The 266,440-nt window shown below is 38.2% G+C and overlaps 9 protein-coding genes and 1 pseudogene across 14 annotated transcripts; 3 read left to right on the top strand and 7 right to left on the bottom strand.

Moving 5' to 3' along the window:
- Window positions 1-25,791: 25,791 nt before the first annotated feature.
- Window positions 25,792-41,668, bottom strand: LOC139967748 (protein phosphatase 1 regulatory subunit 3B-like). 2 transcript variants are annotated; one of them, XM_071971803.1, is made up of 3 exons: window positions 41,524-41,668; window positions 34,975-35,204; window positions 25,792-33,141 (listed from the first exon to the last, which is right to left on the bottom strand). In XM_071971803.1, exon 3 carries the CDS (start codon window positions 33,066-33,068, stop codon window positions 32,016-32,018), a length of 1,053 nt encoding a protein of 350 aa, XP_071827904.1. In that variant the 5' UTR covers window positions 33,069-33,141; window positions 34,975-35,204; window positions 41,524-41,668; the 3' UTR covers window positions 25,792-32,015. The 2 variants fall into 2 exon arrangements, with proteins under 2 accessions (XP_071827904.1, XP_071827905.1); XM_071971804.1 differs by lacking the exon at window positions 41,524-41,668 and having other exon boundaries at window positions 25,792-33,138; window positions 34,975-35,342.
- Window positions 41,669-58,303: 16,635 nt separating this feature from the next.
- Window positions 58,304-73,273, bottom strand: LOC139967747 (DNA replication complex GINS protein SLD5-like). Its single transcript, XM_071971802.1, has 7 exons — window positions 73,148-73,273; window positions 71,714-71,860; window positions 71,037-71,090; window positions 67,686-67,783; window positions 63,601-63,689; window positions 61,222-61,315; window positions 58,304-60,352 (listed from the first exon to the last, which is right to left on the bottom strand). Exons 1-7 carry the CDS (start codon window positions 73,244-73,246, stop codon window positions 60,256-60,258), a joined length of 678 nt encoding a protein of 225 aa, XP_071827903.1. The 5' UTR covers window positions 73,247-73,273; the 3' UTR covers window positions 58,304-60,255.
- Window positions 73,274-79,073: 5,800 nt separating this feature from the next.
- LOC139967746 (uncharacterized protein ZK1073.1-like) lies at window positions 79,074-164,584 on the bottom strand. 4 transcript variants are annotated; one of them, XM_071971800.1, is made up of 14 exons: window positions 164,275-164,583; window positions 154,676-154,726; window positions 136,130-136,187; window positions 112,101-112,218; window positions 107,467-107,529; window positions 103,918-103,987; window positions 102,062-102,145; window positions 100,914-100,991; window positions 99,557-99,657; window positions 93,039-93,126; window positions 91,419-91,499; window positions 90,509-90,560; window positions 84,215-84,328; window positions 79,074-81,266 (listed from the first exon to the last, which is right to left on the bottom strand). In XM_071971800.1, the coding sequence occupies exons 1-13, from the start codon at window positions 164,323-164,325 to the stop codon at window positions 84,222-84,224; spliced, it is 1,002 nt and encodes a 333-aa protein (XP_071827901.1). In that variant the 5' UTR covers window positions 164,326-164,583; the 3' UTR covers window positions 79,074-81,266; window positions 84,215-84,221. The 4 variants fall into 4 exon arrangements, with proteins under 4 accessions (XP_071827901.1, XP_071827900.1, XP_071827899.1 ...); XM_071971799.1 differs by having other exon boundaries at window positions 84,219-84,328; window positions 164,275-164,582; XM_071971798.1 differs by lacking the exon at window positions 84,215-84,328 and having other exon boundaries at window positions 164,275-164,582.
- A 4,193-nt stretch (window positions 164,585-168,777) lies between these two features.
- LOC139967744 (N-sulphoglucosamine sulphohydrolase-like) lies at window positions 168,778-174,231 on the top strand. 2 transcript variants are annotated; one of them, XM_071971794.1, is made up of 5 exons: window positions 168,778-168,938; window positions 170,199-170,465; window positions 170,809-170,959; window positions 171,775-172,013; window positions 172,821-174,231. In XM_071971794.1, the coding sequence occupies exons 1-5, from the start codon at window positions 168,830-168,832 to the stop codon at window positions 173,603-173,605; spliced, it is 1,551 nt and encodes a 516-aa protein (XP_071827895.1). In that variant the 5' UTR covers window positions 168,778-168,829; the 3' UTR covers window positions 173,606-174,231. The 2 variants fall into 2 exon arrangements, with proteins under 2 accessions (XP_071827895.1, XP_071827896.1); XM_071971795.1 differs by lacking the exon at window positions 168,778-168,938 and adding an exon at window positions 169,685-169,827.
- Window positions 174,232-175,691: 1,460 nt separating this feature from the next.
- LOC139967745 (glycerol-3-phosphate acyltransferase 4-like) lies at window positions 175,692-195,968 on the bottom strand. Its single transcript, XM_071971797.1, has 15 exons — window positions 195,684-195,968; window positions 191,847-191,940; window positions 187,210-187,355; window positions 186,420-186,462; window positions 185,286-185,340; window positions 184,187-184,252; window positions 182,746-182,820; window positions 182,176-182,265; window positions 181,518-181,611; window positions 180,948-181,066; window positions 180,438-180,493; window positions 179,285-179,370; window positions 177,932-178,060; window positions 177,206-177,285; window positions 175,692-176,285 (listed from the first exon to the last, which is right to left on the bottom strand). Exons 1-15 carry the CDS (start codon window positions 195,834-195,836, stop codon window positions 176,198-176,200), a joined length of 1,374 nt encoding a protein of 457 aa, XP_071827898.1. The 5' UTR covers window positions 195,837-195,968; the 3' UTR covers window positions 175,692-176,197.
- A 560-nt stretch (window positions 195,969-196,528) lies between these two features.
- Window positions 196,529-196,604, top strand: LOC139968266 (U2 spliceosomal RNA; annotated as a pseudogene).
- Window positions 196,605-198,466: 1,862 nt separating this feature from the next.
- LOC139967743 (uncharacterized) lies at window positions 198,467-209,742 on the bottom strand. Its single transcript, XM_071971793.1, has 2 exons — window positions 207,711-209,742; window positions 198,467-200,370 (listed from the first exon to the last, which is right to left on the bottom strand). The coding sequence occupies exons 1-2, from the start codon at window positions 209,326-209,328 to the stop codon at window positions 199,451-199,453; spliced, it is 2,538 nt and encodes an 845-aa protein (XP_071827894.1). The 5' UTR covers window positions 209,329-209,742; the 3' UTR covers window positions 198,467-199,450.
- A 4,589-nt stretch (window positions 209,743-214,331) lies between these two features.
- LOC139967740 (uncharacterized) lies at window positions 214,332-240,798 on the bottom strand. Its single transcript, XM_071971790.1, has 6 exons — window positions 240,438-240,798; window positions 238,320-238,851; window positions 236,867-236,999; window positions 233,330-233,484; window positions 231,832-231,885; window positions 214,332-220,799 (listed from the first exon to the last, which is right to left on the bottom strand). Exons 1-6 carry the CDS (start codon window positions 240,533-240,535, stop codon window positions 220,542-220,544), a joined length of 1,230 nt encoding a protein of 409 aa, XP_071827891.1. The 5' UTR covers window positions 240,536-240,798; the 3' UTR covers window positions 214,332-220,541.
- A 123-nt stretch (window positions 240,799-240,921) lies between these two features.
- Window positions 240,922-246,229, top strand: LOC139967742 (exosome complex component CSL4-like). The gene is made up of 6 exons (XM_071971792.1): window positions 240,922-241,109; window positions 241,938-242,056; window positions 243,071-243,145; window positions 243,492-243,665; window positions 244,798-244,879; window positions 246,092-246,229. The coding sequence occupies exons 1-6, from the start codon at window positions 241,085-241,087 to the stop codon at window positions 246,199-246,201; spliced, it is 585 nt and encodes a 194-aa protein (XP_071827893.1). The 5' UTR covers window positions 240,922-241,084; the 3' UTR covers window positions 246,202-246,229.
- On the bottom strand, window positions 244,964-251,842 carry LOC139967741 (uncharacterized). The gene is made up of 4 exons (XM_071971791.1): window positions 251,180-251,842; window positions 249,296-249,498; window positions 248,817-249,019; window positions 244,964-247,748 (listed from the first exon to the last, which is right to left on the bottom strand). The coding sequence occupies exons 1-4, from the start codon at window positions 251,295-251,297 to the stop codon at window positions 247,376-247,378; spliced, it is 897 nt and encodes a 298-aa protein (XP_071827892.1). The 5' UTR covers window positions 251,298-251,842; the 3' UTR covers window positions 244,964-247,375.
- Between the last annotated feature and the right edge of the window lie 14,598 nt (window positions 251,843-266,440).

The following is a 266,440-nucleotide window of genomic DNA, read 5'->3' as shown; positions in this document are numbered from 1 at the left end:
TTGCATCAAAACAGGGACTGAACCATCGAGCCTATTGTCGCGTAACAACTTCACCAATTTGTACCACAAAATAGCTTAATAAAAGTAAAACCTTCATCCAGATGGTTATTACGAACGACTATTTGGGAAGGTGTATTAACTATACATTTACGATAAATGTTAGAATTCTAAAATAACATACATTCACAAATCACAAATTATCGGGCATAATTAAGATATGTTTAGCTCATTAAAAAAACAATTGTTGTTTCATGGTTGATTCTTTTCTGTATCGATGTTTAATAAACTTTTTTAATTGGTTGAGAAATTAATATGCGAACACAACATTTTTATGAAAGCCTTTAAAACACATTACGTACTTCGTAGGCTGAAATCGTTCCCTGTAATAAATTGTTATTTTAGATTTGAAATGATGGTTTCGCTACTATGTTATAAGTTCTCCGTGAAGTTTGTGAACAATCTCCGCACATGAAAACTTCCAATATGCTACATAATGCATGTGCAGATAGCGAAACATTTGCACAGTTAATTCGCACTGAGCTTGGTCATTGATAAAAATCTAACTAGGCGACAGTTAATTTTCGTAAACGGCGCCTGGTCATTTCCCACACGTAACTGCATCCAAAACCTGTAGTTTTTATTTGACACTGAATCTCGACAGTTGCGAATCCAACGGAAAACTTCAACAACGGAAGCAAAGCTATAATACCTGTAATTCACCCTTTTAATGCAACGACGTATTTTGTTAGCGACACATATAAGCCAATGGCGATTTATTCGACTTCTGGATTCGGATTCTACAGATGCCCATAAGCTAATTTCCAATTGCCAACAGCCTCCTCTCTTCTTATGAGGCGTAACGCACATGTTATCTAATAGGCTGGTCGGTGGAGATACGGTAAATGATAAAACAAGGTTTCCACAATTTGATCTAGGGTGACTCCAAATGACCATTGACCTCCACAAAAAAAAAAACAGTAGGCTTATTGTACTCAACGTGTCACAACTACATCCTAAATATGGGATTGGTCCAAGCTTCCATTCTTGAGATATCGTGTTAACAAGGTTTTCACAAATTGACCCCTGGTGACCCTAAATGACCTTTGGCCTCCTCTAAAACAATAGGTCTCTTCTTAACTCAATGTGGTATTGCATTCTGGTTTATTTTATGAAACATCGCGTCCCTGTACCAGTACAACGGCACCTTTTAAATGAACATAGCGACCTCTAAAATACTGTATCGCGCTGTCAGAGAAGAAAGGTGCATAATCTTATACTGTCTGAGCTGTTGTGGTTGTCCGTGTGCAAAGACCTTTAGTTGGGGTCAACGTGCGGTTAACTTCGTAATGCCAAAGCATACAAATCACAAATACACAGACACATATACAAACGACTGCTCGCACACTTAAAAAGATCATGAATGATGAAACAGAAAGACACACACGTTGACTGATTTCTGTACTGGTGAGGGCAATATAGCTAATGGGTTTGAAGGAAGGATCTAAATATATGTAGCCATTATTAACCTCTAGAAAAGAACATTTCGGAAATTTCTATGTTATAACCTCTAAAACAGAACATTTCGGAATTTCTAGCTCTGGATCTTTTTGATGAATACATAAAGAAAAAGGCAGGGTCGAAGCCTGCTGGAGGGGGGGGGGGGGGGCGAGGGGCGGGGCAGTAGCTCGATGAGATTTCCAATACCTAATTGAAGGCAGGCCTGAAAATGTGAACGCATGGACAGTATGCGATATTCACTGGCAGATAGTTTTAGCACTAGTTTTAGAACATATTATGAGTCATAATATTAGCAAGAATCGTCAAAATAGTCAAGCTAAACGTATCAGTGAGGAAAAATACCCTAACGATGGCATGTAAAGGGTGTCTAGTTTACTTACGGGTGAACTTGTTTTGAGTTGTCTAGCAAATTTGTGGAGGGAAAATATTGATGACCTGTAAATCAAGAGATACTGGATATCATACCATAGGTGTATAGGGCGAAAAGTCATGCCGCGGAGACACCGTTTCCCCGATCAGCTGATCCTCTAAGCTGTTAAGAATCAGGTATTGAACTCATGTTCAACCGTACCTAGCACTCGTATGATTCATGCGTGATCGGGTTCGTACTGCGTTCGTTATGTCGCTATCACTTTGCGTGTGTGTGTATATATATATATATATATATATATATATATATATATATATATATATATATATATATATATATATATATATATATATATATATATATATATATATATATATATATATATATATATATATAGGTTCGAACCCGGGCTCCCGCTTTATATGCGGACACCCTAACCACTAGGCTATGGACGCTGATTGTATATGTCCAGAGGTTCGAACCGGTAAGGAAGGTGGTAATTCCATTGTAAGGCATTTGTCACCTGTATCGAACAATACTAGTTTTGTTTTGGTGACATATTTTGCCTTACTCTAGAGATCACACATGATTCTAACCAACTCGAAGTCATTTGTGATTCCTAAAGCATATAAATAAATATTACATAAATATATATGTATGATGCATCTTCTACGATGGTCTTCAATTTAAAGATGCATAAGGGGGGGGGGGGGTCAGTGCACCCTCCTATATGCCCTTTGATTAAAACTTGTGTCACTTGCGTAATATGACGACATGGACTTACTATATCCGTATAATCAAAACCTTGTTTACAAGACTGTTAATAGTTGCTTTTGTAACAGAATCCATGCAGGTTATATCATAGGTTTTATCTCCTCTTTTAACGTAGACAAGTTAATACTTAACGCAGACAAGTTAATACTTAAAGTAAACCGAAAACGCCAGAATGTGAATAGACCATTGTGTGTTGAAACTAACATCGGTCAACAAATTCGACTGATTGGTAAGTCGCGTTGGCCCATTAAAATCACCATTCAGACATTCTCATAGGTCACTAACAGGTTGCGAAATAGACATTGAATTTAAAGCAGATACGATTTACATTTGTCGTTGTTGCGAGAAATTATCGAACGCGAAATTATGCATCGCAAAGTTGATATTATTACCGACGAGGAGGCAACATGATCTTAGCAACAATAAGGAGAGCTATACAGTCTATCCCAACCCCACCCCTCAACCCAGTTTCCCGATCTCCCCACCCCCTCAAGTTTCTTTAATTACTATCTCAAACTGATAACCGTGTATATCCTGTATTTTCTAGTGTCTATTTAGTACATTCTATATACATGCGTTCAAAAATATTTATGGAATTTTTAATGCTTTTAATATTTCCTCATCGTTAACATCCGTTCACCAATGTTAAAGTTCATGTCAAAATAAATTCGATCACGAGGGACTCACGCTTTTTACGTGTGTAACGTTATTAACTGTAAAGCGATCTTATTTGAGTTACATCACCTATATACTAACCACGGTTAACAAATTACCATACTCACGCAGTAATTTAATGTTACTTCGAATCTGATTTGATATTGTTTATTCTCTCCATTTATTCAAGATCTGATGAAGAATTACAAAACATTGTCTTACCAAATGAATAAATAAAAGATGTTTTACAACAGTCAAAAGTACTCCCATGCATGTGTCCAGTGTAACAAACCTTAAAATCAAGATTTGTGAAATTCACAGTAGAATGAGTTATCTAAGCATATGTGGACACCATTTCACATTACTTATTGTAGGGGCATAACCTTAGACCCACCCCCCCCACCCCCAAATATAGTAGTCGGTTAAAACGACCTCAAAACCACACACCTTCTTTTTTTGATAATCATGGATCCACCCTTGAAACTACAAATGTACACTTCCAAAGGGAGAAAGTTTTTGTTCAGTTAAATCACTTTGTATGGGAAAATAGGTCTTTATATGTTACTTTATAATCTCTGCTCATTGTTTTACACAGGTACCGGTAGCCTGTAGGATATAAAAGCACGGTATAGGGCATTCTGATTTTAGACGTAGCCTATAGGCTATATGCTGAGAGGAAGCCAGACGTAAGGTTTGTGTTATCAGTATTTGTTTTACATGCGAAAAGGATCAACGGGGGGGGGGGGGGGAGGGAGGTGGAGGATGAGCCGTGTATAGAGCACTAGTTAGTATATATGTTAAAAAAAGGTTCTGGTATATACGTATATTCACAATGCCTCAGTATTCTTTTAAAACATTGGAGTACTGATATAGGGGCTAACAATGAAGCTGACATGCCTGCATAAAACATGATAGACGTAATATATATATATATATATATATATATATATATATATATATATATATATATATATATATATATATATATATATATATATATATATATATATATATATATCCGCACCGTATAGTTTCACATTAGACGTTAAATATTAGGAGCTCTCCGTGTTATAGTGCGTCTAACAAAACTCGTAAAAACAAAACATATATACGCACTGCCATCGTATCCGTGATCGATCGTGCATATACGTGACGAGTGGTTAAAATAACTTCAGGGTAATCTCCCGTGTAGGCGGCGTACATTTCAGAAAACCTTACTAAGCGATAATAAATGAGTTTGCAACAAATTTTACATCGATATATACGCACATTGCATGTTCGGCGAATGACGAAATGTTACGTCTGTTACTATGATCCTCACGTTATACGTACTTCTTTACCCCGCCCTCACCATTATCCCCACCCTCACCTTCAACTGATCCGTCTGCCCCTCTGTGTACTCGATCACACGATGTCCGACACCAGACGATACAAAAAAATATTGAAATAAAGAAAGATAAAATGGCTCACTTGTTCAAGTGAACTTTTTAAAAATTCGACGGTATCTTATAACTTTTCCAGATGGATAAGTTTTGTCACCACATGCACGCACATGGAAATGTTTTCGTGGATTCCATCGATTTACTGAAATTCATCATGCAAACATTGGAAGTAATATATAAAGACAATTTTTAGCGTTTTACTGTTAATCAGGGGCAGAAGCCCCGAAACCAGGTGTCAATTATGGGCCAGTGGTCAATTAAAGAAGGGCCCGGGGAAATATGGGAGTAAATAGAATACTGTATTTCAAAAGCATATATTGTTAAGGTTAGATTAAGACTTCAAAACTGGTTGGGTATTTGTCTTCCAATATACAGAAACATCAACAATCGCCATTTCTCTGACATACGGCACATGGTATAACCTCCACGGAGACGTTAGGGGTTAATTACCATGATCATTCATCATTTGTCCCACGTGAGCATTGACCTATAAGCTGAGCTTACTGTTTAAATTGTTTAGTCTAAATTGCATGACACAAACCCTGACAACCATGCATTTCCCTGTCTTTTTTATGTATATTTATCTTTCATGTCAACAAGTAAATAAGATGACCCTGATTTCAACTCCCATATTGTGTATGTGAAGCAGTGGCGTAGGAAGGTACTTTTGAGTGGGGGGGCTGAAGACTGATGGCCGGCCTGGGGGAGGGGTCTAAGGGGAGGGGGCGTCCCCCTCCCCTTTGGAATTTTTTGCATTTCCAGGTGGCCTCAGATGCAATTTGGTGCAATATAGCACACTTCAACACCCACTCCATTTTGTAAACTTAATTTTGTATTTTCACCTGGCCTTAGATGCAATTTGGTGCTCCAAATGAGATTTTTTTCTCATTTGGAAATGAAAAAGGGGTTTTCTGACTTGCGGAGCGGGGGGCGGAATGATACTTCCGCCCCTCCACATTTTTCACTGGGGGGGGGGGCTGGCGCCCCCCCCAGCTCCACCGGTTCCTACGCCCTTGATGTGAAGTCTAACAATAGCGGCGCAACTAGATTTTATTGATATGCAGCAGTTCGTGAGCTTTTCTTTAATATAGCTGAACATGTACTTAGTAGTAGAACTATACGGCTAGTTCAATCAGAACTCGTTCATTCTTATCATTGAAATGTAATATATAAAATGCACTTTACACTCATTAGAGGAATATGCAAAATACGTGACACATATGTATAACTTGCAGTCATTTATAAATAACATAAGCGCGAGTTCCTTTCATTATGGTTCCTCGATTACATTAATAACACGTAATATTTTTGAATTATGTATGTTTCTATAGAAACGTAATAAATAAATGTCATCCGTTTCCATTGCATAAAATAAAATGAAAAAACGCTGTATCTTTCTATAAGTTTGAAATGAATAGTTATATTGATGTATGTTTATTAATTTATACGTATATTATTGTCAAAGTATTATTATAAGTATTATTGTCTAGATATGTGTTGTACTAGGTTATAGTAGAGCAGCACATTCCTGGTTAAAACCAGGAGTAGCAGGCACTATATTGGCATATATAGTTACAGCAGTAATTTAGCTCCTTCCATGATGAAATGATCATAGCAAAGGAATAACGTCTTCTTTCTTGAAACGGGGAGCATCATTTCCAGCAGTTTTCAGTTTAGAGAAGGGGGGGGGGGGGTCGTAGCTCCCTGACTACTGAAAAAGGTATCAGCTTCTTGGTAACAGGGAGTAGCACCTCCCTTGTTACAGAGGGGTAGTAGCCCTCAGCGTAGAAGCTTTCTCAAATGCATGAGTAGCAACTCTCTGGTTACAGTAGAATAAAGCTTTATTTACTGAAAAAGAGTATCATATAGAGCTCATAGGGTATTTGTGTAATATTAGTGCTGTACGTGGGCTCGGATTCACTATAGGAGTGGGGTCGGATTTAGGCCATATATTGCTTTTCTGTTTATAAGTTCATCTTTACTCTGTATTGTTTGGAGGAAACTACAGTTGTTTTCGTGTTGATCGAATAAACTTGATGTACTGTGAACAAATGAATAACCACTTAATGACGTTATAAAACCTGCTTAACTTCAATATTTTATTCTCGCTCAGATACATATCGGTTGAAAGTAACTCAGTTCCAGTTGTCTGCCACGGTGTATGTTTCTTTAGAATAGCATCGTATCATGGTATTGTATATATACGAGAGCTCAGGCCTTTGAATTTTAGAATATTTTGGAGATAATAATTTCTTTTCGATTGATGTTTAAACAAAAGAAGGGTAAATTGAAAATTCAATTTCAAAGTCGAATGCACAATGTGTGTATGGAGACGTACAAATGACCTGGCTTTTTGCCATACAACGCAAAGCGCCCTCACTACTGTCAAGGCTTCACGGCGATACACTGTGTCAGCATTCTTCCTAGTTCAGTTTCTATGGTGTGGCAAAGTGTATAGGGGCAAGGACGCACACATTAGTTGAACGCGGACTCCACTTATCTAGGCACCTCAGCGCGATTACTTTCACGATCAAGTTTCCGTCGCTATAGCAACATCGATCGTCTGTCTTAAAGGGATAATCCGGGATGTAGTTCATAGTTCGACAAGACTGCAGGAGGTTTGCGACATCTTTGTGTCAAAACCACATCGAAAGGTCATTTTGTATCATGGAGATACAATTATTTCAGATTTGGTGAAATTTTATGAATGAATTTGGCGTTAGTAGAGTTAGTGACGTCATCATGGCAATTGAGCCAAACAAGTTTTATTTTTATTTTCAGTTATATAAAACTGAAATAATTTGTTCAACAGTGTCCCCATTTTGAATGGGCATCTAAAAACCGAAACTTTGACAGCTATAAGCAAACATTAGAAACGTAATGTCACATCATTTAAGAAAAAATCAACAAGAAAATTACAAACGGAAAGTATAAAGTTTATAAAGATTATTTGCCAAGTTGACTTCACAGATCAACTATTATATTATCTATGATCCACTTCTTGAAGTCAGGGAGCCTTGTACGGTAAACACACTTTGCATTCGATGAACGATATGATAAAATTAGATACTGAGATAGGGTTTTTCAATTAATATCGAATATGACACCTTTCTCTTCCATAGAAGTACACTTTCTGTCATTGCTTTATTTATTAATGCTGCCCCTTTTCGTTGAATTTGCCTAAATCTCGACCACTTTTATTGAAAGATGAGATACTTGAAAACAGTGAATCGATCAAAATCGCTCCAGGGATTATAAAATTATGGGGAAAATGTTCAACGGTTGCATATGATCAACGACATCAAAAGACCAAAAACCTGAAATAAAATTTGTTTAATACAATCTTCCACTTCCAGCTTGAAACCCTTCTAATGATGGAGAAATCTAACGGTTGCAACCACAGTTGGATTGAGGGATGTCCAATTAGACCATTGTGTGAATATTACCTGCTTTCAGTCGGAATAAGTAAAGGCACATTTCAACACAAAACATAGCTTTAAAAGGCCTGCCTGGTTTCATATTCTGTTCGTTGTAAGGTCGATGCCTGTCTTGATGAGTTAATTATATTCCGAAACTTCACCCTGTCTGTTTGTTAGCAAGATTGATCTTATACGATGAATTTTCTAATCATATTTGATTACAGCCGACAAGAGTTTGTTATCCAATCCAGACAACAGTCAAGATGGGGCAATTACTTCCTGCATCACATAGTAAGCATTCCTATGTTAAAATAACACTTTTAGCTATAGAGCTATAGCACATGTGAAGTAGCGCCCCGACCAAAGGGCTATAGTAAGTCTTTCAAAATGTTCAAAGTCAACAACAGAAACAGAAACAACATGTTGTGGGGTGAGGGAGGGGGAGGGGCGGTGGTGGTGGGGGGGAGGGAGGTTATCCAATGCCGTAAAAGGTTTTTAGCTTATTTTTCCGAGCATATTCTGAACGATTATCTTGAATCAACCAGTTAAGTTACTAACCCATCACAATGTAAGCCAAGCCTTACCAAGGACATAAATTTCACGACTGCGGCCTAATAAGTGATGTTATATTTAATATCTAGGTATACTTCTAATAGTATAGAAGTATATTTCTAGCAAGTTCGCCGTAAGAATTTCCCCAGAGATTTAAAAAGCATAGAGAAGGCTGAAACTTCCCAAGCTTGATCGTTTCTGGTGCTACCGGGAGCACTGAGTAAACGTTTACTAACAATGATGCCAAAACGTATTTTTTTTACAAGTACCTTCAACCTTACATAACTCCCTTTTTGGAATGTCAGCATCAATTAGGATGGCAGCTGCGGGAAATCCCCATGCATTCTTCATGAGTCATTGAAACCTTGGAAATGCAGGAGAAAGTGAAAGGACCTCCACACTATATTGTTTAATTGATTGTAAACCATTAACTCATTATTTCGATGACGTCAGAGGTATCTTAATTCTAATAACACAAAAGGTTACACAACAGGTTACAACCAGTAATCGCTTGGAGGTATATAGTGTTTACGTTTAATTAATACAAATGTATTAATTAGTGTGTGGAGTCTCGATCGGCGCTCTTTGAGAACACATATACTTATTACAGGCACACATTATTCAGTATGAACGACATATTTGGCGTAAATCCAAGCTATTATTTTATTTGTTGAACAATTGGTACAATCCGGTGGAAATCAGCAAAGTGACTGACTATATATAAGTAAATACATAAATATGTATATATATATATATATATATATATATACTTCTATACACTTCTATATATATATATATATATATATATATATATACACACATATATATATACACATATATATACACACACACACACACACACACACATATATATATATATATATATATATATATATATATATATATATATATATATATATATATAAATTTTGATTTTTGCAAAAAGGGGGAAAGTGCTTGGCCACTAACTTCAAAAAAGTTTTTCCAATGTTTGTCTTTACAGTTTTGCTAAATGGGGGGTTAAACCATGTGATTTTTCTGGTTCTTTTGTTCCTTTTTGTTGAGGCAGGCCGGGTTTCTGGTTCGAACCTGAGGTCGCAGTCGTAGCCACTTGAGTTGAGTGCCTCCCCCAGGACACAGGCTCCATCAAATATTCAACAAAAATACTCTCAAATTAAGCTACAGCTGCATGAGAAACGCAAAGGCTATTATCAACAGCCACAATAAAAAAAGTTCTATCAAAGGCCGTTGAAAATTCACCCAGGCATGGATGCAACTGCAGAATGCGAGAGACCTGCCCCCTCGGAGGAGAGTGCTTGACCCCCTCCATAGTATACAAAGCTGAAGTGACTGCTGGAGATTCTATAAGTCTATTTATATTGGTATGTGCGGAGGGCAGTTCAAAACAAGGTTTAATAACCACAAAAAGTCGTTCAACTTGAAGAAATATCACGGAGAAACTGAGCTTTCAAAGCATGTTTGGTCTCTAAAAGAAACTATTAGAGCCTTCCAAATCTCCTGGTCCATTGTCAGCAGATCAAACACATTGATCAACAGCCCAGGTTCTTGTAATTTATGCCAGGCCGAGAAACTAGCAATAATAGATCATTCTAGCCCTAATCTCTTGAACAAAAGATCAGAAATCCTCGCAAGCTGCAGACACCAACCAAAACATCCCCAAAATAAAGTCAAAACTAAGATGAAAGAGAGATAGCTTTTTAGTACACCTCCTGACGATTGCTAGTAAGCATGAAACTCTGAGTAGAAGTTTGGTTGCAAAAATCAAAATTTACATTACGCTCTTCTTCATAACGTGGAATTGAGCACTCTATCGTGTTCTCCTTGGAACATTTTATACACTTCTATATATATATATATATATATATATATATATATATATATATATATATATATATATATATATATATATATATATATATATATATATACCGTATCCACCGACATAAGATGCTAGGAGGGTATAGCAGTTAACTGTTTGCTGAAGTTTGAACACCAGTGACCATTATCCTACTTTCTAGCATGTTTTGTAGCTATAATGATATTTATACCCTATTTAATGCAATAATTTTTCCGTGAAAGATATAAAGTATTTAAAGTACAGGTGTTTTCCCCACTGCTGAAAGGACCGACACTGGTGACAACTAACATGTTGAACTCAGCGGTGTATATGAAAATTGGTGTTTGCATGGGCACAGTCTGTCCGTGAGTAATAACGTCATAAGATCTCACAAGTCAAAGGTCAATTAATACAAAACCGTTCCTTTTCTATACTGTGCACAAATTAAAAACAACCAACGTCGCTACTGAAAGTTTCATATGAATTTTCAATGTTAAGGTCCTATTAATTACTACGTAAAAAGGTCAAAGGTCATCATATCAATTCCTTTCTTTCTAAAATGCACACTAAACATTCTTCAAAATAGCCCTCTTACTGACCAACGCGTATGACTCATCACCTAGACCGAAAATCCTGTGGCTCTGTGCGGACAAGTTGTTTGGACTATTCCATTCATCACGGGGTCTTAAACGGTGTTTCTATAATTATAGGATTGCGATAGATAAATTAATTGGTACTTACTTGCTTCAATATTTATGATGCATATTCCACGGTCATTTTCTTTGAAATAATATTAAGTTCAATAAAATATGACGTTTTGAAAGCGAAACTCGGCTGTGGCGATGTAGGTGAACACTGTGCATTGCGTAGCTGTACCCTATTGCAGAGTACAGGATACACATATTACGTAACGGCGTGCCCACCGAAGAAAGCGAAACTTGTATTTTTCTTAGAAGACATTCGATTGGATTGTACTTGGTCCGATTGAAGACAGTGACCAATGGAAATGAATTTAACATCAATGTAAAGTTAAGAAAAAATCCTTTCCAAAACCGTTTGAACTAAATTTGTCAATGAATATTCAAGAGGATGGTTACGCAAACAAAGTACGGCTATCAAATGGTGATTTTCTTCAGTATTTACTGTGTGTTTTCAATGAGGGTTTTGAGTTCGACATTTATTAACCTTGCATCGGAGGTCAAAGAGTGCAAAAAACGCTGTCGCGATTCCACTTGAATCGTAATAAGCTCGTTTCGTTCAAACTTCATGGGGAATAGGGAGAAGGGAGGGGGGGGGGGGTAGGGCGGGTGTGAGAATACATACCTCCGGAGTAATGACATCATAACTGCCATATCACAAAAAAAATGAGATAAGAACCGCAACTCCATTAACTATAGCAGCTTGTATTTTGCTTTGATTTGATCTGTTTTTTCTTCTTCAGTGAGAAGTCACTAGTACTTTACCAAAATTAGCAATATCAACCGCCTCCGTGATTGAAGTATTTATATGCAAATCAGCCATCCTTGAACTTCATTGGCATTTTTCGAACACAATAACACTATTCAAGCAGAAAGAATGAAACAGCAAAAATTTTACCCCATTGGTGAGATCTCTACCACTAAGTTCAACAATAAAAAAAAAATCTTTTGTTTACACGTTTTCTGTGTCACTATCAGTATATATCTATCTATATATATATATACTAAACAAATAAAAGCGCGATACAGCATCAAGATATATACGTATACCTACGTATATAGTAGGCAGTAGTTTTCGCTTTATGGTTCACCGAAGTGTATCGAAATTGTGAAATACACTTAAAAGACTTATTGAGTGAGCCAGATAATTGTTTAAGTTTTGAATGAAAAAGAAGGTCGAGAAAATATAAAACAGGTTTTGAGTGGCACTAAATTTTATTACAAAAGAAGGCCGATGAGAAGGAATAGATTAGTCATTCCCGGGTCAATTGGCTGGTATATAATTATGATTTAATCAGCACTGTGTGGAGCGCCAAAACGGTCATAAATATACGGTTCAGAATTCCATACAAGCAGTGTACTGCAATCACATTTTGTGTAACTGCTATCTGGTACAATATCCATTGGTTTTCCAAAATCTCTCCTACCCCCCCCCACCCACCCCCCTCATTTGTACCTCAATTGTTCAATACAAATTTAGATCTGTATAACTTCAAATGGTGATCTAAGCATATCAATGTTTTTGGCCAAATTTTGATAAAATATTACAATTTTGACTGATGTCACTTTCATATTTATAGAACGCTGATTACATATTTGTGTAATTGGCGATATATTCATGCATTTTATAGCCTACCGGTAAAGTGTCATCATTTATGTAGTGCTACAGCATGTATAGAGCTTTCAAAACTATATATATAGAGAGAGAGAGAGATAGAGAGAGAGAGTGCAAAGATGTCCTCTGATTCTGTAAGAAAATAAACAGTGACATCCTTTACCATCAATGGTTTCTCAAAATTATTGTGGAAAATCATGGTTTTGGAGGCGTAGATCAAAGAAAATTGAAATTATAATTAGACAGACTTCAAGTTGATTCCATGTAAATTAAATTTCTAATTCATTGCGATCAATCATTCAAAACGAAGAAGAAAAAAGTGGCCTAACGATCCTATCAGGCTTTTAGGGGTGGGGCTTGGAGAGATTGAAATAGAAAATTTGGTGTTAACGTAATTATATCATATAGCTAATGTATAGATATAGTTATTTCGAATCTTTTTCAGTCTTTATATTTAATATTCATATTTAAAGAAATACATCTTTGTTCTAGTATTCAGTCTAGTGGTAAATACCGTCGGATTAATACACATGAAAGAGTGAAGGTGGAGTGAGAAGGGTGCTACAAGGGTGCAATACCCCACCTCAGCACCCATCACATTCCTTTCCACCTATTGTTCCCTTCCCACGCAGGATAGCAGAGGAATAAGTGCTGCTGCTCTATTGAAATCAGCGACTGGTTTTCAACTGAAAAGTGGATTCGCTAATTCAGAGTTGGCGCTGTCGTTCCCCTTCCTTCGAGGACCGGTACCGTTCAAGTTTCAACGTTAGTTAGCTGGCGCGTTCACTATTTCACCTTCCGTTGTAATGGGCGAAGCAATGGAAATCCTTACAGTATGTGTTGCGTTGCTGTCCATGGACGGCAGACACGTAGTTGAAAGGGCACCAAATTTGATAAGATTTACCAATAATTTAAGGGGAGGGGGGGGGGGGGGAATACTCGTGGCCTGTACATAATTGTGAAGTTTTTCTGCACATGATGGTGGCAGAGTATAGTCTACTCGTGGAGTAGGGGGTTGCGACCCCTGTGCCCGGGCCTAGCTACGGGGCTGCATTGAATCAACCGAGAATGATGTAGTGACGGACACTGATGACCTGATTCGTAGATGTAAGTTATTATATCAACCTGAACGTATTATTTTCTAACTGCAGCATTCGAAAGATGAATGTTATTTAACAACACTGGAGGTTGGTCAGTTCAGTCGGATGTAACTCCCAACGTGTATGATGATACGGTAAATTTCTTCTTTCTTACATTCTCCTGCATGGCTGTAGCAAGGAATTATACAATATATCGTATGCTTACATGATTGACTATCGAACGCCGCGTCGCCACAATGTTTACTCGTAGTGCGTTCCATATAATCAAGGGCGTAGGAACCGGGGGGCTGGGGGCGCCAGCCCCCCAGTGAAAAATGTGGAGGGGCGGAAGTATCATTCCGCCCCCCGGTTCGCAAGTCAGAAAACCCCTTTTTCATTTCTAAATGAGAAAAAAAATCTCATTTGGAGCACCAAATTGCATCTAAGGCCAGGTGAAAATACAAAATTAAGTTTACAAAATGGAGTGGGTGTTGAAGTGTGCTATATTGCACCAAATTGCATCTGAGGCCAACTGGAAATGCAAAAAATCCAAGGGGAGGGGGACACCTTCTCCCCTTAGACCCCTCCCCCAGGCCGGCCATCAGTCTTCAGCCCCCCACTCAAAAGTACCTTCCTACGCCACTGCATATAATGTTCATAGCAACGGAGAATGAACTTCAGATAACTTGACTGCTTGTCTCCCCCAAGTACCTATGTCTAATATTTCAATCTTATATATTTATATATGGGGTGATTTTTGCCCCGCTGAGTCCCAGACATGTTTGTTCAAATACCACAAGGTATAGGAATTTTGAAACTTGATTTTATGAGAACTTCCCCTCTGACTTTCTTAAGAGTACAAATACAATACGTAATGCGGTAGTGCACGTAGACTTGTATATGTAATATATATCTATATATGTTTGATTTCAACGTGAAAATATCAACACAAAACAAATGAAAAATAATATAAAGCTAAGGTTTATCTTCTGGTCCGGGTACTATGATGTCACACATTGTACAAAAATGGCAGCCCCGGTGTTATGGATAAGTCGTCTTTACCGATGTATCAACCGACCAAAGAAAATTGTACGTCATACTGGTGTTCCCACCATGGCCTATTTGTAACCTCTTTAATACGGAATGAACCTTTATATGGGGAATTGTTTCAGGTGAAACACAAGGAGGAGTAACCTAATGACCAAAACCACCTGTTTACCCAGTCAAGGTAATCTTGACCTTACGATGACCTTTGTCATGACAATTACCAACTTATGTTGACTCGTTTCACCGCTACCATGTTGCCTGCTAAACGGTAAATGGAAGAGTATGTGTGACCTCATTGATCAAGTATATGCCTCCATGCAGTTATATACAGGACCTACACATGTCCTGCCCGTCCTCCTTTTTTCTTGCGAACACCCATGCAGACAGTCGTTTTGCTGAGACAATAATGCATACATCTAATCTCAAACCTTAACGACAATTTTTTGGTTGTATATTAAATTGTGTGTACACATTGCACTGCAAAACTGTGTCAGTAGTGTCAAAGCTATGATTACCATATCATGATTCATATCGGTATCATGTCCGTAGCCTAATGCCATTACCATACGTCCGCTCAAATAATGCAGGTACTATAGCCACACCACATAGAGTCAATGTTGCACGAGTGATGAATAACAATAGTTGGAAACGGAAGTGACGTATCAGCGGCATATGCGGATTAACTGAAATGCATGCATGGATTTTTTTACTTCCAAGTTATATTGAGCTAGAACTTTCATAAAAATTCACTACAGCCCGAATGAAACAGTTAAAGAGTTGTTTTCTGTCGGGCACCCGACAGCGGGCGTGTTTTGTATTTGTATTGCATTTGTATGAGATGCAGGGTGAGCTGAAATAGACATTGCAACCAAAGACACTTCAATTTCAAATGACCCTAATCGAGCACAAACGGATGTAACATTTACACACTAAATACTCATCAGTCAAATACATTTTTTTTAATGTTAATTATAGTGATTAAAGTAATTAAAGCATGCCTAATTATTGACAATTCCTCACATGCAACATAAAACACGAAAAGGCAAAGATAAAGACTTCGGCGGGAGTCTCAAACAACATGTTTACAATTCATCGCAAATTAGTCAAGACCAAATGGTGTTGAATGTCACTCAAGGGTGTTATGTTGTTTATATACTGAATAAACAGAACATGTATTGGTTTATTAGAATTCATAAAAAAACAATTAATGTTTAAAGGCAATCACTGATTGGCCCGCAACGAATTCAGCCTGTAATGAATATTCATAGATTGACCGATTTGCTTAAAACTGCATATCTTCTGAATAGCTATAGGCATTTCATAGAAACTTCACTAATTGTTTTTGTTTTGTTTTTCAATAGGACTATGACAAAACAAGACTAAACGTCACACTTCAAGTATACAGATTCCGCGTAAGACAAGACGGTGTTTTTACAGTCGCCTGTTTTTGTCCAAACAAATTAATACTGAAGATAAAATATAATTCTCCATTAAACACACAGTCATTTCCATCCTCACAGTTATTGATATTATTACTGTTCGTTCCATATAGGCACTTCAAATTGTTTACGTAGCAGTAGCCTTCTGCCCTTGATCAAAGCCTACGTGACAAACTTCACGTTCCGTAGAACCATGCGTGTGCTGTGTGGAGCTTCGGCGAAGACATCAATATAACTCTCCATGTACGTATATCCGCACTGCGGGTTAATTGCATACTTATGAAGTATTGTGAAAATATGTTTGATTATTTCTCCTATTGGTGTTCGGTAAAATTCGATGATAGCATTTTCAGTATATGTGAGCTTAAAATTCCCTTGAGGTAAAATGTAGACTTTTTTTTACTATCTGTGAACACACGTGACACCAAATCACCATAGATGTGTAGAAAATGTGTAACTGTGTGTGGATAACTGAACACCTGCAAGAGCAAATCACGTGTATATTGTTGGCATATATGAAACTCAGCTGGTTAATTAGAACGAAAACTGGAAGGCATGTTAAATCAAGTTGCAAAACTGTCCACGTCACTAAACTAACCCGCAGTTGAAGTGCGGCAGTTATTTGAGGGTAAGCCAAGAAGTAGTTGAAAATATGCGGAAGTTCTTCGGAGCTAAAACTGTTTTTAGCTCCACGGTTATTTTTAGCTTAACATTTTGGTTTCCGGGAAAAGGAAAACCACGGAGTCACTCTTACCGACCTTGCCAAATTGTGAGGGGGACCGCGGGTTGAGAATTCGGTAATTACTATTACGGTTAGATATGTCCAACACGGCAACATACAGAAACGCTGCACTCAAAGCCGAAGGCTTCGTTGTTTCAAATCCTTTGGGCATCGACTGCAGACCGTCATTTTTCAAAAATTTGCTATTGCTGAAATCGTAGGATATGCACTGTTTGTCAATGTTAGAAACATATTCAATAGGTATCATAAAACTATCAAAAGAATAATAAAATTGTATTTGGTACTATTAAATTAATAAATATTGATAATCTTGTATACTTAACCTGTCTTTAAAGTTAAAATATGCTGTGTTAGATACAGACATTGGTACCCCCCCCCCCAGAAGAGTTGAAGATTTGGTTAGTACCATTATGTTGATAGGGGTTACGTAAGTTGGCTTTAAATAAATGCAAAGGGGAATATATATCTACAACGAAAATAACTGCTTGCACGGCAGAACCGTATAAGGAAGACCCTTAATTTTGATGTATTCTGAAATAAAGTTCTCATTTGACTGCCTAGCTAATGCATATTACATGCTAACTTTACACATTAGCAGTAGAGCCCCTGTGATAGGTCCTAGGCGGTACAGGTAGGACTACCTTTGCAGTGTCATCTGCGAATTAATCAGGTCACACATTTGGAGTCTATGCATGATTAGTTCTTCAATACTGCCCTCTTTACCTTTCCCCCCCGGGGGGGGGGGGAATGTTCATACTGTAGTTTGATTTGTATATATATTCAACACCAGTCAGATAGGTTGACTGTGGGTTCAAAACGGATGGGTCGCCTTTCGCCAGTAACAATTCCTGAACATAATATATATAATACATGCCATGTGACCCCACTAAGTCAAATTAATTAATACGAGTACATTTATGTTATCCCTTGATTGAAATTTATAATGCTTGATATAATTAACCTTCTCACTTATTTACCTAAGTCATCGGGGCCCTAACCTTTATTCCCCCATTGCCGTGAAATTATATATATCCCGGTTTCAACCTCCTCCCCCTTCCCCTTCCCCCAATCCCCTACCATCCATTATTGGAATAAAATCTTATGCTTGAGTAACCATAAAAAGTGACCCTGTTTAATCAATTTGCACATTTATAGGGCTACGTCGATTAGCTACACATTAAACCAAAATGTAAAGATGTTGATGTGTGTGTGTGTGGGGGGGGGGAAGGGGTTGGATGGGCGGGGGAGGGGAGGCGGTGGATTAGGAGCGCCGGGACTTGGTCTTCTTTCGTAGCTATAGTGAATAATATGAACTTGATGGTTAAATAACTAGAATGTAAAAAGGATTGAGGTTTAGATGACTTCATTGTACTAGATTTCTGCTTGTTCACCAGAAAAAGTTCTTATAAAAATAGTATATCATGAACCACTAATTTGATATACAATTACACCATGGCATGATAAAAACAGGTCGTGTTTACAATATTTGACCTCTGGGGAGTTCTTTTACTCAATATAACACATCCACGTGATAAGTATATGAGAAGTATCCATGGCTCCTGTTTTGAGATAACCTGTTTACAAGGTTTCATCGTTTATGGCAAGCCATGTGGGACAAACACCGCATAATATATCCGCGTATTAATTCGAATATATACGCGTATTAATTCGAATATGTGTTGTACATGTGTAAAGTTTCGCTTTTGAAGCGATCTCGCGAGCCCGCCATAACATTTATCGTTGGTATATGTACACAGCAAGAGCGGAAATGTGTTTTCGTGTGCATTCGAATTAATCCGTGCATATATTGGATTTAATCCCCATATGTATTTTATTTGATACGTGTATATATTCGAATTAATACGTGTATATATTCGAATTAATACGCGGATATATTCGAATTAATACGCGGATATATTTAAGCCATAATGATTGGCTAATAATATATACGCGTATATATTCCAATTAATACGTGTATAAATTCCAATTAATACGCGGATATATTATGCGGTGTTTGTCCCACATGGCTTGCCATAATCGTTTGACTTCTGATGACCTCTACCAAAAACAATATGGCTTCTTGTACTTGATATGGGGCATGTGCACGCAAAGTATGAGATTCGTTACGGTTTCCCATCTGGGGATATTGCGTTTTACGAGGTTTTCACAGTTTGATCTCCTCTGGAGACCTCCAATGATCTTTGAATTCCACCAAAAGCAATATGGTTCTACTTAATATAGAACATCTACGTACCAAGTATAAGATTCGTCAGTTTCCCATCTTGAGATATTGTGTTCACAACGAGTCACAGCCTTAGACCTATGTATAGCTTTGACCTCCATAAGAAAAACATCATAGGGTTCTACCGCTCAATATGGGGCATGTATACATGTCAAGTATGAGATTCATCAAAGTTACCCTTCTTGAGATATCATGTTTACAAGCAAGGCGTCGCATACACATACACACGCACGCGCACACTGTGTGTAGATAAAGTTTCCTACGTCTGGAAAAGTCCCGCGAACTTGAACCATCGAAATTTGGCGACTCATTTGGGGGGATCGCATCCTATATATAAAGGTTAAGGACCTTCATACTAAAAGTATGAACATTAAACTTGATATGTTTCTCCATGTATACTGGTATATACTTCACACGGTCATTTTCATCCCTGTGATGGCTTTGCACTCGGATTGGAATAATGATTACTGATCCCATAGCGATATCCAACTGTGTATTTAGTAGTGGACACGACCCTTGACCATGGTCTACGTGACAAACTTCACGTTCACCAAACGCTGACATCAATACTCTCAGAATACGTGCCCGCGTATGCGAGTTAATTGCAATTTCAGTGTGTGAGCTTACGTATGGCTACAAAAATCGAAAAAGAACAGCACAAGCAGCAGAGATCTGTGAATTTGAAGCCATGTGATTATTAGATCGCCCGAGTTATATATATATATAAGGCCTATAAGCGTTACTAATTCTGATACACGGAATATGTGATGTGTTTATCTATAATTGACAGGAGTTTATTATGGTTTAATAATTACTCATTTATTCCCTTTTTAAGTTGATCCCGGATCACCCAACCTTTCCAGAGAAACTGTATCCTGGTTTGAACTTCCTATCCTAACAAATAAGAGATAAAGACCTAAAGCCAAAATCTGCACTCTTATAACAGTTACCGAGCCCCGCTATATATGCATATATGCAGGCATGCACTCGCTGTTCATATTTCCTTCTCATTTTACTACAAACATTAGTCTGACCTGCACATATTACAGAGAGGTTTATTTCGATATCTATAGTGTAGCTGAAAGATGTTCTTATAAATCTTCCTTAAAGGTAGTCAGTATTGGCCCTAAATTATAGCACGCTATAACTTGCTATTAGTTTTCAAAAAGTACTTTCCTGGAGGTCTTTGCTCTCCAAATTGTTCTCAGATATTTTTAAGGAACAATGCACAGGATGACTGAATGTACCAATGAGGAACATTTCTTCGAAGGTTGTAATAAAAACATTTTTAGAATTTGGAACAAAGGTGACCATAATTGAATATCTAGCATATTTGGGGCCAATATGACATACCTTTAAGGAGTCATCACACCATCAATGATGAAAACAATGGCCCCTTGTAGTTCAACTCTTATTGTTATGCATGTTATTCAAATGTTTTCAAATTTTCTAGGAATGTAGACAGTATATAATAGTCAATATATTCAAATATATTATTCTAGCTTCAGGTAAATAATATAGCAGTCAAATGCGCTTGTCCTTAATATAGCTCTTTGACGGGTGTTTAATTTTATAAACAAGTTACTGGAGGCAATGTCCAAAAGTCTTGTTTTCCTATACTATTTTTGATTGTGTTCTTCGTGAACTATACTCAACTTGGAAGTCCAGTCCGATGATGTATCATCATCCTATTGACTGATTAAACGCCGAGGTGTTGAAATGTGACCTATGGACGGTGTGTTTGTTTTAAATAATTCTTAACATATGCCATATACTTAATTCTGTATCAAATAAAATGACAGCCTTTAATATAGTTGTGCTCAATGTTCCGTCGGTCACCTTCACAGGGCCCACTGCAGGGTATCTTGAAGTAATTTCACGGGTCTCCTTATCTTGTTCTGGGTGCATGGACTTTAATAATTGCGTACAGTTTACCATGTACAAACATTAAGAAAGATATTTAGATATAATGTTACTTATTGGTAATTTGAATCAAGTCTATTTTGTTTGTAACTGACGAGTATACGGTAACTTATATGTTTGTTCATATATTGTGTTTAAGACGTTCTTGGAAAGTAAACCGGTATATTTCTATATATTGTAACGTTATATGTATAGTATACCAGTCACATACTTTCAATGTCCAAACCAATTGAAGATATATTCCAAGTTCAAACTATATGAAAATGTATCTGTATGTTTTACCAATAAATTGTTGTGCCATCTAACTAACCACTTGTGTCAATTCTAGTAATACTTCACGAGTATCATGTTGTAGCATGGTGTTCTCTTCTGAATGGGTAAGCCTAGTAAGTAACAGGCAAACATGTAGCAAGCCTACGAGTACAACAATATTACTTATTAGTACGAGTACACGAAGAACTCCCTATATATATATATGTATATATATATATATATTTATATGATAAAGAAAATCCAGTACAAGAAACTTTATGCATTGGAAGTATCAAATATCAGCACCCCCTCCCGACTTGCCGGATACTTGCATCACCCACGATACACGCACACACACATATTTGATTTAACAACACCACACTGTCTACACATCAGCCCTCGTTTGCGCATGCTCGACGGTCAATTAGTTATTACGTATATGAATAGTTGTATTTACCTTGAACTTGCCAACTGAGCTAAACCACGTGTGATGCAACGTTAACTGATATCACGTTGATCGTAGTGTGCTGTATCGTATCTCTTTCTGCATGATTAGATATGACCTCTGACTATTATAATAATATAAACCCATCACCGTTTGATGGAACGTGTACAGAACACAGTCTCGTTTAGGGTTAAATATGACCTTTGACATCAGTTATCATAACAGAATCAAGGACGATCATGGGAATTGTATACAGTTCCTTTCCAGGCCCGCATCATTTCCGAGCTGTTCAATATTGGTGAACAAAATCGAACATTTTGGATATAGTAATCAAGGTGGTCCTTTTTTAATCAAGATGCTGGTGAACATTAATGTTACGGTACAAATGTCGTCTGATGCTTCCTTATAGCCGGTGGCCGCTCCAGACTTTTCAGAATAGGGACCGGTGGGTTGGAGAGTGGGGAAGCGATGGGCAGGCAAACATTTTAGTATTTTAGGTGGCGGGGAATGGGACCTTTGGAAGTGCAAAAGTGTATCAGCTGTATAAAATTGCACACCACACGCTGACAGGACTTCAAAGATCATGAAGGGGTCAATTCTAAATCATGTGACCCTACGTGAAGGATTTTATAAAGGAGGGGTGTGGTCCTAGGGTCTCCCATGTAAGAGGGAAAATAAATGAAAGAATATAAATTGAAATGTCTATAGCTTTCTTGAACTCACTGCGGGTAAATCGATCTAACAATTATATTCAATAAAATTCAACCATCCTGTACTCACACAATCACAAAGGCTACATATACATACGACATACACACATACATTATATAAGTACAGCACTGATTTACGGAACCGATATTTAACGTCCTATACTTATGTCATGTTCTGTTATTTGTTCTTTCTTTATATTTTCATTCCATTGTGAGCCAGTATACCCCTTGAAACGGGCTTTGCAGTTTATTGCCTGAATTAACAGGAAGCTGACGCGGTTAGTTTAGTTTCAAAAGCTGCTGTTCGGATTACTCGCCCTTAGTTCTTTCAACCAACCAGGAACTATCCACGGTATTATCCCTTAAACTGAGAGGAATTTGCTGTGAATTCAAGGTATAAAGACTAAAAAACACACACTCATACAAATAAAATCCTATACGGTACCATCGAGTTAGTGCAGGGAATATTTTGTTGCTATATATAGTCTACTACTCAAACAGGAAGCTTCTCTCCTTCCACGTCATCTTTTTGAATGTATGTATTGCTAGTGTTATAAATTCATTTTTTGCACCCCCTTACGCCCCCACCCTCCAAACAAAAATCGCAGAGGGCCAAGTAGAATCCAAATATCAGTATACTTCTATACATATATAAAGGGTCGCTATACGTGAACATTCGCGAAAAAAAGTTCCATCACACCACAAACAATCATAGCAATGAGAGATTACTATTTGTGGTAAAAAGTGACGTTGACTTCTCCTCATGGAATGGTCGAACTGTTTGTTTATTTGCTATAACACATGTATTATATTGGTTTTGCCACCTGTTGGGATTAGTGACATGCCATCGATACCAAACAGCTCTAGTCAATGCTGATCAATACGACACTAAATCAATGTCACTGAAATAGCGAGGTGGTACATTGGAACCTACCCCCCCCCCCCCCGACCAACGACACACATTCCTTAAATTATATACACCTTGTATAGGTTTTATTGACTTACAGTAATATACAATTTGTTTGCAAGTCATGTCAACAACCAGTGGCGGATCCAGGATTTCGCCGAAGGGGGGGCCCAGATGGGAAATGCCTAATCGTCGTCCTGGGGGAGGGGTCTAAGGGGAGTGGGTGCCCCCCTCCCCTTTGGGAAAATTTCACAAAATATGGAGGTCCTCGGTGCAATCTGGTGCTACTTTTCGTGAAAGTTTGGAGTAAAATTTATTTCCAATAAATCATGTATTCATGGTTTGCCGGGCATATATTAATTTGGCAATTTCGAGCAATGAGCTGGGATTTACGTCTTTGGGGAGTAGGTGGTGATGCAAATTACTTTTTACCAGGCTACTCCAGGCCATTTCATCTTGGATGCCCCCTTCCAGATGGAGACTATTGATGCAGTCAGAGTGCCCCTCTCACCTTCACTTTATCAGAATGATGGTGTACTCTTTTTGCAAATTTATTTTACAAAAAATTTCACGCACAGTGGCGTAGCTAGGATTTTTTGAGTGGGGGCCATGGGGGGCTGTTCTTTCTTGTGGGGGGGGGGCGGAGTTTACTATCTAAGCGGAGCGCCACCTTGGTTGGCGCGGAGCGTACAGAGAAAATTTGAGATTTCAGCACCCCCCAGATCGCAGGAGATGGCACCTGTGAGGCAAAATAGCAACCAAAAAGATGTGCAACTTTGGTGACAGAAATGCAAAAAAAGTTTTTTCTCTTTCATGCTGACTGGCCTTGCCAACTCAGCCAGACTTTTAACTTGAGGGAAGTTGGCATCATTTGTCGTTTCAAGCTGTCAAGGCCTTTCTCCCAACTCAAACCCCTGTGGGCTACCGGTAGATTTGCAGGATATGCCCACATGTGGACTTAAATAGCATTAGAGGAATGGGGTGGAAGACTAACACGCATCGATGTTTCGGTAATGGTCCACATTGATGGCTCGGTGCTTATTAGGCCATTTATTGGGTTTCTTGAGGCAGCTGTCATCAGAATCTGGCTTTTTGTGCCAATCGATGACCGATAACATGTATTGGTATGTAAATTTCTTCTTCATATATCTAGCAACACTCTAAAAACAAATGAGTGGATTTCATTCCATTGGAGTGATCACTCGGCGCACTTCAAATTAAGAGTAAAATTTAACTCTATTGGAGTTAACCCTCACTCCTAATATGAGTGAATATGACTCTATTAGGAGTTAAGATTTACTCAAATGGAGTGGAAATTTACTCTTATACCGGAATGTGCTCAGTGATCACTCCCATGGAGTGAAATTCACCTATGTTTTTATCAGTACAGTACAGTGCATATCATCATAGACGTACGTACGTACGTACTACGTACGTTCGTATATCAGACGCACTCGATACCCACGATACGATACGGTCCTGGAGAAACTATTTCCACTCATCATTTTTTAAGGCGATACAGTAGTGAGTATTGAACAGGCACAGCCGCATGTTTGCAGGAAATTCAGAATTCCCAATATTTTATATCTCTACCAGTAGTGAAAATCATGTTTCGACAGTTTCGTGGACATAAAAAGTTGTTTTGTGGAATATTCAATGACATATCAGGGGCGGATGCAGGATTTGTGACAGGGGGGGGGGGGGTCTGACTGGTCCAGCCGCGCCTGAACGTAAGAATATCTAAGCGGAGCGCCATCATTGGTTGGCGCGGAGCGTACAAGAAAATTTTTGGCTTTACAAACCCCCCAGATGGCCGGAAACGGCACTTCCCGAGTATTCTAAGCAGCATGTACCTAGCCTGAAAATATGGATCTCATGTCTGCAATTTTCAGGCCCCCCGTAGCTACGCCACTGATCACGCATGGGGCACTTTCCCTCGAGCGCGGTAAAAAAAAAAAAAAAAAAAAAAATCAGGATTTTCAAAAAGGGGGGCCCGGGCCCCCCCCCCTGGATCCGCCCCTGACAACATCGTTCAATGGTGGACAAGGGTAGTATTTAATAATAAGTTTGACATACAAGTAAAATGACAACACAACACGGAAATATCACTTTAAAATCTATCTTCTTTAATTAATATAACTCTTTTACTAAATAATCATCACAATTGTATTTCACATTATAGCTTTTGAATATCTAGAACCACATTTCAATGTAATTACTTGATGTTTTCGAAGATTTAATTTCATTTGCAAAAAAAAAAAATCTGCTTGCCGTCTCCTTCATTCTCTTTGTCACACAGGGCATAACAATATAGTTAAAAAGAAACAAACAAAAAAATTATCTGCCCGACGGCGCATTTATAAGCACATCAATCAATTGAACCTTTCATTCTCTTGTTAACAACTTTATTTCAGAATCATGCTAAAACAAATTCCTTAAATAGTCATTTACATTCCTTGTGAGTGAAGTCACGTCATTTTCAGTGGCTCAAACGGTTCGTGTTATTTTTTTGGGGTTTTCCCCCCTTTTTGCTGCGCGTGGGTGGGAACAGCAGTGACATGATTTAAACGGCTAGGTCAAGCAACAGTCTGAATACAACATAGAACAAATAATAAAAGACGTCCATAATTTGGGACCATCGAAAAGAAACAAGTTTTACAATTACAAGATGATGGTAGTGTCAGTTAGTGTACTTGCCGGCTTGTACAATCACCACATCCATCCAAACGAGACAATGCTAACAATTTGAGTTGAAACTAAAACCAACTGGAAAGAGTGAAATGTCACTATCGAAGCGATTTTAAAAATTCCCTCACGTGAAATGGTTTACAAATAGAAAATAACAGCTTCTTTTGTTTCGTTTTTATAACAAGAACTTTCTACAAGACTCCTTTAACTTGTCCGCTACCAATCCATCATTATGGCAAGCGTTTAATTACTGTTTTCTTCATAATATTCGGCCTCACAAGAAGAAGAGGAAAGGGCCATACATCTAATCAATCTCAACTTAACAATAGTTTCCTATGAAAGACACAATACACCTTTAAGTTTCAGCTTTTCATAACAACGTTCTGTATCCATGTACCTTCTCTGTAGCTTTCTTAACTACTCTTGTCGACATTCCTAACAGAATCCCTGCAGTAAGTTCAATAGCTTATGAAACAATTATAAAAATACCACCCCCATTAGAGCGTGTTGCACTTAATAATATCACAAAATACTGATAACATCAACTACCTTTCTTTAAAGGGCTGATTTGAACCCCCATACAGCTTCCGCAGCCTACAGTATTTGTTCCTGTTACAGTGAACAAAGCAGTTATGTAAATAACGACTAACTCTATCATAGATAGCTACATAACACGAGACTTGTGGCATTTTACAGCAGCCGCCACAATCAACCACTTGGTAAAATATGTTTAATCATTCATTGCAGAACAAAATTCATTTACGAGTTATGTGTATATATATAAATATATATGCAAGATATTTTTTGGTACAAATAACACAGACATTATTAACATGACTTACAGTAGCATGATATACAGCAAGCAGCAATGGAAATGTTACTACGGCCAAACTGGGCGGCAGTCAGGTCAGCTAGTCAGTAAGTAATCTCACATACAACAGACAGTATGGAATCTCACATACAACGTACAACTATATGTAACATCTTATTAATGCCTCTGTTCTATAGCTTTGGAGAGTACAAACTTGGTCCAAATATTGACGTGAGAAGCTAGTTGTGTAATTGTCAGAATGCTCAAAGAGTCAGTAACTACAAATAGATCTACAAGATCCAATCAATATAGGCTTAACCGACATGAATATGTCAGTCTGTCGAGGGTTGACAAACATTTCGTCAGCTGGTAGAATCACTTTACTCTAGTGATCTTTCAAGTTCACAAAACGGTCACCGATAATATTGTTGCATTCCACAGGGCATTTCAGCACAGGGGGTAAGAGAGTACACGGGTGGGTATTAAGAGGATGGACAGGGCATACCTCTTCTTATCCATCTAAATCCAACTGTTAGAATTCAAATATTAGCACAGAATTCCAATTATTGAGAAGCATTCCAAAGGTTACATCTCTAAATGTGCAACTGATTTAGATTTGTTTGGTTAATGGATATAAAGCATAAGTTCATAAATAAGTTCAACGTTGACCTCACCAGTATTTCACACGACTGCATTGAGTCACTGTCTCGAATAGGTTCATATGAAAATGTAACACATGAGGAAGTTGAAAACCAATGAACTGCAGTAATCTACAACATACTGTGAAGAGTAATGTACACAGCATACCAATGCCAACTCCTTCAGTTATCTCTAATACACATTTACCCCACTGTAGTGTTTAAGTACATAACAGTTGTAGGTGATACATGGTATGCCATATATTTAATATTTAAATGACATTGGTACAAACTTGATTGTTTGTGTGAGTTGGCTATCCTGCAACAGAAATTCCCAAAAGGTTCCAAAACGGGACTTACTGTACTAGTATTTACTGGAGACTGTTAGTATGCATTGCAGTGTTCTGCAACGTTTAGAGCAATTTTAACGGAAGTGCAGAAATACACCATTTTTTTCAACACTTACATTTAAACACTTAGTTACAAGTGCATTCCTTTGGCTGAAACTTTCCAAAAACCAATCTGTAGATCTTGTAGGATATCTGTGGGTGATATTCTCTCCTATACAGTACCATTTACATATGACACAGTTATTTACCCACAACCTTATTTTCTAGAGAAATTTGAAAAGAGTAAAATCCTTCCACCACTGCTTCAGCACTGAAGTTACACCAACACCCCTCCCCCGCCCCATTTTATTTTTAAACTCTGGACTTGTACTTCTTGTTTCAAGCAAAGATTGCTCCCCAAAACGAAATCATTTGTGACGACTGCAACAAGACCACACAGAATGCTTAAACTCCAAGGTAGTCAATTTTTAGAGCAATTTTCTACCAATACCATAGAACTCCCATCTTTTTGTTTGTCCTACCTGCATAATTCAAATTGACCATCATCATCATCATCTAACTACACACAAGGCAATGCAGCCAAGACACTGGTACCTCCCTAAATGTCCAGTATAAAACACTAAAAGCAGAACTTTCAATAAAGTCATTCTCATCATCTTTATGAAGTTACAATTAGCACCAATTAAAAGCTGAAATACACTGTAGCTAAAGAACACTGTACATCTCTATCTGTCTTTCAGTAACATACTACATATTCAGTTGGTGAGTCTGCACTGCAGTCTGCTTGGCTGACTAATACAAAATCCATACTTGTTTAGAAATCATACATGCTTGCAAGCCCTGTCATTCCTCATTAACCTTTGTACCTTACTTATCAAGCAATAAAAAAAAGGGCTAAAAATGTTGTTTCCTAAAACAGCCAATATCTCTGGCCCTGCAGTTCCTTTACTACAGAAAACTCTGACCACATATATACCTTAAGATGATTGTGTCCATTTCTCTCTAGTATGTAAACTATGTTCTATATTTTTTTCTAGTTAATCCTGAAGGCTGGATCTCTCAATTACTCATTTGGTGACATACTTCATTGGCGTCCATACTCAGATAAAAACTTTAATTATTTGAAATTGAGGTTGATAATGAATAACATATGATATACTAGTGTGTTATTTTAGCAATCTGAGCATCATGATCATCACCTCATTATCACGGTCAGCATTTCTGATATTATTTCTTAGAAACAGGATTAGTGTTTTTAATATTTTAAGCAACACCATACACACTAACACAGCACTCGTCAACTGTGTTACAGTGACCTACAGTACCAATCAGTGGCATAGAATCTTCAACTTCCTGCTGTTCTACACAGAAATCTTGCCTAATACATCCTTTGATAGGCTTCCCAGGAATTGAACAATATCCCTTTGTCACTGGAGTGGAACTATGGCAAGAACAAATACCAAGTCTATCACAAAAAAATGAGCTGTAAAAAAATTCATGGCATTTAAATATTTACAATAGCAAACAACTCTGGAAATCAGATTACCTGTTTCATGGTGTTTGAATCAACCTTTTCAACTGCAGCAGGTTACTGTAAGTCGAGTTAGATTTCAAATATTTTATCACTAAGCAAATATTGGTATTTGCGTCATTCCTGATCCTACTGTAGGGTACACCCCCTATGATTACAAACTTGACGGTGATAAAGACATACTTACACACTCACTCCACAAAAACAGGTAACACTACACTTTAAGTAGTTTGTAACAAATATATGTAGATCACCATTCATACCTACAGTAACATATTAGATCTTATCTAGAACAGATTATTTCACCTTTGGCAGTCACATCATTTGTAAAGATCATAACATGAATGTTACATAGTAAGTCAACTTAGTCTCAACATGTTACATAACACAAATACCATCATTGATTGATGAAATGTTGACCTTTGTAGTGAATGTTAATGTACTCCTTAATTGCTACTATCATATAAACCTATCTGCAGGTACAGTAGATAATCCCTACCAGGTGGCTTTGTAACCTTAATAATAATACCTTGTCACAAGAATAACACAAGATTAATTGTTTGATCGCCCAGCAATGGAAAGCACGACTGTTCTGTAGTAGCTTAGAAATACTGCTTAAAATAGTATAGAAGTAAGTAGTGACCTCTCTTCAACTTTAGCCAACTCAACTGACCAAATGCTATCATGAAGATTTGACCTCCCTTAAGAAGGTAGGTTTCATTTGTCATGTTAAAGAAGAGTTATCTGAACAGTTTGGTTTAATAGTTTTACTCCATTCCTACTTGCCACTTTCAAGACATGTTCCTTTGCAGTTGATACGTTTAAAAGAACTTTCCAAAGAGAGTAAGTGATTAAAGAGAGATCCTTGAAATTCCAGTCGATTTGTCATTGTTCGATCTCAATAAAAGTAGATGCACTAAAAGTTTTCATATTTTCACTCACTGTTAAAATAACAAACATTAGTTAGTATTATTATTAATACAACACAATATAGAATTGTTTGTAAGAAATAATCAATGCATAGTAGCCAAGTGTGTTGAAGTAAATACAAAAAATAATGCTCTTGGAAAAGCAGAGAAAATATTGATTTCACAAATTCAGTCGCATATAGAAAGGTGCTAATTGTTCATATTTGGTAAATGAATTTGACACAATTATTAATACTACACACAGTAAGCATCTATTACTACAACTGTTCTGTTTCTCTAAGGCTGTGCTGCAGGTAAAGCTTCAGTATTTGCCAGGGTTTGTCTCAAATTCTTACAAATATATTATTAATATATAGCATTCTGTCAATGGGAGTTTAAGCAAGCTTTCAGTGATATCTCCAATTTAATCACGTCCATCTGATGTCACCAAACATGATAAAGTTTTTAATAAATTGCACACAGGTGTTGGTAGCCTCAAACTGTAATTTAAATCACCATAATCAAGTTTTAGTGGATGTTGGCTCGGACTAAAACAGAAACCACCAGCCCTTGTTAAAACTATAACATCAAATTTAACAAATTATGATAAAGTGACAATCACTTCTGGCTACATAGTTTGAGAGCCTGATTGTGAGTTCTTTGGACGAGCAGCAAGTGCTCTTCTTCATGTAAGCTTAGGATCATATTGCTTGTACATACTTTAAGTGACAAAAACACTGAAACAGCTGTCTTGGAGTAAACTAATTAAAAATTAGGAAAGCCATTGTAGGTTAATATTTCTAAAATATAAAAGCCGAAGAGACTGACAATGTGATGGATGCCAGATCTTCCCTAAAGGCAGTCTGCCAGGTTTGAAACTTTGAATTAACAGTGAACACATTCAGTGAATGTACAGTACAACCAATGTAACCATTTAAATGAAGAGACGATTTCAACATCACAACTCATCTTGGCTGCTCCCACAAAATGCAATGAAAATTCATCGCAATTTTCCATGAGATGTACCAGATGTACTGTATTTACTTGTTACACAAGCATAATATTCCACAATGAGTCTTCGCCAGGGTCTTGCACTAGTAAACACACAAGGATTCTCTCTGCTTTGTGAACGGTGAATACAGTGAAATGGTAAGCACTAGATGGGTCACTGCATCACTGTACCCCTTGTCAAGGACCAGTGTTTCAAGCCAGCTCTATCAGCGATATCTCCAACAGAAGTAATGGTGATTTCTGTGCAAGCCATAAGTATTGAACCAAGTCTCTTTTCACACACTTTGGCAAAACACATTCCATTGGTATTACTGTGACAATGCTGCAGGACTAAATATATCTTTTCAAGTGTATAAGATTTTCTCAAAGAAAACATTTCTGGAAGTTGGTTGCTACCAGTACGGTCTCTCTTTGTCCGCTAAGTGGTAGAACGAAACGTCCGTCCAAGGATACTCTCCGCTCAGAGTCTGGTAATGGTTAACCATCCTTTGATGCTCAGATGTCTCCTTCTCCTGAAGAGAAATAATTCTGTAATTCATCTCTTTGTTGTTGTCCCAAAATATTGTTTGATTGCACGAGTAACAGATACAAAAATATGCTGCCCTGCCTGCCAAATTTGGGGGCAGGTCAAACCGAAACGAAAAAGTGTCATACTTGTCCGACGACGCACAAGCTCCCGTCTCCTCCCCTAGGTTACAAGACGCAAACACATATGACGCTGGTATGTCCCTGAACGATTTCCATTCATCGAAACTTACCCTTATTTTCACCGATTTCTCGTAAGAAATGTTCCTCACTTTGACTGTCCCCATGATTGTGAGATTGTCTCTTATGACGACATTTTCAAGGCACACATTGTTTTTCTCCAGTCGGTCCCGGAAATCAAGGTAATTCGAAGCAGGCTGCTCAAAGTCAGGGACGTAGGTAAAAGGGTGGTTAGGTTCTGCCCGCTCGTTTTGTATAACCTCCTTCAACAAGTTGTGATTTAATACCGGGGGAGTGTCGCTAGGGCCATCCATTATCCGAATAGTGCTCAATTGGTAGCCCTTGGTATCTGCAAAGCAAACTTTCTTTTTGCCATGCTTCTGAGTAACTGTTGTCGTCGAGGCGGTCATCTTCTCTATACGTATGGTACGAGAATCATCAAATATGGGAAAGCTATTCTTGTCTTCTGTGTATTCACTGCTTTCGTATCTGGGTAACATTTTGCTGGAATTCTCCAAAATTCTCAAGCACGACCTCAACGGTTGCTCGGAATCCAAGTTGCTGATTCTTTGCACAGCGGTCTTTCGGAACTGTCTGTCTGTACCGTGAACTGTCTGTTCAATTGAGAGTTGTTGGAACGAATAGAGAAAGGTAAACGATGGAGGGCTAGTACCCAGCTGAAAAAGAGTGTCAATGGGCATCTCTCTAGTCAGTCCGCTGGGGAGCTCAAAATCAAGCATTACTTCACCCTTGCCACCGCCTTCAATATGTGATCAAAACTTGCAATGGTCTATGGCAAGTAAACATCTGCTGCTGTAAAACAAGAAAAAAAGAAGCATATATGGTAACTGTTGGGTCTAAGAAGGAGACGATGTACACATTTAAATATATGGCATTCAACAACACCAAACATTTTTTATCTTAGGTATGACGTGGTGAAAAATGGGAATTTAAAGTTGCAAATTGGATGCAATAAATGGATGAACAAAGTATGGTATATATTGTAATCTTTATATGGTAATGGGACATGTAATACCAATACATCTACTCAGTGGGTTATGCAAACTTTTCAAACATGCGTTTCATGTAAGGGTTATTAAACATGTACTGTAGAGAGTTGGACAGTACAGTATGCAAACTATATTTTACAAATTACAGAGTGTTGTATGACAAATATCATGCAATACCAAACAATTCCAAAGTGCTGTGTTACTCATATTGCATTACAATTCCGTCTTGGAAACTTACTAAAGCAGTTTTTTATTTTGGTCGACAAAATGTTTTTTAAACCTACTACTAATACTAGACCTAACCAATTTCATGCAGGATTAGCCAGCAATATTTCAAATAATTCTTCACTAAGAAATTTCATACAGTTGGAAAAAAGTGATGTCTGTAATTACCTACAATCACCAAAATAACAAATTTCTTAACGTCCTTAACTATATCATCTGAAAAATGTGATTATGATAGCCTATGGTTACATTTTTTGCCAGACAACTCAAAACTAATTTATATTTACATGCCCTTGTGCCAGGTTGAAAACTAAATACGCTTGAAAGAAATATGTATTGCAACATGGGTTGAGAAAAGCACATGTACAGTAGGTCTTTAGTATTAGTAATAATGCTGATAAGTCATGGCTAGGCAGTTATCATGAGCAGCATGTAGGCCTACAGTCTAAAGATGTTTACAGAATTTAGAAGCCCTAGCTTGTTAACCCAAAGTGATAAGTCTCAAATAGCAGTGGTGCACTATAGTCTATTTAAAACTTCAAAGGCCCGATCGTGAACTGGAAACCCTATGAATAATTAAGTCACTGTCAACTATTAGTTTTCAGTTAGGGTCTAGGCTTTATATCTTTTTAGTTTGAGAGAGTATGGATGCCGTTGAAATGAACACAGGTCAGATCTGAGACTTTAATGATCTAGTGAACTTGTTGTCTTACCAGAAGATGTTAAAGGGTGTGAAGACTCGCGCAAACTTAAACGTAGTAATACCGGTAATCTGACCTAGTTTCGAATGCGGTGTAACAGAAGTGTTAGACACCACCATCTATCCCAGAGAATACGCACACAGCTTGCTACCTTCGGTAATTAGACACTAGTGTATACAGTCAGTACATACAGCTGCGGTCAATACCCACAACACAGTGTACATAGCAGCGATGGACATCTCAGGTCCAGCTAAAGATAACAAGGTATCACATTTCATTACTGTCTGCATTTTGTAGCGACAAGCAGGAAACTTCACTTACAAGCAACGGAAAGTTAACTTTTTCAGAGCGCGGCACGCAGTTTGGGGCGAGTCTTCAATGCCTTTAATGACACACTTTTAATCTTTCCAAACAGTTCTGATGATAACTGAAACAGATATTCCAATCTCACCAAGTTCCAAGCAGCATGGTCTTCGTCTTACTCTTCAGTTAACGTCAGGTTATACGCTACGAAAACTGAGAGTGGTTAGCCTAGGTCTTTAGTGTAGTCGACTAGTATTAGTATTATAAGCAAGTGTTGGCTTCCAAGTACTTACAGACTAGGCCTAGTAGTACTGTACTACTAGTAGTAAAGTATCGTACAGTAAATGTTTAGGTTTATTTCTACGTTGCAGCTTTCCAACAGTGAATGAATAAAATTTTATACTTACTGAAAAGAGGCAAGAGATTGTTAAACAGTCCGGCTAATGAAACGGTGGCATCTTGCAAACGTACAATATCTTGGACCGGCAATCATACTACTTGAAATCTAAGTACTCTACGGCTTGTGAGTTAGGACCGAACTGTTTCCGGAAGAAGATCAACGTATGTTGTGTAGAGAATTGAAGAAGCTAGCTGTCGCATGTTGGATGTCAAACCGATTCGAACGACCAGGGTTATTCTAATATTAAAAGGGAAAAAATGAAAAACTTTTTAATTTTTAATTCCTTTCAATGGCTTAAAAACGTGCTTCAAAATAATTGATTATTTTATTATTTTTATTTTTAAAACATTAAGTCAAATTTGACTCAAATTTGTAGTGTTATTGAGTAACTATTGAGTAATATTTCTTAATCCCCACTTGTTATATATGTGAGTTTCCGAATCTAGATAGATCGGCGTAGCCGTACAGTATACATGTGTACTTGACCTGACAGGGTTCCGAAGCTCGTGAACTTAATGAAGTAAACCAATCAAATGCCTTTTCTACTCATGATCGTACTGTAGCAGCCAATAGGAAATCGAGTAGCCTCTGATATCGCGCATGCAAAAGAGTCGTATTTCGCAATTTAAAGGGATGGCTTCATATGTACATTAGTACACAAAAGCAGAAGGAAAAAAAGCCAGACGTCGCCTGACGCATGGGTTCATGCTGAGGTCAGGATAAGAGATTGCCCTATTTTCGCACAAGTTCGTTGAAGGGTTGATCGTCTCAACAAAATCACGTGGGGACCAACACCTATCTTCATGCTTCTCTAAGTAGCCTACCGTTGTTGTTACCAATTGTGGAGTTATATGTGCAGGTGGACACAAATTTTTAAAATGGGTAAATTGTAATAATCAATATGCCGCTTCTTAGCCATTTCGAATCCAGGGTGGGAAATGTGGGAGGAGGAACTGGTAGCAAAAGAAATTTATAGGACTGGGTAATATTTCGTAATTGATAATGATGGCTTCTTTATTAAAGTCAGTTTAACAAAGGGAGTTACATTTTGTGTTTTACTATTATTCAAGTGGGTGATGCAATCAGTACAAGAGAGAGGAAGGGGATGCTGGTTATAGGCAGAGCCCCCTCGTAATAACGTCATAATTTTTGTTCCCATTTATTATATGAAAGGCGTAGAAACGGGGAGGACATAGACAGAGAGCATCTTCCCGAAAAAGTTGAGGGGGCAAATGCATGATAAGCACCCCAATATTTACCAAGGCTCCGAAACGTGCATCTGCCCATTTTTCAATGCATACTTGTCGATCTGTCAGATGCACACGTATACTATATAGGTGTAATAATTTTAGTAAATTCTGGGGGGGGGGGGAACCCTCGGCCCGTCCCCTGGCTTTGTACAACATTGTCTGTATCATGCCTCATCGAATATTGTTTAAATAAGTGTGTAATAAGCTAAACGCTATACACTCATCAAAATTTGCGTTTACACTACGAGTACACGCAAGGCGTGGAACATGGCTCTATGTTTAAACGCAATCAATTATTACACGAACAAAAACACAATATTAGCATTTCACCTGTACTGTATAGGGTACATGCATTCGTGACAGTGCTTGGTTCATAGAAATTTGTTGGCAACTGCACATGGTTTTGGAATTACCCATTGGTTGACATTAAGAAATGCCGTTTCTGTTTTTTCTTATGACATTTATTTAATTATTGCATTTAATTGCAAGTAGTAATTAACTACACTCAAAAACGTCTTCTTTGCGAGTACACTACGAGTAATAGCTATACTCTCTTAAAACACCATCGAATATACAAATTACAATGTTTTAACAGATTTTTACGTGCAATCTGAGAAATTGCAGGCTTGAGACCCATATTTTAGGGCTAGGTATTCGTAGGATAAAACACTCGGGAAGTGCCGTTTCCGGCCATCTGGGGGTTTGAAAAACCCAAATTTTCTTGTACGCTCCGCGCCAACCGATGGTGGCGTTCCGCTTAGATAGTCTCCATGCACACATTAGCCCCCCCCCCCCAATAATTTTCCCGTTCCGCCGCGCCTGATGATCCTTCGATTTTTTTTTTATCACGTACTTAATCTTGATATATCATTGAAGTAAATACAATGTGCATTGTATAGCCTAACTAAAAGCAAAGCTTACAGGTGGCAGTAAATCGGTATTGCGTACTATAGCCAGCTGATGCAATGCGTCCTTAAAACTTTATTAAGAAAAGTCACCCATGCAGGAAAGAACATGGGCTAGAACACCAAAACTAACAAACGACTGATCCGCTCAACACGAGTCCCCTTGCATCGCGAAATTGTGACTGTGTGTGATCAACGTCACGTAGAGTCAACGTCAACGTCAAGTAGAGTCAATTCGATTATTTCATCATTGTAGATGCTACTATTAACTTTTCTTTTTCTATTCTTAAGTTTTTCTTTCTTTTTTTTTCTTTTTGGGGGAGTCTCCTACTTTGTTAAGCCTTACAGGCTTTATAGGAGACTTCCCGTCACACTGTAAATTGTGATGAAACAAATAAATATACAAATACAAACGTCAGGTCACTGTGTATCACGATTCCCCTAAAAGGAGAATTTAGTGCTTCACATGATCTTAGCATCCAAAAGCAACATGAACGACAAGACAAGCATAATAAATGTTCACGCGCCAGATGATGATGCAAGCCGTTCAGTAGAATTCGATGTCACATTATCATACGATGACGTATGGTAGTTACTTTACTGCATGGTTTCCTCTCTAGCATATTGTGTTACTGGTAGCTAGCAAACAGACTTAAGTCGTGCTATATTGTCCATAGGCAGGTTATCAACCATTTGTCATTGTAGGCTCACCTTGTTCGAGGTGAATGGTACGTAGGCCTATTGATACTTTTCACTGTAACTTCAACCTACTGCGACATGGATAAATGCACCCGATACTCATAGCTATAGTACAGTAAGATAAATGAGCACTCTACGTAATTTCACAGATAGCCTATGCTTAAACCTGCACAAGAATAGTTTTCACTATATGGAAAATCAACAATAGTTTTCACTATATGGAAAATCAACAATAAATAGAAGCGTCGCCAACGGAGAGGGGGTGGGGTTAATATATCTCCCAAAGGCTCGGTGTCCCCTGGTGCCCAAATGAAATTTGCCGTATCTGTCTAAAAACATCACGGGCAGGAAGACTCTTATACTATAATGAACTTGTCACCCTCCAAAATGTTGCTGTTTTGGAGCTGATGTAAGTTCTGAGGTTGGTATAAACGCAAAGCCCCAGGGGGGGGGGGGGGCTTCTCCCATATTTGTATATGTCAGGGAAACACGAAACTTGGGTGGGGGGGGGGGGTATGACATCCCAACTTGTGACAGAATATTTAAACATAAGATGGAAACTGTCTGAGTTAGTTCCTATCATATGCAATGTCATTTTTGTCAAGGGAATTGGTTCATTGTATATAGTGCAGAATGGCTACAGAATTACACTGTGGCTTTCAAAATGAACCAAACATATTTAAGGGAGACTTTTATAGGAGAGGCAATCTAATCTATATTTTTAGAAGAGAAAAATTCCTCACGATTAGCTGAATTTCTCGTGTCAATATCTTATTCCTGATAGTTGTATGCCGTTCTGTATGGCAGCAAATATGTTTCAGATAAAGCTTTTGGTACTCCAGAAAACAGTGGCGTAGGAAGGTACTTTTGAGTAAGGGGGGGGGGGCTGAAGACTGATGGCCGGCCTGGGGGAGGGGTCTAAGGGAAGGGGGTGTCCCCCTCCCCTTTGGATTTTTTTTGCATTTCCAGGTGGCTTCAGATGCAATTTGGTGCAATATCGCACACTTCAACCCACCTACTCCATTTGGATATAATTTTGCATTTTCACCTGGCCTTAGATGCAATTTGGTGCTACAAATGAGATTTTTTTCTCATTTGGAAATGAAAAAGGGGTGTTCTGACTTGCGAAGCGGGGGGGGGGGGGAAGGGGCGGAATGATACTTCCGCCCCTCCATATTTTTCACTGGGGGGGGGGCTGGCGCCCCAGCCCCCGTTTCCTACGCCCTTGCCAGAAAATCAGGAAGTTGTAGACGTTCAAAACTCATTAAAGAAGCGAAACGAAACGAGATTACTTGTAATGTCATCTGGGCCCTATAGCGTCCGGAGAACCAGGTCGGTCCCCGGGGAAAATGACGCCACCGGGACCCTTTAGAAGTGCTCATTTTCCTTTAAGAACCATACATGATGAAACTGAAAATACGTTATAGTTATCGCACATTTCTCGATACCCCTTATCGACCCGGGCCTAGAGGCTGTATCCCCCTCCTCTGGCCTGCTCTCTTGTCACGCCTGTGGGTCGGCCTTGCGAGGGGCGAATACAGTCCAGGGGCTCGGAATCAATTGAAGGCCGACGCGGAGAAGTATATGATAAATAAAACAACGTATTCACATTTCCATAATGCACTGAGGGGAAACGAAGACCTTTAAAAATGAGGCCGGCGACATTATTGTCCCCGGCTCCGAGGCCCCATCAACAAAATGATTCAATGGCTGTTACAGTTTATTGGATGCAAAGTATAACGGCTAAATATTTCGCGTTTCTACTAGTACCACTGACGTGTTTTGCCATATAGCGGAGAACTCACAGTTTGATTAACTATCGGCCTATTATAAGTAACATGTTTTACTCTGAATTCGATATCTGTGTCCAGACCTTGAGAAACAAATTTCGACAAATCAAAACATGTGTGTACCAGTAAATAACTATATTTTATCTATATATTACCAGTAGTCCTTTATCTCGGTTAATTGATAGCACAATCTATGTTCAAGGTTTATAACGTTTTTACATTAGTCACTGGTCTGTACAGAACGCTTGTACCAGAACATATTACCAGTAGGCCGCGCGCCATTTCATGATCCTAATAGCGCATGCGCGTGTTATTGACACCGATCAAAGCGGTTTATGTTATGCATATAGCGCCGCAGAATTGCAGGAAACAGAGAAAGAGGGTATGATTACAGAGGAATTGTGTTTTATAGTAAAAATAAAATTAATAAACTACTTCAAGAGCAATCGAGAGTTCACCGCAACACCATGTTTTAACTTTTGTGAAAATTACTGATATACTGACAAATGGTGCTTTGTTACCGTGTGTCATCTAAAACGAATGCTGGGTTTGGTCATATGAATTTAAAGAAAATGCTTTGGTTGAGTTAGTAGTATTTATAAAATGGATTAACATTAACATTGACTCATTCACTGAAGCGCTGACGTCATGATGACCAGTTTGGCCTTAAAGAAGCGTTTTGCGACCGTTTCCACTTTTTTGACAAGTCCATCGATTTTTTTCTTCCAATATATCAATCACAAAACAGCAAACTAAGATATTAGCCAAGTTTTTTTCCCTGCCAAAAGCGTTGATTGGCGGGCAATTAAGAACATTTGCAGAAAATGAGAAAAGTGTCCTCCGATAAATTACACATTTAATATTAATCGCATACAGTTCCCGCCCAACCCACTAGTTTGAATTCAACCAATTAGAGATGCAGGTTTAGTTATGAGCCGTTGCTATAAATAGATTCAAAGCGTCAGGTTGGTACCTTGGTACAACCAGCGAGCTGGACTCTAACAGCTCATTCCCTAGTACAACTGTCATAGACAATCTACACAAATCAATTCTCGGCCTTTTGACTAAGATCATCTGTAGTATCTGTTCCCTTTCGAGGGGAATGGTGATGCACACCCGACGATGATCACACAGTCACAGTCCCGATGCAAGGGGACTGGGGTTGAGAGCGGATCAGTCGTTCGTTAGTTTGGTTTTCGTGCCAAGGTTCTTTCCTGGGCGACTTTTTCTTAAAAAGTATCTACACATATCAAGCATGGTGTTGTATTACGTATTGGCCAATGACGTTCGTACCTTCAAAATATTCATATTACGGGTGAGGTTTATTTGGATCCCAACGGAAAATATCTTCGAGAATACAAATTTGAAAGTTGTAAATTTCTTCGACTTTTATGCAGCCCAATTGAAGTAAGATTTGAAAAGATAAGCTAGTTATGTATGTCGTTATGGCATAGTAGAATCAGTGAGGTTGAGAAAAACAATAGAAAAGGACGCAAAATGCTGCTTTTTAGGAGCATTCATAAGATTTAACATACTTTAAAGATGTATATCACGAAAACCAGTAATATACCGGTAATCATTAGTAGCACCCAAACATACAACAAGAGCGAAATTAAGACTGCTTTATTGCAGGCTAAATTATGGATTGGAACACGATTGAACCTGATAACATTTGCCCACCGTCATACCCACTGAACGCTTTAAAAGTCAAATGAATATTAGCCTAACACAGAATATGAAAGTAAAAATATCTGAAATGAATATATTTACGTAATAAACTTAATCCGTTAAGTATATGAAAACGTTTTACAAAATATCAGCGGCATTTGTGTTGTTGCAGTTTATCTTTACTCTTTGATTTAAAATAAAGAGGAAAGCGAACTGTTAAATATTCATGTTCACCGATGCTTACCAGTCAAATAACAGTGAAACTGCTTGCTCGTGGAAGAGAGATCGCGAGGAAACCGAATCGTTCGAAATATAGATATTATTTAGGCTCTTCAACTTTGAACGCAGAGGCATCTGCACATTTACACTATCAGTCTGCAGTCTACTGGATCCAGAGTACGCACTGAATAGTAACATAGGCCTACTCGGCTTTTCTTGGGTTATAAAAGTTATCGAATAACGAGACTGAGTTTTGGCGCGAATTCACAAACCGTAGCTTATAGATATCATGCACGTGAACACATTAATGATTATGCTTATTGAGTGTGATAACACTCATTGTTGTCGATAGTTGTTTAAATAGACCAATGTAATGGAGGCATTGTATAGATGTATGAATCATTGTTTTACTAACGAGGATTATTAATAGAACGGCAAACAACAGACGATCGACTCTGTATACATAGGGAGTAATGAAGGAAGGTGTATACTCATTATATATTTACTGAACTGCCATGGACTGACTTCTGTCAGCCTGCCATGAAAATAACCTTTACCTATATAGATATTTCTAAAAGGAAAATAAAACAAAACTGTTAGCAAACTGCTTATCCACTAGAGAGCCCGTGTAGGAGAATGTGTAACAGTAAGAGGGCCTGACTTTTCAATGTCAGTTACAGTAACAGTAACAGAAGGGACTATGTGGGGACAATGTGTTCTGTGTGTGTATTTGTCCCTTCTGTTACTGTAACTTGTCATTCAGCCTCTGAAGAAGATCCTGCTAGGATCGAAAAGTCAGGCTTTCTTACTTTTATACACATGATATTTTTAGTAGAATACAAATCTGCCACACATGTACCGGTACAGCGACGTAGCCAGGAATTTGAAAGGGGGGAGCACTTTTTGCGATTGATATGGATTTTCAAAGTTGTAGGCACGACTATCTGAGCGGAGCGCCACCATCGGTTGGCGCGCAGCGTACAAGAAAATTTTTGGTTTTACAAACCCCCCAGATGGCCGGAAACGGCCCTTCCCGAGTGTTCATTCTGGTTCCCTGGCCTCTTGCTAACTTGAGACACCTCATTCAATATCACTTTTAAACCCAATAAACAAACAAGTTAAAATAGTACGTAATTCAATACTACATAATGTATTAAAATTAGCAAGGTACATGTACAGAGTAGTCTTACTTTTCAACTTCTGACACTTGTAGAAACAAAGATAGGCCAGAAATGTCTTTGATACAACTATAGCCAGTAGTTGTCTTTGATACAACTGTAGCTAGTAAATGTTTAATGAATTAATAAGAGAAGGCGAGAGCTATCCGACGATTGCCATCTGAATTTCTCAACTGTTTTCTCAACTAAAATATTATCTGCGTAAACGGGTTCTTATAACTACATATTAAAAAACTGAAAAAAAGATCAGATCCTAGTCTTTTTCGGCGGGTAGAGTGTTGAATGAAACGGCACGAGATAGAAATGACAGCCTAGATGACAGCCTGAATAGGTCACCTAATTTAGCCATATTCTTGCTACGTTCATTTCAATAGTTTTTCCTGTCTATAGACTCTTAAACTCGTCCAGCAAGCTTATCAATTTGAATTATGGGTGTTTTTAAAAAAAGATAACTTGGCCAAAAAAAATGTAGGCCCGGGCCTACAGTGCTACATACTGGCTACGCCCCTGATCATATGATATCATTATCAGCAGATTTTGTTTCTTGTTTGAATTCTTTTACATGTTCTTTTACATAATATATCAGAAAGACAAACATAGTGCTCTTTTACAATTTTTCCAGTAGGATGATTCTTGTTTATTGTCCAATGTCTGGACTTTAATACATTGGACGAACTTAACTGATGGACAATATAAACTTTCATATTTTGTAATATAGCCAGATATGCAGTGGCCTAAAAACAAATATCGTTATCGCAGTGTATTAGCAGTGTAATAATTATTATAGGAAGTGCATATCACGTACGATTGCTAGCTTAGCTTCATAACACGCTGTTCGTGCAACAACTTAGGACGACTCATAGAATGAACGTTGTCGACGCTGTTGTGCATACAGTTCGTGACATTCGAAAGAGTGCGGTTAGGTAGGCAATATGTATTTTATTACGCAGTGGCCAACTGTAGGCTTGTAATTGGCTATAAGCTTAATTAAGCTAATTGCATCTGCCAAACTAAGTAAGTAGTTGAATCAGTAGGCGTGAATGTTACTACGATTACAATCGAATTAACAGAGCTGACGAGTATTCAAGATCAAAAGAGCACTGACAAAATACCATTCTAAAAAACAACAGTTTAAAAAAAAAAATCAACACTGAAAGGGGGGGAGCGGTCGCTCCCCCTGCTCCCCCCTGGCTACGTCCCTGTACCGGTATATAAAAAGAGATGATGGGATGCAAAGAGTGTGTGCGTGCGTGAGTGTCTGTCTGTCGATCGGTCTGTGTGTGTACCGGGTAGTGGTTTCGGGAGGGAGTTATTGATAATGGCGTATTTGTAACCTGCCTATAAACATTGATATTGAGACAACGGTACATATTGTTTACGGTAGCTTATACAGTATACCTACTTTATATATATCTTGTATTCATTTAGTCTCTATAAACTGCAATTTATTAATCGTGATAACATGTGGATATACTTTCTCGGTTGTGGATAGGTTAATTGGTGAACTTTCCAATTATCTTATATACACTTTATGTCAATTCTAGCTGCAGTTTCAATAATCTGAATGAGGAATATCTTGTCAGCCATATTCTCAAGTAACTGCAAGCTGTGATAGAATGATATATATAGGCGAACTGCTTTCTCCATGCTGCCATCTTTAACTGGTATTTACGGAGGGGTCGGGGAGGGGGGCGGGAGGGGATGTGAAAGGGGCAGTATGTTTCTATAGATCATCGTTGTTCGTTTTTTTGTAGGGAGTTCGTACAAAATTCCCCGAGGGGACCGTGAGAGAGACTCGACAGAATATTATTTAATCCTGCAGTCTTCATCGGACTGCCGGATAGTGTCATGTTTGTATCATGCCTTTAACTCAGGAGCCTAACGTGATCCCGTCAATATATTTCAATCTGATTAGATTGGTTTATAGTTCGAATGTGAATAGACTGAAATTTAGTCGATCTTTTGAAACAGAAAAAAAAAGAAAAAAGATATAGGCTAATTTCACATTCAAATTCAGTTTATTATTGGCCTGACTGCAGTCAGCACCATGTAGCAATGAAGAGGACAAAAAGTTAATGTGATCGCCACCAATTATATAGCACTGCATATAGCTGCAGAGTTTGTAATCCTGGGGTCACTGGTTGCAACCAACGCTTCTCTTAAATTTGTGATAATTCTCATCAGTTTCCGTTTATGAACATAAGTTTTAATCGATTAGGATTCATCTGTCATTCTGTCAAAGAAAACCCCCCAAAAAACACACACGCACACACACACACAAATACCAACAGTCCTAGCTCGACTATTGCATTTAGTCTGTTAACCTGAGAAAAACGAAAAAAAAAAATAATAATAATACAAAAATAATAAATAGAGTTCACTAATTTTACAAAGTTTGTTTTGGGGTACATTAAGAATGTGTCTCGTGTTGCTCCCTGTCAGATTGAAGATCAATAATGTTTAACAAAGTTGGAACAAAGTTCAAGCCAATCAGTTTAAACAAAGGTTAAGTCATTGAGGTATCTTTGACACTTTAAATTGGTTACTAGATACCTTAAACTAGTACAGCGGAGATACCGTTCCGATTGGTACTTATTTACCACGTGTACACAAAATTTTACTGTCCATGAATGATAGATAATATTTAGTGTTTCAGTATCACATTTAGGGGATGGAAGGGGGTGGGGTGGAAGGGGATGGAGAATATCGTTACAAATCTCTAAAGAGACGGTTTTATATAGCTAACGCTGTATACGTTTATAATACACTGTTGATATTCAGCTTATACATAAACCAGTTTTATTATTATTAATTCTGTATGTTATGATATACTTAATTCAGAACAGTTTGTACCTTGAGACAAAGTGTTGTTTCGTCTTTGTTCCAATGAATGAACTGTTATACCGAGAGTTGGTAAACTGTTAATAGAACGTTCCGCTCTAATAACTTTCCCATTGTGACGTTCATGGAAGCATTGGCAGGGACACACCATGACGTGATAGTTCCAAGAAGCCTTCATTAGGAATTACCCTTTGGATGAAAAAAAGAGTTTAGAGAACTTGGTTACTTTCTGCGACACTATAGTATGTAATGGTACCGCAAATAACATCCGAAATAAACATAGAATCTCTATACAAGGAGATATAGGAGTAAATACATACCGGTATAGTGTTTGCTTATGTTATGACCGTACCTGACTGTGAAAGAACTACGTGTTGAAAGTCATGTTGTTATCATGATAACTACGATAGTTACGTCATGTTTGTTGAGTGATACCATTGGTGGTAACGAGTTTCATTTGTTGCCTTGCATATGCATATTGTAGGCTATCAGATAATCTAAATGCGTTTCATACAACCTCGGTTGTCCTATTGCAAAACGCCATGAACACTCCAGTGTCCTTCGTAATTCAGCTATATGTTACTAACATGACCTATACGTCATTTCCCATATATATACGCAAAGCAAGAGGCATAGTGTAAGGTTTGACAAGGTAAAGTGTATACGATTCCCGCGTCCCAAAAATAAATGCATTAATAAAACAATCTGGCAATATTAAAGAGAGATTACCTTGAAAATAATCTCTCTTGAATATTGCCAGATTAGGTAGCGTGTCTTCAAATTTATATGATTCATTATAAACATTGTCCTCAATGCCTTGTAGCTTTATCAAAAGGTAATATATATTAGCTGACACGTTGTTCATTCGTGGCTAGCACCTTAAACCTTCAGTGTTGCCCTAGATGATAGGTAATTTTGTTCATAAATCCCAAACCCTTCGAAGAAAAATCTAAACCTATAAGCTGCCCAAAGACATAAAGTGGCCTGAAATGACCTTTTTCCTCCAAATTTTCGCACCATATACTTCCACCAATTCATCCAAACCATGCACCCACAGACAAACACCCTGAAACTACCACCCAGGCACGAGGAGGGGCCCGGTCAGGAAGAGCTGAAGTCCAGGGCCCGGTGGGTTTTTTGGGAGAGGGGGGGGGGGGGAGTGGTCGGCAGGAGATATTCTCATTTTTCAAACTACACTTAAAGAAAAATGAGAACTTCAAAAGAGGGGCCCGGTGACATATTTCCCCCTGGGTCTGGAGGCTGGCTCTCGACGCCTCTGCCACGAGCCCCCCGCCCCTCTTTAGATACACACACACGAAAGGCAAAACGGAAAATCTTGGTTGTTGGTAACAATACTAAACACGTCTCCGAGTTAGGCTTATTTTTACTTGTACAATTTGGTGGGTTGATATCAACTAATGGGGTCATAGGTAGGCTACGAGTGACCGAGATATGTGAACTCATTCAGTTAGGTATATTTGAAAGTTTATCTTGATTTTTGTTGTCACAGGACAATCAAGATAGTTACTCCTTAACCTTGGGTATATGAGCAATGCTTTAAAGCTGTATGTATACCGGTGCATTTTCACTTTGGTTCATTCATAAAAATATCCATGCAATTATATTGTATAATTCTCGATCCAAATAATACGTCTAGAACTAACCAGACCCGATTCCGGTTCGCCGCTGGGTTTTGAAGCACCGACTGATCGAAGTAGCCGATTTCCTATTGGTCATATATACTGTATCATGCGTCTGCGCGTCTCCGGTTTGATCCCTGAGAGCCGGTAGGAACTCAGTATAGACCCCTGGACACAACCAATTGGCTGCTCCCGCTTAGAGATGTTGTTAATCCGTCCAAAGATAAAACAAGAATTGTTTTTTCTTCTACATTTACATATCTCGTGGTGAGATATTGAATGGAATAAAACATGAGAGGGCAGAGGAATATCTCACCATCTTGCAAGATTCAGTAAACTTCAACACAAAAAGACGCCCTAACTGTTAAATAACGTTTAAAGCATAGTCTCGTAACTGAGTTTGTCAGGAATTCAATGTTCTTACACAAGAGTCACAAGAAATTAAAGCCGCGTGTGAATGTGACGATGGCAGCATTCTTTTAAAGGCCTCTGGCAAACAACTCTTAATTTGCTTGAGACTTTTAATGGCATCTTATATGATGTCATCAGCACTGATAAATATTTGATATAAGGAAGGCCGTCGTCCATTAGGCCTACATAAAACACCTGATCTAGATTCCTTAAAGGTCATCAATCTTTTCGTTCCAAAAATTGAAATAAAATTCCCAAACGTTTGTATAAGAGTTTTCTTTCCGACAGGGTCTGACCCACCAGATTATTTCCAGCTTTAATTAGACAATTAATGTCTCGGTGTTACGCCAGCCAACTGAGGCATCCCGAGTCCCTTCTGCGAAATGGAATATATCCTATAAATATAATATAATATATCCTATAAATATAATCTCGGTTAAAGTTTGGTGCACAAGCGATGTGCGGTGAAGGTAATTGTATCTAACTGTAAAGATGTACACGTCGTCACGTCCGTAACATTTGATTACAATATTTTATGAGGTTCAAACGAATCCGTTAAACATGGCAGACATATTAGAATGACTTTTTGTGAATTTTCTAACTGTAGATAAAAGTTCATGTAGCTGGTACCGAACGATAAAGAGGATTAATAACATTTGAAATCACCGAAATTGCCTTTGCCACGAGAAAGACAGCGACTAAACTGTAGCTTTCAGTAACATATTACAGAATGGACGGATGGTTAATATCAACGAGGCATTTATTAAGTACTTAAAAGGCTGGGATGCCGTCTACAACACATTCATGTATGTATATATGATACTGGAGTTAAATATTCCGCGGCGTAGGAGTACAAAGCACACACTAGAAAAACCTCGCGAATTTACGCCGTTACTCGCATTCATGGAGACACCAACCCAAACATCATTATTGATAGATGAGATAAAGACATCTGCTACGAACAACTTCTCCAAACAGCTTAGAAAAATCTTAGTCCATTTGGGAGATATCAAGAATTCAATGCTTCTTAACATGCAAGGCTGAAGGCTTGATCAAGTCTAAATATGACATCATCGAGCCACAAGTTCTTCAATTTCTAATTAGTATATTTTTTTGTGCCAATATTTTCTATCATGGAGATGGGATTTTCAAATGTTAAATCTATAATACTGAAACTGGCTACATGACCAAATGATGATATTGGTTTTAGGGTCAAAACTGATAACATTTCATCTTGAGAAAGTGAAAGGTTTAGATCATAGTGACACTATGACATCACATATTTACAACATGACATCTCCCAGACACGACGCTTAAACTAGGATACCTCCCGTTTAAGGGGAACAAATGTTCTCCTAGCTGTTTCGGGGAGTCGCTCTTTTACAAATATCCCTGGCGTTCAAACCGAAGATGATGGTTGGGTATGTGTCCATTTTAATATTACTAAAAGCTACACAGCCCATAACGTATAAAAGCTTCAGACTGGTATAACGTGATGGATTTCCTTTCCTATTTGAGTAACCGTCATATATTTTATTTCTTCGTCTCTGTATTGTTGCTTTCGGCTCTTATAACATGTTGGCTAATCAGTTAAGATCTATCGGAGGTACACAATCTGCTAGGAAGTACTATTCTGGTCATAGCCATGTACGCAAAATGTTCCTTTGTTTTCTTGATGAGTAACACAAATTTCGCGAGGTCCTTAACACATTTGTTTTCAAATTTAAACAATAGCAAAAAAAAAAAAGAAAGAAGAAGAAGAAAAAGAAGCTTTTTGCATATTTACATGCATGTTTTGGAGACCAGTTCGGTCGCTAACCAGATGCTTATATCTTGCGTTCATATCTTGTACTTATCCAAGTGGCAATGACATGTATATGAAGCGGTTTGGTATGACTGCGTTTTATAAGCGATCTGTTTATGAGCTAATCTTAATGAGTGATATCGGATATGCCATAACTCTTTAGCTACAGTGGCTCTGGACTGTGAATATCCTGTGCGAAGGTGTCCTAGGCTTTTTTATTACAAATCATGAATAAAATATGTGAATGAGAATTGCCTGGTCATTTTTATGCAGGTGATGCTATCGTTATGAAATATCATTGTATGTACAATGTTAAATTTATATTGTGAAGAATGGATTATACGAAACCTGCACATTACATAATTATATGCATGCCTGATAAGCTTTGATACTGCCGTGCATACATGTATATAGCTGTGTATATTGTCCGATGCGTATACTTTTTAAAGCGAAATGATTAATTTCATCTGCGCATGTAGTTGTTGATGGTACAACAGACTATAACGTAAGTCACAGATCAGGATTGCGCGATATACTGGTACTTTTTTAAAATATAATTAAATAAGTTTCGGTATGTTGCTACCGAAAGTTAATATGAAACGTCGTGATCAAACACCACCGGCCGACTTTTGATGTTACTTTCTCTGTATAAATTTGTTTCACATGAATATATGTTTACACAATGTAAATAAAATATTTGCAAAGATTAAGCAGCATATAGCCTATACTTGAAACTGATTCTGATTTTCAATCACCTCACAATTCCTGTTTTCAAGCATACTTAAATAAAACAGGCACACGACGAACCATGAGACAGATTGAAAATATCATAAAAGCAGATTTCTGTTTGTATCGATTTCATGTCAGAAAAGTTAATATTCCATACACGCGGGATTCCGCTTCCATTTACTGATTAACTTTTGGAGTTATAAATATTGTAATAGGCCTATAGTCGTGTTTAATGTTGAAAAGAAAGTCTTATTTTGTAAGATGTACACATCCCTGACAAGCACCCTATAAATCAGGGGATAAAACCTTTAAGTGATACGTATAACTTAACTTAATGACAAGTTTACGACCATTTTATCAATTTACACGAGAAAGTAATATATATATATATATAGGCCTATCTATAGAAAGAGAAACCAGCAATCGACGATGTATTTGCCGCTGAACAAAATCCATTAAACAACAATTTAGAAAAGTGCATATTGCTAATCTGATCGTAGACTTTGTGCAGTCGTTTCGGCGGACTTATCTTATCCCAATGTTTAAGTCTACGCTAAACCGGCGCACACTAATACACTCTATGGATTTCACCCAACGCCTGTTTATACGAATGAGGGAAACTTAAATCATTTACAGCGGCAAGTTCTCATGTGTAGGAATTTAGTGAGGCCTATCACCCTTCTATTTGGCTACCTTTCTTTGACAGGCAATCCTCCGGGGGATCCTGGACATTGGGGGGCTCTGGTTCAACGAACTACCTGAACCGCCAATTGCTTATAGCATCATTTATTTTTAATTTTATTTAGCCTACTTCCAACAGTATATATGTGTGTGTGTGGGTGTTGTTTTTCCGTCAGCACTATAGCAACATACCTCTAATCCCACAACAGCCCAATCTCGGAAAGGTCTCTTCGCATAATGAGACAAGTTCATACACAGTTGAGACGTTTCGACAGCGAAGATTCATTACAGCCGAATTCACATCATTATTCAAGTCTCTATATAGTAAGGTGTATATATTGATCGTACATAACTGCATGCGTTCCATGTGGAGGGACACGTGTTTATTTATCCGAGCATCATCCAACAGCTGTCCCACATACTAAATTTTGCCGTGGAAAACCGTACGTCTGAATGAGTTTTTTTTTTATGGAGTTCTATGAAATTACAGGTTGATGGATCAAGCTCATTACAAACTTCCCTGCAGGGACGTACAGGTTGATGAAGAACAAAAATTGTCAGCCTTAAAAGCGATCCCGTGGATTTGCCTTATGTTTTCATAGTGCTAGAAGATTGTGCCTCATAGGACACTGCCTATATAAATTAGGGTGTTTGGCTGCTAAAATTACACGTGTAAAGATATATGAAAATATATAAGGTCAGATCAACTCTCTCCTATAAGTATTATCACGACGGGTACGTGGAGCTTAAGTGGAATAAATCCACCCCTGCAGTGTTTCTGAAAGGATGAAATTAGGATCCACCATTCATCTTAGTCGGATGAGCTTTATTAATGGCATTTATAGACTTATGAATGTTGACCAGCTATACAATTCAGATGATGACCTCTCTGTATCAAATTTCCATTCTATTAACAGTGTCAGAACGCGGTTCGGGATGGTTTTCATATTATTTATGTTCTTACTGCTGAAGACCGACCCGTCCGCCCCCGACTATGGGGCACGACCAAAATCGGACACGAAGAAATTTTTTGTTGGGTCACGGTTTATCTTAGACGTCGGAGGTTCAATTTTTGTAAACCTTATGCCTATAGTCTAAGGTGATTTTCATGCACTCTGAACATCGATTCTGGGAGGTGAGGGACTGGTGGGTCCGGGCAGTGGCGGCGGAACCGGGGGGGGGGGCTTGGGGGGCTCAGCCCCCCCAATAAAAAAGTTGAGGGGGCAAATGCATGATAAGCCCCCCCAATATTTACCAAGGCTCCGAAACGTGCATCTGCCCATTTTTCAATGCATACTTGTCGATCTGTCCGATGCACACGTATACTATACAGGTGTAATAATTTTAGTAAATGCTGGGGGACCCTCGGCCCGTCCCCTGGCTATAGACCACATTGTCACCCCAACCGCTTCTTCACGCCCCGTGAAAAGTGGAAGCAGTGAGTGTGAGTACCGGTAAGCTCAACACAACTTCGTCTTAGGCCAATGACTTGCCTCATTTCAGCCAGTTCTCCAACATCTCCTTACTCAGTGGCGAAGCGTCCATACAGTCAGGGGCGGATGCCCCCACCCCCTGACGGACTCTAATAGACTGCTGGTGCCCTTTTCAGCTTTTCACTACTTTTACCTTATTCGCGATTATTGACTATTTTATTGCGCTCTCATCTATCTATTGACATTTGTCATATTCTGTTGGTGTAATTTTCCGACAAAATGGCGACGACACCTATTTATTCTCCGTTTATCTGCAAATTAGCAAGACCCGGAGAGGGTCATTTCCTGCAATCTATGGAGTATCTTTACTCAAAAAATTTCTGTACGCTCCGCGCCAACCTGTGGTGGCGCTCCGCTTAGATAGTGTCGAAAGTGCCCCTACAGACCATTCTTGCCCCCCCCGACCAATACCCCTAGCTCCGCCACTGCCCTTACTACACTCAAAAAACGTCTTTGCGAGAACACTACGAGTAATAGCTACTCTCTTAAAACACCATCGGATATACAAATAACAATGTTTTTACAGACTTTTACGTGTAATCTGAGAAATTGCAGGCTCGAGACCCATATTTTAGGGCTAGGTATTCGAAGCATAAAACACTCGGGAAGTGCCGTTTCCGGCCATCTGGGGGTTTGAAAAAGCCCAAAATTTTCTTGTACGCTCCGCGCCAACCGATGGTGGCGCTCCGCTTAGATAGTCTCCACACATTAGCCCCCCAATAATTTTTCCGTTCCGCCGCGCCTGGGTCCGGGCTCAGTCCATGAAAGACGATCCTGGGTAGTGAGCCTAAAAGTTTGCAGCCGTGACTGCAGGCTATGTAGTTCCACAACAGTTACATACACCCTACCTGCCCATTCAAGACAATTAACTCGACACCTTTCCTGATCCGAGCTCTTAATGGAGAGAATATAGTGGAAATGTGATGGAGAATGAGGGGGGTGGGGAAGGGGGAAAAAGATCAGCATTTGAAAATATACCTTATCCATCTTTCACTTTTAGTGCGAGACTGCATTCTGTTTCAATTATGATGATGCAGGAGAAATCTTAGTTTTCTCAATATAGAATAAAATTCACTTTAAGCGAGACCCTCTTGTTGAGAGCAGTGTCCATTAACGGCAATCGACAGTGAATCCATAAAATTCTTTTAATAATTTAGATGATTATACCCAGGCACCATTGACATATCATTATGAGCAACCTTTTCAAGAGATGCACCATCAAATTGAACTTCATTAAGAGCACGGCGACTGTAGACAGAAAGAGTTGTTCATATATACAGGATCATTCTTATGGAACACTAAACTGCAAGTTATTATTTTTAATATTCATTCTCATGCATTTTCATCGATCAAACCTTGACTACAGCTGCTGACCGGTGACAAGGTAATAATTACAAAATGTTCGCTGGCGCAAGACGAAAAAGGTTCAATCAAAATCGTCATTTCGACTCAATGGTCATGATGAAAGGGGGAGAGTCATACATCAAATGCAGTGATTATTAATTAAATAACTATTTAAGCTTGTTTTTTCTTCTTCTATGTAACTGTTTCTAAGAATTTTTACGGGTGGAAAATGACTTATAATTCACCATATGGTGAATACATTAATTTTGATTCAAGGGTTGAATATCCAACTCTTAGGCATTGAACTACAGTCAGGTGTGAAAATTGTTCTCTAAATTAATGCTAGCACCACAGTATAATATACTCCTAAATATATCACGCTACAAAGCACTCATACTAGCAGTATAAACAGTTTGTTACAATTCTCTGATTCTACTGCTAATACCACTTTATACTGTCCTCACATATCATGCTTCAAAGCACTCATTCTAACAGTATGAGCAGTTCCTAACCTTTATCTGATTCTAATGCTAATACCACTCTACACTATCCAAACATATCATGCTACAAAACACTCGTACTGACAGTATGAACAGTTCCAAACCTTTCTCTCATGGCAACAGGATAGTCGTACCGCTAAATGTCAGTAGGCCTACAATTACATAGAAACTTGTCATGAAGGAAAACTTATATAAAAACGTGTCCCAAGTACAGTAGGTGGTGGCCAAGGTCACTGGTTTTAATATTCATAGACAGGAATCTACGTCATACAGCTAATTACCATGTTGGCAATACAACAGTACGGTGTATAGGCCTATGCTGACCTCACATTCATAGTACGATAGTTGTAGGTACATTTGCTATTAAAGTCCTGTAGTGTTGGCTTATAGTATTGATGCTTGTTCCGAAAACACATGTTTACAGAGGAAACGTTTTCCAAATGCTAAAAATCACGTGTAACGTCAGTGCAACAAGATTACAACGTATTTGGTACTCAAATATATAGTTATATATGGCGAGTGTAACTCTTATGAAGACGTTAAAAAAAAGCTAAAAAAAAGAAGCTCTTATGAAGACGTTACACTATACGTATAGCAACATGGTGTCATTTACCCGATTACACATGTGATGACATACACGTCATCAAGGCATATATACGTCACCAAATTATATTTCTTTGTTATTCATATAGTGTCCACATTAGTGCATATGTATAATCCATTAGTTAGTGTAACGGTGTAAACAGGTGACAGTGAACACCACAAATAAAACATGTCACTAAACAAAGCACACATCGTTTACCAGACGTTATTGTTGTCTGCAGTGGCTGGATGATGCAAACCATCTGGCATTAACAGTCATGTCATAAGTACGGCTTACGTCCGCGTGACGTCACTACATGCACGTAGCCTGTTCCTTGCCCATTTCATGAAAGACGAGATCGAAACGTGGAAACATCCCTGATTGCGTTTCTCAACAATATTCCAATTCGTAATGCACTGACTCATTGAAATAACTAAAATAGTATAAACAAACATTTCAGGAATCCCGAATTAGGACTGAGATGGCACAGGAGTGGAGGACATGGGCATTATTGTACGAGACCTTGGCCAATATGTAGGATTCGTGAACATGTCAAATGCACATGCGCAAAGAGAAAGCGTTGGCATGACGAACAAGAAAATAGGCTATATCAGTAAACCAGGGGACTCGAACAGTGGGAACGTGTCCCGCCCCCCCCCAGTTTTGTAAGAAAAAAATTACAAAATTCTCCCTCTTCACACGTGTAGTCGTACTAAAAAAATACCCTTTATAATCGTTGTTATCTAACCATTCTCTTTTGTTATGTAAGAAAGTACCCTTAGGGCTGCGAAATAGAAAATAATGCAATTTAAAACAGCCGATTTGTTGAAAAGCATCAAGTACTTGAATGTTACTATATGGAGTGTAGTAGACGAACCATGTCGTCGAAAACTTTTGGGGTAACTATGGTTTGCCCCTCATGTCGAAGTTACATGTCCCGGTACCGTTCCCATTCAAATTAACCCCCCCCCTTCCCCTCCTCCATCATAGTAGATTCTTAGAAAGTGAAATTAATGCTTTCCGTGACGATATGAATAAAAAATAAATGATGCACAAACCACTGATAAACTGTCGTAGTTGCGCGGTATATGTATAAAACAAGATACCTGCACATCCGTGTATCACGTGACTTGGCCCGGAACTACACGCATTTAAAACGGCGTAATAGTTCTATGCGTCCTGGAACTATGCTATACTAGAGTGATGGTATCCCTGGATCTAGCACTGCTAGTTTGGCCAATGATTTTGCATCAAAATGGAAGACAAATTAAGAGGTGTCAGCTCGGTCACAAAACACCCTTTTTGTAATCTTCCTTTTTCAGCATATATTTCTTTATCCAATATTACCCAAGGCCCCCTCCGTATATTCTAAGGCCCCTTAATGACCCACGGCGCCAGAGCAATAACCACCCTGATCCACCCCCATCTCGTCAGGCATGAACACATTAACGACTGGAGGAGATTATATGACCAGATGACATGAGCTAATAATCATGAACAACGTTTGGGGAACCCTGCAAGATATATATTTCACGATTTTGATAATTAGGAATGTACAGAAAAAATACTGCCAATTTTAATACAGTTAATATCAAGCTGGAATTACTACAGTACTTTATATGCAGTGTTAAATGTGTACCTGTGCACGTACACCAATTTACGGATGCCAGAACAGGACTACTAAAAGTAGTTTCCAAAATGATGTATATCTGTAGGATTTCGTAAATATCGAACTTCGATGGTAAGATTATTGATAGATTTGTTTGTTATCTGTTTGTAATTTTTCTCGAAATTCCGGACATACATGCGGTCAGTGAGTGGCCATACCGTATGGAGGGCAGCGTTCTGAATTGGTGTACTGTCCTGCTTCGATATGGGTTACCAGTGGCGTAGGAAGGTACTTTTGAGTGGGGGGCTGAAGACTGATGACCCGCTTGGGGGAGGGGTCTAAGGGGAGGGGGTGTCCCCCTCCCCTTTGGAATTTTTTGCATTTCCAGGTGGCCTCAGATGCAATATAGCACACTTCAACACCCGCTCCATTTTGTAAACTTAATTTTGTATTTTCACCTGGCCTTAGATGCAATTTGGTGCTCCAAATGAGATTTTTTTTCTCATTTGGAAATGAAAACGGGGTTTTCGCACTTGCGAAGCGGGGGGCGGAATGATACTTCCGCCCCTCCACATTTTTCACTGGGGGGGCTGGCGCCCCCAGCCCCCCCGGTTCCTACGCCCTTGTGGGTTACTATATGTAAGAAGTGGTTTCATTATACTTACTGGTACTGTACACTTGGTTTGAAGTGTATAGTCTAGCCAGGCCTTTGTCATTCAAGATACCTTTGTCATACAGCTACCCACATATCAATTAGCTAATGCCAGTCAGTAGGTAAAAAATATCGATATATGTTGACACATGCATGATTAAAGCAGCATACCATACTAGTAAATCAGGACGGGATATTGAGTACATCATGATATCTTGGATTTTTTTCTTTTTAGAAACACTTTACGTGAAAGCTGTGACAATTATATAGCAACCTGTTACATGCTTTAAAAGTGAATTTTACACTTCTCAATGGGAAAAGAAATGGCAATCCATGCTAAAATTAGAAATATTGTTAGAAATCTTATCACTGTTTAGCCGAGTTCATAAAATTATCTTTATCATTGATTACACCTAGACATAAGCATTCATTTACCAGCCAGTTGGTACAATTTCCTAATGCTAAATACCACTCCCCACTGTCCTCCCATATGATGCTTCAAGGCACTCTTATTGACAGTACGACCAGTTTCTGATTTTGATCTTAAAGGCATTGAAGACTCGCCCCAAACCGCGTGCAGCACTCTGAAAAAGTTAACTTTCCCTTGTTTGCAAATGACGTTTTCTTTTTGTCGCTACATGTCCACGCTGCTATGTACACTATGTTGTGGGTATTGACCGTAGCTGTATGTATTGACTGTACACTAGTGTCTAATTACCGACGGTAGCAAGCTGTGTGTGTATTTTCTGGGATCGATGGTGGTGTTTAACACTTCTGTTACACCTCGGTCAAAACTAGGTCAGATTACCGACATGAGATGTTTCTTTGTGCACTAGTCTTCACACCCTTCAAGTAACATACTTATATATGCTCATGTCAGTGCGACATGTCAGTACTTCAAAGCAGGAAATGAAAGTACAGTACTGCAAAAGTGATGGACAGCCGTCCATCGTTGGTATAATCCAGTTGGGACAATTCTTCCGATCAGGTTATTTTCATGTCACACTGCAAAACACTCAGAATTGATAGTTTGAGCTGTATAAAAACTGCAGGAAATGCTGTCTTCCTGAAAGTGGGCTTCATGAAGTTAGAGCACCTCAAATAAACATTTGTGGTGTTGCTTCTTAGATCATAGAGATAAATATGAAACATTCAGCTAAATTATTTGTAGTAAATTGCTCTGCTACATAGGAAGAGTTTATCACTCTCACTTTTCACACAGTTTGGAATAGACATGTGTACCATGTAGGTGATTTTCAACAACAAATGACGTAGATGGGGGGCGGGGAAGGCCGGGGGATGGTGGCAAGGAGAAGACAGAAAAGAGAAACAAGGTTCAACATGTTCCTTGAACCTTTTTGGTTGTTTATATTGACTAGTACCTGCAATGAATAACAAATATACAGATTCACAAGAGCTTTAACGAAAAAGACTGAGTTAAGGCCGATAAATATGAGACTGTAGCCTTTGCCCATGGTTCTGTCGCTATGGAAAAATACTTTAGAGTAGTTCCTTTAAAATATTCTGGGGGGAAAAAAATCACTTTCTGTGCCTTTAGATAATCAAAATGAAATCATAGACTTAATAAATGTTGCATCAACATGGGAATAATGTGCCCCTGGGAAAAAACTCTGCGATGAAATTTTTGTTATACGTCTGGTTAAAATGTGGGCATACTCATCTGGAGCTCAGACAATAAATGTCACATCTCTAATCTCCCTTAAACCAGGAATGCGCTGGTTGTCATCCAAGCCCAGCCATTGATTGGTTTAAAACAGATTCTGCTTTCATCTGCCGAGTCAAAGTTTATTTTCATACTATTACTTTATGTATATAAGACTTTATTTGTAAATCATTAAAATTGAAAAAAAAAAAAAAATCAAGGGGAAGAAAATCATTGATTTTGAAAAGCCACAGTATCCTTTACTGTTTGAGTCTGCGGTGAGGAAGGAATTGTACATGGAATAGTAACCTCATAAAGGTATGAGCAGACATGAGAGACAGTAACCGATACAACTAAAGGCACTAGCATGGGACTATGTTAGGATGGAGGGGGGGGGGGAAAGTTCTCCATGGCTAAAATCTGGGTCACCTAGTCAATTCATTTGTATCTTAAAGTGGCTAAGTCTTTAGACGGTTATTTCCATTAAAAAAAAAGATTGCTTGGCTCCTCTTGATTCTTTGGGACATATTTTCGTCTTTTTTTTTTGTATCCTGAGTTACCATACCATAGTTATATGGTGTGCTAATGCACATGATACTGTATGTGTTAAAACTTTGTTATAGCTATCACAAGAATTTATTTGTTTTAATTTGCAAGGATATAGCCTGAATAAGACCGTTACCAGCCACTCGGTCAGTCATTCACTACATTTTTGCGTCCTTGCCAACACTAGCTAGCCTAGGCAGGTTAAAGTAAACTGCTGAAAGGTAAATTGTACCTCTCTTCATCCCCTTCATTCCCATCCAGCTCCTACTTCCCTTTCACCCTCCAACATAAGCATCCATGTCATATCATTTCAATGTTTTGTTACCAACTGATAATATTTGTGCCATTAATGAACGCACGACTGTGTTGTCCACAGGCACACTATTACTGCTGTCATGTTCTTTCACTGCACTTTAGTGCCACCTCTCACCTTGACCATCCCCCTATCTAAACAGCAGTGATGGCCTCCCTTTAAAGTGCTATCAGCTGCTGACATATGCTCATACCATGCCAGCACAAATTGACAAAGCCCTTGGAATATATTTCTACCAATTTATTACTGGCACTTAGCTTAACTTGTTCAATGTTTAAATTATTGTATCAACCTGCTAAAAGTCTGGAGTTTCAACCATATCTGATAATCACTCATGTTTATCCACTGGTGGCATGCAGCACTTCCGAATTAATGCTTCACCTCTGCTCATCAGAAAAGACGCAGATTCTACTACATGTTGGAGCTCTCTTCATGTTCGTATGGCACATCCGCATCATGCTGAATGAGGAACAGAGGCACAGAACTCACTGGTACCGGCCGATCATTGTATGCAATCCTCAGCACTGAATGGATTGAAAACTCCAGCTTCATGCGAACAAGATTCCGGCAGTCTTAAAATATTCTGACATTTTTGGACAACCACCATGTACACATGTCTGTGTGGTATGAATATTACTGACTGTTGTCGGAAAACATGATAGCACTAACATCATCAACCAAGACGATGGCCGTAGGATGATTGCATAACTGAAGGTCGAGTTCCTGGATGACTTTATGGTCATTTCTCCCTTCCAGACAATCCTCGTTCCTCATATCAATGAAACAGTCCCATCTGCAACGAGGGGGGCCAAAGGTCGGAACCTCATAATGTACTGGGAGTCTTTGACTAGATCCACTACCTCTGCACTATTGTGAGAAACAAACAATAGATTCTACATAAATGGACAACATTAATTCACAACCTTGGTTGTTACCAATTCAGATTGCAGCAAGAATCAGCTAGAATGGTCACCTGATTTTTGGTTACTTCAAGGGTGCAGAGCTGATGGGTTTAAACATTAATAACTCATGATATTCATTATTGATTTTGTTCATTAATAGTGAGGAACTAAGCTAATTAACATCCTAAATATAAATTGCCTGTCATCATGCAGTTAGCATGTGTTCTATATCAAACACCTAGATCCAATTTGAAAATTCCTAACATTCAAACTTTCAAATATTTAAGTAATTTTTGTCACAGTTCCAAGCTGCCAATATATGACAAGAAGTTCATTTTGCCACAAAGATATGATTTGAATGTATTGGGATATGATTCAGACAGTGTGTACAGCGTTCATATCCGGAGTATCCAAGACTACTAGCACTAGATAGAACCTGAGTGATTTTGTATAACTTACAGTAGCCTATGCAAAACAAAAGGATCTCCATCCTGTTAACATAATACACATTAAAACACCAACTCTTTTAGTTACACCTACAGCTGAAGACCATTAGAAGTGGCCTCAACATTTTAGAAGGCTTTAAAATTACTTATCAAATAATCAAAAATACTTCCCTGGTGAAATTATGGCTCCCCCCCACCCACCTGAATTATTTCCACCCATTGCAAAAAAGTTAGATAAGACAAATTACTGTACATGTCTTAGAGATGAAAGTTTGTCAGAGGTTTGGCAGTTACATGCTTTTTCAGCATTTAAATTATGAGGGTCATAATTGATTTACTTCCGTTAGTATATTTGTGGTCAATATCGGATGACCTTTATTATACTTACCTAGGATCATCGTCCAGCTCTGGTTCGATCAATACCTGGTCCTGATCCCTGTTGGCTTTAAGAAAGACGTAACTGTCTACATCAGGTTTAGGGGCTGAAGAAAAAAATTATAAAGAAATAAAATATAAATGATATTGATTGACGAAGGAAAAATTCCATATGAGAAATCAGTAACCATTTTAGTTTAATTTTATACTCTCCCATTGACTTTAGAGAAACTGAAACTACGTTATAGAGATAATTAATATTAATCCAAATATTTCAGCTGGTAGGTAAACGGAGGTGGGGCGGGTGGGGGATACTTTCCAATCACATTTTTAGAAAATCCAGTTTCTCATGAGTTGAATAGGAGGTGTTCAGCTATTTTTGAAACGTTTCCCTTGATGTACGCAAACACAGGCGCACAAATTCTTTGGACAACAACAATTTAGAAAACATGTACCTTCAAGCAAGACAAAAGCTTTCGCAGTATGAACAGAGGGCATTTAATTGATTCATACATTCATCTGCTGCTCAAAAACAATGTGGAGGAGGAGAGTATTCTCAAAACTGATGAAATGATTACAAGAAGGAAACTGCAACTAGAATAACAGCAAATTAATGTGAGCTACGTGGGTGACGTGTTGATCATTTGATCATTGTTGATCCTCAACGGTCTTAGTTTGTTTCCTTTCTATCAGTTATCTTCTATTTTATTGTTCTACAGACAAAGAAACTTTACAATATTTAACACTCTTTGAATTTGGGATATCTCGATAAGTTGTCAGGTTTTGTTTGTCTTTCTAATGACCTTTTGAAATGACCTTCAGAGGAATTAGCATTTTGAACTTTGGACAAAGCAAACAAAATAATACTGAGAAAGAAACCAGAAGGACAGCTACCTTTGTGATTCCTTACCATACAATGTCCTCAAAAAAATTCAAAGTTACTATCTGACTAATGTCAAGGGCAAGTGAGTAAACTTTGTCCAAGAATTAAGGGAGAGCCATTCATTGTGAAATACTTCTGAAGCATTGGCCAAAATTTTCCACCATTTGAGATTTCCACCTTTTGACCCTTGAGCCAGTTTGTGCCCATTGAGATAACCTATCGACCACTTGATGCTCAGAGGGGGCAAACTGATAGGAGGTTTAGGTGCATGTTTATAGCAAGAGTATAAACTCTGAAGCAGGTTTCATTACCTGGATACCAGGTATGATTTGTTGAGGCCTATAGAGCCCCTTCACAGAACCCAAACTGAACTGAATTTGACCAAGCTACGTTCACCGAAAGAAAATCATAGCATTGGAGAATTCACAGATTAATTATAGCTTTAATTTAAGAGTTATCATGTTTAAAACATTTTCAGATTTTGATGCCTGTTGACCTCATGTGTCCTTTGACCTCTACCAATTTTGATAGGATTCTTGCACTCACCAAGCTGGAACATACTATGTATGAAGTTCAAGAAAGATATAGTTGTTATGTTATCATGTTTACAAGGTTTTCAGACTTTCATATAAATGTTGACCGCAAATGACCTTGACCTCCACCAATGTCAATAGGTTCTTGTACTCAGTAAACTGAATCTACATACCATGTAGGAAGTGTTGACCCCAAATGACCATTGAACTTCACAGAAAACAATAGGCTTCTTGTACTCAATAAGACAGATCCACATACCAAGTATGAAGTTAATCCACTATTACGGTAACTTTTTGAGTTACCGTGTTTACAAGCAAGTGTCACATACATACATACACACATACATACATGCACGCATACACACTTGCCACCACCATCACTTAGATTTCTTTGGCCTCCCGCAAGGAATCAAAACTAGGTATAACTGTAGGATTGTTTGTAATACATCATGAGGAATCAAACTTAAATTCTCAAAGCATGCAATTTTTTTTGAAAGAACCAATAATTTACGTCCTCTGAACTTCTTTCATACCAACATTCAAAATACAGCAAATGACATTTTCCTTCTTTCAGGTTTGTCAGGGAAACACTTTTAGGATGAGAACATCACCTTAGCCCTAGAGTTAAACATATATTGTGTACTTACTTTCAGTTTCTAGCACATAATAATCAGCTGTAATTCTTTTCCACACTTCATGTACTGTACCTAAACTCAATGAAATAATGCAGTGGTTTTGTGTGTGAGTACTATTAAGTTTTTGACATTTTAGGTAAAAAAATGAGGTATTAAAAATTGAAATAGCATTGCAACTGATCATTCTAACACTGTAAACCCTCTTATATTTGTTTACAATAAGAACCTTCATTAGTGAGAAATTAATAACGAGACCAGTCAATAAAAATAGCCCCTTGGACATAAACTAACGTTAAATTGTTCATACAGAAGTAATCATGACGTTTCTCTTTTAATCTTACCTGTTTTCTCTCTGTCTAACTTCTGAAAATTTTGCGGTAAGTGGGTCAAAACAAGTGACTTAAAATGACTCTGGACACCATCAGCATAGCTACAGGGATATGAAGTGAACGATACTAATTGGATAAATCATCGAATAAAAGCTTAAACAGAATTCTTGTGTGCCATTTAATATGAAAATACAATCACTTTGAGCAATCACTTGTTTGCCCCTGTAAAGCGATATGTCCCATAAATGTCAAAATGCTTATCAGTTGATGGTTGCATTCAGATGGCAGAGTTACTTACTTCTAATTGAAATTTTCACAGAGGAGAAGTCCTTCATTATTCATTAATCTATAATTCTCTCCCTCAAAGAGTAACTATCTATCGATATTGAATATGCAAATTTATGCAGTTTTTTGCATCTTTCCAATCTACTGCTACATGTACCTTTTGTTCCATACTTCCCTGCCTCTTGTAATGGATGAACAATCTGTTTCCAATTCTAATATTCTGTTTGTGTTATTTATGTGAGATAGACTTACAGTAATAGCCTTAATGATATATTCAAGACTTATTGTGAGCTTTCAACATGTTGTTTTTCATTTACTTTTTGGTTTTTATTGCACATCAGCTTTGTTTGTGTTATTTATGAGAGACAGACAGGCCTTAATGATATCTTCAAGACTTATTGTGAGTTATCAACATGATGCTGAGAGGGCTGAATACTTGTTGGTTGTCTGCTCCGGCAGTCCATCTTTCCTGTCACATATGAAGAGCACTTAACTCGTCATCAAATATCCAATAAACCAATCAAAAGCTGATCACTTTCCAATAATATCTATCTTATTCAAGTGCTGTTGCAGGGAAACTAATGACAAAGCTTGCTTTGAGGCTGTCAGAGGGTGAGAAGATTACATGCAACACTCTTTAGAACAATATTTTACGAAAATTTTAACTCCCTAGAGGTCCTTGAATTGAGGATTGATAGGAGCATGGCAAATTGTTTGATGGCATGTTATAAATTGCTATGAATTCTCTTTGAGATGCCAGAGCAGGGGCATCGCAGAAATTTTGCAGCTTTCTATTGGGCACCAAAACAATTTTCAAACTTTGAACATGCACCAAGGCATTTTCTTTAAAGTGAGGAAGAAATGTACGTCACATACAGATATGACAGAAAATGTAAAAATATCACTTTGTATTCAGACGTCCCATCTATAAGTTGGAGTTCAGTGATCAAGTTTGTTATGAATGCACCCATTGACTTTAACAAGGGACCTATGTAGCAGATGTTGCTATTGGCAACAGGTGCATTTTGAGGGCTGTATGGCAAGTAATAGCTGTGGCAACGATGGCAATTTTCTGTCCATGTTGGTTGGATTCTGTTCGATGTGTTCCAGCCCTGCTAAAGTAAGACCCATGACCACATCTCACTGTGACTTATGTCAAATAACCACACCTTATGTTAAATCTGTACAACACTCAAAGAGTCGTTGAACTTTCTTCTTCCAGTACCAGAAAGGGTTTTTATTATTGGGAAGCTGTAGTTTGGGTTAAATTTATCCAAGTTCATACATATTCAAAGGGAAGACAGTGTTCCTTTGCAAACATCTTTTAGGCCTACTAATTTTATGATCAATCTATGTAGAACACCTTGCACTGCATTCTTGCAAGACTATATTTTACATAGCAAGCATAAAAACCAACCTTGGGTAGAACAACAGTACTGATTGTAACTTAACCTTGGGGGGGGGGGATAATTTATCTGATATTGCATCTAGCAAACTGGGTAAGTTCTTAACCTGATTATGCACAATACAGTAATAATGACGTGCACACAAAGTCTATAAGTTTGAGTCTTCCATGCAGAGAGAGAGAGAGAGACAACTTAGCGCTCAAAAATTCTACACAACATGTGAATGCATTGAAGTATCCCCTTTGCCAATATGCCATTAATAATATGATTTATCACAGAATTTCAAATTACAGTAAGGATTATGATACCAGCTATAATCTCAAATCCATGTAAATGCTCATCTGGGGAAAATGGGGGAAAACACCGACACACACAAATGATACTTTGCACCTGTTAAAACTACTGTACTGTGAAGCCGTTTCACCAAATGCTCTTAAATTTATTAACCAATTTATTGCCGATGAAGCTATGCACCGTATTATCACAGGGGTGCTAATAATTGTAAGGGTAAGTCCGAAATGCATCTCCTTTGCATATACTTTCTTCACAAACAAGAACATTTTGTAGCGCGTGGGTTATTGACCCCCTTCAAGATATAACTCCCTGTATGCTATAACTATCTTGATACAAATTTATGACTCACAAAGTCTTTAACATTAGATTACATTAAATATAAGCACCAATAGGACTATTGATTTACTGGCACTATTGGGAGGTGGGTAGAGGTGATAATGACATTGGTAAACTTTTGACAGAAATCTTCCCTTCCGCACTTGGTTTTTATTGAGATAAAGTTTAATATTGCAATAAACTGGCAATGTATGGAGGCTTGTACTATTTACTAATTGAGGTATAGAAATTAATAATCATCATTGTAGGCCTATACATACATCATGCATGTTTCTCCTATATATATTGTCAAAAAGAATGCTTTGGATCTTTGGGCTATAAATATTTGACAGCATACAATATTTGAACTTTTGAAGCTATCAAACAAACACTACAACTCTTTAGTGTCATCTCTATTGTGGTGAGATACTTTTAAGTTTAATAATTCAGTTATCTCTCGTATCAGCACTCCCTGTATACTCTTAAATGGGGATTAATGGCAACATACACGTGGGGGGTTGGGGTGGGGGGTCGGGGTGTGAGGCAGCAACGATGCAAATGAAAGCATGTATACTATTAAAACTTCAAACAAAGCTGATGTGAAATAAAACCAAAAAAGAAAATGAAAATAGAGAAACATCATGTTGATTAGTCTTGTCTTGAAGATATCATTAAGGCCTGTCTGTCACTCATATAACACAAACAGAATATTGGAATTGGAAACAGATTGTTTATTGTGGAATGCATACAATTTAAGAGACAGGGAAGTATGAAACAAAAGGAACATGTAGCAGTAGATTGGAAAGATGCAAAAACTGCATACATTTGCATATTCAATATCGATAGATAGTTACTCTTTGAGGGAGAGAATTGTAGAGAAATGAAAAATTAATGACTTCTCCTCTGTGACAATTTCAATTGGAAGTAAGTAACTCTGCCATCTGAATGCAACCATCAACTGATAATCATTTTGACATTTATGGGACATCTCTTAAACATAAAAAAAAAACATTCAGGGTCACAGCTGTTTTGTGGAGTTTTACAATAAGAGAGTACAGCATGAACACTAGTTAAGTTATGCTCTATCTTCCAATGTGGCCTGTTGGAACAGACAGATTTGTAAGTCATCAAACGTCAATATGCAGGCTAGATCAACAGTGTACCCGAGCTTGAGGTCTTAAGGGTCCCCACATTTGGATTTAGTCCAACATTTTGAGCCGATAAATGTTTGCCGACCATATTGTCATCTTTCTCAGGTCGTATTTATAGCCTGTTGGGTTGACGAATACCGATTGACTGTCCCTGTTCTGCACTGATCTGAATAGATGCTCATATGTAGGTCACATCTACGAAAGTGCAGACACCGTCTGTTAGCTTCAAATCAACATTTACTACCTAGTCAAAAAGTACTGTAAGATGCATAGAGCAGACACAAATGGGAAATGATAGCTATTTGAATAGTCACTACATTACTCAATAAACTTTGGGTAAATTGGAATAGAACATACAGTATCCACACTTTATGTGTTTTACATGCAGTATGTTATCACACAGGTGCAGGTGCTACCTATTTTACAATGGCCACATCTGTTTCAACGTTCTTAATTCATCTCCACCATTATTAACATCTTTACGGAAACATTTAGTGCAGATGACAAAAATTTGGTTCGCACAAGGTCAGAGTAGGATAAGTTAAAAAAAATATATATATCCAGGCTGCCAATGTAAATCGCTGATTTGGAAGTCTTTTCTGACTCCCCATTTCTTAAATGTAATGCAGTAAATATTGTCACTTACTCTTTTGCGAATCTTAATTCTTCTTCCGATAAAAGTAGAGGGTCGTCTTCTTTTCTCAAGGAATCTCGATGTAAAATTTCTTGGTGAAACATTTCAATCTGTATCACAATAAAAAATGAAGATATAAAGTGGCCTGATGACATCATAAATTTAACTGTAGGTGAAACCAGATAACAGTAGAATTTCCTTGTCCATTTGGAAAGTACTGTGAACTTAGACCTAGATATTTCTTGATTTGAAAAAAGTGCTAGAATATTACAGCAGCAGCAGAAAAGGATGGCATATATTCCAAATATTGTTAGTTCCAAAAGAAGAAAAATCTGAAATTCAAAATGATGACTTTTAGACAAAAGTTTAGTTTTGTTATTTCATACAAAAAAAAAAGCAAACAAAGCTAGAAACGTCTCATTGCAGGTCACTATTTAAATTGCATCCATTTTGGCTTTCATGTTGTTTGTTCCTAATTTGATACAGGCATACTTAATAGTGGTAATCTTCTGTTGTATTTATTTTTACTGACACTATCCCAAATATTTCTTGAAATAGCTTAATATGAAAACATAAGGGGGGGACCCCCAGTCTGAAGTCAAACACCATTTGTGCTAAATGGATATAATGCATCGTAATGCATCCTAAATCTGTTGCACTGTTCAAAAAACAACTTAAGGCTTACCTGTTTAATTAATTGTACATTTTGTTGGTATTATTTTTCTTGTAAATTTTAGCGCATTGAGTTTGTATGAATGTATGTAAGTATGTAAACCTTTTATTTGACACCACAGCATCTTATGCCTTTATAGAATATTACTAGAGGTGATGAGCTGACATCATGCAATAATGATACAGAGTCCAACAATTTTGAAAGATGAGCATCTTACATATGTCACGGGTAAATTTCTCAAGACCCTCAAACTTAACATCGAAATGTTAGTTAGACTGACGACAAGTTGTTTTGATTGGTCTATCACATAACAGCATTAAATTTTTGCCAACAAAAATTATTTTTGGTTTCTCAAAAAAAAAACATGAAAAAAAACCCAGAAAGGATTAACCTCAATGTTACATTTTAAAGATTTATTTGCATTAGTGTTTCGAAATGTCAGACAAACAGTCATTCAGAAACGAAACATGTTTCAAGACTTTGAACTTGTTTGGCTGCATTACTCTGACAAACACTTTACATTCCAGAAACATGAACTATCAAAAGGTTGGGTTTCCTGAAGAGTCTGTCAGTCCTGGCTGTAATGATATAATGTTACAATGTATATCTTGTTGTATATAATAACCTTGATATCCTATACACTAAATCACCATGCAGAGATATCAACTCTGTTTCCGAGTAGTAGTACATGTAAACTGATACAAACTCCCACACAAACAAAATAAACATCACTGTAGACTTGTTTTTGCATTCATAGCACGTAAAAGTTCCAAGAGTTATGGAAAGGAAGGAAGGCTTAATGTGATCTTTGCCAGCTGCAACTACTTCTTGTACCTTTCTTTGAACTATTACCTTTCATAAAAGAAAAAAGGAAAGAAAAGAACTGACCCCCTGTGTACAACGCAGGAAGCAGAGTTCTAATTTACAGTATTTGCATAAATAGTATGACGATCACATGCTATAAGAAACTTCCTGTTTGCAACATAGATTACCTCCTGATTACAACATAGGTTACCTCCTGTTTGCAACATAGGTTACCTACTGTTTACAACATTAGAAGCAGAAATCTAGAGTGGCCGTCGGCTACCATTGGGTCACGACTCACGACCCAATGTTTGGGTCATAAAGGATTTTTGATGGGTCAATAGATCGATTCAGAAGTCACCAGAATTTGTTTCAACTGTGAGCGATTCCCGGGATTGCATTGTCGCTTCTTCAGGTCAAGACTGATGAAATCATAGCAAGGAAACAGAGCAAACCATCACAGTAGCAACAAATTCCATTGGCATTGTAATGATGAATTGTTGGAGTGGGGTGGGGGAGGAGAGGAAGGGATGATCAATGTTTTGCGGCTGAATGCCAAAAATTTGGGTGGTGGGATGTGACCTAACAAGACTGGGTGCCACTGATCTACAGTATTCTGCATCAATAGTAATATGATCACATGATAACAAAATTGCTCAAAAAGTTTAATGACACCCAAAAATGTTTTACAATATCTTTCACAATGAAAGGCATTTGTATTTAAATAATGCGTGTCATATTTCACACATGATATTTAGATCATTGCTTCATACCTTTGCAGTGAAGGGTGAGGCAGCATCTAAACAAACAGATGTTAGTGTGACTGGTCTGTGTTAAACCATAACCAAATTTTACACTTTGGATGCTGTTGCAGTCTATTTAAGTCTGTTTTTCTCTCTGTTTTTTTTCAAATTCTGTTTTGTCAGCTGTGTATGCACAATGTTTAATATTGGGTTTTGCTATGAGGTTCAATGGTACTATTGTATTATTAACCAGGCAATGCACAAGCTACACTCTTCCTTAAATAACAACACAGGTTGTAGTGACAGGACCTGTAGTACATACAATCATGGTTCCAAACTATAACTAAAAATGTACAACTTACCTTTGAAGTCCAGGGTTTTACCTTAACGCTAGCTTGGGTCTGTGGCCAATATGCAATTACAAGGCAACTAATTGACGCATATTTTCTGGTTGTCCTTCAAACAACCAGTTCTTACAGTTTGGTATATCCCTTGACATTCTATGCAATGTCTATGCATGACACCAACTGACAAGGCAAGAACCTTATGAGTTATGACTGACCCCAAGTACTTCTGATTGGATTTTCTGGTTTAGAATCTAACTATCAATGAATTTTTAGGTCTCATCGCTCCAAATGAACACTCATCTTTAATGGAATGAAACAGTGTGATAGCCTACTGTACACCATTGCTGCATTAATGTCCACACAAATATATGAAGACAATATCAGTTTACAGACAGAGGGCAATATTCACATTTTGTAGAAACTCACATACATTGTTGAGATGCATGATAAACATGAAGGAACAATGTTGCTTCTGATTACCTTTTATTATGCAGTTTTAACTTACCTTTCTGAGATGTCTACACCAACAGCTGTCTACATAATGTAAGTATTAAATTATTTGTCAGTACGAGAGGAGACTCTCAAAAAAAGATTTACTTTTGAGGCTTTTCATGATAACCACCACTTTATAGATTTCTGTGTGCCACCATACATTTTAATTTGTTCTGGTTCAGACAAGTTACAAACATCCAACTAATGAGGGGAAGGTAGGAAAACATTTCTGTTAGACAAGTGTATGACAAAACATTAGAATCCTGCATTATCATATAGATTGGTGATGAAGATGGAACGTTACCTTTTCTAATCTCCGCCTCAAATAACTGCTGATGATGAATCGTATCCTGTCAATCTGAAAGAGACAGAGACAGAATTGTATAAATCCAACAACGCTTAAACTTGAAACAGCCATCAGCCTGAGATACTGTACACACAGGGGTATGCTGAATTATTGTTGGATATGGTTACTGAGTGCACTGTAAGCATGGTTACCGATTGGGAGTTGTAGTTCACAGTTAGGCTTGATGAATGTGAACACAGAGACAGATCTACTGCTCACTCAAGAATCCAATCGTGAACTGCAGGGTAAATGGAGGGAGTCTGTTCGAGTGGTAAGCCCAGATTAAACCGGTATGGAGGGCCTATCAGACTAACAGGAAGGCAGGGCCTAAAATGTCATAAAGCTCACATGCAAAAACAGCAATAAATACTTGACCTTAAATAACTTCTTTTGACATTTTATTGTCAAAGAAGTAGCTAGTTGTGTTTTGCAAACATTTCTCCATGTTAATACACAAACACAAAGTTTGAATAAACAGTTATTACTTTACTTTGTAAACAATAGCACTTGCCAAAAGTTGTTAAATATCTCAACAAACTTTGTTACTTTCTTCCCATAACAAAATACCAACATTTAGCTGAGACATACATAGACCACTTTCAAATGAATGTATCTTGGACAATGTTGTACTATACCTCCATCCTGTGTATCAGAATCCTCATATCTCCCTTCTTACATTTCCTTAAATTTTCTTCCATCTGATTTATTTGTTCCAGCATGCAGTCGACCAAATCTGATTTGGATTCCAGTAGATCAGGAGCAAATTTTTCGTTCAGCCAAGCCTAAATGAAAACACCGAAGAGAAATGGAAAAATTGGAGAAAAAAAATTTACCAATTTTTGCGTTTACAATATATTAGTAATTATATATGTGGATGTGTGTACCTGACCAAAACTAGTAAAACAAGGTGTTATGGGCTACTGGCCAAAAGGATTCACAACAATTTGTTTTGAATGATTTGCAGTGTCAGGCTTATACATACATGTGTGCATTTTAATTGCCTTTGTCTGTTGGTTTCAAAATGAGCCTGTGCTTACAGTAGAAGCACACAGCTAAGCGAGAATATTCAGGGAATAATTTATCTGGCATCACATTGCCATTTTAGTCATGCAAAATGGGGAACTTGCTATACAGTACTGTACGAGTGCAAACATGCATAACAACTTGCTGATCACAGAAACCATAATACTTTTTAAGAGACAAAGTTCAGAGCCTTCAAAAGTGCTACACAAAATTTGAACATTAAATCATTCCTGGATATTGTTGTTTGCAATTTCCAGTTCTTGTTATGTTATGAGTGTTGTACATGATATCAAACCCAAATTTATATTATTCCCAGAATGTGGAATTGCTATTCATGATGAAAGGGAAAATCCAACTGCGTCATTTATAATTATAACTGCAGCTGTTCCAACTGGATGCCTGGTTGTTAGTTTCAGAAACATCTCATTTGCTGTAATTTTTCATGTCTGCAGAATTTTACTTTTAACAAAGCTTCTAGTGTATTCATGAAATCAATGTAAATTGAACTAGAAACATTGAAAGAATAGTGATTGAACACATCCTTAGTTAGGATGAATAGGGAATAATGGATTGATTCTATGTTGTTGGGAAACAAGTTTTAACAACTTTGTTTTGCAATGCCAATGCTGCAGTGATAATGGCCTCCACCGCTGCTCCCACCTGACCTTCCGGAAAATATCCAGTGCAAAGTCTTTAAACCAAACTATATGGGGTTGGCACCTGCAGAGTTGCATGTATTTGTGTAACATGCATAAAGTGTTGTAACACTGCAGTTTTGCATAGGCCTAGGCCATAGTGCCTGTCTACTATTTCCTATCAGATCCTCAGGAGAAATACCTAGCCAACTTTCCTTTTGAAGTATGAACTAAACATGATACTGGCAGTCTTTTGTCTGAACATTACTTGATTAAATGCAAATTCAATCCATTTGAAGAATAGGCTTAGCATAGCCCTCCCTAGGCTAGGCCACACTGAAAGTAGGTAAGGCATAGCCTAGGGGTTATAACATGATATATGCTGCAGCCTTACTAGTTCGTCAGACTTACCTCTTCTAACTTAGCAAGAGCTTCAGCTGCCGTCATTTCCACTTCTTCTTCTTCACTGTCTTCATCTTGTTCTTCATAGCTTTCATCAGGAGTCGACATGATAAAAATTTAAAATTGTGTCTACTGCAAATTTGTGTAATTCCCGCCGCGGACGATCGATCACACATATGAACCCGTCAGAGCAATTTAGAAGTTGAATGCACCCTCGAAAGTAAGGAACGCCAATCTCTATAGGTAGCTTACGCCCTTTAAAAGTTCCATTGACTTACACACTAAATCACAAAAGTAATGTGGTATCTAAGTGTAGATAGAAGTCCTTACTAGCTAAACGCTACCCATCACTGAATAGCTGACCTTTCATGGCACCATCAATTTATCATGACCATTCAGATTTTTGTTATGAGAGCAAGTTTTGGCACTTGTAAACAAACCTCTTTACTCGGTCGTAAACAATTTTTGTACGCTACTCCTGGGAGGACTAAAATTGCCTCAATTTTTGCACAACATGTGCTTCTATTCATGATCTTTAACATCCAAGCCACAAAAAAAAGCAGATCTTAATTGATCATAGCGAAAAAGTTGTTTTCCTGATCCTTATTGGCACTTTTCCTGAAACAGGATTGTTATAGACGCTAATAGGAGTACGCCACCTTCACCTTGTCTTAGCTGCTTCAGAGGCATCATGGTATCCGAAATTTCAACCGACTATTCCCCCATTTTTTCATAATTCTTATGAATCTATTACCTTTACAAGGGAGCACTCGCTTCAGCAAAACCCACTCCCCTGACAGACTGGTAGTTATTGAGGGCCTTTGTCTACACATTTCTATGGGTACTGATATGCTTCTCAAAGTGTGTGTGTGAGGTGGGGGTGGGTTGTTTGGGGAAGTTATTGTAATCATGTGGCCAAATAATGGCAAATACTCTGGTAGAGTTAGGAGTTTTCTTCCCTGCTCTGACTTGGTTTCAACTTTGCCATTCAAAGTTGGACTTTTTGATCATTTAATTCTGTTTTTTCTTCTTCAAAATGTTCATGGTTTATTCAGATGAAGACACGTGGGTTCTAGATCCAGGTAAGATTTTAGGCCCTGGGGTTCTTAAATATGATTCCCATATATAGGGGTCTTCCCAAGAAAAAAACAAACTGCAAACGGTGCATGAGGCATTTAAAGACTAGGAAATAGGTCAAAACAGTCCCCACTGAATCCTACTCTTATATGCATATCAGTTCAGACATTACCACATTCACTCTCATATATACTCCAGGAGGCTGATCATACCAGGTGGTTGTGATTGTCAGAATATTTTCATTATGCGCTCTGCAAAGTTCATTATAACCTTATTGTTTATCTCAGACCTGTCAACCTGTTTGACCCCAAAATAGGAAGAATAACATTTTTCAGGGCCAAAAAATAGGGAGAATAAGGGGAAAATAGGGAGGTTGGTAATTTTCAACTGAAATGATATAAATACTCCTAAATAAGTATAGTCTACTTATGCAATACCGTGAGAGAATCATCCAATCAGTGTTTCTTGTTGTAGTTTACAGCAGTTCGCTTCGCTTCCTACAGGGTTTCTTTAGTAGGCTTCCATTTGTAACATGGAACAGTGGACTCTGGGTACTGTGTCTTCATGCCTAGTATGCTAGATAGAGTCCCATCAAGCTTGAGACTTGACCGACTGTCTGTCTTGTTCATGCGAACTACACTGAATAGCCTTTCCTGTTCAGCGTCACTGTGGGGAATTACTAAGCAGAGGACTAATTGTTGGCTATTTTCAGAAATATCGCAAGTGATGAAACATTAAAAAACCGGGAGAATAGAATATGAAACCGGGAGATTCGGGTAAAAACTGGGAGTCTCCCGTTAAAACCGGGAGAGTTGACGGGTCTGTTATCTTTCAAATATGTGATACAGACTATTTTCAGGGACAAACTAAAACGAATGACAGCGAATGACCGAATGACAATTGACTTTGTACAGGGTAAATTATCATTTGCGAATGACAGCGAATGACAGCGAATGACAGCGAATGACAGCGAATGACAACGAATGACAACGAAGGACAGTGTTGAGTGGAGATAGAATGATTAACGGAGTGGAGTAAATGCGGTTATTGGTTTTCTGCCCAAAAATGATTGAGGAAAATCGCATGTTACGTGGTTGTAGGGTTTTGGTGTAATTTACGGATAGAAACCACAGGGAAAGATTTTGTGTGAGAATGCGCTTGAGTGCTGTGCTTTTTACCTCTGTATAGATTTACATAGAAAGATAACTGAAGCCGTTTCAAGATTATAGTATTGTTAGTTTCTAACAATTAATATCGGAAAAATGACGTTAAATTTACTTTTTAATATCAGACTTACAATTTCGCTTACTATAAGGTGCGTTTTTATCTTGTCCGTACTTTACTAGATCTAGATACCCACGAAGTCTGAACTGTGATATCCGGTTGAAGCAAATGTCTGTGCTGTCATATTATTGTCATTCGTTTTAGTCAACGCATTTTTTTAGTGTGTACAACATATTGTCATTCGCTTTGTGCAACGCAATTGTCATTCGTTTTAGTAACACCCCTATTTTCACTAATTTGAGTTAAAGGGTGTGAAGACTCGCGCACAAACAAACGTCTCAAGCCGGTAATCTGACCTAGTTTCGAATGAAGTGTAACAGAAGTGTTAGACACCACCATCGATCCCAGAAAATACACACACAGCTTGCTACCGTCGGTATTTAGACACTAGTGCACAGTCAATACATATAACATGTACATATAATAGCAGCGAAGGACATATCAGGTCTAGATAAAAGATAACGAAGTATCACTTTTCATTACTGTCTGCATTTTGTAGCGACACAAACAAACAAGAGCCCAAGGGCACTGTGGTTCCTTGCTTGGGGTATATGACAATATACATTAATATTATCAAGCAAGATTGGGCTGAAAAAGTCCAAGTAATTGTGGTCCTACATGTTCCCATAAAGTAACCAACACTTTTGTGATCACAAAATGTGATCGGATTTTTTTATCAAAAGGCACTTTTGAGATCTAAATATGGCGTCGAAAGTGTAAGAAATATAAGACACCTACAAGCGTGTCAACAGATATGATAACAATGGTGACCTCAGATGACATGACCTTTAAGTTTCAAAATGTTCCACCACTCCATTCACAACTTGTCCCAAAATATCAACCATGTCACACCTTGGCATTGAGATTTAATTGCATTAAATGTCAAAAAATTAACTTTGAACTTGTATGTAACGTAAAACACAAAGGTCACCCTGAGGTCAACATGTTGACATTTTTGATCGGTGAGACGTGAATATAGCATCAAAATATAAAAATTGCAAACGTTTTTTCTTTGCCCATTTTCTCCCCCCATAATACTACTTTTTTAACATTAGCTGACCTTTGGTGACCTTGGATCACATGACTGTTAAGTTTGAAGATATTCCCCTATACCATTTGCAACTTGTCCAAAAAAATCAACCTTGTCACACCTTGGCACTGGGAGTTATTGCATTAAATGTGTGAAAATTAACTTTGACCTCAAATAACTTTGCACACGAAGGTCAAATGGGGGTCAACCCATTGACATTTATGATCAGAAGGTACCTTTAACATCTGAAAATAGCATCGAAACTGTAAAAATCCCCAAAACACGAAAAGGTCACCAGAGGTCAAATTGAGGTCAAGGGTCACCCAGATGCGGGTCGGCAATTGGATTACATTGAAGCAACTCCCAACCCTAACGGACAATTTGTTCTCAAGTTGTCCCAAAAATACTAGTTTTTTATCATTAATTGACCTTTGGTGACCTTGTATCACATAACCGTTAAATTTGAAAATATTCCCCTATACCATTTGCAACTACTCCAAAAATATCAACCTTGTCACACCTTGGAACTGGGAGTTATTGCATTAAATGTCTGAAAATTGACTTTGACCTCATATAACTTCGCACACGAAGGTCACACGGGGTCAACCTATTGACATTTATGATCAGAAGTTACCTTTAACATCTGAAAATAGCATCGAAACTGTAAAAATCAACAAAACACTAAAAAGGTCACCAGAGGTCAAATTGAGGTCAAGGGTCACCCAGATGCGGGTCGACAATTGGATTACATTGAAGCAACTCCCAACCCTAACGGACAATTTGTTCTCAAGTTATCGTAAAAATACTAGTTTTTTATCATTAATTGACCTTTGGTGACCTCGGATCACATGACCGTTAAGTTTGAAAATATTCCCCTATACCATTTGCAACTTGTCTCAAAATATCAACTGTGTAACACCTTGGCACTGGGAATTATTACACTAAATGTCTGAAAATTAACTTTGACCTCATATAACTTAACGTACAAAGGTCACCTTGGGTCAACTTATTGACATTTTTGATTGATGAGACCTAAATTAGAGCATCAAACTATAAAAATTCAAACATTTTTTTCTTTGCCCATTTTCTACCCCCAAAATACTAGTGTTTTGACATTAATTGACCTTTGGTGACCTCGGATCACATGACCGTTAAGTTTGAAAATATTCCCCTATACCATTTGCAACTTGTCCAAAAATATCAACCATGTCACACCTTGGAACTGGGAGTTGTTGCATTAAATGTCTCAAAATTAACTTTGACCTCGTATAACTTCGCACACGAAGGTCACACGGGTGTCAACCAATTGACATTTTTGATCGGAAGGTACCTTTGATATCCAAATCTAGCATCAAAACCAAACATTTTCTTTTTTGCTCGTTTCCTCCCAAAATAAGCACATTTTTTCTAATGTGACCTTTGACCTTTTGACCTTGGTTTCAGATGTAGTTTAATCTCCTGATTCCAAAAAACAAAACGAAAAGTCTGTACAACCGTCCTAACTCCGACCGAAAAACTTTGACCTCATATAACTTCGCACATAAAGGTCACACGGGGTCAACCTATTGACATTTATGATCAGAAGGTACCTTTGACATCTGAAAATAGCATCGAAACTGTAAAAATCCCAAAAACACGAAAAGGTCACCAGAGGTCAAATTGAGGTCAAGGGTCACCAAGATGCGGGTCGACAATTGGATCACATTGAGGCAACTCCCAACCCAAACGGACAATTCGTTCTCAAGTTATCGCAAAAATACTAGTTCTTTATCATTAATTGACCTTTGGTGACCTCGGATCACATGACCGTTAAGTTTGAAAATGTTCCCCTAACCAGTTCACAACTTGTCCCAAAATATCAACCTTGTCGCACATTGGCACTGGGAGTTATTGCAGTTTTAATATTTTCGGTTTTTGGACCATAACTGACCTTTGGTGACCTTTGTGAGCACCAAAAACAATAGGGCACACCTTCTCCATATGGCGGATCTATAGTCCAAGTTTGGCCTCAATCCAACATTCCCTTATTGAGATAGAGCGTACCCAAGCGTCACAGACGCACACACACACACACATACACACATACACACACACACACACACACACACACACACGCCAACCTGACTGCATAGGTTCCTTTTGCTAAAGCAAGGAACCAAAAAGTCACTTGCAAGCAACGGAAAGTTAACTTTTTCAGACGGCCGCACAAGGTTTAGGGTGAGTCTTCAATGCCTTTAAGTTCAGGCGATACTAGCAATCAACCGGGACAGTACATGGAACCACAATTTCCGCAAGAATTTTATCCAGGACGGTACAAACAATCTAGGGACAGTCACCCACCAAGGGAACAACCACTTATACTTTGGAAGAGGTAGTTAGAATGAAACCTCCATTTTAACTTAAGTTTCTCAAAAGATAAAGAGTGGGTGGGTGGAGAAAGGACGGTAAAGGGGTGGAAATACAGATAGACATCGAGGGCTGTACTAACTCAAACTCTAAAGAATTAATAATAATCAAGCAAAATAAGAGACAAACAAAGTGAAGTATGCATACATCCAAATTTAATCATCTCTTATATCAATCATAATATAAAGATTTGTTTCCACAAAAATTATAGGTTGGCTTGACCAGTTTGGGCATTACCATAAATGTGGAGGAACAACTAAAATGTAAAGATTTTAAGTTTTTAACCAAAATCAGACTAAAAAAAAAAGGAAACAAAGTATTTAATTGGTAACAATATATCTTGAATAAAATTTAAAAGCCAGTCTTCTGAAGATGGAGAAATTAAGTAAAATTCTTTAAAGCAATTTACAAATTAAAATTCCAATTACATACAATCAAGACTAGAAGATCAAAGTGTCAAAAGAAAAAAAGAAAATTGCTCCCAAATTTGAGTTTCTTAAAGAGACAAGGGAAACAGCTTCCAAGGGTAAGGAGATGATCATTTAAAATGACCAAGATATGTTACTCATCCATTTGGTAAGGAAGAGGGTCAGGTGAGGGGGGGTGGGAGGGGGGAGTTGTTAATCAATTTTAGAAGCTGAGGGAGCAATAGGACTAAATTGAAGTACTTTAGTCAATTTTCAGGAGTTCATTGACAGTTGTTATATACAAACTGTGGCATTGCGAGATATCAAATTGTTAACTAAGGGCAAGGAATGGAAACGATTTCACTAGAAGTTAATAATTTCAGCAAGTTTTAAAAATCATTGGATTACAGGCAAGTTTCTTTTTTATTAAAATAAAACAATGAAATGGGAAGAGAATGAAAACGGATTTAAGTGAAATCATTACATCATTGAAGTGTAAGGCCACCATGTATTAATTGGTGAACATGGAAGTAACAATGTGTAGTATTTCATAGGACAAAGACACTCTATATCAATACTAAAGGATGTTTCCTGTAGAGATACTAAGTTAACTAGATTACTAGCGGTCAAATGAAGATTGTGAAACACCAGTGAAACATTTTCTGTTTGCTTCAGCTACAAGAGACTGCTTAACATGGCTGTATGCCTCCAACCTCCCCCCTCGATCCCATCATCCTTCAATGGTAATAAAAGACATGCTTTTTTGGATAACCTTGTCACTATTTAATATCATAATATTTAGAAAGTTACTAAGGAATACCAGGGAGACAGAGAGAGAGATAGCATTAGGATAGATGGGGTGGAGGAGGGGGTGGATGCTATTAAAGCAAAGCTAAGATTCATTGCATCTGAATACTTTATTTAATCATAAACTAACAGCAAGGTTTGGAATATTTGGTTGTGTTTTACTAAAGAACGATGTGGTTTCCCTGAGCAGCTTGACTATCAAATTGTCACTCATCCCATTCTACAAAGAAAGACTTCACAGGGAAGGTGCTCTGGCAGATGAACTTTGCAGAGCATTTTTCTTGTTTCAAACAGTATGATCTCTGTTTGATTTTCAAAACATTGACAACCATTCAATACAAGAGATTGTGTGTCTTTTAGTTGAATATCACAGACTTTTTTTTAATGCCACTATCATCTTAAAGCATCTCTCCCCTCCTCCCCCCCCCCCAAGGTGAAACAGGCTTAAAAGGGGTACAGAATCCAGCCTTCAAAAAAGCCAACCACTCATAGCAGTGCTTATTCTCATTTCTTTCAATTGTTTTAATCCCTCCATCCAAAAAATGGAGAAAAACAAAACACATGGGAAAAAAAGAAGAAAAAACAGGACACAATAAGACAGGCTGAAGAGTGCTTTGTATTTACATTTTGTGATGTTTCCCTGAACATCTTACGATGATTTTTAAGTGATAAAACCTGAACCTGAAAGTCTTAGACTGAACTAAATGAGAGCTACTCTGGCTAAAAAGTCAAATCCGTTTTTACTGTATGCATAATACGTTTTTTGTGATTTTTCAAAGAAAATTGAGCTGAAGGCAGTGCACACACTTTCTGACCTCTTTTTAGTCTCAAAACCAATGGTATAAGAAATCCACCCTTTTTCACCTAAAATACCGTATGAAGAAAAAGAAAAAAACAATAATAATTTTGCATAAAAAACGTTTTTTTTTTACTTGTTTATCAATGAAAGAGACATATATGTCTTCTGGTAGAGTGTCCACCTGGTTCTCAGACAGAGAGCTGTCTTACTAGTGTTTGTGGGGTTGATCAAACTCAGTCATGCTGCCAGCTCTTGGTTTGGTGGATGTCTCTCCCAGAATGGCATCGTGGTGAAGTCGGACTAAGGACACTCCCGACACTGATGGTTGGAAAACAAAAAAAGACATGCAAGTATCCATGGCGACAAGGTGAGGGGGATCATGCTACCGCAAAAAAAAAAAAACAAATAAAAAAACAGAAAGCCAGTTGGCTTTGTGATTCCTTGAAATACAATTTGCTCAAAATTCCAAATAACTATCGGAGTAATGTAGTGCGAGTGAGTTAAGACTTTTCCAGTGAGAGCAAGAAAAGATCAGAGATTTTCAGCTCTTATTTTTAGCATTCCCCTGTGGGCATCAACCATTTAATCCACTGGTAATGCTTTTATAGTATAGAATTTATATTCCAAGTGTTTCAATATCCTTGTATTTTCCCAATTTTGAGCTAGCACATCAGCTCTGCCACATTGCAATCATCCCTTTAATACGTGTTATTAATGAATGAGAGCTCTTTATGGTATTGTTTATACACTGTGAAATATTTCACAAGTTACTGCTAAAGCAAAAGTCATCTAGTATATATCATAGAGAAAATGGCCAATTTTTGAGACCATTTGAGATAACCTGTAGAGCCCTTGAGCATATTTGTTCCCACCATTAGAGTTAACCTGTTGATCCCTTGAAGCTCAGAAGGTGGAGACTAATAAGGGCCTGCTTGAGTGTGTTTCAGCAAGACTATCAACTCTTTGAAGCAGATTTCATTTCCTGGATGACTTGAAGACCTACAGTATAGAGCCCCTTCACAAAACTAAACTGAACTTGACCAAAGTACGTTCACCAAAAGAAAATCATAGCATTGGAGAATTTACAGATTAATTGTAGCTTTAATTTTGGAGTTATCATGTTTAAAAGGTGTTCAGACTTAGACACCTGTTGACCTCAGTTAACCTTTACCAGTTCCAACATGACCTTTGACCTCCCCCAATTTCAACAGAGTTCTTGCACTCACCAAGCTGGATCTGCATACCATGTATAAAGTTCAACAAAGATGTACTTCTTGATTGATCATGTTTTACAAAATTTTCAGACTTTGACTTAAATGCTGACTGCACATGACCTTTGACCTCCACCAATTTCAATAGGGTTCTTGTACTAAACAAATTGGATCTGCATATCATGTATAAAGTTCAACAAAGATGTACTTTTTGAGCTTATCTTTACAAAGTTTGCAAATGACCCATTGAACTTCACAGAAAAGAATCGGGTTCTTGTACTCAATAAGGGGGATCCACACTACAAGTATGAATATAATCCAACATGAACTTTTTGAGTTACTATGTTTACAAGCAGGTGTCACATATACACACACCATCACCATCGCACAGATTCCTTCTGCCTTCCAGCAAGGAATCAAAAATGCTTGAAACCCAAGACGAGCATGCCACCAAACAATTACTTGCGGTAGAGACAAATAGAGTACACTGACAAGAAATGACTATGCTGGTTTATATCTGAACCAATGGTCTCCTTATAGAAGCTATATAATCCTTGGTTTCATTCCTCAAATTTGTTCTTCTAAAATTAAACAATAGAGCAAATGCTGAGCTTGGGCAGACAGTAGCCTATGGATATAAAATTAAATGCTGCTATTCTGTGAGCTCCCTGGTTCAATGTTAAAGGAAAAGCATTCCATCAATACTACCATTCTGTATGTTTAATAACCATAACCTTCTATTTCATACTTATCTCCAATATTGACCCAAGCACCATCTGAAATCAAAGGCCTTCCATTTCCGTCCACCAGCTTAGTACTCTAGATATACACCAAAGCATTTTACAGCCTGAGTAAGTTAAGGTAAACAGCAAAGCATGTCAACTACCAGCATCCAAATTAGTTATCATTCCCACCTCTATGGCAGCACCTATCTATAGACTAGTATGCTATCTGCCTGCACCAAATTTATTTATCATACTAGATATGAAGAAAAGCATTCTTAAAGAGTACAGCTAGGTACCATCACCATGGCAATCTACCAGCCTGCATTTGAATATTCATTAAGCTACATCCACACATAAGCACTTTGTATCTGCCTGCGCAATCAATTAAGTCAATCAAACTACATCTGTGGAAATTCACTTCCTCTAACAATACCCCAGACATGTACCAAGCTATCTAATCTAGCATCTCAATCACTCATTGAGCTACATCCTTGGAAGAGCATTCCATCTTTCAGCAACAACCAAAAATAAATACCAAACGTATTCTATCTGCAGCAATCACAAATAATTGTCAAAAGGCAAATTCTACCAAAGCATTCCATCTTCCAGCATAACAATGAACTTGTGAAATATGTAGCAAAGCATTTTCAATTGGCACCTCTAAATATTTGTCAAGTTACGCCTAAATTAAATTAGGCTCATCGTTAAACGTCCCGTATGACAGGGACGTACACCAATGCATATTCCCACATCAGCTACACCAATCTTCTAGCCTTCCTGCTAATTGCCAACATGTCCGATAACTCATTTGTTTTAACACATATTTTGTAAGAATTTAGTAAAATATCCAAAATTCAGTCAACTGTAGACTGGAAGAAACTACTCGTAAAACTGTATGTCTGACCTCGAAGCATCTGCAAAGTTTTGAAAATTGAACAAAAACAGAAAGATGCAAGAAAACAACACAAACACCTTCTTCCTGTAAAGAAATGCTTGATAGCTTGTGACATGAGCAAACAATGTACTGAATGGTTGATATGAAGATGAAAATTTAGCAAGATTGAGGCATGATACCAGTCGCGAGGCAGCCAGTTTTTTCAATAACACCACAACTTTCTACTGCTGTTGCAAGTATTCATCTTCTCACGAATAAAGCAAATTTAACAGGCAAGGAAAGCAATTTTATTTGAGTATGTTTGCGGGGAATAACTTTCAGTAGTGCATGCACACACTGGAGATCTAATCAGTGGTTTTTTGGGGGGATTCCATAAAAAAGCTAATATGTAAAGCAAGCATATCAAACAGAATGGACAAATAGAGACGAGCTAACCCACATCTTAATGGACCTCTGGCCGGTCCATCTCGGACATGCTAGATGTCCGTTCCTTTGATGTCTCCCCCAGAGAGGGCGCACGTCCAAGTCGGCTAAGCGGAACACCTGCTACTACATTGGAGAAACACAGAAACACAGAAACAATGGGTAGACGGAGCATGATCACATGACATTATGTATGAACATGGGCTGCGAGGAATTGAAAGTAAGACCTGGACTATCCAGACACACAACGTCACACCATTGGGCTGACATCCTGATAGAAAATAAAAGGATGGACGGCAAAGTTTCCAAACTTTTCATATTGTAATTGTCTGTCCATAGCACAGTCTGTTTGTTTAATAATTTGACCACAGTATTGAAGAAAGCATCCAACCAGGTGTGTTGAAGTAGTGATAACAGAACATGCTGTTTTTTTATTTAAAGGAAACTTGATTTCTAGGCAGGAGTGAAGTACCATGGGCAGATCCAGGATTTTAAATAAGTGGGGGGGGGGGGTTCTGGGAACATCTTATATCCCCTCCCCCCAAAAAAAACTGCTTTATACCACATTTTACTTATCATAGCTACTTTTGAAATATTGTTTGTGGAAAAAGTGGTAGGATGTACACCCCAAAAGCCTCCATCCATCCCTCCCCCTCAATGAGGTTGGATTAACCCTGGATAATCCATGATCCTGATAAAAGAGTTCTGCATAATCCAGGTTTTACTCTGCTACAATATAAACAAAATTAGAAACAAAAATGCTTTTTTACTGGTATAATGATGTGACATGACATTATGGGAAGCATTCCAAGGAGATGCATGAACGAGAATGACTTCAGGATGACTTGAAGGATTGAGCAAGTTACACAAGGAGACAGAGAATTAGGGTGAGAACATGTACATAAACTGTGGGTGGTATACACATAGTAAAGACAGAATCCATAGAGGTGATATACAGAGAGCTCCACCTACGATGGCAGAAAGTTACAGGAAAGTTCATACAGAAGACGTGTGGGATTTTTTACAAGCAAATCATGTTCTCAAGTAGAGTTACAGCAGAGGGACTAGTATAGATAAACCACATAATTAGACCACCGAAATGGTTAAACTGTCCCTCCCTGGCCCCCTCTATTGCTGTCACCCGTTCCTTTGGTCCCAAACGATTTCTCATGAAAATTCTACATGCATCGTAGACATTAAAAAACAAGGGGTTGGGGGTGGGAAACAGTAATGACAACTTTAAATATAACTTGTGTATAAAGGGTACCATGTCAAAAGTAGTACACCATCTCCAAAGAATGAGACTGAGGGGGCTGCAGCATCCTGCAGCCAGGCTGCGTAGGACATAATCTATCGTGCTCCACAGTATCACTCAATAGGCACTGCTCGTCTGAAGAGATATTTCCCTTTTGTTTGATATGAATGCATCCTACCTAAGCAGGATCTGGAAGCTGTTGCAGGCGGTGTTTGGTTTTGACAGGTTACCTTTAACGGTTTCCATAAAATCCACAACTCTTATCTAAACTTGACAAAACACCAAAAGCCAAAAAAGGAAAGGGGAATGCATTTGCTTGTTCGGATCACATGACCCAACATCTCTTTTTTTATTGATGAGACATTTCATTCATAAATAATACTTATCTTTACTTTTCTAAAAGTGTTTTCTATTTCTGACTATGCCATTGCTCATTCAAACCTTTAATATCACTTTTAGAGCCTGTCCTACAGATATGACAGGGTTAATTTGAGATATAGTGATGACAATTACATCCACAACAGCACCGTCCCTTTAATCTGGCCTACCTGATGTGGAATGTAAATGTTTAACTTCCCACTGTGGTTAAAGCTGTTGGTTGTCTAAATTTTATGGTCTGTGAAAAACTATATGAGAGGTTTTTGTTTGTTTTAGTTCATTATACTTAAGGAGAAAGGAGATATCTTTTTTTTACTCCTACTTTTTTTGCTCCTATCAACTTGATCTGAACTAAATGATTTCTTATCACAAACCAAGTTCAGATAGGGACTAAATTAGACCTTTTTTTAATGCTTGCATTTGGATCACTCTAAACAAAACTTCTTAAATCTGTCATCTTCCCGATTGAATATTGCAAACCATTCCACACTAGCAAAGTCTCTGAATGACACAATAGCTCAAATTTATTTAAGAAGGGTAGTAGTGCCATAACCACAGCTTGTTAACATGTTTTGGGGGACTTCTACCAAACCTATGGAGTATTTACCCAAAATAAGATGTCTGAACACAGCTACTTCTCCACTACATTTGTCTCACCATGAGTTATTCAGCTGTACGTATGGATGAAGGTTAATGGCAAAGTAATGATGCAGAACGCTTTGTAATTAAAACTTTACAAGCTGAAGAATTAAGAATCTTAGCTGTTATCACTTTATAACTCAAATTTCAAAGATAAAACAAAAATCCGAAGTGAAAACCAAGGAAGCAATGCATGCAATACTTTTCCATCTCTTTTTTAATTTTTGTCATTGCTAGCCCTCTGTGAAATGTTCAAATATTAGAATTGCAATATATTTTTAAAAATGTCTTTTATGAAGACTTAGAGAAAGACAACAAAATTCTGTTACATTTTACATTTTTCTACATAAACATTCAGGTTCACATATACTATACTTAAAGAGTCAAAGAGTGTCTGGTTTAAAGCAAGGCAGTGGCATACCAGGTGGGCAGGGGGGGGGTCTGCCTCTGCACTAGTTGGGGGTGCCATGCCACAACCACCCCAAACTTTGAACAAACAATAGGAAAAAATTAAGAAGCGTTCACTAAAGAATGACAATTCCTAAACATATATTCAGTTCAAAGCGTTACCAAATATAGCACCATATTGCATCTATTAAGCCACCGTACACAAACAAATTTATTTTTTACAAAACCCCCTCCCCTTCGACCCTCCACCAGGACAGTATCCCCTGCACGGGGTGACAAAAGAAGGATCCGCCCTGGTTGACAACTATTCTAGGTACACCAATGCATCGAGGTTTCAATTTTACAGATTAAAATTGTGATGTAAACTGATGGAGAAATAAATTCTTCCATGCTTCCATTGTTGAATCTTCAAAAATTAGGTCATTAGGTTCCTATTGTTTTTTCTTTTTTTTTCGAAGAAGCATGTTTTGGTTAATCACTAAAAATTTGGCAGCAATTTTACCAACTTAATCTTTACCAAAAATCCTGGATAATTAGACAAAGACACTCTTCAAGATTTTTTCAATCCCACTCTGCTGGTTAATGAGTACTAATAACCACTCTGTTACTCTTACTAATTGAACGCTGTCAACTAGGTTTGTTTACTTTAGTGTTATTTCCCCAAGATGTTCAAACATAAAACTGGTTCACATCACAAACAATTTTTTTTTATTATCTGAAAGGAAATTTGAACAAGTCTACGATAAGGAGCAAAGTCTTTCAAATTAACTGTAACAGTGTAAAAACAATGTTTTAGGTGAAATGTCTGCACCCAGCTTGCAAAGTGACTGTCTTTTAATAATAAGCATAGCTGTGTTAAAACAGGGACCAACTAATGAAACTCTCACCAAAACTACTACAATTTCCACAATTCGGTTTATTTCTTTCATTACCATCTTGTTTTGGGAAAGGTCCCATTTTGCTTGTTTTCATGTGATCAATATTTAACTACTACATGAGAGAAGTGTCTGTTTGAGATGAATTCTTCAAGTCAAGGAAAATAACAAATACTTACTAATTAACATCTGAATGGTAACAAATTCAAACGGCTGTTTTAAACTACCTAGTAATCTTAATTCTCACTTTTTAATCTTCAGTTAGATTTGATAAAAACTGCTCTCAAAGTTGCGACTGAACGCAAAGACCTGCAAATTTTTGATAAAAATTGTACAATGTTGATAGGGAAAGAGAGTGATCATGTACGTTAAGTTTGTGGAACTCTCTTCATCTAAATTACACCACCAAGGTGCCGACATAGAAAATTACAGTTAAAAACATAATACATTTTTTTTAAACACAGTACGCTCCTGTAGAGTCAAACTCTCATTGAGCATTTAACCTTGATCTGTTTTTCGATCTTGTGACGATCAAAAAAATCCTTCGAGCAAAACATTGCTGAAGTATATAACTGATCTTTTATTAGTGATAATGACATAGAATTTGTGTCGTCAACCTTTTCATGTTGGAGTTTAAACCATCCTTGGACAAAGGAAACTTTTTCTGTTACAGTTAACCTGTTTTTTTCTGCTTTACAAGAATATTGGATGGTTTCTCTAATATAATCAATACCTCCCACTAAGATCCTCCATTATCTCCTGTTTTATTTTTAAGTTTCTATTTTCATGGAAGCCATGTATTTATGTTCATTGTTTTCTCCCCAAACAATAGACAACTGCTTCAAAATATTAAAAACTGACAATGCAGTGCTATAACAAATATACTCCAAATTTGTGTTCAACAGAAACCTCAACACTTACAATAAAAAATAATAAAAACGAGAAAAAAATAGAAGAAAAATGGAAGATTGAATTTAAAATTCAATACAGCGTTATACAGTTCAGCTCCGAGGCTGAAGAAATGAAATAACATTTTGGTTTGCTAAAAAACTACCATATATTGAAGATGCAGTATCTTTCCTTTATGCATCTCAAACATATAGAAATACTGTATTTACGGGGGAAAAAATGAGAAAAAACATTGAAAGGATTTTCCTCTTCCTAGTAAAAATCCACGCTGTTTTGTCGAAGCACTTTGGGTGTTGCTCCTAATGAAGCCATTCGTCCCAACCTTCGAAGTGGTACGTATGAAACTTTTCATTGTGAATAGTTGTGAAAATTGTGTGAACAATTGTAGAGGGAAATACAACAATGACAAAATCGATCAAGAAATATCAGGGGAACGGATTTGGGGAGCGCCATGGGAGAAATGGGATGTTAGTTAATAACAATGGCATTCATAAGGGGGGAGGGGGAGGATAATATTGGGGGGGTAAGTATTTGAATTAATAGTAAAGGTTTCAAGGGTGGGTTTTACAGAGAGGAGAAATGAGCCTCACACATTTATAAATAAGTACAGAGGGGAAACAACAGATGCACAAAACAAAAAGACACAGGTTAGAGAACACAGGTACGACGAGAAGAAACATGCATTTGAATAGGTCAAATGGTCAATAGGTCAAAAGTCCCACCACAGGATTTGTGAAGCAATAGAAAGGAAAAAAGAATGAGAAAGATGGGAAAAAAATACCCTGTTAGCTGACAAAGACATATATTTTAGCAGAGAGAAAAATTAAACATTCATTATTAACAAGAAACGTCCAGGGTAAGGGGGGGGGGGAACAAGAAGCTCTATTATTTGGTACAAGCACTATCAAATTCAACTGAACTACTTGAAAAGGGTAAAAAGACTACCGAGGAAGCAAAGTAAACATAAATAATTTAGCGGTTTGTGGAATAAAACGCCTCAGCTGTCTTTTTTGTTCAACAAAATGAGAACCTTTTTTTATTGATGAGTTTATACGATGCTGCCAAATTTTTGGACGGAACCGGCAAAGCCAAACACAAGCCTTCATGATATATAGCGCCACAGCAAACTTAGCGTTTTTTTTCCTGTTTTTACAATAAATCTTCAATAGAAAACTATGCACCACACCCCCCCCCCCACCCAAAAAGGAATAAAGGTCATCTACAAACACCCCGACTATGGAAGCATCATAGACCCGAGGTCTGTGCATGTGGGGCAAGGGTTAGGGGTGGTCCAGATAGTACTGACTAATATTTGTACATGGAAATCAAAACACGTCTTTGATGTATCAAGCATACATTGTTCTGCTTATGAAGGAGAATATCACCACGATCTTTGCACCGACTTTCAGTTAAATGCACTTTTTTTTTCTTTTTAAACTTACAAGAAGCTAGGCTATTAGGATTTTTGCTTTTACATAATGAACCACTCACATTTTGCATCTAGTCCTATAATCCATCATTTTCACCTCCATCTTATCTTCAGATATAATTACTATTCTAGTCACTCCGTTTAATTACAGATTATTCATCAAGAAATCCTGACAAATCCACAAACGCTCTGCGGAAATGATGATAACCATCAGGCTCATTACTGGAAAGTTTACGACAAATTTATTACTGTTCCCTGTTTGATCTCAAGAATACTCTACTTCAAGCAGTATATTGTGAAAGTGAATTTTTAGGAAAGATTAGGAGGAAGCCTGTAGCTTAATTGACAAGTCTAGCTAATAAACGGTATATTGATACTTGGAGGGAGTTACTTGTTGGTTAGGAACTACTTACGGAGATGGATGCCTTGAAGGAAAAGAATGATGCTCTCTGCGAGTTTGGATGGCTGTAAATCGTAAGAAAAGTCAGGGAAATTGGAAATACTGCAAAGTATCATCAGGAATAAAACATATTTAACATATTGATGACTGTGAAAAGAAATAAACAGACAAAAGTTCAGAGGTGAATTGAAGAAATTGATTGCTGTGAAAAGAAAAACAGATAAAAGTAAGAGGTGAATCGAAGAAATTTCCCCAGGCACATCACATGTTTATAAATTAATCTGTCGATGGTTGTGAACAAGTATGTGGACACAGTTTATAATTCTGTGGGGAAAGTGAACCAAAATAGTGGTCCACAAGACAGGTTATTATTTTCTTTTGTTCTATTACGTTTGGATAGTACTCAAGAAGAGGTGTGGCACCATGTAGGTCCTATTTGTAAGTCTACGTGAAAGCGGCCAAGACTCAACTCAATAAATTTTTTTTCCTTTTTTCCCCAAAACTCACAGTTTGATTGATCATATTAACAATTTACAAAATCGCCACATTTCTTCTTGACCGTCCAAAGCACAACCGTGAGGTGCCATTGCTTCAATCATAGCTGGATTGTGCAACGACTCTAATGTGAGGCCCTCTAAACTTAATATCCACAATCACCTAAACTGTTTGTAGTAGAGATGCAGTTTGCTAACACCTGGTTTAGCTCGGTGATACTTGTATCTACAGAGCAATACCTACAAAATTCAAGAAATTGACTTGATCAAGTTTAATATTCACCATGCACAAAGGTCAACTCTATTATTCTAGCTCAGTGAGTCCATAACCAATTGCCACACAATAACGATGATGAGATTGTCAAAAGCACCAGAAAAAAAGAAGAAAATCCAACTAATTATCTTATTTTAAGAAACCAGAAATCTCACCGCCTCTTCTTTGATGTCACCGTGAACGCCATCAGGAGCCAGAATGTTTTTGGTACAAGTGAGATGTTCGTAAAGTTGCTCCTGTAAAACCAGAACAAGTTAGGCGGTAATAATTCCTTTACAATTTTTTAGTAGAAAGCGATATCAGTAAGGTCAATACAAGTTTGATTGTACTATGACATCTTTGAAGTATATTGTATTACTTATAATTGTTATGATTCATACACCAAAGACAACTGTCTTCAAACAGATAGTGATGTTTAATAATTCCTCTAAGACCATTTTCAATACAACAGATTATTAAGGAGTTCATAACAATTTTGGGATTTGGTCTTTTATCACAGTTCAATTAAACTAACTCTGCTTGTATCGGTAAATTACACAAAATATGACCTTAACTTAAAATATTTAAAATATTTAATCCTCTATGAAGAGTGTCATCAACAGCAGGAAAACTAGAGTCAATATGATGGACATACTACAGGATGTAAAAATGCAAGCTTTCAAATTTAGTTTACATTTTAAAAGCAATTATGTATTTTGTCAATGAAGAGTGTCATCAACAGCAGGAAAGCAGAGTCAATATGATCGACATACTACAGGATTTAGAAATGCAAGCTTTCAAAAGCAATTTATGTATATCGTCGAAGAAGAGTTTCCTTAACAGCAGAAAAGGAGAGTTAATACCCAATATGATGAACATACTACAGAATTTAGAAAAAAGGAAAGTGCAAATTTCAGTTGACAAAGTTTACCAGATTGCAGGCGAGTGAACTTTCATAACTGTTATTTATATCAATGGTTGAAACTTAACTTAATTGTGGATCAAAAAAGGGCCTGCATCAATCAGTTTGCTCGCTCTTTTCTCTGCGACATCATCAAAATCGACCACTGCTGGTCAAAACGAACTATCGTCAGAAAGATAGACTCGACAAATCTAGGACCTTGAAAACAACTTTTCTATTTCATCACTTATTATATGTCTTCTGGCCTACCCCCATCCTGACAGTAATATTTGAAGGTAAATCTCAACTTTCTAACATTTTTTAAAGTTGTTATAACCTTTAATAAAATGTTATGTTAGAAGGAACAACATGGATCTGGAAATTCTATATTTCAACCAATGACAGAGCTAGTTGAATTAGTTGATTTGGCATATGAAGCATGTCAAATAAATAACTCACATAGTGGAGTCACATTTACACAACAAATAGGTGAAATGTCTCTTCCTACTTTCACTGATTAATACTCTTGTACCCCTCCGACATCACATGAAAAGAATTTAGTGGTAATTGTTTCATTTCTAGATAATGTTAGGCAAATCTACGCCAATTTGTGAGGAATTTTTACGCCTTGCATATTTCCTTTTCGTAACATTGATTTCGGTGGGGTGTCAGGTCAGGGGTTAACTGTTTTTCCTTGTCTGTTCTACCCCTATTATATTACTCAATTTTCTATAAATTCATAGCAAGTTTAATTTTTTGTTAAAGGCACACAGAGGTCTCTTTCACGATACCTTTCAGGTTGAACTTACCAAATGACTATTTTCTGACCGTTGCGTTGTATTTATGTGAAAACTCATGATTCAGAAATATAAAAAATAGAAAAAGTGATACTTACAACGTCTTTGAAGTGGGGTGATTTCTTCCCTGTCGCCAGTAGCACGGGACATTTGATATCCTTTAAATTCACAGTTATGTTATTTCGGCTGTCAAGAGAAAAAAACAGAAAGATAGCTGGCTGGTTAAGGATTTTATTTAGTTTTTTTTTCTTCAAATATTAATGAACCAGGCATGTTGTTTGCTGCTCCCATTAGGAAAGAACTTCTCACAGGTGTTAATTATGGTTTATCAGATATATGCTCAGCTTTATTATATGATAAAAGACAATCATTAACCTCGCCAGTAACGATTGCAGTAATGTCTTCTTCATAAACAGATCTCCTTAGCCATTTGCACAGTTAATACTCATCTCTTACATGTGGATTTGAAGTATTGTTTATTAAAACCTGTTTACAATAATAATGAAACACAGGAAATATTCACTGATTTGATCAGATAATGACCTTTAAGAAGAGAGGGAGAGAGACAAGCTGATGATGTCACATGACCATCTATATACAAGGAAACTACTTCAAAACTCCCAACGTTATCATCTCTGGCATCAACCATCGGCTTGTGGTTCTTCAGTCATTCATGCATGTAAAAACAAGTACCTGCCTGACCTTTCAAAATTAATGCATTTTGTTTGTTGGTAAGACAGAACTTCTTTCAGAAGTGAGGGTCTACCGCAGTATTGCAAGATGTTTACAATAAAGAAAATGGGCAAGCTGTAATCTAGTCTCCAAATTATGTATATTCATATTACAGTTTATGGAGAGATGTTTGTTGTAAAGCACCCTACGAGCAATGAACTTGGTTTTATTGTCCTAAAGAGCCTTAGCAAAAGCAAGAGAGGAGTTTAATTTGAAAACTTCACAGATTTTGGAAATCAGGTTTTTTTTCTGCTGTGGTTTGAGTAAATGTTTGAAAATTGTTAAATTTTCTTGGTGACGATAAAAATTTGTAATTATGTAGCTTTGTTATAGCAGGTTGTTTGGGTTGCTTTTTAATAATATCTGATACTTCATATTCATCAGTACTTGCCTCAAATTTGCTAGATTTGTTGTACTGTTTAATGGTCACAGATGCCCAGAATTCCCACAAACATTTTACTGGCTTCCTCGAATCATTTTGCCTCTGTGAGACATTATTTAAATTATGTAAAAGTTGAACCTCACATCGATATCTGCGAATCATTTCCAGAGTTAGAATCTCCAGGAAATGACTTTTCAAAACTGAGTTATGTCTAGCACGCTAAACTTTTGGGGTCAAAACTAATGATCTTTCACTTTGTATGATAGAGTGTAAAAAGTTTTTACTCGCCCTATTAGAAAGTGCCTCATTTATATTCAGTATGTAAGGGTCATGCCTTCTACTGCGTCATCATTTGGTTGCGCAGTATAAAGAGCATATCCAAGGCTCATTGGCATTCTTAATCTGCACAGGTTCAGTGGCATGACCACCTATTAGTATTGACTAAACTATATTTATTTCATTCCGTATAGTATGCCAGGGTTCGGCGACCTGAACACATGTAATAGTGTTGCCGTATATTATGAGCATATTATGGGTAAGGATTAAGAGATACGAAAGAGTTTTAACGGATGCAAAACAGATGCCACTTTATCCAGTCGAGGCCTTGGTATTCTTTCTCGCCTAATCATGACTAGGCAATTTTTTTGGATTAGACGAACCCAACATTGTATAAATACAGCAAATACATGATCAATGTAATTTGGTTACTTGAAATTCCATTATCAAATAAGTGTTTTGTCAAAATGACTAGCACACTGTTAAGATTTCCAATGCAAACGCTATGACATATTGCTAAAGTGAAGTATTCTTTACAAAGCGAAGTATGCGGCTTATAATCAACAGACAACAAAATGGCACCCGTAACTAAGGCATAAGAAACTTCCATTTTACCTGGATAGTTTCATTTATCCAGACAACCTGAAAGAATCTGGATGATCCAACCCCTTTAAACTTTACGTTCTGCCAGGAGAATGTTCTAATGGATCAAGTACTGCTATACTCAATTCTAATCTGCTTATGAAATGTTCCATTTGACAATGAAAAAACTTATCATGATGGATGGCATAGTATTGCCAAAGGGACATGTCGTTCAACAGAAATATGATGTAATAAATAATTGATGCGAATTACAAAAGTGCCTTTTTTTTTTAAACTTTGTGGAAAATGACATTTTAACAAAACCTACTGAGTAGAACTCAAACTATTTATAGTCGTAGAGTTTCTTTATCTAATGGATGTAGTTTAAGTAACTAATGTATTCAAACATATGTTGCCATCCATGGCAAACACTTTTAATTTTTTAATATTTTTTTACTCTTCTACTTACTCTTGACTGAGTACTTGAGTACTGTATTCATGACAGTTTCTGCGAGAGCGACATGACAAATAAGTGCTGATAGTCAACTTCTTTCTTTTGTAGTCAATTAATTGCATAGCTCTTATCGCGATTACTCGGTTACAGTTATGATGTCATCATTGTCATTTTTACATTGCAGAAATACAGTCAAAACAAATCTCTCGCCGTGGTGCACTGTCTTTATTTGTTCTTGCGGGTCTTAACGTGTGGTGTCTAAATCATGTTAAAACATCTACCGAACATAAACTGTAAACAACTTACAATCTACAACGTTTTCTGAAATCCTATATAGTATACAAAAAACTTTCGAATTAATCTACAAGGCTACTTCAACTACTATCTCTAATAAAAGCAAACATGCCAACAATGAATAGATGTAACACCTTGTAGCGGTGTGATGTTTAGTATGCAAGAGTTTTCTGTAGAAGGACGGTCAACGTTCTAGGCTCTATCCTAGCGAGATAGCAGGCACATTGAAATTAAACTACACTGCAGTTGACACGCTCGATCAGACATCTGATAAATGTGACCCAGGCCAGTAATGAAGTAATTGTAAACATGTTTGCGATTATGCACAATTATTAAACAGTGCTAGGACTGAACGTTGCACTGCAGTACAAGCATATTACTGACAATCAATCACATGTATCTAACCAGAGCAAGTGCTTGCCGATTTGTAACACAGTACAGAGCTAGTGTAGCTTTTTGAGAACCTGTATACTTTTGCAATATTTGCTGATAAACTGCTTTAATGTTGTTTTTGATAGGTTAGGCTATTTTCAAATGCAGATTAAGTGTAGTGCTAGCTTGTAGTCAAGTAATCCCAAGTTAGTTCCAACTTCCAAAGTGTAATCGGGACTACTGGTGATTAATCAACTACGAATATCAGCACTATGACACATTCTCGAAAACTGGTTCCCAATTATTTGAAGATCCCAACGAACGTAAATTGAAGCTTCCATTTGCCTATCAGCTGCCCATTAAGAGGTCAAAGAAAGGAGGAAATGACTAGATGAAAGAATAACACCCCTGGGAATGACCTAACCATCTCTAAAGCACTCCCTGGGAATGACCTCACCATCTCTAAAGCACGGTTGTATCTGACTCTGGAATCGGACAGGAAGACATCTCTCTATACCCATCATCTACCCATCATCGCTGTCTTACAATTGTATGCAATGCAACTGGGCAACAATGACTGTTTATAGGTGGGGCAAAGAGGGGGGAGGGGCTTGTTGTAGAGGGAGGTATTCACCATCACTATACCATGGTTGGAACTGGTTTAGAAACTGAAAAGGAAGACATCTCTCTATACCTTCATTGCTGTCTTACAATTTCATAAAATGCAGATTGGCATCAGTGGCTGTTTATGGATGATAGGGGGGGTGCAAGAAAGAGGGAGAGGATAGTGGTAGAGGGAGGTATTCTCCATTCTCATCCTTCATTGCCAGGTTTTCAAGACCCATCACTACTGCATGGTTGTATCTGGTTTCAGGAATTGAAAAGCATGCCATCTTTCTGCACATTTGTGTCTTTTGTACGTATAATTTAATGCAATGAAGCTGGACTGTATAATTGATGGTGCTGGCAAGGGGGAGGGGGAGCCCTTCACCTCTCTCATTATATTATTTAAAAGTAGTCCGATGTCTCGGACATACTGTTACCGGGAAGACTGGGCCACACGGCTCTCCCATGAGCAGGAACAGCAGGGGTGTTGAACATACTTGCCTCACAGTTCACTGAACACTGGCACATACGAGACAGCTTCAAGAAAGAAAGCTTGCCATTCATTTGTTTTCATCTCCACTTTATCATTTTATCATTAGTTTCTTACAAGTCAGTTAATCACTTTCTACCCGCTAAGAGTTACCAGTGGCGGAGCTAGGGGTAGTGGTCAGGGAGGGGCGAGAATGGTCTCTAGGGGCGCTTTCGACAATAAGCGAAGCGCCACCACAGGTTGGCGCGGAGCGCACAGAAATTTTTTGAGTAAAGATACTTTCTAGATTGCCGGAAATGACCCTTTTCGGGCCTTGCTAATTTGCAGATAAACGAAGGTGTCATCGCTGTTTTGTCAAAAAATTACACCAACAAAATGTGACAAATGTCAATAGGTATATGAGAGCGCAATAAAAAAGTCAATAATCGCGAATAAGTAAAAAGTGGTAAAAAGCTGCAAAGGGCGCCAGCAGTCCATTTGAGTCCGTCAGGTGGGGGCATCTGCCCCCTCTGACTTCATGGACACTCCGCCACTGAGTGTTACTGAGATCTCAGCTCATGTGTCTATTCAAGCATTGAACTATTGGCACTTTGGTCACTTATATTTACCAAATCCACCAGATCAAAACTAAAACACACCTTTAAAACTTTTCACGAAATGAAAGTTAATCGGTGATTAATTAATTAATTGTATTCGACTACAAACGTGTTGGTACTTGGATACGTTATTTTTATATCAGTGTTAATCACATGCAAATAATGCTATACAATTGTTACATTTCTGACTTTCTCTATGTGGATTATGTATTTGACTAATGGGGCAAGATATAAATAAAGATAACAGGAATCAGTTATCATGCTGACAAAGTCTAGTTTAATGACATAGTATATAAGAACAGATACATGCATAAATATTAATGAGTTCAACGTGTATGATCTCATAAGCATGTATCTATATACTTACATTGTATAATGCAAGCACATGTATAACGCTAATTAGTCGTACTAGTTTAAGAGATATGAGATTAAGAATTTTATGTTCACTGATTAATATTCATGATATGCACACAACAAAAACCAATATGATGGATTGTATGAATGTAGTGTGACAAACCTAATATGCCAAGGAAGAAAACCATGGAACGTTGGTTCTTGTCTCGTGTTTAACAGCTATTTCTATTGCAATCTGATGGATATGATTCACATAAAGTTGGATATGTCATGGAAAGGTGCTTAATATGTTGTACCAAAATCACTGCAACAGTGTGAACCAAATTTACGTTAAGCCCCACCCACTCATTAGTATTCATGAGATGAGAACCAAGAACAGTAGAGCACATCTACTCATCATGAAGCATCTATCTACCGAGTATCACATTGATTCTACTTGTGGTTGTTGAGATATTGTGTTTACAAGCTGTTTTGGACAATTTCGCATTACGCTCTACCCACTAACAAAATATTAATGAGGTAAATGTTGTTGCGAAGAACATGTACTTTACTATGTACTTACACAAACATTCTAAGTATGAACTTAATCGGTCATACAGGTATTGACATTTTAAGAATTTTATGTTTTACCACCAGCCCACTGATTAATTTTCATGTGGTGGGAATCAAAAACAATAGGGCACATCTACAAATCATGGAGCATCTACCTACCAAGTATGATATTGATTCATCTTGTGGTTGTTGAGATGTTGTGCTAACAATCTGGCGGTCACACACACACACACCCAGGCACGCACGAACACAAATGCCAGCAATATTGCAAAGGTTACCGAGCATTCGCAATCGTAACCAATTAATCAAATTCAACTTGCACTTGAAAAATATATAGTAATTTCAGCGCACACTTTCATGGTCAAAAATTTTATACCAGCTTCTTTCACATTTTCTGTGAGTTTGATTTAACACACAGCTGTCCCAGATGAGGTTTTTTGGCAAAAACAAGAAAGCTGGATGATTTGTTATTGGTGCAAAGTCATGTTTGACTGCAGTCGAGAATGACAAATTGCAAATACACGTTGATGACACACGCGATGAACCGTCTGCTTCATTAAAGAGATTAATTAAGTGAAACCTCGGCACATGACTGCGCCATCAAAACAAGTTGTGGATTGGCACTGGCATTTATTATGCTGGTATACTCCACAGAACAGTGATACCACAACATGAGGATGGCAAATCAACACTTGAAATCCAACTTTATTATTGAATAATAATAATAATACTTATTTATGTAGCTCATTATGCCGGCAGTATCAATGAACTTGAAATATACATTGGAAACTAGCAAGTGGGTAGATAAAGTTAAATTTTAAAGAACATGGAAGTATAGTGACCCTATAAGGGAATGAATTGAATTAGGAAAAGGAGGTATTAGGGGGTGGGGTATACTCCATTTTTTTCTTAAGACCCTTACTTACTTGGTAAACTTGTCAATGAAGAGGGCCAAGTTGTGGGCATTCATCCGCTCGTACAGGTTAGTCCGGTAGGTTTTCACATAGTCCAGTTTATTTGTTGTATGCTGCGAATAGGACACAAGGACATAGGCAGTCATTTAAAGGCCCTAGATTCATTATAAACTCACTCACAGGGACCTTCATTCTACTATCGAATATTACATTCAGAGCACACACCATGGCACAGACAGCTGTTGTCATCAGGTGACCTTTCACCTTCTTTCTGCTATCAAACACAGCATGTATAGCACAGACAGCTGATGTCACAAGATGACCTATCACCTACAATCTGCTATTGCATAAAGCTTGTGCAGCATATACATGTGACAGCATACAACATACAACTTTAATTTACTTAGCTTCTTGAATCAGTTTGAAGGTATCAGTCAATAAGCAGAGAAAATCACTGTGGACCCACTGTTCACAAACTGTTCGTGCACTGACAAATGTGGACTGTCAAATTTTGTTTCATATTGCTGATATGGAGATGGTACGCACATTGCACTTTCAACCTTTGAAATATATGTGGTAACATCCAGACACTTTTGCAAACCTTTCTCACTCTATTTTAGTCAATGCAGAATTCAAATCCAATAAAGATAAGTCAGTTGGTTCCTGGCAATCAAAGTTGCAATGCAGGCACTCGACATCTAGTCGGAGCAAACTGACGATAGCAATGTTATCAAATGTCATTAATGTCTTTTAATCGAACATGAAAAGTACACACTTCAGATCTCATGTAAAGAAAAGTAAAGACAGAAGTGGAAATAAAACTGTTAACAAACCACTTTATCTAATGCAAACAGACTATGTAGGTAAGTATGTTAAAGTTAGATCGATCCTCGCAGGATCTTCTTCAAATGGACAGAATAAGGTATAAACTACTTCTTCTCACCTTTTGTGATCATCATCTGGAACAGCCTGTGTACCTCGCAGTTTCTCTTGCCTTATATTCTAACTCGCACACTTCGTTCCTCCAACAAACTGTATTTAACTGTTCCTAAACCATGCTTGAAGACCTATGGTTACAGAAGCTTTGAATACTATGGCTCTTATCTATGGAACAAGTTACCAGATCACATTTGAACATGCTCTAAGCTTTCTACATTCAAAAGTTTACTTAAGACCCATCTTTTCACTTGTTCTTTTGTAAATTAATTTGCTTTCTTTGTAGAGCGCCTTGAGCAGTGACATTTGTCTACTGATTTGGCGCTATATAAGTCTATTTATTATTATAAAAAGTGGGTTGAGAGTGGAAGAGGGTAGAGCTAGATATCATTGAGATTTAACCAAGTATCGACTGCTGGTTTTGACTACTCACCGTGCCCAAGTGATGCCACAGGAGGTACTTCTCGGCTGTTGGATTCATGCCTCTGTGAGTCAAATTCCAAGATGCCACCTTTGAAAGAAAAGATGAAACAATCATTTAGTCCTAAATGAACAAAATTCACTGTTTCAAGTTCTCACTACATGTTGGTATACAGGCAACAATAACAACAAAAGTTTAGGTTTTGTTTTGAATGTTTTTCTTTTGGACGTTATTAATCTTGTTATTGCACCCATATTAATCTTGTTATTGCACCCATATTAATCTTGTTATTGCACCCATATTAATCTTGTTATTGCACCCATATTAATCTTGTTATTGCACCCATATTAATCTTGTTATTGCACCCATATTAATCTTGTTATTGCACCCATTTACCGTTTAAGTGAATTATAATCGGAGTCGAATAAAAGTCAATTAGTCAAAGCAACTGAACGTAATCGTTACTCCCATCTTTGCAACCTCTTTTTCAACCCAATCCGAGTGAAACAAGCCCTCCTCTTTCAGACACATCTCCCGCCCCACCAGCTGCTCCTAACTCAACCCTTTAATACAAAGTTAAACATACCACAACTAACATGCTTATCTTAAAATAAACAATTAAACAAAACCATAAAGTTTACAAATTCCCAATGGATATGAGGTTAATGTAACCAAGGTAACCATATTATTGGTACAGGCATTATAAGAACAGCATGCGGTTCTTGTTCAGTTACAAAGGGTAGAGGGATTTTCACAGTGAGTCTGTAGCAACCACATAGTTCTGAAGTTTCTGACAAAGAGATGTCGAATTGCTATATTATATAGCAACTTTCTACATGATTTTAGCAACATAGAGTTGACCTGCATTTTCTCCTTACTAATAAGACACCTGGCAATAAATTAACATATTTTATGAAAATGTTCAATCATCAGTCACACAAAGGTGTCCTACGCCAGACTTCTGTAGTAATCTTTATTAGAAGTAATTTTACTATCCTATTTATAAATTTTCTGTAAATTTATACTGGATTTTTTAATTTTATTTATTATTGTCATCTTTAATGAGGGTAGTCCTGCTCAGTGCAGAAGCACTGCTTTCCAGAGGAGCCCTCTTAAAAGAATGAATGAAGGCCTAGGCCACCTCCAAAAGTGGAACTTACCTTCTCCTGTCCCCACTCCTTAAATCCAGCCGCACTGCTGGTACATTCAAGGAGAATAAGGCCCAAGACACGTGGGTTGGAGAACTGTTGTGAAAATGAAAATTATTTTTCAAAATATAAACATAAAATTTCAATCAAAGCACCTGCACTGCCTTCCCGCTCAGTACCCCCCCCCCCACCTTGCATCCCTACCCCTTTATAGATATTCCATGCAGATTTATTAACACTTATAACCCTTGCACTACAAATGCCAATGATCAGGGAGAAGAGAGTGGGGGAGGGGTTGTCGTTAACAGTCTGAACACAATTAAAATAAAAGCTAAATATTTTCATCTTTAACCAAACTAGGAGGGTTGTTTCTGATTTTTCTTGGCTAATCTCTTCACAAACCAAACATTTCCAAATTTTTTGTTCATGAACCCTGGCCTGGTTGTACAGTTTTTAAAATGCAGCAAAGGAGAGTCACAAAAATTTACATGAGAAATTAAATGTCAAGATAAGTTTAAAAAAAACTATTTACAGGATTAAAAACAAATATTTAATCTACTGCTTATAACCAAGATACTTTCCCCTCAGAGAACACAGTTAAGATCTTTCTCACGAGTGTGTACAAAAGTATGCGATTAGGCTTTATACAGAAAATGCACGAGGGGAAACATAGATCTAAGTATCATTCTTTTCAGTTTCACTTTTGTCCATACAGACAGTTCACCGAATGTAGGATTCCCCACGAGATTACAAACATTAAAATATTCTTACATGATTTCAGACACAATTAAAAATTCAAAGGCGATGCATTTGAGCAACAATTCAACGTCATTGTATGAACCACTATATCAAATGCTTCAAATTGGGAAATGCATTGTAGAATTTGTCTGGTCCCTAAAGGAGACGTATCGTCAAAAACCACGCACAGCAATTTGATTTGATGATGTAATGCTAGCCTAAACTTGGTTAAAAAATATAACAAAAGCAAAGAGGAGGGAGTGTTAGCTCAGTGGTTAACGCCGGTGCCTTTCAACCATAATTATGCTCCCGAGTTCGAGTCACCAGATTAATGTATGTCGTCCAGTTACAGAGTTGTTGACAATTAACAATTCATAAAACACAGGAGGATGTATTTTCTTGTTATTCCGATAATCTTGTAGTTATTGTTGTTCCTTATTATTCAGCTTCATTGTCAATCACATATACTTTGAAGTCACCAGATCTCCTTTGACTTTATTTTTTGTCGGTAAATTTGCAGTATTCCTACATTTAGGTCTGGTTTCATCGACCAAAAATCCCTGGAGATATTTATTAGTTGCTGTTTTCGAAAAAGCAAACGTGCGGTATAGAAGACATGTGATAATGAGGTTCAGATGAAGTAGTAGTTGTATAAGGCAAAGATGACGAATAAGAAAGAAGTCCCCTGGTCTTACTTCTGAAGGTTTTGTTTCGCCAATCTTTATTTTTTTTTTTCTTTTCTGTGAAAATTGTGATCAAACATTTCTCCAACAACCATTTATTTTTTAAGTTCATATTTTTTTAGAGATACTGTGTCTTGCAGGGTAGAGAACGAATATGTGTGAATGGAAGCTATGGCTGTACCTACGACTATTAAAACTGGTGGGTCAGTGTTTTAAATAGATAGTAGGAGATGGGAATGGGAGGAAGCACACCAAGTCATCAAATTTACTTTCCAAATTATGGTCATCCTGTTGTTGCCCTCCACTTAGTTTTTCCTGTCAGGGGAAAGAGCTTTGCTTTGCCAAGTTGCAAACTGTTTCTGACTTTTATTTATGAATCAGGGACACAAATTTCCCCTTCTTTTGACATGTAGTCGCCAGAAGACAAACAATAAGAGAATCACTTACAGCAAACCTGAGAAGGATGTTAGCACCAGCACCCTCTCCAATGCCAATGAGGTCATGGTTTTCAGTGATCCTGAAAGAAAGAGAACGAGGAGAAAGGGTTTCTTAACATAGCCCCAACTGTAAGAACTGAGCCGTCAGTCCTTCCTTCCTTTATAGAGGTGCCTCAATAGACTTCTGAGTCGGGAAAGGAGTAGGGGGAGGGGGACACCAAGTATTTAAGGGAGGTGCACAATGTTTGTGTTCTGTGACTTATGAAGTGTTTTTACACATGATGGTGGGACAAATGAAGGGGGGAGGAGGGTCTCGGCCTTGCTATATGGGCCTGGCTGGGATATCATGTTCCTTGATCCTGTGACATTACTACCTCAGTTACTGTACCAATCAGGATTCTTCATTTACCTTACCACCTTCCTCCTCCCCACCAAATCCATCTCATTCCACCCTCGCCCAATGGTTGTACCTCCAGTCACTCCCGGCTTCCCCCACATTCTTACATTCTGAATTTTCTTAAATGTGTGACAGTTTCAATATCCTCATTACCATTTACTTGATGACAACAAGACTTTTAAGCCAGCAACTTGTGTGAGTCACACACACACAAACACACATGTTTGTATTATATTCAGACCGAGGACCCCATTGTATTTTCCATTGTTCAAATCCACGTACCCTAACCTTCACAATACCCCATACAATAGAATTCTTCCGAGGGCGTGGTGATTCTATAGAAATTACAACCGAGGACCTGAAATTCTTTTGTTAAAGTCCTCGGTCAGAATACAAAACAAACGCACACATACTCACAGGTGTGTTTTACATTCAGACCGAGGACCCCATTGTTTTTTCCATTGTTCAAATCCACATACCCTAACCTTAACATTACCCCATAACAATAGAATTCTTTCAAGGACTTGGTGATTCTTTAGAAATCACATCCAAGGACCTTGAATTCTTTTGTTCAAGTCCTCGGTCAGAATACAAAACAAACGCATACATACACACATACACGTGAAGACTTGATGACAATCTAAATATGACATCATTAAGCCACCTGTTGTTTAATTTCTTAAATGTGGTTCTGTGAGTATTAATACAATGTTCATTTTCTGCAGAGAAACTAAACAGTTCCCTGATCCTAGAGACTCTAACAGATTTACAAAATGAGAGCTCCCTCAGACATAATTTTTAAACTAGGATTATCTAGTATTAAGGGGGCAAACTTTTCTTAGGTTGTTTGGGGTTCTAGGCTATTTAGGGCAGTTGTTCATCACTAAGATCTGTGTTTACAATGGTATGAAATCATTTTGTAACAATCCTTTCTATCCTACTTAGGCTGTGCTTTGATACCCTATTGTCTACCTGTGAAGTACTAAAGCTTGAAATTGATCTGGTTGCCCTTGATAAACATACAACTGACTATTATGGCTCAATGATATATGACCTTGTGTATACATACTACAGTTGGGATCACTACACTGCACAGAAACAGATGTAAAGGTAGTCAGTATAGGCCCCAAATTATAGCACGCTATAGTTGCTACAAGTTTTCAAAAAGTACTTTCCTGGAGGTCTTTACTCTCCAAATTGTTCTCAGACATTTTGAAGGAACACACAAGATGACTGAATGTCCCAGTGAGGAAAATTTCTCGAAGGTTGTAATTGCAAAGGGAAAGTGAGAAATTTGTGTTTGGGTAATGAGGCTTATCTATGCAAAGTGCTACATTTCTGTCCTTCCGACCACAAGCTTAGATATTGCCAGTGTATATGATTTTTTCTTGCCTGTGTAGTAACAATGTCTGAAAAATTTTGGGGATGGAAAAGGCGGCAGAGGGAAAGGCCCCCCCCCATGTAAGGGGTGACATACCCTCACTGTACATGAATGCAATTAAGTTCACTGTTTCAAAGGCACATACTGTTAATACCAGTTTAATGAATAAACTCTTATACTAATTTTTAGTACAAGAACTATACAAACAAGCTCAATTAAAATGAGCTGCTTTGATTGTCCCCCTGAATGTGAAATTTCTAGATACAGCCAGCTCTATAGCTACCACTTTCTCGATTACCAAGCAAGTTTACTAAACCCCTGCACGGCGGATATTCTTTAGCCATTAGCAGTAAGATGCCAAACCATCTTGTGATAAAATCATGGTATTCCCCAGTGAGGTGGCATTTCCCAAATAGAAGCAGAGGAAGAAAACGCCGGCTTGGTTTAATGGACTGCAGCAGAATGAACTGTATCCCCTCGTGCGACACACGACAAAATAAAGAGACCAGAGGAAATCTTATTTTAACAGAGTCAATCCAGTATAAATTTATGTTTATTTTTCTGTTGTTTACCGTGTCCATTGTTGTTAGATTCATTGACTTGTATCCAACAGCGATACGTTACCAGTAGAATAGATCGTAATTATGCAAGTGGAATCACCACAACGTTCAGATATGACCTACCCTGAGATCAATGGCCATTTGACCTTTAAAGAGATAGTTTACAAAATGCAACATTATAGAGGAGAGGTTCAGCTTTTGTGCTTGCCGCCATTCTTACTTGTGACAATTATACATAATAACTTGCTATCTCATGTACTACTGTATATCTATATACAGCAGTACCCTGGTTATCCCAACTGGTCGGGACCAGAAGGTAGTTCGAATAATCAAAAAGTTTGGATAATCGAATTGTCATCAATTTACTCATTTTTGACTATAAGATACCCCATGTAATGCGATATTATGCCTTCCAAATGCTTGTATAGATTATTTTCCATGTTTATGAATTGCTTATTTGATGATTGTAAATCAGAAATAACAAAAATAAAGATGCATTTGTGTTTCATTTCAGGTGGTTTGTGGGAGGGGGGAGATTTTCCGTGTACTTTCACCTCTCTGACCACATGTTCAGTAGTCTATATATTATGGCATATAGGCCTCTTACTATAGTACAGGAAACACTGGTGTCAGTGGTTTATTCTAGCCTAATACTGATTCCCTTCACAAGCTAAAATTTCACTGACAACTTTAGAGGTTCTTGTCACGAAAAGTAAGGGAGAAAGTAGTTTCAGCTAGGGTCTAATAAAGCTCTTTCATGTTTGAATAATTTACCTTGATGTAAGCAGCATTACTGTACACTGAAACATTGAGAACACACACGTGCGCGGCCAGGTGATTTTTCTGGAGTGCCTTTTTTTTTAACATGGTAGTTAAGTGACTTGGTCATTAACTTACTTGTTCCAATAGCCGGGACAACATGTTAGAAGGTTAATCCCTAATTGCAATTGTGACAAGGAAGAATTTTGGCTTCGGCTTTTACTACGATACAATTTTATATTTTTATTGTAAGTAATTGCCATGCTTAACTTGAATTTTGATGCAATAAATATCTCTATCTAGATCGCAAGTGAAGTGGTTTTCCTGAATATCTCGCATTTTATTTAAGATCAGTGTTTATTGCACTTAGCTGAACTACCTGGATCTAGAGCCTCATTATCTTATGATTCATCATTCATGCGATATTTCAGCAATATTTACTACTCTACTCTGCAGTCTTACCCAACTTCCTTCAGAATGTATGGAACAACATCTGCCAGCTGTTGCATTGTGGGGTAGTGATAGCTGAAGAAAAATAAAAACAGAAACTTATTAAAATCAACCAAAATAACAACGTTCTTCAATTCTGCTGTATCTGCTATCCTGTTTCAAGTAGTTTTGTTGTACAGAGATGAATCTAGTCAGTTCAACAGATCGTAACTGTGCGCCTTTCTCGTATGAACTCAAATTCACATGATCTCAAAATGTTAAATCTATAAACATCAGTATACACCAGAAAAGACTTCCAATAGTCCCATATTTACGCTACAACAATATAGTTACGATAGAGCTAAATAATGGCTTCCTCACTCATTACCAAGTTAAGGCCACTTTCAGCTACAATTTCAATTTTACAAATCTCAGCATGAGATGACCCTCATAATGCACTGTCCTCCCACATCAGGCTTATTCCATTTTGACTCACAAACGTAACTGCATTGTTTGCATACAAGTGTGCACAAAATATTTCTGCTCTTGCAGACAATTTGAACAAATAGAGCTACTGTACCTAGCGGGAGAGAGAGACAATGTTACAATGTATACACAACCAGCTCCCCACATAAATATGCAAGAGTTAACATCCGTGAAGGTGATGTTGTTGATTCCCAAAATTACTCAAAATAATTGGGCATTTGGTGAAGCATGATATAGTATCAAATCAATAAAGAAAACATAATTAAATTATAAAACATTTAACACTTTTCAAGGTACATGATAAATCTCAGTATCTCGTCATGTGACCAATTAAGAGAACAACCCCTGTAACCAACGGGGAAAAAAAGAAGAAAAAAATAAATTAAGAGTGCACCGAATCAATAAGTAGAAAGGTTGGCCTATTTTTCATGGATGTAACTGTGTCTGCATGATCTACAAGTTGCTGTCCTTCGTGAAAATGACTTTGGGAGCATTTACTGTACGGATCAGAGTCGGCAGTGCGAAGTGGATAGGATAGTCTACAGCAGCTAACCACCGCCTAAATCTAAGAAGAGTCAGAGGAAGAAGCTGTTGCTAAGGAAAGTACAGCAGAACCATCTAGATTATAGCTAATTATTTACCGTTAGTGAACTTACAGTCATCACGTAAACTGAAACTTGGACAGACTATGTTAATTAGCAGACGCGCAAAACAATGTACCAACCATGGAGGGTCATGTGACGTGCTCTTTTGTAGCAATCAACTCTTATAGTACTCCTTGAACGTGTATTCTACAACTAATGTCATGAACTCATATACTGTAGCTACCGCATTCCTGGTGAAGCTACTGTAAGTGAACAATGCAATCTAGCTAAGTGGTACATTTTTTCAATTGTTTACCATAATTTTCAATTCCAAAATTGCTATTCGGAGTATTTTCGTTCAAACAATCGATATCACAGCTGTAACGCAAGTAGCTTACCAGGACTGTACACAATGTACATAGACATGAGAAGCAGACTACAGGATTCATTGCCATTTTTGGAGGTAACTAGCTCAAAAGTAGACAGGGTCAATGCATTTCTGACACAGAGAAAGTAAATATCAACATCATTATCATCCACACCCTAGCAATTAATGCCAATTATTCTCAAATTTAGCGTAAACGCTTGTTTAAGTGGCAATTTATTGTCTACGAAAACTCTCATTCCGTCAAACTTACCTGGTCAAATCATACGTTAAGGGTTAAATAATACGTTAGTAGTGCCTGGGAGCATGTCACACGACCCTCTGTGGTTGGTGCAATTTCCTGCTCTGTAGAGAGACCTCCAGGTTTAGATATCTACATTATGATGCCTATACCGTTTTCTTTTTGACACATGTTCTGAGATTTATGAAGATGGTTGAATGTTTGCTTCAATTCACGATGAACCACCATGCAGATCTATACTGACCACTTCTGATGGAAGAAGGGTGTACTTAAAAATGTTTCAAACTATCTCAGAAACTGAGGGAGATCAAAGCATATAAAAGTCAAAATCAAAACAGCTGAGGTGAACAAATATTGCTCATTAGCTAAATGGCTGACTACTGCATTTTGTACCAAGAATTAAATCTTTGGAGCCTACCAAGTGACAATTCTGAATGCATCATGAGAACGTAGTCTGGTAGGGTTTGAAGCAAGAAACTAATTGCAGCTGGAGAGGATGTACCCTATGAAAGGGTGCTTCAACTCTTTTACCTTTGCTGGTTTTCTTTTAAAGAAAATGTTATGTCCTTTGGCAACTCTTTACCAGATTCCAGAGCCATAATGCAATGAATATATTGGTAACCTGATAATATTGTGTACAGCATCATGAATGCCTACAGATATCAACATGACTTGAAATGACTAGCTTTAGGTGAGGTGATGTTAATGGATGCTATCAAGTCATTTCTCCAACAAGCTACCCTTAACTGATAAGTTTGCCTTAATCAGTTAACCACAGACACAAATTTTACTGAGTTCTTCGTGTAAAATATAGGTCAGGCTTGGCAAATATTTTTTAGTAGGATGCTATTTTCTATGAAATTTATCAAATTCTTTTTGACAGTTATTAAACATATGCAACAAACTTACAATGTGAATGAATACCATGTCCTGTACATATATGCATGCTGCAATATGAAAATAAAACCACCACAAGCAAGCAGCTGCTGCCACAGTTCACTAGGTAAAGTACCAAGAGATGCTACTTAAGTAAATTAAGATATAAAGTGTTTGACAAAGTCCTCACATTTTATGAAACAATAAATAGGCAGTTGAGTTGTTGTTTTGTCTTTTGTAAACAACAAACTACTGCACCCAAGCTACCAGCACTTAGTTCTGTCTTGTTTTAAGTCTGCCTTTGCTGGTTGCTTTATTACTCTGCATGAAGTAGTTCTCTGGTAAAGCAGTAACTGCTTTTATATCTTGAGCACTTTTCAAAAACTATCAGCACTTACTATATACTGTAATGAGATTGTAACACTGTATGAGTCAAAGGTCATCGAGAAATATAACTCAAACACATCGCTAGCACGGATCAACACAGTCCACAACAACTGTTTTGTGAAGGTTGGCCAAGTAGCAGCTTGCCACTGAAATTCATTGTCTCATGATCACATGCATCTTCTCCGCTTTGGGGTTGGATACAAACACTGTTCTGTCGTCAACTGTAAATCCCTGAAAGTCATCACTGTCTTTTCAATACAATGTCATATCTATGTCATAAATTGAAGCAACTTACCATTTTATTCTATATATATATGGTACCTATCGTAAATTATGCTACCTATCATGAACTTTTTAGTTGTATGATTGGACAATTTCGTGCCCGTTGTCGGGGAGAGGGGCAAGGAGGGAAGGGAATGATTTCTTCTATTTGTCATCAAAATGAGATCATGACTAATAAAGACAAAATTTGCTTCACTTGCCAATATGTAAGCAATCAGCAAACTATCATTCTTGGTAAGGTTTAACAGAATTGTGTCATTTCTCATACAAATCTACCATCTCTCTGTAAAGAAACCTTTAATGCTACCATAAGCGTGGTTGGCTCACAGGTCTTCCTTCAGTCTTTTTAACTGTAGGGATAGCTATTATGTTACACATAGTGCCAAAGCTAGATCTTTACAAACAATTCTGTGAGCGAAGGCCGTGTCTGAAAATTAATCTACTTGGAGAAGATGATGGCTTCTTTTACCAGGTTTTATTCACAGACTGAGATAAGCCATCCACTCATTGTGTCCAATGCAAACCCTGGTATTGCTGGTATTGCTTACACTCATCAAACCCATATATAATCTCACAAATTTTGCAGGTTTCAAACGGCTATAAAACCAGCCTTAAAACAGTTTACTATGATCAAACACTTTTTATGAGACATGTTTCACACCAAAAGGTTTCAAGGAGAAGAAAATTTCTGTTTTTTGTTGCTTAAATCTTAAAATGGGAATCCTAGGTAATCTAATGAGCTTCTTTTGTCTTTGAGATGTAACTAAAACGAGATCTGTCATGCCAATCCAAATTTATTGTCAGTCTTGCTGCAAGTTTCAAGCATAGGGGGGGGGGGGGAGAAAGGAATAGGATCATAGGGAGACATGGACAGCTTGGTGCTTCAAAGGTCACCAGTATTCCCCCCTCCCCCTCCCGAGTATGCTAGAAGGTCAGATAATGGTCACCCATGGTTACTGAATTTCCTACGTACTTATGAGAATGTGCAAACCAGGTGTGGACACAAAATTGAACTTGCTAGTACACAGTGAATCTTTTCAACCAATCCGCAGGCCTGAACAGTTTACAGATGTCTCAATTCCCTTGACTAAAACAGGAATATATCATTACCTGAGAATTATAAGAATGAATCGTTCTTCTATTACCTTGAAATCTCCTATCACACGAAGGCCATTTTATAACAAACTTTCTCAAAACTTAAGTGAAGTTCTTTGGTAAAAGTATTGTTCCTATATTATTTGGTTCTGCAGGCAGTTTTAATAGGGTTTTGAAAACCTTTCGGGCCAGAGAGAAAATGAATACATACATAGGCCACATGTACTGTGCCCACCTTTGGTGTAAACTATGTGGAAAAATATGAACACACATAGGCCACATGTATGCTGTGCCCACCTAATGTGTAACAAAGTAATAAATATATACTCACTTATCTGCCAATTTCTCACAGTGGTCCTGCTGACCGGGGGCGTTGATGTGCAGGAAGCACATGCGAGATTTGATCGGTAACATGTCTTTTGTGTTTAAGAATTCAACAAATGAGGAATCTGTAGGACAAAATATGACAAAAATGCTATATAAAGTTATTAAATTATAACATGATACAGTTTTAAAGTACTAGCTGTTTGGTGTTTGTTGAAGCATTCAAAGTCATCGGGTAGTGAACTTATTTAAAATTACTTGTTAATCTTTATATGCACATATTCACTCAAAAAGTTATGTCTTGTAAACAGAGAATTTTGCGGAAAAACATGTGTAGTAACTTCTGGGTGGTAGATACGGAAGGAGGAATTAGTGGGCATTGCCCAGGGAGCGAGGGCGCAGTGCTAAAACGTTTCCTAATGTGTAGTTAGGTAAATAGGAAAGTGCAATTGTGGAGTGGAAGACAGGTAAGAGAGGAGCGAAGTAATATGATAGCTTTTGGGCTCAAAACAACTTTCGGCTTTCAGTTTGCATCAGAAATCTCGCAAGTAATTAGTTTGAGACTCATCCAGTTTCGTTTTAAGGTAATGACTTTGACTGAGAGATTTGCTGGGCATCTGTATTGGTCAGGGAAGTTATTAGTTCATACTGTCATTCTAGTCACTTCCAAATTTCATGACTTGCACAGATATAGTTAAACTTTGTAAAATATTGATGGTGAAATAAGAGTTTCTACTTAACACTTTGATTACCAATTATTTCACATGGCCTGCAATTGAAATTTCAAAATAGCTGGCCTGCTTTAGTTTAAAATGTCATTTCTATATGACTGTGATGATAGGTTTACAAAATAAAATGAAAGGCATGAAAACCTTTATTCATATACTAGCTCTGGCATACACTAGTTTAACAGAGCAGAAAATGTCAAACTTGTTGATTACATGACAAGTCTGTCAATGGATTAACAAAATGAAAAAAAAAATGAAAAAAAGAACAATATTTCTATCCTTCATGTCTGGCTGCTATACAAATTGTGGTGCAAACTGTAATTTCATGCATTTTTTCTTTTTTAAACAATAGAATGACCTTTTCAGTTTTTCATAGATTTATCTACATCCCTTAAAGGTACCCCAATAGTTGGATTGAAAACAACATAAATATATTCATGGACATGATGTTTTAAACTGATGCTATCTGCTCCACAGAGAGTTTCATATTAAGAAATCCTTGAATCACAGGAATCAAACCACCATCGGTGATTATGACATCATCATCATCCTATGAGCAACCCTTCCATGGGAACTAACAACAATAGCAACAGCAATTTTAGCTGACAATCTGTAGCAAACTAAATTTATCTCTTGTTGTACAGTGTTATGCATCTATGGACACATACCATCTCTATCTGTATTGTCACAATTGTCATCATCAAACTGTTTATGCTTTTAATACAACACTCAACACTATGAGGACGCAAGGGCACAGAATCAGTTCAAATGTCTAACCTATCCCTTCTCACAAATGTATCACACAGACAGGAGCTCAAACAGCAATATGCACCCCTTGCCTCTCAATTCCCCCCCCCCCCTTCCCTTATATCTTTTCCTTACAACTTTCCCCACACATTTCCACTTCTTCCACCCATTTTCTCTTCTCCCACCCATTCCCCACCCCCTTCTCTTCAGAGGATGTTAGTCTAACACTTAGTTTTCTAGTTCTTCAAGGAGACCCTCATGCATCCATCAAAGTCAGGTGTGGTTTTGGATTTTAAGTAAAACTCACAATTTCAATATTCAAGATGTAAGATGATAAAATTCCACAATGCTATTTTTTATTAATTAAACTTTATACCAATATAGCAAGTTGAAGTGGTCAAAATGCTATTTAAGCTAAACAGAGAGAATCACATGGTAACTGGGTGCAACATGAAAGCCGAAGATAACTGTGCATGATGGTTTAAATAAAAATTCACTGAATATTCAACAGTCCACTACAATAGTACCATACAATAGTACGATATATAATCAAAAGTTGCAATATTCAGCTGTACCTTCATATAACTAAATGTGTATCCTATCACAGGTACAGTACATATTGCAACAGAAGGGATGCCTCAGAGTTACATGCAGTGGAGATCTTAAAATAAAGCATTGCCTAAGCTGTCTCCAAAAGTCCATTCACCAGGAGGTCATTCTGACCACGCATCTATGGTCATCAGAAAAATAAATCTAATCCATCGGATTAGGAGAATCCTTCCAGACCAAGGTCTGATTGATTACTAAAGTAAAGATCCTGGCAGATGAACTGAAGAAAGGTTGCCACTATCAGCTCAGAAACTGTTTCATCACCATGGAAATGGAAAATTTACCTTAGGTTAAACAGAGAATGGCTCAATTTGGCTGGTGGACACAGGAACAGGAATAGGTCTTCATGTGAATCTGGTCAATTCATTTTCTGTTTCTATGTTGTGTCATTTGGTTGTCTATGAATTACCTGTTCCTTCATGTTGTCACCACTTCTGTTGTAATTTCTTTCTTTCTTTTTATAAAACAAGGTTATGTTGCCATGCCGACAAAGAGGATGTAAGGTATATCCATGACTAACTGAAATTTGAATCATCTACGACTAACCCCCCAAGGGATGGATACAAGGGTCATTTCTTGAGAGCAGAGAAACGGATCTAACGTCTGAATGGGCTCGATGGTCGGAGATCGATGTCGAATCGAATCTTGATCAGCTACGACCGACGACCGTACCAGTTGATGTATTTTGAAATGGGGCCCCATGGCTAATCAGATGCAACGAAATCAGGCAAAGACGACGTATAACCCTTCCAGGGTACATTCATTACAAACAGTAATGACCTTATGAAGATAGGGTGTAATACGAGATGGATCATAGTTTATATGACGTTTATTATTAACAGAGGCGAGGGCACGAGAAAACCAGCAAACTGGCCTCTAGTTATGAAGATGATATAACAAGTCTATGAAGAACTCTGTGTGGTGTAGTGATATTATTTATAGTCTCAAAGAACATGACCTCTGTATACAAAGATCCCAATAACAAGATCCAGATGTATATTTTCACCTTCATTTGTAAACAGAATTATATGGAAAACAAATAAGTCACATAGTTAGAAGAAACTATTTTAACATTAAATAACTTGTTTTTCTTCTTGATTACTTAAACTTACTGTACAGGGAAGGCAGAGAAATTCTGGAATACATAACTTAAACAAACAAGATGTTTAGTAACAAGAAACAGATTTGAACCATATTTTTGTTCTGTGAGAGGAGTGGCAAGTTAAATGTCAAATCTCTCTCCACAAGATGGAACTCTCTGGCCTTACAGACAGGTTTCATGGCTCTACATAATAATGACTAACCCACAAGAAAATTAAAATCAGAAATACCACTGGTACTCTGTTAAATTGATTAACTGCTGAAAATGTCAATAACCTTATTTTCTACCAATTTTATGTGTCAAACCTTCATTACGGGCCATTAACTGACTAAACTGTAACAAAGATCTATTGCATTATCCATCAAAACATTTCCAGTCATGTACTAGCTTAGATAGATGGGAAAGTACAAATGTAGATTGGAGAGAGTTAAAGAGGGGGGGAACAAAACAAATTCCACAAAACTTACTGGCTTTGGGGATTTACAAACAGCGATAATTAATAGTCTCTATTCTACTAATGCACTCAATCTACCTAGCCTACAACAGTTGGTAACATATAAGCACTGCGCCCCCACTGACCCACATTAGGGTCAACACCTACAGTACTACCTCTTCCTTCCAAATCTACCATCCCCAAGGCTTACAACTGGTTTTCTAGTGTGATTTACATCCATTGGAATCTTGTAGATTGGAGAGAGTTAATAGAGGAACAAACTAAATTGACAAGATTGCAATTAGAAAACTTGCTGCGATAGAGTACGACGAATTTATCTTATGGATGACAGAGACATCGTATCCTCTGCTTACTTTCATCGGTGAAAATCAAAATTCAGCCAGATAGAGTAGTTACTTATAAATCTAAAGTGTTACAGTTAAAATGTTGTCCATCTTTTTTAACCCTTCTTTTACCACTAAATATTGGCACGTTCCAAAAAATATGTATCCAACAACTCAACGTCAAACCCGCTCGTCAGGTTTCAGAAATGCATGTGCATCATTCAAAGGTTTAGTACAAGAAACTTTGGTAATGAAATGGAAACAGCTGTTTGAATATCGAACTCAGTTTTGTGAATTTCAACTTCTTTTTTTCCCGGCCCAATTGCATCTTTATTTTCACAAACCAAGAGTAACACATAAGCCATTCCCTGTAAGTTGAGCAAAGCTGGGGTATTTCACGAGTACAATTCTCGGTATCTTGGTAACCTCTCAATTTTGGCCATAAATGTGGTAATATACATCATCCTTGAAAACAGACCCTCATCTGGATCGGTGGAAAAATTAAGACTGCTCAAATGGTAACCATGGTGAAACTTTACAGACTGAAGACATTTTGACCAGCTTTCCAATCAACAATGAAGATTGCCAAAAGACAAAAGAAAAACAAATACATACACTGAACTGAACAATGACACAACAATTCATTTAAACTAATTTGATATAGTTTGAACTTAATTCAGATATTTGAAAAGATTTGGAAACATTTTCTATGCTATTCAAAATTTTCAAGTAATAAAATTTCAGACAATTTTCATTTCATTTCAAAGTAAAGGTAATAAAAGTTGATTTTTTTTTTGATACTTTGTTTCACATGTGATTTAATTTATAATAGTACAATATGTCTAGGTGGCCAAGAATCAATAGAACTTGTTAGTTACTGTACTTGCTCATTAACCTTCCATATGGTGAAAAACACTGCATATAAACTGAATTAGTTTAACATGATCAGTAGGTTAATGTACAAAATGGTTGTCCTAACACAAGGGCTTCATTTACTACAGAATTATGTACATTACATCACTAGATATGATTTCCGCCAGAAAACAATGCCCCAAATTGTCTTTACAGCATTCGAACAAAAGATGTACTGTACACACACATGACCTCGGAAATCTTTTTTCGGTATAAAATTTACATCCAACAAATTTAACATAATTAATGTTTCTTTGTATTTCACTCGCCAACCTTTTTGTTAGTCAATGCCTAATTCCATTGTTTCTGGGTCAATTTCGGTGGAGTAAAGTAACGCATTAAACATTTGCATACATAAACTTGTCTTTCCTTTCGCTGTCGAGAACATCACCACTAGAATTTGTGACAGATTCGACACAAACTGCAGCTGTCAGGTAAACATATATCAAAGAAGACTTAGAGTTAATTGCAGCCTGTTTTGCAATCATGCTCAGAAATGTAACAATTCAATCAATTTGTTTATCTCTGTTGATCTCCATAGAGACCTGTAGATCAGGCTGTTACTGATATACAGTAGGTATATATACAGACTGATGTAGTATACAAACAAATAGCTTGTACTATGACAGGCAAGAAATCACTCTGGTCACAATGCACACATACATCTGACAATGTCATTAAAAATGTTTACTTTGAAGTATCATACATCATTTACAGTATGTTTACAAACGACTTGGGAGTTTGGAAATTCAATTCCGATTTTTCTTTCTATTCAATCTGCAGGCTGTAAAGTCGATATCCATATAACAGCAAAAACATTTCATGTAATGATGTCAGAATTGGATAGTCTATCCTGTTTACAGTACTAAGTGATACTCAATCAATCTTTTTGGGTCAGTATTTCAGCCAAGCCCCCATCCCCCACCCCTCCTGCATTAAATCCACACCAGATGGGACTGGATGTGGTTTGGATTCTAAATGAACACTTCAGACATACAAGAGAAAGTTGTGTTGAAGTAAATTTTAATATCATCAGAATATGATCATCAGAATAAATCGGTTGTGTCTATTTTTCTTTTGCCCAACTTAAGTCAGGCTGGAAGGCAGTTAAATCTTTTACGATGCTAATTATCAGTCACTTGTGGAAGAAGCCAAATGGCTTATGACTTTAACACACTTCACAGTGGGATGACATGATCTAATTTACAGTTTAGGTTTCATTTCAACTGTCCCAGATTCTTACAGAACAATACGCAATATGATATTGTTCACAGTAGAGTACTGTATAATATACTACTAGAGTGTTGGAATTATGAAGGCCTATTAAACGAAAAGGAGTTCCAATTCTAATAAGTCCAAAGGTCTGGTTCAGGCTACCGGGGTGTTTGCATACATAAACTTGTGTTTGGATATTAAGGTCAGTTGTTACCTTCCTTTTACGCAGAAACTCATTTCAGAGTTGCATGTCCATACAACCCGCATTTTGAACTGATGTAAGAGGGAACAAAGATGACCATGTCCAATTGACCATTGGAGTTACTTCGGTCAGCTTGCGGCATTGATAAGCCAACGAGGCTTATTCGTGAGTTCTTGCTTGCAGGAGGATCTAAAAATACATACATACCATATGAAAATCTCTTGGCAGACATATATATCTATCAACAAATGAATAAGCCAAAAGTGGCCAAAGATTTTATTAAGCCAAATATTTCAAACTAATAAAGCTTTTCTTCATTTGTTGAGTAGAAACTTTAAAGTTAGCAGATGAAGAACTGATCATGTAGAAATACCCTACGGACTGTCATATACAGTGCTGGTTCCACCAGTTTTAATAATTTTACAAACTTGCATTCAAGTTTTTATTTTTTAGTTCATACCAATCACTAATGATATTCCATATCATGGGAAATTCCAACACCGTTTCGCAAAGGAAATGCAGTGTCCTGAATATCAGAGCTTTGATGCAACCGAATACGAAAAGCCAAAAGGTTACCGCTGTTTGGTAGACCTATAACAATAGATGACGGAGAGCATAAGTTGATTGGAGACAGCTAAGAGAGGCACAAAGTGGATTTCACAATGGCTTGTTCTCACATCATTAGGGTTACCCTACACCTTGGCAGTAAAGCACACTGCAGGGTGCACCCCAACAAATTAGCACTGCCTAAGTACTCACTATTCAAACTGCGACAGAATAAATGTATCAAACAATTTCATCAGACTGTCAACGTACAGTAATTTGTTTTTAATATTTTGCTAGTGCTGTAATTCATTTCACAGAGCTCTCAAAAGCAATAATTAAATGCCCACGGCAGTGTGCAAGATTAATATGTGGGTTGGCCTTACATGAAACCAGAAAGTCAAATACCTTTAAAAAAAATTCCTTCCCACATATGTGATAAATGAGAATATTTTAATTTTCACACCGCATACAAGCTTCAAGTTTTGATAATTGACCAATTTTTCAGAGCGATAAGCATTGTTTTTGCAATCCCTTTCATTTTCAGCTGACCTCAAATGACCATTGACCAAAGCCATATCATTTTTACACATATCTACATGTCCATTACAAGTTCATCCGAGATAATTTGAGTTAAAATGCTGGCAGGATTATCAAACATTGACCTCTGGTGACATTTTAACTAAACAAAAACATCAGGATTTTTGCACCAAGTTACAAAGTATGAAATTAATCCAGGTTCTACTTTACGAATTATTATCAAATGTACACACTCCATCATCATAACATTCATGCCTCTCAGCAATGAATGGGAAAAATATATCACCAAGAATTAACCCCGTTCTGACATAAAACAACAAACTTTGTGGCTAACATACTGTAGCTGCACTACCGCACGCACACACTACAGTAATTTATTAAGAAGAATTAAGCTGGTTTGCATCAGTATGCAAGGTATGTCAGGTACTTCAACTTGAGTGCACTTCTCAACAGGCTCAGTGATTTCCATTCATGGATGGATAAAAACGCAAGGTTATGCATAAAGCATTGCTTATTACCCCAGATAGGTATATAACCACTTGATCAAAACAGTACTTTATTCCCTGTAATTCTTACAGGCACAAATGAATAAGGCTTCAATTTTGTATACTGTACATCTGCAATGTAGGAATGTTATACCTAGTCTAAAAGTTGGTACAGTCACAAATAAGGCTAAAATTTTGTGTACATCTGCAATGTAAGAATGTTATACCTAGGACAAAAGTTGGTATTTTTTTATTGGGGGGGGGGAGGGTGGAGGGAAGGGAGGAGAGTGATGAATGAAACAAAATGCTTTGAACAACAGTATAGGACAATTATGGGACAAACTTAGCTGAAAGTCAATGACTTAATATAGCGATTTCCCTTTTCCAAGGTAAAACTAAATGCAAAATATTGTAACGCTGTTACTGTAAAGTTGTGGATCAATGGGAGTTCTGTGTGGACAGTGTGGATCCATTGTGGTAGTTTAAATCCCATTGGAATATATAGGGGTAATCTCTCCTGGCATTCAGTAAACCAGTTGTAATTGTTGGCACATTATGTCTTTTGGGGCTGCTTCTATGGATCGGCATGTGGTATCAGGCTTATCCTGAGATTGTGATGTAACACATGTGATATTTTCTAGGGATACTCATGTGATCACATTCATCTCTGTAAAGGAGTACAATTGCTTGGGGATGGTAGGAATGCACTGTAGTATTTGTGTATTATGTCTTAAGCTAAGTTGGAGGGTAAAGTTCATCATTTGTATATATGTGGTATTTCCACGTATTGTTAAGGGATTTATACAAAATTCATTACCTGGGAGGGTCGGACCAGGCTACTCTGGTTGCCGTTGGACGAAACACTCTTGATGGTAGGCTTCAGGGCCACATAGCCTCAAGTTTGTACCACATACAGTATCCAGTACCAGACACTTAACCTTTACTGTAAGAAGTTTTCTTTTCAATATATCGCTGTTAAAAATACCATCACCTCTCTGGATTTATTTTGTGTACATCTTCATTCTCTGGCCAATTACAATACAACATCTTAGGCCAAAAACCCTGAATCGGCTGGCCGGGGCTACTCACGGAGGAAAGTGTTACAATATAAACTTAAGAGCTGAGAAACTTGCAAGATTTCCAGGTTTGGACTATGCATGCCTTCAAGCGCAATTGATGAGATAGCTGAGCGACATCCTTCAAACCAGCTGCGTAGGCCGATGTTGAACTACATAGTGGATGAATGTGACCTACATAAAACAGGACATGGTTTTTTGTTTTTCAGTTATCACATTAACAAGGTATTTGACTTTAGAACTCTGACCAAGTGATCATAAGTCAGTTGTCACCACCCAAAATTTTCATACTTGTATCAATGAAAGATTGAGTACAAACCACTTCAGGAGGAAGGAATGAGAGGGGGGGGGGGTGGGGGGGGGGGAGAGAAGGAGAAAGTGGAAAATACATAAGTGTCTATAGCATTTTTCTTAGTGACTGGAAAGACTTATTTCTGGGTACTACTACCCCACCATTACTTTATAGTATAAATTTATACTCTAATATTTTAAGTGAAAATGCACTGTAGTAGCTGATAGTAACTTTCATTTCCAAAGTTTATTTCCAACTTCCTTTTCGAAAGTGATTAATTGAGCTTAATGGATCAAAATGTGGGTGAAATACTTGCTTAGATTCATGGAACCATTATTAAATGGCTTGCTTGTTAACAAGCATTCAATTGGTGGCAATCCAAGGTAGTAGGGTACAGTCATCCTACAATCAGGTGAATTAAGTCTTGCATTAAGTGAATCTGCAGCTGGTTTGCTCAATTTGCTACCTAAGTCTGCACCTACCTGCTTTGAAGCAGATTGAATTGATTAGGGTACCTGATGATTTCACTGATAATTTTTCTTCATAAACATTTATTTTCTGCTCCAAGTGACAGAGATATTATCATTATTGCTGAAGGAGAAATGCCATCCATCCAGATCTGGGTACAGATTATATGTTTTATATGTTTGGTGATTATGTTCAAGGGAAAGCAAAGGTCTCTCAACAGAAAAACAAATGTTTCCTTGTCCCTCTCTCCAATTCTCACTCACTCTCTCTCTCATTCCTTGCCATCAGAGCTAAGTCACCACAAATGTTTAAACACAAGTTTGTTGAAAAGGCAAGAAATTGCTCCATAAATAATGAAGCTACGGGTATATATGGATCTAGAAAATGTTCCACTTATAAATGGCCTCTGTTGATATCCATGTGTTACATTTGTCTTAGTCCCACAAATGCAATTGGAATATGGGAATAGCGTTTATGCCAGTTCAGCAATGTCTTTTCCATTAGTGGTAATAGTAAAAGCTGTAGAAATGTCACAACCATAATTTATGGCTGGCAAGAGGGACAAGGGCAGTCTAGCTACAGTAAACAAGCAAATATTTCAAAAAGGTTTTTCTGACTTCCTTGCAAACACAATCCCCAAATCCCAGACTAGAATAGTAAAATAACTAATAATGTAAACACAGCACCTGCAATGTGGGAATATTTTTCTTTTTGAGAACAACTCAACGGAAATAAGGTGAATTAGTACCGGAGGGTTAAAAGGATTTTGACTTCAGATTCACAGAAAGGTTTTCAACCTTGAAATAACTAGTTATTCACTCAAGTTTGTTTACCTTGTTCTGTTTGTTTGTCTAATTATATTCTACCAAACACAATGGTTTTAATTGTACCTGAAAAGTTTAGTAGGTAATAGGCTATTCCTACCATGAATGCTTTCAGTAGCTGTTCAATCTATCTGACCACCTTTCTCCCGATCTGACCACCTTTCTACCCTCTCTGTCCCCCCTCCCCCACCCCTACCAACCGATCCAAATTACACACTTTTATTCATATGCATGCAAGTTAAAACTAAAGATATAAGCCCATCTGCTATCGAAATGTTGTAGGATAAGCAAATCAAAGCTTTTTGCTCTTTTTTTTATACTGCAGTTATCCTTTGTGTGTAATAATAACTACATATGTCATGAACTAATTGTGGTCAGATATGGTACAGGACAGATATCACTGAAGCCAACAGTTATTACTGTTGACCAGCTACTTCAAGCTAAAACTACTGTAGTACTATGTACATCTTGGGCATTAGAAAAACTGGTGCCATATATATGTTGTGATGACATCAGTTTTAAACTTATCTGTGTAGAGGGCAAATATTTTATAGTCCTTTTATTGTCACTTTGTAGTCATAGCTTACTGTAACTGAGTGCATCAACGGCTTAAAATGAAAGTTGTTGTATTGTCCAAACTATTGCTCAATTGATGATGAAGGGCAGGGATGTGAGGAGGAGGGGTGGGATGGGGATATGAGTGGGGGAGGGGGGAGGGAACGTAATATGAATTTTTAAGACATATTACAAGATAGCCATTTGGGTCTACAAAATATTTGACAACAGGAGATAATCTTGAACCATCCACTCATATTAAAGTCCATAAATTGACAAAGGCCTGATAATCAGCATGAATAATAAACAAACTACTTGAACTCAAATATTTGGCCACCTAGAAAAAACTAATAAAATGAAATACTTTTGTACCTGTAGGTAGATCAAACAAGGTTACCCATCCACCTACAAGCCTATATGGATTTACATGGTGATAGTGCTGCTCCAGTATACGATGAACCAGTCTAGACCTACAGAATAGCTGATAACTTAATAACCTCCAATATTTATTTTCGAGTGACCTTTCACACAATGAACTTGATTTCCAAGACTCCTTGACTATGATAACACACAATGTCAGCCTACTGCTTCTTAGTGATGACATACAGAGAACAATGAGCCAATATCTCAACAGTGTGAGGGATATGTTGTGAGCATGTTCTTCCATGACTACATGTCTGTACATACAGCAACATACTGTACAACAAAGTAACAGTGCAATTCCCATGTCTCTAAAACACAGTTACACACACAATAAGTGTATATATTAATGTTGACCCGTTTGATGACATCAAGGGCATATCCACACAATACATTTTACTGGACGGGTGAGACTTTGGGATCTCAATGTTTGGTGGTGCTATGTTTCAAGAATGATGGTCAAATGCCCATGATTCTGTAATACATTCTCTATAAACAGGCCTTTAATTCTTTTCCCTTCAAATTTACATTATCCTTGCTCAGTTATTACTGATTGGAATAAAAGAGAATACTTGTAATCAATTTGGAGGTGTCTTGTGTATATTCTTTGCTCTGCTTTATCTCAGTCGTTTTTCTCGCAGACCATCTCAATCTCCTATCTCAATAACGCAACAATTCTGGGCTTTTCTACAAGATTGGAAGTGATCAGTGAGAGTACATGAAATCCAAGGACAATTCCAGCGACACTTTCATTCTGGGAACGGTCCATGAAATCCGTGGACTGTCCCCAGAAATCTGAGGATTGTCCAGGGTAATCGGGGACGTCTGGTCACCATAACGTATGTACGTAGGTATGTACAGTAACCTACACATGTTCATGTATCTGATCAGGAACATATGGTACCAAGTTTACATGATAAAAGATAATAACAGTTTCCATAGAAACTTGGGTTTGCACTTTTGTACTTAGTGACCCAGAATTCTGTACATTGATATATAAGTTGAACAGTGCATGGAAAATGATACCAATAAAATATGCTGGTTGGATAGACAGGGAAGTGCTTGTTTTAATGATGAGACATGTTTTAGAAGGGAGTGAAGTCACTTACTCTACTATCATTAACCGTATAATTTCCACAAAGAAATCGACAATGTCCTCCCGTTGAGTAATATAAGAAGGAAAAAAAAAACTGTTTTGATTGATTTGCCTTTGTACTGTTATTAGCTTAGTTTCTTAAATAAAAGTGATATACAAAGTTCTAAGCAAAGTAGTGAGACTATATAACCAAATTTCCTATTATGCATGTAGACAATCATACTCAATATATATATCTCCTTCTGTCATGTTGAACACTGAACAACGACAAAACTTGTTTTTCTGAATTCTGTGAGAAATACCGTTGATATTAACAAATGATGGCAATGTTTGCTCCGTCTTGTTTGGAGAGGTGGCTTAGGTCCTAAACGGGGCTATTGTATAAATATCTATGATTATCGTACACGTACTTTCAGCCAGCTGATGTAATATTTGTCGATCAATATTATATGCTGTATTTACAAAATTTCTCTTTTACAATTAATGAACTGAACATTGCAAATATCCCAACCTGACATACAGTAGTATATACTGTATAAGTTGTTGTCAAATTTGAAAACAACTGGTTGCATTTTTCATGCTCTCTTTATAGGCAAATAATGAAATAACAACCGAACAGATATCAACTTGTACATTTAATGCCAAAGAAATAACCAAACAGTAGGGAAGAAACATGAGGGAGAAAAAACAAACATATATAGTTAAAGCATGGTAACACATAGCCTTAACCACACATTTCATAGAAGTTCTAAGCCTAGCCAATAATGATGAGACTAGGGTTAAAATTGTTACTGTCAGTGACACAACATACCAAGGTTAACTGAAGTCCAAATCGACATTTCAGATGACATGAATATTAACCTGGTGTTTCATGTAGTATGATGCACAATGAAAAGTTTGAGTGAATCCACAGATGGAGAGGATTCCAAGCATAAAATGAAGGGCAACTAACTCCCTTTGAAGTACATGTTTGTGCTATTTAATAAACACATCATCTCAGGAAGTGAGTTTTTCATATGTTAACAGTCACAACTAATGTCAGTTTTTTGCACCAAAAAGTTATAAGGCTCAGTGAAGTTTGAATACTACCATGCGAGAAACCATTAACTTTACAAGACAAATGTCCGAACTTTGACTAAGCCTACATATTCTTTTAGAGCAGGGGTACACAAACTTGCAGACCCATAATTAAGGTGCTTCCACATGGACCAACCAGACCCCCACCTCTCAGAATCGATGCGGAGAAAGTATGAAACTAGCTTGGGCTATGAACGACGGCATGCTCCAAAAATTTCAGATAAATGTTTTTGATGTGTGGAAAATCTCAACCTATTGTTAGCAGACTATCACGGTCCCTAGATGTACCAAGGCCTACCCAATATTTATCAATTCTCTGCTGTTGTGCCACAATATCAACTGATAAGGTACTGTAATGAAGCCAGACGTGAATAGAGAAAAGGTGCACTGGCTTTGTGCGATATATTATTTGTAAAAAAACCATAAACTGCAGCCAAATTTTGAACCGTTCTGCATTTTTGTATCATATAATATTTGTAACGAAACCATAGGCTGCAGCCAAATTTGGAACCTTTCTGCATATTTGTATGATATAATATTTGTAAAGAAACCATAGGCTGCAGCCAAATATTGAAACTTTCTGCATGTTTGTTGCACTTGCATACATGAGCTGTAATATCAGCAGAGTCTAAATTCCAATCAAAGAGAGAACAGATGAAGGCTAAAACAAAAGTGTAGCGCTACCTGAAGGTCAAGTTATTTAACAATCAGCTTCGCTGCGCCAGTACATGAACAAATAAATCTTTAGGGCAGCTCTTGTTTGCTAAAGTGGTAATCAATTTTATCAAGCTAGCCGAGTTTTAATCAAACCAAGATTGAAATTGATAAAAATAAGACACGTCCCTCCTACATGATTTGTATCCTGAAATCTAATAATGAGTATATAACCTACCTAATGCTTTTTTAATCATTCCTCAATTATTCATTGCCCACACACTCTTACATTCAAAGAGTGTATTAATCACGTCTAAATGGCAAACTGGGAATTTCAAAAAGTTTAATTTTCATTCCATCTTTAATTCCAAAATAAAACTGACTGGTTTCAGTATTTATGAATCATATTACATAATTTATAACTGTTTCATATGAAAATGCAAGGGGGGGGGGGGATCAGGATCTTGGTGTGAAGAGTATCATGCAGGTGTGAAAAAGGTCTTGATGATTATTTAAAGATGAACGATAGTGATTTTTCACCATCGACGAAAAAATACGATTTTATTCATGAGTATTCTAGTTGGTTTCCATTTTACACATGTGAAAATTCAAGTCAATCCGATGTTGGGAAAGGCTTAAAAAAAATTCCTAAACTCGTTGATTTTTTAAACAAAAATTGGGCTTTTCGCGAAAAGCGCTATGATGATCACGTGATCTACAGTGACATGTGACGTCATTATGATGATAACAACGTGAGCTCGGCGTAGTGTACTTCAGCAGTGTGCACTTAGTGTGTAAGTTTAGTTGCAACCTACTCTATATTGGACTCGACAAACAACGTAAACCACTAGCAAAATCCAAGAAATTGCGTTGTAGGGGGATGCAACAGAACGAATGAGGACTCTACAATAAGTTTTTTTCAATTTTCCAAGCGGAAAAAGTAGTGAGAGATATCGGAAACTCTGGATACGATTTGTGAGAACCAGGAAAGACTTCATCGCACCAGGAGTTTCTCATGGCAAGAATGTGAAAGTTTGTTCTGCCCACTTCACAGAAGATGATTCTCGGGCCCAATTGAAATTTGCGTGTGGCAAGGTCACTAAAGTAATAAAAGTTTGAAAGATTGATGCTTTTATGCCGCATTATTTATATCATTACCTCCATGTCTATATATATCCCGATAAATGCAACAGTAAGTGTTGGAACTGGAAGACATGTCAGACGTGAACAACCTAATGACTATGTGAGGAGAGAATCCACGTGCAAATTTCAATTGGGGCATGGACGTCGCTTAGGCAGAGTTTTTTGGGCAGAGATGTGTTCATACACTCCAAACCACTTTAAATGTAATACGAATAGGAAATGTGTGTATGCTCGAGCGAAACAAAACATTGTGTAAGTATTACTTACGGTAGCGCACACTGTCACTTATGTTTGCACAGTGTGAAAGTACCGTTTGCGGACCTACGTGAAGTTGGGCTAGAATACGATTCCTCCTGAAGCCCAAACCACGAGGCATGCATGTGAATAAACGCAATAGGCATTGCATGTAGTGAGAAAATTGTTCGAGCTAGACTAACAACTCGATTGAGTTCAAATGCAGTTGTATTTCAAGCTCAATGAAACCTTTCTGTTGGATTTAATGACGCACGGAACAAGGAACGTTTATGTTTTACAGTAGGCCTAGTGCATACAAGCGAATCTACTTTGTTTAGAACTTTGGATTTTCTTTCGGATGTTATACTAATCTACGTTTGAGACTATCATCACTATTGTTATTGTGCCAGTTTGACTTGTAAGTGAGCACATTCATACATCACTCTGTATAAAACCCGCCAAAAACGTGATCTTGAGATTTACGTTACTTTGGGTCAGCTTGCGAGTTACCTCTTCAGATATTGAGAAATCGTTGCGAAATCGCCGCAAATTTCGTAAAAAAAACTTGTAAACACGTGGTGTGGAAATCAAGAAACACTATGATATTCATTATCTATTTATGTCTTGAACATTACGCCGGAAAATAACAGTTATGCTGACACGAAATGCACGCACAGCTCCGTACTGAACAGTTCACAACAGAAAAGATCATCACAGTGACGTCATTCACTGACCTGAGGGCTGTTCAAGGTCGTTGCAGTGTTTGCAAATTCCTAAATTACGGAGGCGAAAAAATGATGTTTTAATTCCCTTTTTTATAACTTTCCGGTGTGCTATTTGGAAAATTAAAAAAATATGTTGCTTGGTAACATATAAACTACATTATATATGAAAATGAGAGATTTTTTTTCTGTCACTATCGTTCTACTTTAAATCCTTTACTCAACTTTAGACAGCTGCTTGTTACAGCAGAATTAGATGCTAGCTTCATTCCAACACTAGCCCTCTTCAAAGAACATGGTAATTTTTCTCAAAAGAGGGAATGTCACAATCATTCTTTGCAAAATATTAAAACACATTCACATACATATGGACATAAAATGTTCATTGAAGGGGGGGGGGAGGGGGGTACATGACACCTGGCTTGTTAAAAAGGTCACATTTTATCAACTTCAGGATCAGCAGAGTGAGTGGACCTATCCTCCTGCAATTTGTCAATCCCCATTGTTCTTATCCAGTAATAGTGCACAGTGACTCCTGACTATCACTGTACATATTGATTCTGGTGGATGCAGTGTGTAAAGTGACTGTACTATCAGAACTATACAGAGTATATACATGTACACAGCTGCCTGCCTGTGTTTGATCATAATTACCTTTACAAAATCAACAACAGCAGTGAGGCAAAATATAAAACTTACTTTACCAGGTTCAAATATCATAGTAATCCATGGAAGGAGGTGCCAGGAAAAAGTAAGACAACTGACTTCTTGTAGGGGGTTATATCTATGCTTGTTGACATCATGTGAATTGTGTTTGCACTGCACCACTGGGCCAGCCAGCATTCTCAACTAGAATGGTCATTTGGGGGACTTGGCACATAGGTTAGGGCAGGTATTTTTATTTTATATTTTTAATTCCACTGATACAAAAAAATGCCTAAAACTTTTGAATTTGACAATGTTCAGTGTCAAAATCAAATATTTGATGAGTAGACATAATTTAACAGTCATTTGTTACAAGATATACAGTACAGGAGGGTCTCATATAAGGTTCCAGATAAATGGACCCAGTGGATTTTCAATGTGAATAAACCTAATGTTCAGTATTCCTCTAGACCCGTGGTCTTTACCTGAAATCCCCCGACCCCCGACCAACTGTGATCGACTGATGAGTACAAACAAGCAATACTATCGTCTTGTGATTGGTTATATTTGCGGTAACTGGGCATGTCCAGTTGCAAATTGCTGTTCACTGTCAGTCAAGAAAACACTACATGCTGAATATCTCTGACTGAAGCTAATGTGACTTAAAACTTGCCAAATCTTGATCATTTGCAGTATTAAGCACTGCACACTCATACTGCTGGACTATCCGCAATTTTTCACGATTAGGAAAGTCGATTTGTGTCAGATAGTGTTTAGTCTTGCAGTGCGCCACCGGTTTTAGCTTAAATCATCAATATTCTGTAGGTTTGGTTCCCTAGGTTTGGCAATAAATTGGTGCAGTCAAATGCAAACAACTGCTTTTAAATGGCATCGCACTGAATTAGTATTGCCATTGTATGTCAATTGTGTAGAAAGGCACAAAGGTTAATAATACCACACAGAACATGGTATTCCTACCCTCCTTATATTCCTGCCCATATGTTCTTGTAAAACTTACTGAAAATCAGATTAACTGGAACTTAAAAATTCAAATGCAAAGCAGATGTGAATGTCACATCACTTTGGTAAATCGAAAGTTGCCTCATTTGAAAATGCAGGAGCCAACGCTTAGCTGTGCCTACTACACTTTTAGTCATAAACAAAGATATTAGGCATTTCCCCCAAAGGTCAACTCTACCAATTTGCTGATTTCCTTAAAACCCTCCTAGGCTCCAATTGTGTGCTTCCTGACACGGCCTAAAATTAGGATGCAATGAAAATTTGATCCCAGGGATAACCTTTCAAAGCAGAATGTTAAAGGTAGAAAGTGCTGTGCAAAGATATGGTAAATCAAAATTTAAATATTTTGTGTTTATCAATATTTTAGTTTGAGCTAGAAACTGCTTGCTCAGAAAAGAAGCTCTTCCAACAAATTTATGACAGCTATTTTAATTTGTGTTCTCCCTTAGTTGTGGTATGATGAAAACCTATTTATCTTCAATGCATTTATTATATACTAATACACTAATTATACAACAGCGTCTCCTGAATCAACAGTTTACAGGGACTAATTTAATCAGTATTGCAAAGCAAATGGTACATGCATGTAAAATCATCAAGTTTTTACAAAAATGAAAACCTGTAGACCAGTTGTTTCACTATGATGCATACTCATTTCAGTATTTTTTTAAAAAAATACTACATTGACTTCCAATTAGATTGCAAATTCAGCATCAGCTCCTCACTTTAGTGTACAAATGTCTGAACAAAAAAGCACCATTGCTATCTTCTCGATCTCTTGGTGGAACTACCAATAAGTAAACCTGGACATGAAATCAAATCATATTTATCAACGACTATTTTCTTCCTTCTTACAAGATGTTAGACATTTGCTGCAAGTTGTTTTAGTGTTATGGTCCCAAAGTGGTGGAATGATTTACCTATTCTTACCCTAAAACTTACTGGTTTGGATATTTACGAACTTACCTGTCTCCTTCTACAATAACACACTTTCCTAGTCTACCAAGACACCACTGGTATCATTTTTGCACTGCGCCGTAGATGACCCCCGCTTCGGGTCAACACACACTATCTTTTCCTTCCGCATTTACCATTCTGAAGTGGAACAAGTGTTTTTTAACTCTGTTTTTGTCTAAGCCTTTACTGACTTTTTCCTGACGGTTTACCTATTGATATTATAAATCTCATTCTGTGGATACTTTTAAACCTAAACTTCAAACACACCCGTTTGAAAGGTTTTAGCATACTGCCTATTTCTTATTGTCTTTATAGCTTTTTGTGTGTATCTTCTTGCCGTTGTTACAGTGCATTCGAAGATCTTTTTGAACGTGAATGTGCTTCTTAAAATGTATGGATTTCGATTATTTTATGAGATCCAACAACATCCATAAACCACAAATGTGGTACATGAAATGTTATCCCAAAGTTAATTAGTTTCATTTGTGAACCTTGAAATGAAAACGGAGACCAACATCCCAATCAATACCAGTCAATGAGTTGTTGGAATATTGGTAGAAAATCAATACCTTTGGCTGTTGAAATATTTGATGGCGATTCAAAAGATATATATACACCAGTGGGATACGGATCGAAAGAATACTTCAACATAAAGTGAAAGCTAAATAATTTGTTTGTAACAAAGGTTGGTCACAGTACCCAATGAAAGTATCTGACACGCTTAAACTTTGATATGAAGCAGCAGTGAACAAATTAGTCTGTAATGGAATTTTCCATCAGGCGTGTCCACCAACTTCAATGATTGTTGTCATGGAGACAAATAATGTGTTGTTCTTTCAAGAAGCTAAAAAGATTAAGTATCAAAGTACTTACATAACAAGAAAGATTGTATTTCAGACCTGTTTTTGCCCTGTACTTTCATGTAATACTTTCAACGTTTTAGGGTGATGGTTTGTAGATTTTCATAAATAATGTTGTGACTTTGATTGACAAAATTTTGGGTGTTACACTGCAGCAACTATAGCAATTAAGTTAATTGAGGTTTGATAGTAAAACAAGAATTTGATGTCTCTTCCCTTCCCCCTCCATTCCCCCCTCCCCCACCACTTATCTTATCCCTTTCCTCTGCACTCTCAACTTTGTTGCTGAGTTGAAACATTGGTAAATAAATGTGTTCTTTTTTCTTGCACCTTTGCTATGTCACTGATGTTGAAGAAGAGGGTTGAAGACGGAAGATGGTTGTTTGTTCCTTCTGTCGTAGAATATTGCATAATTACTCCACATTTAGTCAACAAACCATTTCATTTGCTTAACCTCAAAAGAACCTTGCTGCCCCAGTTTGAAGAGTTAATTTGAGGCAATGCTTGTGCAAGGAATTCCAAAACTTACTGGTTTGGATATTTACAAGCGATGAGCTTACCTGTCTTTGGTAACAGTTCCGTACAAACCATCAGGGAAAAACGCACAATGCTGGCAGTTTGGATGGTAGAATGAGAAGGGCATTGACAGGGGGAGGCTGTCATAGAGGGCGTGCAGCGTTAAATGGTTACAAGTTCATTCTAGGCACAGTAGAAAGAGGTGCTAACGTTGTGGGGAGACAGGGTAAGTGAGGAGTGAAGTAAATTTTTTATATTTGGTAGACCTGTATCTGAAACAATGGAATTCCAAAACTTACTGGTTTGGATATTTACAAGCGATGAGCTTACCTGTCTTTGGTAACAGTTCCGTACAAACCATCAGGGAAAAACGCACAATGCTGGCAGTTTGGATGGTAGAATGAGAAGGGCATTGACAGGGGGAGGCTGTCATAGAGGGCGTGCAGCATTAAATGGTTACAAGTTCATTCTAGGCACAGTAGAAAGAGGTGCTAACGTTGTGGGGAGACAGGGTAAGTGAGGAGTGAAGTAAATTTTTTATATTTGGTAGACCTGTATCTGAAACAATTAAGATAGTTTGGTATATGACGAACTTGTATACCTTTTTGGATGATCGAAAACAAAGCTTGGGAAAATTATTTGTTGGCTTGTTTATACGTTGACCAGAAATAAATGTGCTCTGGTTTCAGCTAGCGTGCCAGTGACCATATGAGGGTAATGTGAGCTCACAGCAAGCTAACTCATTGACAAGATCACCTCAAACATACTGTTCATATACATATCACACACTACTCCTGTAGATAGTAGAAGGCTGTATTACTAGTGATACCAGTTGTTTTCTTCTCGACCTGGTTCTTCCTCTACATTAGGTTTATCACAAGACAACTAGTTTCATATCATAGGACTTGGGGAGCAAGACTATTTGGTGAATTGAATTCGATGCTTTCGATCATTAATTTCTTAAGTTGAAACGTTTCGGGCAAAATGAGCTTGGTGAAACCTCATTTTTCATAGTTCGTCAGATTCAAACAGCTTAAACGAAGTTCCATTTTGTAAAAACAAAGTTTCATGTAATTCCTATCTTGAGACGCACGGAATCACTTTTAATGCTACAGTAAGTCAACACTGTAAACCTATTGGAAGCTGTGTCAAGTACACTGGAATGTACTGAACACATACTGAGACGTATGCTTTAGTACACTCCTGGAGTAGAACATTCAAAGTCCTAACATTTAAACAAAAGATTTGTATTGTGTGTATGTGTTATCTTTTTACACACAACAGTGATATTTACTATGAAGAGGCCATGTGGATAATGGAGTCATCCATCTGTAAAGATCTGTGTCAAAGGGTTAAGATCAATATTCAACTGAAGACCAAAATCAAACTGATCCAATCTGGAAGATGATTAGTAAGTATTGTTGTAGAGCATGGAATGTATATGGGAATTACATTGGGAAGGTCACTAATATATATATAGCCTTCACCTTTCACAACCTGGACCAAGTACCTTACACTGAATACAAGATACATTTGGTATAGTCAGTTGTACACCTGCTTGAAGGTCTCTGCCAATCATTGCAAACAAGTGAGAACTTGCTGACTGAAGCAGCAAAACTTGGTTTGTTTGGACAATTACTGTATATAAATTACTAACTGCAGTGCTTTAGTTCTCTCACTGGCCGACACAATCCACTGAGGCTTTGTATTCAATCAATTAGACAGCAAATCAATGAAGCAAACACCCTGCATTCCATGGGCTCCTGTATATTTGTATATATTTATTTATGAAAAATTTCAATAACAACTCTACAGAAGGTGCAGTTAAAGGCTATCTACAGAAAAAGCCCCTCAAAAACCTTACATGTGATTCCTAGGATCTATAACATCAAGGTCATTTTCTGTTGGAAGTTGACATCCCTGCATATAATGGATGCATTTTGCTGTTCTCAGCTGTTTATTTATGAAATAGCTTCGTAAGTACTTGGCAGATAAAAAGAAAACACGGCAAAAAGTTGCTAATTTACAGTAATATCAAAGGTTTCCAAATGACAAACCACCTCATATTCTATTCTAGATAGATATATCTATCTAGAATAGTTTATTAATATCCTCTATGACAATTCTACAGTTTTCATGCTCTCATCCCTGCATGGCAGCAAATATGACATTTAAATTATCCTAGTCCGTGGATAGGGAATAAAACAAAAACAATGTATTATCATTGAAACCACCTGGAATGAGGGAAATCGACAAACTTGCTTAATTAGCTCAAATAGGCTTTGTATTGAAAATGGAATAAATCAGGTAGGTTCTTCTGCGAAGCTATTTTTAGACAGAGATTTATGATTGGTCAGACAAGAACTGACAGACATTGATGAAATTTGGTTACAGCTGTACCTGTACTTCGTGTACAGAAATGGAAAGAGACAGAGTAGCTGATACATCATCATCATTAATGAGACATACACAGTAGGGAAGCAATAAACTGAGATGTTTACTTCCAAAAAGTTGGTCAGTGGCTTTGGCTTCTGTGACAAAGACTTGTTTTCAGCTTTCGAGGATCTCAATGTCGTTATTAATGGTGACTTCGTTATGACCAGCTGCGAAGAATACTTGAGTCGACACATCAAAACTTTAAAGGAAACACATGTGCAAACGTGCATGACAGAGTTACAAAATGGAATCTTCCCAGACATAACTTTTAAACTACAGTACTTAGAATATCCCGGAAACAGAGCAAAGGTTGTTTTTCTTAGCTGTTTGGGGAAACTGTTCTTTACAAAGATCTCTGTCACATAAGACAATGATTATGGGTGGGTTTATCTCTCCTTTAAGGTCTCCTATTGTGTTCAACTATAGGTGGAGTGTAGTTTTTACTTACGTCCATAGATATATGCCAGAGCCAACAAAAAACATACAGTTAGGGTTAGATTTCACTTCCATGAGATTTTACAGGATATGAAATCTTGACTTGAGTTTTTGCTAGCCATACAATTCATTTTCAATTCAAGCTTATCCAATAATGATCAGTATGTTAGCTTCAAGGCTTAAATTTGCATTCATTGCTGTCTACATATTAGTAGGCAGGTATGGCATTTCATAACAAAATCACATTGTTTTTTAATTACTCTAACGTTTTCTGTGAAACAAATTTAATTAGACGATAATCATGGAAGGGACTCTAGAAACTGAAACAATCAATTACAATGATGCTTCTATCTGGCAGGGACAAAGTCTACTCACCATAATGTTCAACTAAATGTCCCATATGGTCACATATTATCCACAACACTGTACTGCTTAATGGTAAAATTTAATGAACTCTATATATTGCTTGGTCTTTGATTTTAACGACAGACAGTTGAGGACAGTACCAGCAATGCTTGGTATCAACAGCCTGTCTCTCATCCAGGTCTGAATAACGACACATCACTGAAAATGTTAGACCATGACTCTAAGAGAATACATTTTATCAGTCTGGTCCTCAAGAGCAGAAACGTGACAACTGTTTAATTGATACTTATGCAAGAAAGGTACAAGTGCTTTTACAGGAGCAAGAAATAGACTGGTAGAAAGAGAGAGAGTGAAAGTCTGGCTAGAAAAATATGACTTACGGTTGAGGCCGATGTCATGGTAGGTGATGCAGACTACCTTATGCGCTGATAGGTTCCCCTGTGAATAAAGCAAATGGAAGGAAAAAATATATATAACATAATAAATTGAAGAAGAGGAGAATGAAAGTTAGTTCATCAACAATAATCATGGAGAAAAGCCAAGGAGTACAAAGAGAAGGTATGCCAAAAGGGATACTGTATATTGTCCTTTCTCATAGTTTAGTTTAGTTAGTTTAGTTTAGTAGAAAAAAGGATCAGGAGGGACACTTAAGTCCCCATCAAGGACCCTATAGAGAGAGAAAAAAAACTGAAGACACAAACACTCAGACCCGATTACAATGCTTAAAGTGCTTGTCCGAAGCATTCTTAAACCCATTGACACTACTTGCAAGTACAACTTTCTCAGGCAAACCATTCCACTCATTCACAACCCTATTAGAAAAAAAGTTATGCCGAATATTAATCCTACTATGTGACTTTTGGAGTTTAAGACAATGACCTCTGGTACAGCTACTGAACATTAGCAAACATGAAAAAGTCGGTAAAGGATAAATTGTCGAAACCATACACAATCTTGAAAACCTGGATCAAGTCCCCACGTAACCTCCTAAGCTCCAGTGTGGTGAGATTCAACAGTTGTAACCGCCTATAATAAGGAACACTCTTTAAGGAACTAATCATCCTAGTAGCCCTCCTCATGTTGAAGCAGGGGATACCAAGTTTGTCAATCAGTGACAAAAAAAACATGGCCAATAATGAAGACAACATAAGTCAGTCAAGAGTTGGCCAAGGCCAACTTCATGCTACGTACTCAATAACATTACCAAAGAGGGCATTAATGGGATTAATTGGGACATAACCGTCAAGCACCGCTGAAAAGTGTTGGACAGGGGCAGACAGACTGGTCGGGCAATCAGGCAGCTAGTGCCCGAGGGTCCAGAGCAATAGGGGAACCTTCAACTTAATCAAATCCAATATTGAGCATGCTTGCATTTCAAAGTTTATTTCAGCATTATAACCATAGGTTGCATTCAGGAGTGGGCTAAATCTCACCTATAAATACCATTGCCCATTAAGACACTAGTGGAAGGGGCGCAATAACCGTTTTTGCCCTGGATGCCAGTACTTAGTGGAGGGGGCGCAATAACCGTTTTTGCCCTGGGGGCCAGATAAGTGTCAATCCACCCCTGGTGACATACCTTGTGGACTATAACACCCAACTTTGTGGTTAAGCAATGACTGGGACAAATCATTCACTGTTTTATACATTGTCTGCATGAAATGTCATTATAATAATTTATTATCAACTCTTTAACATCTACTTTCAATGAAGGGCTCTCTACATAACCCATGCCACTGTTATGCCTGTAAGTAATGATCTCTATAACAAGAATAGCAAACACTTGGGGCTGAGATGTTTCTTAATCATCCATCATCTACTGTACGTGAATAGCTGTTAAAACATTTCCTGTATGTTTTTCTCTTGCTCAATTCTTCCGGAGTCAAATTTACAATCCAATCTGCTGATCCACATAGTACATAACACATGAACAATGTCAGGGATCACAATGTAGAGAGTCAGTTGTAGAACACTGATTAAAGTTTATAAATCTAGTTTAACTCTAATGTATTTCAATGAAACTGGGCCTTATACTTCTACACACTAACTACTACTACAGATGCTAGAAAAAACTCACTAATGCTGCTGACAATCTAACCACTCCAAAAAAAGCCATAGCAACCGGTCATTTACAGTAGGGATGTAAAAACACTCTCACTTTTGCCATCACAGCTGCAGGCTTCCCATCTAGCTGACCAATGTAAATCATCCATACTGTCAGATATATACAGCAAACAAATTTTTAAAGAGGCAAATGAAGTAGGGCTGGTCCGTATTTCAAGATTGTATTACAAGATTATATGTGTATCTCGTTAGACATACATTCTACCTGACAAGATACTTGAGCAACCACACCCTGGGAAACAATGAGTGGTTGTGTTACTTCTTGACCGGATGCATGACAACAAAGCAGATGTTATTTAAATTTGTAGGACATAAAGCAATCTTCACAGTTTTTACATCATCACAGGTTTCAAAGAAAATATCTCCAATGGAGTTGCACTTATATGCAACAATCACTGATAAAGAATCAAAAGCTTTGAAAAAACTGAAAAATCAACCCTCAGGGATCGAGCTTGAAAAACTAATTGCACACTGTGTTTCGTCTTTTAATAAACATGTAAGATCATGTTACTCACACAGCAAACTTCTGGCGTCGATTCTAGATTACTGTGATTACATCTCACAGGTAATTGTCATGTTCTGTGTCTAATTTTTATAAACAAAGCAAACTTTCATAGATTACAATTTAGGCCTTGTTCACATTTGCGAACACAATTTGGGGGGATCTGAATAAATACTGTACATTAACCTTTCATATTAATAACATTATTATTTTGAGTACATATGTATTTGTATGAGGAAGTAAAACCTTACATAAACAACCTCTAGGGTATAAATGTATTTCAAAATATCACTAAGCTGCCCCTGCAGACACTACATACAGCATACGGACTATTTGGTCTGTGTTGCATATACTATGAAAGACTAATGTCTTATAAAATGCTATGGTACAGGGAAAATGTCTTAAATTCACGGATTCTTTTTGCATGACGAAAAAAACAGCTCTGCGGTGCTGTAACGTATTGCAAATCTGATGAATAGTAATATTCAAAAAATATCATTTTCACTAAGACTCCAGAGAAACAAAGAAGTAATTTTGGTAATTTTCATGGGCAGGACTACATTTTTGATAAGTACCATATTTTCTACACTGAAAAAAACAAAACAAAATTCATTTCAAAAAAAGAGAAAAAGTGCTGAGTTTATCCAGGATATATAGCTGACATTTCTAATACCATTTGAGTTCTATTAATTTATGAAGGGTAGATCAGAATTAAGAAAGAAAACTAGAATCATGGACACACCCGTAGCGAATATTTAACTTAGCACCCTATAGCTAGGAAAGTTTTGTGATTATGTAATCGACCTGCCACAGTCATTAATCGACCTCAGGCTCTAAAATTAGCCTGCATAGCTGCTTCTTAACACCATTAGGTTTTTTGTGTATTTAAACACTGTGTGGAAATATGTTCATATCTACAGTGTAGTTAATCAAACAGCATCAACACAAAGACCCTCAGACAAGAAAAAAAAATTAGTGGCAGGCGTTGCAGACTAATTGTTAAAAAGAGGTCATTTTACGATCAAGGCAGGTGGAATACGTAATCTCAGGAAACTTTTCCATTATAGGGTGCTACTGTATAGTCTGGGTCTATACAGCAGACCTTTAAATATATACAGGTCTAAGGCTAGATGCATATTGTATAGTAAAATGAAATAGTTTGATAATGGTACTGAAGTTTGATAATGGTACTGAAGTTGAGAAAGAGAGCAGGGTCACATTGTGAAGCACACAGTTGTAGATATTACAACATCAGAAATAGTCTGTAAATCAATCATACGCTACAGGTCTGACATGTTGCCTCATATTTAATTTCCTTCAGACAATAAATGCTACACTATCAACAAGCTTGATATTTAGTTTCACCTTGAAAGTGACAAAATCTACTTCAAAGATTCAGTTTGCATTTTCAAGCTGCTAGTGTTTGACCAAAATCAAACTGACAGCTTTTAAGAACTGAAAGATAAAGTGGTTTTCACAAGAAATCTCTGAACAATTTAATCCAGGCTCTTTTTGTTTCAGTAGCTAAAGTATTTTAAAAACAGTATGAAGATAAAGTCAAGATGATGTAAAGGAAACTTATCAACCCAAGCTTACCATAGTTTTCATCTAAATCTCAAGATTGAATATAATTTATAACATATTCACAGAGAAACGACTTCTACTTATTTATCTAGCTTTATCATTCTTGTATCAAGGGCTTACGATAGCTGCATGTAAGCTGCTGCTACGTTTATTGGCTGCAAAATCCTGTTGTTCAAGCGGTAAATAGCTGCGAGTTTTAACTTAGGCTGTCAAGTAGTATATTGATGGAGTGACTGATCAAGCATACACAATTTTATTGAACACTTTGGAAAATGTGCATGTATACAAGAACACATCGGATAGGTTGTATAAAGGCTAAAGCCAGAGATAATGTCAGAAATTTAAGAGATTTATATATTCCTTGACCTACAAAAGGAATCATTGTTTGAGCATTGCACAGTAAACAGTAACTCTATAATTGCATCAGCAGGTATTGGTGATAGCAGTGTGTACAATCGCCATGTCTACAATCACTTTGTAGAAACTGTGTGTACAATCACATAGGAAATAAGCAGTACCTTTGAAGTAGTGTTAAAGCACTATACTTATACAAATTTAAGCAGCTGGGTTGATTTTTTTTTCAGTGTGATATACCTTGTATAGGAAATGAAATTGCAGACTGAGGAGGCATTTGTGAAAGTAGAAAGGCACCTTACTGTATATTTAGTGTAGACAGAGCAATGATTGTTACAGTTTGTAATAAACACTATTTGAAAATATTTCAATTAATCAGTGTTTTTTATTTTTTATTTATTTTTCATCTGAGGTTGTGAGGAGACAGGTAAGCAAAGCATTTGGCAAAGTCAATAGCAGACTATGCATGGTTATAAGGTGCCATGTCAAAAAATTTAAAAAAAGCTGCAGCATCATGCAGCCAGGTTACAGTGCAAGATACAATCTATTGTTACTCCACAAATGAAGACAACAAGTTCTCCTCCATGTCTACAGTACATAATCCAGGGGCTGTTACATTGATCCTGCCTTACAGGATCTTGCAGTTGCTGCACCCTCTCTTTTGGTCAAAGGTGCCTCATAGGCATTTCAGTTACTTTAAAAACAAACAATTCACTTTTTTCTCTTCATGCCACTTCAATGAGATATAATTTCTGGTGCAATATAGTCAGAAATTCAATAAGCCAAGGTGGGTCTTCTGGATAAGCCCAATTGCCACACTGTATTTATTAACACTGTTACCTTTTCAAATACAGTACTTTAGTGAAACACTACACTTGACTAAATTCCTTCCACAAAGCAAATCCGTGAAGCAATTTCCCATTTAAATTTGTTTTTATCCAAATTTCTACAAAACAGATTTCTTTTTGTCTGTTTTGGGTGTCACTGTAAATCGTTATTTAAAGAAGCATTTGCAATAAAAAGTTCTTTGCAATTACCAGGGATAGTGTCTGGCATAATGGTGTTTGCTTATTTTGCTGGTGCTGTGTAACTTGCCAACTAAGAGGCTTTCTACGTGTTAATTTACACCTTGACTCCTGAATTTACAGTATGGGCATGCCGCTGTACTATGAACTGGGGAAGAGTACAGATTTATGTACAAAATGTATCAAGTGGAATCAAAAGTATGTGACCTGCAACAATCTGTTATTTTAAACCTTTCATCCACGAAAGTCACAAAGAAAGAACAACCATGAACATAAAGCAATCTTCATAATTAACTTCTGTTTGTTTGCAAAGTTCTGAAAATTAATATGAAATTTACACATAATCCGTGTAAGACAGAAAAATTCTGGATTGGATCAAAGTAGCAAGTAAATGGGTTTGTACTTTACATACATAGATCTCTAAGATAGTACAGTATCTAATCCAATAATTCCAATTATACTACATTATACACAACATACATACTGTACTACTACATGACACCAACCTACAACTCCAAGCAAAATGCAGAGCTCTCTACATACTGGTTTATCGGTGCAGGTCTGAAATGACTAACTGGCGCTACTATGTTGTTGCAGCACAAACTAGGATCAACTAACAGGTTGCCAGACGAACTACAACAGCTCTTTCAGTGGGTTGGGAAGATGGCCATACACGCACACAAAGAATTGCCAGATGCTAGAGTGAGGTACATACGATAATGCATAGGTTATATGAGGGGAGGGAGTACGTGCTGTGAATTGGGACTATTGATGAGCAAACTCATGTAGCTGCTTCAAGACATAATTCTTGTGACTGATGAGAATCTGAGATCTACAATTTAGTAAAACTCGAATTCTGAAATACTTCAGAGCTCCTCCTCCGGTTGGAGGTACATTTGGGAACAGACCTTACAAATACTTATCCTCTTCTAACTTCTACAAACTCTTCTAGAGTGTTTATTCTGGATTTCAGGTTCAACTTAAAAATTAAGAGACAAATTTTAGTAGCATTGCTTTATTCAAATTGGTTCATCATTGAGTTAAGGTCTCTAGGTACAAGGTTCAATTCTGTTTCAAATACTAGACAACTTGTGTTGAAAGTATTGTCTGCAATAAGAAAATGACTGTTAATCAGCATCTCTCCAACTTTTCTTGCAGCAAGGATTGGCCAGACTTGAAATTCCAATCATTCGTTAACATATTGTAACGCTGTTACTGTCAAGTTGTGGAGCAATGGGACCATTGTGGTACCATTGTAGAACCATTGTGGAACCATTGTGGTAGTTTAAATCCCCTTGGAATTATATAGGGGTTATCTCTCCTGGCATTAAGTAAAGCAGTTCTTATTGTTGGAAGATTATGGATTTTGGGGCTGCTCCTATGGATCAGCATGTGGTATCAGGCTTATCCTGGGATTGTGATGTAACACATGTGATATTTTCTAGGGATACCCCTGTGATCAAATTCATCTCTGTAAAGGAGTACAATTGTTTGAGGATGGTAGGAATGCACTGTAGTAATTGTGTATTATGTCTTAAGCTAAGTTGTAGGGTAAAGTTCATCATTTGTATACATGTGGTATTTCCACATATTGTTAATTTTGTCAACGTGTGTACAACGTGCTTTCGCGGAATTGGGCCCAACGCACGACATACCAGGATTCGTCGTACTTTACCGAGCAGCCGAGCAGATCGGATCGACAAGTAGTTAGTCATCACACCTGGTGGAAACCATGCAATTTTGATTCCAAGCTTATGGATGCCCTGAACACTGTCAAGCCTTCCCAAGGTACCATGCTTCACATTGCAGCAAAGCTTGGCAATGCCGATGTAGTGCGAGCCTGTCTCGTGTCTGAGGTAGATGCATCTATTCGAGATGAAAGTGGGGCAACAGCATTCAAGGTTGCCGATACAGAACAAGTCAGACTGGTCTTTTATGATGTTTTGTTTTCTGGTACAACAGCTCAAACTAACTATATGCAGTAGGACTCATCAATCATCCTGAATTTTCAACTCCCCTCCCATTCCCCCCCCCCCCCCCGTCCAGATTTAACGTTGCGGTAAATAACTACAGCTCCTTCCTTCAATCCTGTTCACTTTGAATGACTACTACCAGGTAGACATTCAATTTTTAAAAACCTACCATGTTCACATGGTGACACACTCATACACTGCTCTCAATCGGTTACGATCAAACTAGCTTTACTTCCTGGCAGTCTACTTTGATCCCAAAATCACAAAACATTGATAGATTACATGACATCCCAAAACATTTATGGACATTCTCAGCAAGTCAGCATTGTTACGAACTGAATGCAGGGATTTTGAGTCTGGGACATGATCATCTTTTAGCCAGGGACGTCAAACCTTCAAATTACTTGCGTCCCCGCAAATCTTTGGGAGGGGGGGGGAACAAGCCCAAGTACACAAACTCACAGCTAGGCCTATGCAAAACATAACAACTTTTTTGGATGAATATCTTTCTTACCTTCTTTTCAAAAAACCACAACTTCTTTTCAAAAGAACAAAAATTTCTTCCAATCCTTTATACAGATGATTGAATTTGTTTGAAAACAAATAAATCAAAACAATCAACTCCAAAGTACAGACTTAACAACATTTCCCTTGAAGAGATTTTCATGCTAAAAATAGTCAATGATGCATTTTCAAATTTCCTGTGATTTGATTGGCTAATAGTCCATACAGAAGTGTGCACTGCATATATATATGGTAACCAGTCTATGGCAAAATTTCCCACTTCAGAATTTGACAGGAATTTTGTTATTTTTTGTACAGATTATTGACCTGTCACTACAGGCTTCCGTTGCGCACAAGCCAATGTTTTGTCAGGGGTCATTATAACTAAGTATTGTGAGTTCCTGTAGAGGTATTTTATGTGTATGTTTTCATGGAGGATTGTAGGGAGGCAAGTTTTTCTGAGTGGACGCAAACATTATTAAGACGTTACGTCAGGGGCGGCGATCTGTTTCAAATATTGGGGGGGACATTTGCTTGGATGCAGGCGAATTACTATTAAAGCGGAGCGCCACCATTGGTTGGCGCGCAGCGTACAAGAAAATTTCTGGTTTTGATAGCCCCCCAGATCACCGGAAATGGCACTTCTCGGGCTTGAAACTGACCAACCAGATGTACACTTCTGCCTGAGAACAAAGTTTTTCCTAATAGTTTTTTTTTCATTCATAACCTTTTTTCAAGATTGTCACCAGTCACACATCATGTTCGACCTCATTGCATCTCCTGTGGATCATTGCTTTTTTAGGTAATTCTACGTAACGCCCCACAATCAGCCCCACTTTTCAAGGTTTTAAGCCCATTATTTGTTCAGAATTTGAATAATAAATTCACTTCAAAACATACCCATAATGTTGTACAAAATTTCATCTATGGACAACCAATAAGAAAAAAAACCCTCAACCCCTAACAGACCGGTCAAAATTGCACGAGTAGAGGGAAATATGATGAAGAATGTTGGTCAAGGAATTTTCGAAAATTCAGACACAGTTAAATTATTGGTGTACAAATATTAAAACCTCTTATAACAGCTACTATAAAACTTCGATATCATAAAAAATATACCCAAAAAATATGCTCGAGGGGGAGGGCGGTCTCCACCCTTCATCCCCCCTCCCTTGGCTATGCACCTGCGGTTAGAAATCGTGTAGGAAAGAGGCCAAATAGAAACCCGGTGAACCCATATCGATGTGGATCATATACGTACTTACACAAAGATGCAAACCAAATTTCATTACGGATGCGGTCCGTCTAGCTATTCATTTCGAAAAAAAGTAAAAACTACTTTCGGTCATATATATAGTAACAAATTGTGACACGGTTAGACAGGCGCCTTGCGAGGAATTTGCCAAGAGAGGGGCAAAGCTTGTACCCAGACTTTCTAAGCGTATCGCCCCCATTAGTTTGCGCGAAGCGCAAAAGAAAATTTTGGCCGAAAATGCCTCCCTGATCGCTGGAAATGGCACTTCCCAGGCCTTGTAAGTTGCATCTAAGCATTTTCTATTTTGAAATTACTAGCGATGTCATAAAAAAAATACAAAACATATGCTTAAAAAACTATGCCACCAAATATTGGGGGGGATATTAGATACTATATCCCCCCACCTAAAATATTGGGGGGGACATGTCCCCCCCGTCCCCCCATGATCGCCGCCCATGCGTTACGTCCCGCGCACGCAACTTTTAAAATCCTAGTAACAATACTGATATAACTGGTTATAGAAATTCCAAAAAGATAGTGATGTTGCTTCAAGAAAATGTGCCCCATATATTTAGAGCACAAGCCCGAACTGGTAGTGTTAAGAGACTCACAGCTGAGGCACCCCCACCCTCCCCCTAATGAGTTACTGCCAATTTACAGGGGTGAGTTGCAGTTTGAATGAATTACTGTGTTTATCAAGATGTCAAAGGAACGGAATTCAGGTGGAGGCACAGTAGACGTTTTACTGACCATAAAGTATCTTCAATAAACAAATAAATTGATACAAATGCTCAAGTGATAAATCACTTTATTACGCAACTCACTTTCACTTATTAAATGCCACTTCATTGAGTTTTGAAAGAGCAAAGACATGATGTGGACAACAGACGGCATAAGGAGCTTAATGCTTGAAACCTATATCATGCAATGCTTGAAAACTATATCCCGCAATGCTTGAAACCTATATTCATAAAATGCTTGAAACCTATATATCCTATAATGCTTGAAACCTATATATCATACAATGTTTGAAACATATTCAAATGCTTGAAACCTATATATCCTACAATGCTTGAAACCTATATCCTGTGCAATGCTCTAAAGTTCCCCTTGTTGTCATACAATGCAGAGTAAACATTTTGCCTAAAGGTAGTCATCTTGTAGGCGCATGGCATAACACCACAATTAGTTTATTAAATTGTATGTTGGCTCTCAATCTAAGGCATACTAAAAGAATACTTTAGCATCTGATAGTAAACTGGGACAGAAGATTTTATAACAAGTTATAGAATCTATTCAAATTTAGAACTACTCCCACCCCCAATATACAGTGCAGACTTCAAACTTTTTTTGCAAAGAATGTGTAATTTTACTCCCAACACATTGGCACAGGCAAAGGTTTGTATTGTAACAACATTTGATCTACAAAACTCATGCCTTACTGCCTGTATCGACCAACCATTTCCCTGCTTCAAGCCTATATAACAGATGTTAATTGCACTAAGTTTATTGACCAGCCTGTGGTTCAAACCAATTACAAACAGTTCTATCATCATATCAATTCACAGATTTGATGTGAACCTCAGAAAAGAGCAATGCAGACATGAGGACAATTTGTAATAACTTTAAAATGTAATATATTCCAGATTTCCAACTGGTGGGCAGTTACCACAATTTCTAACATTGCCACAGTTGTTAACCTAGAGTAGATTGTTGTGATATTCATGATATGACCTATTACCCTAGTTGTACTTAAAACTGTCTGTACTGACATTCGGTTTCTTCCTTGTTGGTATTGTCCCAATCACCCACTTTCAGATGTATATATACGTGTGTGTACCGCACAGGCACACTGTAGCTATCTAAATACAATTTCCCCATAACTCATATATCTATAAAGATATTACAGCCAGTAAGCAAGCTTGCAGGATTTTGAACCAACTTGGCTCGGTTTAATCGGAATAGATTGTCCTGATTATAATAATATGATCTAAAGTAGACTTTTGATTGTTCATAATGTTTCATTCCTTCCTTCTTGAGAACAAACTGCTTTCAGTTTTATAGCTTAATCGAAGTTACGACATACACAAATAACTATGTAGGAAGTAAGATATAAAGATGAGGACCACATGATAAATTTGATCAAGATAGAAAACATTCACTTCTTGTTTAATAGCCAATAAATACACAAAGTTACATCATTGTGGTTTATGGAAGAACGGTATGAAATCTACAAAGCAATTCGGTGGTAATATTTAACCGAGTTACTCCGGTATATAAAGTCTGTGCAGTCAGATGCAAGCAAGTACTTTGTATGTTTACGTAGCTATCAACTGTTTGTGTTACGTTAAGTTACATGCTGCTTCTGTTAACATGTACTTCTGGGCATTAATCAATCCACACTAAACTTGAAATCATTGATCTGCCAAAACATATTAGAAACCGGAAACTAACAGGCGATGTGATTCCGTGCCAGTTTAGATGAGAACATTCAATAGTATCACTGCACAGTAGATCTATGGTCTAACAACTGATACCATCCCCCTGCTCCTCCCCCTGCCCCACACACTGAAGGAGTGATGAGCATACACAAAAGACTGTCTTCTGTGATCAACCAGTTCTCGTTTAGGTCATGTGCAAAATTATTTCACCAATGATAGGTTCCATTTTGTTAAAACTGCATTAGTTCATGTCGGGCACTACCACCTTTTGCCAATCGCGGGAAAACGCTACATTGTTCAGTTTTACTGACTGAAGCCAGACCAACTTAGTACTGGCAAAATCTTGATTGGTGGTGATCTTAAGCAAACGCACACAAGTCGACTATAATCCATGATTGTCCAAGTGTCAACAGTCGAGTTGAGTCGGGTTGTGATCAGCTGGCGATGTACGGAGGGGCTTAATCTAAAACTAATTAACATCACTAATTATCAAAAATAATTAATTATTTTGTGGTCAAAGGCATACTGTATTGCAATAGTTAATGGTACATTGTTCTTCTTTAGTACTTTTTTAATTTAATGAAAAGTGTCACACGAAAATGTCATACAAGTGAAATGCTATATATACTAAAGAAATCAACAGAAAATGTTCAATACTTAATACAGTATACAAATTCAAACCATTTCGAAACTACTTTCTTCTAGAAACAATTTACTTGATAGCAAATTGTTGGCAAAATAGATTTAGAACTGTATATATATTTATGTAACTCATTTCCTATAGTGTCATTCCCTCTTCCAGTTACTACTTCCCATAGTAAAAGGACATAATAACAGTATTAGGCAATTTCTCAGTTCGTACTCAGGGAATCTTGCGAAACATGAATGAACTTGACAAACGCTACTACGTCGCACATGTATGTACTCAGGATGCTCAAATGTCTCATTGATATATGCCAAGAGATTAACTTATAGTTCCCTATTTCGTGAATCGGTGAAGTCCCAGTTGAGCCGGAATAATTTGTATTCAGGGCATCTCCTCGTCCCTTCCATCTCTATACCAGTGCCTTGTACTGCAATTGTTGTCTATTAAATCTCCAAATTGTGCAAAGTGCCATAAATTCCCTTCCACTCCTCCTCCTCCTCCCATGATCTCGACATACCCCCTGCAGGCTCCCCGCCTACGCATGTTGACATCTAATCATCGAGTTTACTCTGATATTACGTCAATTGCTTTGGTAACTGACGAGAATGAATCTCGCTGGGTTTAAGAGAATGCATGTCATTGCGACATGAAGGTAAACGTCTGGAAGCAACCGTCATTGGTGAGTGTACTTCAGTGCTGCATGAAGGAAGTCATTAAGTACTGAATTCTGATATCAGTTTCCAAGTTTTTCAACATCTCAAAATCACAGTTTTTGCATAATTGTATGCGGCAGTCTTAACAGTAGTATTTTTATAACTTCTCTGTGACGTAGATGCATCATGGTGGTTATAGGCATACAGTGTTAAGGTAACGAGAAATAAGCTTCTTGTTACATAAGCTTCCCATGGAATAAGCTTCCCGTAACTTTTAAATTGTCAAGCCTTCAGCTGCTTCTCTAAGGCAGCATGTTAAACTATACCTCAAAATGTTTTATTAATTGCAACCATTGTTCTCTTGGGTGGTGGTAGGATGGGGGTGATGTTTTGGTGGGATAGGAGTCGAGGGGATGCATACGTTTGGGAGGTTCTTATTTTCTGCTACTTCTTTTTCAGGTAGTTTTCTTCTGGATAAGCCCAAAGGGGTTTTTAGATCACTTCCTTTCACATCTGTCATTCTTATTTATTTGACTTATTCATTGTACCGTGACATGCAAAAAAAAAAAAAATGAAACTGAATTAGAGAATTGAAACAAATGAACGCTGTAGGTGTGTTCATTAGTCACGTACGTTACCTGTACTACATTTATAGAACATTCCATTTGCAAAATTCTTGCAAGTATAACAAGACCAAACAAAGCAAGGTGTGAAGTCTAGATGCAAACCTGCGAAAGTAAGTTGTCATTACTCTTACAAGCAATATGCATAATGTATGCTGGACTCAAAAAACAGCGAAATTCTTAACTCGTCTTTTGATATGCCAATTAATGGATGACCAATGTTTTGCTTTAATTGGATGGTGATAGGACAGGGATGGGGTAGGGGGGAGGAGGAAGAACTTCAAGCAGATAGTTTCAGATGTGTCATGAATCTGTACTGTCAGTTATTTCTGTCTCCTTTCTGTGCTTTAGCAACACAAAAATAAGTGTATCTTCACAAGCAATCATCATCATGCCATCGTGATACATATATTATGGAGTACACAGCTGCAAATGTGTTTAACATGGACTGTATGTTTTAAGCTGGGGGGGGGGGCATGGGTTGATAATTGATATTTTTTAGGCAAAGTATTTGAAAAGTTATAAACCTATGCCCACTCAAAGATATATAACTACCACTTATGAAATTTCAAGAAGTCAACACACTAAACAATTTGTATTTTGTGCACTCCTACATCTACCCGATGGATTTGTATTGCATTGCAAACACAAACGGCAACTGGGAAACACGCAGCACACGGTTCTACTTTCTTCAAGAAAGACAGCAGTGACCTAACACAGGGATTGCACGGTTTGTAATGTACAGAAAATTTTATGAAGCACCTAATGAGATCTCAACAGGAGGTAATTTTGCAGTACTTACAATTTATAATTTTTGTAATAAGCTGATGATGACACAAATCCGGCTAAGCTTAAAGGCTCCCTATTTCTACTTCTTGAGGCTGCTTTTAATGACAACTACTGTACTGTATGTTGACACTGTTTAGACCAATTGCAAAATTGTCCAAAAGCTCAGGATTTACCTTCACAGGGGGTAACAAAGGTTTAGCCCCTTAATTAAAAATCAATAAGGCAATCCCGAAAATAACAAAGTTTTAATGAAGCCCCAATCAAGTCTACAATATATTTGAGTATTTTCATTCCATTTCATTTAAAAAACCAGAATGAAAACATTTCATGGTTCCTTGCTGCTGTTCATTAGTTCCATTCATAGGGAAATTTCTAACAAAGCCCTAATACAACAACAGTAATTTATGCTCACAAACTTTTGTTGCCAAAGTAATGCTAAGCCCTGATATCAATTGCAACACACATCAGTGTGTGAAGACTATCTACCATTATCATCATACCAAGTTTGACGAAATTCCCATTAGTAATAGTAGCCAAGTAATTGCAATTTGGAGTATTTCACGTTTGACCCCATGACCTCATTAATATTCATGATATGAGCACCAAAATCAACAGGGTTAATCTACTTACTATTGGCCACCCACTCACCAAGTATGGTAATGATTGGTCATTCCCTTGTTGAGTTATTGTGCATACAAACTTTTCATAACGAAATAATGCTAGGCCCCCCCCCCCCCCCCTTATAAACATGCATGATATCAATTGCAACACACATCAGTGTGTGGAGACTATCTACCAATATCATCATACCAAGTTTGACGAAATTCCAATAAATAGTAGCCAAGTTATTGCAACTTGGGAGTTTTTCACGTTTGACCCGTGACCTCATTAATATTTTTTAACTTTGACCTCGTATAACTTCGCACACGAAGGTCACACGGGGGTCAACCTATTGACATTTATGATCAGAAGGTACCTTTGACATTTTTGGTGACCTCGGATCACATGACCGTTAAGTTTGAAAATATTCCCCTATACCATTTGCAACTTGTCCCAAAATATCAACCGTGTCACACCTTGGAACTGAGAGTTATTGCATTAAATGTCTGAAAATTAACTTTGACCTCTTATAACTCCGCACACGAAGGTCACACGGGGGTCAACCCATTGACATTTATGATCAGAAGGTACCTTTGACATCTGAAAATAGCATCGAAACTGTAAAAATCCCCAAAACATGAAAAGGTCACCAGAGGTCAAATTGAGGTCAAGGGTCACCCAGATGCGGGTCGACAATTGGATTAAATTGAAGCAACTCCCAACCCTAACAGACAATTCGTTCTCAAGTTATCGCAAAAATACTAGTTTTTTATCATTAATTGACCTTTGGTGACCTCGGATCACATGACCGTTAAGTTTGAGAATATTCCCCTATACCATTTGCAACTTGTCCCAAAATATCAACCGTGTCACACCTTGGAACTGAGAGTTATTGCATTAAATGTCTGAAAATTAACTTTGACCTCGTATAACTCCGCACACGAAGGTCACACGGGGGTCAACCCATTGACATTTATGATCAGAAGGTACCTTTGACATCTGAAAATAGCATCGAAACTGTAAAAATCCCCAAAACATGAAAAGGTCACCAGAGGTCAAATTGAGGTCAAGGGTCACCCAGATGCGGGTCGACAATTGGATTAAATTGAAGCAACTCCCAACCCTAACGGACAATTCGTTCTCAAGTTATCGCAAAAATACTAGTTTTTTATCATTAATTGACCTTTGGTGACCTCGGATCACATGACCGTTAAATTTGAAAATATTCCCCTATACCATTTGCAACTTGTCCCTAAATATCAACCGTGTCACACCTTGGAACTGGGAATTATTGCACTAAATGTCTGAAAATTTACTTTGACCTCATATAACTTCACACACAAAGGTCACCTGGGGTAAACCTATTGACATTTTTGATTGTTGAGATGTGAATATAGCATCAAAACTGTAAGAATTCAAACATTTTTTTCTTTGCCCATTTTCTCACCGAAAATACTAGTTTTTTAACATTAATTGACCTTTGATGACCTCGGATCACATGACCGTTAAGTTTGAAAATATTCCTCTATACCATTTGCAACTTGTCCCAAAATATCAACCTTGTTACACCTTGGCCCTGGGAGTTATTGCATTAAATGTCTGAAAATTAACTTTGACCTTGTATAACTTTACACACAAAGGTCACCCGGGTGTCAACCCATTGACATTTTTGATCGGAAGGTACCTTTGATATCCAAATCTAGCATCAAAACCAAACATTTTCTTTTTCGCCCGTTTTCTCCCAAACTAAGCACATTTTTTCTAATGTGACCTTTGACCTTTTGACCTTGGTTTCAAATGTAGTTTGATCTGCTGATTCCAAAAATCAACACGATAAGTCTGTACAGCCATCCTAACTCTGACCGAAAACTTTGACCCCATATAAGTTCGCACACAAAGGTCACACGGGGGTCAACCTATCGATATTTATGATCGGAAGGTACCTTTGACATCTGAAAATAGCATCGAAACTGTAAAAATCCCCAAAACATGAAAAGGTCACCAGAGGTCAAATTGAGGTCAAGGGTCACCCAGATGTGGGTCGACAATTGGATTACACTGAAGCAACTCCCAACCCTAACGGACAATTCGTTCTCAAGTTATCACAAAAATACTAGTTTTTTAACATTAATTGACCTTTGGTGACCTCAGATCACATGACCGTTAAGTTTCAAAATATTGCCCTAACCAGTTCACAACTTGTCCCAAAATATCAACCTTGTCGCACATTGGCACTGGGAGTTATTGCAGTTTTAGTATTTTGGGTTTTTGGACCATAACTGACCTTTGGTGACCTTTGTGGGCACCAAAAACAATAGGGTTCATCTACTCACTATGGGCCACCCACCCACCAAGTTTGATCATGATCAGTCAATCCCTTGTTGAGTTATCGTGCATACAAGCTTAAGCGTCACACACACACACACACACACACACACATACACACACACACACACACACACGCCAACCTGAATACATAGGTTCCTTTGCTTTCAGCAAGGAACCAAAAAATGAATTTAAGCTAAATGCATTTGAAGAGGATAATGATGCTATTTGGACATTACACTTTAAAGAGGATGGGGATGGATTGGAGGGGGGGGGGGTGATAGTAGGCTGTTTCTCTGATCTAGAAGATAAATCTTATCGGATCTCGGTAAGAGTTGAGTTGTGGTGTTAGAGCTGTACAAGGATATGAATCGACAGTTGAAATATCATCAAGAACAGATTTAAGTTTGGACAGTTACACATTAACAGGTATGAGGCCTTGAGCATGAATAAAGCCAGCCCACTTTATGGCTGTACTCCTGACAGAGAAAGGGGAGTGTTGGAGGGGAAAACACTGTAGTACAAAAGGTAAGTACACAATTAGTATTAAGCCACACCTAATGTGACAAGGCCCTTGTTAGTTTGGTTTCTATTTACAATTACCATTTTGGGGGCTGAAGTCTAATTCATCAAACAGTGGCTTTCCATTCAAAAGGTCGGTCTTATGCTGGAAAATTTCAATACTTATTTTTGCAAGTCCACTGACACATATAGAGGAAAGGTCTGTAAACCAGGGAGTTCACAACCAATTTGTTATGGAGAATGTGAAAAGGGGTCCTCCAATTAGCGAGGTCGTTATTGAAACACAGTGGTTGTTTCTACGAGTTACCAGCTGCTTAGGTCATGAATAAAACATGCAATCTGACCCATTGATAAAGCTATGTTAACTTCATCTTATTGGGAATGCACGTCTGGCAGGTATCCCAAAACTTACCCGGTTTGGATATTTACAAGATAGGAGCTTACCTGTCTCCTGCAAACCTCAGCACTCTCACTGAAAAACACTTCCTGGCACACTGGCTGGTAGAGCTACTGTAAGGGAATGCAGCACTTACTGTAAAAGGTCACCAGTGCACTCTAGGTACTGTAGGGACATAGTGCTGGGGTTGTGAGGAGACAGGTAGGCAAGGAAAGGAAGTCCAATATGGGAAGATGTCAGTGTCTATTGAGATAATTATGTGAAATATTCTTTGAATTCTGACACTAGACTTGTCGATCAACTATCCCTTGATGTTTGTGAGTCATTGTCTTAAATCTCCAGATCCACCAGTTTGTAAATGGAGTTTGAACTTACACACACGACCAGAGGGTAACAAAAAGCCTCCAAATGATAAAAATATTACACAGTAACACTGCAATGTCAAAGGTTAACAGATTGTATGACATGATTAGTGGATTAGCAGATCTAGAAGCAGAGAGACAGGTTCGGCGTCAAACACGAAGAATATAAACCAAACATGAAGGCAAAATACGCTAAGTTATTAACTCAGCAATGGAAAGAAAAGGCAGTATTGTGAAGTTACTCTACCTGCACGTAGCAACTGAAGGCTCCATGGTTCTCAGTGTATACGACATGACCCTGCAATGAAAAAAAAACAGAGAAAAACAATACAGTAAAGTTTGAGGAAACAAAGTGCCATTTTAAGATACACAAGCTCCAGATGGCAAATAGAGAAGAGAAAATTATCAAACTTAAAGGAACCTCACGATTGCTGAGCCTCATTGCTTCAAAATTCAAATGCCATCACCTCTATCCACTCGGCCACAGCACCGGTATTACAGAGGAACATAATCTAATCTGTCAGAAGAAATTTGAATTGAATTCCCAAATACAGTTTTTGAGATACTGACAGTTGAAGTTATCTGATATTCTACCAAAAGTGAACTTGAATCAAGCAGGTGTGATGTCATAGTTGCACACTGATGAATAATGTTTTGTTTTTTCTTTATTTTTCAGTCTATTGATTTGACCTTGGATTGGATAGGGTTACCAGTTTGTCTAAAGGGGGAGTGAATTTTATACAATACCAATACCTATGGTACATTCACATTATGGATGCATCCAATTGTGGTGTTTAAAATTAGACGTAAATCTTAAAGGAAAACAAAACATTATTTATCAGTGTGCAATGACGTCACACTTGTTGCTCCAAGTTCACTTTTGATACAAAAGGCGGCAACTTCAACTGTCAATATCTCAAAAACGGTACATGTAGGAATTGAACGCAAATTTCACCCAAATGCTTAGATTATGTTCCTCTTAAACATATCAACAAGAAATTTTGACCTGGACTATTCTTTTAAGCACAAATTTTGTCTTCATAAATCTATTTCATAATTAGTCAACTTGAGTTAAACCTGATTCATATACAACTTCCTCTGTGCACTTCCTTAGTTTCACTAGTTCATGCGCATTATTATGTCCATGAACAGCAGGCTGTAGTATGTCTTTTGTGTTGTGCACTATTACACAACGGCAATTACACGTTATACATTTATCAAGTATGCAGAACCTGTTTACTTTACAAAGTACAGTTGTTACACCAACTCGCATTCTCTCAGGTAACAGTAACACTATCCCTATCATGTTCCTTATAAATACTTTGAAATATTCCCTAATACTTCACAAATATCTGTTGATTTTCCTTTTCAGTCTCTACAATCCATTCACCCACAAAATCATTCAGGGTATGAAAAGGAGCGAAATAAAAACCCGGCTAGTTTTGGATGAAATATTCAGGTTGTCCAATTTCCTGTCTATCAACGACCTTTCATAAAAAAACGATTTAAAGAGCGTACTGTAGGAATGTGTGCAGTAAACTATAAACGATAGGTGTCCTTCTGGCATGGAAAATTGTTTAGGCAATATATTTAGTGACCTTGATCAATGAGATAACTATAGTGCAAAAACTAGAAATGCAGTTACAAATTGAGACTCTAACCACACTGTCCATCCATGCTAAGGACTCCAGTTAGTACAATGTGACTATGGTCAGTCGGTGTGTACACTGATATAAACATGGTATCCTCACTATTTATTTGCTCCGTGGCCCATACCTACATTACAGAAAATTAAACCCAAACATGTACGAAAAATACCAGTTACCAATCAATCAATCAAAAAGAAATTATATAGTGCCTACTATCCAAAATCCAGCAAGGTATATTTAAACAGTGGCCAATACCCATTCCAACTGATCTGGATTCATTTATCAACTCGGTTATTGGTGGTGAAAGTCGTAACTATTGAAGTACTATCAATTTTGTAAGACTTTTGGATCAATTTCGTCAATCATTAAACCTTTGAACCGGCTAAATTGAGGCCTTGCATATACACTGTGTACATCTCTAACAGATTCAAATACCATACATTGAAGTTAGCCTTGGGATATTTATACCACACTACTAATTACCGATACTTTGACCATTTCTTAACAGTAAATTTGATTATAACCTCCCAACTAATTTATTGAGGGACACACTAATCTACTGTCTATTACACCATTCAAGGATGATCAGTGTGTATTAACAAGCTGCCTTCTCTTTTAAACCCTGAACCTTTCCCACCGGGGTACGTAGGTACGTAATACAAGTTTACTTGATAAAGTTCTATTACAGAGAGTGAATCAATTATAAGAAGATCTGAGATGACAAGACTTCCATGATTTGAAAAGTATATGAACTCTTTGAGAATAAACTGAAAAATGATGTTGACTGCTGTACACTTCCACGGTACTAACAAACCTGGTTCATTCTTGAAAGATCTAACATAATGAAAGCAATTCGCATACATCAATGTATGGTTTTTCAAGTCATCTGTCTCTGGTTGTTAGACTTGCAATCCAGAGGGTACGAAACATCTAAAGGCTGCAAACAGCAGCTTCTGAAACTATTTTAAAATTGCAATAACTGAGGCATTCAAGGTCATCACTATTGTTCCCAAATATGCTCGATTTGAGTCTAGTAATGGTCACCCATGCTCATAATGTTACCTTGAAGCATTCTATTACCACTGTAAAAGAAGTTACCCACACTGTGATATATGTCTAATAATAATAAAATAATAAAATATATTAATAGTTAAATAATCCTCATTGGCTTGGAATTATTTTGAAAATAAGAGCCTGTACAGGTAAACAACAATGCACTTTTGAAAAATTTTAAAGCCTGGTCAAATTTGAGGCCAATTCTGATGACGTTTAACAAAATCAGTGCATTTCACACGTTCAATCATATCATATCCACAGTTTACAGTGAATTAAAGGCCAGGTTAGAGCAGTCTCTTTTGATTTTGGTTTGATAAATTCCCAGATTCTACCAAACCTACCACAATTTTACTCATTTACCAGATGGCAATCAACAAACTAAGACAATCAGTTTTTTACCATGCTTTCTAATAATTGGTATTTCATTATTTCATTCAAATTTGTAACTTTTGTCATTCACAGACTCTATAAAATGCAGAAATCTTCAAGATTGACGGTTTTCTTCGCATTATTTGACATTCATCAAACTTGACTGATCAGCTGTTCAACCACCTTTCTTAATCGAGAATTCTGCATACAAAATAACTATTAAAATTTATCATACATACATGTACTGAATGCAAACAGCTGCTTTTAGAAAGTCATGTAGCTTAGGTTGATAGGATAGTACAGATGTAGTTTGGAGACAGGGTAAGAAGGGGAAGCAAAATCAATTACAAGATATAATTTTATACAGAAACTAACTGTAACATGGGTTACATTCCACATAACCAGGTCCTTTATATTTAGTTTTGTTGCAATAGCAAAATTTTAGCCAGCACTCTACAAGATGGTCGACTGACTCCTTTCAATAAGTGACAAAACATTTCTTTATGTTTAGAGCAGTCTTGTCATTTCCTTTAAATCAGGTGCTGGGACCTGTACAACCTATTTGAAAAGATTGACAAAGGCTACAATACCCAGCTAGGGGTCAAATACTTTTGTGACTGGTAGACTGGAACATAATCTACAGTTATGAATCCTAGTGATATTTTCAACCTACAGTACACCTAACCACCTTTTGAATTTAAATATTGGTAGCTGTTGTTGTTGATAGTTGCCTTAGTTTGAACCATAAGTCACCTTAAAAGTAAGTAGGACTCAGGGTGGTCTGTGATGATGGGGGCAACAGGAGGGTCAGTGGCAGTTCTTGGTAGTACCAAACAGCCAAACATCCTGTTGCAATCAATGTCATCAGTCAGCTCAATACATTATATATGAGGCCTTTGCACTATACAAACCCTCCATTAACAGGGGTATACCAGACAGAAAGAGAACATGATGGAATAATATCTTCCATCACATGTACATGTGAGTGATATCCAATCAGGGAGTTGCTACTGGATTCAACACAGTCATTTCACTTGGATTTGATCATCAATGTGTACCATCCCCAAAATTGAATTTTCCTACTGTAACTCACAGCAGTGAGCTGCTATAGAGGCTGACCTCCTAACATTGTGAGAAAAATTCAGACTCTCTTAATAGGTCAAAGATTACAAGAAGGAATGCTATTTCTTGGTCGAAAGTGAGGATTTTATTAAACTCAGAAAGCACTCAAAGCAATCCTGAAGAGAGAGGCATTTTTTGACACCTCCCAGGGAATTTATTTAAATACACATTTAACTCACTGTAAGTGTCATCATTTTAAACATATATCTATGTAAAGCAACAAATATACATTGATTTCACTGTACCAGCATATTTTACAGAGCAATTTCTTTTAAGAACTAGAACTGGATGGTTTTAAGTTCCCTGCAGACTACAGGTATCATTCTACTGTTTGCTTTTATTGGTTATTGAACACTTTAACTTGAAGAACAATATTGCCATTAATCACACCTCACCACAAAGTGAAAGAGTATTGTAGTCTTTAATCAAATTTACTAGAAAGCTCAAAGTGATTTCCTCGAAGCAGAGCTGTTAAGAGATGATTTTGATTATTTTTCGTTATTTAAACCCCATCATAAGTTTGACTACAGACTACTGAAACATCAGTGCATTTTCTTTCAGTTGCATTCAATTGTCCTATCACAAGTAGGCCCTTACATATTATACAAATTTCCAATGGCTTCATGTTTGTTTTTCTGTGATACTCACTGAATTCACTCTTTCAGTTGAAAAATTATCGCTGGATAAAAAAGATGGCTCCGACATAATTGATAGGGTTTGGGAGGTTGCGTTAATAGGGGTTTGTGAAGCATTTTCGGCAGCTGCAGAGAATTTGCGGGTGCGTCGCAATGAGAGCCGCATCGTGCACACGATAGTCTTAAATAGTCTTATCCAATAATACATATAACAGACACTCAAGTTAGTTTGAAATAAAGGCATGCCCGATGGAACAATTTAATACCAACATGTGCTTTCGGTCAACATGAAGAAACTATAACATTCAACCAACTCACCTGATAGCAGACAAATTTATTTCACTGATCTTAATTTTCAAGTCATGTACTCTGTAACCTTTCTAGTCTCTACTTCGTTTAGCAATTCTTCACAAGCGAATCTATACCAATTTAACCAAGCATAAACTCCTCCCTCCCCCTTTTCAACAACACCAGGATTAAATTTCAGTCTTCTATGTAGCACTGATGTAAATGCTATCTATATATCATTTCACAGCTGGTTTTCTTTTTCTTAACAAATTCCCTTTTTCTTTTTCCCCCCATTTTTTTCATTCTTTGATTTTCTTTCATCTAATGAAGGCAGAACCATCTCATCTGAACCAGGGATGTGTGAACTTTTCTCCAGGCATAATTCAATTAGTTCTGAAATTAGATACTGTCACAGTTTACAGGGAACAGTGATTTTGCAAAGTATCCCTTGAGAATTTGAGAAAATATTGCCATATATTGATATGTGTCATCCTGATGGAGCAGGATAAAGTCTTGACTGGTTAAAAAGCAAGTTGCATTACCAGTATGGACAACAATTTATATGGTTTTGTTGATATGGTTTAATTTTTTTATTTTAATTGAGGGGTGTAGATCGTGTGACATCAGGAGCTCTGACTCGAATCAAAGAATTCTGAGATATAATCATAATATCCTACTTTCCTTTCCTGCAAACCTCAAAATATGTGAAATAGTCTTCATGTTGCATTCTTCTATCGAACTAAGGCAGTTTCAGATGCAAAGTATAAAATACACCCATTTCTAATGTTGGGTTACCATGTTTTAAAGATTTTCAGACAATAATTACTAAACTACCATAGCATTCTTGTGATCACTGTTGACTGATAACCTCCACAAAAAACAAAAACATGAAAACCCCACACAAACAAAAGAAAACCAATTTGGTTCTTTAACTCGCCAAGGTTGATATACAGTGCAAATGAAGCTCGTGCCTAACCTTTCTTTTTGGAGTTATCTGTTTACAAGGTGTCAGGCTATTGTCCTCCATTGACCTTTGACCTCCACAGAGAGCAACAGAGTTCTGGTACTAAAGTGGATCTACAAACTATGAAGTTTATCCTTGCTTAATCATTTGAGTTACTCTTTAACATATACATGGCCTTGCAATTTTGACTTCAAATGCCATTCAGCCTTGAACCAAAACACAATACAGTTCTTACATTTACTAAGTGTACTATAAATCCACAAGCCAAGTATTTAAAGTTCACCTATCTAGAAGACTTTGAGAATAGTGTGTTTTGCAAGCAATTTTAAGTGTGACATAGACACATTCTGTACAACCACACACCATAATGTTAATTTTGCCTTTGGCTATAAATCATAAAGAATGCAAGTTTCTTAATTTTGGGTACCTGTTACCAGGTATCAATTGTGCACACATCTATATTTATTCATTTCCAATTAGACAACATTTATTGGCAATTTGTAGAACTTTCTATGTCTGTATCTGACCTATAGATAAAATTATGCAAAAATGTAGACATAACTGCTTTGAACAGAGGACTTCCTTTAAATCTTCTCTATTAGACACACTTAAGTTGCCCGGTTATTGAGTAACCTTATGGACCTATCTACAGTATCTAAGGAAATGTCTTACAGTTAACCATGATCTTTGGGCATGTGCTTTACTGTGTACATACTTTCTTCTGTCATAAATGATTTATAAGTGAAACATTTGGGTGGCTGGATGGGGGGGGGGGGGGTAGGAAAGTTCCTGTTTGAAAACCAATGTTAGAGTCAATATGGACTTGGATAATGAAACATCCTAGATGTCAGCTGAATAAATACTTCACATTTGAAGTTTTGATACATATTTATAACTAACACATAATAGCCATTGATCAATGGTACAAAGCGACTTGCACAACATAAAAATATCAACTGTCACAGACTATGAATAAAACTGTTGAATCTTGGTCTTTGTCTAGATTTATTCTTGTAACAGTCTTGAGTTGAAAAATTCAAAGCAAGGACCGATTTCCCTACAAACCTTGTGGGTGTGCTAAATGTTATGGCATATTTCTGATAAATGGGCAAAAGTGCCCCAGAAAAAAAAAAAAAAAAAATGAAACTTCTTGGTTTGTGTATTTAGAAGAACTAGGGTTGGGCGATATTTGCTTTTTAATGTCACGATAAATAGTTCAAAAATTATCGCGATATTTCGATAATTACGATAATTTGTTCTTGTTGTTTTTAGTGTGTTCGCGAACACACTAAAAACAACTGCCGATTTCCCACCGGTGTTTTCGCGCAGCAAACACACCGAGCATAATGGCGTGGGGTTCAGGGCCCGCCTTAGAGCCCCGTTGGAGTCAAGGGGTGGAACCCCTTGTGGGGGTCCAGGGGCGAAGGCCCCAGGAAAAGTTAAGTATTTTTGCGTGTCTGGCGATAAAAAATTCGCAATTGAGGATTCAAAATACTGACTAACTTTATGAATTTAAATTGTCACGAAACTGATGAAAGTTTTAAAATGACAAGTTAGAGTAGCTATATTATGTGATAAAATGAAAAGAGAATTAATATGTCTTACAATCTTTATAAAGTTTAACTTACAAAACTGTCGATATTATGAAACAAACTACGTTCGGCAAAGCCCCGTTTCTAGATTGCCTAACAATCAGTTTACAACTGCAGTGCAACCGTACTTAAATATCACGGTAGGCTACAATGTGCTTCAAATTTTCTCAGGTACAGTACCTTGCAAAACAACCCCCCTGTCTAACACCTGTTTGTTAACATTTTTGGCACGGTTCCAAAAAACTTTTCATGGAGTAAACTTTTTTGGCTCCACTCTAGAATTAATTAGGTCAGTCAGTAAAGGATCCGTAAAGTTATGCGAAATATTATCTTAGACGTTCAAGGAAAGTAGGTAAATATCCCGTAACATTAAGGTAAGTAAAACACACCTCAAGCCAACCGACTCCTCCGCATGAACAAAACAATCTATTTCCCCTTATACACGAGGCACAGTCTATACCATACAGACATAGCACGATATCAAGGCCCCAATAGCTATAGTATGGCCATCTTTATGAAAGTAAACCTTGTAATTCCATGTTTTAGGCCACCAGGCGTGATTAACTTAATGCTAAATATTGTTTCCATGGCCTTGTAGAAATCGTCAACTTCGCAAAATACAATTAGTTGTGTTTTTGTTGTTACGTAAGTTCCGTAACCGACGAAGTGGTTAGGCTATTTACTATACACTTAACTATGGTAGGATATTATTATTATTTTTTTTTAGAAATTCTAGAAAATACTTTCTTTCCCCCGCTTTACACCATATGTGGTCTTCTGGTTTATTCATAAATGGGTGTACTAGAGCCTTGTTTACATGACACTTGTTGCATTTAGCACGATATGCCAGTTTCGCGTGAATTTTTCGAAAGTATTTTGCTCGATCTTACGTAAAATTAGAAAGGTGTACCAACTTACTTTTCGTACACAATTGGTAATTTCTCTACTGATTTTCAGAGTTTTGTTCTCTATACAGTCAATGTTGTAAAGAACGGGTTTTTACGAAGTTCAAAAGTCAGTAAATGAAGTTGAGAAAATATTTCTTTTCAACTGTCTTAACCATGAAATGCTAGAATAACATTTACACATAAAACGGAGAACTTTTTTTCTAGATCTATTTCAAATTTCTTTCACAAGAAATTATCGTCATTTGTTCAATCCTCAAAAAATATCGTCATGAAAACAAATTATCGCGATAATAATAATTTTCGATATATCGCCCAACCCTAACAAGAACTATAATACTTACCTGTCACCACTCTACTACTGTACTTCCCAACCTAACTAGCCTTATAACTGGTAACATGTTAGCACCCTATTGGACCCTTCTCTGGGCCAACTCCCATCATCTTTTCCTTCCAATCTACCGTGCCTAACCATGAATAGAGTGGTAAATTTGGTCTTTATTCTGTGCACTGCATGAAGTTTAGATGGTTGCATTGAGACTGGATTTGTGCTTGAAAAGTTGTTACAACTTGACTTTCATATAAAGCAGCTATAGTGTCTATCAGTATAGCTACTTAAGCCTACAAATGGATAACACACTCCACAGAGTGAGGTGACACAAATGTACTGTATCCTAGGCTACATCACCTTAATATCTTTCATTGCTTTAAATGATTGGTTGACATGTAACTTTGAAACAATTATAATTACAATGTTCTGTTTTGAGAAAAGGTGTGCTCATGTGTCACAGTACCATAACATAAGCTAGCCTACTCCTCCACTTGGTCTTACTGTTATTAGTGTTAGTGTCATTAAGTGAATACAGTAGGCTACACACCAGTTGTGGTAATTTTTTATAGGCTACTTGGCCTAACAGTAACACTGAGTAACAGTAACACTTAATCAGGCTAAGAACGTTCAGCCTGTAATTATAAGCCGTACTAGCTAAACTTTTTCTTAAATTTTTGATTTATTGTTATGTATAACATATAATTATCTTCATGATAACATAGTAGCATCATGGACCTACTTATACTAAATCATGCAGAATTCAAATTTCATACCAACACCATGCTACCACTAAACTGATGTTTATGATAGTCCTCGCTCTACGTTACAACTTAGGCAATAACAAATAGTCGCACTGTGCAACGAGGAAGGCTAAAGCCTAGCACTATAGCAGCTGTGTCCTCAACTTTATTTATTTCTGACTTGGTGTCTTTTACCTTTGGTTCGTGGTCGACAGATGTTGTACTACTAGAATCTCCAGAAGACATTGTGACGTTCTTTCGTCAGTTTCAAAGAAAAATGTATTGTCAACACTTTGACTTAACCAAAGCAATACTCCAGCTAAAAATGGAAGGTATGGTATTAAAGTAGATGACCAACGGAGTAGAGTTCGTCGCACGATCGTTTGGTAGTATAGTCCTTGCGAAGAAACGCGTGATCAATCAGTAATACGCGTAGTACTTGGAAGTTGTACAGTTGTTGTTACGCGGATTGGTACAGGTTGAGCTATCTGGTACTACACCTGGTAAATTTGTGTAGGGCTCTCAGCCGTTGAATGTCAATGGAGTTTCACTGGCTTCGGCTTTATAAAGCATGGTCTGCAGCTGGCCTGGTACTTTAGTTTATAATATAACGAAAAACCAGCCACCTCCCAGAAATAGTTTCACTATTCTTATAGGGCCCAAACTTTGTGTTGAGACTTCTTTTCTTTGATTTTTTCTTTAGGGATGGATATGGAATTTAAATACACCGGTACATTTATACCGATCAATAATAATAACAATAAAGAAAATCCAAAATGAACCGGTAGTAACCATCAACATGTCGGTGGCGTGAGGGTTTTCCTTCAGATGTTTTATGAGATATTTTTTATCGAAAGAGCACAGTTTTTGGTTCCATTTTTTTTACTACCTTCATTTTCCAGGGGGTCGGGGCTCATCGCAAAACCTACTGGTCTTATGCAATGAACGTAACAGTAATAAATCAAAAACCAACAAAGAGAAACTAGGCATATATATACAATATGTCTCTAAAACTTCCTTGTTTCTACATTTCCCAGATTGGGACAGGGAGTTGCCACAGAAACTTCCTGATTTGGATAATATTAGGTCAACATAATGCTACAGTTTTCGGGGATTTGACCTGTTGAGGGCGACAAGGGCGGCGGAACCGGGGGGGGGGGGCACAGGGGGCACGTGCCCCCACTTTTCCTCAGGTTAAATATGTGCCCTTTTTCTACATAAAAATTGAGGTGTCTCAAGTTAGCAAGAGGCCAGGGAACCAGAATGAACACTCGGGAAGGGCCGTTTCCGGCCATCTGAGGGGTTTGTAAAACCAAAAATTTTCTTGTACGCTCCGCGCCAACCGATGGTGGCGCTCCGCTCAGATAGTCGTGCATACAACTTTCCAAATCCTGGCTACGCCACTGTCTTTTAATGAATTTCTGTGGGTCAAACTCAGAGCTATTTCGAATGGAATTTTTTTTAAAGATATTAACAAGAAATAAACTCTAATTTGGAAGATTCCTACAATAGCAACTAACATGATTTCACCTCATTTTTGTCTCAAAAGGAAACTTGCTCCTTGTTTCCCAATTTGCACATTGGATATTGCAGTGCTAGTATGCATATTTTCCTTGAGGGGGGGGGGGGGGCGTTGATGGAGTGATGTGTATACGCAAATAAGATAAAACAATAAGAGTTATAAAGGGTACTAAATATAAGGCTGCATCAGTCCAATCGAATTTCTGCAAAGTGCCCTTTGATGTCGGTGCCCCCCCCCCCCCAGATTAAAAGTGCTTCCGCCGCCCTTGCTGTTGAAATACACTCCGTTGATACTGAGGTTCTCATGTGTATTTTGTGTTTGAAAGTCGCTGCTAGAGAACGAGAAATATCAACATCAAAACGCCACAGCTTGCGGAGATTTTACCCCTTGGATCCCCACCATGCAGAGTTCTGAGATACATTTCATAGAAATAAAGATTCATTCCTCTTTCTGGCATGTATTTTGGTAAGTTGTTGTTTTACATGCATGCAGCTTCCGTAGACTTCGCCCCAGAGGCAGAAGCAGAGGCACAGTAATAGGCGGGCCAGTGCGGTAAATTGAACTTCCCAGAGCCCCAAAGGTTTTGTGGCATCAGGACCCACCAAGTTAATACAAGGGACAAAAGGTCATGGTCTTACAACTTATTTCAACTAATTAATCGAGGTTGCAATAAAAATTAAAAACATTAAAACCACACAACAAGAAATTTAGCAAAATAATTTTCATGTATAATAATATATAGCTAAACTTCAATTCACTGAAACTGAACGAGCCTAAATTTACACAACAAGCATGGCTGCCTCTAACAAGCATTGGTAAGGCCGTAAAGGAAATGCTCCATTTCAATTCCTGTACGTGGAAATTAAAGCTAGTTACCGTTAAATGATCAAATTTTTATATAACATACCGAACACAATAATCCGAAATTTGTATTCCTCCCCCCCCCCCCTCAATCTACGAAAAGTCGACATTTTGTTAAAACACCACCCGCCATAAAAGAAAAGTTTATATTTAAAAACTACTTCTCAGACAAAACATTTCTGTTTCAAGAATGTAAGTCGAAAAATTAATATCATATAATGTTGGAGAATTTAGTGGACATTTTGAGATAAAATATTGGCAATTCTGAGAAAAGAAACCAAACGATCGAGACACAGTCGCAATTTTTATATAAACACTTCATTATATTCAAGAACGATATAGCCTATCAAATTTCCAGAAAATCTTAGAATATAGACGATAGTTGAAATAAGTAATCGAAATTTTGAGGTAAATTATATCGAAATTATGAGGTGATTTTATAGAAATTCTAAAAAAGAAATGAAGAGAAAGTTTAACAAAATACAATGATAGTTTGAGAAATTCTAGAAAAAGTGTGGACTTTTTGAGAAAAAAAAAACCACGTCAAACCTGTGAGGAAAGAAGTGAAATTCTGAGATAAACTAGTCAAAATTTGGAGATAAAATAATTAAGTTTTCATGTCCCATCTAGGCCACCGTAGCATAAACAAAAGTAAAATTCTTGATAGCGAAGATACCCAAACATGCAATCGGTTTTCTTTCTCTCTCTTCATTCCCTTCCTATACCTACCCACCTGTTAGTGTTAGTGATGTAGTTTGCTTTTGACTTCACAGAGGACAAAGTGCGAGACATCGTAATATCGCCCCAGACTTCCAAATGGGCTCCGCCGTACTTTCAATAGTTATTGTATTCCGAATGCAAATTGGTTGCCCTTCAAACTCGTGCGATAAGAAACAAAGCTTTAACCAACGTCAGAATTTTTATCACTATTAAAAACCGTTATATTTTGTTTGCCCAGGAACTGAAGTTGACCCTTACCCTGGATAAATTGCCGAACAGACGGAGGGCACTGTAATGTAATCCCAAACAGAGCCTTATATAAGGCTCTGATCCCAAATAGAGTTCCTTTACAGAGACGGCTCTGATCCCAATCATGGCCGTATATATAGTCTCTATATACGGCTCTGATCCCAAATATAGAGTTCCTTCATAAAGGAACTTTAATCACAAATGAGGTCCTTGTTAAGGGAATTTCCCTTTGACCTATCACGTTTATTAATATGTAACTGAAGATATACAAAATATACTGATGGTAATGGTTGGCTGTTCATGTGCCAACTCTTGCAAAGAATGAGGTTGAACTCCATTGAATATATGTACGACATTATTCATTCCTATTGTAGATTATGTTGGGTTTGTGGGCAGGCTGGGAATGGGGAAGGGTTCTCATAAAAAGTATGGAATGGCTGATCCACCAATGACTAAGCTCATCAAGTCCACCAACTTTTATTTTTAAGTGGATTCACTTTACATGTAGTGCTGGGAGTTTCATTGGAAGGTATCACTGCGAGAAGTTCTTGTGGGGGAGGGGGCGGGGAGGGGTATTGAATGGATATGGAGGTGGGACACGTTTCTCAACACTCCGTCTGATACAGCTTGACACTTGTGTCTCGCGTAGGCTAAGTAAGGTAGGCCTATATACTAAAGCATAGGCTAGCCCTAACGTTACATGTATTATTATTTCGACGAAAGTATATATGACTACGTACGTTGAGACTAACCTTCGTACCACGGAGTAAATAATAGCGACCCCGTGTATTCATCGGATATAAGCACCGCCCAAATAGACACTCACATAGTGATATTCATACACGTATTCAAATGACAATAATGGATATTCATACGCCACTTTTTGGTAACTTACGCTTTTTCATCATCATCACAAGTTTTCAGTACATGATCGTATATGTTTTGATGTACATCTTACGTTTATATTACATCCTTGCATGTTTTGATGTACATCTTAGTTTTTTTAGTACATCATCGTATATGTTTTGATGTACATCTTAAATTTGAGTACATCATCACAAGTTTTCAGTACATGATCGTATATGTTTTGATGTACATCTTACGTTTATAGTACATCCTTGCATGTTTTGATGTACATCTTAGGTTTTTTAGTACATCATCGTATATGTTTTGATGTACATCTTAAATTTGAGTACATCATCGTATATTTTTAGTACATGATCGTATGTTTTTTAGTACATGAACGTATAAAATTAGATCATCACATGTTGTGGTCCATTTCGCGTTCCATAAGTAGCACCTCCTATTACCGCCGCGATTCTTTTGGCGTTCCATATGATGAGCTCATCACCTTTTAATAACATTCAATTCGCAAGGAAAACACCACTTATTCACGCAATGGAACTCAAGGCTTCTATATTTTGTTTCTTCATATGCATTAATTGTCTCAATGGTCAAAAAAGGTCTTCGCACTCCCGTAGAGATCGAAATGTGTTAGTTATTATTGGTAAGTAGTTTCCAACATACTTAAGAGACAGACTTACGAGACAAACTTACAAGACAGATTTACTAAATTAAATCTACCTTGGTTCACGCTTACCCAACGCCGTCTCTGTAAGAAAAAACCTTAACTTGTCATAAAAGCCAAGAAAAATAATAAACTAAACTAAAAATAATAAAACTGACGACTGGACCACCTATAGAACCTTCAGGAAAACTGTCCGTAAAAATCTCAAAGATTCCAGAAACGACTAGATTTCTAATACCCTTAAAAATTTAATAAAAAAAATATTCTGAGAAGAGCAGCCAAATTTTGTATGGCAGACTACTCTTATAAATCCAGTGTGACAAATATGCTTGAGGAATTAGATTGGACAAGAAGAAAGCACACACGTCTACAAATGCTTTATAAAATCAATAACATTCATGTATCAATTGATAAAGACAATCTAAATCTAATCTGAAATCAGCACCAAACACCGCCTCCTTCAAATTCATGCTGGGAAGTCAGCAGCACCATTAGCAAAACTCGAAGGACTGCATGTCAACAGCCACATCAGGGGCGATTTGTGCAGTACCACACCAAGACCAAGATTCCTAACCCCTACTCCATAACCCTACTTCCTAACCCCTAACCCTATTCCCTGCCCCCTAGCCCTAATTCCTAACCCAGTTGTTATTCTGCAGATTTGAAGTAAGCTTTTCCATTCATATGGTACGGATTCTAAAGTTAGGCCTCTAATACTTTTACTCTTACTCATACTTTGTAGCGCTCGGTTGGGGTTTCCTCTTGTAGGATCTTTGCCGACTTAACCCATTCAGATGACGTAGGACTAGTTCCACGAGACATGTAAAATAATGTGCGCACAACGGGATTGTCTGCATGCATTCAGTCAGTAATGTATTACATGAAAACTTGTTACATATCAGTAGATTAAGCAAGACTTAGTTAAACAGTATTTAAACTTAAAAAAAAGGGCCTAGCATGTAGTTATTTAGTTTGGCAGTAGAAAACAAAAAGCACTGACAATTTACTGCCAGTATATATATATATCCTTCCTTAAATCAAGGAAATCTCAATGGGAATTTGATTTTAGCAAGTAGATTTAATTTTTGTGCACTTGCACTTTTGAGCTTTGAGCAAGTGGCTAAAATTGCAAAATTCTATGTATGGATATATTTTTTATGAATGATGACATAAAATATGACTTTGATATTAATTGATCTAATATTTAATTCCTGTTTTTTTAATTTAATTTAATTTTAGCTGATGATGCTGGTTTTGAGACTCAAGTTTACAACAACACAGTTTGCAAGACACCCAATCTCAATGCTTTAGCAGCTAAGAGCCTTATTTTTAAACATGCCTACACCTCTGTGAGTAGCTGTTCTCCAAGTCGGTCGGCGATACTGACTGGACTACCAGAGCATCAAAATGGAATGTATGGTCTTCACAATACGTATCATCACTTTGAATCATTTGATGAAGTTCAGAGTCTGTCGAAGATATTAAACAACTCAAATATACGAACAGGTTTGTTATTATGTTTATTTCCTTAAATTTGATTGGTCTTTTTTACTATTATTGCATTACCAAAAGCCTTTTTTAAGAATAAATCAAACTTGAATAATATTACGTTATCAGTCAAAATAAGTTTTATCAGAGCCAATTGGGTGCAGTCTTGGCTCTCAAGAAATTCTACCTATTTCCAAATATTGGATTGTGTAAAATGGTCACAAATATCAAATATCAGTGATCAATTATGTGTCACAACAATTAGCATATGACATGTGAATATTGTATTCATCTGATTTCCCTTCCAAGATTATGTATGCTGTTCACTTGTGGAAGAAATAATAAAATTTTGTTTTCACAGGCCTTATCGGGAAGAAACATGTTGGCCCAGAAAGTGTCTATCCATTTGAATTTGAATATTCAGGAGAGGATTATTCCATACTTCAGGTGGGGAGAAATATCACCAAGATGAAAGAATTAACACAGAAGTTCTTTCAAACACAAGATGAGAGGTATATAAGAAAACACTTAAAACAATTTGTGATGCTAAGCTCGACTCGTTTAATTCAGTGTCGTGCTATTGTGTAGGTATATATGTGTGTGCTCCATCAAAGGTGTTATACTGAAATTTACTGTTGCCATCCCTGTGAAGTATCCTTAAAGGAATTGAAGACTCGCGCACAAAGAAATGTCTCATGCCGGTAATCTGACCTAGTTTCGAATGAGGTGTACCAGAGGTGTTAGATACCACCATCGATCCCAGAAAATACACACACAGCTTGCTACCGTCGGTAATTAGACACTAGTGTACAGTCAATACATACAGCTACGGTCAATACCCACAACACAGTGTACATAGCAGCGATGGACATCTCAGGTCTAGATTAAAGATAACAAGGTATCACGTTTCATTACTGTCTGCATTTTGTAGGGACAAGACGAAAACTTCACTTGCAAGCGACGGAAAGTTAACCTTTTCAGAGCGCGGCATGCGGTTTGGGGCGAGTCTTCAATGCCTTTAAGCTGTTCTTTGTTTGTCTCTTTCTAACATTTACAGACAAAGAACAGAAAATTCATTCCAATATTGAACTAGGTAGTTCCTGATGCATTAATATGCTTAGAAAATACTATCTACAGATGAAGACTGTTCTTGTGGTTCAGATTTGCCTCATAGCTTTGATGCTTGGGACCACCCAAATCGTCCACTTTGCACTGCCCTTCATTCCTATCAATAGTCTGCTTCTTATTGTTGTAATACAGCTAGGCTGTTCCTTTGTGATGGGAGCTTTTCATGTTTTTAAAGATACCTAACTTTGTATTTCTGCAGGCCGTTTTTCCTTTACATTGGTTTCCACGACCCTCATCGATGTGGCCATACCCATCCAGAGTATGGTGCTTTCTGTGAAAAGTTTGGCAATGGAGAAGCAGGAATGGGAACTATGCCAGACTGGAAACCGGTCCTTTATGACCCAAAAGATGTCATTGTTCCATATTTTGTACCAGACACACCCATAGTTAGGGAAGAGTTATCCGCTCAGTATACTACAATAAGCCGCTTAGATCAAGGTAAGAGAAAAAAGAACTAAAATCAACAAACACTCATCTTCTCAAAAACTGGATGTGTAACTAACTGTATGAAAGATTGGATCTTCTGCAGAGTCAAACTGCCTCTGAAGAAGATCCATCCGGTGTAAAAACCTCATATATACAGTGAGCAGACTACTAAGCAATATGCATCACCCCCCCCCCCCCCCCTCCTCCTCCCCCAAAAAGTCTCAGACATCACTCCTTTCAAAAAAGTTTCATAATTCATTCAGGGGCCACAAGCTATAGATATGGTCATGCCTCTGTGATGATTGTGGCTGGCCACTATAAGCCAAATTCTAACAAACCTATTCACTTTGGGTAAAGCCATTCTCATGGATAACAATCTATCTTCTTCCTGCAACATCGATGGGATAAAATTCCTTCTGGATAAAATTTTTGATAAAGTAGATTGATAAGGTAAAACATTGTGTTGAGTTGCTCTTTTGAGTGGCACAAATATTTAAGGTGCCATTATAAACAAACAAACAAGCAAGCATTTGTAACTACTGTTGCAGGCAACACACCTCTTGAGTGCTCTTCAATTGTTTATAATATCATAACCAGGATTGAAAAAGCAGCTGCTATGTGAACTGCTATGTGAACACACAGGAAACTTGCTTTCAACATAAGGTGTTAATAGTTTTCATTCTAGAATACAGAAACGTTGCACAGTTATTCAACATTGTTTATTTCAGCTGCTTCTCGGTCGCCTTGTTAAGATTTTTACATTTCCAGTTATTAAGACATTTCGATGACTTGCCATGTTGTTATTGTTTACTTTTCCAGGAATTGGTCTTGTACTTAAAGAATTAGAAGCAGCAGGTTACAGTGACAATACCCTGATATTGTACTCCTCTGACAATGGTATTCCATTCCCCTACGGCAGGACAAATGCCTACGAACCCAGCACCATGGAGCCGTTGCTGGTGTCCTCACCACTCACGAAAGACAGAAACGGACAAACCACAGAAGCCTTTGCTAGCCTGGTAGATATAGTACCCACAGTGTTGGACTGGTTTAACGTCACTTACCCAAGTTATCACATTTTTGGGAAAACGAAAGATGTTGAACTGACGGGGAAGTCTTTACTTCCACTTTTGCACGAGGAACCAACGGAGGGGTTCGACCGAGCCTTCATGAGCCAAGACCTTCATGAAATCACAATGTTTTATCCAATGAGAGCACTGCGTACACGAACCATGAGACTCATACACAATCTGAATTTCCGGATGCCCTTCCCAATTGATCAGGATTTTTATATCTCCGGTACCTTCCAAGATATTTTGAACAGGACTCGTGAGGGCCAGCCCTTACATTGGTTTTCAAACCTTCAAAAATACTACAACAGGCCGGAATGGGAGTTGTTTGATCTCAAAGAGGACCCACAGGAGACAAGAAACGTGGCCATGGAGGAGCAATATTCTGCGATATTGAAAGACATGAAACTGCAGTTATTAAACTGGCAAAATGTGACCTCTGACCCCTTTATCTGTGCTCCATGGGGTGTCCTTCAAGATGCAGGGGCTTACAAATACAACCACCAGTGTATGCCTTTGGATAATGGACTCTAGAAAGTAATGTTAAAGCATTCAAAGTAAGAACAGTGTTCATTATGTATGTACATGTATAAAGTGGGAGGTAATGTTGGGGGGGGGGGGGGGTATGGGGAGTGTGGGTATGGGGAGTGTTATGGGAGGGAGAGGAGACTTTCTAAATTGGTGCAGTGTATGAAGTTCTTCCTTAGTACACTAGTTAACAGTCACTAACAGGAAAATGGTCATTTATTTGTCAAAGGTTGTAGGTATTCCAGATCTTTTCAAATGTGGTAGGTATTCCAGATCTTGCCAAAGGTGGTCTTAATTTTGTATCTCATGTAAGTAATCCACTTTGCAACGTTTGTACCAGTCATCACAAGGCAGTCTTAACCATTGCCAAAAATGTAAGGAATTCCACAGCATTAAATTGTTTCATATAATTGAAGGCAGAGTTTAGTACAGAAATATTATTCATGTTGGCTTATTCATACTGGTAGGTGACATTAGTCTTAGTTAAGGAGTTATCCAGTTTTGGGTGGAGCTCATCAAGTTGGAAATCTAGAAGAGAATTTAGTGCATAAGATAGCTGAAAGTTTAACAATCAAAATGATGCTTTTAAATTTATTTTTATAATAATCAATAAAGATATAACAAAGAGCCAATGTTTCATTGATGTTCACTTTATTATTTTCTGTGTCTTTTTATACTTGCATAACAGTGTGATATTCAAATCCTAATTCTCTTTCATTCTTTTAACATCATTAAATCATTCATAACTTCCACTAGAAAGAACAACAATTTTTAATGGTGTCAATTGAAAAATGATTCTGTGGTAATAACGAATATTTTTTTCACTGAGAAATTGGCTCGAACACAAACGGTATTTCTTATTTAAGAAAATGACTTTGTTCTAAGACTTGGGTGGCTTTCCAAAAATCCAGTTGTGCATAAATGGACTTACACTCTACAAACAATCAGTTAATAACATTTATATATGAATTTTTGAATAAACAGCAAATACAGGCCATGCTGTTTAAGAATTCAATGCCCTAATAGGAAGAAGTGTCTTTGTGCAATATATAATTATACGTTTGGTTTCCTGTTGAAAACACGGAAAGTATTTCATTCTCTCAAGAATGCATGAGACATCGAAATGTATAAACCCTTCTAGTTGACAAGACAGAAACTTAAAATGATTTTGCAATAATGACAAACTTTTATTCGTTAACTCGATCAGTCAGCTGCAAAAACCAAGTTGTCAAGAACTTGAATTTTTGTTAGCAGATTGGATGAACTCTGAATCACAACAAAAAAGAAAAAAGGCAACTTTCTATAACACCATCATTTTCTTGATTATCTTTGCAAGGATTTTTATTACACTGCCCATCTGAAAATCAGTTCATGTCTGTGATTCAAGAAAACATGAAAGTTGTCGATATTGTAAACCATTGAAACAAATATATGAAATAAAGTCAATTACCCATATTAAATAGATGTGTACATTAAAAATAAAATTTTATTTTTCTTAAACAATAACAGTAGATAAGAAATAATTCATAACAAAAATATTTCAATAATGTTAACACCGGTGCCTTTCAATCATAAGTTCAATCATAAGTTCGAGCCACTCCAAGATTAATGTATGTCGTCCAGTTACAGATTTAATGACAAATCATAATCATGGACGTTAAATATGAATGTAAGAGACTGACTTCGGTCAGCTTGCAGCTTTGATATGCCAATGAGGCTTCTTCACGAGTTCCTGCTTGCAGGAGGATTTAAAATACATACAGTACATACATAATGTTATGCTGGGCTTAATTTTTTTTTTAACTAACTTAAATTTCCGTTGTCATATTTTTAATACAGCCAGGATCAACTGTGTCATACATACTAAACACATTTGTTTCATATACTAGTTAGTTACAAAAAAAATTCACGCCTAATTAGCACATTTGTAATTAAATCCAAAACCAATGGCAGGCAAGCTTTGTTCCTAAAAGAAATTGAGACTCCATGGGTCTGATAAATGTCCATTTTAGCAGTGGAGCTATTAAGACACTAAATTGTAGAAATAACAGCCACTATTGATAAGCAGTGTAATAGAGGTGCAATGGCAGTATGGCAGTGCCACTACGAATGACTCCGAAATGGTCTGGGTTACCCTGTAAAAAATCATTTTGATCCATTTCAAATTTAAAGAATTAGTCTGAAAGAAGGGAATCTTATGGTAGGATGTTGCAAACTTTGCGACTAATTTATGACATGGTCCAGAAAATGTCACCTGTAGCATTTTCACATTTGGTTCATAAAGATGCTGTAATATGATGGTGCCAAGTACGCTTCCATTGAACGACACACCAACCAACTGTACACTTCAAGCAGCTCTAGTCATCTATACATAACCCAATGTTCAATCACCTAGCAACCAACATCTGTAAATCTGTAGGTCTGAGTGTGGAGGATGCTACCGGAGTTTCTATTCCTAAAGAATCACATATGAGTGATCTTCTGTCACCATGGATACCAAACAGTCTGCTCCTATGACTTCATATTTTGATGTTGTGGTCTTCAAGCTGATGCAACTATTTTGTCCATCGACGACGACATCTCCTTCGGATGAGTTGGCTAGTCTCCTTTCAGTAGTTTGCTGTATTCTTCCTGTTCCTTTTCTCGATACGAACTTTTTACGGTCATCCTCTTCAACTGTCCATCCCTGCCAGAAAAAAAAATGAAAATAAATATCAGCAATTTAGTAAAAATTGTTTCCTTTGACTTTTGTCTTCTTCATCTAGGCAATATATTTTGCCAGCATGTGAAAGAGCTCAGGATCAGCTTGATCGCTTACATTCAATTTCCATGGTGACAAGAACAAAGACTGCAAAGCTGGGATCTCAAGAGAATATAAATTGCTATAAAGCTTTTAAGGAGGCAGTAAAACCACTCACCATATTTAACCTACATGCAAGGGGGTACAGTATGAGAACTCTCTAAAACACTAAGGAAAAATCATATTCTATTTCCCAAAGATATTAAAGCTTCCCCATAAATATCATTAGCTTTAAAGCAGATGCTTGCTTTTGCAAAGTAGCAACTCTAACCTTGCATACATATACACTAGAAAATGACTGATAAATTAGTAGCTTGTGGATTTAGGTTACAAGATATCTTAAATACTCTTAGACTCTGTTCCTACTCAAACCAAACCAAATGACAGTACACCAAGGACTGCAACACTTTAAAGTAGACGTACCTGAGTCTGATCTAATTTGCATTTAAGAAGCAGGACAGAGATGTTCTTGTTTAGCTACTACCGTTCAGACTAATTGCCAGCTAATTGCACCGGTCTAGAATGGAAGATGTTCATTGCATCGTCACACAAAGAGTGTGTTAACCAGGAAGTGCTCTGAGATTATTTTTAAGTATTGTTAAGCCAGATAGAAATGAAATATGACTTCACATCTTGCAGCCACATTGATTGTACATAGGATCAAACTAATTAATTCATCTACTATCACACAAGTTTTACCCAATATATGTTCGTTACTAGTATCATGACAATAAATGGTATCATAACATTTTGGTTACATAACTAATGTAATTAGTATTGTAGCAGTTAAAACTAGTCATGCTCACCATAGTAAGTCCACAAGGCCTCCCTGGCTTGCAATCTCTGCCTTTACTCTGTTGGCGAATGTCACTGCATCTTCTCCGTCCTGAAATATGTAAACCATGAGAGAACAAAAACAGATCTGTTATAACATTGAAACCAAAGAGGAGAGGCTTCATCTTGCTAACTAAGCACAATGATGTCACTGATTGCAACATTGCTACATGATATATTACAAAAATTACATGAAACTATTTTTGAGATACATTAAGGATTTTAGTTAATGTACTAAAATGACACTGACACCTCACTTTGAACCTCATGGTGAGTCCCCCCCCTCTCATCCCCTCCAAGACCCAGTGAGGCACAAAGGGATCACTATTTTGCCCTCCCCTCCTGACAAAACAATAAAACTGTCACTCAACATATTTAGGGTCTAAAATGACACTGACTACTCACTTTTAACCTCATGGTGATTCCCCCCCCCTCCCATCCCCCTCCATGACCCAGTGAGGCACAAATGGGTCACTATTTTGCCCTCCTGACAAAAACAATAAAACTGTCACTCAACTTATTTAGGGTCTAAAATGACACTAACAACTCACTTTGAACCACACCGTGAGTCCCCCTCCTCCCATCCCCTCCAAGACCCAGTGAGGCACAAAGGGGATCACTAATTTGCCCTCCCCTCCTTACAAAAAACAATAATACTGTCACTCAACATATGATTTCACACATTTCATGAATCCTACCTTTTGATGCTCAGGTGGAAGGTACCATATGTCACAGACAACAGACCAGCTTGTCATAATCTTGATCAAGTATCTCACGAACGAGTCTTGACTGCTGTTCCAGAAAGGATCGCAGAATCTTGGATCATACTGGAAGAAAATTATTCACTCCAAATTATGTATAACATGGGCAAACCCTGGATATTCCAATTTGCAGTAAGCATAAAATCCCATGGATTAGTGACTCAAGAACCCTTTAGAACTAATGTGATAATAAGGAAATCCACACTTTACAACAAAATTTACCAACTTGGGTTAAAAATTTCCATCATGATGTATGTTCATCTGCTTTAGTGTTTTGGGCTATTTCTTGCGACATACGCTAACTTTGGTAAAATAGGATCTATTTCTTAACATGGAGAGTGAAAGTACTTTTGTCTCCAAGATGGTCTAACATCTCATGAATGATCCTGCTAGGGCACTGTTTACATAATTTGTGTTACACTTTGCAAAAAGAGCAAAATTTGAGGAGTTTTGAAGTTTTTGCTATCATCGACATGATTTTGGGGAATTTTTGGGGGGGAATCCCACTGGATGAACGAGTTGAATCTGTGCTACAGTCGCTTTGGTCAAACTGTAAATGTTGAGTGATTGGCTTGTGAACAACTCTAGTGGAGTAACAGTGGATATTTGAGAGCGTGGTGGCCAATTGGCTAAGGCGTCGGACTTGTGATCCAAGGATTCTGGTTCGATTCCTGCCTAGTTCATTACGTTGTGTCCTTGGGCAAGATGCTTTATCTCACTTGCCTCTCTCCACCCAGGGGTTAAATGGGTACCTGTGAGGTAACTTGTCATTGGGCGCAGTATATAACTGCTGCCGATTGGAGGGATTGTCTCTGGGACAGATTATCATTGACCAGGGGTAATATATCGTCTGTAAAGCGCTTTGAAACCTATCGTTGGTATAAAGCGCTATATAAAAAGCAAATATTATTATTATTTAGCACATTCCTTTACATTCAATCTTAAAGAGGAATGAAATGAATCAGAAGTCACACCCTCCAATGAGCAGGAGTCGCCACTCTGTCTTGAGTCAAGTTACTCGTCCAAGCCAAAGAAATAAATATAAAAATAATGTCTGACTTTCATTACACTATTAAGTATAATAGATCAAAATGCTTCATTGGTATTAAAGATTATAAAATGGCATTAAAATATATCTTCTCTTCCTTCACTAATATGAATTTATTTCTTTTGGGTTTTTTTAAAACAAATTTTGTTTTGTCAATATGATTAATTTTTTAGAGTCATCCCAATATGCATGATATGTTTCATACTGATCTATATAAGATTTAGGGGATACTTTCCACTTACTTTCATTGCAACTGGATAAATCACACCACCGATTTCAAAGCTGCCTTTTTTAAACATCATGACAGAAGTATTATTGATGCAAGTACCTTTAGAGAGAAAACAGAATACCAACATGAGGCTATTGACAGTTTGGTCATGGTATTACCACAGAATGCGTCTGGCACTTAATAATATTAATAGTGAAGTTGAGCAGGACACAAACACATGATACGGTTTGATACCAAGGAAAAATTTGATAAAATCCAAGTGTTTTCATGAAAAATTGGTTTCAGATTCAATTGTGTGTTGCCCAGTCACTGCTACAGTTGTGCATGGAGTAACAGCACAACATGCACAGTGCTATAGCATTCCACTTGATTCATGTGGAGACATCTTTGAGTTATCCTCCAACCTGTCCAAAAAGACAAGAAAATAACTATACCGTACCTTGAGGAACCAAAGTATGATATTTTAAACCCATCAATGAGAAGAGCAGAGAGGAATCAAAACTAACCAGTGTAAATCCCCAAGACTTGTCCCATTTGGATATTACAAGTAACAAGTTAACCTGTCTCCCCACACCCTCAGCACTCTGGCTATACCGTACCTAGATGAAGCAAAGTAAGTATGATATTTTAAACCCATCAATGAGAAGAGTAGAGTGGAATCAAAACTAACCAGTGTAAATTCCAAGACTTGACCCATTTGGATATTACAAGTAACATGTTAACCTGTCTCCCCACACCCTCAGCACTCTGGCTATACCGTACCTAGATGAAGCAAAGTAAGTATGATATTTTAAACCAATCAATGAGAAGAGTAGAGTGGAATCAATACTAACCAGTGTAAATTCCAAGACTTGACCCATTTGGATATTACAAGTAACATGTTAACCTGTCTCCCCACACCCTCAGCACTCTGGCTATACCGTACCTAGATGAAGCGAAGTAAGTATGATATTTTAAACCCATCAATGAGTAGAGCAGAGTGGAATTAAAACTAACCAGTGTAAATCCCAAGACTTGCCTCATTTGGATATTACAAGTAAAAATAAGTTAACCTGTCTCCCCACACCCTCAGCACTCTGGCTATACCATACCTAGATGAAGTAAGTATGACACTCTGCTAGTCATACTCAATACTCAGTGCCCTAAAGAAGCTTGTAAATGCTCACCTTCTGGAAATATCAACATAGGAAATTTTGTGGCATCTTCTACGTGGGCTTTTAATCTGTGAAAAAAGAGGGAAAGACACTCTTGAAGTTTTTGAATTTCATGATAATTGTTACACACTCTTCCATAAATGTTATCAGGTAAGCTTACTTTACTGAGTCATTTTACTGTCCAGAAAGGTATGCCTTTGTTTACTTCCACTATTGAGCCTACATAATGGCATGTGCTTCATGTACCGACACGGTTCGATTCAAGTAGTATGGATGCATTTGATCAAAGTATTAATTGTTCTTGTAGGAGTGATGAAACATGGTGCCAATTTTTAATTTCAATGGCGTTAATCTGTCTGAAAACGGACCAGAATCTTGCATCTACATAAATTGTATTAACGACTGTCACAATGCAGGTTCCTGATTGACTTAAAAGGTTCTTTTACTACTACACTACGAAACTGACATCTGAGTTGCCCTGTTTTTCAACAGAACCGGAGAAATTTCAACTTAAAAACTGACCTGTTGGTGACCTTTTGCCTGTCTCTCATCTCTGACCGGTCGAACCAGATGTGATCGGAACCAGATCGGCTCATGAGCCGCTCTATGAATCCAACGAACCCTGTGTGCTTTTGTCCAATCTGAAAAACAAGAATAGAGAAAAGCAAATGAAATGAACGACTTTGAATATTCTTAAAATAATGACTATCGATATAAAATCGATATAAGCAGGTTAGGTTAAAGGTCATTGGTACTGCCACCATGTATGCTAAAAAATCAGATCAATGGTGACCCATACTCAAACTTCCAAAAGGCATTTTACTGCCATTTTCAAAGCAGTTAACCACCATGAGACATCTAGTTGTCTATTTTATTTTTATTTATTCATTTAATCTTTTTTTTCAGTCTAAGTATAGGATTCAAACCATGATTTTTACAAATAAATGTCCTGCAAATGATAAAAGAGGTGTCACTGTTTTTACAGAAAGTAAAATGTCACTAATTTTTGCAGCTAATACTTCTGTTTAAAACATACACATGTAATGGTCATACTGCATTTGTAGGTCTCTCTCTTCATCTGTAAATACTCACATATGCATAGCAGTTGTCACTAGAGAGGAAGATTACGTCCACTGGAGTTGTATGGTTAGCCACACATATACCTCCCCCTTTCGCACGGTTCTCACTGCGAACAGAAAACAGTCGTGTTGTTGAGGGTAATAAACGTTTAAAAAATGACACAAATTCACCATTAACATTTTGAGTTACCATGTTTACTTGCAAGTGTCATATACACACACACGCCATCACGATTGCATAGATTCTTTTTGCCTCCGGCTAGGAAACACAAAATGACAGACATCTTCTGGCATGAGACAATTAGACAGAGAAGGATTCAAAAGAGGTTGGTCCAATTAAAAAAAGAAGTGCAAAACATATCTAGTTTTGATATCTACAAGTCATTGAATATATACCTGGCTCATTTCAACTACTCAACTCTTGTTCTATCATCTAGAGTGACCTGGTCACCTTTAACACTGACCTCCCATGATGACCGGTCACTTCCGGTCAACCTGTCACCTTCTCATTCTACCATCCAGAGGGGTCTAGTTGTGGTGTGTATTAAAGAGAGCTCTTTCATGATCTTTGTGTATGCAGTGGTTATAAAGGAGGGCAGGTTATAAAATTAGAGAGGAAAATAATAAAAAATAAAATATGATTCTCAAAGAGACAGATTTTGGTTACTTACAGGTTATGGAAAGTCAAAGAAGCTGAAAACGCTCGACTGGCAAGGGTGTATACAGTTAGCAGGCAGTAACGACTAAGACCAGCCTTAAATCTGCAACAAATAAAAACAATGAAAGTGAGTCATTCAATGAGTCATTATAGTCACATTAGTACTGTCCAGATATATCTGGCTGTTTCAAATTAAACACATAAGTAACAAACAAAAGCATATTTCAATGCAACAAAATATGCAAATAGTTACAAAAAATGTAAATTACAAGTGATATTGTGAGGTATCATACAGGTCTCTATTCCATTTTAATATTGGAAACTCATTGATCTAAGTAGATCATTGTCATTTAAGCAAGGGACATAATCATGCAAAGTCTGTATTATATTTAATATTGAAAACTCTATGACCTAACTTGCTTAAATTGTAATTTAGACAAGGGGTGGAATCCTGGTGACACTTTCTGTCTGAAAGTACTTTTTCAAGTACTAGACTAACAAGGATTGAGGCCCCTGGTGGGTGTAGAGTGAGAGGGGTGCAGGGGGGTATGGCATAGTGGGAATAGTTTTGCATATTAATTACTTTGATTCTGGCAGGTATCCAAGAAATGATGCTGACATGATCATATAGCCGATGGCGACCACAAGTGTAAAAGTTCTGCGATGAAAACAAAAAATATTGGAACACATTTTATTTCAATTCCAATCACAAAACTTGAGTATTTTATTATTGATGAAAACAAAAATTGTTATCTCTGATTTGAAAACAGTTGTTATAGATGATATGTACAGAAACTCCCAAGAAAATAACATTGTTTCTGTTATCTAAATAACTTCCAGATAGCTGGTGAATTTCTCCTTAGCAACTACTGCTTCCCCTTTGAGGCAGCACCTTTTATCCTTCTGTTAAAACATCTATAAAGTGACTCAGTTCTTTTCAAAGGAAACTGAAGGCAGAACTTGCAAGCAATTAATTGTAAGATACTAACTTTCCTATCCTCTTCCACATGTTAATCTGTTCTTTCTCATATTAATCTGTTCTTTTTCATGTTAATCTGTTCTTTCTCATGTTATCTGTTCTTTCTCATGTTAATCTGTTCTTTCTCATATTAATCTGTTCTTTTTCATGTTAATCTGTTCTTTCTCATGTTATCTGTTCTTTCTCATGTTAATCTGTTCTTCCACATGTTAATCTGTTCTTTCTCATATTAATCTGTTCTTTCTCATGTTATCTGTTCTTTCTCATGTTATCTGTTCTTTCTCATGTTAATCTGTTCTTTCTCATGTTAATCTGTTCTTTCTTATGTTAATCTGTTCTTTCTCATGTTAATCTGTTCTTTCTAATGTTTATCTGTTCTTTCTCACGTTAATCTGTTCTTTCTCATGTTAATCTGTTCTTTCTCACGTTAATCTGTTCTTTCTCATGTTAATCTGTTTTTTCTAATGTTAATTTGTTCTTTCTCATGTTAATCTGTTCTTTCTCATGTTATCTGTTCTTTCTCATGTTAATCTGTTCTTTCTAATGTTAATCTGTTCTTTCTCATGTTAATCTGTTCTTTCTAATGTTAATCTGTTCTTTCTCATGTTAATCTGTTCTTTCTAATGATTATCTGTTCTTTCTCATGTTAATCTGTTCTTTCTCATGTTATCTGTTCTTTCTCATGTTAATTTGTTCTTTCTAATGTTAATCTGTTCTTTCTCACGTTAATCTGTTCTTTCTCATGTTAATCTGTTTTTTCTAATGTTAATCTGTTCTCTCTTTTTCCAGTCATACTTTCTTCGCTTATCTCTGTCTATCTGATGAAATTCTCTACAGGGTAGATACAGTATGTACATGAGTATGACACACAAGTACTAATAATACATAGAGATGGGTTTATAAGTTAAACACAACCTAGGGACTCAACACATTATACTTTGTCACTCTTCTTATAACCCCTGCAGCCCCTTTATTTTCCAATTAAATTATTAATTAAAAAACCTCACCATTATGGAAAAGTCATCAAGTTAACCAACTCACTAACCTGACAGGCAAGAGAACAAAGTAGCGAAAGAGAAATCCGAGAGACCACAGAACTGTAAGACGGATACTGTAGATAAAACCAGAGAGAAGATACTCACAGTTGTTAATTGCCATACAATAGAAACGCTGAATTTCCTAGTGTAGCGAAGTTTCATATTGATTTAGCAACAGAAGTAGGTACTGATATTTCATAACGATGACAGTTGATTGGCTAAACTACCTAACTTTTCACTTGTTGCACATTATCGAGGCAATCTAACAAGCAAATACAAACTTTGTCCAACTTAAGATCCTTGAGATGAAGAAGGCTTTAAGATTTTCACATTTTGACCTCTGCTGACCTTTGACCTCACAAAACAATTATGCTAAAACCACCTGCCAAGTATGACATCTGTCAATTAATCTCCTTCTTGAGATATCCAGTTTAACACAAAGTTGTCAGCTTTTCACCTCTAACGACCTTTGCAAACAGTTTTCAGATTTTGCCCCATTGATCTAAATGATCTTTGACCTTCACCAAAAACTACAGACTTGTTCAGGTATCATAAGGTCTTTCCATGATGCATGTGGAGATTTTCTCCAAGTTGTTATCCTTGAGATATAGTACTTTCAGGATTTTTCCCACTTTGAAGATCTCTGATGACCTCAAATGAACACCCACCAAACAAGAACATTTGGTAAAATTAAACTTGTACAAATTATAGGCAAGTTGCACACCTTCCTACACCCCACTGTGCATTTAACCATATTTTGAACCCGTGCATTACATGTCTCCAAACACAGTGTTTTTAACACCGTTGAGGCAGTTGTACTTTTGATTCACAGTAATAACAAAATTACAGTCTTTGTCTTTATCCACAAGACAAAGAATGCCAAGATTGCAAGTAAAAACCTTTACTGTTTTGTATTAGTTATCTTGTCAAATTTCCAACAATGGAAGAAAATTTATGTTCCTGTTTGATACAGTTGGTATTGTATAGCACGCATCTAGAATGAAACAAGCACTGCGTGTTATAAATAAACTGATTTCACGACTAACCTTTACAGAGCGGCATATGTAACCTAGATTATTTCTCTCCATGAATTACAATCTTCCTTACCTTAGATACTGATATCTCATACTAGTCCTCGTGAGGAGATTCCAGGATCCCAATTCTGACATAGAAAGTGGGAAAGAGCAACACCAGAATTAATCAAATTTGAACTTGATTAGATGTAAAAAAGGAAAGCGAGGTGGTATGAAAACTTGGAAGACTGGCCTGGTCAAAACAATATTTTTGAAAACAAGAGCAACGGTATCGTACATGTACAACTTGAGGGGACTCTGATTTGTCTAGTTAATAATATCCACCCACTGGCCTACAGTAGGTAGATCTGTTAGGTATGTTGGAGGACTTTTAAGTGGACAACTTTACAAAAGGTAAAAGAATAAGTGAAAACATATGTTGGCATACACTTACTAGATTACTCCTCTCACAAACATTGTCACAATCAAAAACTCATTCAACATCAAGATATTTTTTTCTCTTTTCAATTTGTAAAGACTACATCAGTCTTGAACCTACCAAGACGTGACTTTAAGAGGTAACCTTTAAATACTGTGCACCCTCCACCCCTACATATATAAGTATGACCTACTGTGCGACCTTCATGTGTGGCACGTATGAATGAGTCATGTTTAATAGGCAGAGAAGATCTGATATTTGGTGATTGAAATCATACAATCTTAGAACAAACTCTCCCATGGATGAAAACTGTCTGACTGGCGGCAAATATTTGAAGTTGTCTTCAAACACAATGACAAGTTTTAATAAATAAATAAATGTATTAATTACTACAGTTATACAAATTGATAAATTATGAAACTTGTTGCAACACAATAGTTCCAAAGTACAATGAAAATTTTTCGAGATATCACCAATCTTGTAACAATGAGTATATCTGATACAAAATCAAACAATTACCGTTATTAAAGATAATTATACTGAGTATGGTTGACGATGAGTTCAGTGTGTGTAACAAAGATATATTGTGTAATCCTGAGTTGAACTCAAAAGAGGGGGAGAGAGGTTCTTTTCAACTGATGACCTTCAATACAATGATTGAATTGTTGCTCGAGACTGCTCAGCTTCAAGTGGAATGCCATTGGATCGAACTGGCATAAAACATAAACCTGTACGTGGCAACGTGCGGTAAATCATAGAGAACAAAGTAATGTTTGGGAATACACTCACCTTCCGCTGAAAAACATTTGGTTACATCGTCATCTATTATTGCCTGAGGAATAAACACAGAATGTTCGAAATCAAATTCCTAATTTGACCAAGCTGTGTAGAAGCAATCTTTTATATCATTTTATAGAAACAGACCCCTCCCCCCACCGTCCCCAAGAAAAGTTAAATCTTAGACGTCAAACGTAGTAGTCCTATAAATTTAGAGCTATAATTTGGTTGAAAGAAAGATTGAGGTAATAACTACATTTAGAGCTCTAAGCAAAGTAAAGAGAGCTTAGAAGTTTCCTTGTTGGGGTAATAATTGAGTACAGTTTAATACCAAACGATGATTTAAATTTTTCACATATTCCAATGCCCATCTTCAGTAGGTATTGGGGCCTATGTACTGTGTGGCTGGTGACATACATAGTAGACTTTAGTACCTGTCAGAGCTTGAACATGTTTAATTGATGTATGCAGGAAACCTCAACACTTGTCTGGTTTGGAATTTAAGAACAAATGATGCTTCCTAATACAGCATTTATTGTACGGTGCTATTTTAGCACTCCCTCCCCCTTCCCAACCTCCCCCTCCCAAACTTCTCCCTTCCCAACCTCCCCCTCTTCAACCTCACCCTTCCCAACCTCCCCTTCCCCAACCTCCCCTCCCCCAACCTCCCCCAACCCCACTGACCAAACGTTTTATATTCCTTATGAATCTACCATTCTGAAATCCTACAGCTACCATTTTCATGGAAACAAAATTCTATTATTCACAAAATTTGGGAGCCATTTGTTGACCTTTGACCTACCTCTACACCTTTCTTGCAAAGGTAGCACACATGTGATAAGTCAAACTCTTGAGGGGAGTTTGACTTATCACCTTCCACTTCTCCATCCCCTTTTGTCTTGAAAACATCTGCAAAATGTCTCGGTGAGTCTTTTTGGATTAACGACACTGATAAAAACAAAAGAAAAATACAGTATTTAAGTTACAAGAATGACATCGTTAAATTGTCAACAGAATTAAAAAAGAATTGAGATGTGAACACAAAAACTTTTTAAACGGAAATACTATCTCACTAAAATCAAATCTAAAGAATAGCGATGATACAGTGTAAATTTTCATCAACTGGGGGAGAACTATTTTGACATTTTAGAGAGGGTCTGTATATACTTCATCAGGATGAAAACTAACTAATAACCAATTTGAACTTCTTGTCCAGTAAACAAAAAGATCAGGTATTCTGTAATTAACATTCATTTTAAATGTATATTTAAAATAAATGACATACTGTATATATGCATAATTTTTCTTGAAGAGAACAAGGAAATGTTTTGGGATGGAACAGGGACAGGAACTAGTGTGACCTCAAGGTGACCTCCAGTGCAGAGGCTGTACCAATCGAGAAATCCATCCTCTTTAATACTTGGTGGCGATCCTAACAAAGCCTGGATTCCTGATAGTTTTGCATCTCTGCTCCAAAACGTAGTTTACAAATTGTAAGCCTGTCAGACTTTGGATTTTCTTATCTCTGATAAGACGTCCTCTACAAACGTTTATCCTTTTCAGGTCAACAGATAAATAGCCATGAGTAAACTGACCTACATTTTTGTGGGCTCCTGCTTGCGATTGAATACACATACGGTACATCTTTTAAAATTACAATTCCTTTAATGCCAAAATTTCTACGGATTAAAATCTCAGGAAAGTTGTACCCTTGAACAATATATGGCTGACTATTAAAGGGGATGTTTGTAACAAATTATGATAAAAGGCACAACATATATAAGATCTTAAACTCAAATGAAAAAGTCATGGGAGGTGTCCTTTCAACAGACCACACTGTCCACTTCAATATTAGTACCAATATATATTTTTGGATCACCTAGATGTATCACACATTTCAATAGACTTTTGGCTTTCCTCATCTGAATATTGACGTACAGACAACCTACAAAAACTAATACCTGAACTGACTATTTATGAATACATCATAAACATTACATTATATATAGACGTTACACCCTATCACTTTCTTCTCAACAACTGCACTCTATCTCTCTGTCTAGATCTGTGACCTTTTAACCTTTTAAAAAATGCTGCCCTCCCACAGAGTCAGACACCAATCACAGCTGGTCAATAGGCCGCCTCAATCTACCACTCAAAATTTTCCAGGAGTTTTGGGACAAACTTGACTGTAAAGTATGTCAAACATAGAATTAGAGTGACTGAACCTTCATATCATGCCGACATCACTAATCATGCTTTGGAGGACAGGGTTCACCCATGATAGCATCACAATGTCACAGAAATATGATTTGACAGATGCATGGTTTAGCATGACCTTTGATAAAGCTGGATTAGATAACAGTTTAAGTTCGTACAAAGTTTGCCTACTGTAAATACAGACCAGGATCAAACCTCTACGTAAATACCACAGAATCCCCATAAACTTACTGGTTTAAGTAATTTATGAACGACGATACTTACCTGTCTCCCTTCTACATGTATGCACTCAAATCTACCTAGCTTACAAAAGTTGGTAACATTTAAGCACTGCCCCCCCCCCCCCCAGTGACCTAATTCAGGGTTAATGGCTACATCCTCTCTATTCCAACTTCATGCAGGTTTATAGCGTTGTCAATGGGCAAACCAGTAAAACCTTTTCATTGCTAATGTGAGCGCAAGTGCTTTAAAATCAAGACTTCTTGGGGTATATACTGTAACTTCAAAGGGAGAACAAACCTTTTTGTCTACAGTTGATCTCCTAAGCTGTTTAATCTCCTTTGTTCAATCTATTTTAACTCTATTCATTGCACATTGGTCAAGTTTAGTTGTTTTTCCATCTGTCTTAATTTAATGTATGTCCTTTAATCTGTTTGTTTTTACTTTGAAGAAGTTCCATGCTAGGGTTGAAACATTAGGCCCTCTAACTTATGTGACATAATCTTTGTGCTTACTGTATATCTTTATGATCATGATGCAAATTTATAACCCAAATACTGTATGTCACACAGAATACCATTGTGCAGAATACAGAATACCATTATACCATTGTAATATTTGAAAACTTAATTTACAGTATGGGATCAATGGACAAAAAAAAAATCTTTCCATGGTACAGCAGGTAACTCAACAAATCTTTTGTTTGATGTATTTGAAGTATTATGAATGCCAGGGTGATTAATCTTGAAACACCTGTTTTGTGTATTGTTCTATCGTGTTACAATCTATTGTAGTCAGTAGGTCAAAACTTTCTCTATTTCAAACAATACACAGGCCTCCTTTGCATGTACTCAGATGGTGGGGGCATACACGCCTCAAAATTTGGGCTATTTACTGGCAAATTCATTGTCAGTGGATTTTGCCGTTTGCCCAAAAAAAAAAAAAAACAGCACTAGCAATATTTCTGTCAGTAGTAAGAACTTAAGACGCATGTAAGTCGGTTAACAATTGTCTGAAAATTGCCATTGCCTCTTTTCTTTCAACTAGCAGATGACAAAATCCACTAGCATTTTCTTAGCCAGTCAATAGCCCAAATTTTTGGGCCTGATATGAGTGCAGTGGAACCAGCTAATTAACGTTGAGAGCATGAAGTACCTTTTAGACTGACAGAGGTTAAGAACACCAGTTGTCATATTCCTGCATTATTGGGTCATTCCATGAGGTTGGGTGCAAATTGTGACAACAATGTCAAATTTTTGTCATGTAAAGGTGTTCTTTTGTATAAGCCTATGAGATGAACGAGTGGAAATATGCAATATGTTGCACAGACCGTATCTAAACCAAATACAGATTAAACTGATGATCACGTAGTGGAATATAATCATTGTTTTATGTGCACAGGTTACCTCCGAGAGCGATCCCACCCCTAACCTCATCATGGAATGACCCTATTGAATGATTTGGTCTCCTCGTGGACTCTTAAGAATGGGACTAATCACAAACACTGTTTGAGGTTTGCACTGATCTGTTTGACATCATGCTGTGAGTTAATACATTACGCAGCAGCTTTTGTCCTACCGTATCGGTAACGGTAAATATTTAGCCTGGACGGTATCGCATCTAAAGTGTATCTAAAGGTCAGTAGAAGCCTGGATTCAGATGCTACGCTTCATTCCCAGAGATCGTGGAGAGTTCAATTATGTCAAATGATGTGTAGCCTTTTATTAATACTCCGGGCACATTAATATGAGGACAACTGATACGAGAGTAAAGGCTTTATTTAGGGTTATATTAACCTTTGTTGCAACACCAGTGCTCAAATATCAAATTTCCAGCAATGGCAAACTTGTTTTACACTAGAGAATATATTGCCACTGACACTGTTCCTTTAATGGTGCAGTTTAAACGGATACTCATAATCATGTCCAAACCATCTAGTGGTACTTCAAAGGAATTTTTTAACGGCAAAAGACATGAATTTAATAAAAAAAACATGGAGGTGTTTCTTTTTTATTGCATCTGCGTGGCAACAGTAGAGTGAATTATGTCATCGTGGGCATTCGTGGCAATTGAGCTGAAATTATATTTTGTTATTCTTCAGAACATTTGAATCATTTATCCACAAAAGAAAATAATATTTGTGCAAAAACGGAACTATTATTCAAGCAAACACTCGAACTATATCACAACCATGCTAGCAGTACACTATAACCAGAGCTCTACAATAAGGGGTTAATCAACGGTCTAGCATGCGTTACTCACAGGATTAGTGCACGATCTGGGGATAATGCAAGCGATGCATGAGGGCGGAGCCCGAGTGCATCCAGCGATAGCATTAACACCCGGAGTGAATTAACCATGTGAGTAACGAACGCTAGACCGTTGATTAACCCCGTTCAGTCATACATTACCATTTGTGTGGGGGAAAAATCATAAAACAAAACATTTTTGATTACATATAACCAAAGATTTATTAAAGTGATGCCCCGTAATTTTACCGTGTGTTACTCACAGGATTAACCACGGTCAGCTGACCTGAATGGACCAATAGGATTTAGGAATCTTTACTAAGTATGAATGAACACACTTTTAACAACTACTGTATGAGAAACGTCTCTTCTGAATCTGATACGCTATTACATAGTCCAAGCATAGAAACAACTCACACAAACATGGAGAAACGTTATAAACCCCAAAGTAGCGTTTTCCATGAGAAACACCCATTGTTTAAAATGTATATCTATTATCTTCTTTAAAATATTAGTTTTACACACTCTTGTACCAACTTGAGAAATTCTCAAAAATATGAAAATAACCAGTTTCCGAATTTTTTTTAATACCCAGACAAAACTGTTCAAGTAGAAATCTAGGCAAAGAGGAACAGCTCATTGGCATGCGGTTTGAAAAACAGCTTTAATGATCATTTCGGAAATTAAAGAAATTTTCAGATAACCTGCTTCGACGCTCTACAGAAATAGAAGGTTTAAAGTATAATTATACCTTGTGAAATTGGTAGACTCTCTCCTTGCTGTGGCTGCAGGTTACTTTGAAGACCATGATCTTTGCAAGCAATTTCCACTCGCTGTCTTCCAAACTATAGACAGCAAAACAGAAAAAAAAAACGGGGTATAAAACAAAACATATGTTATGGGTTACAGGTCATATTTGAAGGATTTCTAAAAAGTGGGCCAAACATGCTGGTCAGGTATAAATCCATTATGCCAAAACTGACCACAGAGGAAGGACAACTCTTCTTTATAAGATATATTTATCATGTCACCTTTGAGACTTTGAGTAGAGCTCCTAGTTCACTTACTTGCAACTCTACTTTACTATCTGGCCAATGTAGAGCAAGTGACCTAAATTTGTCCAAGAATGAAAGTGAAAACCAAGGGGAAAAAATCAGATATTTCCAGCTCTTAATTATAGCACTCACATGTGGTCATCAAACGATTAATTCAGGATTTTTTTTTTAATTAGGATTTTACAATATAGAATTTTTATTCCAAAAATGTTTCAACATCCAGAAAGAAAAGTCTTCTAATGTGAAATATACACACTTAAGATGTTCTATGTATGGGCAAATGGGTATTTTATTTTACCAATTTTGAGCTAGCAAATTAACTCTGGGCAGCAATCACCCCTTTAAATCATTGTTATAAATCTATGAGAGAGTTGAATTTTTTATTCAAGTGCTGTGAATTATTTCCACAACTTACTGGGAAGCCAAATGTATCTACTGTAATATCACTGAGAATTAAGCTAAATTTTGAGACCATTTACTGGCATTTAGCTTATTCATAGCACAGATGTTACATTTTGAAATGAGGTTGCACTAATTGGCTCTCTTTGACATCACAGGGATTTTAACAGTCAAATGTGTAATGAATGCAATATCTTGTATGTTCAGCAGAACAATGTTAGGAGTTGAAGTCAATTGACAGTGTGTAACCGCATCTTAGAACTACAACCCCTCTGTAGAACAGGTACTTACAGTAGGTCTACTTTGATTGTTTATAGTGATAAGGAATCAACAGAGAGGAACAAACAATAGTAACTTTAATCGGATTAGATAAATAAAACTATGCAAACAATGTACCTGGTTACAAATCATTCACAAATACACAAAGACATTCGGAGATATTTTACTCCATGAGCTTCTTGCTATGAATCATAAATGCTCAAATAACCTTTCATAAATCTTAAATTACAATCAAAACTTTGAATAGATCTTGTTTTCATTACAATCCCCCAGAAACTTGACTGGCTTGGGGATTTATGAGGGAGGATAATTTACAGGTGTCAATAATGCTATATCCTAAACTACATGTATGGAAGCATTTAAACACCATTCCCCTATTTCTACTTCCGGGGACGCTGCCCGTATTCTCCTCCTTCCGAATGATAGTATCAGTCAGAGGTCAGCTGCATGAATTTTCATGGACTTTTTCTCTGACCATTTTGTTTTAAAGAAGCTTTTGGAGTCTTCATTTCTACTCTTGCCACTTGATCTACTTTGGAGAGAAATTCTCTAGCTTCATTCGGCTCACCTCTCTGAAAAGGTCCTAAATGAACCACCCTGTTCTCTGCTCCATCAGACTCTAGTCTACAAAGAGCTTGAGACACTTCGGACGATAGAATGTCATATGAAAATCTGCTCGATTTTCACAGTTGCAGAACACTTCACACCTCATAATAAGTCCCTCCAATAGGCCATTGGGCTACCCAAAACTAGTAGTATTTAGTAATATAGTATTAGTAGAGTTAGGCCTAAATAACATTGTCTTTCTTTGTAAAACTATATTGATAATGTAAGAGCATGAAACTCAAACATATATGCACCATGAAGCTTACCACACTATAAGAAATATAATCGTATACTGTAGATGTACGATGCATACATTCTTACATATACACTGTACAGTCAACCATTGTGTTTCACATTTTAGAACAGGAAATATGAACTATTGGTTTTACTAGTACCTACCTGGAAAATCGATTACAATTTATCTAAGTACCACGCAATATGTCTAATACTCATGATCTGCAATGGGGTACCTCAAGGGTCAATTCTTGATCCTGTTCTATTTCTCTATCTAGATACCTCTTCCCTAGGAAATATTATTAGTTCTTATGATATTACCTTTACTGTATGTTGTACGTTTGCTGATGATACACAACTTTATGTTGCCTTTGATCAAAAATATCTTAAATTAGCTGTTTCTAAGATGGAGTCATGCATGCAGGAAGTCAGGCTGTGGATGTCCAATAACTACAGTACTTTAAGTTTCATGATGATAAAACCGAGGAAATTGTTTTCCGAAGGTCTAATGATGTATTGGGATCAAATCAGCTTTCTTTAAGAATGTGTGACAATTTCATAAACTCTGTTCCTGTAGTCCACAATCTCGGTGTGTGGACACTACTCACCTTTCTATAAATCAGCAAGTTAACCACATATGTGTAAGTCAACAATGTTCCATATTAGGTGGGTGGGGCAACTTAGGAAACATCTCAATAGGCATGGTAATACTGAGAAACTTATTCATGCTGTAATCTCGAGTAGGCTTGATTATGGCAATACTCTTCTAATTGGTGTAGCTACATTGCAAATATCGAGATAGCAAAGGATCCAGAACAGGGCTGCTTGAATTCTCCATAGAGCAAACAGGTTTACCCCCATCACTCCTATACTGGAAGAACTACACTGGTTACCAATAAGATTCCGTATTGACTACAACATCCTCATTCTAGCTTTTCTTGCCATTAAAACTGGTACCCCCAACGTACCTTAATTTTCTCTCATATCAGCAAGCCAAATGTAGACAATTTACGTTCGCATTATCTATTCAACTTCAGGTTCCAATGTCATGTATAGTAAAGGCTTCATAATTGACGCACCTTCGTAATTAACGCACCTTCAAATATTACTAGCAACGATACAGCAGGCAACCGAAACTTTTTGCAGTCAAGCAGAAGTACATATTTCATGAGTTTGAATCAATTTCAGCTATGTGTTGACCAAATTGTTTTTTTTTTTTAAAGCTTTTAACACCCTCCCCACAGTTTTGCACGTTGTTTGGGCATTAGGAATTCTTACACCCTAAAATAACCAAACTTACCTCAATATGATACCACTACTCTCTGGGACCTTAGCTTACTCTCAGAGCATAGCAAACAGCTTCCAAAGTCAATGGAAGTATACTTAGGCCTACACTACAGTTAGCTTATCGACGAATGTGTCAATTTAGGGGTATGACAGAACTTGACACGGCAGACATTAGATTTTTCCTTAATAGAAATCGTTGATCAAATCCTTAAGTGCGTAAACTATGAGCCCACCATGCTACAAGATTTGTCGGTGATCAAAGCTTTCTGAATGATGCACCGAGTTTATGGAACTCCCCCCCCCCTCCCCGGTTGAACTTAGGTCTTTGCATTTTATTATTCAATTCAGGCACTGTCTTATACTTTTCTCTCAACTCCATTAGTTTTGTGCACCTCAGCACACGTAAAAGGAATGAACAACTTCTGTTTGAGTCTGGGCTAAATGAAAATTACGAGAGTCTAAGACTAGTGTATTATTACTATCACCATCGCATGACCTGTGTACTCTTTCATAACGTATATACCAGTTTCGCGAATTTTACAACTCGCAAGTTTATCGGGATGGACAATGTATTGAATTCAACATTTCTTACATCTCCGATTTTACTCGTTACAAATCATTATGCAAAAAGTAACTCACTACATCGCATACATTACGGTTCAACAGTCAGTCAATCGACAAACAGCAATTTAGGTTACATAGGCCTAAACTTAAACAAAGTTACTAACCTCGAACACTTTCAACAGCAATCCAAGATAATATTTACGCACGCCGAGACGGATGCCTAATACAGATGGAATTATCACAAGTCCAACAATGACAAAAAATGGCGTCAAATACAACCCCAACAAAGTGAGGAAAATTTGCTCAAAGGCTACCATTTTTCAGTTTGTCATGTCGAGGTTCAATGTTGACGTTCCACACACAAATTTCATATGCAATTGGTTACAAGCACTTAACTTAAATGGTCCGGTTACAACTACAGTACACAGTATTGTTAATATTAATAGTATGCCGCACACAGACATTTCTGTGGTACTGAATAGCATGGAGTTCAACGAAAAACATACGGCCCTGGAGAGTCGTGTCAGAGGCTGAGCCACAGTGCGCCCTCAATTCTGCGCAGTTTGCTTTTATTACGTAGCTTGTAGCTGGACTTGATTCGAAATTTCGTTTTCAACATGAAATAGCTCACATGTAATGGATTGGATACTAGCATACAAAATGGGTCAAACCCAGAAAGAGTTCACCGGGATAAAGAAGAACAGGTTTCTTGAAATATTGTGGATTGCTTTGTTTTGTCTTGATTGTCATAGATTTTAAGATACAATCAATTAAGATGCTAGAAAAGATGTTCTGACCAAGCTTCGTAATTCAATAGCTTTTCTAACATTTATTGTAAATGTAGTTATAAACCTTCGCAAATAGTTAGAAATAGCCATCTTGATGAAGGTTTAACTAATATATTATGCTATTTTTGTGCTACAAATTACTGTCAGTTGTTACGTGACAATATAGCCAGGATGAAATCACGGGAGAGTTTTCTTAGAAAGTATCATGTGTAGCTTTATGTTCCCCTTCTCGGCCTTTTGGCTAAGATCATGTGTAGTATCTGTTCCCTTTCGAGGGAATGGTGATGCACACCCGACGATGATCTCACAGTCACGGTCCCGATGCAAGGGGACTGCGGTTGAGAGAGGATCAGTCGTTCGGTAGTTTGGTTTTCGTACAGGTTTTTCTTCTTCTTTTGGCTAAGATCATGTGTAGTATCTGTTCCCTTTCGAGGGAATGGTGATGCACACCCGACGATGATCACACAGTCACACCCCGATGCAAGGGACTGGGGTTGAGAGCGGATCAATCGTTCGGTAGTTTGGTTTTCGTGCCCAGGTTCTTTCCTGGGCGACTTTTTCTTAAAAAGTATCTTTTATCGGGATGATTTTCCCTACTTTTCTACTTCCATTTCATTTATCGGTGATGTCACCATTGCATTTCATAGGCTAATGGGCTTGGAACGCGAAACGTTCGTCTACAACGGCGTCAATTGTAGCACAACCTTGTAAAATTCGTTAACAACGTTCTGATTTGTAGCAACGGCGTGAATATAATCAGTGGCTCAAACTTTTTCTATTGGGGACCTTCGAAAACTTGTCGCGTTCCATAGGTGAGGGGCAGTGTAGGGGTTTGGACTAGAGCAGGGGTTCCCCGGGGATGCATGAACCCCCAGGGGTGCGTGAGACGTTTCTGGAAGTCAAAACCAGAGTACATTTAGTTGAACTAAAATCTGATATATCATATAATTTAGTAATGTATAAAAGTCGTATACCTATCTACAAAGTCTTTTCGCGTTCCATACGCAAATGTTGCCATGGTAGTATTCTACCGTGCATGTGATAAAAAACAGGAGCATCCGCCTCATCGTGTGTGATGGGTGATCGATGCATGATACAATTCGTGATCTGATCTTGAAGTTTTCAAATAAATATTTGTTCATCTCTTGTTTTTCCCCATTACAATATTAAGCTATGAACATGATCTTTACGAAGCACTTTTATGCGTATTATAGTATAATAATGACTTAGATCATGTCTCGGAAGTTGGGGGGGGGGGGGGGTTCGTGGACAGCTCTGGCATCCACGTAACAGGGGGTTTTGTTGGGGGGGGGGGTAAAGTTAGGGAAACACTGGGCTAGAGGAACCAGTTTAAGACCAACTACGCTCCTGTTTACTATAGTAATGTTTCCAAATCAGTCTTTAATGTAGGCAAACATTTGCCAATATAAAGTTTGAAATGCTCAACTTTCAACAACAAAAAACTCCCATCTCTCAGTATGTGATAAAAGTGGTCAGATGCTGAGGGCTAATTCCATCCGTTAATTGGTCCTTTGAGTGCGCGATTAAACGCTTACCTCATTATTTTCTGAATACTCATCGAAAGGAAAAAGAAGCGATATGAGCTGGTGTAAATCCATGATCATCATACGAATAGGGGGATTCAAATGAACTTCTGTATGTTTCCGTCTAAACTCACATAAAGTGCTTTGTTCCACACGAACAATATGAACTATATACGTAGGTCCCCATAATAAGTAAATGCCCAATTGATTTACACACTAAATTGATCAACTTTCGAAGGTTGCTATAACATACGTGAACGTTTTCGACTAACAAGTCTCACCTATAATAATATGATAGATGGTGGATTGGATTATGGTGGGGTACTAACAAATTTACCAATGCCATGACCTTTAAATTTTGAACTAGAAGAGATGAAAGTGTAGCACATAGAGGTTCTCAACCCATGCTGTGTATGTCTAAAACGCTTGAAATCACCTTCAATCCTCCTGAATTTTAGTCCATATATGTATCTTCCTAATCAATATTCAAGCATCGACATCAATGATGACAACTGAAAATATGCTAAATTCGTGACGTCACTTAGAAGGTTCAAGTTAGGGGCTTCCTCCGACAGTGCATGGTTAACTTGGTATGCAGATGAAAACTACTGTAATTGGTGATATAACCGATACTTTGAATTGCGGAATTCACAATAACGCTGACTACCGTGACGTTTTGGTTCATCCGAATGATAACAAAATTTTATTACTATGTTTTTTTTTCTTCATATTTCACGAAAGTAAAGCATATTTTATTCGAAATAAACTCACGATACACATTTTAAAGAAATATAGAGAAAGTTTAATTACTCGCTTCTTACAAGTCCCTGAACAGAATATTCATACTATTATATACAATGTTTCGGTGTATGTACACTGTAATGTCAATATCGTTAATTAGAGTATAAACAAGTATCCACTTCGGTTAGGCCATTTTTTGGGGCCAAAATACCAATCCCGCGAGATTGCTGATACTGTGAAATTAACTCACTGACAACTTTACCAAGTTTCATCTTCACCCCAACCGGCATCCATCCCCCATTCACAAACAAAACATAAACAATTACTAGGAGTACAAATGTAATTCTTCTACGAACCTAAATTTAATGACAATTTTAAAACCACTTTATTCTAATATTTTGAAAAGAATACCTGTTTCGCGAGATTGCTGATACTGTGACCACTTCACTAAGTTTCAACCTTAACCCAAACCCCAGCCCCACCCTCCTATCTCGGGTATCTATGTAATTCTGACCAGAAATTGAAAAAAAAACCTCTTAAATTGAATAATATGTATGTCCTCAATTCACTGCTACCAGTGGTCATTTCCAACCGTTACCCCACATCACCCACCTCCATACAGAAACGAGAAAGTAAACGTCAGAGTAAGACGAGGGAATCCACCCCCCCCCACCCAATACTTGAACAACGTTTACATTTGTTGAAGTTAATCTCGTGCTGCAGTTTCTAAAAGCCCGACTAACGCAGAGATATGAGTCATCAATCAAATGCTGACATCAATTTAATTCTTGTACTACAGTTTAGGAAACGTTAAAGTTATTACTTTTGTTTCTGTAAATATATATTATTATAGACATGCTAGACATAATTACTGATGTCTGTAAAAGTATTGTTTCCTTCCGAGGCACTTGTTTCGCCTTCCGAGTTTGGACTGGACTTTCCGCTAAACTGATAAATTTCACCATCATTCTCTCTCTGCCTACCGCCTCCATTGCCACTGTCATGATTGCCACTCTCCCGTTGAACTAGAAGCAATAGTTTGTTGCCATCGAGATCTGTAGTCTGCCATCGTTTGGCACTAATTGGACTACATACACGTGGTAGTAAAGGTACCAACTGGCCTATGTCTTGGACCTTGAATTGTAATATGGCGGCATCGAGTGGCGTAGGAACAAAACCTACCGGAAGTCTCTTCAACGCAAGTTGAACTTCAAGATTCAGCTTCCGGCAACAAAATACGAGAAAGTAACAAAAATCTTCTTTCTGAAACTGAACATCTCTTGATAAAATTTTAGAATACAACGAAACAGTGTCATCCCAGTTTTCAAATGATACAAATATCATAAACCTGAGCCTATCCTTGCCAAGAATCTGTCGGACCGCCCAAAGTGGCATGCCGTCTGCGTGAGAGTAGAAATCTTGATTGTTGGTTGGGTATGGCACTACATTCCCGCCGACAAGATCTTTGTGGTGTAGTTGCCATGGTGCCTCTTTAAGGTATTTTCGAGCGTTAAGGATTCTTTCAATTCCCTGTTCCTCTTGGAGGAATACCATGATGGCTAGAGAGGGTATGGCCATAACATCCGGCTCTTTGTTATCGAAGACGACTCGTTCGCTGCGATCGACGTAGTTAAAAAGCTTTAATTTTGGCGCCACAGAATGGGTCAAAGGTCGCAAGAGACATTTTAGTTTCTTTGATTGCTTTGGATCGGATATAAAATGAAGGGTCAGTCGGTAGGGATCTTTCACTTCCGGTCTCTCGGCTGTTTCGGCATCATCTGCGAATAAAATGAAAACAAAACAATAATGTCAGAGCACGGATTTGACAAGCCTTGTAAGACTTGCATAATCTTGAGCTATTCTTTCGTCGTCCTTTATTGCGTTGTATTGGCAAGTGTTCACAACAAGCCTCACACTCTCATCTAATATTACGTATAATTCAACGCAAGCATCAATACAGACAGGCTTTATTACAAAATATAAGTGAAGCAAATATTTATTTTCTTACAATAAAAATTTTAAAAAGTCCAAAATTTGGAACTAAATCAGTGATTTCAGTTCCGTGCGGTTTTTCCGCTCATTCAACGTTTATGGAGGGGTTTACTGCCTACTTATTCTACATAGTTTATCAATAAGTTTTATATCATGTTAAGTTGATGTAAAATTTTGTTTATCCATTGATTCAACAGCAGTCAGTCACTCCATGTGGAGATTTGATACAAAATTATCTCGCAATATTTGCAACTGTAAAAAGAAGAAGCAAGAAACATTGGAATAGCCCAGCAGAATCTCCGCGATAAACCACCGCATATCGCACCGCGAATAAACCTTACACGGGGCTAATTTCTCCGATTTAGTGGGTGGGTGTGTTTTGGGTGATGATCGAATTGATATCGGCCAGGGGCGGCGGACCTCCAGGACAGTAGCCCCCCTAGTAATAAAAATCATCGATTCGCCTCTGTTTCTTACAAAAGGTTCAGGCCCTTACCTAACTCAGCGAGGGAAAAAAAAATGATTTTCCCTTCCCCCGGCTTTTTATGTCCTGCGCACGCTACTGACTACTGATAACATTATATACACAGAATTGACACGAGGTCACCTTCACTGCCGAACTTGATCTTGTAGCACAATTTTACATGACACAATATTCGTTTAAATGTACAAAACTATATAGGATGCCAGGCGGTACAAAATAAACATCTACCCAAATCTTGTTTTGCCCCCAGCTTCGAACTATGTTGCGAACATTTTCATAAATCACCTGCACAAAATGACAGGTGGTGCTACAAAATGTACCCAGTAGATATCATACGTTCACCTTTGGCCCGATGGAACGCCAAATATCTATAGTTTATCTCATTTTCTTACGACGTGTAAGTTAAAATATATAGGTTTACACCTCTCCAGTTGTTTACGATGCTAACAAATAATCACATATATGTGTAGGCTACTAAGAATATATTAGTCTATAGTACAGGCCATTCTCAGACTTTGCCGGGGTGTTAACGTATATTAATAGATGAAACGAAGAGAGAAATATCATCGACCCACTGAGAAAGGTCGAATTCATGTAAATACATAATGAAATATTCATGTATACTATCAGGGCGACTATTGCTCACATTTTACACCTCCCACTCGCTATATTTATTGCCGCATTCATCTCTTCAGCATCGCATTAGACTGGCTTCAATCGAATCAATGACGTCTTGTGTAAAGGGTGGGAGTGAGGGTGGGGTGGACTAGAGGGAGGTCGATGAGAGTGACCCTGCCCACATCACCTTCAGGCTGAGCTATGATGTTACAATGGATTCGAATTACCTTCGGGCTGCATTGTAAGGTTACAATATGCTGGTATTTTGGTAACATGGGGGGGGGGGGGGGGAGTGCAGAACATCATACCAGGGAGTATAGATGTGCAGTAAATAAACTTTCACCTCCACTTAATGATTCAGGTCACATGCATTTACAGTCAGAAGTAATAAACCTTCAAGGTATTCGGTAAAAGGAGCTAAAATTATACTATTCTCGAAATCAATTGATTATTGTCCCTTGTGACCAAATTCGGATTCCATATAAGTAAGCCTAAGAAAAAACAGTGTGAGTGTTAGGGGAGGGGACGGGAGGGGTCGGGAGGGGGTACGGATACCAATGATCTGTAGACGGGCTGGCGGAATCCAATTGTTGTCAACTGACTCATACAATCTTCCCAAAAATAGAAGAGGGAAGCGACAAGAAGCAAGTATGACATTTTCTTGAAATAAAAGCGAATGTTTGAAACTATTAAATGTCGACTTCCCCCAAAATAAAGTTTGACAAAAGTGTTGTCTTTCTTTTTCTTAGTTTTTCCTACTTTGAAATCATTTTTCTTTTAATGATGTTTTATGTAGTATGTCATCGTTTGTTTGCTTACATTGTTATAAATTATACGACTTGGACGCTTCTTCTCTTCAAATACAAACAACAAATGAACGAATCAACGAATCAAAGTATAACAAACTGCAACAAAGAATGATATCAATATATAGACGGATGATAACTATATTATCGTTGAAAACAAACAAGATATACCGGTCACATCTTTGGTGGCAATTCCAAAGTAGCCAACTGACATGCCGTAATATTGCAACGGTTGTTTAATTTGTGTAAATTTTTTCATCTCCGACATCTTTGACGTTACCAACATGATTTATACTAAACAAATTTAGGTCATTATTTACAGCTGTTGGTTCATTAAGTCAGGGCGGGGCTGGGATGGTAGCCTATAATGAAAGAGGTTGCATATTAATCTTGATATTTTAGCATATGCAGTTTATACATTGATGATGACGTTGGCTTGATGTTCGGTTGCCATGACTATAATCTGCAAGCGTTGATAACAACATTACAAGATCACGTTTTCGCTGATGGAGAATACGCCGACTTTACGAGTTCTCTTCGTACCTATTAAAGATGAGAAGTTGCCGGTGTTCTTGCGATTGTCGCTCACTCCAGGGGTGGTGGTAGTGGTGGGGGGGGGGGGACTGAGAAATATACCGCTACCCGGCTTCGTGAGCCACCCGCGTCGCTGCGGACTTGAAACAATCGGAGCATTTGGCGCATCTGACATATTTGGACCTTTTATCGACCAAGATGAAATCAGCGCCTTTAGTCACTTATCGGCGCCTTTAACTCCTGAACGAACATATTAGGTGGAAAGAGAAAAGGGGCATTTGCCGGTGGCGTACTGCAGTACCAAATGGTTATATCCAGATCACTATATACAGTGTAGATGGGAAGTACTGAGGTGGGGAGACAGGTAAGCGAATAAAGCGAAGTAAATTATCGGTTCCGATAGACCAATCGGACGTTGGCCTGCCCTTTGCAAATAGCCGTAACACAGTGAGAGGGGAAAGTCGCCGGAAGGAATTGATAAATGTGATACTTGTTTATACTTCAAATGAACGAACTAAATTCGCGCCCTTAAAGTCCATATACGAGATATCTCTTGGAGGTTGCCCGGATGTAAACACTTCAAGACATGGGGTGACATCTATGCAACGTAGCATAGGCCTAGTGTTGTTGTTATTGATATTAACGTAAATAACAAAGGATGGCCAGGTCCCGTTATATGAAAAGAAGCAGTATGGGGGGCCTACAACAAAACATTTCGCGAACCTGTTTAGCTCTTGCATTCATTTTCCTCTGTTACACCTTCAATTAAATAATCAATAACATACAAGACACCTCAAGGATTTTATGGATGGCAAGAATCTATAAAGAGTGAACATGTTCATTAATACTTAATGAAAGACTTCATTGTGAGCAGAATATTACCTTTAAAAAAGTTGTATAGGTCCGTCATTAGCTCCCTTTGTCAGTTTGTTGTTTAGACTTTGAACAATCTCTTTCCGCGAGTTTAGCAAAACGTACACTAATAATTTCAGTGCACCCTCTCGCACCCTTACCCCCGCCCCACTACCGGCTAACTCTGTTCCCCCTCCGTCACAAAGGAAGAGGGAAAAATTGCCAGTATAAAGAACAGTGAAAATTTTTAAGGTCGTGAAAAGACTTGGAATTGACTTGGCAGTATCACGGCTTGTGTGATTAAAACATCAAAAACCATGTGTACGTTGGACACTAGCACTATCCTTCACTGCACGTGAGCAGGAAAAGTAATACGGGATTCAAAGTATATGCTATATCCGCGCAGGAATTAGGGGTGACAATTTTCCATTTTCTAGTTTTCTTCCTAAACGTGTCACATTGTATAAGACACGATGAACTGAAGAGAAGGCCGCAATGATTACCACAAATGTGTGCTATTTGATATCACCGTTGGCTGTAAATTGTCGCTCCGCCCCCCCCCCCCGGCGAATATGACAAACAATTAAATATAGACAACGCAATTACCTTAATATTTTAATAATTAGCTACGAGAGAATATTTGTGCCGTTGGTCCGTTCAAGTAAATGGGAAGGGATGCAGGTAGCACTCATGTGAACATATCATTATCCAATTTGCATGTCTGAAAAAATATGCTTTACCTCTACCTAGCCCCTTCTCCCACCCACACCCCTCCCCTCGCCCCCTCAGTTCTCGGGTCGAGGAAACTATATAGCTATACCTTCGTTGATCAGGTATACTTTTGGCAACCCATTTAGCATGGCAAATGTCATATACATCTGAATGCATATCAAATCATGTGTCTAGAGACATCGATTTTGGTAGGTACTCTTCCCACTTGAAGTTTTTTATATAATCAAATCCATTATAGAGAGATACACTAAACAACAATCGAGTAAGTAAAGTACGTTGTGTACTTCAAGTGTCAACGAACCGATTGCAGATTGTGGTTTATAATCAATGCTAACGCTTTTACTTGGTGACGAAATCGATAGGCAGTAAAATTCCGTTATACGAAAATGAAGGGAACGTTAACCGTTATGTGCAAATGGATAATCCTATAACGATACAGACGCCATGACACATAAACAACCAGAGGGGTGCATAGGGATGCACTGTATGGGTGCGGATTGTTAAATGAAAGGGTTTTTATTTTGCTTAATAAAGCTTAATGGACACCTCGTACATTATCTGACGGGCCTATCAGTTATACATAGATCAATATTCCTATTTATTTAATTCGGAGAAGTGCACAGGAGAAATGATCATCCAGTTACAAGTTAACATAACAACTTTAAAACGTTAATTGCATACGGAGAAAACTACTGCACTGATTCACTCTCTCTGTATGTCCCTTCATTCACTAGCAAGCGAGAATTGATCCTACCAGCAGATGCTTGTCTGCCGGGATTCACGGTTTTACAACTGGACTAGCGTCTCAAATAATAAGATCTGCTCAAATAATAGGCCAAAATTAGACAAAACACTAAATCAATGTTTATCATGCTGTGACAATTGTACTGAGACCTTTACAAACTACAAATTCCACTATTCATGAATACAATTCGACACAAAGGGGGATTTATGCCTCCATTCTCCAGCAGAAACACATTGTCATAGCATATTATATTGTGTGAGAAGAGCTCAGCAAGCATCAACATACTCTTTCTTTTAAACTGACCACGTAGAACTCTCCTTTCTCAGCAGTGAAATATATAATTCTTGCCCAATTCTATTAAAAATGTTGCAAATAAATGTTTTGAATTCAATTTATGTTTGTTTGTCAAATTCGCATTGAACGATGCAACTAACAAGTGCACAAGTTGCAGTTTAGAAAGGCGACAATCCTCTCACAATATTTCCTAATGGTATACCACCTGCAGTTAACAGGTACTGATCCCAAGAAAAGGTCAGTTGGTCACATAGTCAACTCAAACTGGTGACAGAAGGAGATTAAAATTTGGTATAATATATTGGTGCCATACTTGAATATTAAAGGATAGATAAGGAATATGGAAAGAGTAACGGGAACAGGTAGGAGCCAAATTTTGCACCCCCCCCCCACAACCCACTTCGACTTATTTAGGTAACGGGTCATGAACATTTGAGGAACGACTAGAGACAGATCTGGGATTTCAATAAGGGATGGGGTGTGGTTTTAGGGACGTTGTAACCGACTCACTCTTCCCCCTCCTCCCCTCACCGAGATTAAAAATTAAAGTTAAGACTTAATGCAAATGGTGTAATATATGGCATATTTTTAGACTAGATATGAGGTTTATGATTACGTCTTAACGCAAGATGTTAGTGTGAGTGTGAGAGGTTGTAAATGAGGTATGCTCCCCCAAACCCCTGTTTCCTTACGGCGTATTGGGCCCGGGTTGTCTAATTCTTCCACGACTGAATATTTTTCCACCGTATGATGATGGAGGTGGGGGAGCTCCCCTCCCCCGAGGTGGGGGTGATCTCCCCTCCCCCTTTGCGTGCGCCACTGCATGGAAACTGATAGGATAGGATATATATTTTACTCCATCAAAACGCGCTCAAGGCATAATCCCAAATTTAACACAAACCGAAAGCAAACCGAAATTTTAATAGCGCATTAATATTAAAACACAATTATTTGTGTGTCCTCAGCTACGAAATTATCTGCAGAAATAGACACGCAAATCAGCATTTTTGTTTGAGCGGTACATTTTATAGACCAGACTGCATGTGACGCTGATTCCATCTGGCTGTAAAGAAACTCCTTTTATGTATTGTACAGATGTAAATCTATGTAATTGAATCTCGATAATCTTATAATATTAATGCCGATGATAGCTCGGGCAATCAATTGACTCTGTATATAGGGATACATTTGTTGAATATGCTTTATTCACCCCCCCCCCCCCAAAAAAAAATCCAAACTTTAGTGAAGACAGTTATTCCAAGTTTTGGAATAATCATTTAACATGATATTCATATTTTGTGATATCTTTGTTTCACAAATGACCAAGACACTGGTCTTACCTGAATGTTTAGCCACGTTTCTTTTATTTCATTTTACTCATAGTCCCTGTAAACTGATTCAATTTCGGTTATTCAATTGATGACACTCTTTATATATGCATGTTTAGCATACAGTTCATCCCGAGGCCTGGGGTGTAAGTTGGGTTGCCCAAGATTATTCCCAGCACAGTTGTTCTATGTCATGAACACCACCACGCTCATAGACGTGATCTCGAAATTATTTTTAAGGTGCGATGATTTGTAAATGAGTGTTATAAGTTCATGGTTTACTCATAATCTTGTTTGATGGTATATTTACAAAATCCAACGCTAGAGAAAATCAATTTTCTTTTTTAAATTTTTCAACGAATAATATTTTTTACAGCAGTTATGCCAAAATTGCAATAATAAAGTTCATGAACATGTCTGCAGGCACACTGATTTGCAATGTAAGTATTAGCTGCCTAAGAACATATAGTGATTTACAACGCTTAACAATTAATTTAACTAAGTCAATGCATGTTGACGTTATTTTCAGAGTGTTCGATGTTTGTCAGGTTATTATGGGACCTTAACTGAAACTAGGTTAAGACACTGTGGTTAGCCTGAGAAATCATATATATTTTGGCTCATCAACGCAAAAACTGTCATTCCTACATTAATGAAAACTAAAGGTAAATCGGTCATTGGTTATAAGTTTGTAAATATCGTGCAATTTCGTAGACAAATAAGCAAGACTTACCATCGTAGTTGCTCTCTTTGAGCAGGGTAACACGAGATATCATTTGTAACGCTGGATGTGCCCCCGTACAGGCCCACGAAGATCTCCGCTGCCTCACTCGAGGGGGCTGCTTAGCCACCACAGGTTCTGCGACATCATCGCAGACGATGGCCCCGTCACGTCCCGTTTGAAAATCTCTGAAAGCAGACTGTCTTGGACTAGAAAACGCAGCGCCCATCTTGGGCTCAGATTTCCTTTTCGTTATCATTTTCGGTTGGAAACCAGGAAGCGGACCATTCCCGACGGAGAGACGTCTTGTTCTTTGGATTGATATATCATTGTCAGCTTTTTGAGATGACGAGACATCATTCTCATCATGTTCATCAATGTTGTCTTGTGATGAAGCTAGATTGATTATTTTCTGGTGTAAGATTTCTCTGGCAAACAAAGGGTCCGCCACTGCAGTAGTATATTCTATGTTAGATAAGTTACTCACGTCAATTGAGAATCTCCTGGCAGGTCTTTGACGGGCATTGGATTTTATCATCCTTCCATCGGTATGCAAGCCATCGGCGCGGTGTAAATCATTTTCATATTTAGATTTCTTATCATCCCTTTGATCATTTTTGGTAAAATCGGACTCCTTCAGCCACTCCAATGTCTTTCCTTCAACTCTGTTTGTAAGTGACGAAGACAGACCAATATTGGATAAGGAAACCGAGCCAGCATTTCCAGCAACATCTTCTTCTTCTATGAGAGTTCTCTTCTTAAGAAGTGATAGAATTTGCTCCAAATGATCGACGGAGGAAGTTGCAATGGAATGTCTCCTAGTCGTGATACCTTTAGCAGTCTGTGGTTCTTTGGGTGTACAAGAAACCTTTCGATATTGCTTCATCCTTTCTTCATCTTCTCCGCTGGAGATTGAATCTTCTTCCTCCTCGTCAGACGACATCTCTGAGATTGAGAATGAGGATCTTCTCTTTGGCGTGGTGTTGTCCATTGTTCCTTTATGAAGACGAGTGTAATTAATTCTAATCGGATCAAACTTTGATACGCCGCGCTGCTTTGTGTCTGGGACTATGTCTTCCAACGGGCTGGATCTTTCTTCACCACTGTCCTCAGTAATCACGGGTATGACTGGTTTGAACAACGTGTTTCGTTGAGTAATATATGATAACTGTTGATGACTTTTGTTCAAGACATTTTCTTTCAGTTCATCACCTGAGCTGTCGGGGGCACTACACCCAGCATGCTGTCTTTCATGTGAATGCAGCGAATAACTTGAAATCGATGACACTTCCATAATTGGGGGTCTCTGGTAAAACTCCTCATTTAAGTCGTGTGGGTGCTGACCATGGTTACTGGAAAGAAAGTCTTGTCCATCATCTTCAACATCATCATCGAGAGTCATCAAAAAATCCTCATCCAAAATGATATCATTGTCATCTTCATATTCATATCGATAAAGTGGCCCACTCGAGTCTAATTCCTCTGTCCCTTGAAGTCCTATGGATGAACGTTTGTCTTGGACGTTGCAACTAACGTAATGTTGTTCTTCACTTGGCAGAGACGAAATGTTAACTTGAACGAGAGAACCGGTAGTTCCTTCCATCGAAACCCCGATTAAAGGATTAGCCATGTCATAACTACGGGCATTGTCTGACCAGAAAAGACGAGTCCAGTTGAATAGTCGGTACCACTAAGAAAACCAATTAGTAAATAATACCTGTCTAATACCACAAAGCGGCAACACAAGTAGACACATTCAAGTTCACAAACAAAACTTTAAAAATCGACCTCGCTCTTTATAATCCACTTCGTAGATGTCTAGGTGTCGGTCTGTAGAGGAGCACACTTGTTATACCAGTGATATCTTTCACACTGAGGACATACACGATGGATGAGCAACGTGACTTCTGATGAACCACACACCGGGGTTCAATAAAGTCGTTAGATGAGATCTTTTCATCCACATACGCGATCAATATATTACTCCACGTTTATGGGACCTCTGCTCTTGGGTTCCCTTGTGAGTATTTACGGGAGGGATTCAATACAAACTCAAAGAGTTTATATCGATTTGCTGATCTCGAAAGTTTATATATGTTGTTATACCTCGCAGTGGGAGATATGACAACCATTAAAAGTGGAAAATAATGGCACAGAATCATACTGTACAATTGTTATTCTGACATCCTTAGACGGGATGGCGGAGGTAAGGGGAGGGGTGGGGGAGGGGTGGGAGTGGGGACTAGACGATAGTGAGTAGTGATAAAACATTATGATACGAAGGCGTTAGCAAGGTTTGCTCGTTTTACATAACCGAACGGAATTTTTTAGAGGACATTGAAAGACTGAGAACTAAATACGGGGACGATTGTGACCATTCATCCATAGTACTCCGAAAGTTAAACATAAACTATGTACGTCCATGAACATTGCTAATAGGGAGGGGGGGGGGGATTTGTTGGCAGTCATTGAAGGAACGAGGGGCAGTGTACCCCGTTTGATTACTGTCATAATTAAGTATACAACACGATGAAATATGAACCATAAAAACAGGAAAATGTTCCTTTAGGATATGTTTTTTCCCTTCATTTGCACCCACAGGTAATGGTTACCTATGGAGTTTTGACATTTTGCCAAGGAGTAGACTTACTTTTCACTTAGAATACAAGTGAGGGGAGGGGGGGGGGGTGGCCGTGAAGGACCTCCCGCCTGCACCGTCAAATCCTGTGCATATGCCACCTAAACTGATTTAAAACAAGTTTATATGTAAACGTTCGAGAGAACAATAAAAAACAGGTCACTATAAACTAAATTCTCTCGGATAATAATCTAATTGTCAAAAAAAGAGTGAAAGAGGCAAATAACAAGAATAACAACTTAAGACAAAAAATCGATAAGCACAAAGGATGCTGTTTCCATGCAAAATAAATGATAAGAAGTTGAATGCTGTTATATATCAAAGTCACTACATATTTTCTTTTTGCCTTAACTATAACTGTGGTGTATGGGTATTGGAGGAGGGGGGGGGGGTTGGCTATATATACAGACTAATTGCTGTTTCGGTGATTGTTTGTTTTTGAGATATTCTTATAACAGACAGACACAGCATGATTAACCGCTCCCGCATCGTCTCAAAAGTCAGACTCGACATTTATGCTGATTAATATAGGCCTATACCGTAACGTTGTACTTTTTACGTGAGACGGCTCGCTGCTTGAATGCTTTCATGTTAACTGGTCAATAAGTAAGTATCGTCTACATGGGGTGTAGCCTTGTATCAGACATTTCATCGATATGTAACATTCTAATCCATAAAAGTAATTTCAAGCGCGAGGGTTCATTCTATATTTTGGAAGGACAATAGAAAAGGACAATGCGATGTACCCCCTGATGTGATCCTATAGGCGTTCTAAAGAGGACGTGCCTCATGGAAGATGGAATTTGTTATTGTAGCCTCGGTTTATAGTACACATAGTCGTGACCGATTGCCTGCCATCAGCACGTACAATTTACCAAACACATACAAAGATAATAAATACTACCTTACAACTATTAAACAGATCTAGTTATAGGCTTATGTATAGTTTTGCATTGGTTTGTAACTTTCGATATACCTCTGCCAAGTCATGTAATTTATTCACATATGTATGTGGATATAGTACCTCTGTATGACTAATTACATGTACCTACGTGGTTACCTTAAACATTTCATTACACTGAATGTATTAGATTTGCACAACGTATGTGCTTGAATACAGAACATTTTGCGTCCTGCATTTTTTTGGTATGTTCAGTATATTTGTTTTTTTTTTCACTTTTCATTTCAAAACATTATTTCATGTGGAATAATCATCCTTCCTCGCAGTTTACGGTTCCGGTGGATAAAACAGATGATATGACTCCTTGGTCGACTGAGTGGATAAAGGTGGTGACCATAAGAAAGCAATGGCGGCGAGAGCCAGGAATTATAGGCCCGGAGGAATGATGTCATATAGCTAGAACCCCTTCTTCAAATCTTCATTTCACCTGTAGTTATGTGATGAAATCATGAATAAATTATTGTTAATCCCATATTGCCCGGTCCCCCTTATTGACCCCTGGTCCGGTGGCTGTTTCCCCAGACCTCCCCACTCGCGTTAAGAAGCAATAAAACATACACATGTGAGATCGTGGGTTTCTGGTCGACTAGATTTTTTTCATCGAGGAGAAATCTACGTATTTCTCATCTTCCAAATTGTAGTTAGATATCCAAACGAGACACAATTGTAAATTGGATAGCCACCGGATGTGAGTTGCAAGTTATAAACCAATATCGGCTCCCCCCTTCTCATGAACACGTGGCTGCTTATATCATCGTAATGTATTCCATATCTTAACTCCCACAGTTCACCATCTATAAATAGAAACCATGACTGGTTTCGAGAGATTAATGCCTCTTCGCTTGAAATCAGCATTCCATGAAACAATAATATTTCCTCTTCTTTCGTTTTCTTGTCAACTTTCACCTTAAATATGTAATAAATCAAACAGTTCATCCAGGAATAAGATTATTTGCTCAAGTATCTGATATCCAAGTAACTATAAGAGGAAAAGCTGACTGGCTATTGCAACGCAACCTAACCCCAACCAGCCCCCCCCCCTTACACCCACCCTCAAACCGACTCTTTGATCTCAAAGTTTATACGTCAAATGGTACAGTCTGAGGCATATTTAGAATATAAATGTCTGTAATTAGGTATATAAACGCAAGGTTGTGCTGATATATAGACACTCTTGAATTGTAGAAAAGAAATCTCCGACTGAACGTATTTCCCGTTCGGGTGAGTGTCGGGGGGGGGGGGGTTGGGGATGGGAGGTCTGGCCACGCCCCCCACCCGCAAATGAGCTTGGTGCCATTGATCTCGAGGCCGTTACCCGTTTGCCTCACCTGCCTATTGAATAATTGCGCACCGGGTACAAATTCATCAGGAGAATTTGTTGAGATGTGGAACCAATTATAGACAAATACAAACTGGATTTAAACGAAGTTTATGGTTTCATATACAGAAGGCTCATATCAGTCCCAAAATACATTAGTTACAAGAAAATGTCTTCACGATTTGTCTGACATTTAGTTTACTGATTTTTCAACATAATCACTACATTTTATCAAACCATAGTTTAGCTTTTCTAGATGGTTTGACGGGAAGAAAATAACAACTATGAAGTGCTATAATGTAATAACAGGGACAACATAACGTAAACAACACGCATAGAAGTTTATTTTTGTGAAAGCGCATGAACATCATCACCGGTACGAGAAAAGTTGTCGCTTTCTATTTAAAGTATCGATAGTAGGCGGTGTGCATGGGAGGGGGGAGGGACTTATGAGTTTTCATAGAAAAAGCATATGATTGATAAGCGACATTCGTCTGGTGTGGCACGAGAAATAAAAATCAATGATTTACAGTACTGTCTGCAAATATATCCGTTAGCAGCTTAACGACATAAACAGATCCATCATCCTGTTTGATTACATTAAGGTTATTAACGGTCTGCAAGAACTTATGGCAACTTTCAATAAAGTTAGGTAGGTGTCAATTTCAGGACAATAGAGATATTCTCTTATTCGACTAAAAATGGAGCGAGTTGCGTAGTCCAGGGCTGCTGGATATTATAATCGTGACGAAAGATGAGATGGTGAGATGATACACCCTATGGAGTCATTAATTTTCAATAACAACAGTAGATCCATGGGCGGTAGCCCCGGGGTGGGGGAGTGAGCATACAGGGTGAAGGAAAGCACATGGGACATACCTCACCTTTGCGAGAAAAAAAAAATGAAAACGTCCAGACCCCCTACATATTTTGTTAAGTAAAATGTAACTTAAGTAAAATGCTGTTCACATTAGTAGGGATTCCATTTTACTTAGGTAAAATTGGACAGTATTGGCCTCTATTTACAATTCGACTTAAGTGAAATTGAATTGAATTACACTTAAGTTGAATGTATTTCACTTGAGAGTAAAATTAGGGGGTAAATTCTAAAACGGCTTCAATGGCAAGTCGTTCTACATTAACCTTCCCAATTCTACTCAAGTGAAATATAATTTGAAAGTAATGACGCATTTGACGCCTCAGACGAATCCAATACATTTAGCAACCAAGAGGAAATCAACGCATTCGGCATGCACCTCAATCTGAAGGCGGTTTGGGTGCCACGTGTCCAGCGATGTGCCGGTATTTCGGTTGGCATATTATGTGGGCCAGCTAAGGCTTATAGATTTAATTGCAAATAGGCACAGTCGAGGACTACCAACGAGACCCGCAGTTTACTGACTTGAGTGAAAAAGTGCCTCATTCTAATGGAGGAGGAGGGGGGGGGGAGGGACGAGAATCAAGTGGGCAACTAGCACTTTCAGAGCATTTGTACTGACTAAATTTTCACTTTTGCATCCGGAATTTTTTCGATAGGCAACAAGGGTAGGAATAGGAGGGGGTAAGGGTTGGGATGGGGCGGGGGGTGGTAGGCTGAACCAACAGAAAAGTATGTAGTAAGATAGCCATTTCAATTTCTGGGACAATACCAGTGACCCTAACATTCAAATTCTTTCAAAAATACCACTACACAGAAAGGAGATTGATAAGTACACCTTTAAACCAACCAAAATATCTTTGTTTCTTTTATCTGAGTATCAATGTAAGGCAAAAATCACAAAACCAAAGAAAATATTGTTCACATGTCCTCAAGGTCTAGAAATACCAGTACACAGCAAATTACTCATCGGTAAAAGTCATGTAATTAATTTCTACTTAAAGGATTGAAATCTACTTAAAGGCGCCATCTCGTCTCTTTAATTAGGTGGCTAATTAACCCCCAGATTGTTCTCATCTGTTCCGGACACGAACAAACCTGCTATTCGAATAAACGTAGTCTTTTGTTCGGATTGAAGGTTATATACACACAAGCAGGCTCTTGAAGTTTCATAAACTCATCATGTATAAACAGAATATCATAACGATACATTCCCAGGGCTACCATATTATTGGTAGAGAAATCCACATTTTTTTAATAAAAGAAACTTGGCAATTCCACCAATTCCCCCGACACACATAGAGAACACAGTAACTACTGTAAATCTGAAAGTTTTGTACCAAAGTAAAAACTGGATTGTGCTATAAATCGGTACTAATGTGCTATTAGAATTACAAATAAGAACTAAGGATATGTGTAATCCCAACAAATACAGTTGTTGGGATTTGTAGGGGTAACACATATCCTTAGTTCTTATTGTAAACCTAATAGCACATGCTACCGATTTATCAGACTTGTCAGCTCAATCCAGTATTTACTGTGGTACAAAACTTTCAGATTTACAGTAGTTACTATAATCTCTGTGTGAATCGGCTGGACTCTTACATTAAACAGATATACCATTATACCCCATGATAGCTAAGAATGTATGAGATGGCAATGAAGTTCCCTTCACAGATTGTCATTTACTGTTTGTGTTTCAGAATGGCTAGTTCTATAATAACAACAGTACTCGATTGCTCCTAAAACTGTTTTCATTATATTTAACTGTCTGCAGTCTATATGAATATTCAATAGAAAGTTTCAACCTCTGACCTGGAAATAAGGGGGGATCAATGCGGGAGGGGGATGGATGGGGAATATAGCCCTGGGATCAAATAGTGAGACCTGGGCAATATTGCATAAGGAGTGGTATATTCTCATCTGCCAATCCCCTGTTACACACCGCGGGTATATAGATCAATATAGAACACATTGACGTGGTAAAATTGGGAGAAAATATCTCTTGAAACACAGAGGGGTATTTTGATACAGTCCTGACTCACCCGGTCGAGACGGCGCCTTTAAACAAGCAATCAATCGCTTGATCGACAGATCAATGTTAACATAATATAAGTGAATGTATGGTAACAACAGTTTAACTTGAAATTATTGCAGGTTGTTAACATGGATGTCAACCACATAAAAGGCAAACTCATTCAAATTCTCTTCTTTGGGCAAAAACCACATGTTTTTAACTTCAACATATATAGACATAAAATGTTTATCTATTCGTACATGAACACTGAAGCGTTAGCTAAGTATCATTAACAGTTTCCCTTTGTGCCGTTATAAACTTATTTATGAAAGATATGACTGACATTCAAACCATAAAAAGACATGTATGATTCACATTAACCGATGACAATATTCTACTTCATTACTTTTTCTCTGAGTATCAAATGAATTCTTATCAAATCTGTTCAGAACGTAGGTATCACCAAAAGTTGATCTCCAAAAAAAAAAAAAAAAATTGATATTAGTTGTCGTCTTCAATCAAAGCATTTCCTTGAAACTATTTTTCTGAAATTCTCATTTTCATCTGCAAATAGCAAATTCCTAAGATATTTCGTTCATAAAATAAGTTACCAGACCTGCTGGTCGTGAAAAGGAACCAAAATATTTAATTCAAGAACAGTCTCAACCTTTGTTCTTAGGTTATTTAAAAAGTGACGATACTATTTGCAAGCTGTTAAAATAAACAAAATTGTGCAAGAATATTAAACTTTCTTTTCCTTAATAATAATAATAATAAAAGAAGAAAAGAAAAGTACAGAGAGAGGCAGAGAGAGATGGGGAGAGGGGAGGGGGTGGTGGAAGGAGAACATAATTATCCTTTCCTTTCCCTGCCTCAAACTTAACCCAAAATTCAAAGCAATATTCTGAATACTTGACCAAAGTTCAAGATGTGTTTTTTTTCTGTATACATACACTGTTATGCAATGAAATATATATGTATTTATAAAATATACAAATTTCACCAAGTACACTGCAGACTATATCTGGACAAGTAACATATAAAAAAGGCAAAGAAACAAAAGAATAAACCTCATGGAACTTACATCGAATGGAAAGATACAATCATATTGCTGTATATTTTATTTATTCGTTTTTAATAAGTGAGTTATTAATGGGGGGATGCAAATTTTCAAAGAGATATATAATATTGAGAATGCTTTCTATATTATTTATGATGCAATTGGTGCTGGACTGGTATTTACATTTTTTCCCCCTCTTCTTTGTGGTGAATAAATTGACATATAAAGCACTGTTATACTACAGTAAATTCATCGCACCTGTTTGCTTGAAGTTCACAACTCTTGGTATGAAGCAGTCATCTTAACAGCCTCTGAAACGATAAGTTGGAATTCCTGCATAAAATTCACCAAGATGCCTATAGCATATAGTCCCTCATTAAGCAGTCACAAGTAAAGTTTCACCTGAGCTAACCTTCAGAAGTTTAAATGCCCTCATGTTAACACCCTGAGTCCAGATCAGATCCAGATCAAAACGAAACTTGTGTCTTATTACATACAATACTACTGAGCATGGGTAGCTATACGTATAGTTTGTACATAAATGCCAAGGTCACATTTGATACCAAGATCCATGATCTTTGGGTTGGAACTTGGTCGCGGATCAGATTAAAATATGCTAATTTGATCCGCCCTCGTTTAACTCAAAGCTCTGTGTTTGATACAGTTCTAGCAAAACTTAGTCCCAAACACTCTGTTAGGCTTTGGCTATGGAAAGATTGCTAACTACAGATTTGGTTATAAATGCTACTTGTTAAAAAAGTATCCACAGAACTGTTAAATTTTGTAAATATGTCCTGAATTCTCTGGGCATATTTATAACCAAACGCTGTGCCTCTGAGGGTTACCAAGTTCTAATACGAATACTTCCCACGAGTGAATGCATATATGCACGAATAAGAAAAAAACCAAGAAACGTACAGATAAACCGGTACAAATACAGTGGTGAAAAAAGACAAAATGGAAAGGAATACTATGCTACACCAAAATAAGAAAGGAGAAAACAAAGACAAATATTTGTTTTTTTGTAAGTTTTTTTGTAAGAAAGCCCTCCAAAAAGAAGAGGAAAATAAAAGCAAGAATCGGTGAAATGGTAGTACTGATCACTTTCTTTAAAATCTTAATCACGATGTGTTTTTTATTTGGTTTCCTTTTTTTTAAAACTTATTCAAATTGATAACGATTAAGTGCCTTATACTTCTAGTATAACATATTTGTGCATGGGGTTATAGAACATAAACAACAAAAATTCAAATACAGAACATGTCCTCCCCTTCAGTCCCCCCCTTCTTTTCAAGAAGCACAAACAAGTTATTTATAGCCTGAGGAGTAACAGTGACTTTACGAAACAGACAAGCTGCAGTTTGCCGCATCAGATGCAGCCACATATAATTATCCTGCAGCCAAATGTAAATAATTGACGACTATATTGCATTGACACTTATTTTATGTAATAATCCCTATATATGTTACACTGACAAATGTTACGTGATAACAGACTTGGAGGGAAGGAATAAAAAAAATTGACTTCTAATTCATTATGCAAAATGAAAACTTAACTAGACAAGCTAATACATGGAATCTACTATGAGGTTTTCTTATCGGATAGAATCACAAAAGTCTGTCCTGAATCAACTTGAGTAGTTCACTTAATAATTAAGTCTCTTCTACAGTGAAAACCTATGCTGTTTTCCCCCCAGACAAATGCTGCATTTTCAAGTTTGGTAAATATTGTAAACAGCCAATATGACAAATTTGGCATCTTTCAAAGTTTCTTGACTGGAATAAAATGGAAACTTCTAGACAAACAGCATTTTGGCATTTTATGACAGTCTTTAATGGGCCTACCAAATCTAGGCAAAATAGTAGCTGAGAACTGTTAAATTCTCCCCAGATAACAATGATTTCAAATATTTCATGTTGTTTAATCCAGCTCAAAGTAAGCAAATAGTCCTACTCGTTTCACAAGCTATTGAACTAACATTCACTTAAAGAGACCCCAAATTGCAATGAATTGCGAACCCACACAACTCCTACCCACATACAGGGTCAATTGTCATAAACTGAGAGCAAGTTTGTATCTGGCATTTTTTCGCCCGAATTGGCCGTCAATTTGGCAGGGTGCATCACAGAAAAACTGGGAACACTGATTGGTTGTAGTTACCTGCACTGCAAATTCAGATTATTTACTAGCGTTATGTTCCTACAAGAATAATAGACAATTTGTTCAAATTGATTCCCATGCAGTGTTTATGCTTCTAATAATTCTTCAATTTTGTTCACATTGATTCCCATGCAGTGTTTATGCTTCTAATAAATTCTTCTTCAAGAATGGATATTTTGTGCACATTGATTCCAATGCAGTGACATGCTCCTAATAATTTTACTTGAAGAACAGACATTTTGTCCATATCACTTTCCATAGAGACAAACTTGCATTAACATGTGGAAAGGGCTATATCCACAGGAGAAGCAAGCACACAATATCCAAGTTGCCTTCCTCTGATACTTTTTTAAGGATTTCATATTTTGACTTCTACTGAACGTAAAGCAAAAAATATGAAACCAGGAATGATTTTTATAAAAGACAGAAAGAAAGTTACCCAATGACAAAAAATAAAAAAAAAGACAATAAAGAAAAATATATTCTGATTTTTAAAAAAAAACCTTACAAGTCTTTTGAATTTCAAAACAAATACACAAACCTCTTGAATATGAAATATTTTGACCACAGAAAGCAAATTAAAACAGCTGCCTAAAGACATTTTGTCTTTAAAAAAAAGATTTGAAAAAACCATGATTTTGTCCTCACACCTGCAGACCCCAAATGTCCCTTTTTTTTGACAAACCTCTCTGCTACAGCCTTCCCCAGTCACGGTATATACCTCTGGTCTACCCCACCCTACCCCTCGCCCCTTTTCAAAATGAATTCATACTCAACGTAATTTGGGTAGCTGGGATGGGGGCAAGAAAACTTGAATCAGATTCTCTGGATTGTAAGGGTGAGTGAATCTTAATGACGGTTTATATTAGGCTACTGTCACAACTCAGTTTCAGGAAAAACATACACATTACTGCTAAAATGACATCAGTTTTGAATGAACACCCATAATCTGATGATGTAAATTTCCTCCAATTGTGTTAACAGTGAGACAAAAGTAAATAAACTTCAGAAAACTCACTGGGAAGAAGGAAAATGTCACCTGAGGTAACCACTGGTTCAAATCCCATTGTAGCCAACAACAATGTCTTTGCTCATTGCAAGCTGACACACACTAATTTCAATCAGAGTATTTGATCAAGTTTTGTACCCATTAATCTTTTGTTATGCAAATTGATGGAATTGCTAAGACTGAACTAAGTTTCCCTCACCAGACATTGAAGCATTTCCAGTTTTTTTTTGGTCACATCATTCTGATGCAAGAGGTAGAGACTTGAGTAAGTCTAAATAAAATATATCACATTTTTGATTTTCATGTTACTAAAGTGATGTTACTAAAAATGGTACCTTAATAATCTATTATTTCATTATTTCATTTCAGAGCTCTAGTTTTGTTTGCAATGCCTTTGCATATTAAACACTAAAAGGATTTAAGACAAGATATACCACTGGCAACAGTTTTAGTAAAAAATCGAATGAAAAGTGAAACAAATCTCCCCAAGTGTTGTCACTGAGACTATATTCATAAAATGAACAGATTAAAAGCCTCATGATCACTCAATTTTAAACCTGCAAACATGAAATGTTCAGCATTTTGTAGCTTTCATTCAGAAGTAGACTACCTTCTTCATCACTTAATGTAAATCGGTGCAGCTAAGTTTGTTATTTCCCTCTTTACTAACCTTGACCACATCTGTCTACAGAAAAAAATTCTGAATAATATGTCTGAATTAAGAAAATATAACCTCGTAGAGTCTTCCACAGCCGTTTTGTTTTCTTCAGTCTCTCTTCACCGGTAGGAACCCCTTGCCTCCTCACAATTCCAGATCGTCTGCACCACTCTCTGCTGACTGGAATCGACTGTAACTGAAGTCCATCATGTCATCAAAAGCGGGCCTTTTCTTGCATTTCTTCTGTACCACTACAAGCAGCACACATCCGATGGTGGCGCCGACTACGAAGGCCACAGACACAAAAATCAGGACCGTGACCACTTGGCTATGTCCGGCAGCTGTAGGACCTGCTGTAGGACCTGCTGTAGGACCTGCTGTAGGACCTGCTGTGGTGAGGGCCTGAATGAGGACAAACGAACGACAACCAAATTAGAGGTACTGTACATTTATTTCAGATCAATAGGGGTTCCTCCTTCTACTCTTGGACATGGATGTAAAAAGAATTACATTTTTACAAGTTGACAGTTGTACTTGTTGAGATATGACCTCTGGTGACCTCATATCTAAGACCTTTTGACAAAAACAGTCAGTTTCGTATACTCAAAATCATATCGGTATTTGCATGTCAACTTTCAGATCCCATAGAATTGTCCTTTGAGATAGAACATACATGTACAAGTATTCTGACATTTTGATGTTCTCTGATGACCTCATAAGAACTTTTCAATATCTGCTTGACCAATTGGCATATATTTGTACATCAAAAATTATGCAGTTAGTTTGTGATTAATTGGGGGGGGGTAGTGTTATTTGTCTTATTTGTTAAGGTTATCTGTTTTTTTTTGGGGAGGGGTGGGTTCTTTTTTAGGTGTTAAGGTTTTCTATTTTCTTTGATGGGACTACCATTAGATTAAGCCCACAAGGGTTTCTCAGTTTACTTCCTTTCACATATTTTACTTATTTGCAGTTATATTGTCTTGTTCATCTTGTATTACTATGTGTTGAAACAAATAAATCATCATCAATAAGAAGCATCATCCAATCGAGCTATGAAGCAACATCAAACTCCAACAAAACTTAAAAGGAATGTTTGATTACTAATGTAAGGCAGCTGAGGTCTACCCTCACACTGGCAATTAGGATGGTATTGAGAGAGGCATCCTATTTACGAATTTTTTTAAGAACATGAAGATCCATAAACTCTTTTGAAAGTGTTTGTGCGTAGTATATGGCCCAGGGGTTCTCCATAGGTGGCATGCAGGCCAAATCCGGTTGGTGGAAGATTCGGGCTCTTTTTTAAACAGGAGCACAATCTTGAACTAATTAGGTGTGCCTTAATAATACGTCTTAGAACATATTCGAAAGTGTAGTGAGAATTTGATTCTCTCTCAGGGCCAAAATGGTCCAACCAATGTCTCTCCCTGGCCCTCGTAGAAAATGACTTGAGAACCGCTGGCCTATAGCCTAACATGTTAGTAGCTTCTTACAAAATTTTTGTGACCACTAACAACTATGTCACATTTACATGCATTCCAGGATAGGGTTGGGCGATATTTGCTTTTTAACGTCACGATAAATAGTTCAAAAATTATCGCGATATTTCGATAATTTTCCTTGTTGTTTTTAGTGTGTTCCCGAACACACTTAAAACAACTGCCGGTTTCCCACCGGTGTTTTCGCGCAGCGAACACACCGAGCACGCATTGCGTGCGAGAATAATGGCGTGGGGTCCAGAGGCCCACCTTAGGGCCCGGTGAGGTCAAGGGGTGGAACCCCTTGTGGGGGTCCAGGGGCGAAGGCCCCCGGAAAATTTAGTATTTTTGCGTGTCTGGCGATAAAAAATTCGCAGTTGAGGATTCAAAATACTGACAACTTTTTGAATTTAAATTGTCACGAAATTGATGAAAATTTTTAAAATGACAAGTTAGAGTAGCTATCTTATGTGACAAAATGAAAAGAGATGTAATCTGTCTTAAAATCTTTAAAAAGTTTAACTTACAAAACTGTCGATATTATGAAACAAACTGCGTTCGGCAAAGCCCCATTTCTAGACTGCCTAACAATGTGCACTATACGTACATCAGTTTACAACTTAAATATCACGGTAGGCTGGCTATATGTGCTGCGAATTTTCCCAGGTACCTTGCCAAACAACCCCCCCGTCTAACACCTGTTTGCTAACATTTTTGGCACGTTTCCAAAAAAGTTTTCAAGGAGTAAACTATTTGGCTCAACTCTAGAATTAATTAGATCAGTCAGTAAAGGATCAGGTAAGTTATGCGCAATATTATCTTAGACGTTCGAGAAAAGTAGGTAAACATCCTCGTAAGTAAAACACACCTCAAGTCAAGCGACTCCTCCGCATGAACAAAACAATCTATTCCCCTTGAATATACGAGGCACAGTCTATACCATACAGACATAGCACGATATCAATTGGCCCTAATACTGTAGCTACAGTATGGCCATCTTTATGAAAGTAAACCTTGCATTCCCGTGTTTTAGGCCCCTTGGCATGATTAACTATATGCTAAATATTGTTTTCATGTCGTTGTAGATAACGTCAACTTCGCAAAAAATAAAAATTAGTAGTGTTTTTGTTGTTACGTGAGATCCGTAACCGACAAAGTGGTTAGGCAATTTACTGTACACTTAACTATCGTAGGATATTATTTTTTCCATTTTTTTGTGGAAATTCTAGAAAATACTTTCTTCTCCCCACGCTTAACACCAGATGTGGTCTTATGGTTTATTCATAAATGGGTGTACTAGAGCCTTTTTTACATGACATTAGATGCAATCAGCAAGATATGCCAGTTTCGCGTGAATTTTTCGAAAGTATTTTGCTTGATCTTTCGTAAAATTTGAAAGGTGTACCAACTTACCTTTCATACACATTTGGTAATTTCTCTACTGAGTATTGTTCTCTATACAGTCAATGTTGTAAAGGACGGGTTTTTACGAAGCTCAAAAGTCAGTTAATGAAGTTGATTAACCTATTTCTTTTCAACTCTCTTAACCATGGAATGCTTTTCAAACATTTTCAAATAAAACGGAGAAAGGATAATCAGGGGCGTATCCAGGATTTTCTAACCCGGGGGGGGGGGGGCAAAGTACTATCTAAGCTGAGCGCCACCATCTTGGCGATGTCTTGGCATTTTTCTTCTGCTCCCTCCTTTTCTCCCTTTCTACTTTTTCTCTCTCTTTTCTTTTTCTTTTCCCTTCCTTCCTCTCCTTCCTCCTCATTTCCCCCTATTTTTTCCCTTTTTTCTCTTTTCTTTTTCTCTCCTCTTTTTCTTACCCGGGGGGCGCACGCCCCAACGCCTCTCCCTGGATACGCGTCTGAGAGTGTATGTTCAGCTGGCATTCACCAGCCAGCCATGTAGATGATGAAGGGGGCTAGTAGTCCCAATATTGTGATATGTTGTGGGCGGAGGTCATATATTCGTTTGAGTTCACCAGGGGTCAAATTGTGGAAACCATTGTTTATCACTATATTTTAACAAGGACAGATGTCATATTTAGTATTTTGATGTATCACATTTAGTACAAGAAGCCAGTTGTTGAGGTGAATGGTCATTTCAGGACAGCCTGTGTCATTGTGAATTATTGTTTGTCACATCACACTGCTTTTCACTGTATTACTAAGATCAAAATGACATCTAATGATCACCATTTTATCTTTGTAACCATAACTTTGAAACAGCTTTGAATAATGAAAGGATCTAATTGAAATGGAGTTATATTGTGAGAATTACCGTATACACACAGTCTCTATATAAATTACAAAGCCACTATCGTTTATGCCAAAGAATCTACGATATGATGAATAGCAGCAACCAATCAAAGCATTGGCTTCATATGATTTGCTTTAAACAAGAAGATATTCATTGTATGTGTGGCTAAATGTGTAAGACTGCATTGACTCCTTACATAAGTGCTCATTCTGGACACTCAAAGAGTAAACTTCAGAAATAAGAGATCTGCCAAGCAAGATGATATACCAAATTGGAATTGGTCTAAAGTCCAAGTGCAGAAAACTGGACTCAAGTACTATAAACCTGTGGGTATTACACATTTCTTTGTGGGTATACTGTACGGGTGGGATCTACATTAAATACGTGTTTGTTGCCACATTGTTCAGTTCAGTGGTGTTGTTATTGTTTGTTGTGTAGGGCAATCAATCTTGTAAAGCTTTATACAACAGACTCATCACTACCTGGTTACACATCTCTAAATGAGAAATGGCGTTCCATTATAACAATTCCTCATTCATATAAACACTAAATAGACATGCCGTTTTACCTGCAACTTTAAACCAGGGAGTTGAAAAAAATATTCATCTGTTTGCACAAATCGTAGATATAACCCTCAGTGTCATCGTGTAAATTGTGTAAACAAGAGTACAACGACACAGGATTCGGTATTTTGAGCAGGTTTCCAATAACATAGTACTTTTTGGAATAATATCTTTCTTTCTTTCTTTAAAAAAATACGCAACTTCTCAAAAGAACCAACATTCTTCCAATCCTTTGTATAGATGATTGAATTTGTTTCAAAAAAAATAAATGATAACAATCAACCGCAAAGTAGAAGGTTAAAAACACTCCCAGGCGTTACAAAGAAGTTTCATGCTGAAAGCAGTCAATGATGCGTTTCCAAATTTCCTGTGATTTGTTTGGCTAATAGTCCCTACCATTGTCTGCAAACAATTTTTGCATTTATCGTGCTCAATAAACACAACGTATTATGTTTAAATAAGTTATTTATATAGCGCATTATACCGACTGTCTCAATGCAACTAATTGTAACGTTGCTGTCCTGTGTAGAGATAGCAAAGTTTGTAGGCTCTCATGTGTGTGCACCCTCAAATATCACAACGTGTAAGGTTGGCCACAGTGGACAAAATTCAGAAATTATGACGACATATCAGGAGGCAGGACTTTTTCATGTCTACATAAAATTGATTTGATGTGGACATAAATTCAAATTAATGCTGGCATATATTAAAATAATGCTGGCACCGTACCGTATATTAATGTGCATTTAAAGAGTTGTGTCTGTATTGCATGTATGGGCTACCACATTATGTCAAAATATTCTTGCTATGAGTTGCACTTCTCTTTATATAGTAAGTACACCTTGTAAAGGGTTTCAGTGCAAACACATGAATTTATTTGTAATCTAAGATAATACATATAATATTAATGTCCCCACGCTTCCATAGGCATGAGTTGTATAATTTGCATTTATGATTTTCAATATGCACATTATAAACCTATAACTATAGGATATCCGTTGCGCACAAGCCAATGTTTTTGTCAGGGGTCATACTAAGTATTGTGCGTTCCTGTAGAGGTAATTTAAAGTGCATGTTTTCATGGAGGAACGTGGGGACGCAAGTTTTTTCTGAGCGGACGCAAACAATTTTTAAGATGTTGTATCCCGGCTCTGGCGCAACTCTTAAAATCCCAGTAACATTACTGAGAATAATACTTGGTATTAATATAAGATTTTTCTATTTGTACAGCTTTCTGCTGATTTCTCAAGTCTTGCTAATGTAAACCTGTGAAACTACATTCTTTTCATTCCTTGATCAACATCTGGACAGAATGTTAGACAAGTTTACTAAAACAAGCTAAGATTTCAATGCACACAAAATGCAAGCAAGCTGCAGAATGTTCAGGTTGGTTGTGCATGATAAATTAATGGTAGTTTTATCATTTCAATTTGTATATGGTGGCATCCAATAAATATATGTTTGAACAAGAGTGGATAGAGGGTGTGGGTCGAACCTCTTTTTCATAGCACACATAAATTCAAAAGAAACATGTCCTAGCTGTGTTAGATCTGGTTATAGTTTCAGTTTCCGTTCCTTCATTCCAGTATAAATAGCATAAAATACAATTATGTTTAATAAGAGAGGATAAAACGTATGATAGATAAATTCCATAAAAGCGATTAAAGGCAAATTAAGAGTTAGTAAAAAAAGCAACAGTTTTCAAAGTGTTAGTCAACTGAAAATAATTAGGAATATCAATAAACATATATATTAAATCAAATCTTTTAAGATATACCATTTTGAATGAAAAAATATGCTCTGCATAGAAATGAATTTGTGATAATTTTAACCCAATATTATGTTGGTGCTATTGCACGATGTCATAGAAGTATGATGCTTTCATCGGTTTGAGTGCATGTGTGTGTATGGGTGTTTGCATAAATGTGTACGTGTGTTTGTGTGAACGCTCGCGTACTCGTACTTCAAGTCTGCGTGCGTTTTTAAGAATAATCCTTCTTTCGGGGTTTCTGCAATCCCTCTTGTGTTCTTGATAAATGTAAAGTGAACGGTCGCGGACTTATGGTGACCTGAGATTTCCGACTAAGTGATAATATCCGCTCTATCCAGTTGTAATTTGGCGGGTATTTTTGAACGTGCAGTAGGCATGAGGTATACCATGGAGCTGTTTATAGCTCCATGGGTATACCTACGTTGTGTTTGTTCAAATGTAAGGCCGGGCCTTTCTTAACAGAAACACTACCTAACAACGCTATACGTAAACACATTTTATTTTTCTTCGCACCGATTCGACCAACACTGCATAAAAGTCACCGTTAACAGGCACGTATCCAGGATTTTCTCACCCGGGGGGCGCGAATTACTATCTAAGCGGAGCGCCACCATCGGTTGGCGCGGAGCGTACAAGAAAATTTCAGGTTTTGATACTCCCCAGATCACCGGAAATGGCACTTCTCGGGCTTGAAAATAACCAACCAGATGTACACTTTTGCCTGAGAACCAAGTATTTCCCAAAAGTTTTTTTTTCCATCCATAACCTTTTGGAAGATGTCACCAGTCACACATCATGTTCGACCTCACCGCATCTCCTATGGATCATTGCTTTTGTAGGTGATTCTACGTCGCGGCCCACAATACCCGTAAGCCCCACTTTTCAAGGTTTTAAGCCCATTATTTGTTCAGAATTTGAAAATTCACAAATTCTCGTGAATAAATTCACTTCCAAACATACCCATAATGTTGCACAAAATATCATCTGTGGACAACCAATACAGGAAAACCTTCACCCCTAACAGACTGGTAAAAATTGCATGGAGGGAATAATGATGAAGAATGGTGGTCAGGGAATTTTCGAAAATTCAGACACAGTTAATTTATTGGTGTACATCTATTAAAACCTCTTATAACGGCTACTAAAAAACTTCGTTGAAGGAAATGAAAAAATACCAGATATTTCCGAAACCGAACACTACACATATCTACAGTTAGAGGCTGTTCATCCCGGAGCGCCATTTTCATGCTCACTGATATGATGTGATATCTGCTGTTTGCTTTAAAAATTTAAATAGTTGAAAGGAAACTGAAATAAGTAACTATTATCTGTTTATTGTGTAATGCTCCACCCGGGTGTAACGATGAGCCTGGCGGGCTCCTGGCCCAAAGGGGCCCCTATCAGGATGTCTAAGCAAGGGCGTCCTCAGAAATGTTTACAAGGGGGGGGGGAGTCAGTAGGTCATAAAGGTGTAACATTACTTGATACTATCTAGGCGGAGCGCCACCATCGGTTGGCGCGGAGCGCACAACGATTTCTTTGCCAAAAAATACTCCTAGATCGTCGGAAAAGACACTTCCCGTTCAAGTTGCATTTACACATCGGTTATTTTGAGATCTCATGTCTTAGGATTTTGACTTTCAATAATTTCAGTAATGCATTATGGGTCCTTATGCAATTAACATAACTAGAGAACTGTCGGTTAAGGGAAATCATTGAAATGTCAAATGCTTAACTTTTTTTTGTAATTTGTGATTTTCCAGGGGGAGTGGGCAAGTTCCCCCCTATACTGTATGGAGTAAAATGGAGACTACTGTACAAATACAGTAATCAAACCTTAGCATAAACCTAATTTCGGCTGAAACTTTGTCTCCATCTAAGCCTAATTTCCTGTGCTTTTTTACTTACCAGATACACCGATGGCATCTTTATTCTTACCTTTTATATCATATTTATAGGCAAGCCCTGCCTTCTTTTTCAAATGAACGCAGTTTCAAGTCTGTTGGGTGGTGGGTTATTGTTTTAGAATTTTTCAAAAAATCGTATGTCCCGATGTTGTACTCAGTACAACATTGGCTGGAATTGGGTTTTAAATAATATACTTCAGTTTTGATTATAATAATAAATAACATAACTAGCTCGACACAGACATTAATACCCAATGAGCTCATGATCATGATGTCCGTATTCCGAATAACGTGAAAATATGTATATTGTCTTGTTCAGTCTTTGCATGAGTTTTTCTTTCCCAGTAAAACGGGCCCTCCCTATCCAAAGAGGTATACCCTTTTTCTGTGCTTCAGTATAGCGGGCCCCCGTTTTGGTCGGGGCCACCTGGTTAGCACGGTCTGAGCCCATAGGAGTTAGGCTACTTTGCCCCACATTCTGTTCATTTCGAAAGACGCACAGTTTCAAGTTCATTACACACTGAAGGCTTCGATTCTTTATCTGCCTTCACTTAAGGGAAGATCTTAGGATTTTTATCCCTATCGCTAGATATTGCTAGATATCCATACAGTACAGTGCCCTTGGGATTTCTTGGATTTTTCGGGGCCTGATCTTGGGAAATTGCAATGTCGGAAGTGGTCACACTCTATGTAGGTCAGTTGCACGACCTCTAGACGTCACTAATATACCCGATCACTTGTTATCGATGAAGTGGTGTGTTGTCGGATTTTGTCAAGGTCTTGGTACTACGGGCGAAGGTCATTAATTAAGTTTCGTAACTTGGTCGAGTTCGAGACCAGCCAGTTGGTTTCATAGCACAATTGTACAATTTAAGGCGTCCATACACACACACTCGTTATCATATATAGAACTGGTGTGACAGGATTTTTTTCCTCCTGAAAATATTCCCCCCCGGGGGGAATATTTCCTAGAAAATTCTCCCCCCGGGTGGAGATTACCTAGGAAATATTCCCCCCGGGGGGGCATTATTCCTAGGAAATATTCCCCCAACCTGGAAAAATTCCCCCCCCCCCCCCCACCTTCATGTAATTCTAGTTTATTATTTTTTTTGTACACCTATCAAGGATATCTCATCATGGAACTATAATAAGGAGATTTTAACATTTTTTGGGCATGAACTTGGAATATATCATTCCTGCAATAAGGATATTCAGAGGAAATGTCTTGGGTTAGGGTTAGGCCATGAATGCAGTGCCATGAATGGAATGGGACTAGCTCTGATGCTCTGATGTTACTGATGTAGTCAAGTATAATCATTGTAAATTGAAACTATTACATTGTGTTGGTATGATGGTTCCACAGGAGGATTCAATGTTTATTGGGAAGGGGTTGACTTATTGATTATTGATTATGAGCTGTGGTGAAGCTCAATGGGATTATCTTAATTCATGGCTTATGAGGGTGAACATCAAAGGGATTGCTGCACTGAAGCAAGTTATACATACTGTTACACAGATAGTCCTGATTGATATGGTGTGGGAATGTTGGGTATATAGAGTGGACCCAAATGCCCTGGTCATCACAAATTTTCAATTTACATCATGGAGACTGAAGGAAGTGATAGATTTGCTGATAACGTTCGAAACATATTTGATATTTAAAACTAGTAAACTTCACTGTGGATAAACTTTATTCTGTGAATGATTTGAAGAAACAAATTGCACCAATCTTTGCAACACACTGTTCGCTGGCCACTAAAAAAATGTTGCGAATACGTGAAGGATATATTCCTAGCGTTTAATTGCCATGAACAAGCGATCGACCATCTCATCATACACTGAATTTGAGATATCGCCTATTGGAATATAGGAATATTATGAAATTCATTGCAAGCTAAAGACTTGCAGGTGCTGGCAGAAAAATTGATCATGCTTATGGTGGGGGGGTAAATTTTCAGGGTGGGGGGAATTTATCCTAGGAAAAATCCCCACCCGGGGGGGAAAATTTTCAGGGGGGGGGGAAATTTCCTGTTACACCGGTATATATATATAGATATCTACATTAGTGAGAGAGGAAAAATGGAAACGTCAAAAATGGAGTTGGTCGGTGTAAGGGGAAGGGTGAGGCGCACACCCCTTCCGTAATCCGCGATTCGTCACTGGCTACCCTGTGTATATAATAGTGATCAGCGCTGTAATTATGACTGTTCCTCTTCTCTTCCCGGTATCTTGGCGTTTATCTTCTACTCCCTCTTTTTCTCCTTTTCTCTCTTTCTTCTTTTTTTTTCCCTTCCTTCCTCTCCTTCCTCCTCTTTTTTTCTCCCTCTTTTTTCCTTTTTTTCTTCTCTTTTTTTCTCTCCTCTTTTTCTTACCCGGGGGGGCGCGCGCCCCCAACGCCCCCCCCCCCGGATACGCGCCTGATAATCGCATTTTTTCCACATTTATTTCAAATTTCTTTCACAAGAAATTATCGTCATTTGTTCAATCCTCAAAAAATATCGTCTTGAAAAAAAATTATCGCGATAATAATAATTTTCCATATATCGCCCAACCCTATTCCAGGACATTAAAATTATAAGAAATGTTCAGAATAAAGATTGTCACGTATAAGGAGGCATTTGACAAAATTAGGTAAAAAGGAATCGAGTGAGCTAAGTCTTTGAAGAAGGGATTCTAATTTTGGGATCTCAGAGTTGAAATCCCAGAGAAAGTTTAGAGTCATAGTACTACATCTACATCGATGCTCTGCAATAGACTGGTGTCCATCTCGCAAAGGTTGATTAGTGACATCACCAAGTCATGTGTTGCATATTAAATCTCTGCTAAGTACCTAGATGTTTTCACCTTGAAATTGTCAGCAGACGTTATTGAAATCAATTCTGGAGGCAAAGAGTTCCAATGTGTTATCGTTCTCGAAAAAAAAAACTATATTTGTAATCATCTGTTTTACAGCGAGGTTGGATGAACTTAGCTTGATTGAGTTGTCTAGTTGTACGAGCTGGCTTCTTAATGTAGGATGGGATAGGAATAGCAGTCTTTCCATTAATTGCTTTATGAAGTACAGATAATCTGTTATCCTTCTGATATATAATGGTTGCCACTGGAGGTCAGTCACTGGAGGTCAGTCATAATACCACTCACTGGACTGCATGATTTAACACTTGGGTATTGAAGAAAGGAACGAAGATGACAAGGCTGAATGGACATTTATCAAATAATATTCAATTCTGTAACTTGCTATGCACATTGATGATAAATTGATATTGATAAACTGTGATATTATGAGGGGGGAAAGATTGTTGTGTATTTACAGGCTGAATAAAGAAAGAGCTCCATCTTCCTCTGAATCAGTGAATGAGTGTGCGGGAGGGGGCGTATGTTGCACAGTAAACACTGTACTCAAAATCATGATAAAGGTGAACACTGACGAAATATTTCTTCTTTAATACTCACAGTAGTAGGATTCTTAGGAGGATCTTCAGGTAAATGACAGCAAATGGTACCCCCCTATGAAAACAGGAAATGGTTGAATTCAAGGTACAAATGGTGATAACAGAAAACCTTTAAGCTGCAGGAAAGTTCACGCAGGGATTTTCATTGACAACAAGTGGTATTGCCCTCCAATCAAAATAAGGAATCGTTAAAGGTATAGAAGAGAAAGACAACAACAACCACTAAACTGTACTACTACTACTATCACTACTACTATTACTACTACTACTACAAGTACTACTACTACTACTACTACTAACACTACTTCTACTACTACTACTACTACTACTACTACTACTACTACTACTACAAGTACTACTACTACAAGTACTACTACTACAAGTACTACTACTACTACTAAAACTACTTCTATTACTACTACTACTACTACTACCACCACTACTACCACTACTACTACTACTACCACTACTACTACTAAGACTACTACTACTACAGGCCTAGATTTTCTCAATTTTAGCCACTTGCTAAAACAAAATCCAAGTACTTAAAAATTCCACGGGCAAAAAACTCCAGTACTTACTGGCATATTCCTGAAAATACATACACCAGCTAACAATATTACTGGAGCAGATAAACCTCCAGTAGCTCACACAGAGCAGTTCATTGACAGTAAACCTTAAAACCCTAAAATAGTACAGTGGTAACTTTCACTTTTTTACAATGTGTGTTAAGTTGTCACTGTGATGTCCCTGGTATGCTACCATAACAATTACTATAATTAAGAATATCAAGTGAAAAATGGTTTCCATCCAATAAGGGCTACAGCTAAACAATGCAGGGGTTTTATGACGCCACTCGCTACAGAAAGAAGCAATGGTGTCGCATGAAATCACTACAAAAAATATGTACCACTAAATATGAAAGAAATGGATGGCTCTTATCACTTTATGATCTCCCAAGACCAGCTCAAGAATCTCCAATAACTTCAAACACGGTAAAGTGTGTCAGCTAACAATGACAACTCACAGACCATACTTTTAGAGCAATGACCACTACTATTATTACTACTACTAGTATCATTATTGTCATTATATTATTATTATTAGGATGATGATGGCCATGGCGAAAATGACAATATTTGTTATTATTATTATTTTTATTATTATTATTATTAGTTATATGCTCCAATTCTCAAAAGAAGTTCAATTGTATCAATTAATTACTCAGAATTTGTTGTAAAGAAAGTCAATCAGAAAAGAATTGTAAAAAGTCTGATTTGAAACACAAAACAACAGAAGTAAAATAACTATTTCATTTCTAAGATCTAGAACTTCAGAACAATTGGAATATATTTTTACTCTGACATTAATAAGAAAATCAGGTTAAATCTCCCAATTTTCCAAAGAGGCTGCATCAGATTTCTAATTTTTTGGCACTGTTCGTCAAAATTTCAACTACTTTCAAAGGCGTTTTCACAAAATGGCAGATTTCAACTTACCATGGCATCAGGTGCTGAACAGGTCTCAGCATACCAGTTGTCCTTTATGCAATGACCTTCTGTTTGTTTGTTTCCACAGTAATAGGATGTTGTCCCATTTCTTGTATAGTTGACACATAGATGAGATTCATAGAGACAAAAGACTGGTAAGAATCCTGAAAAAAAACACCAAAAAATGGAAAGCTTTTTCTTTAGGTTGTTTCCATGAACTGAAAATGTGCAATTATATATGACGAACAGAAAATATGAACGATTTTACAAGTCATGGGGGCAAAAAATCCCAGCAACGATGAGAAGCAGTTTTGGCAGTTTCCTGGAAAGTTGCAATAGGACATGCACAATATTTATCATTCTGTTTTCCATCATATTAATTCCATTTCCAGTGATCTTCCAAACATCACGATAGTTCAGACGAATTAGTCGAGCGATACTGACAAGCCATACGGTTTAGGGAAGCAGTATGTTAAAAGGCTTGAAGACTTAGTCAATTTGTTGGACATAGAGCTGAATAAATATGTCAGTCCAGGGCAAACTTTTTAATGGTCGTCCCAGACGACAATATTTGTGAGAACAACCAACATCAGCGTTGTAGGTTGTCCCGTGGATGACTAGTTGTTAACATCCAAATTCAGACTGCATTGTAAACTAATTTACCCACAAATAGGTTAAAATGGTATAAATTGGATTACATTCACCCTCCTCCTACGTCACTCTTGGATGTACGTACATAAAAATAAGAAATATAACAAAATTTTGTGGTAGACCCATGGTCCACCTGAAGCTGCGTTTTTACTGGCCCAAAGCTGCAGGGTGTTCTATTCACCAAAGCTACACAAGATCTGTCCTACAATACACATATGGGTCATGCATTCTTTAATATTACATGCAACATTTCTTGGGACACTCAAGTTTGCTTTTGGACAATTAAAACATAACACATGGTGGTCTAAAGGATAACCAGAAAGAGTCAGAATACTTTGCCTTGCAGTTACATAAAAATGTGTTTGACATTTGGTATCACCCTGAAAAGTATGTTTTATGTAACAATGGACTAATATGTCTTTCATGTGGTATAAAGAGTCATCTTGTTGATTGTTGATAAAATATTACCTTTTCGGAGAGAAAGAGAGAGAGCATGTGAAGGTATATATGTGTTAAGTATTTGATTTTAAAATATTATTGCGGATTTGTTTACGTGTTAATTGACTAGTTGGCTATGGCTTTAGCAGACTAGTTGGAAATCAGTTCTTTTCCTAAGGTACCATAGATACTAGATTACATCATTCAGGTACAAGTAAAATATATTGGACTGTTGTTTGTCAATGACCAGTGCATCTGTTGCATTCCTTAAAATGATTAAGGGATAGGTTCGTCAGACATCAACAGTAAATAAACCGTGAGGTGCGACCCAATAATCTCCACAAATTGTCGGTGGGTTGTGTGATTTTTCATGAGTCTGTAAATTTATCTACAATTTCGGAGCTTGTCTTTATTCATGGAGATCAAATAAGTTGATAATTTGTTTTGTTACGATTATTCCCATAGCACTTGTAAGCAAGTTTTCCATGCATTCTGAGCATATAATCTAAAGGCCTGATGAGTGGTGAATATGTCGTGATGGAAGATCCTGTTTGGTGGGCCTAATTCGCCGACCTCTTGTTAAACACCCATGATATTATATAATGAACGTACAGCCTCCCAGTCTAAGTCTACTAAATAATCTTACGAGACGAAATTCAAAGACGTTCCACACGAGATCGTTGAGGGGGAGTTCTTGCATGACTTCTCGGGATACAGAGAAAATACCTAGAAAATACGTTGGGGAAACATTACACTGTTTGGCTCCATATTATTAAAGCAAGTCATTGTTGTTATATTTCAGTATAGAGACAGAATTCTCAGTGTACAAAGGGTATTCGGAGGTCAGAGGTCAGATATAATATTACAACGCTTCTTTTAAGTTACTTCTTCTGGATTGTTTGTAGCATACAGATTTCAGCCATAATTGTTTTTTTAATAACCTAAAATAACAATGAGAAAGAGGATTAAAGAAAAAAAGTCACTGGATTTTCTACAATTAATCATTTATGTGTGTGGCTATTTCCAAAGACCCATTAGGAAGGCATTGCATCATGTGACAGTATTGGCAAATTCATGTCACAGCGTCTAGTTCTCAAAACTCGTCACAGCTAGAACAGAGCTTCTGTCAAACAAGACAGCAATGGTTTGGAATTTGTAGTTGACTTTGAGTACAACATCCAAAAAAAAACAGTGTGAGAGATACAGCTTTGCCCATCAACGCTAATTTTCTTCCTACTAATGTAAAAACAACAGTGTGAGAGATACAGCTTTGCCCATCAACACTAATTTTCTTCCTACTAATGTAAAAACAACAGTGTGAGAGATACAGCTTTGCCCATTAACACTAATTTTCTTGTTACTAATGTAAAAACAACAGTGTGAGAGAAACAGCTTTGCCCATCAACACTAATTTTCTTCCTACTAATGTAAAAACAACAGTGTGAGAGATACAGCTTTGCCCATCAACACTAATTTTCTTCCTACTAATGTAAAAACAACAGTGTGAGAGATACAGCTTTGCCCATCAACACTAATTTTCTTCCTACAGACTAATGTATCGTGAGACGACAGACTTGATCTGTCTTACGGTGCAAATGTAGCCGGGCAAGAAATGCTAGCCAGAACTACCACCTTCAGTTATTTGAAGGAATGGTATGTAGTGAAACAACACCAGGATTCCTGCAGCCTTCTATATAGTTCCATTGCCCCTTAAAAGCATTGAAGACTCGCCCCAAACCGCGTGCGGCCATCTGAAAAAGTTAACTTTCCGTTGCTTGCAAGTGACGTTTTGTTCGTGTCGCTACAAAATGCAGACAGTAATGAAACATGATAACTTGTTATATTTAGCTGGACCTGAGATGTCCATGGCTGTATCGTTTCTACATTGTGCTGTGGGTATTGACCGCAACTGTATTTACTGACTGTACACTAGTGTCTAATTATCGACGGTAGCAAGCTGTGTGTGTATTTTCTGGGATTGATGGTGGCGTCTAACACTTCTGTTACACCTCATTCGAAACTAGGTCAGATTACCGGTATTAGACGTTTCTTTTTGCGCGAATCTTCACACACTTTAAGATATACACCAGGAGGCCAAAAATAAAACAACCTTTTCCTTTTGATCAGATTTGTTAACCACAACAGAGCTGACCAAGGCAAAATATGCTGTTTAACACTGACACTAAATTTAAAAGCAGCTGTCTGCAATGGAAGAGAATAATGTAGTGTTCAACAATACCATGGTAACTATGGTAACGGTGGAAAAGAACTGCTATACAGCTGCTTCTCACATGTATAGCAATTTGAACATTTTGCACAGCATTTTACAATGCGATACCGGAACAATTTACTCCTTGAACTTGGACAAGAAATGTTTACGTGAACGGTTCCTTCTGAGAGTACAATCAGCCGCTTTAAAAGAAGGAATTAATCAAGTTTTTATTAATATTTACTGACCTTCTGAACTGTAATGGTCACACTTTGACAGAGTTTCTACTTCAACACCGTTAGATGGATCACTGGTTACCAGGGAAGGGGAATTGCAGTTGTCATTCTTACAGCAATAGAGTTTTCCAGTCTTGCCATCAATCTGTGAAGTCAAAAAAAAAAAAAAAAGAATTTGGAAGGTTCTTTGCAAAGTGCATGATGAAATATTTGTGAAAGTTACTTTGACCTACAGAACAGAACCTACATTACTGTGATACTTAATAATTTGGACATCAATAGCAATTCAAATTTCTAACTTTACAGGAAATTTAGTACTGTTTGAAACCATGTTGCATGCATTTGTAAACACTGGCGCTAAAGTTCAGTGTGATTGGCAGGGTAGAGCATGGGAAGTTTGTAGACATATTGATGAAATACTATAGAATTACTACTGAATGCAAATTTTCCCAATCCAACTATCCCCCCCCCCAAATAAATAAATAAATAAGCATCCAAACAGAACACAAACAAACAAACATATGATCTTTTCTGGCTAAACCTTGTGCCGAAACTATCACGCCTACAAAACTGCCTTTGGGTTTGGTCCTCTCTGGATCTCACTGCAGAAGGTTGAAGTGTTATCGTAAAGACACTTGCTCTTGCAGGTAGCTTACCTCTTTCTATTTCTGCCAAATCAAGCTTAATAAAAGAAGTTGAACGTGTGATGGCTAATTTTATGTGGTCAGGCAACCCTGGTAGAAGTATTAAGCGAACAAGTTTATTTAATACTGTTGAAGACGGTGGATTGAAGGTGAAAGAGGTTCATGAATCGTTTAGAATGTACGTGGGTACCTCAAATTTTGTGATGAAATGAAAGGGGGTTCGATCTTGTGATGAAGAAAAAAATAGGGTTTGGAAACTTTTCTTTGAATCAGAGCTTAGTGGCTTTCAAGAAGGACCTAATTGTTTATTGTAATTGTAGAGAGGATGACAACTCTGGGATCCCAAATCACAAAGAAAGCAAGAATGAATGACTAAATGCATGCATACATGATTGAATAACTAAAGCAAACTACTTGTTGTTAACATTGGGGCTAGGAATGATATATCCCACTGACCCACTACTCACTGGATTAAATTAAAAGTGTTGTACAAGGTTTTTATATGCATTTCTGAAGTTTCATTATCCTTGATGAACTAAATTTAGCTGGAAACTGCATCTCTTGTATCAAGAAAAAGAGAAGCATTTCCAGGAAAGAGTATGCTTAAGTATGAACTATAGTTTACTGAAATATTTATCAGAGACAACAAAGCATGAGTGAAGAATTGAGCAAAGCCTAGGTTTGATACTCCTGTAGGTGTTATCATTAAGTAACATTTGACCTAAATTTAATATAGATCAGTTAAAAATTTGCTACCAACCAAAAAAATGACAGTAATTAAAATAATGTCATATTTCGGGCATGATATTATTTTTCCTTACCGTTTTATTTACTGCACTACCATCCAGACAGTCTGAATCGGGTTCTTGGGTGCAAGAAAAGTCTAGAGTAGAAGCTGAATCTATTTTCAGTTTTGGAGAGTCATCGTTAGGGTAGTAAAAGACTTGACAATAGAATTTATCTTCCATTTCTGGAGAAACAGCAGCAGCCCTTCTTTTTCTACCTGTCTCCGTTGTATTGTCTGCTTTGGCTGGTGGTTCGGTTGTGCTAGTTGTCATCATGTCAGTCGATGTCAATGGTTTATTAGTTGAAGTGGTAGATGTGTTAGTGGTAGATGCAAGTTCTATTGTTGTTAGTTCCGTTGTTGTAAGTTCCATTGTTGTAAGTTGCATTGTTGTAGGTTCCATTGTCGTAGGTTCCATTGTCGTAGGTTCCATTGTTGTAGGTTCCATTGTAGTGGTTCTTCCCTTACCTGTACATGGTGTCACTTGAACGTTGGCCCAACTTTCAGCAAGTTTTATCTTATTGCTTTGATCAAGTATCAATGAACCTTGGAAGCACTGTGATGCAAATCTACAGGAAAATGTCAAATTGTGAGTATAAACAAACAATATAGCGAGAGTGGTTGTGGTAGAAGGGGGGGGGGGGGGAGGGGAATGAGGAATGGGGTTGTGGCCCTCTTTAGGGTCACCAAACAAGAAATTGCAGATATTTGTGGAAAACAAAAGTGGAGAAAATCTTGACCATAAATTGATACTTCTAAGTTAGTTCTAGCTATATAGTTACTTACTTCTTCTCACTACCATGAAACCCAGGAAATAATTTATCCGGTATTGCATCTCAAAATGCTAAGCAAGATGTGGCAAATTGCTATATAGTAAAGGCTTCATAATTGACGCACCCCCGTAATTGACGCACCTTCAATTATTACTAGCAACGATACAGCAGGCCACCTAAACTTTTTGCAGTCAAGCAGAATGACATATTTCATGAGTTTGAATCCATTTCAGCTATTTGCTGACCAAATTGTGTTATTTTTTAAGGTTTTAACACCCTCCCACCAGTTTTGCACATTTTTTGGTCATTTGGATATCTTACTCCCTAAAAATAACCAACATTACCTCAATATGATAACACTGCTTTCTGGAACCTGACCAGTCTGAGCTTAGAGGCTCAGAGCATAGCAAACAGCATCTAAAGTCAATGGATGTATACTAAGGCCTACACTACAGTTAGCTTTACAACGAATGTGTCAATTTAGGGGTATGAAAGAACTTGACACGGCAGACATTTTGTGGTCAAATTCTGCTCAATTGTACGGTGCATAAGCACAGAACCTTAAATATTTTGAGATCATAACATTTCTGCGGAACTACACATATGAAAAACACATACAGTCGAGTGATTTGGCTATTTCCTTGATAGATATCGTTGATCAAATCCTTAAGTGCGTCAATTATGAGCCTACCATGCTACATGTTGAAAGATGTGTATGTATGTTGAGACTAGTTGAACACTAGTAGTTGTTACTCAAGAGTTTCACACATTGAGCGATCATCAGACAACTGTTCCAGAACATATATTTAGCTCTGTCCACCAGACAAAGAGCACTCTGCGCCAAGATAGACGCAAACCAACCATCTATATATTTTTGTGGTATTTTTGGAATTTGAAAATCTAATTAGCCTACTCCCAAAAAATAACCAAACTAACCTCAATATGATACCATTACTCTTCCATGGGACCTGACCTGTCGGAGCTAAGAGGCTCAGACAATAGCAAACAGCATCCAGAGTCACTGGATGTATACTTACACAAAAGTTAGTTAGCTTTCGACGAATGTGTCAATTTCGGGGTATGAAAAAACTTGACACGGCAGACATTTTGTGGTCATATTCTGCTCAATTTTTAGTTGTGTTGGCACAGAACAATGAATATTTTGAAATCATTGGATTTCTGGGAACTACACATACTAAAAACGCATACAGTTGAGAGATTTGGATTTTTCCTTGATAGACATCGTTTATCAAATCCTTAAGTGCGTCAATTATGAGCCCACCATGCTATACTTACTTATAAATAGTAATACAAGTATGCATTAATTGTTACTGTTAGACTAAATCGTTCTCATTTCTTTATTGAGATTGTTTACGTCCTACCCTTGTTCGCCTTCCGCATCTGCAGCTCTCGACATCGACATTATTAGAACAGTCAGCACGAAGCCGTAGAAAGATGATTTCACTTGAAAAGATTTCATCTTAAACTGAGTTTTAAAGCCTAGGCTAGAATGTAGAAGTAGAACTGGTTTAATAAAAGTACAAATAAAATGTTTCTTCGTGTCGCCCAATGCTGCTCAATCTAACTTGGTAACTGAAAGGTCGAGTCCTCTCTCAGAGCCTGATATCGCCAGGTATCCAATTCCTTGTAATATATTAAGAGTTATCAGTAAAATAAATATTATAGTAATACATATATGCCTAGTGTGTGTTTATCTTGTGCACGGACAACGGTTACTGTTCAGTGCTGCCTAATGTTAGGCCAATACTTGTCTCTTCGAAGTTCGAGCCTAGTCTCTAGTACGTTCTTTCTTTGCGCTACATTGTTAGTTTTGGGAAGGATTACGGTATTTCCCCCATTTCACAATGACGTCACATTCGAACTGACATGTGTTCATCGAACACTAGCAATTAACGTCTAAAGTTATCTGGTCAACGATTTATAAACTTGTAAACTGTTGTGCCCCCTCCTCTCCACAAAAAGGGAAAAAATTGCAATTTTATCTTAACCTTTCTAGCGCCTAGAGTTAATGGCGGAGACCATATGCATACCAGGTTAGTTGTCGTCTGACACAGCCAGGCAGTATAGCCTAGGCTATACTAGTACTACCTGTAGACTGTAGCCTATACAATATTACTAGCTAAATTACAGTATGCTGTAAATGTATGTACATTGAATTTTTTTGTAAACTAACGTTATGCGTTGGCCTAGCTTAGCTTAAGTTATTCAATACATACTTAGGCCAATGCTAGGACGAGTCAAACAGATCTATAGTCGAGTGACTCCTGAGGAAAATTCCTAATTATTCTGGAATAAAAAACGTGTACACGAACGTATGATATTATCCTATATACATGATCATATATATTGTGAACAATCGTAAAAATAAAGGATCATCATTTTAAAAAGGTATAAAATCGGTACCACAATTCAAGGACTTTAACAAATGTTACCAGGGAAAGATTCGCTTCAAAAAAATCCAAACAAAGTCTGTTGACACTTAGCAGACTTGGTGCACTGTGCATTCAAAAGATATTACATTGATACCCACTACTGTATACATATACACCTGTCGCAAAAAAAAGAAGATATTTCATGAATAAATCCTAATAATAATATAATAATAAATAATGTACCTATGTTAAATCTCAAAAGCACTTAAAATTAGAAATTGTCTTATTCATGTGTATGTTTGCAAGTTGCAAAAGGACATTTTTTTTTGGCTTCAATAATGACAATCATACCCATTTGCTTCAAGTTTGCATATTGAATAATCTGCCACAATTTCAGTTATCAATATTTTGAGATCGCTATGTGGTAATCACCATTGTCTGGTGCATTCTGCTTTTCTGCCACTTTCATATTCTCTTTTCCTATGGTAGGTGAACGTTTGGGCAGTGTTGATCATTACAAAGCTGGTGAGGGCACATATGTTCGTCATGGGTTTATCTTCTCAAATCTAGCAGGTTACAAGAGGACTACCCCAGTAGATGATGGGGAGGTGAGTAACTGAAAACGTTCTCTTAGTAATGTGTCTTATTAATGATGAGCATGTCATTTTTTAACATCTAGGGCTATCCCTGGGGTAAATTTAAGCTGGATTGGATGATGGAGAATTCATACTGATTCTGCAGGATGTGTATGTACTCCTATTGCAAGATATGTGCTCCAATTTCATGATGCAGTCCCACCAAGTATTTGCTTCCATCAATTATTATGTTACCCAATTTGAAATGGAAGGAAACCTTCCAACCCTATAGGCTTTTGTGACAAATATATTGTATCATATGTAGTTCATCAGTGTGTGGCAATTGTCATAAATTCTGTGCAACCTAACGATGCAGGTTATAATTGACAGATCTATAGAAAATGGCCCATGGATACAGGATTTATGCAATTATATTGCATAAGTACTGTATTAGTTTACTGAACAACTTTTGCCTGACAAGAACAGTTTGATTTAGATGATTTTAATGATATTTCAAAATTTGCACAGCCCTTCAACAGTGTCTACTGAGTCTTGGGTCAGCTGATCACTCACCTGCACCTCTGGCCCTGTACCTCTTTAAATATGACAGGAGACTGCTAGATCTGTTTGTTTACACATGAAAGCAGTTTGCATAAATTAGGATAATTTTATGTCTGCTGTTGTAGGAACAGGCTATAGCTTTCCAAAAGGGAAAACTGGACTGTTTTTTACCTACTTGCTATCTAGACATATTTTCTAGACATGTTGCTGGATGTTATATGATGTCCACTAATTTGCATACATAGGTTGCCTTAAAGTTCCTACTTTGTCCAGGTTCTCCCATTGCCTTACTCCTTTCCCCAGGGTGCTTGTTAGTTAGTCACACATATCACAATTATTTTCAATCCCCCCCACCCCCCATCTGACTGAAACAAGTTTTTGTTTGCTATGGAGACTTGTGCCAATCCATTCTCCACAGTACTTGACTCTAATAACAAAAAAGTGGCTAAAGTTTTTATCTCTTTATTTATATTTTCCTGTGAAAAGATTCCAGAATTGACAGTTGTGTCCAGAAAACAGAGTTCTGTCATTCCAGAAGTTAGGTCTGTGGTCACTGTTAAGGTAGGTCAAGAATGTTTCTTTTTCACTCAGTCATAAGTTTCAATAAAGTTCACTGTAACACCACCGTCTTCATGTTTGAGCAGGACAGACTTTAGCAAACAGTCATATTTCACAGCTGTTAGTGGGTGGATCAATCACCTCAGGTTTAACCTTTTCCTTCATAACAAAAGAATAGAAAATTGCATGAAGAAATGCATTAAAAAGAAGTATTTTGTAAATGGCACAGGCTTGTGTTTATGCAATATTGACCTCTCTTGTCTAAAATCACTTTCATTAATAATCTTCAAAGTCATTTTCTGTACCTTTAAAAAAAAGTAAAATAAGGAAAAGAAGTAATTCTTTTCAGATTCTTGCAGTCAACACCAAGTTTTGTTCTTGTGCTATACTGGGCGTTGAGGGAAAGTCTTTGAGAGAAACATTCCGTGGGATGATACGAAGAGAGGACATCAGAGCAACAGAAAAAGACAAAGTGGAAGTTTATAAGTCATTTCGACCTGGAGACATTGTACTTGCAAGAGTTGTATCCTTTAACAAAAACATTTGATGTCACATTTTCCATTGATGCAGTCTTAGGGTACCATTTTCAATAGCTTAGGAATATAAAAGCTACCTGAAAAATATATCCTTTGACACAAGTTAACAAAATTGGAAAATACTCCATTATACCACTTGGATTTGGTTAACTTTCAAAAATTCTTTGAAGATTTTTTAAGTTGTAGGATGTCAATAATTTCTTGTTGTGTGAAGTTGATAGAAACTGAATGCTACTTTAAGTAATACTGATTGTCAGGTTTGAAAGTTCATAAAATCCTGAAAAAAGTGCTCTTGAAAGGTCTTTAAAGAACGGAAAGGGTGAAGAAGATACCTTGATCAAAGTGATTCCAATTTTCAAAACCAATGAATATCTCTTTTTTACTACTTAGTGGAATACTGTTAGGGTTATCATTATAAAAGCTTTCCCATTTTTTTTTGACATTTCTGATTACCAGTGACCTTTTACCTGTACAAAAATTTAGCAAACTCTTTTTTTTCTCACAATCTTAGTGGTTAACTGTGTGCCTTTTTAATATAGTAGACCTCTGTGTTGTTTACAAGGTGTCAGTTATGCTGTACTGAACTTAAACTGAAGTACTGATTGTTACCAATAGCAATCAGCAAAGCACAGTATGGCATTCATCTTTCAGCCAAAGTTGGCACAAGATTGATATGTCAAGCCTGTGAAATTTTGTCTCCAATCTGTAGGCTGCAATAATTAAGGGTATACTGGCTCCCATGACAATAATGAAAATATTATTTTTTTGTATCGGATACTTTGACCTGCACATGGTCCATTTGTTATGCTGAAATATCCCATCATTAGCATCATATACAAACTTTCCAGTTTTATTCTTTTGTCCTTTAAATAAGTTATTTGTTCCAGTTAATTTATGGTTCAATAAAAATAATTCTCTGAAATTATAGGGTTCTTTGGACAACACTTTTGAAAACCTTGCAGCGCGCAGAAAATTTGTGTTTTAACGGTCATATTTACAAGAAACTTGGAAAGTGGGTGGCGAGTTTTTTTTTCAGAAATAGGTAGCTATTGAAAAGTTGATAATAGGTTTTGCATTCTCTCCAGTCAGTCTTATTGTAGCCTTGACATAACTGTGAAGCTTTCTCTTGGCGATGCCCGCTCTTACCTTTTGACAACTGCAGAGAATGAACTAGGAGTTGTGCTTGCCCAAAGTGAGGCAGGTAAGTTGTACACATTAACTATTCTAATGAAGGATTGAGGTGACGGAAGGGTTTGGACACAAAATACCACACAGATTGACGCAATTTACTTTGTTTCCAAAAGCCATTTATTTGACTGCATAAATATATATAAAACAACATGGGTCATAAGTTATGAAAATGAAGTATTTTACATCTTTCTAAAATTCCAAAAGCTTTCGATGATGACTTTAGGCACATAAATTAATTTTTTTATGTTGTAGAGTAATGAAGAAGAAACTGAGCTGACAGTCCAGGTTGTAATTTTATACTGTGTTTCATTTTGAGAAATGAACCTGTCAACACCTTAGACTCATTAAAGTGGTTGAACTGTTAAATCAAAACACAGACCAATACTCAAGCATAAGACCTCATGACCTCTGATAACATGTTTGTAATGTGTTAAAGGACAAAAGGTATATATACATGTAGAGAACACACTAGCAAATATGGATACACAGAGGCATAGCATTATTTATTGGGTAAACTATTTATAAGGCTAGCATATGTTAAACACTTAAAGTTGAAATATGATATGTCTGGGTCTGGATTGCCAAGGTAATATTTGCACAAATATCAGAAGTTTTCTCAGTTCAGGTTTACTGTGTGAAGTCATCAACAACTGTTTGCATAAAACAATCCTTATGATTTTTTGACCATAAAGATGTATAACATTAGGGTTGAAATTAACGGGGGAGAATGTTCCTAACTGTTGTACTCAGTTCTCTGTTTCTACCTGGTTGAAAACTCCATAAAGCTAAACTCAGCTTCAATTATTGTCAAATGTTTTATTTATAATCTGACTGTGGCAAACTAACAGAAATCCAACTTGAACTTCTATCCTAACATACAAATTAAGTGGAATGTTGATAGTTGTTTTCACCTTCAAAGCAATTGCTACTCCTCACAAAAGGTGACAAAACAATTAGAGACAGTTAAAATTTATAGGTTGATAACAACATGCAGTAGTGCAGTACAAGCATTTGAAATTCTATAATTTTAGCCTGGGAATAATGTGCAAGTTAAATCATTGGATTCTCCCCATTGGAAATTAGAAATGATAAAAGATGTGATGACATCACAATGTTCCTTTCCATGAAATCTTAGTATTGACCATATTCTTATAGTGTGTCGGTGAAGTTCACTACCTAACTAGAACTTTGGAAATTAATGTCAGCCTCTCATCTCTTGCAGGAGTAAATCTTGTCCCTATCAGTTGGTGCGAGATGATTTGTCCAAAGACTCACGTCAAAGAATTACGAAAAGTGGCAAAGGTTCAACCAGACTACATACAAACAACGTGATGGATCTATCTCGCAACTCGTTCCCATGGAGATTGTCATTAGCTGCACATGGGTAAAGTGAACTGATCATCAACAGCCTTTGATCGGACATAAAAGTTGCTGGTTGCTGGTTAGCGATGGAATAAACTGTTTCCTCATTATCATGGAACTGATCAGTAGCCGTACATGGACGACGACTCAAATTGACAAGACTTTTCAAGCCAATGTGTCTTCTGTTTCATATCTATCATTCCATTCTTAAGAAGTGAACAAGTTAAAGTTGACAAACCAAGAAAACAAGACCTGGATGTGTGTGTTCTGTTTTCACTGGGAAGCACCGGACTACAATGGTTTATCAATCATGTCCTTGTTCTAGATGACCTGTCTTGCTATCGTAGAAGGATAAATATATTTCAGTCCTAAGACACAGAACATACTGAGATTCTATGCAAAGTTAACCTGGAAGTATATCAAGGATACTTCCACAGTAAACCAAACATAAAAAGCAAACTATTCAAGTGTTGTTATAACAGCAATCTGAACACTGGTTGTGCTGTTGCAAGCAGCCTGCAAAAGTATAAATGCCAAGTACAAACAATGTCACTAAAAATTGTAAGTATCGACCTTTAGACCTTGGTGTGTAGAAAAGGGAGGCTTAATGCTCCTCTCAAATAATTTCAATTGTTTTACATTCTGTTTCTCCAAGAAACTAGGTTTCAAAATTTTTTGGAGTCTGGCCAAGTATTATGTACTTGGATGATGCACTGCAAAGCAGATCTTGAGATCTAATATTCAAAGTTACTCCCAAGAAATACCAAGTACTGAGGAGCATAACATTTCAAATCCAATTGTTTTTTTAAGACTGCAGTAGACCATTTGGGATGATTGCAAAAGATTTATAAAAGTTATCATTAGGTAAACAAGTATTTCTTCATTTGTTAAGTTGTGAGGAGGGGTGGAGGGAGGGGGGGGACAGGGGGTGGGTGTCGATACTGTACTCGAGGAACATTATTCATTTCTCTCTTGTATTTGAAGTCTTTAAGTAATGTTTGTTAATAAATAAGAATACTACATTAAATTAGTACTTTCCATCATTTGCTATCACTGTGTTCTGATTTCAGAAATATATATGAAACTTTCAGCAGCAACAAGAAGCAACAAGAACTCATCCTTTGAGAAGTGAACCACAAAAAATTTATAGCAGAAACTCTGCTTGCCCCTTTTTAAAGCCAACTGTTTCATTAATAAATAATTGATAGGATGTCTTGAGTTTATTGTATTTTTCAATCCAGCCTTCTTTTTCCTGTTTCTCCCGTTCAATTTCATCCAAAGCATCTTGGTGTCTAGCCTCCCCTGCTTTAATCTCTTCCTTTAACTTAGCTATTTCTTGTTTGTGATTCTGTTGAATCTTGCCAAGCTCCACGGCTGCTGCACGTCTTTCTTCCATCTGTGTATTCAATATTGCGTCCACTTTCACTCGGTCTAGTTCGGCAGTCAATTCTTTCAGGGCTGTGGCTTTGTCTGCTTCAGCTTCCTTCGCTGTCTCGGCTGATTTAGCCGACGTTAACCTGCGGGATACACAAATAAATACTGCGTTGAGAACCACATATCAGTTTCTCCTTTGGGGGAATAAATTATTTCCAGAGTCACTACTGTACGTGAAAACTGACCTGGATATAAAGTTGAAAAGCTTAACCTAGCATACACTGTATACTTATAAAAATCGCTACTGAAATGGCCAGATCATAATTGAAAAAGCTTTGCAGTGGATATGTTGGTCGGAACAACCCGAAAATCCAGACTTTCTGAAGTTTCATAAATCCAGTCAGATTCTCAGGTAAGATAGCAATGAGAGGAGAAGAGATTTAACATATTGATAGACCTGTAGTAGAATATCGCTTTTCCTGTCCAAGTAAAATATTGCAACAAACTTCCAATGGAGCCAATAAATATACACAGCAGTCCTGCCGGAACAAGACACTGTGCATTCCCCGGCAAATGAAATTGGAGAGCATCCTCTACTTTCTACTTTTTTATTTCTTTGGGTTATAAAAATATCTGCTGAACAGTGAGATTGCTTTTAAAACAAAAATACTCCTAGCAAGGTTTGTCAAATTTCATGTGCTGTATGGGGCAATATTTGGTACAAAATTTGTCACAATGTTTATGCCAGTTTTTGTGAAACAAAACTCAGAAACCAAAACTTAATTGTATAGATATACACTGCAATATCATTACATCCCCAGAATCACTATGCCAGAGTCTGAGCTCCAATAAGCAATTATTGTGATATATCCAAAGCTTTTCAATATAAAGCCCAGTTTTTATTTATCATATTACTTGCAGTTGGGGCTCATTAAAAAAAGGGAGGCTCTGTAACTGATATTTCAGTCCCAATAATATACCAATTACAAATTATTGCACTGTACCCCAGAGGAATGTACAGACACCAATCACATCAAGAGGTGTCTTTGTCAGATGTTTCTAATTATAACCAAAGCAGTGGCAGATCCAGGACTTTACTGCACACATAGAAAATTGGTGTGTAAAAGAAAACATCCATAAAACGAATAGGAATGCACGAACGTCAACTGCGCTCAATTTGTTCAGACACCACCCCCTAGAGTTTGCCTTACCCAGCAACTCTCTCTGTTTCTTCCAATGCTTTTTGTATTTCTTCTTTCCTAGCTACAGCAACAGCTTCCTCCCTTTCACTGTTCTTCTCCTCTATCAACTCAGCTTTTGTTTGTTCCAATACTCCCTGGGCACGTTCACGTTCCTGCCTCACTTGCTGCAAAGCGATCTGCTTCATGTCCGTTTCAATCTTGATGGTTTGCTCCTTAAAGAGAATAAAAATACATAAGTTTTAAACCATAACTTCTACGACTCATTCAAGACATTAGCTGTGTTCTACTGAATAGGGAGAAATATTAAGAAAAGCAGCATGAAGATGCTCTTACCACGGTAGAGATGAATTTATAAGTTATTTCATCCCGTTGACAGTCGGGTTTTGCCAATACACTAAACCATCATGCATCAGTAAGCAGGATACACGAAAATGTACCAATTTACCAATGTACCGCATTATTACCAAACAACCTTTACATTAAAATACCTTGAGGGCCTTTTCACATTCCAAGTCCTTCTCCTTCATCCTTTTATCCAACTCTTCCTCTGCCAGTTTACGACATTTCTCTAGAGCGATTTCTTTCACATGAGTAGCTTGTTTCCACACAGCCTCTTCAGCAGCTTCAATCGCAATGCTTCTTTCCTCATCTGTTTTGTTCTCCCATTTCACATGGATATTCTGGCCAATTTCTAATGAAAATGAAAAACATGAGCACTCATTGAACAGAAGGCAAAGGTACTGTGAATCTCACAGGAAAGAATGCAATCAGGCTGTCCCATTTTGTGGTTGCATTTGCTAGTATCACATCATCTCAACATTGCTTTTTTTTAAAAACATCAAGTCATTAAGGAAAAAACTCCAAATTGGTAAGGGGTCCTCAAAGCTGGTCTATGCTAAATAACAATGGAATGATTTACCAATGTTGGTGGATACCAACAAATAATAGCAATGTACAGTATATATATTTTACAATATAAGAACAGTCCCTACAATAAGAAAACATTAAGAAGTGGACATTGGTTTCAGTGGTACTGTACTTTTCTGAAAATAAGTCTGCAATTGGCTGGCTACCGAAATTTAATGGAAATTTTACTTTATTTATTAGTAGAAATATGAATGGAAAAATGTTAACAGGATTGGCTTTGTTTTCCTCTGACATATACATTCACTGTATGTTCATGACAAACCAGAGACCGAGAAAAGTTTAATCTCCTTGTAAAGGAGAAGGACATACAACTGGTTCAAGAGTTTCATTAGTTTCAAACCATGGTTTTGGTTTGATTTGAAACTTCAGGGGTATGAGCATATTTGAAAGGATATCCATGAATACTTACAAATGAACTTGCAAATATGCACACTACACACTATTGAGAGAAATGTCAAGGCTATCCCGCTATGTGACCATGTCATGGTATGGTGGTATATGATAACCCTGTGTACCTCATAATTTTGCATACTGTAAATACATTTCTACCTGCAAAGATAGACATTGCTGGCTAGTTGACGTATTTGATAGTAAAATTACTGAAACCACCTTTTGCAAACAATTTTTATCTTCACATTACAGAGCCACAATGCTAACAGATAAATTAAAACAGTTAAAAGAACAGTAATCTGCGATGACTTTAGGAATTATTTTTCACAAATGTAACCATATTGTAGTCAATTGACTTGTAAGTTGTAGCACTTTGCGAGATGTTTGGAATATACTTCAGGATTTTTAAATCAAAACTCCAAGGTCCAATACCCAATAAACAAGTTCTATTTGACACATGTAAAAAATAAATGGAGCAAAATCTATCTACACACAACCATTTGCAAGATGTGCAACCACATTCAATATAACAGAAGCCTAGCCATTCAATGCAATGGCTGTGTAAAGATTATACACACAAACGAAGCACCCAACACGTTAGAAACAAGCTTCTAGCGGAATATGTCGGCTGGGTACAAGGGCAGGCGCGTAGCCAAGGGGGGGGGGCGAAGGGGGCAGCCGCCCCCCCCTTGGGCATATTTTCAATTTTTTTTTTAATGTTTTTATGATATCGCTAGTATTTTCAAAAGAGAAAATGCTAAGATGCAACTTACAAGGCCTGGGAAGTGCCATTTCCAGCGATCTGGGAGGTATTTTCAGCCAAAATTTTCTTGTACGCTTCGCGCCAACTCATGGTGGCGCTACGTTTAGATAGTTTGCAATGCGGAATATACAGTTTCGCCCCTCCCTTGGCAAATTCCTGGCTACGCGCCTGTACAAGGGAGACATAATTATGATCCCTGATAGCTAGTAGTAGGCTATAGCATATAGATTGCAAACTTAAATAAAGGTATTCAACTTAAATATAGAAATATAAATATAGATTCAAAATTTACCTAGTATACTTGAATGGGTGAATGCTTGAGTCTGCACAGGTTTTGTATCTTCATATCTTTTAGGAACCCCTCTATATTTTCGGGCCAAGGCTTTATTGTCTCTTAAAGGGCCATCCATCTTGAAATTGGTCCAAGCCTGATCGATGAGCACAGTTCAATAACAAGTTTGCTGTTAATGTTAGCCTAAAACTGAGCTTAATGTTATAGCTAGACTAAATGCTTTTGCCACGGACGATGATAGTACTTAGTCGTCGAACTACACCAATGAATTAGTTCAGTTTAGGCCAATTGGCCTTAGTTTCTGCAAGGTTGGTCCGACCACGCTAAGAGTAAGAGAAAGAAGCACCTGTGCAGTGTGCTAGCCAATCCAGTATGGTTAGGCTATAGATATGCTACAGTAGCCTCATTTAGGATCACGGTGAAAGAAATAATTGCGAAACTTAAATATTCAGTTTATGAACAATGAGTTTAAACTTCTCAGGCCTACAACAATATACTTAAGTTTGTATAGGCTAGCTAGTAAGTCAGATCCTGATTCAGTGTCAATATCAAGGCAATTACAATACTGTGCGAGATAACGATGACACGTTAGCACAGATTATCCCATCGTAACTTCCTAACTCAAGCCAACAATTTTCAGCAACTGCACAATTACAACACAAGTAAAACATGAACCCTCGGTGTACTACATTGTTTGAACGCTACACTGCTATGCAAACAATGTTATTACGAGAATAAAAAAGGTCGCTTTAATTAAGATGCGTAACTTTCAAGCAATTTATCACATCACTTACACAAGGAATGAAATATCATTTGGTGAATAACCTCAAATAAAAGGAAATACATCTCGATCACTTTTCTGTCATATGTCTACGTTATTTATGAATTCTTTTATCATGGAAGACCAATCTTTCAGTTACCACAGTAACCAGTAATATTAATCCGCCAAAAGCGTCGTATGCTGTGTGCGCTATGATTCATAAGGGGAAATTGAAGCAGACGCTTTTGCTATAAAAATTCTGAATTGCTATCAAAAATGGGCTTCACGAACTGTTAAGGGAAGTGAAAAATACACCTCGTTTCGGGAATGATTTAAATTTAAATAAAATGCTTGAGCAACTGAATTCCGCAGCGCTAATATGTTAGCGGACTAACTTTACGCAATAGCGTATACGTACGTAACATCCCAAACAGTGACGAAGCAGAGGGAGGGACCCAATGGGGCGCGCATGATTTCATTAGTGTGGGTCCCCATGGTGGGGAGGGTGTCAGTTGAGGGAATTCAAAACGTTTCCAGCATTTCTTTGGGTCCTGCCAACGTCAATTTATATGTCCCTTCCTACACTTCCGGTGGCATACTCCTATTAGAGTCTATGATCCGCCCGATTGTTCTCCTGTCTCAGGAAAAGTGTCAAAAGCAGCAGGAGAACATTGTTTTGACCTGTTATCAATCAGGATCTAGCTTTTTCTGGCTTGTAGCCTATGTTAAAGAAAATGCATGGAAGTACATGTACATGTTCGCCTCCCATGAGAAGCGTACGAAAATTGTTTACTACTGAGTGACGAGGTTTGTTAACAAGTGACGAAAACTTCAGGCTCTGATGCAAAAAAATCTGCTCGGTGATGATACGGAAAATTGACAGTACCATGAAAGGCCAACTTGTCAACTATCCATTGATGGGTAGCGTTTAGCTAGTGAGAACTTCTATCTAGACTTAGAGACCACATTACTTTTGTGATTTATGTGTGTAAATCAATAGGGATTTTACTGTGCGTATGCTCCCTTCCATAGAAATGTGCAGAACAGCTGCAGGTGGCATACTCCTATTAGCCTCTATATCAATCCGCGGCAAATGTTCACTTTCAGGAAAAGTGCCAATTAGGAGCAGGAGAACAACTTGTTTTGCTATGTTATCAATTAGGATGTGCTTTGATGTTAAAGAACATGAATGGAAGCACATGTGGTTAAAAAATTGGGTCAATTGAGGCAATTTTAGACCCCTTTAGGCCTCCAAGGAGCAGCGTAGGAAATTTGTTTACCGCTGAGTGGAGAGGTTTGTTTACAAGTGACGAAAAGTTCCGGCTCTCGTAGCAAAAAATCTGCATAGTCATGGTACGGAAAACTGATGGTGCCATGAAAGACCAACTTGTCAGCTATCCAGTGATGGGTAGCGTTTAGCAAGTGAAAACTTCTATCTAGGCTTAGAGAAGACATTACTTTTGTGATTTAGTGTGTAAGTCAATGGGGCTTTTAATGGGCGTATGCTACCTTAACTTAACCTTTGATTTGATTTATTTATTTGTTTTTCACCTTAAGGTGGCATACTCCTACTAGAGTCTATATCGATCCGCTCGATTGTTCTCCTTCAGGAAAAGTGCCGAAAAGCAGCAGGAGAACATCTTTTGTGACCTGTTATCAATCATAATCTAGTTTTTTTTTGTGGCTTGCATGTTGAAGAGCATGAATGGAAGTACATGTGGTGAAAAAATTGGGTCAATTGAGGCAATTTTAGACCCCTTTAGGCCTCCCAGGAGCACCGTAGGAAATTTGTTTACCACTGAGTGAAGAGGTTTGTTTACAAGTGACGAAAACTTCCGGCTCGGATAGCAAAAAATCTTCACGGTCATGGTAAAAAAAAAAGGTGACCCCTTTGTTATATTTTCCCTTTTTCTATTCTTAAGTTTTTCTTTCTTTTTTTCTTTTTGGGGAGTCTCCTACTTTGTTAAGCCTTGCAGGCTTTATAGGAGACTTCCCGTCACACTGTAAATTGTGATGAAACAAATAAATATACAAAAACAAATATACAAATATTAACATAGCTTTTGTAGTAAGGAGTCTTTGTGGCCTCCAAGCAGATAACTTGACTAAAATCGACATATAACGTTGGGATTTACTTTATTTCACTTTATTTCCAGCACATTCAAAACCCAATTGTGTACATAACTTTTTGTGACACAAGGCTTTATTTGTGCCTCACAATGCTTCCAACTTGAAACAGATTTTAATAGATAGGCCCTAGGGAGTAGGGTACTAATACATATGAAAAGGGTAGTCTCCTACTTTGTTAAGCCTTACAGGCTTTATAGGAGACTTCCCGTCACACTGTAAATTGTGATGAAACAAATATATATACAAATACAAATACAAAATACCAGAGTGAATGGCCGTGCATGACACTGGGAGAACAGTTCGGCAAAAGACGTACTAATACTTACAGCTCCCCATGTAGGCACGAGCATGTAGGCACGAGCTGTAAAAGATCGGCAAAAGACGCACGTCACTGGGGTTCGAACCACCGATGCAAAAGAGAGTCTCGCTCATCAGCTCGTACAGTGCGCCAAGCCATCGCGCCACTGTATGGACTGAGATATTAGGCCGATTAACTAATACTTACAGCTCCCCATGTAAGCACGAGCTGTAAAAGTCGCACGTCACCGGGGTTCGAACCACCGATGCAAAAGAGAGTCTCGCTCATCAGCTCGTACAGTGCGCCAAGCCATCGCGCCACTGTATGGACTGAGATATTAGGCCGATTAACTAATACTTGCAGCTCCCCATGTAGGCACGAGCTGTAAAAGACGCACGTCACCGGGGTTCGAACCACCGATGCAAAAGAGAGTCTCGCTCATCAGCTCGTACAGTGCGCCAAGCCATCGCGCCACTGTATGGACTGAGATATTAGGCCGATTAACTAATACTTACAGCTCCCCATGTAGGCACGAGCTGTAAAAGATCGGCAAAAGACGCACGTCACCGGGGTTCGAACCACCGATGCAAAAGAGAGTCTCGCTCATCAGCTCGTACAGTGCGCCAAGCCATCGCGCCACTGTATGGACTGAGATATTAGGCCGATTAACTAATACTTGCAGCTCCCCATGTAGGCACGAGCTGTAAAAGACGCACGTCACCGGGGTTCGAACCACCGATGCAAAAGAGAGTCTCGCTCATCAGCTCGTACAGTGCGCCAAGCCATCGCGCCACTGTATGGACTGAGATATTAGGCCGATTAACTAATACTTACAGCTCCCCATGTAGGCACGAGCTGTAAAAGACGCACGTCACCGGGGTTCGAACCACCGATGCAAAAGAGAGTCTCGCTCATCAGCTCGTACAGTGCGCCAAGCCATCGCGCCACTGTATGGACTGAGATATTAGGCCGATTAACTAATACTTACAGCTCCCCATGTAGGCACGAGCTGTAAAAGACGCACGTCACCGGGGTTCGAACCACCGATGCAAAAGAGAGTCTCGCTCATCAGCTCGTACAGTGCGCCAAGCCATCGCGCCAATGTATGGACTGAGATATTAGGCCGATTAACTAATACTTACAGCTCCCCATGTAGGCACGAGCTGTAAAAGACGCACGTCACCGGGGTTCGAACCACCGATGCAAAAGAGAGTCTCGCTCATCAGCTCGTACAGTGCGCCAAGCCATCGCGCCACTGTATGGACTGAGATATTAGGCCGATTAACTAATACTTGCAGCTCCCCATGTAGGCACGAGCTGTAAAAGATCGGCAAAAGACGCACGTCACCGGGGTTCGAACCACCGATGCAAAAGAGAGTCTCGCTCATCAGCTCGTACAGTGCGCCAAGCCATCGCGCCACTGTATGGACTGAGATATTAGGCCGATTAACTAATACTTACAGCTCCCCATGTAGGCACGAGCTGTAAAAGATCGGCAAAAGACGCACGTCACCGGGGTTCGAACCACCGATGCAAAAGAGAGTCTCGCTCATCAGCTCGTACAGTGCGCCAAGCCATCGCGCCACTGTATGGACTGAGATATTAGGCCGATTAACTAATACTTGCAGCTCCCCATGTAGGCACGAGCTGTAAAAGACGCACGTCACCGGGGTTCGAACCACCGATGCAAAAGAGAGTCTCGCTCATCAGCTCGTACAGTGCGCCAAGCCATCGCGCCACTGTATGGACTGAGATATTAGGCCGATTAACTAATACTTACAGCTCCCCATGTAGGCACGAGCTGTAAAAGACGCACGTCACCGGGGTTCGAACCACCGATGCAAAAGAGAGTCTCGCTCATCAGCTCGTACAGTGCGCCAAGCCATCGCGCCACTGTATGGACTGAGATATTAGGCCGATTAACTAATACTTACAGCTCCCCATGTAGGCACGAGCTGTAAAAGACGCACGTCACCGGGGTTCGAACCACCGATGCAAAAGAGAGTCTCGCTCATCAGCTCGTACAGTGCGCCAAGCCATCGCGCCAATGTATGGACTGAGATATTAGGCCGATTAACTAATACTTACAGCTCCCCATGTAGGCACGAGCTGTAAAAGACGCACGTCACCGGGGTTCGAACGACCGATGCAAAAGAGAGTCTCGCTCATCAGCTCGTACAGTGCGCCAAGCCATCGCGCCACTGTATGGACTGAGATATTAGGCCGATTAACTAATACTTACAGCTCCCCATGTAGGCACGAGCTGTAAAAGACGCACGTCACCGGGGTTCGAACCACCGATGCAAAAGAGAGTCTCGCTCATCAGCTCGTACAGTGCGCCAAGCCATCGCGCCACTGTATGGACTGAGATATTAGGCCGATTAACTAATACTTACAGCTCCCCATGTAGGCACGAGCTGTAAAAGATCGGCAAAAGACGCACGTCACCGGGGTTCGAACCACCGATGCAAAAGAGAGTCTCGCTCATCAGCTCGTACAGTGCGCCAAGCCATCGCGCCACTGTATGGACTGAGATATTAGGCCGATTAACTAATACTTGCAGCTCCCCATGTAGGCACGAGCTGTAAAAGACGCACGTCACCGGGGTTCGAACCACCGATGCAAAAGAGAGTCTCGCTCATCAGCTCGTACAGTGCGCCAAGCCATCGCGCCACTGTATGGACTGAGATATTAGGCCGATTAACTAATACTTACAGCTCCCCATGTAGGCACGAGCTGTAAAAGATCGGCAAAAGACGCACGTCACCGGGGTTCGAACCACCGATGCAAAAGAGAGTCTCGCTCATCAGCTCGTACAGTGCGCCAAGCCATCGCGCCACTGTATGGACTGAGATATTAGGCCGATTAACTAATACTTGCAGCTCCCCATGTAGGCACGAGCTGTAAAAGACGCACGTCACCGGGGTTCGAACCACCGATGCAAAAGAGAGTCTCGCTCATCAGCTCGTACAGTGCGCCAAGCCATCGCGCCACTGTATGGACTGAGATATTAGGCCGATTAACTAATACTTACAGCTCCCCATGTAGGCACGAGCTGTAAAAGACGCACGTCACCGGGGTTCGAACCACCGATGCAAAAGAGAGTCTCGCTCATCAGCTCGTACAGTGCGCCAAGCCATCGCGCCACTGTATGGACTGAGATATTAGGCCGATTAACTAATACTTACAGCTCCCCATGTAGGCACGAGCTGTAAAAGACGCACGTCACCGGGGTTCGAACCACCGATGCAAAAGAGAGTCTCGCTCATCAGCTCGTACAGTGCGCCAAGCCATCGCGCCAATGTATGGACTGAGATATTAGGCCGATTAACTAATACTTACAGCTCCCCATGTAGGCACGAGCTGTAAAAGACGCACGTCACCGGGGTTCGAACCACCGATGCAAAAGAGAGTCTCGCTCATCAGCTCGTACAGTGCGCCAAGCCATCGCGCCACTGTATGGACTGAGATATTAGGCCGATTAACTAATACTTGCAGCTCCCCATGTAGGCACGAGCTGTAAAAGATCGGCAAAAGACGCACGTCACCGGGGTTCGAACCACCGATGCAAAAGAGAGTCTCGCTCATCAGCTCGTACAGTGCGCCAAGCCATCGCGCCACTGTATGGACTGAGATATTAGGCCGATTAACTAATACTTACAGCTCCCCATGTAGGCACGAGCTGTAAAAGATCGGCAAAAGACGCACGTCACCGGGGTTCGAACCACCGATGCAAAAGAGAGTCTCGCTCATCAGCTCGTACAGTGCGCCAAGCCATCGCGCCACTGTATGGACTGAGATATTAGGCCGATTAACTAATACTTGCAGCTCCCCATGTAGGCACGAGCTGTAAAAGACGCACGTCACCGGGGTTCGAACCACCGATGCAAAAGAGAGTCTCGCTCATCAGCTCGTACAGTGCGCCAAGCCATCGCGCCACTGTATGGACTGAGATATTAGGCCGATTAACTAATACTTACAGCTCCCCATGTAGGCACGAGCTGTAAAAGACGCACGTCACCGGGGTTCGAACCACCGATGCAAAAGAGAGTCTCGCTCATCAGCTCGTACAGTGCGCCAAGCCATCGCGCCACTGTATGGACTGAGATATTAGGCCGATTAACTAATACTTACAGCTCCCCATGTAGGCACGAGCTGTAAAAGACGCACGTCACCGGGGTTCGAACCACCGATGCAAAAGAGAGTCTCGCTCATCAGCTCGTACAGTGCGCCAAGCCATCGCGCCAATGTATGGACTGAGATATTAGGCCGATTAACTAATACTTACAGCTCCCCATGTAGGCACGAGCTGTAAAAGACGCACGTCACCGGGGTTCGAACCACCGATGCAAAAGAGAGTCTCGCTCATCAGCTCGTACAGTGCGCCAAGCCATCGCGCCACTGTATGGACTGAGATATTAGGCCGATTAACTAATACTTACAGCTCCCCATGTAGGCACGAGCTGTAAAAGACGCACGTCACCGGGGTTCGAACCACCGATGCAAAAGAGAGTCTCGCTCATCAGCTCGTACAGTGCGCCAAGCCATCGCGCCACTGTATGGACTGAGATATTAGGCCGATTAACTAATACTTACAGCTCCCCATGTAGGCACGAGCTGTAAAAGATCGGCAAAAGACGCACGTCACCGGGGTTCGAACCACCGATGCAAAAGAGAGTCTCGCTCATCAGCTCGTACAGTGCGCCAAGCCATCGCGCCACTGTATGGACTGAGATATTAGGCCGATTAACTAATACTTGCAGCTCCCCATGTAGGCACGAGCTGTAAAAGACGCACGTCACCGGGGTTCGAACCACCGATGCAAAAGAGAGTCTCGCTCATCAGCTCGTACAGTGCGCCAAGCCATCGCGCCACTGTATGGACTGAGATATTAGGCCGATTAACTAATACTTACAGCTCCCCATGTAGGCACGAGCTGTAAAAGATCGGCAAAAGACGCACGTCACCGGGGTTCGAACCACCGATGCAAAAGAGAGTCTCGCTCATCAGCTCGTACAGTGCGCCAAGCCATCGCGCCACTGTATGGACTGAGATATTAGGCCGATTAACTAATACTTGCAGCTCCCCATGTAGGCACGAGCTGTAAAAGACGCACGTCACCGGGGTTCGAACCACCGATGCAAAAGAGAGTCTCGCTCATCAGCTCGTACAGTGCGCCAAGCCATCGCGCCACTGTATGGACTGAGATATTAGGCCGATTAACTAATACTTACAGCTCCCCATGTAGGCACGAGCTGTAAAAGACGCACGTCACCGGGGTTCGAACCACCGATGCAAAAGAGAGTCTCGCTCATCAGCTCGTACAGTGCGCCAAGCCATCGCGCCACTGTATGGACTGAGATATTAGGCCGATTAACTAATACTTACAGCTCCCCATGTAGGCACGAGCTGTAAAAGACGCACGTCACCGGGGTTCGAACCACCGATGCAAAAGAGAGTCTCGCTCATCAGCTCGTACAGTGCGCCAAGCCATCGCGCCAATGTATGGACTGAGATATTAGGCCGATTAACTAATACTTACAGCTCCCCATGTAGGCACGAGCTGTAAAAGACGCACGTCACCGGGGTTCGAACCACCGATGCAAAAGAGAGTCTCGCTCATCAGCTCGTACAGTGCGCCAAGCCATCGCGCCACTGTATGGACTGAGATATTAGGCCGATTAACTAATACTTGCAGCTCCCCATGTAGGCACGAGCTGTAAAAGATCGGCAAAAGACGCACGTCACCGGGGTTCGAACCACCGATGCAAAAGAGAGTCTCGCTCATCAGCTCGTACAGTGCGCCAAGCCATCGCGCCACTGTATGGACTGAGATATTAGGCCGATTAACTAATACTTACAGCTCCCCATGTAGGCACGAGCTGTAAAAGATCGGCAAAAGACGCACGTCACCGGGGTTCGAACCACCGATGCAAAAGAGAGTCTCGCTCATCAGCTCGTACAGTGCGCCAAGCCATCGCGCCACTGTATGGACTGAGATATTAGGCCGATTAACTAATACTTGCAGCTCCCCATGTAGGCACGAGCTGTAAAAGACGCACGTCACCGGGGTTCGAACCACCGATGCAAAAGAGAGTCTCGCTCATCAGCTCGTACAGTGCGCCAAGCCATCGCGCCACTGTATGGACTGAGATATTAGGCCGATTAACTAATACTTACAGCTCCCCATGTAGGCACGAGCTGTAAAAGACGCACGTCACCGGGGTTCGAACCACCGATGCAAAAGAGAGTCTCGCTCATCAGCTCGTACAGTGCGCCAAGCCATCGCGCCACTGTATGGACTGAGATATTAGGCCGATTAACTAATACTTACAGCTCCCCATGTAGGCACGAGCTGTAAAAGACGCACGTCACCGGGGTTCGAACCACCGATGCAAAAGAGAGTCTCGCTCATCAGCTCGTACAGTGCGCCAAGCCATCGCGCCACTGTATGGACTGAGATATTAGGCCGATTAACTAATACTTACAGCTCCCCATGTAGGCACGAGCTGTAAAAGACGCACGTCACCGGGGTTCGAACCACCGATGCAAAAGAGAGTCTCGCTCATCAGCTCGTACAGTGCGCCAAGCCATCGCGCCACTGTATGGACTGAGATATTAGGCCGATTAACTAATACTTACAGCTCCCCATGTAGGCACGAGCTGTAAAAGATCGGCAAAAGACGCACGTCACCGGGGTTCGAACCACCGATGCAAAAGAGAGTCTCGCTCATCAGCTCGTACAGTGCGCCAAGCCATCGCGCCACTGTATGGACTGAGATATTAGGCCGATTAACTAATACTTGCAGCTCCCCATGTAGGCACGAGCTGTAAAAGACGCACGTCACCGGGGTTCGAACCACCGATGCAAAAGAGAGTCTCGCTCATCAGCTCGTACAGTGCGCCAAGCCATCGCGCCACTGTATGGACTGAGATATTAGGCCGATTAACTAATACTTACAGCTCCCCATGTAGGCACGAGCTGTAAAAGATCGGCAAAAGACGCACGTCACCGGGGTTCGAACCACCGATGCAAAAGAGAGTCTCGCTCATCAGCTCGTACAGTGCGCCAAGCCATCGCGCCACTGTATGGACTGAGATATTAGGCCGATTAACTAATACTTACAGCTCCCCATGTAGGCACGAGCTGTAAAAGATCGGCAAAAGACGCACGTCACCGGGGTTCGAACCACCGATGCAAAAGAGAGTCTCGCTCATCAGCTCGTACAGTGCGCCAAGCCATCGCGCCACTGTATGGACTGAGATATTAGGCCGATTAACTAATACTTGCAGCTCCCCATGTAGGCACGAGCTGTAAAAGACGCACGTCACCGGGGTTCGAACCACCGATGCAAAAGAGAGTCTCGCTCATCAGCTCGTACAGTGCGCCAAGCCATCGCGCCACTGTATGGACTGAGATATTAGGCCGATTAACTAATACTTACAGCTCCCCATGTAGGCACGAGCTGTAAAAGACGCACGTCACCGGGGTTCGAACCACCGATGCAAAAGAGAGTCTCGCTCATCAGCTCGTACAGTGCGCCAAGCCATCGCGCCACTGTATGGACTGAGATATTAGGCCGATTAACTAATACTTACAGCTCCCCATGTAGGCACGAGCTGTAAAAGACGCACGTCACCGGGGTTCGAACCACCGATGCAAAAGAGAGTCTCGCTCATCAGCTCGTACAGTGCGCCAAGCCATCGCGCCAATGTATGGACTGAGATATTAGGCCGATTAACTAATACTTACAGCTCCCCATGTAGGCACGAGCTGTAAAAGACGCACGTCACCGGGGTTCGAACCACCGATGCAAAAGAGAGTCTCGCTCATCAGCTCGTACAGTGCGCCAAGCCATCGCGCCACTGTATGGACTGAGATATTAGGCCGATTAACTAATACTTACAGCTCCCCATGTAGGCACGAGCTGTAAAAGACGCACGTCACCGGGGTTCGAACCACCGATGCAAAAGAGAGTCTCGCTCATCAGCTCGTACAGTGCGCCAAGCCATCGCGCCACTGTATGGACTGAGATATTAGGCCGATTAACTAATACTTACAGCTCCCCATGTAGGCACGAGCTGTAAAAGATCGGCAAAAGACGCACGTCACCGGGGTTCGAACCACCGATGCAAAAGAGAGTCTCGCTCATCAGCTCGTACAGTGCGCCAAGCCATCGCGCCACTGTATGGACTGAGATATTAGGCCGATTAACTAATACTTGCAGCTCCCCATGTAGGCACGAGCTGTAAAAGACGCACGTCACCGGGGTTCGAACCACCGATGCAAAAGAGAGTCTCGCTCATCAGCTCGTACAGTGCGCCAAGCCATCGCGCCACTGTATGGACTGAGATATTAGGCCGATTAACTAATACTTACAGCTCCCCATGTAGGCACGAGCTGTAAAAGATCGGCAAAAGACGCACGTCACCGGGGTTCGAACCACCGATGCAAAAGAGAGTCTCGCTCATCAGCTCGTACAGTGCGCCAAGCCATCGCGCCACTGTATGGACTGAGATATTAGGCCGATTAACTAATACTTGCAGCTCCCCATGTAGGCACGAGCTGTAAAAGACGCACGTCACCGGGGTTCGAACCACCGATGCAAAAGAGAGTCTCGCTCATCAGCTCGTACAGTGCGCCAAGCCATCGCGCCACTGTATGGACTGAGATATTAGGCCGATTAACTAATACTTACAGCTCCCCATGTAGGCACGAGCTGTAAAAGACGCACGTCACCGGGGTTCGAACCACCGATGCAAAAGAGAGTCTCGCTCATCAGCTCGTACAGTGCGCCAAGCCATCGCGCCACTGTATGGACTGAGATATTAGGCCGATTAACTAATACTTACAGCTCCCCATGTAGGCACGAGCTGTAAAAGACGCACGTCACCGGGGTTCGAACCACCGATGCAAAAGAGAGTCTCGCTCATCAGCTCGTACAGTGCGCCAAGCCATCGCGCCAATGTATGGACTGAGATATTAGGCCGATTAACTAATACTTACAGCTCCCCATGTAGGCACGAGCTGTAAAAGACGCACGTCACCGGGGTTCGAACCACCGATGCAAAAGAGAGTCTCGCTCATCAGCTCGTACAGTGCGCCAAGCCATCGCGCCACTGTATGGACTGAGATATTAGGCCGATTAACTAATACTTGCAGCTCCCCATGTAGGCACGAGCTGTAAAAGATCGGCAAAAGACGCACGTCACCGGGGTTCGAACCACCGATGCAAAAGAGAGTCTCGCTCATCAGCTCGTACAGTGCGCCAAGCCATCGCGCCACTGTATGGACTGAGATATTAGGCCGATTAACTAATACTTACAGCTCCCCATGTAGGCACGAGCTGTAAAAGATCGGCAAAAGACGCACGTCACCGGGGTTCGAACCACCGATGCAAAAGAGAGTCTCGCTCATCAGCTCGTACAGTGCGCCAAGCCATCGCGCCACTGTATGGACTGAGATATTAGGCCGATTAACTAATACTTGCAGCTCCCCATGTAGGCACGAGCTGTAAAAGACGCACGTCACCGGGGTTCGAACCACCGATGCAAAAGAGAGTCTCGCTCATCAGCTCGTACAGTGCGCCAAGCCATCGCGCCACTGTATGGACTGAGATATTAGGCCGATTAACTAATACTTACAGCTCCCCATGTAGGCACGAGCTGTAAAAGACGCACGTCACCGGGGTTCGAACCACCGATGCAAAAGAGAGTCTCGCTCATCAGCTCGTACAGTGCGCCAAGCCATCGCGCCACTGTATGGACTGAGATATTAGGCCGATTAACTAATACTTACAGCTCCCCATGTAGGCACGAGCTGTAAAAGACGCACGTCACCGGGGTTCGAACCACCGATGCAAAAGAGAGTCTCGCTCATCAGCTCGTACAGTGCGCCAAGCCATCGCGCCAATGTATGGACTGAGATATTAGGCCGATTAACTAATACTTACAGCTCCCCATGTAGGCACGAGCTGTAAAAGACGCACGTCACCGGGGTTCGAACCACCGATGCAAAAGAGAGTCTCGCTCATCAGCTCGTACAGTGCGCCAAGCCATCGCGCCACTGTATGGACTGAGATATTAGGCCGATTAACTAATACTTACAGCTCCCCATGTAGGCACGAGCTGTAAAAGACGCACGTCACCGGGGTTCGAACCACCGATGCAAAAGAGAGTCTCGCTCATCAGCTCGTACAGTGCGCCAAGCCATCGCGCCACTGTATGGACTGAGATATTAGGCCGATTAACTAATACTTACAGCTCCCCATGTAGGCACGAGCTGTAAAAGATCGGCAAAAGACGCACGTCACCGGGGTTCGAACCACCGATGCAAAAGAGAGTCTCGCTCATCAGCTCGTACAGTGCGCCAAGCCATCGCGCCACTGTATGGACTGAGATATTAGGCCGATTAACTAATACTTGCAGCTCCCCATGTAGGCACGAGCTGTAAAAGACGCACGTCACCGGGGTTCGAACCACCGATGCAAAAGAGAGTCTCGCTCATCAGCTCGTACAGTGCGCCAAGCCATCGCGCCACTGTATGGACTGAGATATTAGGCCGATTAACTAATACTTACAGCTCCCCATGTAGGCACGAGCTGTAAAAGATCGGCAAAAGACGCACGTCACCGGGGTTCGAACCACCGATGCAAAAGAGAGTCTCGCTCATCAGCTCGTACAGTGCGCCAAGCCATCGCGCCACTGTATGGACTGAGATATTAGGCCGATTAACTAATACTTGCAGCTCCCCATGTAGGCACGAGCTGTAAAAGACGCACGTCACCGGGGTTCGAACCACCGATGCAAAAGAGAGTCTCGCTCATCAGCTCGTACAGTGCGCCAAGCCATCGCGCCACTGTATGGACTGAGATATTAGGCCGATTAACTAATACTTACAGCTCCCCATGTAGGCACGAGCTGTAAAAGACGCACGTCACCGGGGTTCGAACCACCGATGCAAAAGAGAGTCTCGCTCATCAGCTCGTACAGTGCGCCAAGCCATCGCGCCACTGTATGGACTGAGATATTAGGCCGATTAACTAATACTTACAGCTCCCCATGTAGGCACGAGCTGTAAAAGACGCACGTCACCGGGGTTCGAACCACCGATGCAAAAGAGAGTCTCGCTCATCAGCTCGTACAGTGCGCCAAGCCATCGCGCCACTGTATGGACTGAGATATTAGGCCGATTAACTAATACTTGCAGCTCCCCATGTAGGCACGAGCTGTAAAAGATCGGCAAAAGACGCACGTCACCGGGGTTCGAACCACCGATGCAAAAGAGAGTCTCGCTCATCAGCTCGTACAGTGCGCCAAGCCATCGCGCCACTGTATGGACTGAGATATTAGGCCGATTAACTAATACTTACAGCTCCCCATGTAGGCACGAGCTGTAAAAGATCGGCAAAAGACGCACGTCACCGGGGTTCGAACCACCGATGCAAAAGAGAGTCTCGCTCATCAGCTCGTACAGTGCGCCAAGCCATCGCGCCACTGTATGGACTGAGATATTAGGCCGATTAACTAATACTTGCAGCTCCCCATGTAGGCACGAGCTGTAAAAGACGCACGTCACCGGGGTTCGAACCACCGATGCAAAAGAGAGTCTCGCTCATCAGCTCGTACAGTGCGCCAAGCCATCGCGCCACTGTATGGACTGAGATATTAGGCCGATTAACTAATACTTACAGCTCCCCATGTAGGCACGAGCTGTAAAAGACGCACGTCACCGGGGTTCGAACCACCGATGCAAAAGAGAGTCTCGCTCATCAGCTCGTACAGTGCGCCAAGCCATCGCGCCACTGTATGGACTGAGATATTAGGCCGATTAACTAATACTTACAGCTCCCCATGTAGGCACGAGCTGTAAAAGACGCACGTCACCGGGGTTCGAACCACCGATGCAAAAGAGAGTCTCGCTCATCAGCTCGTACAGTGCGCCAAGCCATCGCGCCAATGTATGGACTGAGATATTAGGCCGATTAACTAATACTTACAGCTCCCCATGTAGGCACGAGCTGTAAAAGACGCACGTCACCGGGGTTCGAACCACCGATGCAAAAGAGAGTCT

This window comes from Apostichopus japonicus, chromosome 5 (genome assembly GCF_037975245.1).
Source record: "Apostichopus japonicus isolate 1M-3 chromosome 5, ASM3797524v1, whole genome shotgun sequence".
NCBI classification, from domain to species: Eukaryota; Metazoa; Echinodermata; class Holothuroidea; order Aspidochirotida; family Stichopodidae; genus Apostichopus; species Apostichopus japonicus.
The sequence above is the reverse complement of the archived record's forward strand: the minus strand, read 5'-3'. Positions and strand labels throughout refer to the sequence as shown.

Excerpts from the sequence above, each read along its gene's own strand:
- LOC139967740 (XM_071971790.1), bottom strand. The coding sequence starts at position 240,535 with ATGAAATCTTTTCAAGTGAAATCATCTTTCTACGGCTTCGTGCTGACT. Across the intron at positions 238,852-240,437 it reads GATGCGGAAGGCGAACAAGG|ATTTGCATCACAGTGCTTCC; the intron begins GTAGGACGTAAA and ends ATTTTCCTGTAG. Across the intron at positions 220,800-231,831 it reads CTCCTAAGAATCCTACTACT|GCCCTCACCACAGCAGGTCC; the intron begins GTGAGTATTAAA and ends GTCCTCATTCAG.
- LOC139967745 (XM_071971797.1), bottom strand. The coding sequence starts at position 195,836 with ATGGTAGCCTTTGAGCAAATTTTCCTCACTTTGTTGGGGTTGTATTTG. Across the intron at positions 187,356-191,846 it reads GAGTCTACCAATTTCACAAG|TGTCGTTAATCCAAAAAGAC; the intron begins GTATAATTATAC and ends TGTTTTTATCAG. Across the intron at positions 185,341-186,419 it reads CAAATGTTTTTCAGCGGAAG|AATTGGGATCCTGGAATCTC; the intron begins GTGAGTGTATTC and ends TTTCTATGTCAG.
- LOC139967747 (XM_071971802.1), bottom strand. The coding sequence starts at position 73,246 with ATGTCGACTCCTGATGAAAGCTATGAAGAACAAGATGAAGACAGTGAA. Across the intron at positions 63,690-67,685 it reads GAATTAAGATTCGCAAAAGA|CTATGCTGATGGTGTCCAGA; the intron begins GTAAGTGACAAT and ends ATATCCCTGTAG. Across the intron at positions 60,353-61,221 it reads GAGCTGGACGATGATCCTAG|TGCAGAGGTAGTGGATCTAG; the intron begins GTAAGTATAATA and ends TTCTCACAATAG.
- LOC139967742 (XM_071971792.1), top strand. The coding sequence starts at position 241,085 with ATGGCGGAGACCATATGCATACCAG. Across the intron at positions 243,146-243,491 it reads GGTCTGTGGTCACTGTTAAG|ATTCTTGCAGTCAACACCAA; the intron begins GTAGGTCAAGAA and ends AATTCTTTTCAG. Across the intron at positions 243,666-244,797 it reads ACATTGTACTTGCAAGAGTT|CTTTCTCTTGGCGATGCCCG; the intron begins GTATCCTTTAAC and ends ATAACTGTGAAG.
- LOC139967743 (XM_071971793.1), bottom strand. The coding sequence starts at position 209,328 with ATGGCTAATCCTTTAATCGGGGTTTCGATGGAAGGAACTACCGGTTCT. Across the intron at positions 200,371-207,710 it reads CAAAGAGAGCAACTACGATG|ATGATGCCGAAACAGCCGAG; the intron begins GTAAGTCTTGCT and ends TTTTATTCGCAG.
- LOC139967741 (XM_071971791.1), bottom strand. The coding sequence starts at position 251,297 with ATGGATGGCCCTTTAAGAGACAATAAAGCCTTGGCCCGAAAATATAGA. Across the intron at positions 249,020-249,295 it reads AATGTGAAAAGGCCCTCAAG|GAGCAAACCATCAAGATTGA; the intron begins GTATTTTAATGT and ends ATTCTCTTTAAG. Across the intron at positions 247,749-248,816 it reads GAAACAGAGAGAGTTGCTGG|GTTAACGTCGGCTAAATCAG; the intron begins GTAAGGCAAACT and ends TGTATCCCGCAG.
- LOC139967744 (XM_071971794.1), top strand. The coding sequence starts at position 168,830 with ATGGAACTCAAGGCTTCTATATTTTGTTTCTTCATATGCATTAATTGT. Across the intron at positions 170,960-171,774 it reads TTTCAAACACAAGATGAGAG|GCCGTTTTTCCTTTACATTG; the intron begins GTATATAAGAAA and ends GTATTTCTGCAG. Across the intron at positions 172,014-172,820 it reads AATAAGCCGCTTAGATCAAG|GAATTGGTCTTGTACTTAAA; the intron begins GTAAGAGAAAAA and ends TTACTTTTCCAG.
- LOC139967746 (XM_071971798.1), bottom strand. The coding sequence starts at position 164,325 with ATGTCTTCTGGAGATTCTAGTAGTACAACATCTGTCGACCACGAACCA. Across the intron at positions 136,188-154,675 it reads CCTTCAGTTGCTACGTGCAG|GGGAACCTATCAGCGCATAA; the intron begins GTAGAGTAACTT and ends CTTTATTCACAG. Across the intron at positions 93,127-99,556 it reads TTCATTGACAAGTTTACCAA|CCGAAATAACATAACTGTGA; the intron begins GTAAGTAAGGGT and ends TTCTCTTGACAG.
- LOC139967748 (XM_071971803.1), bottom strand. The coding sequence starts at position 33,068 with ATGCTTGATTTTGAGCTCCCCAGCGGACTGACTAGAGAGATGCCCATT.